This window comes from Nelusetta ayraudi, unplaced genomic scaffold (genome assembly GCF_046127955.1).
Source record: "Nelusetta ayraudi isolate G7.1 ecotype Tasmania unplaced genomic scaffold, CSIRO-AGI_Nayr_v1 ptg000053l, whole genome shotgun sequence".
Taxonomy (NCBI): domain Eukaryota; kingdom Metazoa; phylum Chordata; class Actinopteri; order Tetraodontiformes; family Monacanthidae; genus Nelusetta; species Nelusetta ayraudi.
In genome coordinates, this window is record NW_027466103.1 from 4,565,196 (window position 1) to 4,808,988 (window position 243,793).

At 46.9% G+C, this 243,793-nt stretch overlaps 3 protein-coding genes and 1 long non-coding RNA gene across 7 annotated transcripts; 1 reads left to right on the forward strand and 3 right to left on the reverse strand.

Moving 5' to 3' along the window:
- Positions 1–37,153: 37,153 nt before the first annotated feature.
- LOC142896502 (annexin A2-like) lies at positions 37,154–41,412 on the reverse strand. The gene is made up of 13 exons (XM_076038209.1): positions 41,267–41,412; positions 40,718–40,775; positions 40,532–40,625; positions 39,652–39,746; positions 39,438–39,551; positions 39,226–39,316; positions 38,977–39,056; positions 38,828–38,887; positions 38,099–38,192; positions 37,886–37,981; positions 37,653–37,711; positions 37,330–37,452; positions 37,154–37,219 (listed from the first exon to the last, which is right to left on the reverse strand). The coding sequence occupies exons 2-13, from the start codon at positions 40,763–40,765 to the stop codon at positions 37,160–37,162; spliced, it is 1,014 nt and encodes a 337-aa protein (XP_075894324.1). The 5' UTR covers positions 40,766–40,775; positions 41,267–41,412; the 3' UTR covers positions 37,154–37,159.
- Positions 41,413–41,595: 183 nt separating this feature from the next.
- Positions 41,596–49,433, reverse strand: ice2 (interactor of little elongator complex ELL subunit 2). 3 transcript variants are annotated; one of them, XM_076038207.1, is made up of 15 exons: positions 49,244–49,431; positions 48,217–48,318; positions 47,781–48,138; positions 47,575–47,694; positions 47,348–47,482; positions 47,085–47,201; positions 46,596–46,755; positions 45,959–46,137; positions 45,108–45,876; positions 44,841–45,007; positions 44,626–44,755; positions 43,526–43,610; positions 43,341–43,391; positions 42,586–42,829; positions 41,596–42,001 (listed from the first exon to the last, which is right to left on the reverse strand). In XM_076038207.1, exons 1-15 carry the CDS (start codon positions 49,255–49,257, stop codon positions 41,852–41,854), a joined length of 2,781 nt encoding a protein of 926 aa, XP_075894322.1. In that variant the 5' UTR covers positions 49,258–49,431; the 3' UTR covers positions 41,596–41,851. The 3 variants fall into 3 exon arrangements, 2 of the variants coding, with proteins under 2 accessions (XP_075894322.1, XP_075894323.1); XR_012928360.1 differs by lacking the exons at positions 41,596–42,001; positions 42,586–42,829; positions 43,341–43,391 and adding an exon at positions 43,737–44,503 and having other exon boundaries at positions 49,244–49,433; XM_076038208.1 differs by lacking the exons at positions 41,596–42,001; positions 42,586–42,829; positions 43,341–43,391; positions 43,526–43,610 and adding an exon at positions 43,668–44,503 and having other exon boundaries at positions 49,244–49,433.
- Positions 49,434–49,953: 520 nt separating this feature from the next.
- roraa (RAR-related orphan receptor A, paralog a) lies at positions 49,954–243,564 on the reverse strand. 2 transcript variants are annotated; one of them, XM_076037951.1, is made up of 11 exons: positions 243,114–243,564; positions 116,943–116,972; positions 66,728–66,813; positions 65,084–65,225; positions 62,350–62,745; positions 60,974–61,095; positions 60,727–60,859; positions 59,506–59,613; positions 58,289–58,399; positions 57,580–57,692; positions 49,954–56,892 (listed from the first exon to the last, which is right to left on the reverse strand). In XM_076037951.1, the coding sequence occupies exons 1-11, from the start codon at positions 243,265–243,267 to the stop codon at positions 56,728–56,730; spliced, it is 1,560 nt and encodes a 519-aa protein (XP_075894066.1). In that variant the 5' UTR covers positions 243,268–243,564; the 3' UTR covers positions 49,954–56,727. The 2 variants fall into 2 exon arrangements, with proteins under 2 accessions (XP_075894066.1, XP_075894067.1); XM_076037952.1 differs by lacking the exons at positions 116,943–116,972; positions 243,114–243,564 and adding an exon at positions 102,160–102,388.
- LOC142896354 (uncharacterized) lies at positions 116,347–121,330 on the forward strand. Its single transcript, XR_012928338.1, has 3 exons — positions 116,347–116,761; positions 116,885–116,944; positions 121,068–121,330. It is a non-coding gene; the product is annotated as an uncharacterized LOC142896354 (long non-coding RNA).
- Positions 243,565–243,793: the final 229 nt, after the last annotated feature.

Sequence of the window (243,793 nt, forward strand, 5' to 3'; positions counted from 1 at the left end):
CAACAGGTTCAAAATCCAGGTCTGTAAAAATACACACATTTTCTTCTTCTTCTTTTCTTCTTCTTCTTCTTCTTTTTTATTTTATTTTATTCATTTATTTATTTATTTATTTTTATCTCACAAAGCTTTATTTAAAGATAAATGATAAATAACGCTTCCCTCCTCCCCCTGAACTCCCCTATTGAGAGCATCCATTTCGGGGTATTAAGCAAATACATTAGAATTCCGTCACTTTATGCAATCGAGTAGATCAAATAAAGGCTCTCGGGCCACTTCATTCTCCCTCATTCACTTGAATTGAAAGTGCAAAGAATGGCAAACTTAGACTGGGCCACCAATGTAGATTTAGCCTTTTTTCAGCGAGACAAAAAGACTGATTTTTCACAAACACATTGCTGACTAGGGAACTAGGAAACGAGCTGCGAGACCCTTTTGGAATTTAAATCCACCCCTCCCCCACCGACTGTTTGGACAACAGTGTTAGTTTTTTTCTTCTTCTCTCGCTCCCCCTCCCCACGTTCATTCTGACTCTGTGTAACATTAATGCGTGTGACATTAATTCTGACTGGCTGATTAGATGCATTGAAAAACAGCAACGACGGATTACAACGCTTTTAAAAAAAAAATATTTTGAAGGTTTTGTTTTTTTTTATTTTGTTTTTTAAATTCAACCGACTTAAAGTAATTGGAAATTTAAACGATGAAATAATCTATATACTTCAGCTCATTAAAGTTGTTGGTTCCAGATAAATCTGTTGTCAAATAAAACAAACAAACAAATAACTTATTAAGCAAAATTTCGCGTGTATTATAATTTAATGTATTTTAATGAAAAAATATCTGACCCTCTCTTAAAACACGTTTGAATAATTTTATTGGCAAATAATCCAATTACACATGTTTATAAAGATGTATTTAATATATATAGATTGCAACTCATACTAAATTATTGTTATAGTTTTTAAATTATCAAGCAGATAAATTGTTGCATATTTGTAGTATTGTGGATTTTTTTTTTAACAACTCTGCTATGAAATCACCTTTTAATTTAAATTTTGAAACTCAAAGATTTCTGCACAACACTAAAAAAAATGAGAAATTTTCTAACGATCTCTCGCTAATAAAAGAGGAACGATCGTCTCCCACGGTCTTCATTTAATTTTATATTAACTTAAAACAAACATTTATCTTTTCTACTCAAATAATCAGATTAATTTACCCCACTTTAGGAAAGTGTTGCATCTACTGAGACAAAAATGATGTAACAGGTGGCAGGAAACAAAGACTAAAACACACTGAAGCCCCCCCTCCCCCCTCTTCCTCCCCCAAAGAGTAAGAAAAAACAAAATGATAATATAATTCTTTTTCACATAAACTGCCCTCAGCAATGTCTCTTTCAGCCAATCCTACTCATCCCATTAAGACTAAACTTTCTTCCCCTCGTCTCAGTCCACACTAATGACAGCATCTCCCTCTGTTTAGCCTGTTGTCCTTCTTCCCTCAATATGTCCCACTTAGACAAAGAAGAAGGTCATCTCAAGCAGCGGGATGAAATATGGACCGCGTGCAAAACCCCAGTGTTGTAGTTTAATTAAAATAATTCATTAAAGTGGAAGCCCTGGGTAATTAGCATGTATAATTTATGATTTGCCTAATGCACGCAGGCGCTGGCCTCCGCAATAAACTCAACTTAACCTCGAGTATGGAGAGCTGATTCGGACAGGCTGCCGTTATTTACTATGTGTTTACTGTTTGGATGTTTGTCAAGAGGAAGCAAGTTGTTTCCTAACGGCCTCGCCTTGATATCTGGCTCGCACCGCAAACAAACCACTTATTGGTTTTATGAGTTTATCTTGTGTGTTTACGGCCAGTCGTGGGAGACGCTGTCAGGTTGGAGATATTGGGAATGCAATGCACCCTTGTATTTTTTAGATGGGTGGGGGGGTTGTGGAGAGGTGTGTGTGTGTGTGTGTGGGGGGGGGGGGGGGGGGCCTTCTGGTCAATTGAAAAAGGTTTACGTCGGCTCTCCTGATCTGACAGAATGAGGACGCCGACTAACAGCACAGGGCTGCTTCTTCTTCTTCTCCTTCCTCTTCCTCTTCTTCTCCTTCTCCTTCTTTCCCACAGCACCCTGTCAGTGCTGGCTTTTAAAGGATGCAAAACAGGCAGGCATAGGTGAGAAAGCTTGGACTAATTGCGCTCGGCAAAAATTGTCAGTCCTCGACAAGCCCTGACATTTCCGAGACGTGGCCAGTGGCTATGTTCTATTATTCCTTGGAAGCACTTAGTTTTTTATTAAAACAACAAAGCAAAACAAATATTTTCCGATGCGTCCGTGTCTCCTCCTGGTAGGCGGGTGAAGATCTACTCATGATTTCTCTCTTTTTTTAAAGGCGTTAATCTACAGACGACCAGAATGCGTCCCTTATTTTTTGTTTGGCTCACTCCATCGTATTTCATCGTCTGTTTTATCGTGATGGGACTAATACGTCTCAACCATGTGCCCTAATGTGTGACTGCGAGGTTTAATACATGAGGTGGCTGTGTCAGCGGGTCAAAGGGCAGGTACAGCGGGCAGCTGGAGGCACAGACAGGCAGAAAGGAGGCGGGTGGGGTGTGTGTGTGTGTGTGTGTGTGTGGGGGGGACACACTGAAGGCTGCCTCAGCCAAACACCCATGTGTGCATGAAATTAGAGTGTCAACATCTGATTCATGCTGCTGGGTGGTGACTGTGAAACAAATTATGTCAGCGGGTGGCGGCGTCAAAATTCCACTGGGCGGAAGTTACAGCAGCGGCGCCGCCACGGACACCGTTTCACAGAGCGCGGCGAAGCTCGTTACGCAGCGAATTTAGGGCTCCTCACTTCCTTCACAGAGGCAAGAGGAGTGAAAGAGAAAAACTTTTTTTTTCTTCCCCTCTTGGATTTTTTTTTTTTTTGGTTGGGAGGGGGGGGGGTCTATTCTTGTGCTGCAGACAGTGAAATTGAGGCTCCCTTAATGGAAGTGCGTGTCATAAAGAAGATGTAATGGTCCTGGGAAATGGGGTGATGATTGTTATTCAAGATAAGGATGCATATTGTCACAGGCAGGGCATGTGAGGTGCAAATGAAACCGCTGTCAGCGGTGAAAGGACTTTATTTAAATCCATTCAAATGTGATCTGAAGTGGAAACGCTGTTAACCTTTTTGTTTTCTCGTTAAAAAGGGAAGAAAAAAAAACCCGGCCATTTCCCCCCCCCCCCCTGCATTCTCTCTTTTTATTTCCCCTGCTCTTAAACGGCCCAGTGCTGTAAGATTTGGCATGATGGGAAAATTGTTGCTCAGCTTTCCGATGTCCCACTTGATCTCTTTGTCTCTCCGCCTGCGGTTTGAGGGGATGGATGCAGATCGGCGGTCTGGACTGGACCTGGTGGTGACGAGTCGACCCGCTCTGGATTAGTGAAGGAAAGAGATGGTGTTTTTCTCGCAACCCCTACCGACGGAAAGCCTTCATCTGTGTTTCTGAGTGCATGTCGTGACAGTAGATCACTTACAATGTCACTCTTTAAATGGGCCTTGGGGTTGGAGACAATGCAAACCCCCCCCCCCCCTAGAGGTAAACCTGTGACTTTCTGCCACTTTAATAAGACGGAGCTGATTTATTTCATACCAGACACGAGTTCGGCTAAGAGACAGTGTACTTTTATTTATTTTTTTTGCAAAATGCTCTGCGCCGGTCTGCAGTGCTGGATGGATCTCTTGCTACGAGCCCGTCGGTGTAAGTGTCGGGCAGGCTGGGACACGGTGTGAAAAAAGCCATCCGTCAAACTTCAGGCTCCAGCTTTGTCAATCCTGTAACCTTGTGACTGCCGTGAACTTCTGCTTGCACACGATCTTCAACATAGGTTCAGCGAGGGGCTACACTCACCGAGGGTTCTGAGGGCTTGGTGGCTTCTTAGACCGCTAGATGTCTTTTTTGGGATTTGAAATCAGTGCAATTTGGCACGCCTGTGTGGGGAGGGTGTGTCCCAGGGCAGAGTGAGGGAGTAAGTGAGTGAGCTCTGTCCCAGCTTGTCCTATAATCTCTTCCTCAGTATTTGTTCGTCATTTTTGTGTTTTGTTTTTATGTGTTTTTCTCTCTGGGAAGAAAAATCAGCAAACGGCAGGAACGGCCGAAGTTTCCGCTGAGAAGCTGAAACAGCCGAGCGGCTCTAACGAAGGCACTTAAAGGATTTGTCACCGCGCTGTTTTTCGCCGCTCAAGTGCGTTAACTGACGGGTGTGAGAACTGTAACAGACTCTCTGTGGGTTTTTTAGCGGCCTGTCGTCCAACAACCACCCCCCCCCCTTCCCCCCCCCCCCCACCACCCTTTTAAAAATGTGGGACGAGAAGCCCATTCATCACCTTTTCCTGGGATCTTATCGTAGCCTCTCCAGCCATAAACTAACACTTACACAGGACTTCAAAGGTGCGGCAGATAGCAAAGGTGAGAGAAAAGAGGGTGGTGGTGGTGGGGTGGGTGACTGCTGCATCCAACTTGGGGTGGGTTCCCTCTTTGCCGGGGATGAGATGGAGCTGATTAGCGGGAGTGTGCAGCGTGCGGGGGCCCCTGTGGGGGCAGCAGCTGGAGGGTTGGGGGGGAGCTGAGGGAGGAGGAGGAGGAGAGAGGTGTGACTTCTGACAGCTCCCGTCTTCAACTCCCGTCTTCTCCCCTCTGGATACGGCAGGGTCAGGGCTCAGCGCTCAGCAGGTCCGGGCTCCGCCGCCTGGCTAGGAAGTCAGCGGTAATTGCCGCTCGGCCTGGTGGGACCCAGGCGGAGGCAACAACGAGTGGCCGAGAGCAACGCCGGCACGCTGTTGCCTTTCTTTGTCTGGACGTGTCGGAGGGAGGATGCTACCTCCTCTTACGCGCAGTAAACTTCTCGCAATTTTTTTCTTTCTCCCACCTCGCCCCCTCCGCTTCCCGCCTCCCTTCCCGCACAAGCTTCGTGTGCCAGTGCGCGGCGGCGGCGGCGGCGGCTGCGGCTGCGCACTCGGAGCCCCCCCTGCTTCCCGTCGCTGCGGAAGGCCCAGATGGCCGCCTTGTTATTGCATAACAAGGCCTCATTGTCCTGTTAATGTAACTTCATGTGTCTTTGATCTAATCTCATGTCGTCCCGGCCAGTGTGAAAATCCACATCAAGTGCATGATCCGGCGCTGCGCTCTTTGTGCTTGTGATAATCTGCTGCATTGAAATGCCACTTTTGTTCCTTTTGTTTCTTTGTTAGCGGGCGACAATGCAAGGTTAATTAGCAGCCGCCGGTCACCTCGGCGTTCCTGGATACTTCATCACAGCTCAAGTGTCCTCCTCACCGTGGCTCCTGGCGCTGACGAGGCCAAACACGGGGACTCCAGCCAGTCGAGGGCGAGCAGGGGCCGCCAAACGCGTTGGGCGACCTAATCCCTTTCAGACTAACACGTCCGGAGTATCAACAACAATTGATACTCCAATTAACTGGCCCCATCGTCACCGTCGTCGTGGTCGTCGCCGTGGTCTCCCTCTCACTCCCACTGCAAACACACTGAGGAGCAGTGCTGGGGAGTAACCACTTGCATGTCATGTAACGTTAACGTCAATGTGATTCAATTACAAAATAAAGATAATTGTAATCAGTTACAAGCAGTTTCCGGGGGAAGAAAAGTGTAATTGTATTACAGTTACTTGAGGAATTATTCACAATTATGAATACATTTACAATTCTAATTCTGACATCTGACCTTTTTTTTTGTTTTTTTTACAAATATCTTTGCAAAAATGTGATTAGTTTTGCTTATTCAAAAGATAGTAGGTTGTGCTGCAACAATTTTACATCTCTGATTGATTTCAAGGTAAAAAAAAAAAGAGTGACTGATGTTTGACTGATGTTTTGTTGCTGCTGCTGTTGTTTTGGATGCAGTTGGAAACTGAACACTGTCATGTCTAAACAGTTCAGAAAACATTTTTTCAGAAAACGTTTTCAGAAAAGTAGTCAATGTAATTAGTTACTTGAATAAATTGAAATAGCGATGCTACTATTTCATTTTCAATGGGGTAACTTGGAATTGTAACCAATTTGTAAAGTCATCTCCCCAACACTGCTGAGGAGGAATCAGCAGGAACAAGTGCAGCATCCAGACCTGTTTGCACAACAAGGTGGCGCAGATTACGTTTGTCAAACACTGCAGAGCGGCTTTAACCTGGATGTGATGAGTCTCGGGGCGAGGCCGGGGCTGGGGGAGGGCTGGGCGGGGGGGGGGGGGGGGGGGGCGGTGTCACGCCGTCATTTTCCCCCTCTTCTTCTCCTTCTTTTCCGCGGTTGCAGGAGCTCCCAGCCCCGGCGCGTTTATCCGCAATGTTGCTCTTCCGCCACTTCAGATCTCCACATTCCCTGGTGGTCTAATTTATGTTAAGTCACAAACCTCCCCTATGGCTGTTTTGAGACGTTGAGAATGGAGACTGTGTGCTCCAGGTTCATGCCAGCGACACAATCCCCTGTATAATTGTTCTCTATGGGAAAGCACATCTCAGTGAAACCATCTGCAAGTCCATGGGGCAGTTTTCCTAAGAATGAGTGGACTTCTTAGGCGGGGATGGAGAGGGCGGGCGGGTAGGTGGGGTCCCAGCGCAATCCAGTTTCTCTTGTGAAGCAAGTAATTCATTCAAATCTCAGGAAGTCAATAGCTGCCCGGATCAGAGGCACGTCGCACACAGCTGCTGATACTCGGAACGCACCGCTTGTCTTCTCAGGAAGTCGGCAAACAAAAAGGTTAACAGCGGGCACACACACACACAGACGCACACACACTCGTAAAAAAGGGCTGGGCTAGCACACAGCTGCCCTACCTGAGCTGTTTGAACTGTGATTTTTGTTTACTGGTGGGCAGACGTTTAACAGCACATTAGTCCAGACTGCAGCCGTGGTACGACTCAGCGGGGCTCTTGGGAAATGGGGTTCTTTATGAATGATGTAATGCGCCATCATTAAAGATGCTTTCAAGGTTCTGCGGCTCCTCTGGCTATAATTATATTCATGTCATGTTGATTATTTTTTTTTGAAGATTTTTCTTTTTAAAACAGTGTCATCTGGCACCCGATAGATCACCAAAGAAACGTATTTGTCTCCATCGTCGCTTCCCCTCAACAGCTCGTATAGCATCTTATGACGGAGGCCGGTTTCTCCAGACGTGCGTGCGAAGGAGCCCTACTTCTTGTGGCAGTTTGTGTGATGATGCGCAGTTCAGCAACAACAAAAAAAAAAAAATGGTGTTAGTCTTATGATCTACTTTGTGGGTCATTAAATTCATTAGCAAAAGCGCAGGATGATGAAATGTGATGAAAGAGCCAAGCCAGCACTTTTAAAGCCACAAACTGAACACGGCTTTGGCTGCTGCAGCCACAAATCTCCCCTGTAAAGCACAAAAAGAGAACTTTTATCAGATAAAGTCTGTTTTTTTCTGTTGGTTTATTTTTATGGTGTAAATGTAGCTGGGTTTTCTGGTCTTGATTTTTTTTTTTTTTCAATTTATTGTATGAACATTTTATCAACAGACTTACACCTTGTCTATTTTTACATTGGCTTTCATGTTCCCAGTACTGTCATCACAGACAATAGTTACATGAATCTGAATCAGGATACCCATTTTTTTTTAATTGGGTCCAAGAGTGATCAAATCTCTAGACGCCACCTTTAGCATTTCCGTGTTTAAATTCCATACTCTTCTTTTTTTTTTGTATTGATGAAGCCATAGCCACGCCTCCAACGCTACCAATAACAGCAACGTTGTGGGATTACAGGGTTGTGTTCAAAGTTCTGCCCCGTCGTCAGTTTACATCAACATCATCTTTCTAGCTCGCATGTTTGTCGTCACCGTCCGTGGATGTAATATAAGAACTGGATACCAAACTGGTAATATGGCGGTGCAGCGAGTTTTTTATTCAGTGGCCACTCGAGGTACTGCAGCCAAAAACTTTCTTCTTCTTCTTCTTCTTTAGAAAATCCCCAGGAAAGAGTTTATTCCCAGCGTTGCGATGTATAACATGAGTTGCAGAGGCAGCCCATGATGCTCCTGCATTATGGGCTGCATAATGCGGGAGCAACCCGCAACCCAAACATCTTTTCAGCATCTGCGCTGGTTGAGCAACTCCATTGAAATGAATGGGCCACCAGATTGGACCGAGCCTTGCAGTGTGGGGAGAGGAAGCTGTGAGGGTGTCCAGCTCCCGTCCTCCTCCCTTCCCCAGTGAGGACTGGATGGGGTAGGGTAAGGCAGGGCAGGGCAGTCCTAAAACACCCGGCTGGGCTGCTCCCCGCCGCTCATTGTGAAGGAAGCCACGGCTGAGCCTCCAGCCTGTCGCTGACAACAAGTGTAAATAAGGATCTCAATAACAAACAGAGGAATGTGAGCCAGCGTGAGGGCTCAGCCCCGGCCCGGCGCTGCTGGCCACCTTAATGGCTCCATCAAAAACAAAGGATGGAGCGCGGCAATGGCCGGCTAATTTCTTTTCTTTTTTTCCTTTTCATTTCCAGCCGGCCAATGAAAAGCAGGCCAGCTGTGCGGCGCGTCTCGCTTTTTGCGTGGCGCTGCTCTCAGCCCTGCGAGGCCGGCGAGGGTGAAGACGTGCGAACGATGACGATGTTTGCCCACACATAAGAAAAAGCAAAACAGAGGACGACGACGCGCGCTGCCGCTGCCGAGTGACTGGCTTGTTTACAACTCGGGTGTTAAGTAATCTCTGGCTAAGCGCCGTGTAAAGGTCAGCCGCGGCTTTGTCTCGCGTTTCACTCCTGTGAAAAAGGGAGACGAGCGTTTGACGCGTCGCCCCCGGCGCTTTTCAACACCTGTTTTGTTGCTTTACACTCATTATTGACTTTTCTCCCGGGACCGGGGTGAAACTTTTGTTTGCTTATGATTTTTTTTTTTTTTTTTACCTCCTCTGTCCTGCCGACTGGGAACAAATCGAGCGCCGCGCCCGACTTGAATTCCACTTGACCTTTGACAGAAACAGAAGTCCTGCTCTTTTACCGGCGGACTGCGTGCAGCGCAGACTCGGCCGAGGGTCCTCCAGCATATTGGCCAGTTATGAGGCCGTCTCTCTCTCCTCTCCCCCTCTCTCTCTCTCTCTCTCTCTCTCTCCTCCCTCTCTCTGTGTGAGTTGCGAGAGAAGGGGCAGAGAAAGGGCTTGCCCTCCTGGCCACAAATCAACTGGGAAGCTGGTGTCTTCAAAGGGTGGCCTTCCCCTCCCTGCCCCCTGCCCCCTGTGATTTACAGCCCCCACAGAGACGGAGTTAGGCACGGCCACTGTCTCTGCACCTGGGCCTTTATCAGGCGGCCAGGATGAGCTCTTTGCAGAAGACATTCAAATGTACAAGGAGCAGATTAGGCTGACTCAATCTTCTTTTGCTCCGGGAGAGGGAGGCGAAAGAAAAGGGGGACCGGCCGACTTCAAAAAGAGCCCTCTCCCTCGGCTTCTTGAATGAGTGAAAGGGCCGGCGGAATGAAAACAGCCTTGTGTATTCAGAGTGCTAATTCACAACTTATTCCTCTAATACACTCATGAAGCACTTTTAATTGTGTTCGTTCGCATTCCAAAGGCATGTTTGTAGCTTTTAATTGGGGGCCTCTTTGAAATCATTGAAATGTGTAACTTGTGGGAGCAACTTAAACACTCCTCATGTGTTTGGCGTAGAGGCTGCCTGGCTTTATTCCCAGACCTGGGTGGCACTCAAATATTGACTATAGGAATAAAAGTAGAAGCCAAGTGATCTTAATGTGCCTGTGTACCCCCCCTCGCCCCCCCTCCGTCAGTATAATTAAATTAGCTGCATGGCTGACATTAAAACCTTTGTGAATAATCTGAAAATGGACAATTTTCTCATTTCAGATTTTAATTGGATTTGGCTTTTTTTTTTTTTTTTTTTTTTTTACTTTGGTTGTCTTGTAATTTCAAGTATTCTTCAGCCAGTATTGTTTGACAACAGACGTCAGGTTTTCTCTGCCTTTTGTGCTCTTTGATTTTCGCAGATTTTGCAACACAGAAGCCACAGGTGTTACAATGATTTTATGTAAACTACAACAAAGTGCTTAACAGTGTATCAGTATTTGTGAAAAGAAAACAAGTTTGGATAAAAAAGATTTATTCATTAATTTTTTTCTATTTGTTTTTTTTTTTTTTTTTGATAGCTTGGTTGCTTTTTTAATTGTGAAATGTTTTCCAACAGGCCAACTGAAGAGTATGGGAATGTGTGTGTGTGTGTGTGTGTGTGTGTGTGTGTGTGTGTGTGTCCTGTGGCGGTGTCACAGACTACAGCATATTTCCTTGTCAATCTCCGCGCTTGTTTCACAGCGTTCAATACGCTCTGGCAGCCTCCACAGGTCTCGGCTACTTTCTTCAGATAAACTATGGACTTCTTTCTCCCTGACTGAATTCTTTCTTAAGCCATTCCGCCTTCCTCTCCTGAATCATCCTTTAATCCGGAGAAAAGGCCCCGAGAACTGGCTGTCATTTAATGCGGCCACTGCCAGGACTCTTAGCCTAAATAAAGTCAGTGTAGCATGAATCTAATTCTGTGGATGTATGGGCCCGGGGATGGTGAATGTTGCGTCTGGAGAGCCAGCCCTCCTTCAAAATCTCTGTGCGAATGCCTGGCGACTGCACAGTTACCCACAGTGAAAGGACCACCCACTTAGGCTTGAGAGGGGATTTAAAACGTCCCTGCCTGCTCATTCCTTTCCAGGCCCTTCTGATACTGTTTGCAGCTCATCCGATTGTGCCACTCTCAGCGGCACCATAGGTCCAGCAGGCTTCAGCTGTCAATCTTCCTTTTGAGGACCATATCCATGTGTGCGTTACAACATATTGAGGGAGACCTCGAGTATCAGTTCTTCCCATTGTGGCAAAATAGTTCAGTTCATCACAAACAGAGGCTGAGCAAATAATGAACTCCGATGTTTGAACTTGTTGCTTTTGCTTCTTCTTTTTTTTTTTTTTTTGTAAGTTGACCAAAGGGCAGGGATATCAGGGAGCCTTTCAGAGTCTTCACACGGTGAAGTTAAGTTGGGGAAGTCAGTCAGTCAGTTTGCAAATGGACAACTTTAAAAAATCTAAATTGTGGCTATTATTAGGCTGAAGAAATGGGATCACAGCCGAGTAATCCTTATTCTCAAAGTAAAGCTCTATTAGATGAAGTTTATCCACCCTCGCGATAGCATCGAAACCTTCCCGACTGGGTGGCGTTGGAAGGAAATGCAGTTTGGTTTCTTTATAATGGAGGAATTCATGCAGTGTGGAAATTAAAATGAGGTTGTTTTAGTCAAGATGATGCTGCAAACTGTTTTACAACACGTTTTACATTTCCTGTCACGTCATGTCCTGTCAGATTTCACTTCATTGTCTTTAATTCACATTTGTTCTTATTGATTTCAAAAGCTGCTTCCAAAATTTTAAAAAATTGTGGAAACTTTCCAAACCATTTTTTGCAGATCATTAGTAGGACGTATGCATGTACTAAGTTTTGAATCAATGAATGAGAAAATACACATAGCTTAAATCCGAGTCCAAACTTTGTGGCCGTACAGAAGTGCGGTTATTTAGCAGACAATCTTCTCAGCTACTCCTTCATTTTGAATCTCAATGCCTTCTTCATGATGTCCCCCGGGGACGTCCCTCTCTCCCCTTTTGCCAGTTTTCCCTTTGAGGTCTTGTATATTTGGATTTCCCGCTTCACTGCTCCACCCCAACATGTTCATCGCCAACTGCCCATCTCCATTTACAACCTGTTTTTATCAACTTTTTCCACAAAGCACAACAAAACAGAGGGTGGGGAGCCTCGCTGCTGGCGGGGGGGCGAACACAGCCACGAACATTGTCCATGAACTTCTCCTCATCTCCATCCCCCAGTGTTATAGACAAACAATCCCTTCCATACGCAGCGGCCGGGGTCATGGCGTTAACAGAAGGAGGAATGCTTTGGGGAGAAAATATTGTTCAGCAATGACACAGAAGTAATTTGGGTCTCGCTGAGTGATTTCATCGGGGTCTTTTGTTGCCTCAAAGTGTTTGACCCAGAGGTCCCTGTCAGCCCTGTTGTTAATGGGAGCTGGAGCAGAGTGACAGCCTCAGAAAGTAAAACATTTTACTACTAATAGCGGGCCTCCAGAGGCTTAGGCATAAATATTTAAGCTCTTCTCCCTTGTCCCAAATACTGGGGGGTCTCCATGGTGCATTTCTATAATGCCAGAAAAAGAGCAAATATATCCGATAGGTGCTTGTTTGGTTGTTAGACGGAATAAAAGGTGAAGTTTTCTTTTTCTTTTCTTAATGCAGGGACCTTCCAGTGGCAGGACGTTGCTTTAAGGCAGTGCACGTCTTTGCTCCGGGAGTCTGCAAAAAAAACAAAAAAAAACCCAAACCCTAAACATATGAACTCCCATGCTGAATGGGGATCCGAGAAGATTTCCCTAATGCAGTCCTGCGTGAAGAGAAGCTACTGGCTCGGGCCTATTTCTCAAAGTAAACTTCATTAAAAAGGCTGTGGCGGCTTGTGAAGGTGGTCTGACGTGCCTTGAATGATGGTCTCGGCAAACAAAGCTGCTACACAAGCCATCGAATTATCTCTGTCAAACTTTGGCGTAATCTGAGCTGATCCTCTTAAAAATATTTAAATGGAAACATTTGCACATCAATGGGCCTCCATGGCAACGCTGTGTGTATTCTTCTTCGGGGGGGCGCCTCTTTAACACTGAGCTTTAGAAAAGCACATCTCCTCCGTTGTGTTGACAAACAACAAAACAAACAATATTAAATGGAGGAGCCGAGTTTTTTTTTTTTTTTTTTTTTACCCCTCCTCCTCCACCACATCCTTGATGGATAGGGGGGGCCGTCTGAAAGGCCGCAGGAACCCCTGAGCTGAATGAACACTCAAGTTTGAGACGGCGGTAATTATATGATTGGTGCTCTGGGCTGCGTCGTTACACACGGGCTATAAACAGGCAGCGCCGAGCGATTTGAATGAGATGGCCAAGGTTGTGAGAGTGAATGAGAATGCAGGAACTCCTCGCTGAGCTGCCTCATCAGTGCTTTATAGCTGCATATTATTGCTCTCTATAGTGAGGCAGTGCAGGGAGCTCCTCCTCACCCCCTAGTGGCAGAGCCCTGCGTGAACCCCACCATCCTCGCCGGCTGAATTCATTATAACATCAACCCGGGCGTGTTTTTCCTTTTTTCCTTTTTTTTTTTCTTCTTCTTTTTCTTCTTTCCGTGGGTGCAACTGTTGCAAGAAAATGTGATTATGTTTGTGAAAATAATGGAGCTTGCCTGATACTTCCGCTGCACTCTGGGAAACAGGCCGCGCATTAATATAGCTCGTGGCTTCATCGGGTTTCGGATGGTAGATTAATTAATTTGTGGCTAATAGGCACAAACAGGAGAAAACAAACTTCTTTACTTTAAGCTCAGGCTGTGCATGCATCTAAGTAAGTAATGTAAATTATGCAGATGGTGTTGATTATTCTGACAAAGAGGCTTGTTTTTTTTGTAAGAGGTGCTTTAAAAGATTAGTCCTTCCTGGCATTTTATCAATTGCACACTTCCATAAATAAGTCACGCTGTCGATTTGAATTACGGGTCTGCGTTGCTCTAACAAATATTGTGCAGTGATTAATCGCGCGGGTTGTTTATACATGAACCGCCGCCGTCAATTCTCAAGTACAACAGCTTGTCAGCAATTAAACACGTCGCAAATGTGCTCGATTTCCACCAACATAATGTCGTGCAAATACCATTCTTAACCAAAACAATAAATTCCTCTCGCTTTGTGTGAGTTGCAGGAGTTTGCGCTACGCAGACTTCCACCGCTATTTTAATTGTGTTTTTCAGCAGCTTCCCCGCCTTAAAGGAAAGAAAGTGGATCTCTGATGCAACACGAGGAGGAGATCTGTGGTTTTTGGCTCAGCCTCGTAACTCTGCTGCAATCCAAACGGCGGCAAAGCGATAGCTCACAGGAACAGAGGCCCCCTGGTCTTCGGCTTAAAACACGCTTTAATCAGCAGAACATCAATTAACGCTTGGAAATAAAATGTCACCTTGCCGTTGCAGGGAAGAAGTCTTCTCCCCTCAAGCCTGGAGAACTTTGAAATTCTTTCTTATGGTAATTCTCTGATTGCACTGCACGCTGTTACCGCTCCCACTGACTTGGGGTGTTAATTATATTTGCAAAGTTTTAAAACTCATCAAAGCGTTTGGAGCCAAATAATTGAGGCAGAAAATGTCAGTGTTCAATACGTTCTCCTTCCCGCCTGCGGGGTTGCCGTTAATCTGCGTTTTGTATCAGGAACTGTTGACAAAGATTTCCTTTGGAGAAAACCCAGACAGGTTAATTGAAAAACACAGGCAGAGGATTTTTAATTGGACGAGAAGGCGGCTGAGTGTAAATGTGAAGGTTTGACTTTGCACTAGAGCAGATCTGGATGCACGGTGACATTTCTGCAGAGGCGGAATCAGTCGGTTGCCATCGTAGCATAAATTCAGCGCCTGATTGGTACTTACGGGGCCGACGCGCATCGATGATTTTCAGATTACGCGCGTTCTTTGATCGCGTGAAATCACAGACGCACATGGCAGCGCGAGGTCTGACCCCCGCGTCGTTCTTCCCTGCAGGAAAAAAAAAAAACAAAAAAAAAAACACACAAAAAAAACATTGGAACCTTTTGCAAAGAGCCGAGCGAATGCGCACTCCGGAGGAGCTGTTTGGCACATATCAGCCAAGCGGCGCCTATGTGATAATTCTCCAAAGTTAAACAGCCATAAAAGGCTTGAGAACTCTGACCTTCACGATCTAACTAAGCAAGGGAAGCCAATGACGTGGAACGGGCCAATCGCGGCGCTCGCCCGATGATGAACTGCGCCCCAGCTTTGCTAAAAAATAACTGTACGTCTTCGATGACATATATAGCGCCAGCATTTCAATACGATCCCAATTTATTTTGCACTAAAATGGTTTATTGTCAGCTATAAAGCACGCGGCGGCAAGCGGCGGAAGGACGAGGCAGCCTCGGGGTGCAGCGACTGTGTCTCAAAGGCATATTGTTCCCCGCGCGAGCACATCTCGGCGCCGCGCCTCGGCTCTATCAAAAAAAAAAAAAGCGAGAGGGTGGGTGTGGGGCGGGGAGGTAGGGGGGGCCTTAAAACTATCAAAACTTATAAACCTTATCATTAGTCTGCCTCTTGTCACTCATCCGCGCTACTTTGCTCACAGTTAGCTGTTTTGGTTTTGACGACTTTTCGCAAACTCGCGAGAAAACTTCTGTCGGCAGCACAACAAGAAATAATTTCGTCTCGCAAGAAATGTTTTTTTTTTTTTCTTTTCCCTTCACCCCCCCCCCACGCCCCCCCTGCAACCACTCCATCACAACATCCACCCCCACACCACAACCACAAGACACAAAACCCAATGAATTTACAGACACTTACGCTCCGGAGCAATATTTGTCACTTTTCGTGTCAAAAAAAAAAAAAAAAAAAAAAAGGGGGAGTTATCGCGGAGAATCCAAAAACTGAGGCGGGAAAACAAAAAGGTGGCTGGGTCGCCTGTCGCCGAGGCTCGTGCCGCCATTACGGGGTCATTTACAATCGCATCGCATATTCAGACGGCGAGCAAGACGGGCGAGCGATACATCTTTCACCGGGGCCCTGCCCTTCACACTTGTCATAGCAGCGCCATAAACAGCATCCATAACAAAGTGAACCCGCAGAGGGAAAACCTCCAGTACGCGGAGGAGCCCCGAGCTAGGGCACACGCCGCCGAGAAACAGATATGTTTTTCAAGACGGCGCGGAAAACAGAAAAAAAGAAAGAAAGAAATATGAAAAACATTGTTGGGGCGAGTGAGCTTGCGAGCGAGCGAGCGAGCAGGCGGCACGTGCTTAGCAGGAATCGCGTTCCGCAGCAAACGGCGCTCAAATGAATGAATAATGTAGTGTTTAGCGAGAGCCCTCTATTATTTGTATACTCGGTAAAAGGGGAAATCTTTATGCGTGTGTAATTAATCATAATTAAGAAGGTTTTGACAAGAGCTCGGGGACACGGCAGACAAAAGGCCTCTCTGGATATTCCCAGGGAGGGCCACCGCGGCATGATGGGAGAGGGACGGCGGGCGGCTAATGAGCTGCGCCCGCCCGCCGCCTTTGCGGGTCTTGTTGTTGTGATCTCTTTTTTTTTTTTTTGTTCCGGGGAGATCAGCGAGGGTTACAACCGCTGGCTGGAGAAGGGAGGACGCTCACCTCACCGCTTTCCCCTGACCTCCCCCTCACATCCATTACAGTGCACCTCACAAGGCTAAGTACCATTTAATTTAGCCGCCCTCCCGTATTTATCTTCCGCTCGTGATTTATGAGGTTGGTATATGTACTGTATGTACGCGCTGCAAATACAGGCCGCTGTGAACATCCTCAGAGATATGTATGTATACATATATACACACATATATATATATATATATGTATCAGTATGTTGTTGTTTTTTTAACTCCAGGTTGCGCTGAAACAGCTGGTTTATCATATGATTCATTGGTGTCATCATTTCTAAATGAAAATGATGTGTTTAATAGTAGGTTGTGAGGTTGTGAGGGGTGTTTGTGGTTTCCTCGCGTGGAATTATAAATATCTCTTTTAAATTTTGAGTTGAATTCCTGATCATGATTACACACAATATTATTATATTCAGGACAGATTTAGTGTTAATGATTTTGACCCTCGTTGTCGCAAGACTCGTGCCTCTGCTTGCCATTTTCTCAGGTTCTCGCCTTCAAATGTGGACCATGTGACAGAGAGCAAACGCTGTCATCCTATCAAAAAGCAGAAGAGCCCAAAACATTCTACAAAAGTAACAAAAATGTGTTTTCCTCTCTCGGTGGGACGGGGTAAAAGATTGACGATGCCGCCGCTGGGAATTCCCATCCCCTGACTTACTCACAGGCCGATTGAAAAATCCCTCCAGCCGCTGCGCTCTTGAACGCCTCATCTCCAACGTGGTCTCGATGTAATTGTGGACTTCAATCGGATTCAAAAGCGAGAGGTTGGGAATGTCCTAGATGTGTATCTCGACGCTGAGGAATGAGATCTCCGCACTTGAAAGTGAGAAGGAGTCGCGCGTTTAAACAGCCCCGACTGAACCAAGGTCAAAGGTCAGGGACCCTGAACATCGAGGAAACCTGCCGAACCTGTGCGTGATGTGTCGAGATGAGGAGGCGGCGTGATGAACGACCCCCGTCGCTCAGTCCGCCTCTCTAATCTTCCTGCTGGAGGTGAGGCGAGCTCGTCTGTGCCTGCGCCGCTCGCCTAATTGCATCGGGGAAAAAGTGGATGACAAAGTGAGCATACCATCTGCAGCAGCTGCTTACTGGAGGCTAACGCCCCGGGAGCGAGCATACTGTCCTGACACTGGCATTTCTCACTCCTCCAGCCGGCAGCTGGGGGGAAAAAACAAAACGGAACAAAAAAAAAAAAAAAAAACTCGGATTGAATAATTCAGCCGGCCATCGCCCGCCCGGGCGAGGGGAACGGCCCCGGGGGGGGTTTTCCGCGCTCGACCGTTCGCGTTCCGTTTTCCGTTCAGGACGGCGATAAAAATAAAGAGGCGGCGGTGGGAGGGGTTGTTCACGACTCTTCATCAGCCGTCAGCAGCAGGTAGGAGCCGAGCGGAAGGGTTTGTTGAGCGATCCCACTTGTGCCCGAATTGTGTTTGATTTCATAAATAATTGCAGTCATCAGGGACGCGCATTGTTTTAGGCTCTAACAGTGTTGTTTACCCACGCCACATGTCTGAGGGAGACACTGCTGCCGTGGATACACATCGCCCTCAAGGAATCTAACCAGGGGCCCCGACGCTTGGCAAGTATATTAAAGGCTTCTCCTGAGTGTGTGGCGCACGCGTGCGTGCGTGCGTGCGTGCGAACTTAAAAGGGTGATGAGAAAAACAACATGAATCCAGTAGTTGAGGCATTTAGGCGAAGCTGTGAGCAAACACATCCGCGGCTAATGAGGCCTGGCGCGCCCAGCGATGATTGGGATTCATCGTGCACCATCGGAGCGCTCGCTGCTCGAGACAACTTCTGCCTTGCTGCTTTTCTTTTTCTTTTTTACCTCGGTGTTAACAAATCAACCGACACATATGTGGGCCAGAAAAGAAGAGTTGAAAAAGCAAGGTGATTGATTGTTCCCTCGTCGAGCTTCCTTGTCAGCCCGCTCCCTCTGTCAGCGGAGGATACATGAAAAGACGGAACCCGTCGACGCCTCTGGCTCCAATCCCGCTTTGCGGCGCTCACAAACATAGAAATTCATCGGGAGGGGAAAAGAAATAACAAAAAAGTGGTAACTTTTTTACCCCCCCCACCCCCAAATCCTCGCGACCCCAAGAGTTTTCCAAACGGAGAACGTTCCGTCTTTTTCGGATGAGGTGCGGCCGCCGAGCGGAAGAGTCTCCGCGGTGGACTGTGTCTCTGTGTGTGTGTGTGTGTGTGTGTGTGTCTGTGTGTGTGTTCGCCTCTACTTGTGTAAAGGCGGTGGAGGTGTTGGGGCGGGTGGAGATGAAAGCGTGTGAGAGCTGGAGGTGGAGGTGTGGGCGCAGGTGCCTCCTCGCACCGCCGAGGGATCCGCCGCCGCCGCCTCCCTGTTGTGGGTGCGCGTGGTCCCACCAGTCACCTCTCGTGGAAAAAAAGGACATGGAAAAAAGGAAAGGAAAAAGTGGCAATTAGCACGCGGCGTCGCAAACGTACGCCTCCGTCGGACGAAACCAGACGGAAACAAATTGAAGAATCCAGATTAAAGTGCGCGTCGTCGCCGTAAATCAGGGCGGCCGCAGCCGCTCGTCGGGTGTTTGTGTGTAAATGTTTAATTAACCTGCTCGCCGCCGTCGGAAGAATCAATCTACTTAGCGAGCCGTTTAACAATGCCCCCCCCTCACCCCCCCCCCCCACTCCCCTCCCCCTTCCCCACCACCGCCTCCTCCACCGCACCAGCCAGCGCCACACGTTCGTCGGGGGGGGGACAGACGAGCGGTTGTTAACGTTCTCAAATTAACAAAGCCATTAACCCGAGCGATGGCGACAACACGCTACACGTGCGCCGCTGGTCGTTGGGAGACAATAAACGCCGGAGGGGCTAATTTTTCTTTATGGCTGCAGGCGAGGGCGGCGATGGCGGTGAGGTTGGTGAGGTTGGTGAGGTCGGTGAGGGCGGTGAGGACGGTGAGGACGGCTAGGGCTGCCTGCGACTCGTCCGTTTTTTAGTCTACCTTTTTATTTTCACACTTTCAATGGCGATTAAAAGATTCCCGAGGATGTTCTCTGTGAAATTGTTTGCTGACTTATTAGTCAGACTCTCGCTAATTCAAGAATTCATCCGGCTTCCTCGTCATCCTGTCTAAGACAAATCTTGATTTTAACACTTATTAAGTTCCTCGTGGTTTGTTTTCTCGTCACTGGTAAATAATAGCGAGCAGCCTGTGCTCCCCCTCGGCGCCCGCCCCCCCCCCCCGCCCCCCCCCCCCCCCCCGCCAACCCCTCCTCGGCGCCCCGCACCCGCCCCCACCCCCACGTACTCGCAGCCCCTCCCCTCTTTTGCAGAGATCACAGAACACAGAGGGGGCCGTGATGACCCCCGTCCCAGAGGAGCCCGCTGTTTTGCCTGCGAGGTAAAGAGGAGCTTTTTTTGATTTAATCGCCGCGCTCGGCGGTACACAATGTGCAGTAGGAGGAGATGGCAATTATAACGCTCTTGCGGGCCTGCTGTCCTGCCCGTGCGGTGATGTATCCCCCCGGGGCGTCGCAGGGAGACAGGGACAGGGGCAACGCTGCCATGAAAGGGAGCGGTAATCCCTGCCGCCGCCGCCGCCCCCACAAACACGGCCCACAGCCGGCTGTTCGCGCCGTATGTTAGCATGGAGGAAGACGGACTCGGCCGGTGAGTCTGAGTTAAAGGGAAGTTGTTTAAAATACATTGGGAGCGACTAAAATTGTCCCCGGCTGTAGACCTGCGACCAGTGTGATGTCCTGTGGAGAGAATGAAAAATAGGAAGAATTGAATTCAGTTTATACATACAGAAGATTAGTCGTGCTGACATACACTTCTGGGAGGCCATTGGTGTGAAAATGGGCAGGAAGCTAAAGCTATTGGGAGATGAGTTTTCCCACTGCCTCAATCCAAAGATTTGAAGCCTGGTTAGAACAGACCGAGCTGTATGGAACAACAGTGCAATATTCTTTGCATACTGTTGCTCTGAATGCTAACAGTTTGCTGTCCGCTAACTTAACAATATTTGTGCTGTGATGCATTGAAGGTCCAAGCAACAAACTGCACATTGTAGCAAAGACAAATCTACTTTTATCAATAACTGTGGTGACAGGAGCTGCGTTTGCATCAGCCCTAGAATTGCGAAAAAAACAACAACTAAATATCGCAATAAAAAAAAGCGGTCATGGAGACACTTACACTTTGAGAAACCTCTCAAATATCACTGAAAGGTTTTTACGCTTCGCATGAGGGGGTTCTTCAGATGCAATGATACAGAGCTATATCGCAAAAGTGTCATGGAAACTGGTATTTACACGTCACCGGACATGACGTATGGGGTCATGTGACCAGTTCACTTTAAGTGACAACCATTCTTGACAGCAAACACACAAAAGCAAACATAATTAGTATAGTAGAATTAAGGTTCATGCGAATCGCAATTGTACTTTGTTGAAATTTTGGAAATATCGCTTTTATTTTTGCGAAAAACCGTAATGAAAACGTAGCTACTGTTTGCTCACTGATTACACGGCTTGGATCACAACAGAGTGCTTGTCGGAGTGTACGGTGTGCAGGATCACCAAGGCGCGCACACTTATTTGGTGCTTCCATTTGAGCAGAATAAACAGTTTTGAACAAAGACTTTTTCTGTTCCTCTTTTTTTTTTTTTGAGGTTTCTTTTCTGAGAACTTCCCTCCCATTGCCAGACGAGCCCGGCACCGCACTGACCCACTTACAATCGATTTGATTACACAGCTTTATACACTGCGGTTTCACAACCTGCTGGGGTCCAGATTTAAAGTTGTTATTTTTGCTTGTGATGGTTGCTAAGAGGAGTAGATATGGTATTCAGATACAATATTGATATAAGTCCCGGTGCCGGCTCACTCACATGATGTGCTCGTCAGATTCCCTCACACCGAGAGGAGCTAGCTCAACAACTTTTCATATCGGATCAATCCTACAAGGAATATTGTTGTTTATTGGCAAACATCCTGACACATCATCATACACAATGAGGCGGCCATGAATAATTAATGGCCTCCCGTACAAAATATTCACTCCCCGCTCCAGTGGTGTTTACTCCCCTGCAGACATCCATACCGAAGGTAACCTCTGCTGTTTGGAGGAGCTTTTTCCCGCCTCACTCCTCTGCTGCCGCCGAAACGCCGAGAAGTTACAGCAACGACATGAAAGCAGCGGGAAAATGCATCGGTAAACAGCAGCAGCAGCGGCGCCGCCGTTGAAAGAGCCGCTCGGAAGCGGCGTGACTCTGTTTTTTTTTTGTTTTTTTTTTGTCAAGGCAGCCGTGAGAGACGTGCACCCCGTTCCAAATGAGCGTAATCAGAGTTTTTGGCATTTAAATAAAAAGAGCTCGGGGCCAAGAGGCAGACTTTAAACTCAGGGTCTGTGAATACGGTTAAATTTGCGATTTCACTGGAAGGATAATATTTTTTCACTCGGTTAACTTTGTCCCCCTTCCTCCCCCCCCCAACCCCCCCCCCCCCGTTGGGTGTGTTTGCTCAGGTTGGGCGCCGGCTCTTCGAACCCTGAACGTCGCCTCCATTGTCTTTTCTTTTCTTTCGGTGAATTCTGCACCGGGCAAATTATTGTTATTGTTAAAGCCGGCGCTGCTTTTTCCAACTCCTCGTATTAAAGCCGCTACCTCTTGGATTTGAATAGAAAAAAAAAACCAACAGACTTACAAGTGAATTTTGTATACCTTAGTGAATGTAACCCAGTTGGGTCCATGTAGACTGTGTACAGCTGAATTTTTAGCTGGTGACTGAGTGACTGATGGAGAGAGAGAGAGAGATAGAGAAAAAAAAAAAAAAACGGCGCCCGCCCTGGGGAGACGTCTTTGTGGGAGAAATGACACTCCCCTTGTAACTGTCTCGGAAGTCTGCGCTATCACACTGTCAAACTCAGAACTTGCTTCCCGCATGTCTTTTATCCAACCACCACCACCACCCCGCACCCCCCCGCCACCCGCCGCCGCCATCTCCATCATCTCCATCTCTGCATTCGAAATCATTCCCACAGCCTACAGCTACGAAGCGCAGACTTTTAGTGCACGTCCGCTCTAGACGGGAAGTGTGGGGGACGGGGCGCATCCTGGGCCACCCTCACCAGGGAAAGTGACAGCCCGGATAATTGGCACTAATCAAGTGACTGCCTGTATTGAGAGAGAGGCTCACACACACACACACACACACACACACACACAGTCAGACACGCACACAGCAGAGGAGCGGGGCTGACCCACGGAGGTAGCGCCCTGGGCTCTCGCGCTCTCCACAATGGATGCGCTCGTCAATCGGGCCCTCGTCTGACGTTTGCCGTCGCCTTGCAGCGCGCCGGGGCCCCCTCCTCGGTCAACACACACACACACACACACACACGCTGTAAAAAAAAGAAGAAAAAAACACCACAAAATAAAAAGGCAACGGAGAAATGTCAGAGATGAAATGAAAGGGAGGAGGAAAGGAGCGGCGTTGGCGAGGAGGAACAGAGACGTTTCCTGTTTCGCAGGGAGAGCGGGGCGTTATGTAGCGCGCGCTACATTATTCTTTTTTATAATTCCTCTCACAGCTATCGCTTTGAATTACAGAGGGGCGTCGTTTCATTTTTTTTTTTTTTTCGTCAAGAGCGAGAAGGAAGATGAATCAAAAATTCATCTGAAGAAGTTGTGCGCGGGGCGAGGCGAGGCGAGTGCACCTCTGGTGGAGCCAACATTTGCAAAAGTTCCATCTCCTTAAGCAATTATTAGCGGTGATAGTTTGACATGTACGAGAGTTGTCAACAACTGACTTTAAACAAAGTACAAAGCAGAAGTAAACAGTGCCCGCGGCAAAATTAACTTGGGGGACGAGCCACCTCATGAATTATAAATTGGCTCAATCTAAGACTGCAGCAGCAGAGCGGCGCTGGCGGGAGGCTCCGCTCGCTGCAGCGGGCTAACCTATTTTTTTTCCCCGACACGTCTGACGGCGCAAAGCCGCTGAAGAATCAGCAGTTCGGGGGGGGGGGGCAAAAAAAAAAAAAAAAAGAAGGAAAAAAAACGAGCCTGTTATTTAGTAAACGAGTTGTGTAATTTCTAAATTGTGCCAAACTAACCGTGGAACGCCCTCGGGGGGATTGGTGTCAGCTGTTATACGCGTTTTGCCGGCTAACTGCCATTCACTTGCAAATGAATTCCCGTCGCAGGGCACATTTTAATCCACCTAATTAGCAAAGTGGCCGCGCATTAAAGAAATAAAAGAGCCCACGTTTTATCTCCGTAATCTGCTCCTCCCCGACGCTTGCCGGGAATCTTCGGAATTATGTCAACTGTGGCAACGCGGATGAGGGTTTGTTGTTTTTTTTTTTTCTTTCGCCTGCTCGACTTCGACTGGATTTGCCCTCTTTTGTCGGATCTCGGCGGTAAACACGATTCGGGGTTGCGCGTCAGGAGGTGCAAAGTTTCAGGAGGAAAAGAAAAGGGAGGGGCTTGGTGACTGACTGTCTCCTCTTTACATACCTTCAGAGTATTTCCTTTGTCACAATTCTCAGGGCGGGAAATGTAGTTCATCTCCTGACCCGAGATGACAAAGAAGAGGGATTCGAGACGCTCCCACGTGCAGCCGCCGCCGAGCCACGAGGAGTCTGTTCTGGTCAACATTGATAAAAAAAAAAAAAAAAAAAAAAAAAAAGAGAGAGAGATGGCGCCCGCTTCCTAACCAGGGACTTGGCGGGCTGCCGCGGCGCCCTGTGGGTTGTGGGAAAAAAAGAAATAAATAAAGGTGGCGAGACGTCTGGATTGGCACCTCTCTGGGTACTCGGCTGTATCCGCGGGAGAACAGCAGCAGCCTGAACCGGCAGGAGTCCCTGCAGATCCAGCCTGCGCACCAAAGGCGTCTTTTTTTTTTTTTTTTTTTTTTTTTTTTTTTAAAGAAAAGAAAAGAAAAATGCAGAAGAAGCTCGACGGAATCTCGGCTCTCCGAGTTTGATGTCAAAGAAAGTTGCCATTTGCAAAATTTAGAATTTCTCCTTTTCGTCCTCGCTTTTCTCCGTTCGCAGTGTCTGGAGGGGCCTCGTCCTCCTCAAACACGCACAACATGCTGATGACGCCACATTTTTCCTTTTTTTTTTTTTGCGCAAAAGTGCGCACAGCGGTGGGCTGGGAATACTCGGGCTGACTTTTTTAGCGCCGCATTGAAGACGCCCGCCTTGCCTTTCCCCTTTGTTTCCACCCACCCCCCCACATTTTTTTTTTTTTTTTTTTTGCAAATTTGCGAGTCTTTTGCGCGGCGGCGCCTCGCCTTCAAAAGCCCAGCGAGTGCGATCCCCTTTTTCCGCGTCACCGGTGGAAATAAGTACACAGCCGCGTGCACTCGGAAAACAGCGCTGTGATCCGGCTCTACAAACACGGTGATTGGCAGGTGTTTGCGGCGCTGAGGTTCCAGATTCAAGCGCAGCTTCACACGTTAATTGTAGCTGCCGTTAAAGGATGTTAACCAATATATATTCAATGCTCCCCCCTTTTTAGACTCACTTCTGAGGAGCCACTTTTCAAGCACAGCGGCGTTTTCTCTTTTTTTTGTTTCATTTCATTTCGTTTTGTTTTTTTTTTTTCTTCACGAGACGCGCCGCCTTCACATTTTCAGGAGAACTTGAAATACCTTTTTGGAGTCGGAAGCGTCGCGGCGGAACAGCACTCCCCGCAGCTGTTTATTGGCAAGAAGATAAACTAAAATAACTTCAGTTTGTTTTGAATTGAAAGTCTTGGTAAATGAAAATAAACAGCGATGCAGCTATGTGCTCCCGAAAATTCTCCTCCTCCCCCAAGTGAGCGCGTGTTTACCTTTGCGCTCACGTTGCTGCCACGTCGGCACTGAACTCCACCTCGCTCGGCAGCGATTGTCGCGCGCAGGTCTGGAATTATTCATCGTCTTGGACAACGTGCCGCGCTTTGCGTCTATGCTAATCCCGAGAACACAGGGCTTTCTTTTCTTTTTTTCTTTCTTTTTTTCCGAGAACTTCGCAGATGAAAGTGGTCGCCCGGCCCATTCCGATAACAAAAAACACATAAAAAAAAAATGAAGGGGCGAGCGAGCTCGGGCTCTGCATGGCATTAGCAAGGTGGAGTTCGTCTGACTCATAATTGTCCAACATGCCTGGGAGACACGCGGCTGTGTGAGTTGAGTTGGCGGGATACTAGAAAAAAAAAAGAATTCCTGTCCTGCCCCGTTTTGCATAATAGTCAGCTTTGCATGGAGGTGGGAGGAGGAGGGGTGAAGGGCGTGGGGGGGAGTTTGGGGGGGCAGGTGCCAGTGATCCTTTGCAGTGTCTCCAAGTCATTTTGTTTATCATTCAAATTCAAGCCTTGTTCCATTATCCATGAGGGAGCAGCAGAGTAATGTGTTAATGTCCCGCACTCCTGGATCTTCCTTTGGTGTGAGCTGACAGCGCCCACTTCACCCATGTCACCGATGATGAGAGACAAAAGACGGATCGAGGGTGGAGGGGGGGGGGGACAGGTAATTACTTCACACCTACATTTCTTTTTTTTTTTTTTTTGGGGGGGGGGGGGGGGGGGGGGGATGGACGGACTCCTCCCCCCTTAGCTTTCATACGACGTCTGTGTATTCTAATTGCGGCGAGGAGGCCGAGGGGATGAATTTGAGGACGCAGGACTTTGATGAGGTGTCACCACGCAGACATGAAGGGACCTCGGTGCCGCTGCCACTAGTGTCGATGCTGCGAGAGATAGATAGATAGATAGATAGTAGAGAGAGAGAGAGGGAGAGAGAGAGAGAGAGACTCGTCACATAAGGGGTCCTTTGGCCTTCATGGAGATTCTATGTGATTGATTATTTAAGGGGGCGAAAAAAAAACGACGAAAGAAAAAAAAAAAAACCCTCAGCAGCCCCCAAATCAGTGTGAAGCCAGCAAATAAAGTCAAATAACAAGGGAGAGCGCAGGTCTGAGGGAGGGAAAAGATCTCACGATGTTTTTGAAGCGAGTCAGAGTAGCCAAGGGCGAGCAGAGCTTCACGCTTTCATATCCTCCCCCTTTTTAATATTTCTCCCCCGTTTTTTAATGATGCGCTTCCTATCCTTGAGTAAAGTTCTTCACAGCCAGTCTGGGTTTTTTTTTTTTTTTTTTTTTTTTGCCAGAGAGGATTTTTCTTCCTCTTTGAAATAAAATGTAAGTATATATTTAGTCTCCTAGTTTAGAGGCTCGCAGGCCTCGGCAGAAATTCAAATTTTGCGCTTTTATGAATATTGACGATTGTCTGGCTATTGCCAAAATGTTAACAATGCCTTAATAAACAGCGTGCGATCTTCCCCTCTGAAGCTTTTGCCGGAGGTATTTGCCGCTTCGGTTTGTAAATTAAGAGAAAAATAAGTGCGTTAATGAGAACGACTGTGGCGCACTTTCATCATCTCTATAGAAATGAGGCTTGGGAGGGGGGGGGGGGGCGTAGATTCCGATACCCTGACATCATTAACGTCGTGTCCCACATGCTGCTTATGAATGGGTGAGTGTGCCCGTGCACGAGGCTCCGCGCAGGTGTGTGGGCACTTTGCATAAAGAAAAAATCAAATATTGATGATGGCGACGGGGAAACTTTCAACGGAAAGGAAAACAACAACAATGAAATCCAAAGCGGCGAGCGGCTGTCATTACAACACCGACGAGTGTTTGAGGCCCAGATATCAAAGCGCTGCTTTTGATGCATGCGGGCTCTCAGAACTCTGCCCTCCTTTAAACTGGCCCAGAATGGAGGTGTGGTCCTCTCCGCACACTGGCGATGAGAATTCTGTCTCCTTTTTTCCGTGAGCCCCAGGATTTGGTTGGGCTCTACATTACACCTCCTGCAGTGTTTTAGACTCGGGATTTGTATGCGTTCACGTCACTGAAATATTTGAATGCATTCTTTGCACTGGAATATTCAAACGTGAAACACATGTTTACAGACGGCAGTCACTCTTTGAAACCATCATGTGACCATCTTGCTTGTAATATAGAATATTTCAATTGAATCAAAACCAGATCAAGTTGTTCCTCACGTCTGCCTTATTGCTGTCACACAGTGCTTCAGTATTTCATTGCACGATAATACAATACAACAGAATAATACAATAATGTTAAATAATTAAATGAACTGATTCATATTTTAATGTTTTAATATTATGTTTGTATCATATTTTAATTAATTTATGACACATTTAATTATTTATTTATTGTTGGCAGTTGAAGCGCTGCATAGCTCGCAGTAAAAACACGTCAATATGAGCCACTGTAAACTCTGTCAGATGGAGGGAGGAGGAGGTGCAGGAGGTTGGTGGTTCAAATCTCATCGAGTCAACTGTTTTCATTTTGACCCAGAAATAGACCTTCGAGGTTTCCTCCTCTTTCTCTCTCCTAATGTGTTTTTCATTTAACTTTTGTCCTCCATGCTCACCTACAAAAAAAAACAATACAAAACAAATATGCCAATTGAGCCAAGATCCTCACAGCAGGAGAACACAGATATCAGGGGGTGACACGTGGCACCTGCTGCTGTGGCAGCTGCCTCAAACTGACTGTGGTGCATGAGGTTGTTGGTTCCATTCCCCACTGACACCTTGTGGTGTTTTTCTTTAATCTCCACACTACAATCATGACACTATATAAAATTTGCTTTGATTGCAAACAATCTAAACATTAGATGACATTATTTATGTTGATTCAGGAAACCAATGACGTTTAGCCACGCCCACTTTTAATAGGTCACCTGTTAAATAATAGCTTTGAATGAAGGACGATGAAAAGGAGGAACTTCAGGAAAGTAAAATTGGAGCAGATTCAGTATTGCTCACCGTCAGTAGCAGGTGTGATGATGGCTGATGGGTTTCAGCTTGTTCCACCTGCTGCCTTCTCCCACGGCTGCTGCTGGTCCTGTGATCAAACACAAGTAGGTGGGTGGGACTAGCTGGTAGTAGGAGGCCACAGACCTAACAATGTTTCACTCATCATCAGTGGCTGCATGCATGGAGGCACCTGTGGCACAGACACCATCAGAGATCATCATATCATTGTGCCTTGTCTAACTCTAGAGCAGCAATGCACTGCTCGGCCACTGCACTGCGCGTCAGGTCCATCTCAATGATCTCGTTGATCAGCCCGAGTCTGGCAGCTTCCCACTCCCAAACCCTCAGGCCCCAGAGTCAATGTACCTGTCTCCCCTTTTCTCCCCCACGTCAAACACAGTGGGGGCACAGGAAGCCAGATGAGAGAGAGAGAGAGAGTGTGTGTGTGTGTGTGTGTGTGTGTGTGTGTGTGTTGGTTTTACGGATTATGAGCAGAGTTTATTGGTTTACATACCTGTGAATTATGAGGACATCCTTAATATAAGTCGGACAGTGTAGAAGCACTCAGGAGGCTGCAACTAAGCTACTCTCTTTTTCTCGAAATGTCCTAATAATTGCAAAACCTGACTTGTGTTAGTGTGTGTGTGTGTGTGTGTGTATGTGTGTGCAAAAGAGACTTATTGATTTATTGCAAACCTGATAGGGAGATTTTAAGGCGACGATTAACCGACACCTCTGTCGATTTTCTGGTTAATTTAATATTACAGAAAAAAGTCTAAAAATCTAAAGTTGTTTTTTTTTTAAAAAAACAGAAACTGATTATTTCAATTTCAGAGAGAGCGGTTTGAGCGTGTACTTGAACCTATTGTTCTGCAGCGAAATATTACAAACTTTGCATGTTGAAAGGGAAATATGTATAGAAGCGCCTCCCCTCCCCCCTCCATTGTCTTTAGGCGACGATAGCCATTGGAAAAAGAAAGTGCTTGTTCAGTCTCCCTCTGTCTCTGGGCATTGCTTTGATCAGTCCCACCTCAAGACTTATCCTGGAGGGAGCGCTGCGCTCCCGTTCTCCGTGGCTAATCACACTTCCTGTCTTTGTCTTTATGTGCTTTAGACAAGCGTCTGAAAAGATAGAAGGAGAAGGAGAAGAAGAAGAAGAAGAAGAAGAAGAAGCGCAGGAGCACATTTAGCCCGAGAACCTGCAGAATAAAGCCTCTGGTTGTGCTGCGGCTCCACTTCTCCAGCGTATTGCCTCATGAATATTTCCCCTGTTGTTGGTGAATTTCAACCCGTTGCTGCCTTTTTTTTAAAAAAAAAAAGGGAGAGAGAAAAAAAAGCGAGTTTCGGGGAAAAAAAAAAGTTCAATAAACTCCAGTGAGTGCGTCAGCCACCAGGCTGTGACTGGAGGTGTATTTTTAGTTTGACGGTGACGGGAGAGATAAAGGCCAAAGGTGAGATGCAGCTGTGCATTCTGGCAGTTTTGCATCCGGAGCGAAGCGGTTAACAAAATAATTTGACAAGCGCAGCATATTCTTTCCAAGCGCCGGCAGTATTACCCCCCCCCCCACCCCCTCTGCCCGTTTACCACCGGTGGCATTTTTCACCAAGAAACCCTGCTTTGTGTACAGCGGGCAAACAACCGAAAAGACCATTTCTGCCGGGAGCCAAAGCGCAGTGAAAAACATTCCTCTCTCCCTTTTTTTTTGGGAGCTGGAGGCTGTGAAAACCGTCCTGTGTTCTATATTTGAAGTGATTTCCATATCCAAGGCCACCTGAGGGAGGTCGGCCTTCTCCGGCCAACTTCCTCGCAGGGAGAGGGACAAACTCTTGACAGGGACACAAACTGCCATCCATCCCCGCCAACACCCTCGCCGCCGCTCGCTTTGCCCGCCGGCGCCGCCAAGAATCTCTCAAGTTAAGATAAAAAAAACGTGGGGATGAATTGCCATACAGAAAGCGAAAAACAAGAAAAAAAAAAAATCTATTGCTTTATTCCCCCCCCCACCATCCCCCCTCCACTCGCTCTCTTTTCTCCTCCTCGTGCTTCAAAGCCTGCAACTCTCCGCCGCGCCCCAGGGTTAATTAACATGAACCAAACAGGCAGTGATCAGAGAGAATGGCAAATCTCTAAAGGTTAAGTGTCACACGGGAAACGTGTTGTCAGAGGCAGAGGCAGAAAACGCCTGTTTTTCTTCCTTCTTTCCTTTCCCCCCCCCCCTGCCTTTTTCGCCTCGCACGCCCTCAAAAATCAAACGAGCGGGTAGCGTGACGCTCCTTCCCAAAACTTTGCATTGCTCCTGTCGGAGGAGGCAGCGCTTCACGAGCCGGCCGTCAATTCGGAGACGTCTGGATGAACAAAAAGGAAGGAAAGAAAATGAATGTGCACTCCACTCTTCGCTCCTTGATACACTCCTGTTTTGTTTTGTTTTTTTGTCGAGGGAGATACATCTCACCCCGGAGAAGCACACACAGCTCGTTTCCGTGTGTGTGCACACGCGTGTGCGTGTGTGTGCGTGTGTGCGTGTGTGTGTGTGTGTGTGTGTGTGTGTGGGGTGGAGGCAAACAATAAATATATAAATAAATAACAACTCCATCGCCGAGTTAATCACTGCTTTTAAAGACCTACTCGTTGAAATGGTCTGCCTCCTCCTGGTTCCTCCCAGGAGGAGGCGGGCAAAGGAAATGACTTGATGATCCGCAGATATCCCCGCACGGAATTTTCCTGCAGGTGGGACTCGTGCCATTTCTCCCCCCCGTAATTAACGCGGCCTCCTCTTCTCTCCCGGTGGCTTGTCGCTGACATTTGGTTCATGCTCGAGTGTCTGCCGGCCTGATTTCAATCTCTTGCATGAAGGTGAGGCTCTGCGCGCGTGCGTGCGAGTGTGTGTGTGTGTGTGTGTGTGTGTGTGTGTGTGTGTGTGTGTGTTTGTAGAGTGTCCAGTGGCCCGTCTTGACAGGGACAGCACCGGCCTTCAGAGGATGGGATTAAGCGTCGTGACAACATGGATTAGACGCCCACTCGGTCAATCCCAACCCTCCCACAACAGGTTTACAAGCAGAGAGCCTGGAACCTCTCGCTGTGTTTCCATTCTCCCCCTAGAATTGCGCAAAACCTAAATATTGCAATCAAAAACTGGTCGTGGAAACACCTATTATGCTTCGAATAACCTCTCAAATAACGCTAAATGCTAAAAGGTCTTGACGCTGTCATGAGGTGGTTTTTCCAGACGTGTATCGCACAAGTGTCATGGAAACACTTCTTCCGCATTTACACGTCAGCGGACGTGACGTACGGGGGTCACGTGACCAGTTCACTTCGAGTGGAAATGGCACCTCATGTTTGGACGCAGGAGGAGACGGAGCCATTTTTTTTTTGCCAGCAAACGACATCGAAATGCAGATTTATCGTAAAATGTTTCCTACCGCGTCTCACTTCACACCCTTCAATGGAAACACCTGCAAATTGCAATTGTACTCTGTCCAATTTGAGAAATATCGCTTTTATTTTTGCGAAAAACTTTAATGGAAACGCAGTGACTGAAACGCACACAATTTCTTCCCGTAACAGTTTTGGTTTTCTCCATCACATCAAGGAGCCAGTCCCTCATCTTCCCTCTGAATACGTGTTTTGACAATTTACAGATACATCACGCTGCCGTCTCACACACTTTTGTGTGTGTGTGTGTGTGCGTGTGCATTTGTGTGCGTGTGTGTCCAGGGTGACACACCGTGTTGATTTACGCCGGGCAGCCGAGATGAGAACACACCCCGGAACAGTCGCACGTGTCGCGGCGTCGGCCCTTATTTTACATTATTACATTATGTATGCAGACTGGAGTATGGATAATGGATGAATCCCAAGCAAAGCAGTTTAATTACCCGCCATCACTCTGCCTCACCTTGCTAGCGGAGCACACATCTTATTAACCGAGGTGTAAATAAACATCAATGTGCCACCTTGATGACGACTGCTGCTCGCCGCATTATCACCGTCTCGGCGAAAGCGCACGCGCGCGCGCACACACCCACACACACACGCACACACACACAAACGCATGCGTGCGCGGCCCCCCGGAGCCGATCTGGTGGCATGTGCAAACAACAAAAGGAGCCGAGGCCAGGCCATTACAAGCACTTCACAGAAAATTATCATCGGGAGCATCTGGCTGGAGGCCACGCAGTCCCACCCAATCAAAAGATTAAACCCTACGCACACACACACACACACACACACACACAGTCTGTGCAGTGGTGGGCAGTGCATTTCATGCTTCGGCCTTGAGCGACGTCGCACTTGGTCCCACCCGCATTAATACGCCTTATAATACCATCAAAACTGTCAAAACAAGCAGTTTTAATAAGTCCAGCAAAAGTTCAATATGTGAGCGGAAACAAGTTTGTCCAATAAACTGTGTTGTTGCCATTTCATTTAACACACTGACAAGACAATAACAAAACAAATTATTAATTGAAAAATAGAACTAAACAGATTATTTGCATTTGTTTTTGAAAGCATGCAACTGCACAACAACTCAACAATAACATACCACGTTACTGAGATGGTAAATTGCAGATGATTCAGCCATCGGATCGTCTGGAATAAGTTAAGTCTTTCAGGCTCTCACTAGTGCCGATCCAATCACAGTTCAGCCTAAGGCACAGACTAGCTAGCTGGCTTTGGCATCGCAGACTCAAGATCTGATTGTCTATCACAACTGACTGGGGTCCGTTCACCTACAGCAGACAGGAGCCTGCAACGTTGATTCTGCTGCACTGAGGCAGATTTCATAGAACCTGACAACACAAGCTAGCTGAAATATGATTGGATGAAAACTCTACTGTAATATACAACAATAAAAGCAGCGCAACTAAGTGGATAATATGGCACGAAGAAAACAAACTCTGGAGAATGAATGTATTATCATATTTACAGGGAAAAACGTTTTCTGAGTGTGTTTAGGCCAGCAGAGAAGGCCTTGCTGGCCCCGACAGTCCGCCACTGAGTCAATGTATACATGATGTAGAGTATACATGTACAGTCGAGGTCACACAAAAGCCTCAGTTTTCCATCGTCCACGTTGGTTACTTGGGGAAAGGGGAGCAATTCCCATTTTGCCGTAGAGACGGGATGGGAGAAGACGGGGGGTGGGGGGGGGGGGGGGGTTGATGAGTGCCGGCTGAAGCAGGGGGCAGAAGGCGGACACGGACAGACAGACAGACAGCGTGCAGGTTAGCCAGGCAGCCGGCGGGCAACCTCATCCACGGCGCGCAGGGCGACGGGGAGGAAGCTTCAAGCGAAGGGGGAAGTCAGCATCCAGCCGAGCCCTGAGCATCAAATACTGCTGATCAGATGAAGCAGGGAAAAGCCTGCCGACGTCTCCGGAGGCGCGATCCTCAACAAACCGCACTGTGACTTTCATATCCAGACGTGATTGACTTAATGCGCGCTCAGTGTCCGTGAGCACAAGGCCCGCGCGCACCTCCGTGTGTGCAAACCTGCTTGGAAGCGAGGAGCATCAAGTGCGAGGCGGAGAAGCAACTCCGGGGGGGGGCGTGGGGTGGGGTGGGGGGGTGACAGCGGCCAAACTCCTCAAAGTCTGGGATTGTGTTGCGTGTACATAAAGCTCTTTTATAAACTTGTCGGTGCCTTTCTGACTGCAGACGGACCGACTGCGGCTGTTGAGCCCGAGAGGAGACGGGCCTTACACATCCTCGCCTCCTTGTGTTGTTTCAATTACCAGTCGGCTGCACAAAGGCAGGAAGCCCGATGCCGTGACGAGCGCCTGCGCCTGTTGTCTCTGCCTGAGCTCTGCCTCATGAAAGGAAAGCGGGGGCCCCCGACGCTGCCAGAGGGGAAGGATCCGCGGCTCCGCGGTCTGAGCGGGGGAAACATCGGCAGAGCGTCGTTCTTCAGAAGGAGATGTCCTTCAGTGCGGTGCCAGCTCTCCCCCGGGGGCGGCAGCAGAAGACACAACCTCTTTATTTACCACATACGGGATCTCGCTCGGCGCCCTTAACGAGCCAGAAGATACGCTGCAGCAGAAGAAACAAAAAGGGGGAAAAAAAAAAAATTAAAAAAAAATGGGGGCCCACACTTGAACTGGGGGAAGCTGCGGTTTCAACGGATTAAATAATGATAATTAAGAAAATATTAATAAAAGTCGGGCCTCTCCCCGGCTGCGTGGCTGCTGCTGCTGCTGAGGGAGCGAGCGGCTCCTGCAGCGCAGCCTGTAGGAGTTCTCATTTGGAGCGTACGCCCCGCGACCTGCAGGGCTGCAGGCAAACACACACACACACACACACACACACACACACACACACACACACACACAGACACATGCACACAATTAAAAGAAGACCTTGGTGGCCCTCTGCTTTATAATTAAACACCCGTTGGTGGCGTGAGAGAGGGGGGGAATCCAGCACCAGGTTCAGATGTGTCACAGGGTGAGAGAGACAGGAGGGGGGGTTGGGGGTGGGGGGCGGGGGGGGGGGGAGTTGGAGGGGGCACGTGAAGAAGCTGTCGGTTTGTGTAAGTTATGTTCAGCGCGATGAATTAATAAAAAGCACAAACTAATACCTTCCCGGCGTGCAGTGGGCATGTCTGGCGGGCCGGCAGCAGCCAACACAGCTGTACTGTGAAACTTTAATGCCTCTGGGTGCCTGCAGCGCTGCCTGGTGCTTTGTCTCTGAGGTGGGTGGGTGGGTGGTGGTGGTGGTGGTGGGGTGTTTTCCACATGTTTCATCTAACTGGGGCAAGTGTGTTGGAGAGAGAAGCTGGGCTTGTCCGACCTTTAAGGCTTTAAGTGCTGTGATGCAGCTAACTTGGCAGCTGGGGACACGCAACACTTTATTATTGCCGTTCCAATTTATTTGAAGGTCTCATATTACACAAATTTTCACATCTTTACTTTCCATCTTGGACTCCAGTGGAGCACCTGGGCATTAATAAATATACTATTAAAAAAAAAAACCAAAAGAAAACAAAACAAGGAAAACTCTCCATATCTCTAGAAATCAGCAACTCTCATCTCATCTCTCATCTCTTGTCAGCAACCAGTGTGATCGTGGGAATTATGACACTTTATGACATCACCAAGGGCATTTTTACCCCTCAAAATGCATTTCTTGGCACACACTTTCTGAAAAGTGAAGCAACACAAGGAGTAAGACGGACTTTTCCCATCCCCCCGCATCCTTGGTGATCGACGGGTTTGGTATTATTGCAAAAAGGATACCGGCTGGGTGGATTTAGTCTCACGCAGGACCTTTCAGCACCTCAGCGATCAGAAATCACCAGAGGTTATCAGATGATTATTGGGCATTATTCTTCACCTTTTAGGCTCCGGAGTGCTTGTCATTTGGCCCTGGTTGTTATGCTAATGCGAGGTATTCCATCTCTTTCCCCGCATGCTCCGTGTTTGACATTCATGGGGTTAAAGTCCTCTGAATGATGAAGTGCCAGCGTTTGGGACAGTAAATTGCATCGTTTCAATTGAGAAGAGAGTTCCCCTTGGGTTTGCTGGGAGGTCCCAGTGGGCTGGCCTTGAACAGAACAGCATGTTGTACATCCATATAAAAAAAAAAAGAAGGGAAAAATATGGTCGTACTTTCCTCTTTATGATGCAGAGATTAATCTGTCTGCGAAGCTCGCACATAAATCTCACTTCCCGCTTTGCAAAATACTGTTTTACCTTACTTTATGCCATATTTCATCCTTTTATAGCCTATAAACATAAACCATCACAAAGGGCTAATGTTCTCATCAATATTATTACAAAATGATCATAAATCCAATGCCTTGTTAAAAATTGGAAGCCATTTCTCTCCTCGGCCACTCAACCAGTGAAAATATTAGAAGCATTATTTTATCTCTCATAGTAATAGATGATCTTCTCCCAGACTCCCTTGTTTTTATTAGATGATCAAGTTTGTGCACTTTCCCTCACATCCTTTTCCTCACTGCTGTGTTCAGCAGTACCCGTTTTGCCTTTTGGGGCCATTTTCTCCCCCCCCCCCCCTCCCCCCTATACTTCAGTGGAAATGCCTTGACAACACTGTGGTGGTTATTTCATCCTGAGAGACCACAAACTAAACAGCAGAAACACACTGTATAGACACTTGTTTAGTGCTATGCAAATCAACTTTGCCGGGGGTAAAATTAACATTTTTAATTAAAATATTAGCACCAAACAAACACAGAAAAACACACTAATGATTAAATCATCTTGATAGAACCTCAATGTGGAAAACGAGGAAAATTTCTCGCAATTTCGTGTGTGGAGAAAAAAAATGCTGTATTGATCCAGCAATGCTGTGTGTGTGTGTGTGTGTGTGTGTGTGTGTGTGTGTGTACACAGTATGTTTTGATTTGTGTTATTATTTGTGAACCTGTAAGGTTGCACAGCTGAGGTATCTATACAAATCAATCTTTTAGACTGCAAATCGGTCGTCAATAAGCACAGACTTGCTGTAATGTTTTCTCTTGTGAGAAAATGACATCATTTCATCTGTAGTTTTGTTTTTATTGTCACTTTTTCCTTTAATGTATTTTAGTCTTTACACAGAATGTGGAAAAAAAATATTAGTGGACAAAAATGTATCATTTTAAAGCTGATCGTATTCAACACATATTACATCTCTTTATTTCTTCAGCAATAAACAGATTTCAGGGGACTATGAAACGTTAAGGAACTGAGTTCCTAGCAGTGGTTTATAACGTTACCATACCGCCCCCTCGTGGTCATCCCTGCAATCATCAAACCAAATAAAAGCAGGCTGAAAGTAAAGTGAAAGGGGAATTTAAACAGAGCAACTTTATTGAGAAATCGGAGCAGCAAAGGGAAGCTGCAACACTGATGCCTCCCATGTCAACAAGAAACAACCAACAAACAAAAAACTTCTCTTTGGGAACGTCGCAGACATGTGTGCAGAAAAGCAATGTGGGCGCGGGGCATCTATTCTGGTGCAAGAACGACTTTCAAAGCCCACTTTTCTATTGCATCTTTCCCTCTTGATGCTGGAGATTGATTTTCTTTTTATTCCTCTGGTCCACACAGGCTGAGAAGGGCATTCTGGTAGTCTCCCTTCGTGTGTTCCTGCAGAAAGACAGCAGCAGGTGAGAGGAAAGGCATCACAGCAAAAGCCTTGATGCTCATCAGTAACAGGCCAGTGTGTGTGTGTCTGTGCGTCTGTGTGTGAGACATACCAAAATAGTCTTCTGCAGGGTCTGCCCAAAAAATGCTTTGTACTCAGAGCAGATCTTCTTCAGGTCCACCTCGCAGCGGGACACAATGATCCTGGTCACCAACCTCTCTTTGGCGCCTTTAGACTGGAGGAGTCGGGGAAAAGTCAGCAACTTTAGTTTGAAATGCTTGAAACTAAAGCGCAGTGGCTGATGCAACGGCGCTGTAAGAAGACTCTTGCCAACTTTTGATTCTGTTCCTGCAGCAAAAACGGCACTTTCACAAGCGCAGATTCTTTTGAAAGTCACTGGTTGGATGTGTGTAGGTGAGCAGGACTTGTATCTACCTTCATGGCTTCATTCAATCTCTTGGCAAAGTACAGCTGTTTGTTTTCAAAGCACTGAACTGGAAGACAGAAAAACAATGTGCAACAATAATGCCAGGTGCTTCTTGACAGATTATTCAAGAACGTTCTTTTGCTGTTTTGGAAGAAAATGAAACATGGCCAAACAGGGGACTATTTACTGCGCCATATAATCATTTTAGTTCATCATATGGTTGCCGATTAAGCATATTTACCAAGCACCAGGAAGGATTTCTGCAAATCCCCTTTAACCTCCTTGATGATGCTCTCCTGCATGTCATAGGGGCTGTAACTCTTGTACTTCTGAAACACTATAACATTAAAAGACAAGAGCTCAATGAATCAATGAATGTGAACATGTTCCACAATGAAGAGAAGAGATTTGAGAAAACAAACAAAACACACAGCCACTGTCACTATGTGTTTACCTCTTTGCAGGTGAGGCACGCTCCTCTGCGACATGATGGAGATCCAGGTAGGAACATCAGTTCCTTTGATTTTCACACCAGCTTCAAACAGGGCCTGGGGGAAACATCAGCAAATTACTGGAAAAGCCTTTATGGATACCCTGTGACATAAATGGAGCGTTGTCCTGTACAAGGACCACCAAATTAAAGGTCCAACATGTGATGTTTCAGTGATCTGCTGACACTAAATGGAAATGTAAAATTAAAAAAATACATCGAAAAGTGGTATAAGGTTTTTTCTTTAGTACTACTGTCAAAAGCAGGTATACATTTGAAGGCGCGCATATTGTGCCACCATGTACTGACAGTAACCAGTAGGCCAGCACATCTGCTCCCGGCTTGGTGACTTCAAAGTGATATCATTGCTGGTATCAGAAACTGATTTACGCTACATCAACATTATTGGCATTTTGTCATTCTTACAGTTTTTTCTCCACACAATTACAATAAACTTTGAAAATGAAACAGCTACATACTGAAAAGATTTTGTGATCAGGCATAAAATAAAGACCGGGATAAGTTAGCAAGGTAAAGACTTAAAGAAGTCTACTGTTCATCTGCAAAAATAGAATAAGTCTTCTCAAGATCAATGTAACAATTTTATAATAATATACTTGGGTTTGTTTAAATGGTATATATTTTTTGGCAATAACTTTCTTTTTTCACAGACAATTACAAATAAACTCTTACTCTGGCATCTTGATCGATCTTTTCGTAGTCGACCACACTGGAGGGTTCGTCTCTCTTTGTCTGAGTGGATGTGAGACATGACTCGGATCAGTTTCAGTTATGAAGTTATAGTTGTACAAATATTAAATATGACTGGTGACAATTCTCACCTGCACTAGAGCTAGCAGTAGCTTACAAAAGTTCCCAGAGGTGTCACCATCTACGTCAGATTCCAGATTCTTCTTGAACACTGACAAATGAAATTCCAACAGACAAAAAAACAAAACAATGAGTGTCTGAAGTTCCAATTTAGCAAATGCAACACATGGACAGAGGGCTGCTGATGGGTGGGAGGAGCCAAGGGAAGACAGCACACGACTTTGGGTGAGACATTGCATAAATGCACACGTCACACTCACTCTCCGTGTAGACCTTCTTGATTTCTGCCATCTCATCACTGCTGCGTGAGCACAGAATCTCAATCAGTGTTTCCTCGTCTGTTCCCAAGCCCTGAAAAACGCACATTTTATTTTTTAACTTACAGAGAAAAAAAAAAAAAAAAAAAAATGTGTCAGATCACCAGGAGAGGGCAGCATTGCCCTTCAGCCAAATCTTTCCCTCTTTCCCTAACCTTCATGGAGCCTTTGAGCGCCGAGGCGTCGTACTGGGTGGTGCTCTTCATCAGTCCGAGGATCACCGTCTCCAGAGAGCCAGACAGCGCTCCCTTCAGAGCTGAGATCATGTCCTGAAAACACAAGTGTCACCCCCACCCGCCTCACCGTCAGCACGGCCGTCTCATCGGGGCTGCGAGGAAACTGGGCTGATCTGCCCCCCCCTCCACCTACCTTCTTTGCCTTCCTTTCATAGGCAAAAGCAATCTCTCGCCTTTGAGCGTAGGTCCGCTTTGTCAGGACGCCAATGATGGTGTGTTCATCCACACCTGAGGACACAACAAGAAGGCTTAGTCAAAATGCATTTGAGGCTTCTTTCCATATCGCAGAGTCATCTTCATTTTAGTCTTTTTGCAACCAGCTTTGGCGGTCCCTGCTGGCCAATCAAAAGAATGCACATTCTTGGTACTTCAGCGTTGGCCTTTGTTTTCAAAACCTAAGTCTGTCTGTCTTTTCACACAGTCAATGCGTACAAAAAAAAAAAAAAAATCTAAATTTCACAGTTGATTGAAAAATGTCGATTTGGCTCCAATAAATCTCAGCTTTAATCCCTGTCATCCACGTCAACAACATGTGAAGCTGTTGAGCAAGTGAGAAAATAGTTCAGTTAGTACTTGGCTTTTGCTTACAGATGATACATGTGTTCAATAAACACAAGTGGTGAGGCTCAGAAATTCCACAAAGGCAGGTCTGCAGCCAGTTAACCAAGAATACGTGGAGCTCCTCAGAAAGAGGACACAGGCAGAAGGAGGGAGCAGCCTTGAATCCTTGTTGCTAGTGGGCTAATCGCTAATCGCGTCCTCTCTAATAAAGAAACATTTCTCCGTACGGAGCACACGACTCTTCGGAACAAGAGTTAACGGTCAGACTGTTGCCAGTCGCTCCCAGCCAGCGGCCAGAGCTCAGCTTTGCCAACACAGACGCTGGAGGCCTTCCCAGCACGGCCTAAACCCCCTGAGCCAAGACGCTGACTCACAAATACCAGCTTCTCATCTGCAGGGAGAAGTGCCACATCCAAGGATTTCAGTCCAAGTGTTGTGGCAACGCAGCTTGCCTTTGGTTTTGATGGCGGTCTCGATTCTAGCGGCGTCCTTGTCTGGGTTGAAGTCCAGGGCCGCCACCACCGTTGGGTATTTGGGGTCAAAGGACTGAGGATTGGCAGAGAATTGAAGGTGCTGAGCTGCTGATTTCTTAAAATAAAAAGGATGCGATGCGAGTGGGAGAAAATAATGGGAATTACCGCAGCGTTGAGGCACAGCTGCCCGAGGAACTCTGACACCAATGCCATTCTGGAGGTCCTGCAAGAAGGCGAGAAAGGTGTCAGCGCAGTACAATCTTCACATCCCACTGTAATCCTCTCACTGACTCGTCAAGTTTGTTATGCCTTGAGATATTAACGTTTAATCCCAGAGACAATCACTCACTGTTTGTTTTAAAGTCAAATGTCTGCACAGGTTTGTGCTTTTCTCCCCCTTTTAATCATGAACATGTGGACAGAAGGAGCCGAGTAAGCAGTGAGACTGCTGGCAAATCATTGTTTTAGCCTGATTAGACCGCCACACAGCAACAAACCCCAGAGAGACACACCCTGGAAAGTAGTACTGTGTGCGTCTGGAATGAATGAGCGTGTTCGCAGGAAGGGAAAACAGGATCTGAGTTTCTGGCCAGCAGGAATTCACACTTGGCCGACGCTCAGAGAGATAAGAAAAACGTTGTCAACATACTTCTGTGAAGCGGTTTAGAAAGCTGAAACATTCCAGCAGTAAAACTTTGAGGATCCTGAACTTACCTCTGTTGTGAGAGCCGAGATGATGCAGAGAGAGAGAGAGTGAGAGAGAAGTGTGTGCAGTCGCTGCTGAAGTGGGATGGGTGTGACGGCTTTAACTTTTGTGCTGCGGAGAAGAGAGGCTTCCCTTACTCACTTCCCACTCAGGACTCCACCCATTTTTTCAGCAGGAGCCACTAGGGGCTCAGGCCACAAGGCTCAAGCGACACACACACACACACACACACACACACACACACACACACACACACACACACACACACACACACACACACACACACACACACACACACACACACACAGAGAGATAACTACACACGGGACACATTGAGCAAAATGAGTGACATTTATTGTTGTTCTGTTGCTACAAAACAAAGTAAACAATATTAGAAATGTTCCTCTTTAAACAGAAGTACAGAAAGGTTCCTCTGTTGTCAAAGTGCTTCAGCGCTCACATTCTTAAGCTGATGATTCTGCAGTAGCATAATGAAATCATCGCCACTGCTTTCCGGGCCTATGCAGCACAGATGCAGGTCTGAGCTAACTAACGTGACCTGGTCGTGACTCCAGCAACCCGCTGTGCCATTTTTAAACTGACTTCTGAATGAGCTTTTCCACATATTTTTTCCTCTTAGCAGCGCGTTTGTTTGTTTTCCTCTTGGCGTTGCGTCCGGCGTTGGAGTTGTTCCTTTGTTGTTGTGTGCTTGCTTTGCCGTTGGCCTGTGATGAAATGGTCTTCTGGGATAGAAAAGGAGAGGAAAAAAAAAAAGGAGACGGTCCTGTAAATACCTCAAGTTAGCTAAAGTTTGCTTGGAAATAAAACGATAAAAAAGGATTTTGTTAATATTTATTTCCCCCCAACATCGTCAGCGGATGAGAGTTAAAAAAAAAAAATGTTTTATACATTTTATTTTCTCTTCAGCACCTTGAAAGACGAACACAGGTCTGCTGTGTGGAATTTCAAGGAGGCATTCAATGAATGTCTCAAAGTCCACACAAATCAAGTCTGTCCAGCTGCTGTTGGTGTTTCTCTCTATTGTTTCCACACTGAGTTTTGGACGCACATTACACGGCAGCGAGCTGGTTCAGCCTTTCTGATGAGGAAAAAAAAGCCACAGGCTTTGCCCTCACCACAAGCTAATGGGAGTGAGGATTTCATTTGGAGTGGCCAGAAAAGATTCCCAGCTTGTGTTAAAGTGTGACAAGAGTGTGAAATGATGCCCGGTTTACAATAATGTCTGGTCGTAACAATCAGAATTAGATCAGTTACAGTTTACTTTCTACAACTGCATGAATTTGTAACCAGCTGCTAACTGACAAACCTCGAGCGTGGCTTTTACTGGAAAGCTGCAGGGGATCCGGCCATGTTTCTGGTGGAAGGGCAGGACCACCGCAGGGTCAACGGGTATCCACGGCACCAGGCCGGGGGAGGGGGGCGCCGGGGCACAGCTGTGGACCTTCTGCAGGTCGTACGCTCCTCGGGTCACTTTGCCATTGGCTTCCTTCAGCAGGGTCGCGAACGGCTCCCCCACTTTGTGTGCAATGAGGTACCGTCCCGGCTCCAACCTAGGGGAAACCCAGAGGGAGTGCTCGAGGCAAAAACTGACACACCGGAACACGTTGCGGATCTTTCATTGCTCCCGACAGAGGCCTGGAATGTAGGTGAAGGTAGTCGGGAAACCTGCTGACGCAGCCATTGTGTGCTGTTGAGTCACTGATGGTGCAGCACCCAACAACACAAACATGAGGGGCGGCAAACGTCACAGTTTAAGCTTGAAGCTGTCAGATATGAATGTGTCAGTGTTTCCTCTTTTCATATAGATTGAAGGCAGATGTGTCAAGTTATGTTTAATTTTGTTTTACTACACAACATCACATATGTCATATTGGAATTGTCACATTTTTCTTTAAACATAACAAAAAAAAATGGGGCTGTATGTGAGAAAATATACAGTGGACTTGCTTGGAATTGAATGAGATTTATTCCAAAATAAATAGTCTGACGTGCTTGCACAATGAGTGGGAGGGGAGATCAGGTTCCACAGAAAATCACTCAGGTTCTACAAACAAAACTCACCCCGTCAGTTTCTTCAGGAGGTGGTGCAGTATGTTCAACGACTTGGAAGGTCTGCAGATGGAAACGAGACATCGTCAAGTCAAGGGCGGTCCACTTCAGCATTAAACCCTCCCAGTAAACCACAGGCGACGACAGGCGCAGATTATCAATCCACTGATTCAATCTCAGCAGCTGAAGACACTCACTTGAATCCACAGGTGAGCCTCTGTTCCCAGCCGTCAGGCAGCTTCCGCAGTAAAGCCACCTTGGATGTGAAAGCGTTGATGTGAGCTGCAGAGACGGACAGGCAGACAGACAGACAGACAGACAGACAGACAGACAGAGTGATCGGGAGCCAAGACACCAGGACGTCGCTGCTGCTTACAGAGTAATCACAAGGATTTACCAGCGCTTTACAAGCTCCAGTCAGCAGGGAGAAACGCTCCACGGCTGTGCTGAAAAACCTCCAACTCCAGTTTGTGACGCTGGCTCACATCAACCGTCCATTTCTTTAATCATAGGCTGCAATCAGGGGATGCCGCGTGACAAACCACATGAGGAGCGAGGATTTTATCAGATGCAGCCTAGTCATAATGTCCATTGCTTGAATAAACCCCCCATATTATTTATAACAGCGTGACTTTTAAACTGAAAGAACGGCAGAAACTGAAACATTAAGAGTCTTTACATTCATGTGTGGGACACAATGCTGCTTCCACTTTTAGGTAGTTATTTTTAGGCAGGATTTTAAAGAAGTAGTATTCAGTTGAGGACTAACATACTATAAATCATTTGTTTGCAGTGTTTCAACAGTGCAGGCATGGCAGAGAGGTTAACTTTGTCTTCTTTTACCTGATATCTATGTAACCCATCTGGAACATTTAAGATTGTAGGTGATTTACAGGATAATGACTAATTAACTTAAAAAAAGAAAAAAGAAATGATGTCATTTTTGAGTTGAACCACGAGTGGGAAGCGCAGTGGAATTTAACTGAGGTTGAGGGCAAAACTTAGCTCTGCACTGTAAACTGCATTCTCTGCAATTCTCCATGATCCAGTGTGACTGTTGTCATGGCAACACGGTAAATAAACTCAGTCCCACACAACCACAGCGGAGCAGTGAGTCATGAAAAGACTTCCATTGGCTGGTGAGGAGGGAGGAGCCATGGGGGCGAGACTAAAGCCTGTATGGGAAGGCGAGGGGACAAAAATACTTTTGCAGTTCTAGTCAACTGTTTTCAAACGTGAACCTCAAAAAAAAAAATCAGGATGATAAGTTAAAGTGACTTTTTTAAATTTTTTATACCCGTGTATGACACAGTGCTGGAGTGCAGCGCCGCCTCGGTCCAGAGCTGACAAGCTTCTCTGCTGCTGAGACACTCGGCGCCGTAATTCAGCTGGTACTCCAGCTTGGGCAACACGTGCACTGGCACATACTGTGTTGTGGAGGATACAAAGGAAGGAAATATGAGATGTGTGTAAAATGAAACAATGTAACTGGTGGTTGTGTGAAGGGTTTACCTGGTTTTGGCTTCCTACTTTCCTGGTGTGGGTGAGAGAGACGGAGCTGCGCACCATGAGCAGCAGGTCCTGCAGACTGTAGAGTTTGTAGAGCAGGTTGCCTTCCTCCGGTGCATCATAATCTTTCTCATCCTCCGCACCGGCCTGCAGGTCTTGTGACAAGATCTCTACACAGGAGAAAAACACACAAAACCTCTGTTTTTTGTTTTCTTTTTTTAAGGATAACTGCAACCCATGGATAAACAGAAAGAACAATGTGACACCAACTTTTGCCCTCTGCGGCTGTGGTGTTGGCCGCTGGAGCGGAGCCGCTGGAAACGCCCGAGGTCTCTTCGCCTTTGTTTCTCTCCAAATACGAGGACACGCACGGCTTGACGAGGGGCGTCGGGTGAGAGCGAGCGGCCGCCGGGGCACCGGGGCTGGCGGCGTTGGGCACGAGGGGGCACTTGGGCGTCTCGTGGGCGGAGCTGAACATGGCCGACTGCATGCGCAGGATCTCGCTCAGCTGGTCGCCGGCGGCCTCGGCTCTCCGGGAGCGCCGGCACGGCCGCGTGGCCGTCCGAGGCGACGACGACGACGACGACTCCGGCTGGACGGGCGCACACTCGGAGACGGGCGTGCGTGGAGACTCCGCGGTCGGAGCGCTGGGCCGGTTCACAGGTGCAGACACGGAGTCGTCGATGACCAACTTCTCGTCGTCAGAGTCTCCTCCACATTCTGGAACTTCATCACTCGCTGTGTCAGAATCCAGCCTCCTCTGCTTCGCACCCGGTTGGTCACTGGCAGCCGGCTGGGCTGCTGACGAGGGCTCCGGTTCTTCTTGCGAGCTTCTGCCGGTGTCGTCGAGGTGCTCGTCCGACCTCTTGCTGACACCTGACCAACGGCCTGTGACTTCTGCACTTTTCAACACAGAGTCTTTCTGCACTTTAGGGGTTTTTACAGAGGCGCTCTCTCCAAAAGTCTCCAGGTCCGTGAGGTCCACATCAAAGTCAAGTGCGTGGTCATCAAAGGACACTACATTCCTTTGGGAGCTCTCCTAACCAAGGCACATTGAAAACATTACTACAATTAGAGAAGATTATATATTTGGGTGTGGGGTGAGGGAGGCCTTTGCGTACCGATGACTTCTGCTCATTGGCAGGAAGTTCCGTCATGACATGGAACACACCCCTGGTCCCGCTCCTCTTGAAGGAGAGCTTTAAACTCTCCTGGTGGTAGATGTGGCTCCTCTCTCTGACTGTCACTTCAGTTTTTAAAAGTGGAGAATCGACATAGACGGTCTTCTTCTGGCCACTTCCTGTGTGTGATAATAAAATAAATAATAAGAAAGAAAGAAATATAGGATGTGTGAAACAGTGCCATCATGAGGCCACTCAGCATCAGTACACATAATGAGATCTGTCCGTATTATTAAAAATGTCTCCAAGAAAATAAAAAAGGCTGTATGCCATTGATATTCTTTACATGTATAATATAAATATAGCATATATGTAAAGCACAATGTATTCACAGTGTCCTAACTGTCCTTCCTTTGCTCCCTTTGACCAGAAACAAAGACAAATGTTATACATGCTATGTATGTTATATATGGGCGATGTGATTATTAAAACAGCTTCATTAAAAACTGTACATTCAGCATGAATATACAAGAAAATACACAAAAAGGTTGAAGGGTTTGTGCTTCTGCCATCCTGCAGTCGTCCCTGCAGGTAGGAGAGCTGCAGTGGCCAAACAAAAAGACAACAAAGACTTTACCGACGCCCGGGGACAACTTGACACAAACTGGCAGTTCCCATTGCTCCGCGAAGTCGGGACCGTTATTGTTGAGCAATCTGATGAGAGCGTCTCCAGTCAGACAGACGTGAGGCTCGTAGCGCACAGACAGCTTCTCTGCGTTGGCATCACTGCTGATTGTCTGGAGAAACAAGAACAACCAAACATTACGTCACATGCGTCGCTGTACTCCAACTGCATTTATTTATTTATTTATTTTTTTGTTGTTGCTACAATTAACAGGACTTTTACAGCACACAATACATCCACGTGTTCTGGCATCTTTAAGAAACACAATTAAAAGCGGCATTGCTGAGCAAGGCATGAACACCCTCTGGTGTCTTTTGCGAAAACTGCAAGAGCTGGAACAGAGTTACAATAGACCTGCGGTCATGAATCCCATTCTAGCAATAAAACATCTTTGTGACTTACTTTATTGGAGTAATTAAAAAAGTGAGACTACTTGCTTACAGCGTGCACGTCCTTGGCTTTCTTAGCTGGAGGAGTCAGTGATGAAACGCTCTGATAATCTGATGCAAGCAGAGCGTCAGCAGGCAGTATCTTGTGGTCTGTAATATCCACGTTGCCCTGGAGAAATAAAAGGGTACAAATATGGTAATAGGGAGGGTGAATTCACAGCAAAAAGCTGATTCTGCAGTTCAACACTTCAACTTTCACTTGAAGACTAGAATTTTGCCACTTATTAACAATGGGGTAAAAAAAAAGTACTTCACCATGATTAGCAGCTGTTTTTCAAAAATCAGCTTTATGCCAGGGTTGAACGTTCCCCCCGTCAAACTGGTCATCTCGTGAATCTGATAACACTGAGGGATCGTGCTAATGTGCTCCAAACAGTCTTTGAAGAACTCCTGAAAAACAACAACAGCACATATCTTAGTTTAAAGCAGACAAACGTACATCTCAGAGAGCTGGCGACAGATGTGTTCCAATAGTTAATAACCTCGGAATACTGCAACGCCGCCTCCGTTATGAAGTTGTAGTCATCGGCGCATTGGTTGGCCACGTCTTGCAGGTACTGCATGAAATGCATCACTTCCCTGTTCACCCGTGCCTGCAGGTTCTGCAGTGGCAGAGAGGAATACTTAGGGAAGGGACAGAACATACAAGTGAAATGAAGAAACGCCACAGAGGAAAGAATATCAGTACCTGTGGAGGAAGCCTTGGTTTTTTACTCTGTAAAATGTCAAGATAGGTCTTGTGTTCTTTGCTGGACAGGCAGGACAGGCAGGGGTACGGCAGTCTGGGTTCAGGGTAGGCAGCGTCCACTTCAGTCTCACCCTGCTGCTTTCTTGTGCATTTGTTGCCCTTCTTTGGTTCATCTTCTTCTTCTTCTTCTTCTTCTTCTTCTTCTCCACCGCCCACAGTAGTATCTGCACACGTATTATCACTATCACAGCTATTCCACTGGGAGTCTTCTCTGCTGTGACAACTGGTGTTGTTAGACTCCGAAGCTTTTGCAGCCCCGGCACCAGACTTGTTCTTTGTGTTGGCATTCTCTGCAGGACTTTAACAAGATAGAAGTTACATTAAGAAAAGAACAGGCAAAAAGTGTTACTTAACACAGACAGTCGTGCTAAAATACCTCTGAAGACGTTCCCAGAGCTCTCTGACAGTCGGTGCAAGGGAGTGTTTGTCATAGGCATCCTTGGTAAAGAAAGGAGCATCAGGAACAGGAAGATCCTCCCTGAACAAAACAAGTGTGTTTGAATAATGGACCGACCCGTGTCACATCCAACAACTGTCACCATACCCAATGTGCTTATAGAGGTCAACTGGGCAGTATCACAGCCCCTAGTCTAATGACAGTTACAGTAATAACATCTACATTTAGTATATGTAACACATTCTGTTCACGTTCAAGCAAAGCTCCTCAGGTTATCGGCACAGTACGTGTGGTACGAATGTTTTGCTCTTAACATTGTATTTGCACTTTTTATTCTTTGTTCATTCTGCAACTTTTCTAACGGATTCCACTTCACGAGACGCTGCGATTGCAAATTCATTTGAGGCATAATAACCGTTGCGTAGTGATACGCACCTGCTGTTTGTATTTTGTTGGCTATTCATGCAATTGCATTTTCATGAAAGTATCTTTGTGGAAAACCTTTAGGCTCAAGAAACACAATTCACTATGAATCTGATTCGTCAGTGTTCTGTGGAGATTTTCCGTTACAATAACATTTTGTTCACAAACAGCACGTGCTTAAGCAACACACTACTGTATATACAAATGGTGGCACGCATTAGACATAGGAAGTCACTCTTTCGAGCAAAAACACAACAACTCCTACTTCGTCAATGTGAACATGCTCTCTCTCAGCTGGCATTGATGCGTGTGTAATTCCCAGTATGTAAACAAACGTGTGACACGTGCTTATATGAAGCGACAGTGTGCTAATGTACTATTATTCAAAGAAAATCACTACACGTTGAGTTCCCGGTCATGATCAATAATTTACACACGAACTAGGTTCGTTAATGTTTGGCTACATCGGTACCTAAAGGGTTTTGACAGCAACAACACGCGTGGAGCGCACCCTCAATTCTAAGTAAATTTGCCTAACATTGTTTCACATTTCACCCAAAGTTTCATTGAGAGCGTGACTTACCATACCAGCTCCATTACTGTCACCAGCTCCAGGGGCTCCTCCGAGAGCTCCTGCGGTCTTCTAGTATTTACACTACGGTGGCTGAACCAACGAAAAGTTCCTTAGAAACATCAACGTTCAGTTAGCGATGTTAGCAAGGGGCGGGCTAACGACCGCCGTGCGTTTGACGGGTGACGTCTTCTTCTGGTGACGTTTGGAGCACGATGTAAACACTGCTGCCCTCCTCCGGCCATTCTCTACACTTGACAGAGAACTCATAAAAGCTATCGCACAACGCACGAATGCACAGCGGTTTCAACAGGAACTTGGGCCTGAATAGGTTTAGTAGTGCTTAGCCCACCACTGTTTGGGAACAATAATAGCATTTTAATTCTTGTGTTTTCACCGGGGCAGTGTACTGGTGCATCTTATTAGAGACACCTTCAGACTTCAGGACTTCCTTAATTCTTTAAGTCTTGGATTCAGCAAGGAGTGGATGGTGTCAGCAGCAATACGCAGGTCGGCTCTGACTTTTTAATGACACTCAGTCGGTCCTTGATCTCTGGATGAAACATCTTTGCACCACGTGTGGAATTTTTTTGGTGTAGTTTGCATGTTCTCCATGTACCTGTGTGGATTCTCTCCAGGTACTCTGACTTAATCATGATTTTGTGAAGGTGTTGGTGGTGAAGGAATCAGAGGAAGATAAGCAGTCAGAAAAGAAAAGACCATTACAAGCGGTAAATTTTATTATGGGATAACAGCACATAAAGCACATCTAAAATCGATGTGTCCAATGCACTTTTAATAAATGTAATATTAAAGGTACAGTTTCTAAGTACAATATAACAACATTCATATTAGAATGAAAAGTATTTAAAAGACAACATTAAATTTCTTATTTTCTTTACAGCGGTATTTACAAAATGAATCAAAATACTTATTTTCAAATTTAAGAATCAGACAAGAAGGAGCAAAACTACGCTTGTGAGTAGACTAACCTGCTAAAGAGAGTTCAAAAGAGCTGGATAAAAAGGTACATGATCATCTGTCCTCATTTTAACATCAGTAGCAAACGTGTGACCTTAAGAAATCTGTGACAACCACGCTCGTTTCGGGGTTTCCCCTATATGGTACGGTTTTGGATGGAAAAACAAACAAACAAACAAAAAACAGAATCCACCTGTGCTCCACCTGCCCTGCATCTTTAAATATCCCCAAATGACTGAGCATACACTGAACGCAGAACATGAAATAAATCCAAAAGTGCTGTCAATCTTACAAACAGTTTTAGTTGATTTACAGTTTTAATGGTAAATCTGCAACTTGATGACGTGACAGGGGAAAGAAAAATACACGATGCAGAAGAAATAGCCTGAACAAAGCCAACAACAATCTGCAGGTGAACCCTTTGTTTCGTTATCTGCAGGCATTTATTTGACCGTCCACAATCGACGCCGAACTAACCTCCTGTGTCTCTCAAACAAGGTGAAGGGTTACATGTACACTCTTAAAAGACCATCGAAAAAACACTGAAACCCTTTGACAAAGCCGCGTCAAAACCGGCGTGAGAACGCTTCACATCACGAAAAGAGGGGGGAAAAAATTCTGAGAAAACATTTGAAGCCATGTGAGAGTGAGACATCATTCTCATGTACAAAACACATCGTCACTTCGGTACACATCTGGAGGAAAACACAGAAAAGGACAATCAAAAGACAACTGAAAAAAAGAAAACAAAATCATCATGTATCTTGCTACACCGAGAGGCACTCAGTGTGATACGTTGTGTATTATTGCAAGCATATTCCCACTGATATTTGCTACAGAGTGGAGAGAAAAGGTCAACTTTGTCCTCAAATGGCATTTGTATCATGTACACTTGTAATACTTAACGTGGTGCAATAAGTTTGTGCCACTGATCTGAAGAAACCACTTAGGGATGGACTAGAATGAGGGATAGCCAAAGCATACCGAGGCTCTGTTTAAGAAACAAGCACCGCTTCCCTGCATTAGGTAGAAGAGCTATGCTGACACGATAGAGGTAAATATTAAGTATCTTAAAACCTGACAAACTATAGCCTCAGTGAGTGGTTTTTACAATCAGACAAAGGAAAAAAAAACAAAAACAGAACACAATACTGCTGCTTCACTTCGATTATCGTCATTCTCTTGCGCTGACCGGAAAAGCAACCTTAAATAGCTTGTTAATTTGAAGATACTAGCTTTGCTATAAGTCAGAAGGAAATAAGTGCCTTAACCCAAGGCTAGCACACTGATACAGGTGCAAGCCGGGCAGTTTTACCACTATCATTTTAATTATCAGTATCCTAATATCAATAATACCTTAATATGCAATGAAATCAATGGACTTATAGGGTGGCCGGACTTCGGAATCAATACTTTGTTCACAAAATGAACTTGCCTTGCACCACACATTAGGGCAACACAAAGTAAAAAAAAGGAAGGAAAGGAAAGAAAGAAAGAAAAAGTAAAAAAACAAAAAACAAAAAACAGCACACCCTAAGTCTATCAAACTAATCCTAAAGGAGGGAAGCAAACTAGAAACAGAGTTATCGTACAATATGGTGTAATCAATAAACAGATAAATATTTCCACTGGGTAGGCCTTAGTAGCAGTATTTTCCTCTTACCTATACAGACAGAAATTACAAAGCTACCTTTATACACGTGATCAATAATAACATTAAATACGGTGAACAACCGGCTGAGGGTGACGGAGAGAGAAAGGAAGAGAAAATAAGATATACATCATACAGGCCATGTTAAGTTCTTAGTTCTCCACCTGGGAACAGAACCGGTCAAATATACAGATGAAACATAAAAACATCCACCAAATCAACACATAATGGAACAAAAACAAAAAACAAAAAAAGGTGATAAATAAGAGGTGTATTTACATGCAGATGTTCAAGGACTATTATGCACAAAAAGAATCAAAAAAAATAATACACAGACATATATTATTGCTTGACATTCAATTATGGCTAAAAGTTGCTTCTCATCATTTTTTTTAAAACTATATTCTTAAAAGTATTTTTAATCATAAATCCTTATCAGCTGTGCTTTGGAAAATGAGTTCTGTTAAAATGTGACGACGGACTTGCAATTCTGGATAACACACCGACACTCCAGCACGACTTGGAAGCATGACATAATTCCAGTCTTCCCAATTTGAGGTCAAAAAGACTCCTTTCTGCTTTTCATTCCTGAATCAATTTAGAGTTCACTCAATCTCAGGGCTGTGACCCTGGCGTCCCAGCTGATAGTTGTCCCGCAGCAGGCTGCAGACCAATAAGGTGTTAGAGGGATTATGTCATGCTTTTAAAAAAAAATGACTAAACCTATTATGGATGGATCAAGCTCAGCATTTCCAAAACCTTTTTTAAACTTCAATAAAAAACAAATTAAAATCAAGACCTTCTTGTTCACATAACCCTGTTCCTCTCTAATTATTAAAGCCTTGTCTGGGGTTTTTCTTTTATTCGCACAAGGTGAGAACGCAAAAAAAACAACACACGCACGTACAAACACACTCACACACACTATTGCTTTTTTTTTTTTTTTTTTTTTTTTTTTTTACAAGAGGACGACAGAGCAGAGACAGAAGGACCAGCACATTTCAGTTTTTTTTTGTTTTGTCTTTTTTGTTTTCAACTGAATACTATACACTGATTGAATAGCACAGTTAGCGTTGGACCCCTGGCTTGGATCGGGATCAGTCAAAGTGATAATATACAGAAGGACATCACTTTACAGGCCTTTGTAAAGGCGCAGTTTAACTGTTGGACACAAAACTCTGTGTGTGTGTGTGTGTTGTGCTACCCTGCCAGCATTACCAGCACATGGGATGAAGTCCAGAGAGACGGGGCTTTGTTACTTTCTCCTCTACACCCTGACAGTTATTAAGTCCGAGTCAGCTGAACGGATGAAGTCAATTCAAAAGGATGGTGACTGCACTGTAGAGACCCGTAATTGCAACACAAGGCATATTGCTCGTATAATATTGTAGAACACATTACACTTTGCCACTCAGCCATTTCGACTTCAAAACGTTTTTTTTGCGCTTTTTTTAACGAGAGAAGAGCTCCGCCCATCACATTCGAGAAAATGCGGAAATACTTGATGCGAGCGGTGAGAATAGTGCAACAGCTACAGAATGCTGAATTAGATTACAGCAAACTAAATACTTTTTTTTTTTTTGCAAAGAAAGAGGAGGAAAGGAGCCAAATCTCGACCTCCTGACCGTTTTCTGAACCGTAAGCGTGGGCCGCCTTGGAGAGAGAGAGAGAGAGAGAGATTTAGAGGCCCTCCCTCGTGGAGTCACGAAAGAGCTAATAAAATGTTCGGCAAACTGTCCAGAGCAAAGCGAGCCGCTTCATCTGCCTAAGCTAGAACCTCCCTGAGCGTTCGCACCTCGTCCACTCCGCTGCTCTCGCCGGCCCTGTCAACCTGGATTGTCTAGCAGTGGTTCCACACTGGGCCTCTTTCTCTCGCTGGGACTCTGAGGTTTTAGTCGTCGTAGAGGGCTTGTGCATATCCAAATAGCATTGGATCATAACAGAGATTATTACTTAAGGTACAGCATTATCTACACCCCAAACACAACAGATTTAGTATTGCATAAGAATATTTGGTTTTTCTAACAGAGGGTTACTTTTTTTTCTTCTTCTTCTTTTTCTCCTAAGACCCTGATGACACCATTTGAAACCAAAACGGATTCCGTGTGACGGGAGCACGTGTGCACTGACAGAACTGTGGCTTGCAAAAGTGATGTGGATTTTTCAAATGTGATTTTTTTTTGTTGTTGTTTGTTTTGTTTTTCAGATGCTGACTGCAGGGGACGCCCTGGTGGTCTCTGAGTGACTTGGAGGCCCCTCCCCTCCTCTTAATGACATCAATAATAGAATTTTTCCGAACCACCCTGTGAGGAGTATTTTAATGGTAATCGCTTCTCATGGAACATCCCTGACAAAAAAAAGAAGAAAAAACAACAACTGGAGAATAAAAATGAAAATGTCCTCTCGAAACAAAAAGCGCAAAAGAAACTCGTCCCTGAGGGGTGACAGCATGAGGCGCCAACGCCTCGTAAAAATTGCACGGCGGAGGAATGATCATGTGCAAACACACAAAAGAAAAAGACAAACAACTGGAGTCTATGGGTGACAGATGTATAAACATGCTTTGTTGGGTTTCTAAAGGGATATCACTTTTTTGCCTTTTATTTATTTTTTACTCATTTTTTTTTCAAAAAGATATTTCTAGAAGCCGCTACTTAGGTTGCTGGAATGTCTTAGGAATCCATTCTACATTACAGACAAGTAGACTGGAGAGCGGAAGCAACGACTACTGTTTGGCACATCCAGGTTTTTTTTTTCTTCTTCTTCTTCTTCTTCTTATTGTTTTTTTTTTTTTGAAAACCACTTTACTACCACACTGACAAGAAAGACACACTCAACAAAAACAGGAACACAACAACAAAGCATTCTGAAAATAGCACTTGTCCTACCATGTTTTTTTTTTCTCCCCTAATCTTACAAATAACAGCTATTCTAATTATTGCGGGAATATAGTTAAGTGCTACCTGACATCTTTTTCCTCTCCTTCCATCTCTTTCGTGAGTTTATTAACCAAAACATGTTACAAAAATAGAAGCTTTTACTACCAGACAAGGCTTTGAATATTCGCTTTCCCTTCACCGTTTCTTCCTTCTGCGTCCTCCTTGCTTGCGGCGTTGCCGGCCGGGCAAGAGGCGGCGGTGAGATGGCAGGAAAAAGTGGCTTGTAAACAACCATAATGATAATAATAATAATAATAATAATGATAATAATAATAATAATAATTAAAAACAATGTTTTGACAGACACTATTTTAATCTGCTTTATGGTCACAGCTGGGACCTGCTGGCATACTTGCTGTGTCTTTAGCCTCCACTAGATGGAACAATTGTGTTGCGTGTTGCCAGTGGAGGCTCACAAAGCTCAGCTCTCCCTGTGACCGTGATTGACTTTAATGTTTTCTTGTGCCCTCCCTAATCAAACATCTTACGCTCCTCGCAACCCGGAAATTTAGAGACAAAGAAAAACGCTCAAACAATTATTCAATCGAGCCTCGTTAGCGAAGATCAAGAAAGCCACGAGCTCGGTTGCTAAACCGCCGCAAGGTTCCCGCGCTGAGAGCGCTAGCAGGGCTCCGTGTTGACGGGCGCCTGACAGGCTCTCATTGAGGCAACGCTGCTCCTTTTTAAACCTGCCTTCTCATCCGCGCCCACTTTTTGTTGAGCGAACCGGCAGCCACGCCAGCCTGCGATCCTAACAGACAGCCCTTCACACTCGCGCTCCGGCACCGTCTACAGCTCCGAGAACTAGCCTCCGTGAGCATGGTTCAACTTTGTATTTCTTGTGCACATGCAACACATCACTAGGTAAATATACAAGTCTTAAATTAACCAAAGGTGTAAATAAAAGTGCCTTATCAATTGAACAATTAAGAATGGTCTAACTACTAATATCATACATGTTATTTAAAATAGATTCTATAAACATTACTTTTTTCTGTATAGTAAGTACTTATGACCATATACCCTGTAGTACATTATAAAACAGGTGGAATGGACCCTTTTCGTTGTGTTGGTGCCCTGTGCTTCTCCAGGGCACCTGTCTTAGAGAAGGATTAATGGCAGATGGCCTTACATGATTTCACTATGCAACAATGGTGGATGGAGTCTCTGACAGCTAAAATCATTGCGATTTTCATTAGAATTACCAGAATTCTTCTTCTTCTTCTTCTTCCTCTTCTTCTTTTTTTCTCTTTTTTGAACGATTGTCCGGAGAGAGGTGCCCGACTGCATCGCATGCTGACGGACCCTCCCTCAAAGTCGCTGTGAGTTCCGGAAACTGCATCCAAAAGGTACAAGTGAACACAAAGAGAGTATTGGCTGAACTTGACCACGGTGAGTGCATTTTTAAGCCATTTCCTTGATTAGGTCATTTAATGTCTTGGTGATGGGAAACAAAACGCTGTTTTGGGTTGAACCTTGAGGCCCTGATGTAGCTTTGTGGATTTTAAATCTTTAAATCTCTTCTTAACCCGAACCTGATCTGCGGGTACAAATCTAAAGGATGGGGATGCGGTCAATAGTGGCGGCGTGGCTCATGGATGTTAGATGAATGTAGATCTCCATGTTAGAAATGCGTCACAGATGGTCAAGTTCAACCGTACAGAAAAGCTTTGTCTCTGTCTTCTCTTCTCGGCCCAATGGGGTGTCGGGTCCCACGCGTCTTTCTTCCGAAGAAATTCACTAAAGTAAACCTTGAGAATCAACTCCCTCAGCCCTCCCCCTCCGATGTAAAAGAAGTTGAACAACGTGCTGTCTGTCCTCTCCGTTTCTGTTGTTTTTTTTTTTTGTGCAGGGCACCAATAAAGTGTCTCAGATTCCGCCTCCACATTCCCCTACGGTGGGCACACTGGCACCTGGCGGGGCTGCTACCCGTCAACGGGCATGGACTGCTCAAAGTCTGATCCAAACAGCTCCTTGTATAAGGGGGGGAAGTGGGCGCGCACAATGTCTGGGTATATTGCTTTGAAAGCGGTGAGCTTCTCTGTATGCCTACTGCACAGCGCTCGCAGTGTCGATACTTTGCATATCAACTGTGGAGAGAGAGAGAGAGAGAGAGGGAGAGAGAGAGAGAGAGAGAGAGAGAGGAGACAGGCTGTTTAGATTCACAGGGAGGCAAGGACAAGGAGCAGCGGCGGTGGAAAACAGGCGGCGGCGGCAGCGGCAGCGTGTTCTCCCTTCGCACGGGGGGCAAACAGAATATTGACACAAGCGCCGAGGCACAGGGACAAGTTGACACTTCATATTACAGGCCTGGATTTGATAAATTGCGTACTCCTCCGCTGACAAAGCCAGGACGCGGCGTGCGCAACATTATGAGTGCCCGCCCTGAGAAGAAAGCTGCACCTTCGCCTCGTGCGGCGCAAACACTTAACGGCCTGCAGATAAACTGCAACCGGAGCAGGTTCCACGTGCGGCCACTTAATCTTATAAAACCATTCGTATCATATTTGATATGTGAGTTTCTGAGACTCAGACAGTAGGAGATATATAAATATTTTTTTTAACAAGTATTGTTTGTATTGAGAGAATGTCCTTTATATCGCAATAACATTCTGTGAAATTTCTTACTGCTGCAGTTAAAACATATTATCTAGAAAATGCCATTACGTCAAATATACCAAATTCCATACAACATATATAATAATCAAAAATACGTAAAAAATGTATGATTTTTTTTTTGATGGTTGAGGCTTTTTAAAAAGCAACAACAGACGCACCTTCGTGAGAATACCGTCCTCTCTGTGGTTCTTCTGCAGGACGTGCTGGAGGGCAAGCTGGATCTTCTGCTGGAGCTTCTCCACCTTCACCTTCTCCTGGAGCCAGGATCGATCTGGAGGGTGAATTGTCACGTTAGCTTTTTGTTTTTAAACCACTGCAGACACACACACCACATGTCCCCTCTGCATGATCACTCTCAAGGTACACCGCCGCTGCAAAAGCTTTCAAAGGCACTGATATTTTCCATCGCGACTGCATCCCCAGTACGAGCTGCAGTGCAAAAAGTCATATGCAGTCAAACAAACTTTTTTTTAAAATTTTCATCTCTTTAATTTAACGTACGGGTTTATATCATGCCTCAAATATTCTAGATGCTGTCTGCGAATACGTTTGTGGTTTATTTTTACCCAGACAATTCAAAACATCCCATTTTAAAGCTGCACTCATAAAACCATGGCGCTGTGTTTACATTTGCGCTTAAAGGTTATCGTGTCAGAATCTCTTAACGGGCCCCGTGCCTACAGCTGCCTCTGAGATAACCCGGCTCAGGTGAAAAGTAATGAAGCGCTGATATAAGATATTAATCTGAAGGAAGAGCAGGAGGGAGACAGCCTCCCTTGTTGTGGTGACGGTGTGCCTGCCACCACCTCCCTCCCTCTACCCCACACAACACCTCCCCCACCCCCCTGCACTGTGAGTGACACCTACCGGCAGACATCAACACAAAGGCGGAGAACAGGGCGATCTCATCCTCAGACAGGTGCATAGAACACAAGTTTTTCCCAAACTCGAAGACGGAGCTGATCAAGTCGTCACAGCCTGCCACAGCAAAGGACACAGAGAGAGGGCTTCGGATGAAGAAGACCAAAGAACAACATTCACTCTTGATCTTTATTGGGAGAGAGGCACACAGGGAGGGGGGAGGAAAGGGGAAGGAGCGGGGGGGTGGGTTGGGGAGAAAAAAAACTGAAGCGGCACGCTGACAGCGCATGGGAGTGTCTTAAGCAAAACAGGCGATGCTTTTACTGAGTTTTTGCCTCCCAGACGAGTCACTTTTGGCAGTTGGGTGGCGTTACGCAAGGCAAAAATGAGGTCACTATTGAGGCTTTTAGTTAAATCAATTATCCAGGATGGAAAGAGACAGGCGCACGCCGCCGCAGCTCGGGCGGCCCATCACTCCGCCTCCCTCACCGCGGACACTCCTGCACAGGACGGCGCGACTGAAGCTGGAAACAAGATACACATGCTCGCTCGCTCGCTCGCTAGCGCAGCGGCGACAGGGACCTAACAAGTAACGGCAAAGTGGCACCCGCAGAAACAGACTCCAGCATTTTTCACTGCCACTGTGGGACGCGTTTGCATTTTATTTTTGTCAAAAAGGCAGTTGAGAAAAAAAAATAAATAAATAAATAAAATAAAGAATATCCGTGGCGGAGACTCCAACTAATGTTGCGGCAGTCAATAACGACTGCTATTTGCTTTCGCCGGGGACGTTTCATGTCAGAATATCAATGGCAGTTTTGATAGCGCGCTCCCCGAAGACACTCTGTCTGGCTTTGTTTATTCCGCAGTTACAGGAGCCATATGCAGCAGAGCCTCACTAACGTCTCTGCTCTACCATAAATAACCCATGCAGAAGCAGCAATGCCAGGTGAGGCAGGGACGCGCGCGCTCAGAGTTCTGCTTCCAGGCCCTCGGCATTGTGTAGAACAGAATAGCAGACTCTAATTTTGGCTGTTACACAGAGGAGGGGGGCATGACACTGTAAGAAACACACACACACACACACACACACACACACACACACACACACACACACACACACACACACACAGCAGCAGCAGCGCACAAATGCAGATTCATTTAACACACACGCATGTGCGTGCACACACACACACACACACATGCATGCACGCTGCACTTACCTAATGACTTGAACACGTCAGGTCCGGCATACTTTCCGTCAAAATAGACTGTGTTGTTTTGCGAGTCAAAGGCACGGCACATTCTGACAAACACAACTTCCAAGGAGCCTGCGGAGACAGACAGGAGCAAGATGCTGAATCTGAGCTTTGTTTCTTGTCCCCCCCCCCACCGCCACCACCACCGCCACCACCAGCACCACCTCTCCCTCACAGTCGCACATCAGTCGGGGATGCAAAATACATGATGGTGCTTTGTGCTATTCTTCTACAATGCGAGCGACACTTTGAAATAAAGAGGGCTGCCATCAGAGGAGGGGGAGAGGTGTGGGGGGGGGGCACGACTGCAGATGATAATATCACAGGCGGAAGGCTAATGGCATGCTGAAAAAAAAATTGCTCTTCATTCAGCGGTGACAGTGCTTACTCACTGAGCCTTTATTTAGCCAGATAGGGATGTGAGATTTTTTTTTCTTCTTTTTTTCATTTCTATCCTGCAATTTGCACCACTCTGTGGGACTGGGATAAGAGGATCAAGAAGATGTAACAGAAGCCATCACTCCCTGCCAGGGAAACGCCACTGTTTTAAAATGTCAAGACTTGAGCATCTCAGTCTTTGTTGCTTAGCTCGTAACGGCTGCGCTAATGTAAGTAATACTCAAGAGTGAGAGATAGAAAGAGAGAGAGAGACCCAGGGGAGCCGTTTGTTTGCATGTGCATGTGCTCCGTTTGTTTCTTTGTCTTAATGCTTCAGCATTAAAGGCCCGGTGCGTACGATCTCGTTGCATCTGATGGTAAGAAAAAACCTGCAGATGTTGTGGAGCCGTCTGTGGTATAAAGATATGGAAATGGAACTTAATGCAATTGAATCCAACTGGACTTCTGTTCTGTTGTTTTCCATGTTCTGCCTGTGAGTCCCTTTCTGTCTGGAAGGCACTGAGCGTTACTTTGCAGGTGCCACTAACCCTTCATCTATCCCTGCTGCGTCTGTAATAATGTGAGCTGCGGAGATAAGAGGGGTGGTGCTGGGTGGGGTCTCCTCCTCTCTGTGACTCTGTCTGTCCGTGGGTGCGTGCGTGTGGAGGAGGTCTTTGTGCAGTCAGGTCAGCTCTGCCTGTGTGACAGTGCCAGAGGGAGGGAGGGGAGGGAGGGGGGGTGGGGTGGGGTGGGGGGTGGTGGTGTGCGAGTTTGACGGCGGCGGGCCGTGTTGACAGGCTGTCATACCTGCTTTCAGCAGCACTATCTGATCATTCTGACACAGCTCCATGAAGCCGTCGATGCGCTTGGCGAACTCCACCACATACTGAATGGCCTCCGTTATTTTGATGGCGCACAGCTGCCACATGACTTCCCGGGGCTGCGAGTGCGGCAGAGGACGGAAGAAAAAACGGATCGTGAGCATTAAGGGGGAGCGGGGGGGTTGCGTTCCACCGGCCAATAGAAGGCCGGCTGGCGGTAATGGGGGACTCACCTTGCTCTGGTAGCTCTCCACCTCCTCCTGCAGGAAGGCCTGCCAGGTCATCTGCTGCAGCTCCTCCCTCAGGTACTGACATGTCTCCATGTGTGACTTGGAGATGTTCTGAGCCAGGTGCTCTGCAACGCAACAAAAAGAAACCCTGCAGCGTTGAGCGACAAGCAGTGCTGGGAGGGTTAACCTACTGAAAATTTAACAGTAGTCTAACAATTTCAATTACTTTATCAGAGTAATGTAACTAAAGATATTTGATTACACTAGCAGGACTTTTCAAAATTTTGAATAAATGCTCTAAACTGGTTCGACCATAACCCCTAGAATTGCGCAATAAAAACCTGGCGATGGAAAAGCCTAAACTTCGAAAACCCTCTGAAATATCGCTAATAGGTGTGAAATCATTCTGAGATGTAAATACAGGACCTTTTTTGATATCTGTGCAAACAATTGTTACACTTCCAGCACTTGGACATGTTTTTGATCGACACTGTTGTTGATACGACTTTGAAACGGCTCAGACTACATTCCAGAGAGACAATTCAACCGGCAGGCGAGTAGGTTGATTAGGTAGGTTGTATTAGTAGGTTGATTAGAGTAGGTTGATTAGATCACTTGACGGGACCAAAACCAACACCACAAAGCAAATGAAAGTATGAAAACCCCGGCTTTTCTTTTGTAAAAATTTGTCAGATGTAATTTAAATTGTACTCTTGAAGAATTCCACAGGTAACTGAAATGTATTTATCCAGTAATGTAACTGATTACAGTTATCTTTATTATGTGATTAAATTACCTAACAACGTTACATATAAGTCGTTACTCCCCAGCACTGGCGACAAGGCTGCAGGACGGGGGGAGGGGTGGCGGGGTGCTTGGTGCTGACTTTTCCTTTTTTTTTTTTTGGAGCGGGAAAAGGCTTGTTGACATTTTCCTCAAGTGCCCAGGGGGAAGTCAGAACTTGAGGTTGAGCTCAAGCCAGTACGGCTGCGACACAAACGCAGGGCGGAATGAGAAGGCAACAAAGGTCACGTTTTCTCGCAGAGAAACGTCGAGTATAAGAATTTTAAACGGTTTTGAAAACACATCTGTTAAAAGGAGTTCCGAGGAGGGCACGGGGGAGCCTAAAAAAAATGATTTCCCCAGACGCCTGCCCTGCTGGATCCTGATTGGCCCTAATTAATGGAAACTAATTACAAAAAAGAGGCTCTTTTAATGAGCGCTGGAGATGAGTCTCCAACCTCCTGCTATTTTAAGCAACCTTTGTGTCGTTTTGCCCCACGGTTGAGTTGTCCCCCCCTCACCCAACTCCCCCGTCATCCTCCATTTTGCCGCCTCCCCCCGCCTGTCTCCCCTACTTCCCCCCACCTCCCCCGTACCTAGTTCAGCCATGGACACGGTGGGGGAGGTCTCTCCGTTGGTGAAGGAGCAGTAGGGGAAGAAGCCGGAGCCCGGAGCGAAGTCGCAGATGGGCTCCGGCTTGATGCCGTTGATGTCGAGGCCCGACTGGTCGGGGGACGGCTGGATGTCCAGGTAGAAGCTACTGACGGCCGAGTCGGGTTTGCTGCCGTCGGGGGTGTGGCCGTCCATGTAGCCGCTCAGGTCGTCGTGCAGCTCCGTCAGGCCGTTGGCCGAGAGGCCGTAGCTGGGCGTGAGCGGCTCGGCCTCGCCGGGCTGCTGTTGGTGGTCGCGCTGCTGCTGCTGCAGCCGGTGCTTCTGGACCTCGGCGTAGAGGCTGTCGCGCTGCTTCTTCGACATGCGGCCGAATTTCACCGCTGCGGTCGGGGGAGGGGTGGACAAGAACGCAAGTGAGACTCACGCAAAAAGCAAAGACACCAAGTGTGGCTCCACAAATTAGCAACTGAAGAGAACGGGAAAACTGAGCTGGGTCAGCACTGTTATCTAGCACAATAGATAGATAGATAGATAGATAGATAGATAGATAGATAGAGACTTTATTGATCCCTTTGGGATGACTCCCTCAGGGAAATTAACACTTACAATACTACTAGTAGGTAGTAGCATCTTCTGGACAATTGCGTTGTCAATTGTCCAGAAGATGCTTGCAGAATTCATGCTTTTAGCCCAAATATCAAATGTGACTGTAACTTAAAATAAACTTGCACATGTAAAATTTAAATTACATGCAGCCTTGCTGGTGCGCTGGTCTAAAGCATCCGGGCACCCCAAGCTAGTAGGGCGCACAAGAGGAGCAAATTCTGTTTGTACTCATCGGCCAGTAGTAAACAGCTTCAAGAGAGGAGAATTTGCTTTTCCAGTTTCCCAGCCACTCAAACATCACTGCCTTGTCGTGCTGCCTCCTGGTTTAAGGTTTCCAGACTAAACAGAGGGGCAGAGAATGAGACTTCTTGGCCCGGGTTGTGGGGACCTGGCAGTATGTCAGCCGGTCACAGTGTGCGTGCGCACGTGCGTGAATGTGTGTGCGAGTGTGTGTGTGGCGACGCAGAGGAGAAAGCGGGCAGATGGGGCTCTGGTGTGTTGACTGAAGGCAAGAGTCACCTTCGTCTGTCCGAGGCTCGCGTGTGTATGTGTGTCCATGCGTACGAGAAGGTGTGTGGCCACACTTAAAGCGAACACAACCAACACAACCGTACGCCTTGATTTGCATTCTTTGTGTTTTTAGTGGGCTAAATCTTCTGCGCTAACCCCGGGAGGAGCTCCGTGTACTTGTTCGGATTCACACTCGCCTGTGTCTGCGCGCGCTTTACAAAACAACGCTGACAAAAAGCATAATAGATCCACTCTATTCTGACATAATCTAATCTGCTCAGCCCAGCCTGGACCGTGCCGGCGCAGCGGGAGCCTTCCAGAACACTTCCCCCCCACCTGCGTGCTCCCATTACTGCGTCTCAGCTGCAAGCAGCGCCAACGACAACCTCTAACAACCTCCCATTTCATCAGACCTGCTCTCTATCACAGCTACAAATTAGCGTAGCAGGGGAAGCGCTCACCTGCGATACTGCCAGACAATGAACTGGCGTCTTAGCAATGTGTTCACACCACAATTTTAGTGAGTCTGTTGTGACTCTTTTGAGAGTAACGGCGCTCGTTACCCGGTTGTGTTTCCTTTGTGTCGCCGCCGCAAGTTCACATCAGTATGGGACATGAACACACAGGCAAATCAGAATGCACACAGGTGTTGGTGGTTTGTGCAAAGCTAGCCGCCAGCTTTTGCAGGAAATTTATGCTGTACTTCCATTTTTTCCCCTGTAATATACCTCAGGCTGATCGTTTTTAACGCATGCCTCTGAAAAATTACCAAGAGCCCTACTGAGGAATGAAGCCATTTCTTTCCTGCCGCCGAGAGGATGCTGACCAATATATTTTGCCAGATAACTGCGTCTGACTGTGAGAAGTGCACCTGAGAGAAAACTTTCAGATGCGGAGAGTCAAGAACAAACGGGGCAGATGAGACAAATTTCCAGCCCGTTCAGTCAAAGTGTCTCAACTACAAAGACGCAGGGATCTGAGTGATATTTAAAGCCAAATGTGCAATATTTAAAGGGAAGGAAGTGGAATAAAAATAAAACCTCTTGTGTTTCCAGTTCCTAGAGATGAGCATTTATTTCTCCCTGAAGTCTGCTTGCAAGGAGGCAGCTACACTGCGCTAGCGCACACGGGTGGGTCTCTTTAGGGATTTTTGTCATTCTCTCCTGACATCACAGCTGGTGAAAGAAAAATGTGAGATGTGGCGACACAACATCGTGAAACGGGGATTTGCTTTGACATTGCTTGCAATGTGCTTTCTCGCCTGTGGGTGGCAGCAGCTCTCACTAACTGGGCCTTTACGATGTACATTTTACGTCGAAGGTTGCGCTTCACAAAATAATTAAAAAAATCTTCAAGCAAATAACCCAGAGGGTTGTGTTTGTAATTTGAACTGCAGTTTCAATCCAATGATGGTTAATATTCTTTGCGTGGGTCGGTCGCTCATGTTCTACGCCGTCTCTTGCTCTTTTCATGCACTGACCATAATCCTCCATTATATTCCGTGTGACCGCCCCAAAGCAGGATGCTACTCTACAAACTTTGCCCCTCCCCCTGCCTACCATCACTTCCCCGCTTCCCCTGCTGCGTCCGCCGGGCACTTACCATCTCGTGACATGCCCACCGCCAAGCACTTCTGCAGCCGGCAGTGCTGGCAGCGGTTGCGGCTGGTGCGGTCGATCAGGCAGTTCTTCTGACGGGGGCAGGAGTAGGCTGCATTGCTCTGCTGACTCCTCCTGAAGAAGCCCTGCACGTCGGGGGTGGGGGAGAAGAAAAGCACGTTACCTGGGAGAGATCGGCCCACGGCTTCACGGCGACGCTGTCACCTTCCATTCCCTTTCGCTTATTGATGAATTTATTTTACTCTCAGTGGCCATATGTTTGGTTTTTTTTTTTGTTTTCAACTGCTGCCAGACATATTAGGTAACGACTGTTAACGGCGGCGGTGCCTTCTGCCATTTTCGGTACGAGCTGCGCTACCACAGTGCGTGCAGCAGGAGGGGCGTTGTGTTTGCTTTGCGCAGATAACGGCGGCCGCCTGCTATTTTCCTGCGGTCGGGTTATTAGTGTTGATTAATGCCGCCGTGCCACGCACCGTGCTGAAGTACCGCAAATTCACACCGAGTGGATTCCTCATCCTTCCACTTAATGAATTGATTCCCGCACATCATTAACATGCCCCACTCTACCGCTCCGTACACATATGTCTTAATTAGCCGCTCATTGGCTGTTTAATTACAAGAAAACAGCTGACAGCTGCCAAGTCGCTTTATAATGGAGGCCATTATGGAAACAGGCTGGAACTGCCAGTGACAAGCAGCACTCTTTAATAACGCTGTGATTTATGGTCCAAACTTTTGTACTTACACGTATCATTAAAGGCCTCGCCGCTCTGGACTAATTAGCGATCATTAAAGATCGATTTCAGCAGTTTATTCTTTAGTGTTTTTTGTTCCTCGCAGCTCTTGCTCGCGCAAGAGGAGAGCAAGCATCTCTCTCTCTCTCTCTCTCTCTCTCTCTCTCGCTCTCTCCCGCTCTCCTCTCCGCACACACAGACACACACACAGGAGCAAACAGCAAAGGTGCAAGCTGGCTGAGGAATGCTAATGATGTGCCTGGTGACAAGCACGGGGACAAGAATACACCCTAAGCACAAAATTCCCTTCACTGTGAATGGCTGGTGCATTTGAAACAGTACAAAAGGCGCCTTCAATGGAGGCAACACAGTTGCAAACAGCCAACAATCTGGTATAATTCAAAGCCCTCTCCTTTTGATCATTTTATTTCAAGAAGAGCAGGCTGCAGCGGAGGCAAAAGAAGAAGAAGACGAAGGAGGGGAAGAAGAAGGAGAAGGAAAAAAGGGAGAAGAATGAAACGCTGTGTCCCTGGGAGGGAAAGGCAGCGCGTGGCAGAAGAATAACTTTGTCCTACTAATTGTGGCGATCTGTGATGTCCTCTGCGGTGCTTGACCACTTTAATGATCGTGCTCTGTGTGTTCACACTTGACAGCCCCGCTGCGATCCGTCGCAGAAAAAAAACAAACAAACAAACAAAAAAACCCACAATACTTGTGCAGCATTTTCAAACTGTTTTTTCCCTTTTGACAGCAACTTTTCTTAACTTCTCCAATTTTCCACGTCTTCTCCTCCACGGCTCTTATGTCCCCCAGAACACACACACACACACACACACACACACACACACAGAGTGCTGCCATATGACAGACAGATTTGCTCTCCTGGCACTTACCTTACAGCCTTCACATGTTATCACGCCATAATGGATGCCTGATGATTTGTCTCCACAGATCTTGCAGGGAATAATTTCGATTTGAGCTGCAGAGAAGACAAGGGGAAGGGAGGGAAATGCATTTTTTATTAATATATACATATAAATATGCACAGAGATATCAACGGTTTTCCGTCACAAGTCACTGTACAACTCTCTGACGGTGGAGCCGCGCTGGTACATGAAAGAACACTGTGCTTCTAAAAACATCTCATCCGGTGGCTTTTGAATCCTGGCTTCCACAGAGCATTAGCTGAATATTTACAGAGTGTATACGCGCTTGTGTGCCCGTCTATATGCTTGTGTACGTGTGCTTGTGGGAAGAAGCAATTTTAGGCCTTGGCAAGCAGCTTAAATTACCATGGTGTCATTTTGCATCCTAAACATAACTTACATAAGGAAACGGCTCCGTCGTGAGTCACACTTATGTTTCATCTGCCTCGTTAATCTTCAACCGGTGTATCATATTATCAGGGACTTGAGGTTAAAATGATCAAACGTTTATACGCTATAATCAAGATCAACGCGTCTTCTTTTTGCATACAAAATTAACATTTTACAAGTTCAGTGTGTAAAATTTGGCCTGACTTATGATTTTTAAATTGGCAAAAGCTTAATATACTAGCCGTACATATATTAAAATATATTACAAGTGTCTAGTCACAGTAAAATAGAAGTCATTTGGTTTTCCTACCCATACAATGGGTCTTATTTGTATACTAGAATGTACACAGATCAAATGTCTTGCTCCCAGTTAGCTGCCATCTCCCACCGCCACATTTCTAAGGAAGCCACTGTAGTTCACTGGCAAGCTCAGGAGAGGGAAGGTGACTAAATCTGCAATCTAAAAGCTGACCACTAGATGGCATCAATTTACACGCTGCACCTTTAAATGAAAAAAGCAAAAGTAAATGCAATGGCACAGGGCTCGTTGCTGCCACATGAGGACACACGTTCACAGTTGGGAAAATTCAACTTCACAAAACCTCTTATGTTTCACAAAGTACTCGAGAGTAAATCCGGCGCAGCCACAGAGAAGCGTGTAACGCGGCCTCTCTGCAGAACCTGGCGGCGACACCCAGTGGGTTCGTCAGGCCCGAGATTCACCCCACCTCCCCCCCCCCCGCTGCCCGCCGGCCGCAGAGGACGAAAGTGCAGCGAGGACAGGCCTCATCCATCGCCGCAACCTCTCTTCAGGGGCGGAGCACGGGGCAGCGCGGCGGAGGGGACGCACACGCGGAACACACAGAGACATCAGAGACCCACGACTCCCAGCACGTCCCGCCGCTCGCAGCTTTATCACTGCAGCCGCCGATGCCGCACCGCCCCTCCCCCCCGCAACCCCCCGCCGCTTCTCAGGCCTCCAGAGATCTCTATCTCGCAGCCCTCCAACACATCTCCAGCATCTCGGCCCCACCGTCCCAACAGCCAACTCCAGGCGAACCGGGCTTATCTGATCTGAAGTCGAGGAAAGATCACCACGGGATGTTTTCTCACCACGTGACGGCTTTCTCCATCCAGCCGAGCCCGCCGACCAATCGGGCGAGGGACGGTGGGGGCGCGAGCGACGAGGCGACGCGAGCCGGCTCCAATTAGCGGAGGAATATCAGCGTCCTTTTCATGGCCTGCGTAATGAGATGCGATGAAAATATAATCGCTTAAAAGAAAACGACGACGTATCGGCGATGTCGAGGCGTTGCATCAGCCTCCCCCCTCCAGCCAGGCCTCACGTCTCTTCCCGAGACGCTTCCTCTATCCCTCGCACACCTTAACAACCCAACCTCTTTAAACTAGTGTGATCACATCAAAAGTGCGTTTGCTCGGGCTCAAGCCGGAGATCCCTGCCCATTTTAATCAGCTGCCTGAGAGCTTGTAATGTGTCATGTGGATAATGTCCTGGTCCCTGAGGCATGGCCCAGAGAGGCCCTTAACACAGAGCCTCTAATCCACTCACCCCGCAGCCACACTCTGTTCATTCAGGAGTCTCGCTCTGTTCACCTCGCGCGGCAGGAGTTAACAAAACTGGCCGTGTTTACGTGGAATTAGCCGACATTTTGGTTGGAGTGGACAAAGGGGGGGGGGGGGCTAGCTCTCTGACGATGAAACACCTCCTGCGATTTGCGATTTTCACAACACAGGGCACGGCACCTCGGCCTGCCCCCATCAGAATAAAACCTAGGCGGGAGACGGGCTTTGACAACCTCTCCGAGAGGATGGATTTATAATTAATCTGTTCCTCACTGCGCACCGTGGCTTGTTGTCTCGGTTTGGTCTGTCTAAGTGCGAGAACGCTCCATTGTTTGTTTTTGTGTTCTCCCTGCATGGGCATTTGCGGTGCAGTGTGTTTCGACTCCTTTTGCATTTTCAGCCTCATTACTTACATAATTTGCTCCGACATGCACTCACAACAACTGAAGCGTGCGGTAATTATGACTAGCTGCGGCTCCGGTGAACCCGGGGGCTGCAGTTGACGGCCCCGGCCATTGGGTGGCAGTGCAGGGCCGCGGCTACGCTCGTCTCGCCGAGTTAAAGCCGAGCCTTCCACCCACCTTGTGCAGCCCACAGGCTTTTGGCTCAGAGCTCCAGCCTGCGATAGCTCCGGGCTTAGGCTGCTGCTAGCTTCCCCACCCCCACAGCAAAGCTGCGAGATGCCTTCATCTCTCCTGAAGAAGCAGAGCCGGCTGGGCACTCGCTCAGGCCTGACAGGGGCTGTGCCACATCAGGTGAAAGCAGTGGGAGAAGAGACGCGGGGGTGCCAGGCTGGCCAAGGAACACACACGCGCACGCGCGAGCGCACACACACAGACACACACACAGACACAGACACACACAGACACACACACACACAGACACACAGACACACAGACACACACACACACACACACACACACACACACACACACACACACACACAAGCTTCCCTCGCAAAGCCTTATCTGCAGCAGGAAGGCCCTGAATGCACACGGCCACACCAGTTAACACCCTCTCACTCCACCGCTGCACAAGCCCCTGGATGCTCGGCGCACTCGACAATAAAAAGGGTTTGTCTCTCGACTGGCTGAGGCTCCGTGGGACTCGTGTAAAAGAAACAGAGCCCCGGTCTGAACATATATAGCTGTTTCCTCCTCCTTCCTCCAGGCAGGGATAAGCCGCTTTCTGAGAGAGAAGTGAAGAGCCGGGGGGTCAAGGGGAACAAACGCAGAACAATGGCACAATGGAAATCAAATGCGGCGTGAAGTCGGCGGTGGCGGCGTTGGCGTCGGCCGGGGTCAATATTTGTACATCCGCGCCACTGTCTCCTCTTGAGCGGGCGGTCGTGGCAGCTCCTGAGCTGCACTCGAGACGCCAGGGATGATTTAAAGTGAAATCAAACAAAAAAAAAAAAAAAAGCCCCCACTGGCCCCCCCCCACCCGCTTACAAGCTCACTCCCACTCTGGCAGTCAATATCTATTGACACGAGCCGCGGCGCTAACTGCCTCTTGGTGTGAAACAGGCAGCTGCTGGCGCGCTTAAAGCTTGACCAGAGCAGCGCCACTGATCCCATTCAGTGTGCCCGCCTGCCCGCCTGCCTGCCTGCCTGATCGCTCCTCTGCCAGCCAGCCAGCCAGCCAGCCAGCCAGCCAGCCAGCCAGCCCTGCCCGCTCTGTTTACAACATCAAAGCCAGGCACAGTTAGACGGGCAGCCATGCTAAAGCCCATCCCCGGCAGCCTGCTGCTCCTCGCAGCGCCGCTGACGAGATGGCCTCCGCGGCGCGCGGGGCCACTTCAAAGACACCTGCCGAGGCTGCCCAGATTATGTTCGAACTCACGCCGCCGCGCGCGTAACCATAAGGGCCGAGGACGGCGGCGGCTCCAGGACCCGTTTCCTGTATGAAACATGGGCGCCTGTCCTTCCACGACGGCGCGCGGTCGAGAGAGGAGGCGGGCGGGCGGTCGGGCCCGGCTGCTGCTGAAGCTGGCTCTTTGTCTGTCTGCGGCTGAGCAGTTCAAGGACACTGATTCACCACACGAGCCGGCCCTTTGAGGGGATGACGTGTCACTCAGAGCACATGTACAATAGGGCAGCGAGGCCGCCGCGTGTTCACCCCTTTGCCCTTCGCTGCCTTCGCCACACAAACCCCCTCCGGCAACCCCCCCCCCCCCCTCAGATCACACATAGGCGCTGAGACTATACAATACTATCAAAGGGCTGCGACACTGACGGTTCCACGTGAACACCATTGCCGAACGCATGCGGATATTTTTGGGTGCTTTTTAGGCATTGGATTGGACGGAAGAAACACATAGCGCCAAGCAGGGGAAAAATAGGTTTAACTGATTTGTTTATTCACTTTTGAAAGTTGGACAACAAACAGGAGCAGCCATGCTAGTTTCTACCGACAGAAAAACAGAAAGAAAGAAACAGTTTGGATAGACAGATAGATGGATAGATAGATGGACAGATAGATGGACAGATAGCTAGATAGATGGTGGATAGATAGATGGACAGACAGATGGATAGATAGATGGACAGATAGATGGACAGAAAGCTAGATAGATGGTGGATAGATAGATGTCCATCTATGCCTAACTGAAGTGAAAAAAACCCCAGCAAAAACAACAAAAACTAAAAAATGTGGGAGGAAAACGCAGAAAATCACTCATGAAAATCTCTTGCTTGGATGTTCCCACTGAACCCTTGGACTACTGACATAACACTGAGGGATTAAGATTATCCCTTACAGTACAGACCCATGGCCAGGCCGCCGTCATAACGCAGAGAGCTTAACCCATTACTCGATTGGACCACTAAGTCAACGCCCTCATGGCGCAGCGCCGCTCGCAATAGATGCGCACAAGAAATTCGGCCTGGCGTCCGCAAATTCTGCAGCGCTCAGTTTATGCAGATCTGTTATTTTGCTAACAAGCGCGCGAAGCAGTCGGAGGGCGATAAAACACTCGCTCCTCTGTGCCGATGTGTAAGAGGGTGCGATGTGTGTGATTGTGTGTGTGTGTGTGTGTGTGTGTGTGTGTGTGTGGGTCGTGCTGCGTTGACAGCTGTCAATGGCAGAGTGACGCAAGCCAGTGTCAGCGATTATGTAAGGAACTGGACAGAGCGCAGCATTATGAACACATTCCTCTGCATTAAACAGACAGCGGCAACACATTCGGCTCCTTTTCATATCTTGCAACAGAACCAAACAGAAGCCAACAAAAATCGCACGCCATGTCCGGCGCTGTCAACACAATTACGTGACATTGGGGAAAAAAGGAAAAAAACAAACCAGAAAAAAAAACAAAGAAATGGAAAAATCGATTTATTGGGCTGGTCCAACTAAAACCAGGCTTCAGAATACATGCAAACGTATTATTCTGACTGAAATGTTCACCGAACACAAGCATCTGCATTTCATAAAGATTTGAAAAATATTTTTCTGTCTTGTTTTGGCCTTTCATGCACATGGAAAAACACACTTCTCGGTCACTAAAGGCTGAACTGTTTGGAAAACTCCTTTAAGGGTGGAGAGCTTGAAGGTTTTACGTCTTCTTTGTTTGCAGGACTCCATTTAAAAAAAATAAAACTGTGTGATGTTTGTTTATGCGACCTTGTGCCTCCTAAGAAACACACAATAAATAAATCCAACCAAATAGTTCTAGGTTGAACCCTTCTAGCAGTACTTTGTTAACATTCTATCTAATTAAAAGTGATACCCACTCTCACACTACATTAAGGATGTGTCACATTTTACTAACTTAGACTCCTGTACGCACAAATGCACAACTTCCCCTTGTGCTGTGCATGCAGTTGCATGCGGCGGGTATTGTTCAAAGAAGCCAGTTCAAATATATAGGAAATCAATTAATTCATTGTTAGTCATTTATTTGTTTAAGTCATGCATCTGTGGACAAGGTCTTCACTGACCTTGTCAAAACCAGACAGACAATGCACGTTGAGTGACTAAATTCCTCTTAGGTTCAAAATAGGTTCTGCAGGTCGTTCTGCTCATGCTTCATGATTTTCTGTCCCTGGCAGTCAGGCGGCATAAATGCAGGAGAGAAGAAGAGGATGGAGGAAAGTCATCATGCAACCAGTTTGTCACCGGCGAACTTGCATGTCGATCGCTGGATACATGTTGTTAAAAGGTCATCTGGGGGGAGAGCTCCAGCGCGAACAAGCCGGGAGGTGGCAGATCGCCTCTCCTCTTGCACGCGCAGATACAAAAATAATAAAAAAAAGGCAGCGAAAGCCAAACTCAGGGAAATAAAGGCCATTTACACAGCCTCAGCTCGCTGCAGTGGAGATCAGCTGTCGGCTGATAAACAGAGTTTTCTCCAAACAGAGACCCTTGGCAGTCAGATCTCGCTGCAGCAAGATGACAGGCTAACAAGAGCTGGAATCAGAATCCTGACTCTTTTTTTTTTTTTTATCTGCCAAGGCTGCGCTGTCACAAAGACACAATACTTTCTTATTCCCATTTATGCAGCCGAGGAAAGGTTATTTGAATGTCAGTGGCAAAGGACAGTTGTGGCAGGAAACGCGGGGCTGAAACGCTACAAATGTGTTGTTTGTTTGGGGATCGGAGGCTGCTGGCTGCTGGCTGCTGGCAGCAGCTCCGACGTGACATTTTGCCGGCTTTTGCGACACACACACACACACACACACACACACACACACACACACACACAGGAAACGCACAGAGGCGGACGACAAATCACCTGCAGGTAAAAACAAACAAACAAACAAACAAACAAACAAAGCAAAAAGGTGATGCCTCATCATATTAACCAGCCTCAGTTCAAGCAGTGAATTTTTTACCCAACTCATTAAAAAATGACATCCCGACCGCGCGGATTTAAGCGAGAGGACGAGCAAAGTGACGTCTCAGCGGTGCGTCTCGCTAATTCTTCCCCCCTACGTCTGGTCCTGAGCTACCCGGGCTGTGATCCCTCCTCGCCAGAGAGCAGCTATATTTCAACACACATTTCCTCCTGCAAAACGAGCGATTCTCTCCCTCATTCTTCCCTCATTCTTCCCTCAGCAGCGTGGTGACTCTGCCGAGGCTCAGGTCTGGGCCATTGCCGCGGGCTGCTTTTTGGACCAACTCACGCGTACGCCTCCGTGTTTGTTTGTGTGTGTGTGTGTGTGTGTGTGTGTGTGTGTGTGTGAGGCCTATTAATATTTCAACATAGCCCAACTGCAGATTCCTGTACAACACAGCAGCACTTCTCTCTTCTTCATGCCCCCCCCCCCCCCTTGCCCCCCATCCTCCGTATTTACTTGACTGTTTTATTGAAGTGCATTTTGACACCCCTCCATGACTGTGTGTGTGTGTGTGTGTGTGTGTGTGTGTGTGTGTGTGTTGTGGGGGGGGGGGGGGGGGGGCGTATTCCCAAACCGCGCCGCCAGACGTTTCTCTCGGCGTCTCTTCCTCCACTGGTAATTTGGGCACTAATTTATGTGTTGTTATGGCAAAGATTGACGAGCTTCCTGACTGGGAAGCGCCGGCACTCTGGGGAGGAAACAACAAAAGCCTGGGTTTTACCGAGCAGACGAGCACCGTCAACGCCAGCGTGTGCGCCGCTGCTCCTCCTCCTCCTCCTCCTCCTCACCTGAGCTCCAGCCCCCCCCCCAACCCGCCCCGCTCCTCCTCCCTTGTCTGCGACTGGAGTGACAAGTGGAGTTGCGCCCGGGTGCCGGGGACCGGGGGGCACGCCCCTTCTGTCTCTGCGAGCGTGCTCGCATGGGTGCATGCGCACGGCCGGCAGGGATGGGGGGGGGGGGGCGCGGTGTGTGTGGAGCTCAGGCTGTTTACTCTGGTGGCAAAATACAATCTCGCAAAGACAGCGCTCACTTTTTTCACTTTTTCCTGTATCCTTTCCATCCCAGTTAGACACAATGGAGCCCTGAGAGCAGCCCGAGAAAATAATATGGATATAAATAAGAATAATAAAAAGAAAATCTGTTTTGCAAATATTTACATGCTCTGTCTAAGTGTTGAGATCATGTGGTTTGGGTCCCTTTGCAAATTCAAATTGTGAATAGAGGGAAAAAAAATAATCTCCATTATACTGACATGTGTTTTTGTGTGGAAGTTTTCACATCCCACTGCTGAGTCAGAGTTGGAGCTTGCGCGTTGTTTTCTTCACTCATGAATTGTGCAGCAAAGCGTTGGGACGCAGCAAAACTCAGACTCACTCAGGCTGAAATCACACAGGACCAGCTGACTGACTGACTGACTGACTGACTGACTGACTGGCTGGCTGGCTGGCTGGCTGGCTGACTGGCGCGGAAGCCGCCATATGAATTCCAAGATCCAGCAGCGGCGCCGCTCAACCTACATTCTGACCATGTGACCAGAAGCCGCCGGCTGAAGCTCCGGCCCCGCTGGTTAAGCACCTCGCAGCTCCCTCGACTCCCCCACCCCCCACCCCAAGAAAGGACGGCCTTGGAGGTTCTTTTGGAAAAAAAACAAAACACTGGAATATATAAATCATGAATCCTTCAAAAACATCCAGTGCAATTACACACAGAAACCTTTACATAACAACAAAGAGCCTTGTTCCAGTTCACCGGGGAATTTGTTACTGCCACACTGTCCAACTTCCTTCCTCCTATAATTGCTGTATTAGCATGCGTTTCTGTAAGACAACCACAATTCTTGGTGTGGGATTTTTTTTCTTCTTCCAAAACTCCAAATAGGTTATTTTCTACTGTTTCACACAAAGCAATCAAAACTTACATACGCACAACTTGCTTTTGGCCAGAGGGGCGACAGAGTGCACCAGCACTTTCTGCAGAATTGTTTTTGCGAGGAGTCGTGGCGTTGGGAGAGGAGAGGTCCAGTCTCATGCTGCTGCTCGGGGTCAGTAGGTCAGAGGAACGCAGCCAGAACACACATGGAGAGCAGCCTGGATAGTTGAGCTGACAGTAATTGTCCCTCTGTGGTCTCCTTAGGAAAGCATGTTTCCAGACAACGCAGACTGGCTGCACCGGCCAGATAGTAATCATGATCCCGATGTGCTCCGTCGAAGTGGGGAGGCTCAGCGTAAGCCTGCAAGTATACGGCGCGAGTCACTGTTTCCACTGGAGCTGACATCAGCTGGAACTGGCGCAAGTGTTTATAAATCAAGTCTATTCCAAAACATTGGATATCGGTTGGGTTTTTTTTTTCCCACCCTGGGGGAGAAAAACCCATCATAAAAGCAACATCTGTAGGAATATGGAAACACGGCGTTAACACTGACGCCAGTCAACAGTGATTAATTCAAGATTGTGAAGCTGCTTTATTCCAAATTTTTTTTTTTTTTTTTTATGTGAGTGAATGACATCTGGATTTTTTCCCCACATGCAGGACCCATAATTGTGTAAAACACTTGATGACTAAATTACTTGAAGGCCACGTATTGGTATTACTGTTTTTTTCCAACAGGAATTCCTGCCTCTATCCTGTCACTCTTAAGTTCCTCCTCAGAAATTGCAAAAACACATACATGCGTCTAGGAGTGGTCCCTTTGTTATGTCACAAAGGGACCACTTCCAGCTAATACCTGATACCTGAACTGCTACCTCTCTTCCACCCTGGCTTGACGGAAGGACCAACAGAACATTTGACGCAATCGAAACAAAACAAATAACTGAAACAAATAAAGATATAGACTCTGATTTAACAATCACCCAAATACGGCGACGCAATGCTGGCATTTCCGAATGTTGACAGCGAGCATCCATACGTTCAGATTTTAAGACATGACTTATTAATGCCGCGCGGCCCTCAGCAGCGTCAATCAATATTTAATGCGGCACGCTCGGCGAATTAAAAATAAATTATCTCAAATTTCCTTGTGTGAGCGCGGCGCACCAGCCTGCCGAGGCGGCCCGCGCACGTCTGTCTGCCCAGGACGCTGCGCGCTCCACTGTGGGCAAAAGACGGCGGCTCCTTCCAAGAGAGGCGCCATGAAAGAATGCCTTCGCGCCGTTTGAAGGCGACGCGCTGAAGATTTGTCAAAGCGAATCTCCGACTTCACAAGTCAGTCGGCTGAGCATTTGCATCTCCGTCTATCTTTAATAAAACCTGGAAAGTCACTGAGTTTCACGAGCCCTCCAAACAGCCTCTCCGCCGCTGCAGTTTTTTTTTTTACGGCCGGACTGATGAGCCCCCTTTCTTTTCTTTTCTTTTTTTTTTACCCCCTCACGGTGCCCCTGCCAGTCTGCTTGAAGGTCCTGGATTTTTCATCAGCGGAAAAAGAGCAGGCAAGGACAGGGAAGATGAATGACATCAATGGCCAGCCGATACTTCCAGGGACGTGTGATTGAGACAAATGAGCCTTGTTACATTAGTTGGGATACCGAATCCCGACGCCCCGAAGATCCAGCGGCAGATAGAGCCGAAACTGGAGGCACCCAACCTTTCCACAGATCACCGGAGTCAGGGTGCAGCAAGCAAAGTCTTCTCAAAGTGGCTGCAAAACATGCGGCTCTCTCTCACGCATACACACACACAAGGACACGCGCACACCTCGACTTACTGTTTAACCTTCAAAGATTTTCCTTTTTCCAGACCGGCACTTTCAGGTGCTCAGAGCAAATTAGGGGCCATTATCTAATCCATAACGTGCCCTTGGCGAGTGGTGTCTTATTAAATAACTGCAAACACGTTCCTTCATGCATTATTTATCCTCAACGCCACTGAATGTTCAATGTGATTAAACTAAAATGTTGCCATCGTGACCGTTTATGTTTGCCTGCTTGTGATCAAATCTGCGAGGCAGTTAAAAAAAAAAAAGAGAGAGAAAAAAAAAATCAATTAGTTGATTATGTTTTGCTCCCGGCAGTACCAGGGCCGGGGTACGTAGACTGAGGCGATGAATGTCTCTTGCCGGTGGCTTGAAATTAACATGCATATGCGCAGGTGGCGCCAGACAGTAGTTAGCATTTGCAGTTACCTCTATTTCTGTTTGCCTTTTATTTTGGTTTATTTAAAACAGTGTATATATATATATATATATATAAAGAAAGAAATGCAAATCCAAAGATGTTGTTCAAACCCAAGTTATTCTTAAATATTTTTACTTCTTTGTTGGCTGAAACAATCGTACTAATTAAAAACCCCCTAAGCTGAACCTCTCAGCTTTGATCGTTTTTTTTTAATACCAAAAATACAATTTGTAGCATTGTCCTAACGCAGAACCTCTCTCATAAAATATGATCAATCACATAATTGCAATGTAAAAAAATGTTAATGTCATGTTGTTATTTTAACGCCACTTTACGTGTGATTCTGTGTAATCAACACATTTGTTTATTACCAGTTTTTCAGAAATTTCTTTCATTTGCCATCAATTCTAACTGATTGGGAAACTGCTGAAGAATTACCTGAGAGAAGTCAAACATCATCTAGTGTGGAGGAGCAGCCGAGCGCCTCCACCCCCCCCCCCCCCCCATCCAGTTCCAGAGCGAGAGGCATTCCTCGACAACAGAGTTCTTTCTGCCACACGGAGTTCACAGACTGCTTACAAGCATGTGAGCCGCGATCCCCGTGCGCTCCCCGTGCGCTCCCCTGCTTTTACAGTCCCATAAACACCGGCCTGCTTCTGTTTAACATGGCAGGAGGACCACAAAGCAGCCATGCAAAGCAAAAGTGTGCTTCCACCTCCCAGCTGCAAGGGCCTGGAGCGCTCGCCGCTACCTCTCACTGAACCGGCCTCGCTAAACGGCAGTGAATGCACCGCCGTGCTCTAATCCTGGGCAAATAAACAAGTGCCAAGATTAATGATTGCGTAAACACATCCCGAAAAAAGCCCCGGAATAACAATGGGCGCTTGAGCCTGCTGCCACGCAGGAGGCTCTGAGAGTCAGCTGACAGGCAGCAGCTTCACCACAACCTGCGCTCAGGTCACTTCATTAGACGGCGGGACACAGTGCACAAGGTTTCCTCCTTTTCTTCTCCTTTTATTTTTTCCCCCCAACTAAAGCCGCTCCATAGCATCGTAGCATGACTAGCACGCCGCTCACGTCTCTCGCGGGGCCTCAAATGAAGACAGCATGCTTGGCAGAAGGTGAAGCTTTCAATGCGCTCGTTATTATTTTGCCAAGTCTTCCCCCTCGCTTTGATGTCGAGCAGCATCTTTGAGTTTGTGGGAAAAAAAAAGGGGAGCAAAAAAAAACCAAGGTGGCGGTGGAGACGCGGAGGAGGACGTCTGGACCGCGGAGCAATAAATCACGGCCACGTCGCGGCCATTAAAACGACATTAGCGTCGCGGACCGTCCTCTCGCGCCCCTCGGACGGACCCCTCGTGGCGACGGGGACGCACTTAGGGACGGGAACAGAAAAGATTGAGCGAGGGCAGAAAGTGGTAGAGAGAGACAGAGTGAGAGAGTGAGAGAAAGAGAGCGGTGCAGCCCACCGGTCCGGGGCAGGGGAGCGTGGGACGCTCAGATAAAGTGGGAGGCCCTCACCAGGAGGCTGCTCCTCAGCATGAAGGCAGAGGCTGCACCCCGTCTAATGAGGGGTGAAGTGGAGCCCCCTGTGGGACCCCCTCGGGCACATTCATTAGGAGATGAAAAAGCGATTCCCGTGGCAGAGCAAGTGCCTGCCTTGAATCGGACGTGTTTAATTTGAGGGGGGGAGGGGGAGAGGATGAAAACACGAGGCCACGCTGGCCGGCGCCTCCCGCTGTCGGTCAGGGGAAGTAAACAACACGCCGCTGGAGCTCTGCTAAACGGCTGCGTTCTTGATTGATTTGGGGGGGGGGAGGGGGGGGTTTGGGGTTATACAGCTGAGATTTATTTTGTTTTTTCAAAAAGAAGAGGTGGAGTGCAGCGATACTCCCAGCCACGGGTAAGAAGTCTGCTGTCGACAGCCTATTATGAAGAAAATTTATGGCTTATCACAAGTTTCATTCCCTTCAATGCATTGCATTTTGTTGCATCTTTACAGCTCCGGGCAAAAATAATAGATTCATTTAGCCAGTGGTGGTTTTGTGGAAGGGAACCAAGGATTATGGTAATGCAGCGCCGAACGCTGCGAGCAAAATACTGTAAAAAGAGAAATTGCTGCGGTGAGAGACACAGGAAGAATATCTGAGAGGTTAATTTATATGATTGCACAAATCTGCATTCACAAAAGGATGTGGGGGCGGTGGTGGTGGCGGCGGCGGCGGCGGCGGGGGGGGGCATCATCTCTTGCAAAGGTATGCTGTTTGCAAAGACAATAGGCGCTCGCTGTCCTTGCGCGGCGTAGAGAAGGGCATTACAGGGTATCAACACCACAGTCATTCAAAAACACGTCCGCTTATCACGGCTGCTTATCCTTGTTACCGACGAATCCTCACATTTATTAAGGCTGTCTCCTTGCCTTGTTAGATATGTATAACCAATCTCCTGTAATTAGCAACCGCTAACCTTTGGGCTGCTAATCCCCCCGTGAATCGTGGATTTGTACATCAAAGCCCACACTCATCCATATAGCCGCCGCTCGAAATTACACTTGAATTTAAAACCTGCAATTATTTGTATGGCGCCGCGCATGCAAACAGTCTCCTCTTTTATGTGTCTGCGAATCCCGTGGGTTTGCGGTAAAGGATTCTTAATCCACTCCGGTGGAAATTCAAATTTAGAGTTAACGCGAGCTGCCTAAAAAAAAGCCGAGCATCCCGGCACAAGCAGAGAGATTCTCTCTTTCTCTCCGTCGTTTGGTTATTTCCCGGCTTGGATTCATCAGACTGGGGTGGGGGGGGTGAGGAAGAGGGGGCTACGACACGAGGAAGCTTCGGCAGCCGGGCCTCCCGCTTTGCCGTCCCGCCCTGTTTACCAGCAGCAATTTGAACGCTAATGAAATAATCGATGATCTCGGCGCCCTTTGTTCACCGGCAGTTCAGACCTGCGTCCGGCGGGGCAAACGCTCAGCCCGTTAGATCAGCTGCAATTTGCCACCGTTCCAGCCGCATTCTGTGCAACGGAGGGAGGGCTTATAAAGGGAGGGGGGAGGGGGGAGGGGCAGTGTGTGGGGGGGGGGGGTTCAAGTGAGGCAGCTTCCCACACGGACGCAAGCGGCGCTACTGCGAGTCGGCTCGCCCGGAGCATTTATTTCCTCTAACGAGAGACACGAGTCTCACATGTGTCAGTGAAGCACAGCATGGGAACAATAGGGGAGGCTTTAATTCCATCACGCACTGCATTTATCCTTGTATCACATCAATACCTGTCAGTTAAGCCGGATGAGATAAATCACGGCAGGCTGCTGCCGAGTTCAGGGCCGGCGAGGAAATCGGCAGACTGACGAGAAGTCATCCGAAGACTCGCAGTTGTAAACGCGGGCGGGCGGGCGGGTAAGTGAATCCGGGAGATTTTCCTGCGAGACAACCTGGCGATCACTCTATACCTGCGCTCGCTCACTCGCTCACTCGCTCACCGGAGTGATTAAGCGAAGCCATGAATTAACAATGGTGTTTGTTGGGAGGACACGCTACACCTGCGGCGTCAGCCGAACCTCTCGCTGGAAATCTCCCGCCTGCCGGCTGCACTCCTTTAAATCGCCCCGAAAGGAAACCCGACCTTTGAAAGGCTGTCACGAAGAGCGCCAGCGCAAGCGGCCTGATATTGAATGACACGGAAACCCAGAGTGCGACGAGCACGAGTGGAATTCACGCGGCTCGGGGGCCGGCGTGTGAATCGTGCAGACGGATGCTTGAAGTTGAATGTGCAATAACATCGGATTTACCGTCGGGTTTCCAAGAAGGAAAAAAAAAACAAAAAGAACATTTAAAACACTTGGATTGGCTTTGAGAGGCGGCAAAAGCCCTGCGGGTGGAGGTGGGCAGGTGGGGGGGGGCAAATTGTGATTTATGTACTTTGGCCGGAGGAGCGCACGGAGAGTCAGACACGTGGCACGTTTGGTGCGAAAATTGCTTCATCTGTTTACAATTCCATTTGGAGTTTATGAGGAAGACAGGCAAACGCAGACTGATGCATCGCCCCGGTGTCACGGCGGTGGCAGGAGCAAGCGCACAAAGATTCATCTCTCACTTAGAAGCCAAATGATACGTCTAATTTGCTGCGAGCGCAGTTATTTTTAACCTCTCCGGCTGTCAGATAATGGAGCTTGACTGTCAGCGCGGCGGCGCGCGAGCCTGTTAAAAGGTTGCAAACTCTTTTCAATTTGCCATTCCCTTTGAGGGAATTACAAAATGCACATTCCCATTAGTTCACCTGATTGACGTCGCGTTTTCCTTTATCAAAACCAAAAACGTGGTGGGTGGGGGGGGAGGGGGGGGGTGTGGTGAGGGAGGGTGGGGGGGGAGGAGGAGGGAAGAGTGAATTAAGACGGAGGCTTCCGACGGCTTCCAATCTAAATTTGTTTTTTTTTTCCACATGCGCCGTCAATAACCGCCGCCGCGCCTTGAAAACATCTCAGGAAATCACACGGCTGTGTGGGCTGTTTTTATTTTCACGCGGGTATTAATTGGACAGCGCGCTCTCGTCTTTTTTACCACTTTTGCGACGATGGGAGTTCCTTTTGTGCGTCGCGCCGCGGTAGCACGGCGCACGAATCTGCTAATCTCACACTTGGTGAGGGGCGGTGGGGGGAGTGGAGGTGGGCGAGTCACAGGGTGAGATTAATATTGACAGCTTTTATTTCATTTCTGCACTTCTCTTTTGACACAAAAAAAAAAAAAGGGAAAAAAAAGACAAATGTGACTGCACTCCGCAAAGGGAGCGCAGCAGGAAGAGCGGCGGCATTGTCGGCCTAATGAAAAGGGACGCTTACATAAGGCTTTTGGAAACTGTTCTTAATCGTGGAGCTGGCTGTGTACTGCAGGCTGGTGTCAGTGGTTCGGCTGATGTGAGTTAGACGGACACTAATGGATTCCCCCCCCCCCCCCCCCCCCCGCCTATTTCCATCTGACACAGGTGTAAAATGTTACACCCTCATTGTTGGAAGACATTAGGCCGTCCTGATATGCAGGACGCTGGGCAAAACACGACAACGTAACAGAAAAAAAAAAACAAAAAACAAAAACAAAAGAGAGTACGTCCTTGACACAAAGTGAAAGCTTTGAAACAAACACACCAAACAGGGCAGAGAGTTCAGTGTTGGCAGCAGAGTGACTGAACTCACATGACTGGGGTTTTGCAGGCTTTACGTGCTCTGTGTGCCCCGCAGGGGTCCCTGTCAGTCTGGTGTTAAATAAGAAACTCCTGTGCCAATGAACAATCGTTTCACTCACGTCAGAGGACAGGAAAAACCATCGAGGCAGTGCCGGCGCATGACGTGCCTATTGTAAACAGTGGCCCGGTGAATGGGTGCCTACCCGCTGTCCCAATAACCAGCTGACCTCTAATGTTTGCTAACTCCAGCTTAGTGCTGTGTTATGTAAGAGAAGTGAGAGGCGACTGGCAGGGAGCGCGTGCGTGTCCAGGACCTGGCCGGCGGAAGCTGCCGTCCCCTCCGCTGGGCTATGTTGGCCACTGTGACACTTTAGCAAAAACAAACAAAAAAAAAAAACCCAAAACAACATACAAAACAAAACTTCAGTAGAAGAGTAAGTAGTAAGAGTTGAAGTATGTTTCCAGCAGGAGGTGGGCAAACTTTTTGACTGGTGGGCCACAATGGGTTCTAACATTTGGCCGGAGCAGGAGAAGCATGTGTTTTGGTGACCCACCACATCATGGGATATGTAGAAGGTGTGCTACTAAATATGTGTCTCTTGATTGATCAGTATTTAGCTCTTCATTGAAATGACTCTTAAAACACTTAAAAATGGATGAAATACAGCTATTTTATTACTTAATATAATTTCTTCTAGTTTGGCGGGCCGGATCTATAATCCTAACGCGCTGCATGTGGCCCCTTGGCCGCAGTTTGTCAACGCTTGTTTTAGCAGGTACAGACATGTAACACTGACACTGACCAGGTGAGGTTTGAGCTCTGAGGTAACTGGAGACGCAGACCGCAAAACTTCCATCCACTCGGAGAAAAAGCTCCCGACCTCGGCGCTAATGTGGCCTCGTTGACCCGTTGCCTGCTTGCAATGCATTGTGTCGCATGCTAAAGGAATAGCTCACGCAAAAGTGAGACTCACTAGTGACCCCCGATGTCTATGAATGCTCAGGTCACAAGATCAAAGTGACAATAGGCATAATGTTTAGGAGCAAAACATTCGCTGGAGCTTTCTGGCAAGGAGTCGCGAGATGTAGCATGTAGCATGTAGCATGTAGCATGTAGCATGTAGCAGCTCAATGAACTCGCCATGCACACGGACATAAAGACGCTCTTCCCTATAAGGCTACAGTCGATATTCTGGCTAAAAACCTGATGTTAGCGTTGCCTAATTGGACTCTGACAACTTTCAAGACACTTGCTTGACCCCCCCGACTGTTAACTTATTGATTTATTACAATTGGCTCATTAATCTGGGTGGCATTCTTTTTCTCTGTGCGACTCAGAAACAGTTGTAGGGGTGAGAAAATGTCACCAGAACCTCCACCAACACGTGGATGGTGAAAATTTTTAGTGTAATATCCCTCTAACTACAGATATGGGATTCTGCAGGGGTGTTTGGTAAATGAATGTTGACGCTCACCAGCAGAGTTCAGTTCTCCAACTGCATCAGTCGATTGTAGGAGTCGCTGCTTTGTGGTAACTTTTTTTCCCCTCAAGGTTGCAGCTCACTTAACTTGGAGTAAAATGACAGCTTCATTTCAAGAAGAAAAGTGTGTGTTATTCTGTTTTCTAAAATAATAGGGGGATCATCTTTTTTTCTTCAAAAGGTGCCTGCTTATCAGATTTGATTTTTTTTTTTCCACAGTGATGCGGCGCTTTGCTGTTCTGGCAGTAGTGTGGGGAAAAAAAGATGCTGAAAAAGTCCTTCCACGCTCTCAGTCAGCAGCCACGCTTCATCATGTTGCAGCCGAGCCACCGTCGCAGTGGCGGAGGGAACATTAGCAGGAGCTAACTGCGCTGCTAATGCTAATCCTCGGTGGAACTGGAGCCGCGTTTCACATTTGCACGTCACCGGACGTGATGTACGAGAATTACGGCTTCTGTGCTTCACACCATTCAACGGAAACGCCTGCAAATCGCAATTGTACTTTGTCGAAAATTTACAAATTTCGCTTTTATTTTGTGAAAAACTTCAATGGAAGCGCGGCACGTGATCCAACGCAGCAGCTGAGGTCGCGTGGAACCCTGAGCAGAGAGAGAGAGAGAGAGGCACTTTCCCCCCCCCTGCCTTCCTCCTCATTCTTCTCATTCATTCGCTCTGGCGTTACAAAGGAACACGGGGCCGGGTGAATTTTCTCTCCCTCTCTTTCTCTCCCTCTCTCTCTCTCAAAAAAAAAAAAAAAAGAGCCGTTGCAATTCTCCTCCACGCCTGTTAACCGACAGAGGAGGTCACAGCGGGGGGGACGTCGGCGAAAAAACAAAACAGCGCGAGCAAGGCCGTACCAGTTTTCTTTTTTTTTTTTCTCCACGCCGTGTGTTTGTCAACACCGCTTGCCTGCCCGCCTGCCTGCCGTAATTGGCATAATTGTCAGGTTCGCGCTCGGGAAAGGAGCCGCGTGTCCTCTTGGCGAGAGCGCCGGGGCCCCGTGTCATTAAAGGGACGCGTTTCTGGAGGCGCTCCCGGGGACACGGGACGCGCGAGCATGTCGGGAGCGACAGCCCGCCTGATAAAATGGCTGCCTCTTATCTCCGCCATGCATATGAAAGGCTTATGCCTTCTCCATGACAGATTCGGCGCCTCGTCACCGCGGGATTTGCCCGGATACGCCAGCGGAGAAGCTGCGAGAGGCAGAGAGAAAAAAAAACACAACAATGTATCGCACGCACAGCCTCGTCTTAACGCAAATTCAACTGATGTTTCTCCATCCGTGCGTGCGTGCGTGCGTGCGTGCGTGCGTGCGTGCGTGCGTCCCTCTGCACGTGCGCGCGTCTGCGGCGGCTCCGTGGGAAACGACAGAGCGAAGTTGCTACTTTTCCCCGCCGACACGTCTGTTTCCCCTCCTTCATTTTATTGGCAGTCGGCGAATCTGTTAGCGAGCTACAATTACCTCAATAATCTGTAGCGAGCACTTGATATGATAATGATATAGCGTCTATAATTACGGCGATGGGGTGGAGCGGGGGCGTGCTGGGGGGGGGGGGAGGGAAAAAAAAATGGCTGGTATCATCACCGCTGGGTAGCATCATTATCAATCTGACAGCAGTCATAAAGCGCTCTGTTTGTTTTCTCTGATTGCTCTTTCGGCTCCCGAAAATAAACAACTCGGCAGCCTTTGACTTCGCAGCGGCGTAATTTGCCGGAACAGCGGAGGCATTTATCTATAAATTTATTTTCAATTTGAGGTAAGCTGCCGTCGTGAAAGCTAAATCACTACCAGGGAGAAGATTATTCTAATTACTAACCAGCTGTCGCGCGATGCCGCGTGAGCACAGGATGTGTCAGAACACAGAGCAGCCAGTAATCAGTTTCACAGAATCATCGGAGAACGCGTTTACATCTCCGGCGAAATGTTCAACACCAAATTGTCTTCATTTGTATGCTAATGTGGCAAAATTAAAAGGCGCGTGTGCCGTAACGTGGCGTGACCGAATTTAGAGACACAGATTTTATGGTCAATTTGTGATGCAATGTTTGAAGCTGACAGTTTATTTACAGCACAGATTAAGGCTGTTGGTTTCTCTCTTTTCTGGTTTATTTATTTATCTATTTATTTATTTAAAGACATATTATTTCCACTATTTTGAATCCTGCCTTGACCGCTGGGCTGCAGGAGAGGAACTCACACGCTCACGTGGCCATTTTTAATGGGAAAAGGGGAGAGGCGGTTCAAATGCATTTTGTGTGATTCAGACACACGGTAAGCCAGCAAGGCAGAGCAGAGCAGAGGAATTTTTCTTACACTCCTTCTTCTGCTGGGCTGTATCTGCATTAGACCATAATGCTTGGGGGGGGGGGGGGGGGGGGGGCTTGGTCCCCAGTTTTTTTTTTTTTTTTTAACCATTGGCGCTGCTCGCTCTGCAATCCCCCTGACAGTCCTGTTTACGGCTGCTCTGCTATCAGAGGAGCTGTGCCGAGCCGGCGACGAGCCTTCATTAGAGATTAAAGTGACCGTCACAAAGTCCAAAAATCGCAACCACTTTCTGCCGGCCGGGCGAGACACCGAATTGGCTTAAGCCCATGCATCAACAACAACTCCACATCAGACAAAATCCCCCGCTTAACACACGAGTTCCTTTAAAATGTTCATATCGGTTCGACAAAGGATGTTTTGAGAATATATATATATACAGTGCATATGCATTTTTAAATTGGCTCCAGTCAGTCACAAAAAAGGGAGCTGCTTTTTCTTGAATCTGTCTCACTGAAACGGTAAAAAAAAATTGGAGCGCTGTGCGTGACGTTAGCCTTTTACAAAATTATATGAAGAATGTGCTTCCAGTTGAGGGGACGGCCCTGTGTGAGGTGACAATCGTGTGCAAACATATGTGTGTGAGCGGCATAGAAATGAGATTGAATTGACTGAAATTGAATCCCCCAAAAAATTGCCGTTGTTGCTGGAGATAACGCTAATGCATACGCTAATGCAATGGCTAGCTAATGCGCACAAAACTAGCATTGACCACCTTGCTGGGAGAAAAACTGCAGCAGTGAAACTAAATGACTGACCGATAATTGTCCCAACGCAGGTGATTGGCTGTTTGTCAAAGTGGGCGGTATATCTGCCATATTTGACTCAGATCTGCTGCTGTTAAAACAGATATTCAGATATATTGGAATATGACACATGCAAAGCCATTGAACCTACAATGACCCTGAAGTTGAGCTGAACTTTAGATGCTTCGACCTGACAGAAACCGTGTCACATATTCTATTGGCCTCTCTCCCAAACTTGAATTTGGAAAGAAAGTTGAACACTCACAGTTTGTCTAGTCTGTGGGGGAAACTGGGAGTTTAAACTTCCAAATTCCCCAAGTCACTCTGCACCCACCCTGTAGGTGGCAAAAAGGGATATAACACATAACAATACTGCCCAGAAATAATGGCAGACGGAGGTTAAACAAAGCAACAAAGGCTTTATGCATATTACGCGCTCGTTCCTCCCCCATCAAAATTCGTGCCGTTGCTCCAGAACAAAGCAGCTATTCTCAGAGGAACATGAAAGACAGACACCTGTCAGTCACGGCCGCTCTGACTCCGTACTTCCCCGTGTCAGAGGCTGCGGGGATGGAGAAATGTGCAATATTCTGATAATATTTCATGCAAACTAATGCAAGTCAGAGCACTTCCCTGCTGGCCAGGAGGAGGGGAAATGAGAACAGGTAATTATCGGATTGCCTCAAGGCAAGAAATGATAGAGATTGCAGAGAACGGGGATATTTAGCCCTGCTAATGAAGGCCCCATGTTTTGGGAGCGCCGGCGAGGGGGAGCTGAGGGAAGCTATGCGGAGACTCGGCAGGAGGCAGAGCCTGATAAGACCCGTCTTACATAATGGCCACATCCAGGCCTGGCTGGCTGGCTGGCTGGCTGGCTGGCTGGCTGGCTGCTCGGACTGAGCCTGCCTGCACTTCCATCCACTCAGCGTGGCTAGCTGAGGGAGCGTTAACACTGCCCGTCATTTCCCTGAAAATTACCATTAGTATGTTAATCCACATCAAGTGCTAGCATCCTAAAATTTGGAGTGGTGGGCGGGCGCTTTGTAACAGATGTGAAGATGCTTCAGAACAACTGAATCGCAGGCGAGGGAGAGAAAAAGAAAATCCAGTAGAGACTGGGTTCTAGTCAGACTCAGTCGAGCGAAACAAAGACCGGTCTTGTGATCTGAACACCCACCCCCCCCCGCTACCACCACCACCACAACCCCGCCCACTGTTGGGCCGGGGTTCCGTTTAACCCTGCTGAGGGGTTTGTGTTTGCCCACCTCTCACCGGCTGCTCTTGGACCGCCGCAAAATAAGAAAGAGAGATTGCTTATTTTGTATATGCAGCACTTCCCCCGGACGGATATGAAAGTTTAATCACGGCATTAGGATTCACAGGCATTCCCTTCCCAGACCTGCGTGCAGACATCAGAATTGCTAATTTGCTGGTTTGCCCAGAAAGGGTTGGCTGATGGGTGAGGAGGGATGGTGGCGGGTTGGGGGGGAGTGGGGAAGGTAGGAGGGAGTGGGAGTGGGTGGGGAGGAAGGAAACAGGAGTCTGATTTGTCCAGATAACCTTGAACCCCAGCGCCGGCCCAATCAGAGCCTCTTTATCACGTCGATCTGAGCAGCCGTCCGGAGGACACCGGCTCTTACCTGAGTGTCACCGCCCTAAATCACTCCCCTCCCTCCACTTCTCCCTCCCTTGCTACCAAACAGCAACAGCCCAACAGCCAGAAGTGAAGGCGTGGAGGAAATAACTGCTCTTGAGGGCATGTTTTTTTTCCTGTCTTTTTTCTGTCCTTTTTTTTTTTTTGCGCAGCACTGTGCCGATCAGATATCAACACAAAGCCCAAAACAGAGCCTTTGACAGAAATCACATTAATTGAGACCGGGGTTTCTAATCTGAATAATTAATTCCTATTGCTTGTGACGAGAGTCCACCGCGGGCGCAGACACGATAAAGAAGAAAGGTCCTGACAGGGTTATGAGTCAGCAGGGATGTGAAAATTCAAATTGGCCAGGCTAAGCAGTTTGGAGCTGACGGTGATGTGAGCCGACTCTGGTCAGCCCTACAGTACAGTACAAGGGCCCGTGGGTGAAGAGACGGCGGGGTTACTCATGGACACAGGTGCTTTATCAGCAGACCACATGTGAAGGACGAAGCACTAATAACTGTAAGCTTTGGCCGACTGCTGCGCCGTATATCTTACAGTCGCGCGCGTGAAAGAGCTGCGAGCGAAGACTCTCGGTCACCCGACTGAATATCTGATGGAAGAGCTAGCGGAGCGTTAGCCTGTCCACATGTCAAGCGGCGAACGAGCCCCTGGAAAACGGTTATTCAAAATGATAGACAAGTTGGAAGTTGATTGGACAAACCACAAGGCTTTCACATTTGAAGAGAACCAGTTTGATTTTTTATTTTCTTTTTTCTTATGACTGCCAGTTGGCTTCCTTTTAGTTGCAAGGCGTGCTATTAAATGTGTATCACTGCCCTGTGGGCTGCTCTTTAAACTCTCCGAGCAAGTCTGGAGCAAAGCGAGAGACATCACCTCCAACCTGAAAAAGCCTTTGGTGCCGCTCGTTGTTCTTCTAATGCGAGAGACTGACTGGGAAAAAGCGCTCAAGGTGAGAGCTCGACACCCGTCTTGGATGTGCGAGATTTCAGACCTGGAAAGTCAACACAGCAGGCTGCGTCGCAGGCTTTGGTAGAAAGCCCAGGAAATGTTCAGTAAAGTGAGGAAGGGCCTTCGGGTCCGTGGCGCTCACATGTCCAAGGTCGCGGGGTTCGCCGCTAAGCCCCGGGCCGCCGCCGCCGCCGCCGCCGCCTCTTTCTTCCCAAAGAAGGACACTGATTAGTTTGATCACGCGACAGAAAACGATCCTTTCGCACGGCTTCACCGGAGACGAATCTGCGAGATTTCCAGACTTGAAACCTCAGCAATCACAACTGCAACTGCAAGGTTGGTAGAAACGTCCGCCTGCGAGCGCTCCTGACTCCATCACGAGCGCTGGACTGCCGCTATTAACAAAATTAAAAGGGAGATCCATCATTGGCACGGCGGAGACGCCGCAGCGGGAGCGGCAGCCCTCGCCGTTTCCCGTCGCTGTCTCCGCGATGGCGTGCACGCTCCCCGTGCACGCCCGCCATCTTTCACTCAGCCGGGCGCTCGCCTCCTCGCCCACTGCGCCCACCAGGCCCGGGCCGCACTTGTCACAGCCAAACATCCATTTACTCCCCGCGGGAAGCGCTCGCATCCGTCATCGAGACGTGTTTAAACTGTACGGCGCAGGTGGCGAGCACAGACACAGGCACAGACACAGGCACAGACACAGGCACAGACACAGGCACAGAGAGCGCGCAATACGCCAGCGTCGTTAATGTCACTGCAGCAACACTCGAGGCTTTTTGAAAGGATGCGCTGAGGCCCACTTGAGTGCGAGTGGGAATGATCGGGCTGAGTTCTGCCATTCCAAAGGGAAATCGCCGGTCTTTTTTCCGCCTTCCTTTTTTCGCTCTCAGGTAAAAGCTGCATCAAAAGGAAAAAACAAAACGAAACATAAAAGATTAATTGGCTGCTGTATGGGCTGCACGACCTGATGACCGGAGAACTGTTCTCTCAAAGAATCCCACCTCTAGCATCTTAGCCCGGGGGCAGGTTTAGCGCTTACCTGCAGATGCTGCCTTTGTCTTTGAAGTGGAGCGATGGACGCGGCAGAACAGATGGAGATGTTGGATGCTTTCAGGAATTATTAATGGCACGCTATGATCCCAAATGACCTTCAGCAAATAGTCTCCCAGCACTGGTGCGCGCAGGCAGCCCCGGCGCATCCATATTGTATTTAGACAACACACCTGGGTCCGCGGAGAAACACTGAGCCATCATTACCCTGCGCTCGCTCTCACCCGACCGGCAAACTTCCTTTCCCCTACCGCCCGAAAAGAAACGAGATCCGGCATCCGATCGCGTTAAGCACAATCATATGCTCGGGGAGGAAAATTAAGATTCACACAGCAAACACACTAATTCTATAAAGCCCGGTTTGTTTCTCCCACAAAGGGGAAGCATGCGCCAGAATTAATCTGCAGAAAGCCTCGCCTGTAGTTTCAAAAATAAACCCTTCCTCGTCAGAGGCTTTGTGGCCGCGCCAGAGAAATTCTAAAGCTACATCAAATCTATGGTAGCAACCTGTATCGGGAATAGGCATGAGATATATGCTCCTTGTGGATAATGATTTAATTGCAAATGAAAAAACACAAACTAAAACAACAAACCAATCTGCAGAAAGCCTTAGAGTGAAGCCAGAGGTTTTACCTTTAATGGAACATAAAGGATGTGAAATCACTGTCTTCAGCGTCCCATATTATCTTTGTTTGTATATTCTGGACTCCTGTGGGGCATTGCAGACTTGCAGCCGATACACTGAGTAAGACATCAGAAAGTACTCCACAGATCCCCAGAAAAAACAAACAACATATTTAGCTCCCTGTTCTTAGCCTCAAGTATAAGAACATAGTTTTAGCATCAGTTTTAGCTTCCCGCTAAAACTGATGCTTGAACGGACCTTCCAGAAGTTTGACGGAAGGACTCGGATGTTGGAACCGACACCTGGCTGGCTGCAGCCTTTGTGACATCACGAAGGGCTGAGTTCCAGAACTGCATGTATTAAAAGCATTGGGATTTTAATGACGCATTTTATTAGGGAGAGTGTAAGGAGACATTGGTGGGTGGGACAGTGTTGCATGTGTAGAGCATGCTGCAAAAGGAGGTAAGGAGCATTGGAATTTTTGAAATGCCGACGCACAGAAATTGAAATTTTTCAGGCAAAATTTTCTTTAGAAATTTACTAAATCCATCGAAAAATAATGGGGATCAGTTGTTCCCTCGGGTTGAGCTCTTGTGTTTATAGTAAGAAAAAAAAAAGCAAAAATGCTTGTTCAAGGTTGTATCAACACACATTTCACGATGGATCCCTGATTACCCTTATTAAAAATCTTTTAATGGCCCTGCTGAAATGACAGCAAATAAGATGTTAATTCACGTGATGTTTGAATAAATTATCTGGCATCATTAAGTCATTAAGCAAATACTTTAGCCCGTTTTTTATTTTTACTGGAACCTTAGGATGAGGCTCCGATATGAAGGAGAAATAGGGGCTGTTAGCATAGGGAAATGCTGCCCTGCGATGTTTGTACAGTACATGTGATGTCTGCGGCGATAGTTACCAGAGGAAGAAGAAAAAATACTGCGGCGCTTCTCTCATAAGACACCGCGTGTCTTCAAAGAGCTACATCTAAGGGAGGAATTGATCAGACACTTTTTCTCACGCTTGGTAAGAGCAGAAAGGAATAAATTATTTGAACGTGTCTATCTCCTCATATATCGCGCTCTCTGATTAATTACCTCAGGGATTTGGTAATGAGAATGTGTAAATCATTACAATGTTAATCTACCATGTATACTGTGTTTACTTGGGTTTGCCGAGGCTCATGAAAAAACAACAACAACAACGAAGTTAAAAAAAAAAAAAAAACACTCTTATGTATAAATTATAATAATCCCCACATCAAGAGAAAGAGGGGCGGGGGGGAAATCCATGCGGAGATCAAAGCGGAATGGCCCGGTGTAATCATGTATCAAAAGATAAGAAAAACACAACTTCCTGACCCCCTCCAGTGGGCAAGGTGTGTCAAACGCACGCTAGTTCTCTGCTAAGCTTCTTCAGCTGGAGGAAAATCAATTTCATCTGTATGCTGTTTTTTTTTTCAGTTTGCACACAGTCACAGCTAATGTCAGGTATTTGTAAGTGTATGAACTGAGTGTCTAAAAATTCACTTACCAATCCAAAAAAAACCACCAAACTATACATTTACTGTGGAAAATAAGAGAATATAATTATTAGATTATTTTTTTCTCGCCAAGTTCACAAAATGAGACATTACCCCTCGTCAGCAAGTGCGATGCACAAGCTGCCACAGCTCCACACATTCTGCTGATGACACATTGCCATCCCTCATAGAGAGGGACGCCTGGTGTCTCACACCTGAGCAGCGTAAAGAAATTATTTATATGCAGAAGTGCCTCTCTGACAACACCCATCCGTTGCAGGACTGACGGCGCCGCAAGAAAAGCCGGGTTCCAGCAGCTTTCCTTTGGACTCATTCCTCAACAGTTAAATAAAAGAAAGATAAAAAAAAAAAACAAACAACAAACAAAAAACACAAACGCGGCGCTTCAAAAACCAACTGACAGCCACCGTGCCCAGTTTGTGTATCCGCCTGTGTATAATCATACAACAGTGCTGGTATTAACTTGCTGCAAAGTGAAAGAGCTCGCTGCAAATTGGCAATATTTTATTTGGGCATCGCGCGACGTTTAAGAGTTCGCGCGGTGAAGCTGCGGCGCGACGGCAACCTGACAGCGAGTCGTCATTAGCGGCGGTGCTGCGCGGCTTTGATAGTAATTGAGAATGTTGTGTTTGGGCACATCCCTCCTCCGTCGCCCCGAGTCGCACATTAAAAGCATTAAAACAGCCATCAGCGCGGTAGGAACATGGCTGTCTCCCTCTCCCCTCCAACTATTGACAAAAACAAAACTTGGAGACGACAGCTGCTGATTTTTACCTAAGCGACAGATCCCTCCCTGCGAGCAAATAAAGCGGCCGTGCCAGTCTCCTTGCTAGAAAACTGTTTGTTTCCTTGAGACAGAAAATCCACTCCAATGCCTCATAAACCCTTAAAAGTTTACATTGGAGGGAGGAAAAGAAGAAGAAGAAGAGAGAGAAAAAACCCCTCTTTTTGGGGAGAGCCATTTCTTTCAATTTATGTGATGGGTTTGTGGCGGGTGCTGGATTCTGGTGAGTTCTGTAACGCAGGAAGGAGGCAGCTTCTTTGGATGAGGAGGGGTGGGGGGGCATTGTTCTTCTTCGCACAAATTAGACGCCTATGAAAGGACGATATTAAGCACATCCTGAGACTGTGAACGAGAGCCTTTGCTGATGTGGCTCTCGGTGAGGCTGGGCTGGGCTTGACAAGGACCTGTGCTCAGCACCAGCAAAGCTCTCATCCAGAAAACAATAACCCCCAGGGGAACAAAGACAACAATATGCCCCCCTCCCAGAAAAAAAAAAAGAAAAAAAAAATCCTACTTGAAAACAACAAAACAACCGCAAAAAGCCTCCCTTCCCCCCCCCAAAAAAAAAAAAAGTCAGCGGTGGATGATTGCCAGCTGCACTCCAGATTACCAGACTCTCTGAGAGTCTTTCAGCAATCTTGCTGAAAGAGCTACAGCGTCGTCTCCAGCTCCTTAATCAGTTCATCCGGGTGGGGATGGATCCTGACATGCAAAAGGCTCAGCGCGATGGGGAATAAACTCATAATCAGCAATCAGATATTCCGCCTTGCCGGAGGGGGCGGGGAGCTCATCTCAGATAGGTCAAGGATCTCTCCACAGCCAGTTAACCCCCCTGCTCCAGCTGGGAAACACACGCACGCTCTCATTGTCTCGGACACACACTGTTTTGTTGGCTCTGCAGCCTGACTAACGTGTATTTCTGAAGAAAAAAAAAAGAAAGGAAAAGAAAAAAGTGCATGTTTTCTTTTCTTCCTCTCCCCTCTTTTGTATCCACTGCGTAAACGGCGTTTTAATTTGAAGAACTTCTCCGAGTCCTGCGTGGGGTTCGCTTCTATTTAAGCACCGTGTCCCTGAAAAAAATAAAAGCCACGCTCGCCTTTAAAACAAAGTTCATTGCCTTGCACATTCCTCCTTCCTTTCATCTCCGTAATTAGCATTGTAGCGGCGTTTTCTTTTTATTTCAAATAAATGCATGTGCATGAAAATGAAGCCGGAGCGGACTTGCTCTGGCAAGGCTGTTTTTCTTTGTTATTTATGATGTTAAAATTACTTTCGGGCAAAGCGGCGTCGGGGGCCGACGAGGGTCTGAAGCTGCTAACCTTGAGAGTTTGATTCGGCTGCGCCAGATGCAAACGCGCTTCCTTCTGCTGCCTGGCGGCGGCGGTGCCGCGCTGCTGGCGGCAAAAGTTTACAGCAAAACTTGAAAAACTGGCTTAATTTGTCACTCCTGAAGAGCACCCCCTAGTGCACGCCAAGATTCTCCCCCAAACTTTGTTTTGCTCATCAGCCAGACACCAGATCAGATGTGTGTAAATGACGCCAGCCTACAAGTAGAAGCCCTAATGGCCTCTGCAGGGACGTGTAATCAAACGCCTCACACTCTTCTCTCCCTATTGTAATCAAGCGGCGGCGCGCCGCATGTTGCGACGATCTTGTTAGAACGCAGCCCGTTTCCCCCAGTCTCATCAAAATTCTGTGCACCTCTCATTTTTCATCCTTTGTTCCTCGGCTGCCGTCCCCGGATGCCACAGTCGCTCTCCATGGAGAGGAGGGGAGCGTGACTTTGTGCGCCGTGACCTCTGAACCTTTGAATTCCCCGACTCTACGGCGGACTCGTCATACATTCCAGTCGGTGCCGACCTCTTCTGCACTCCCTGTGGTCGTTCAAAGCGCACCAACTCTCACATACCTGACTTGGACCGTCTTATTTTTTAGAGGGTCAGAGAACGTGACCGCACACTGTGGACATTAAAGAAGCGCTGAGTAAGCCGCACCAACGCGGAATTAAACGTTTTTCTGACTGAAATTGTGTAGTTGGGAGAAAGAGGAAGCATCAAGAGGCGAGAACAATTGCGGTCAATGAGTCAGACCCCCTCACAGGCACTTTTGTCTCGCTCTCAGACAATACAAGCGAGTCAACGCGCTCACTCTGCCGACTGCCTGCAAGAAAGGTGCAAAATCTGTCACCGAAAAACACGGAACTGGGCACTTTGTGAACAACGGCTTCTGTGTGTCAGGCCGTGAGCCGCATTTGCAAATTTCCTTAGAATACGGTCGACTGGAAATGCGTAGACGACTGAACAAAACACCAAAACACCCACAGTCTCAAGAGCAAGAAAACATTGTAGGAGGTGAGAAGAAAAGTAAAAAAGGAATCTGAATACACGAGGAGGAGAAGCTGATTTGACGAGGCGCCCGAGGCTCCCTTTATTCCACCCGACGGGTCACATCAACGGCTGAAAAGCCGTCCACTGCCGACACAGGAGCCGGACAGAAGGTGATAGAGAGCCACAAACAATGCTCCTCTTCTTGCCCGCTGTCGGCGCGCTCGCCTCGCAGGGAGATCTGATTACTGCTGAGAAGAGAGCAGCGCCGTGTTTGATGGAAAAGCAGGTCAAGTGGAGAGTGCTGTCGGAGCTCAGGAGTCAGCGGCCCGATGGAGGAGAAGCAGGAGGAGGTGGAGGAGAAGAAGCTGCCTGGGCTCCAGTAATGGGACTTTATTTACTCAGCCAGTAATGACAGAGAGGAGAGGAAGGGTGACACAAGCGGCACGACTCCGGGGAGAGATGAATTAGTCTCGTCTGCTGCCGCTCCTCACCTTCCACCGCTCCTCACTGCCCGTCCCTCTGTCCGTCCCTCTGTCCGTCTCTCTGTCCCTCCGCCCAACTCTCGCCCTCCACACAGGAGACCGAGCTGCCCCACTGCCAAACCACCGGACTCCTCGTGTGTTTTTTTTTTCTGTCCTCGGTGTTTGAGTCAGACAAAACGCAAAATCAATAACGCTCTTTTCCCCCCATTTCCTCTTTGATGCAACTTCAAAAAGCCAATGGACAGTCCTCCAGAGGCAGCGGAGGGGAGAGAAAAAGCCAGCGGTACGAGACAAGCCCGGAATGAAAGAACAGGCGTGCAGGGGGAGTGAAAAAAAAGAGAGAAAAACTTCCCCCTTCACTCTCTTTAAAATGCCGTTAACTTCTGAGCCTCAAGTGGCAAAGTCTACCAGGGTATAGCAGGGCGCACCACGCTGGAAAAGTGTGTTTTTTCCTCCTTATTAGTAATCTGACACGTGCGCGGCGCTCGAACCGCAGGAATCTGCCCCCGAGAGCTGCATAGCAGTATTTTAAATTACGACAATTCATTAAAATAAGAGTAAGGCAAAGGTTTTCCTACGAGCAGTCGGCTCCCTCTCATATTCTCATATTCTACAGCGGAATTTTTAAGCAAGAAAGCAAAAAAAAAGAAAAAAAGAAAAAATGAAAGCAAGAGAAAAAATGTTCCTCAACTCAATGGACTGTGGTATAATGATTATCTAAGGAGTGCTGACAGAGGAAGTATTCTATCAGCGGCTAAACGCTGCATGACAGAGAGACACTTCAAAGGATCCGCAAGTGACTCCTGAAGTACCGAGCGAGAGCAGGAGCAGGAAATCACCCTTAAGTTAGAGGAATTTGACTAAGCCAAGCGCCGTGTTTTACCTGACAGCGAGCTGCAGTGAGAGAAACCCTGCCTGGGCTGGGCTGGGTGGTGGTGGTGGTGGTGGTGGGAGGTGGAGTTGGGGGTATGGTTGGCTGCAGCCTCGATGGCTACCTCCGGCCAGCCGTCCACGTCTGTCGTGGCTGCACGCGGGGCCGCTGGCCAGCCGTTTGACCTCGCCGCTGATTGGACTCGTTTGTCAAGAACGCACGGGGTGTGACTGACGGAGATGACTGACGGAGATGACTGACGGCAGGGAGCGACTCCCCGGGACGGAGCCACAGACTGAGGTCCAAAGAGCTCAGAAATATACAAGAGCTAACTGTTCATTTATCTGTTTTTTATTGATATATTGTTTGTTTTTTTGTGGGTTTTTTTTTTTATCCCTCCTGCAAGACATACAGTTCACATTACCTATCAGTCAGCGCCGCATCATTAAAGTGAATAGGCAGTCCTGTGAAATGGTGGCGATTTGAGTCGTGAGGTGCATCAAACAATCAGAATTCTATCATTTTCTCGGTTTTTAACACACCTCCAGTCATTTAACTGTCAGCCTTTCATTTCCTCCTCTTATAATATCTTTCTAAATCATGTCGCAAAACACTGGCCCTCTCAGTTCATCCAGCCATCAAAAGATGGGCTCGAATTGTGAATTTGAGAAAAACAAGACAAGAAAAAAAAAACAAAAAAAAAAAACCCTGTTGTGACGTCACATCACGCAGTAATAAAAGTAATATGAAGTTCATAATTTCAGAGCCGTCACCGGTCACCTCTCCACAGTCCACCTCCGTCTCTGCCAACCTCCATGCAGCCAAATCAAAAATCCATGCTCTCAATGGGCAGTCAATATCTCATTAAACAGTAGCCGCGCACACGCACGCACGCACGCACGCACACACAGTGTCAGAGTCAGGCGACCAGGATGTTGGTCTGAGTGTGCGCGGTGCAGACTGGCAAACCTCACACACTTTAATAACCTGTGGGGACGCCTCTCCACTTCCTCAGCCAGCTGAGGCTGAGGCACATGCACCACATGCACCACATGCACAGCCTCCGTCTGTGTCACCGGCTGCTGTTTAGAGTCTTGCCTCTGCTCAGATCTTTCTCATGATTTGTTTTATATTTTTTATTTTTTTTGGGTGCAAAATAAATAGTCCAATTATCCCTCAGAGAAAGTTCATTCTGATCAGAGACACCCCCCCACCCCACACACACACACCTTCACACACACACCACTATCTCAGAAAGATACACCATTTGAATAATTTCTACACTAAATGTGATTTTTGCCGTCGGACGTGAGCAGTCGTCTTTAAATATTCTGCCTTTGTAATTGGGTCTTTCATTTTAAGTCCTTGCAGGTGGCTCGTGCTAAATTTACCTTCCCCTTAATCTGTGGCGATTTTTCCTTTGGCTCTCCGTGTCCTCGCTCCCTAACTGGATAATGGACAATCTTGTTAACCTCTGCTATAATGTGCGAGGCCCTGCAGTGCTGCGATGTGAACACTTCCATTGGCCACTGATGGAAAGAGACAAAGAGTTCCACATCCACGGCAAATATTTACAGCCTTGTTAACATAGCCTCACAGCGCCTTTCACAAGACATTTGGCTCCACCTTCTCTACGGCAACCGCATTTTTTACAGTCTAGTACCCACTCGTGTTAAATCACATATTCATGTACAGTCTGCGTGCACTGTAGTGGTGGCTCACTACGCCACGGAACGACCAAGTTCCCCCAAACACTGCCGCACACGCATGCATCCACAAATAATGCTGCTTTTTGTTGTCTCTTTTTAATGGCTTAATTCTATGTACTGTATGTGGGCCACTTTTTTTTCTCCAAGCTGTTTTTTTTTTTTTTTTTTTTTTACTCCGTTGATCCACACATCAAACAACTTTCTTTAATTATGTAATTGGAATTTTCATCTTAATTGTGCTGAGTAGGCTGGTTAATTTGCATGGGGTAATGAGAGGGATGTTTCCATTACAGGTAATTAGGTACTTGAGAGGCGGTGGTTTGGTGGAGAGGCAGGATGGAGAGGGAGAGGTGGGAAGAGGAGGCGTGAAGGGGAGAAACAAAGCCACAGAGCCGCACGGAGATGTTTGATATCGTGCGTTTGTGTTATTTTGTGGTGAACAAGGTAGGAGGAAAAAAAAAAAGAAATATTGGTCAGAATATACACAATGCAGCACCCGCAGCATGGAGCAAATTAACATGAAAAAGGGGGCCATATTGCTGAAAGCGGATTCACTTCAGAACATTTAATGAGGAAGCCACAGCCGGCAATTAAATTTGGTTTCTTCAAGTCTTCAAATCTGATCATCACACCAGTCAATCCTTTCAAACTAAAAGAAGCGACAAAAGGTGAGACGCAGCGGGTGGGAGGTGGGGGGTGGGGGGAATGGATGGAAAAATAACACAAGAAAATAAATTCATGTTGAATACGAGATCTCAAGAAGCCGGGAAAAAGGGCATCAGGGTCAAGGGCCATTCGCCATGTGTCTGACGGAGAACTTGAAACGGCGCTGCACTCCCACCTGATCTCACACTGCTGCACTACTGCGACCTAACAACTTCATAAAATGAATCTAGCACTGGGATCTGTTGCAAGCAAACAATAAAAAAGAAGAAGATAAGAGAGCACGTGGCCAGCGACCAGTCTCACACAAGAGGCAAGAAAATTTAACAGCAAATCATTGTGCATAGTGTGTGTGGATATGAACCTAAAGTTGTGTGTAAAAATCTAATCTGGAATTTTAAAATCCTGCCAAACTTTTAGTTTGAGTGTGAACAGCAGCGTATGGATATTATTACCGGTTCTGATTGAGAAACAATTATTTTTGCATGAATCCACTTTTGCATTTATTGTAAGTGTGAAGCACTCGTTTTGCACATGCAATTGTGTGAAATGCACCAAAAACCAACTACATAAAACGATCTTCTTTTCAAGATTTCTTCGCGCGTCACAGAACGACAGTTGCTCCCCACCGCTGCTGCCGTCGTGGTTTGTATGGCGAGTGAACGCGAGCGCATATGGTTGCATCTGCTCGTGCTTTCTGTTCCTGTGTGGGAGCACGAGGGTGCACTGAGATGTGCAAAAAAAACAAACAAAAAAACAAAACAAAAAGATGATGTGCACGTATGCGTGTGCAAGCATGCGTGAGGCGAGCAAAGCGCGTCCGAATGCGCTTTCACCGTCTGCCGATGAGTGTGCATAGCGCGCGAGCAAGCGTGTGCGTGCACGTACGCGTGCCCCTGCGACGGAGTGGATGGAGGAGGGTGTTGGTGGTGGTGGGGAGGGAGGGAGGGAGGGCTGGTCGGTCGCGAGAGCCGGGATTAAAGCATGCGAGATCAACATCGCGCGACTGACTGGGAGGACCCAGTCCTGCTCTCGCGGCCACACATGTTTAAAAAACAAAAAACAAAAAAAAACGTGTCCGCGCGCGCGCGCGCACACACACACACACACACACACACACACACACACACACACACACACACACAAAATAAAATAGGTCAGTGGAGCACAACACACTCACACGCACATACAACACACACACACGTGCGCCAGTATCAAGTCAAAGAATCACAGTCTGCCAGTCGCGCCAGCAGCCTCGTCTCGTCGCCTGTCTGCGACCCGCGTTCGACGCTGCCACGCACGACGTCGTCCTGCGGGACGAGGCGCGCGCGTGGTCCTCCGGACCGGAACGACGGGATTACGATCGAAAGGGGGAAAGGAGGAGTGGAGGGTGGAGGAGGGTGGGGGGGGGCAGCGGCGAGACTTCTATCTCCCTCCTCCTAAACTGACCCCTGCCCCACCTCCCTCACTAAATACTACCCCCCCCCCCCCACACACACACACACACACACGTCTGCCGCGAGGTGGAAGAGCAGCAGCAGCAGCAGCAGCAGGATGAGGAATATGAGGATGAGGAGGCGAAAAAATATATATATATCTATAAAGTTGTGCTCAGAAGGAGCCGTGGCAGAGAGGTGCGCCGTGCACCGGCTGTGGTTTCCACAGCAGAGGCGCCCGCAAGAAATAATCAAAGCAAAAAAATACCTTTGCAGATCATTAAAGAATTTTAGCTGAGTTTCTCTGAGGGGAGCAGCAGGAGGAGGAGGAGGTTCATGCATAAAAATAAATATCAGAGGCTTAATTCGCTTGCATGCACTTTAAAGCCCCATATCACTCCTCTATATTTCTCCCGGCCTGGCTTCCTTCCTCTCTCGCTCTCTTCCTCCCTCCCTCCCTCCCTCTCTCTCTCTCTCTCTCTCTCTCTCCCTCTCTCTCTCTCTCTCTCCCTCTCTCTCTCCCTCCCTGTCACACTCATGCCTTGCAAATGAAATGCAAAGAGTTGGCAGCCTATGAATAGCGGGGGCGCCGTACTTCCCTACTTGTTACTCGAGAGTGCGGGATACAGCATGCGTGTCGGCTCTTACCTTTCATAGCTGAAATCACAAAATACATCATTAAGCTTCGGGTCCATAAGAGAGCGACTATCACCAGCGCAAAACAAGCACCTCCACTGCTGTCTCAGCAGCAGCTGGCCAAGCACAGCTCTGCCTCTCAGCCTCCGAGCATGACCACACCACAATCCATGTGACTGTGACATCAGCGCTCATGTCTGACTGACTCTCCGCCCACTCGCCTTTGATTGGCACAGCGTGCAGCCAGTAGGGGCGCTGAGAGCCCAGGCAGGGAAGCTGGCCCTCTTCCCGCTGATTGCAGTCAGAGCCTCGTGCGCACCGGCAGTGCGAGACACAGCAGCAGCGCACTCCCGCTATCTACCGCCGCCGCCGCTTATCTCTCTCTCTCTCTCTCTCTCTCTCTCTCTCTCTCTCTCTCTCTCTCTCTCTCTCTCTCTCTGTTTTCTTACGAGTGCGAGGATAAAGTCAGGGGAAAGGTTCCAGGGGGCGTCGGCCTTTCGCACTCGGTACCCTTGATTTCTTGCTTTTTTTTTTTTCTTTTTCTTTTTTTTTCTTTTGGCATCTGGGCTCCGATGCCATTTCAATGTCAAGAATGGCATTGAAGGCAATGTGAAGAATAAGCCAAAAAAAAAAAAAAGATAATTCTGAAACTTAAAGAAAGCAGCAAAAGTGGGTGAAAGGGACGAGAAAAAGCAGAGAGTGGAGATGATGGATATGAAGGTGGTGTTGTTGGTGATGGTGGTGGTGGTGGTGGTGGGGGTCTGTGATTCTGGCGGCGCTGCTTGCCGCTCCTTCCCCCTCCTCCCTGTCTGTGGATATGAGTGATCAGTGTGAGGCCAGATGTCTGCGAGCAGCGGTGGGCCCCTGCACGGCGAGAAGATGAGTGGAGCCCCAGCGTCTTCCCCTGACCTCTCCGAGGACCAGCATGAACCCCCCCGCACCCCCGTCCCCGCTCACACTTCCGACACACCCGGGACGCACACTCTCACACGCTCACTTCTTTGACAGGTGGAGGAGTGCAGATAGTGACGGAAGGGTTTAGATGATCCCCTCCACCCCACAGCGACCGGCTGATGAGGTTTTTTTTTTTTCTTCCCAATCACCCCCCCCCCCTCTCTCTTTCGCTCCTCGTGCTTCTGCTCCCTCCCTCCTTCCCTTCCTCTCCCTCTCCCTCTCCCTCCCTCTTCCTCCCCCTCTCCTCGCTCATCCTCTCTCATATGATAATCTGTTCTGACTCCTAACCAGCTGCCTCTCTCTGATACAATATTCTGGTTTTAGTGCAATCCAGCCTTGGCCAATAACCACGTTGTATTTGGCATCTCCGCGAAGTGCGCTGGCGCACGTATCATCTACAAGACAAACATCATACGCTTTGCAGCCTCAGCCGCAGCCATAACTAAAAAAAAAGAAGAAGAAAAAAACAGAGATGAAAAGAAACGTTGCCTACACCGCCGATGTAGACATTTGAATATTTTATTATTCAAATTTCCTCCATGTGTTTCGACGTCAACAATGCAGCACGGACGCTGCCTCTAAACACCTCCAGCATTTAATGTAATCGTGCAGCACATTCCGGTTACTTATTCCATTATTTTCTTCCACTTTACACACAGAGTGTATCTCAATTCATTTGACGCGCTCTATTGTCTTCTGTTCATTAAATAAAGGTAGTGCCAAGCACACGGAAGGGAAATGAGGACTCAGCAGCTTGCAACATAAATCTTCCCATGACAATGTTTCATTAGGACCTCTATGATCCATTAGAGACACTAAACACATTAACTCATGTTGTGTCAACACTGGTCTTTTTTATTGCACGCCGTCTAATGAACAAAATATCATTCGGAGGCTGATAGCATCAAATGAAGCGTGCCTGGGAAGCAAAATATGCACAGACAGGCCCTGGCAAACTGCTCGCAGCTTGTTTAATGTTAACATCTCGCGCTTCACCGCAAACGTTGGTTAAATGAATCAGGTCCGAGGCCCACTCAGGAATACGTACGACTGTCATCCGGTGGCTCGAACACGCTGTGGCTTAACACCGCGCTAGGGTTTGGAGGTGGAGAGAGAGAAAAAAAAAAAAAAAAGGTAGTGAAAACAGAACAAAACGCGATAGCAGGGGTTGAGTCGGTTGGCTGGTTATCCCGGAACATCACAGAGGAGGATAACATCCATATTACCATCTCAGGGGAGCGTTGGAAGGAGCGCATGTTTTGTCTGGGCTGAATATGTGAGGATCTCAGAGAAATCCCCACAGGTTAGGAGAATAATGAAGCAACTAACTGGCTACTTGGGATGCACAACACTCGCACACGCACACACACACACACTATATTGGGCCAATAAATTGCTGTCCCAAAAGGAATTTTTATCATCTGCTGTAATTCTATCAGCCATAATTTCATTTCTTCTGGTCGGAAAACATGCTGCTCGCGCACCTTTCGCATTGTCATGAGCGAGGCCGCCGCTGTTTTTCCTCTGCCTTTATAGGCAGAGACCGCGGTGAGCAGGTGTGCTGCAGGCAAAGCTGCCTCGCTCGCTCTTAAACACTCTATCCTGCGACTGCTTTACATTGCCGCTGACAGAATGCCAATACCCAGGAAATACTTGCTCGTTAGGCTATCGATTATGCCACAAAGGCACTGACCGTCAATTGTCAGCTGGTATTTGTAGTAGAGAAGCTGACGTGGAGGCATTGGCGCTGGCGTTCCGCACAGAAAATATTCTTTAAACCATTTTAAACGGGATTGTGAGACGCATCACCCCCCCCCCCCCCGCCCCACCCCAAAAAAAAAAAAAAAAAAAAAATTTTGCCTGGACGATCCCAGCGCCGAATTGCTCTTGGATTAACTGAACGTATTTACAGCAAACAAGCCGTGTAGAATGGAATTCAATTGAGATGGAGCGGCGTGGGGCGTCCACCGGTGCCTCGGGAGGAGCGGACCAGAGCTGATAATGGCCTCATTAGCAGTCTGTCAGTCGCCGCTCCGCGCACGTACTCGCCACGCAGCTGATCCACGTTAACTCTTAAAGCTCCGGACCGACTCCCGAAAACCGCCGGTCAGCGTACTGTTGCGCCTAGCATACGCGCTCGCTGCAGCGGTGTGGCGTTTCAGAGAGTTGGGGAGAGTCGGTGGGGTTTTTGTTCAGGCCTCCGCAGCCCGAAGCAGCAGCAGCAGCAGCAGCAGAATTAACAAGCTTCAACCGGCGCTCCATGAAAACAATACGGTTCAATTTAATATAGATGCCAAGGTGTGGAGGGCATAATATTAGAGCCATAACAGCACCGGCCCACACCACACAATCATAAAACAATTTAGGGCCATTCTAGGCAATTTCCTGGGGGCTCCCACTTGTGGGAAGACTTCAATAAATCACACAGACAACAGAGGGAATATCTATTTCAGCGGAAATAGAGGACATTATTGGGTTGGCTCCAGACTTGGGAGGGTTGCATTTAAAGACGGTTTTAAATAAGTAAAAAAAAACAAACAAACGTGCGTGCCAGAGTGGTGGCACGTCACGCATCTCCATGAAACGCTGTTCATTCATTATGGTTGATGGATTTCTGGAGCAGAGCGGCGAGTTCCGAGGTGGCAGCGCCGAGTGGACCTCCTGCTTTGTGCAATTGTGTCGGTTACACTGAGATGACTCTGTCTTAGTCACTGCGCACACACACATACACACACTGCCCTTCATCCTTATATGCGCAGCAGCCCCGGGGCCAACTCAGCACTATTCGCCTCCTCGCTGCCTGTCACTCAATACCCACAGACACAAGAACAATATTTATAGAACGGCAGGGTCAAAAGGAAGCGATATGAAAGCCTATCATTCCTACACAGGTGAAGTGTACACCTGTCAACTGTCATGTAATCAGAATCAACAACACAGCACTTATGGTGGATGGATGACAAGGCTACAGCCTTTTGTTTTACAGCCACGGCTATTTATAGAGGTGCATTCAAATCTTTTTTATTTTTAACAAACACAAAAATAAAGACCGCTGGCTTTTCCAAACGGCTGGACAGAAAATGCTTCTGTCAGACAAAGGGAAAATCTGCAGGCACGTGGCTCGCGCGGACTGACCAAGCCTCTCGTCGTTTAGAGGCGACTAAACGCCTTGATTAAATGTCTGTCTTGTAGGTGTGAGCGGGGTGGGGACAGGAGGCTGTCAGTGATGGGAAAAACGCACAACACTTCAATGAAAAACAAACGCACTCGGATGCTTTTCAAGTCGCTCTCTTGTTCCGCGACGGCACAGATGCTCTCAGTTCTCTGAATTTCTAATTGATTGATGCACTCCAGAAAGAAACAGAAAAAAATAATAATATGTATATATATATATATATATATATATATATATATACATATTTAAAAAGGCGGGCATTTGATGTGACTGGAATAAATATTTATTTATTTATTTATTTATTTAGTTTGTCAGATGAAAAATAAAACGTAGTGGTAAGGAAATATCATTAGTGCCGCTGGAGTGCTATCATATATCTCACCAAGCAATTACTATTATTATTTCTTTTCCATCATAGATCAATAGAAATCAGATTTAACAATGAATTGCTCTGCATCTCTCTTTGTGCAAAGCTGCCTTTGGGAAGAGAAAAAGGAAAGGGATCGGAGGATGGAGAGGGAAGGAGCGAAAGAGAACGAAGAGGGGAGATTATCGCAGGCATTGTAGCCTGTGTGAGGGGCTTAGCCTGGCTAGGCAGGGAGGTGGAACCCTGTGAATTCTAATGAACTGGCAAGACACCCCCCCCACCCTCCAACACCACCACCAACACCACCACCAACACCACCACCTCCCCAAAACCAGCTCCATCTCCATGCCACGAGGACGACAGGAGGGAAAGGAGGAGGTGATTAGGGAAGACACAGCCTCTCCATGGCAAAGCAAACAGAGCAGGTCATTCTCCCTGTGATAATTATAGCCATAACCAGGCATGAGGGATTGGTAATGGACCTGCTTATTCTTCATGCCGAGCAAAGGCAACCACTGTGCCTGTCAAAGGGGGGAAAAGCATGATGATGTGTGTGTTTTTCCTTTGCTCCTGTTGTTCCGGTGACTCCGGTAAGAGTTGCAATGGGCGTTGAAAAGGGCAGCGGGGGGAACTTGGCCTTTGAGGGGGAAGTTAACGAATGAACTTCATTATTGAGGAGCATACCAGGGAGACCCCCCGGAGTGGGTGATGTATTACCCAGCGTCAAACTTCCACGCTCCCCCAACATCACCAATAAAGCCCGACATGAGCTCCGGGGGGAGCTGGGCGTGTAAACTAAAATAGTTAACCTCCTGGCTTAAGGCTAGAAGACAAGGAAACAAACTGGTGCGCAAGAAGTGCTCGAATGGCGTTGTTGACAACGGCAGGGGGAAAACCCGCTTTATGACCTTCAGATTACTCAAGTTTTTCCTTTTGCCGTTTTCAAGCGGAACACTTTGGCTGGAATTTGCACAGTTGAGAAGTGAAACACGAGGGAGAGTGATTTTCCTACTGCTCCGTGCAGCGGCTCTCTGAAGTGAACTGTTTTAGCTAAAACCAACACACATTTACTGCCCTCCCCGTGACTCCAGGTGGCACATATGGAGTGTCGACGCTGATCTAAATCAACACAATTTTTCTCTTTCCCCGCCCCTCGCTCATTAAAAAAAGAAAGCGGCTCTGTTCAAGCATGAAAGTAACTTTCCCCGAGTTCTGCTTTATAAATACAAGTGGCCCACTGGAGGGACTGTGTTTTCCTCAAGATTGAGGGAGCTCTTCGGGCGATCCGTGACGTGCACCACTTAGCCTTCCCCCTCTTCGCCTCTTCCGCCGGGCCTGGATAGAGTTTCTCTATGGTGGACAGGACGAAGGAGCTGTTTTACCGCGTGGGCTCTCAATACTTTTTACTCTTGACTTATGAGGATGCCATGGGTGCGGGGGAGTGATTCATCACTGGGCATGCTCCTCTTGCACCCTCACACATTAGTAATGTGGTCCGCTGAGGAGGAGTCCTGTCATCAGTCTGTACCTGGACCCTCCGAACAAGGTAGGTCAACAGGAGGCAGCAGCGGCTGGCCCACTTTTAGTCTTTCACAGCACCTTAAAGTTTCCTCCAGGTCTGCCAGAGCCGAGCCTGACGACCAAGCTGGCCAAAGGGAGACTCTGCATATCACTCTGCAAGTCAGGTTTGCTTGGATAGTTTAAGGCATCAAATCCTGATGCCAATCAAAGACACGAACTCTAGATCGGCTAAAAAAAAGTTACGTAAAAAAAAAACCTACGCAAAAACGTAGGTCTGGTTCCACTTCGAGTGAACCAAAAGCAGGAAGTGGACTTCAGTGCACGGCACTGTGGGTGGACATAACCTATTAACCTAAACAAAAGTGCATGGAGCAATTGCCGACGGGACAGCAAGGGTTCTCGCTCACCGTTTCTACAGTTTCTCCATGCAGCGCCCCCCCCAGAGTCGAGGAGGAACCAAAAGATTTGGTGCAGTGTGAAAACAAACTTGCACACGCTGAATGTCGCGACCCCAGTCAAACCAAGTGCCCAATCAAAGTGACGTCATTGGGTGTGCAAACAAGCCGACAGAACGCTTTGGTATTGAACAGAGACGTTTGCAAATGTTGAGTCACTCGGTCGAAGATCAGTCTTTTCCAAGAGGAGCAAGACAAATTCAACTTTTTGAAATTTGAAACCGGGCCACTAACAAATGTCTCACACATTGAGCAAGACACTCTCACCTTTATCTATCTGAGAGCGCCTGGGAGAATTTAATCACAGGACTCCCCAGTCTGCAGCAACATGAAGCTGCAACTAAATCATCAGCTGCTCCTTGGCGGGATATCGAGCTACTTTAAGTCAGTGTAAGCCTTTGACCTTAACATTACAGGTAATGCACATTTAAATACCTACCTCAGTATTCATGTTTGTCATTTTACTTGTGAAGATTAGGTGTAAAAAGGCTATTTGAAACCAAAACACAGGATTAAGGGATAATGCTGCTCTGTGTCTTCTGAGTCGACCTTGATTCTGTAATCCAGCACAATGCTGGAGAACGGCATATTTGCTTCTTGCGTACATTCAACACTCTCACTGTTCGTTCTGGTTTAGTGGCAGAACACATACTGGCACCCCGCTGGAAGGGAATGTAATCTGAATTAGGGGAGCGCCATTGTAATGTCAGTGTAATAGACCCGGGAGGAGCTTAACAAGATTTGCACAAAAAGAAAAATATTGACACTACCTGCTCATTGATTATGGGTAAGTATTAGCCCCTTACACTGAAGAGGAGGACCACATATTAATGGCGATAGAGAAAAGTTTGTCAAATGTTTAAAATTCAACACACCCGATTCAATGGCGGCAGTGAGAAATGGACCTGATCTTTAAATGTGAGCCGACCCGCAGCCTGCCACGCCACCGCTCTTAGCAGCTTTCCCACTTAATCAGACTGGAAGCCAATTTAGCGAAATGCTAACAACGCAAGAACAGCCGTTTGTGGCAGCAAACACATCACGGAGCTCGGTGTCACCTAACTCTGTGGTACGGAGCACCCCCCCCCCCCCCCCCCCCCCTCCCCATCCTGTTCTCTCAGCCCGCTTTATTTTGCCGAGTGCGTGCGTATCTCCTTCCCTGTTTTCTCCCCCTCGCCTCCTCCAGCCTGCTGCAGACACAGTAGAATGAAAACCTGCCTTTGATGTCTGAGATCCTATAATGCTGAGCAGTAGAAATCCGCATGCCTGTTATCTGGAGAATCTTAATGATGACGGCTAACTTCACAATGGGTTAACCGCATCTCTCTGTTCTTGTGCTGCACGCCCACAGGAACACAAATTAATAGGAGCGGCTGGGAAGCAGGGGGAGAAAAAAAACAGCATTTCTCTAATAAAGCGGATTCAACAAAATGTTCAAAATACGATCAGCACAAATGTCAATGTGTAATGTCACTGACAGCTCTGTAAGGGTTTGCGCTTTCTTCTCTGCAGATGAAACTCCCCCCCCCCCCAATCCAGTTTCTGGAGAGAATTGCAGTATGTGTTGGAGACATTAGAGTCTCTCCATGTCTCAATGTCTTCTTATTTTTCAATAAGTCGCCATAAACAACAACTAACGCTCCGCATACAAACAGTCTTGACACAACTTACTATTGATCTTGAAACAACGACGAGATATTTCATAAGAATTTTATTACAGCGGACATCCTACTCGTTACATGGTTTATTCAACAACATTCTGCTGAATAATTCAGGGAGTGAATTATATATGTTAATTTTGCCTGCTTTTATTCATGCATAATGTTACATCAGAATTTTCCCATCAGCAAAAATCTACAATGGAATATTTTGGACAATGGATTTAAAACAAAAAAAAAAAAAATCCTGAGCTTCAGTTTTGGATAATTTTGTTTCACAGTTCACCAAAAAGGGGCAAGCTCACTAAAAACTGAAGTTTCACACATTTACTGTTCACTGTTTAATTGGTGAAGACTATGCTGACATTCTGGCATTCAACTTTTTTTCTGGAGTATACACACACACACACACACACACACACACACACACACACACACACACACACACATGTATAAATATTATACACCCATGCTGATTGTGTGGTGTCACACAAGTGTCTGGAGGATGCAGACCAATGTTTAGTCAAGGCAGTAATGTTGATTCCATGTTTTCAGCCCAAATGACCCTATCCTCCTAGCCAGAGGGACGTTCATGCGAGCTGTCTTGAGTAGGGCAAATTCAAACATTGATGCAGCTCCTTACGAGGAGGCTACAGTGGACCTTTTTTTTTTTGGAATGAATGAATGAATGAATGAATGAATGAATGAATAAATGAATGAATAAATAAATAAATAAGAATCAATTTTCCTTTTTTGTTTGCTCAAAAAACCCCAGTGTTGTTTTGTGCCTCAGCAAAAGGTCCCCGCCACCGCGAGCAGCAACATTTTGAATTTGGGCTGGAAGTGGAGCGAAAGAACCGCCGGCCAGAGCGATGCGCTCCGAGCACGAAAGGACAGCGTATTGCTGCGACGGAGGAACTTGATGATGGCACAAGGACATTTAATTATGGCCCCCCCAACTCAAAACTCCCCCATCAGCATCAGTCAGGATGGTATCTGGAGGAGCTCCATGACCTCCGCCTCCGTCGCCCTCCATGAATCAAAGCTTTCATTACGCGCTGACACTTTTGTCCTGCGCCGAATGTGTGTACACCATGGGAAAGTGACAAGGAGTCGGAAACCTGATGAGTGATGGATAAACCCCCGCGCTCGCGCAGGAAAGGGGGCTGGCAGACAGAGCGCCGCGGCGGGCCGGCGGTGGCCTCCCAGCCATGCCAGCCGTCTCGCCTGGCAGATGCCGCCGTCGCAGCACGGCCCTCGAGCCCCCCGGTCCCCCTCACCTGAGGTGGCAGAAGAGAAATCACCCGCAGCAGATGGGGCCACTTACTTTGGCTGGCCCACCCAAGCATTGTGTCCTTGTCACATGTCACTTACTCTTGTTTTCTGGTTGAAGCGCTTCGAGACAGGGCTTTTCAGTTTTTGGTTAAGGCCGGGGGGGGGGGGAAGAAGTAGGAGAAGAAGAAGAAGAAGAAAAAGAAGAAGAAGAAGAAGAAGGAAAAAGAAAAGGGGTGACGGGGGTTTAGGAAAGAGCTGACATAGCCTCTCTTCGCCCCAGCTCAGATTTTTCTGAAAAGGGGCCGGCACCAAGAGAAGAACAAGATTAAGCGGCAACAAAAGCGGAGCACCCCCACAGAAAGCTGCCGTGCACCCCTACGGTTCCCCTCACCACTCGCCTCCTTACAAAACACTCCAGGCCCCCAGGAGGTGATAAAAAAGGGAGCGTCCCTGCCCACAGAAATGTATGCAAAGAGAGTGCGTGTACAAAAGCCATTTGCAATTTCACAAAATGGCAGACATAATGCTTTCACCCAAAAAAAAAAAGAAGAAAAAAAAAAGAGGCCCTGGCATATTGTGTTGGGTAGGAGGAAGTATGGCAGGAGAGGAAAAAATGGAGAAAAATCATGCTGGCCTGGTTTACGACAAATAGATAGCTCTATTGATTTCCCTTTTACACCGACTGTCCATCCCTCACTGTTGTGATTACACTGACCTATTTCAGAAAAAAAGGGAAAAAAAAGAAAAAAAAGAAATAGCCGCCCATTATGGATTAAACCAAAATGCCCCAAAAGAAAATACACTTTCTGTGGAACAAACAAACAAACAGAGTCAAGATGAAACACAACACAGTGCACGGGGAGAAAAAGACTGTGTCAATTTGAGTGTTCGGGGTTGGTCTGGGAGCGGAAGAGGAACCAACAACGAATTTTCGCACCACGCTGAGAATCAAATAACTTTCCACAGAAAGAGCAGCTGCGCTTAGCGGGGCCCTGCATTGTCAATTTCAAGCCCAGCCAAAAAATGCGGCGGCGTTCAAATGATTTCAATATTGCATAAACATGGTTTAAACACAACCTTGGCAATTTTACAAACTGGTAATCATGTTTGTTGAGGACAATAGAATATTTGGCATTAAATAATTACTGGAGATGTTGCCTGCACTTTGTCCCCCCCCCCCCTCCCCCCTATAATATAGCAGGCTAGCATTTGTATGCTTTGTGCTGATAAGTCCTTTGCGTCTGTGTGTTGCTCCCTGTGCATTTGTGTGCATTAGTGTGTGTGTGTGTGTGTGTGTGTGTGTGTGTGTGTGTGTGTGTGTGTGCCCGCCCCACTCCACTCCACTCCACTCCGCTGTCTGCGCCTCTCACTAAACTATCTCTCCCTCCGCGCAGCTCGGGGGACTCTGGCTGGCTGATCTTCATTATCAGCCATAGCTTAACAACGCACTGGATGCACTTCCCACATGAGTGCAACTAACAAATCCCCACAGAGCTGAATCAAGGCAACAATGTGATGAAATACCTTCAAACAGCCACCGAGCGTGGAACACTGAGCCACGCAGAGACAACTCGCACTGGCTGGCCCCCGGGGCCGTTCCACAGGAGCGCGCCTGTTGCCAAGCAAAATTAGACAGCAACTGGGACGTATTATTCTCCCAAATTGGCAATGTACAGGCCCATTAAGGCCCATAAATCTCATGTTTGATTAGCTGCAAAAAAAAACAACAACCCTGCCCTCGCAGGCAGGCAGGCAGGCAGGCAGGCAGGGCCGCTCGACACAGAATCAAAGCCGTATCTGCCGTGTCATTTCGGATGGTGAAGCAGATCCTTAAGGAAGGGTGTGTGTGTGTGTGTGTGTATGGGAGGGGGGCTGCCAGCATTATTGGGATTAATAATGCTGTCGGTGTCTTCTCCCAAACAAGCGCCAGGCTTCCTTCACGAGAGAAAGTTCAAATGCATGAAGGCGTGAAATCTATAATCTCAGCCTCTGTGGCACCGCGAGAGCGTCAATGACTAATTGCACTATCTGCACTCACTGTTTTTTTCTCTCTTCTCCGTGGCAGTGCAGAGGAATCTAAATCATCTGGCTGGCTTCAAAAAAAGCCGCCCGGCTGCGTGAGCGCAGATCTCCTGACGAACGGGCGCCGATGCCGCTCGCGAATAAATGAAGAGGCGGGAGCGAGGCCATGTTTCTCAATCAGCGTGAGGAGTCTCTCGCCACAATGGAGATAAATGCAGGGGTGAAAACACTGGCGCGCTCTTCATCTGGAAGACTGAGGCGAGGAAGCTTCGTCTGCACCCCTCACCCCCCCCCATCCCCCCTCACAACCCCCCCCCGTCCGCTCCTTCCTAGAGTTGCGTTTGTACTACTGCCTCCTTCTGGCCGTGCCGTTCGCTGGGTAATCCCAGACACACACTACACACTACACACAGTATCAAGGAAGGCTGGCAAGTACAAAAAAAAAAAAAAAAAATCAGTTTAATTAAAAAGAAAAAAAAATGTTGCTTTTGCATATTTCCAGTCTTTCTAGATTTGACAGCAGGCCCAAATTTCAAATGCAGAAAATCTAAAACCTCGTGTTGACACAAGCACTTTGTCTCCCTCTCCCTCATTGAGTTCAGTTATCGTTAAATCAGCTCCGATAAAGCAAGAGCATCCTTGCTGCACGACCCGTCTGCTGTGCGAACGTGGGCGCTCGTGAGGTCTCGCTGCCGCTCGGCCGCTGAGACGCAGCCCCAGACTGCTGATGCTAGATTAGCGCTGAGACGTCTAATCGTGGCCGTAAATCAGCTACTGCATCTGATCCTCCTGCTCCACACCGTCTCTCTCTCTCTCTCTCTCTCTCTCTCTCTCTCTCTCTCTCTCTCTCTCTCTCCCTCCCTCTCTCTCTCTCCCTCCCTCCCCGCGGGTCCAAAAGAAAGTCATCTGGCGGCCAGAGAAAGACTGAGGTGCCAGAGTGCATCAGGTGTCCGACAGCCAAGTGAAAGGAGGATAGAAAAAAATAAAGGGGGAGACAGTTCTCAGACAGTTTTACTTTAAAAACGGGCAGGTTCAGAGATTCACCAACTGCTGCCGAACATCTTTGTAATGGAGCAAAATGTGGAGGAAACAGACAGGAAAACCACAGCTGACTTTTTGCTTAGAACTACAGCCTTGTGTTCAAAGAAAGAGTCGGCGCGGGGCGTCCCCTCCCTTCGGGCAATGAACAAAGAGGAGAAGCAAAACAAGAGACGGTAAAGTTAGTAAATCTATGAATGTCGAGTCCCGGCATCGCGACAGAGACTTCCAGTAAATTTGTTTTTTATAATTTTTTCGTCTGCAAACCGCCACCTTTGCGTCGCTCGAGGCGTCGTCAGGTAGATGGAGAGGAGAGGTGGGGGGGTGGGGGGGGGAGGAAGAGAGGAGCAGGGAGGGAGAGAGGAGAGGAGAGGAGTCTGCCAGTGAACAGCTGCCCCTGTAATTTATATTGATGAGGGGACAGGCATGGCAGGGAGCTTCCAGCAGTTTGATCATTCAGGCAGAGTGGGGAGTTAGTCAGAGACACGGCCCATCCCTGTGGTCAGGGTTGGACTGGGAAGACCTTCCAAACACACACACGCACGCACATGCACGCACATGCACGCACGCACACACATACAGGCAAGACTGCCAAGCTGACGTTATAGGTGGCAGGTCTGCAGGAGTGAGCAGGCCAATGTTTTCACTCTGAAAACAGAAATAGATCCACTTCCCGTCTCCAAGCATGTAGGCCAGCGCCGGCTCCTCCTCATTACCAATCCACCAGCCTAATAATCACCACCACCACCACCACCCCCTCCTTCCTTCCAAATTCTCAGTGACCATTAACTGGCCCCTTGAACATCTTGTGCACGCAGCTTTGACATGGTTCTGCAGGCACTTCCTGTCTGCGAGGCACAGCAATCAACTACTTGTTAAGGGGCTTTACTTTGATTTCCTCACATGGACAAGATTTGAATATTTCTCACTCAAATGAGACAGTGTAGTCCAGTCTCTGCCCAGGGCTTTGAACCCAAGACTCTTAAATCATGCTCTTTGATTTGAGCCCCCTTCCGGTGTGGAGGTGCTTAGCGCTGTGCTAATTAAGATAGCAGGGGCGGCGGATGGTTGGGTCAAAGAATCTTCTTCCTTTCCTTTTTTTTTTTTTTTTTTTACCTTGAAGATATCCTGGGCTAAACATGAGCACGTGCACACACACACACACACGCACACACACCCATAGAAAACTACCATGGCCCCTGCAGACAAGCAAATAGCTTAACACACAATCATGCTGCTGTTTTGACGGGGCTGTTTGAGTAAGGTAGAGCTGTCTGGCATGGAAGATCATATCTTTTGCCCTCCTGTCTGATGTAAGAAAACGCCAGAGTGTTATACAGGGTGAGAGAGAGCTTTTCACAATCTGAAGCACTCCGACCGCTCGTACAGAAAAGCCCTCTGGCCGTCCCTCTCCACAAGTTTCATCAGAGTGATCAAAACGAAAGGATAGCCTTCAGGGCTCGCTTTTTTCCCCCTCTCTCTCTCTCTTTTTTTTTTTTTTGCCCCTTCAATTCGCGCAGTAGGGTACGAGCGCACGCTCGCACGCTCACGCCCGCGCATAGACACGCGTTAGAACAAACCCCGCCCGCCCGCCAGAGAAAAAAAAAAAAAAAAAAAAATCCTTTTAGCAAGTCTTTTCAATAGGACTTCACACGTGTCAAAATACAGAACAAATCTCTGGAAAAATCATTGATTCCTACAGGTTTGACTGTTCATTAATTCTTCATGGGCACACTCAAATTGAAAAGATGGTGGTTCTAAAAAAAAAAAGAAAGAGACAAAGTCTGCACGCTATTGTTGTATTGCACAAAAATGCATCGCGCCCGGCCGTGTAAGACGTGTCACATACTGCGCTTGCATCTCTCCTTTTTTTTATTGATAAAGTCAGCATTGTACAACACCGCCGGCAGCTCATTTCGCTCAGGAGGTCACAAACCGCTACACAACACCACATCCGCGTTGCTCGGCTGCAAAGGGCTGGTGGAAAACAAAGCGGCGCTTCAGCACACTGTCTGCTTCCACTGTGCATGATTATCAACAGTCATAGGACTGCGTAACATTTTAATTTCCTCTCCGGGGTTACGATCGTATTCTCTCCACATGAAGCAATATCAGGAAGTGAGAGTGAATGGCGCTGACACATTTGAAGGTATTGTTTCCCTACAATTCAGGCAAATAACCAGAAACTGGAGGATGTTATTGTCGAATCTGTCGTTGGGTATTGAAGTATTACTTTTCTTTTCATTTATCCCTGAACATCTTTCTCTGACAGTGACAAGATGCACGTCGAAGGAATATGCAACATGGCAATACAAGATCGTTGTACTCACAGGTATGTGTCTTCTTTGTTACCGAGATACCTGCAAAGACAAAAGACAACGCGTTTAGACATCAAGATAGAACAAAAAAATAAGCACCAACAATTAATCCAGAGAGTCATCACAGGCAGAGGCGCTTGTGCTCAAGCAGAATGCCGCTGTCCAAGGTCACTGACACAGTAAGCCCTGGGCGCTAGTGTGTGTAGGTGAGTGTGTGACCTGCAGCCACGGTGTACGGCCACATCAACGTCCACGGCAAGGTGGCCTCACTACATCCTCTGCAGGGAGGGAATATTTATTTATTTTTTGACTAAAACAAACAACATTTGGAATTCTAATGTGCCGTACGGCAACGCTGATTGGACCCGAGCACGCAGACAAACCCTGAGGGCCCCGAGCAGCAGGATGTGGGCAATACTGACCTCAGCATCAGTCACTGCAATCTGTATTTACCAGGGTGGAACTGGAGGGATGTGTCCCAAACACACATTAAGAATGTGATTAAAATAACAATCGTGAATTCTGTCTGCTGGGTCGTATTCTTAATATTTTCTGTTTAAATGTAGAATATAAACTTAAAAAATGTCTATGTTTGGAATAGATTGTAAACTACCGTGTTTTCAATGATCGAACACAAACACTGAGCCGTTGGTACGACAGCAGGCGGTTTTATTTTGATGTAATTGATATTAACTTTTACAGTTTATTATAATGACATTAGTTTTACATGTAACTGGATGTTGCCATTAGCAATGTTGGGCGCTGTGACTAAAAATTGGTTGCCCCCCGACCCCTCCCTCCCAGGCAAAGCGCAACATTTAATAACAGAATCCTCTGGGCTGGGCCCAAAGAATAGTCCACATTTCAGCCGCCTTAACGGTGCCCCAGCGTAAAGGTCACCTATATTCGTGAGCAGCGTTGCAGTGGGCGCTCCGGTGTGGAAGAGGATCATTTTTTTAGACTTGTGAAAAAGTCAGGTCTGAAAGAAAAGGACTTGAGCTACAAGCAGATCAGGACGTCCGAAACATTTCCTCTCCTATAGATTTACGTTGATCTTTGCCAATGCGAGCGCAAGGTTGTCAAAGGAGCGTGAGTCAGCCGTGGCTGAGGCCGAGGTGGAGCCGAGCCGCCGCTCCTTGTTTCGCCCCTTCGGGTGTCAACTCATCGAGTGAACTACTTTGATCCTCGCCGCGGCTGCAGCCACTCCCCCTGTCTGCAACATTGCTCCAGTGCCCCGGGAGCCTGACGCAGATGAGAGCACAGTCAGCCGCGGTCCCCAGCGGCCCGACTGGATGCTCACGCTTTGCAGGGCGATAGCGCGCTAATAGATCCCACTTGTCATGCGGAAGCAATGGCTAATTTTTCGACCGCTTGCATACGAAACTCGGGGGACGTTGTTTAATAACTCTCGGGGAAAAAAAAAGGCGTCTGGCCGCGGATAACAATGTTTCAGACACATTTTATTTTGGGGGTTGGGGGTGACGAGTCAAAGAGCAATGAGGGGGAAAACAAATAAGCCCTTCAGCCTCCTACAGACACACACGCGGAAACACAAAACTGATATTCGACTCCACTGAGCGGAAAGAGGGAAAACAGCCACCTGGGGGGCCGACAGTTTATTTCCACCGTGCAAAGCCACGTCCACGGACGCACCTGGCCAAACCATCACCCCTCACGCCGCGTGTTTCTATTTCCAAGCCGGAGAAACGCTGGATTCCTCTGACAACAGCTGTTTTTGCTCACCTCAGCATGCAACCAGTAGCAGCTAGCGAGGCAAACAAAGAGGCCGCCTCCCATTATGTGCACTTGATCGCACTTACACACTTGGGTCACTCGGCGTGCGCGTTTGCGTGCTGAGTAGCATCAACGCGTGCACGTGTGCCCGGCCGCCACCCGACAGTCAACAGCGCAGGTCGCACTTTCATCCGAACCCTCAGGTGAGACCGCGGGTTTGATCTCGCAACGCATCGTGTTGGTGAAGTTTATTCCCACCGAGTTATCGAGAGAAACCACGAGAAGCGAAGAGATTTTTTACACCAGAGGGGCGGTTCAAGAAAATGCCTCGCACGTGGCGGAGCGCACGGAAACCTCCTGCTGGGCTCGCTGCAGCGCGCCAGGAAGGATAATCACCTCAGATCATTTTCGCCAAGACGCCAACCATTCCTGAAATTTAAGGAGCGTCGGTCACACGCAAAAAATATAAAAAAGTATCTCAAGGTATTTATTTGCGCAGAGAATGTTAATTAAATGCAGTCCGCTGACGTGTTTGTGTTCTCCAGACGCAGCCAAAGCAGCCACAGATATGGAACTAATTAAAAAAGAAATGCTTTAAAAAAAATCTGCGCCACACGTTTTCTCTGAAAGAGTGTGCCGTGTGTTGCAGCCCAATATTAGCATGAGAGATGGCGCTGATAATGTTCGCAAACTGTCACTGGCGCCTTACAAATGCAAGACAGATGACTTTCTACTGGCACCATGCAAGTTGATGCTCCCTAAACCAAAGATGAATGTTGTAGACAATGAAAGGAATGCAATTTTAAAAATAAATCACAGAAGTCCAGCGTGACTTGATTATTATTCATTCTTGGCCAAATATTAGGAATACAATCCTAATAATAATAACAAGTGCACATGCCGGAGATAAATTTACTGTAAATGCACACTGGGGAATTCTCTGTGTAAATAACACAGTTTGTTTACTGGACTTTCCTTGCGGCTTTGAATAAAAATGAGAATATGTTTATTCATTTTGAAACTTGCAAAGGTCGTCATTTGTCTGTTTTACTTCAAAGAAACAAAACAAAACCTGTCATAGTACGGCACTGCTATTAACTGTCGATCCAAGAAACACATTAGTTGAGTTTTAATAAAATTGTATTGTAAAGAAAATGACAAAAAGAAATAAAATATGCAGTTTGAAAGTGTCTGGACTTGATGTCAGATGTTATGTTAGGTGAAAAAAAATGTTGGTTGACTTCATCGGAGTGGATGGAATCCTCTCTGCAGCTTAGACATTAAATCAGAGACACGGCGCTGAACCGAAAGAGCAAATGATCATATCATCAACTTCTCAATCATCACAGGAAAGGAAACGTCTTCTCATGCTTTTGCCTTTTACAGTAAGTGCCCTCTGTGCCTGCTGCCGTGCAGGTCTGAGGATGTCGGCTGGGGGTACATGGGTGAGCCCACATCCTCCTCTATGCGTCATTCAGAGCCCTTCGTGATCGGAGGTGGCAAGGGGACGGGGACGCGGCGCCGACGACTGAGTCATGCGGTGAGAAAGAAGGAGCTCGCTCGCGGCCACTGACTTTGGCAATGCCTGCCAGCTCACGTCTTCTTCACTGGGTGGCAGGTTCGGAGGTCGGCGCAGAGGTGAAGCTCTGCTTGGCTGACAAAAATGGCGCGGCTCCAAAACTTCCGACGTGAAGAAGGCGCGGCCACTTTGAAATGGGAAGACGGGTGGTGGTCACGGCGACGGCGCCCAATCCAGCAGGTTCTCAAGAGACCCTGCCTGCCTGAGAAAGAGAGTCACCGTGCAGACGGCTGGAGGTTAACCTCTACCGCATTCGTCTGCTGGGCGAGAGGGGGGAGTTGGGGTTGGGGGGGGGGCACATCCTGTAAACATGCCACTTAGACGAAGAGGAGGAGGGTGAGGAGGAGGAGCAGGAGGAGACGCGGGTCTCGGGGCTCTTTGGCAGCCGGCTGCGGACGAGCAGGCGAGCTGAAAAGTGACAGGCGCTGTAATGAAGTCTGAGGCACATGGCAGGCTGTACGTCATCATTCCAGGTTCCTTAAAGCCTGACAGCGAATGATGATCATGGATGGTTATTGTCACCCTGCCTCCCTGGGAGACGAAAGGCGCGCTCTGGGGTTGTTGCGCCGTGACATTCAAAGTTACAGTCTCCTTCATATAATGGAGCTGTCCTCTCAGCGCGCTAATGGGAGCGATCCATTTAACCTGTGCCAGAAACACACAGACGAGGAAGTTCCTAATGCGAGGCCTCTCCCTCGGGGACGTCACTCTACCATCCCACCCCCCTACCCTCGGCCCCTCCTCGCCCTCCCCCTTGGCTGCTCCCTATCCCGCTGCTTGATTCATTGACTGGTGCTCCTCACTTATCCTCATTCACTGCTCAGTCTGGGGAGACAGGGAGGCCCGCTTCCCCGCCGCTCGCTCCACACGCCGCCGCCGCTGCACGGCCGCCGCGCACAAGGACGCGGCGGAGCCCGGCTGCGGAAGGAGCCAATAAGGGCCCGGGATGGGACGGGACGGCCGTTGGAATCGCAGGTCAACCCCGACGAAGGCCTTGAAATGACTCTTGAAGAAGAAAGACGGCCGGCGGTGACACGGACGCTTGGCAGTCTCCACGACTGGGAGACGCTGACAACTTCAGGCCGCACCTGAGATCAGCGATGAAGCAGGTGAAAAAAAGCAGGTGCACTTCTTTGACTTCCAAATAAAAAAATAAAAAAAATCACTTCTTTATTCCAGGGAGAAAATATATAGAGGCAGTTAGGTTTTTTTTTCTCTCTCTCTGTCTGGCGATGGCAAGGCTCCAAAAGCAGTGTTTAGGAAAAACATGGAGCAGTGTGTAAGGCTGCTGCAGGTTACAGGGAGTGCAGCCAAGAAAATAAAAGCGGGTGTCATTTGAATTGTCTATTAAACCATTTGCACGCTTATGCAGAATTGATAAAAAAAAATAAAAAAATAACAGTGGGCCAGACATGGGAAGCAGGGCTGAGGTGCAAAGCGTATTCAGACGTCACAAAGTGAGATGCGTGAGCCGAATGGAGGAGCGCCGTGCCGTTCTAACTTTGGCAGTCTTTGTGAAGGCCAAGTTTCATACACAAAGTCATTTAAACAATCCTCCCTTTTGCAGTGACACACTTAGCCTTATTAGCTATTACGCTGCTATAAACTATATGTGCAAAAAAATTGAATGATTAAAAAAGCGCAATGATTCTAATCAGCTGCCCCCTAATATACTAAAACACTAATCCATGGAGAGGCCAACTCTCCGGGGAGGCTCAAGAGAAAAATGACTTCTCTGTCTCCAGGCACTGTTATTTCTGGTCATTTCTAATTGGCTTTAACTAAAAGCAACCGCGTCGAGACTCCACAGGTTATCGAATGCATCGCTACGGAATTGTCTGCAAATAGAAGATATACATCCAAATTAGTTTTAGAGGACACCGCAGTTTGTCTTTCAGAAGACGAGAGGAGAGAGGGCGGAGAAATAAGAGAAGAAGAAGAAGGAGAAGGAAAAAAAAGTGAAAAGCGCGCCCGTCTTACTGGGAGAGACGGGAAGTTGAGCCGGGCCGGCGGTGAGTTCTGAGGGTGACCCTGAGATCGGAACACTCCAAACCCCCCTCCTCACCCCCCGGCCAAGTCTGTACCTCGGCCCTGTTACAAATGTCGAACAGGCTTCACACACGCACTCCCCCCCCCCCCCCCCCCGCCCCCGCCCCCCCACCCTCCTCCACCAACCCATCGCTGTTCTGCATTGCTGCACCCCAGAGTCTCCAGGTGAGTCCTCGCCGCTGCTTGGTGGCTCGTGAATTATACATTGCGGCAGAGGAATTGGCGTGGCCCAGGAGGGCCGGCAAACAGCAGGCATGGCTGCAGGCAGATTGAAGACTCTGACGAAATTTTAATTGTACCGCAGGGAGCGCCGCGATAAGAGCTATTGTTATTGGTAAGGCGGCGCCGCTTAGGTTCACCTAGCCGAGAGCGTGAAATAACAAAATAAATAAATAAATAAATAAACAAAATAAATAAATAAAAAACTAGATCCCAACACGGCATCCGAGTCTACGCGACGGCACCGGCGGTTCAGAGTTGCTCTGAGAGTGACGGTTCGTGTCACTGCCGTACCAATATTTATCGTGGCTCCCTCCCTCCCTGCGTGCATACGTGCATGCGCTCAGTCTGTAGCATCATCATCAGAGGAACGGTGAGGGTTAAATGCGGTGAAGGGAGGAAAAACCCCAGAAACATCTGCAAACTCGAAACAAGAAACTGACAGAAACCACACGGCTCTCTCTCTCTCTCTCTCTCTCTCTCCTAGTCATTTGAGTCAACACTGCAGGTAAACTCTGATCCTGGCTCCAGCTCCAATAGAGTTTTTTTTATTATTTGAGTGCCAGCTGGTCCCGGGGGGGGCGCTAACGGATGCAGCAGGGCCCTGGACGCTGGTCAAAGTGAGGCCAGGGGCACAGGCAGGGCCTCTGTGCGCTCTCTCTGCCGGCTGTTCCCGACACAGCTGTAATCTCCCACTGATCCTGCCTCGACCGCACGTGGAAACCCAATAGGCCGTCAGCGCCGCACCATAAATTAAGAGAAAACCACATTCAGGCAGACCACCCCGGATTATTTTACTGTTATTGAGCAGCAAACCAGCAGCGGTTTGAAAGAGGCCACCACTGTGAGTGTTTACACAAATATATAAATGATTTAAGTGCAGCCATTTGAAGTGGGCATGTTCTCAGCAGCCGATTTGTTTAAGAGGGCACAGCACCATAAAATGTAATCAATTCCACTTTTAGCCGGAGAACGCGTGGAGAAGTACATCTAGATTTACTATTATTACAGCGCTGAGGTTAGAGGCTACTCGAGCTCTCCAGGAGACAACAGTAACACGCCCCCTGAGACAACTCCAGTGAATTTATGTTCACATTACAATATATTATCTCAGCCCAACGCAGGTTAAAATCTAAAGAGGGAATATGATTACCTACAGCTCCTGAGGCAAACACTTGAGTTTTTTTTTTTTTACTCCTCAATAATGGGTTATAAGAGTGTTACACTTGGCCAATAGAGATGTGCACCCTTGGGCTGGCCCATTCAGAGGAGCTTAAATATTCACGATATGAGGCGCACTGCAGTTAAATAAAGACGATCTTAGATAGGCAGCTCGCTGGAAATCGCGCCCTCTCTCATTCGCTTTGTTGTTCTCTCTTGTTGCATGCTTGTTTTCATGGTAGCAGGGGATGATTCACAGGCCCCGCACTTCAGGAAACCACAGCTGCAGGGCTGCAATTGCACCGAGGTACGTCATTAACGGATAAAATGTCGCTACGAATCAGCTTTTTCAGATTTTAATTCAAAGTTGCATTTCATTTCAAATCTGCTCTGTTATGGTGCTTAAAAAATGGGGCGGGGGGGGGGGGGGGGTGACTGTCGGAACAGTCGGCCAGTTGCTGGCGACAGTCTGTTCCAGGTACGTCCTGGTTGGTCAATACAGCGGACACACAAGCCTGCTATGTAACGACCTGAGGGAGGGACGGGCTGCTGGTCCGGAGCCCTGATGACAAACTAATGTCAGCTAATATCATCTCTATAAAAGGCTGACTCAGAAACAGATTGGAACCCTTTCATTACCATCACTCATTTAGTCTCTATTCACACGCACTAAAGTACGGTGCAGCCAGCACTTGTCTAATGAACAAGGGTCTGCTGGGAGGGATCACTCTGTGCGAGTGTGCTGGAAGTCAAGGTCCCACAACAGTGGACTCGTGGCTCTGCTGATAAGGACTTGGCTGTAATTGCTCAAAAGGGAGGCAGCCGCAGCCCCATTAGGTCCGGTCTTAGCACTTGCCAATAAGCCAAACTGCCCCTCTGAAGCCTCCCATGTAATGAAAACTTCCTCTGAGATGAATTACATGTCTGTCAATCCACTAATTAATATCATGGACTCTCGCCTCTTTCGCCTCTCCGCGCTGTAACAAACTCAGAGTCGGAGAGACGGGCGGGCTGGGAGATTTCCGAGCGCTGGAAGACATAAAGGAAGGAAGAGGCAGAGAGGCCGACCCAGCGAGCGGAGCTGCTGCTGCTGCTGCTGCTGCCGCTGCTGCTGCTGCTGCCGCCGCCGCCGCCGCTGCTGCGATTCACTGCAGTCATGGTCGGCACTCAGCTCGCCATCTATATTTCATGTATTTCATAATTAAAACCTGTGAGTTCTGCGAGCCCTCCGCGCTCCAGTGCAGATCAAAGGTAGTCCTATTAGCCGCGAGTTCATCAGCGGAGCCACTCTCTCATTTCCAGGCTACACGCGCCACGCTGTACGCACAAATGCGGCGTCATTTACGCACGTGCGTGTGTGACAATGTGGGCGGGGGAGGGACGGGAGTCGGGGTTGGTGTGTGTGTGTGTGTGTGGGGGGGGGGGTTACAGCCACGTAGCCGGACTATGATTAATAGAACACAGATCACACTCCTCTCCCTGCGTTTCAAAGCTGAAACAACAGAGGACTTTGCACACGAGGATGAGGAGCTTGATGAAAGACTCGAGCACGTTTCGCACGCCGCCTCTCGTGGCACAGGTGGAGTGCGCTTCGACGCACAGCTTCCTCCCTCCCTCCCTCCCTCCCACTCTCCCCGCTGCATTCTCTATGTAAATGTAATCGGAGGATAACACGGGATAAAGCCCGCGGAGCAGCGACATGATACCTCCCCTTCTGCGGGGAGAGAGGAGCGCGAGACTGCTTCACGTTGGCGCAATCAGCGGAAGGAGGCGCGCTGCCTTATTTATTTGTCCCATTGACTCGGAGGTAACTCGGCGGCCCCGGGGTTCGCTCTCTTTCTCTCTCTGTAGGGCTCCAACATTCCTTTGCAGCTGCTCTACCGGTTCAAGAAGCATGCGGTTGTGGCCTGTTCAACTACATGTTTTACTCTCTGAAAAATAAGGTGGAAAAAGAAAATGCACCGCCTAATCCGTCACTAGACGCTAAATGCTCAGGGGGTTGTAACCCTTAGAGCAGCGGCGTACAAGGTCATTTGACCTCAGTAGGTGTCGGAATGGTTCAATGGGAGGACAACCAAAACAAACCGGTGCAGGAGCCACATTCTCCTCTTTCACTTTGCCATCCCCTCAGCCAAGTCCAACCACAGTGGCCTCCAGTGTAGAAGGCAACGAACCTCTGCTGAACAAACAAGGGCATGGCAGTTATAACACGGCCATCACTGTTTTGTGGCCAATGTCTGGTGACAAAAAGAGTAAATAATGCTGCGAGCGAGGATCTGTGCCTTTTGGAGAACCCCCATCCCAGCAACCCCCCTGTAAATTACAACTGAGGGCATTTTTTCAAAATGTTTTCAGCATCAGCAAGTTTATTGATTGTTTATTGACACAATCAAGACTTCTAAATGACGTGAAACATTAAAATTATTGCATTAGTCTGATTAAAACCCAACTTTTAAAACACGTCAGAAATCAAGGTTGTGACTAAGAACCAAGGAAATGTGATTGGAGATTGAATAACTCCAGCTGTAACAGACCAGTCAGGCTAAGACCAACCAACCAACCAACCAACCAACCAACCAAACAAACAAACAAATAAACAGTCAAATCTTGGTCAGAAATGTGAACATTTGCTCTATATTATCTTGGGTAACAACTTATCTTGACTACTTATTTATTACTACTACTACTACTACTACTACTACTACTACGTATTTAAATGTACTGATTGTCTTAAAACCGACATATTAACCAGCGGAATACACACTGCTACCAGCAGCATGTGTTTTGCTCACTATTCCATTGCCTGAATGGACAACTAATTACTTTGTCTGTGCTGCTGACTAATCCCAGATCAAAGCAACCTGCCCATGATGGCTGCTGATGTTTGGCCACGCAAACGCTTGCCAAGAAAATTAAAATCTTAAACTTTGAACCCTATAATGGATACGGTTGTTAAGGCAATTGATTTTATTCCAACAGACATTAATTAAAATGCAGCTGTATCTTGTTGCTCCAAAGCCTGCTGCTGCCTATGAGGTTATTATTTTACCATTGCATAACAATGTTGCAGACGGAACTTGCGAGGAAGTCATATGAAAGAGGAAGTGCGATTAGTCATATTAGCATTCGAAGGAACGCCACTTGATTTATTTAAGCTACGCTTTGCAAGAAAAAAGACGCTTCACTCTGGTGCCTGGCAGCAAAACCACCGGACTTCCTCCAGGCTCCCAGGGCCAGTCACAGTTTGCAACAGTACTTACAGCTGAAAAAAGGTACCAGGAAGCGCTGCTGCTTTATCAAGTAGGAAGACGCCAATATATACAGTACGCTCCTCATGTTATATAATAAAAACAGGGGCGTTTGTCCACAAGTCCCAGTGAGATAAGACACCCTACAGTGCAGGTGGGTCGTAGAAGGGACAAACACAGCGGCAGACATGTCATATTTTTTGAAAAATTCTGTGAATTTGAGTGAATTTGAAAGCTTTATCACACAAGACAAATGTTTCCCTTTCAAACAAATGTTCCTTTATGTCACTTGGAATCCACACCATGTTTTTTTTTATTTTTTATGCAACAGTCAATGCTGTGATATAACTGACCAGACACATGGTATGGCCTACATGCGCGAGAAAGGCCAACATGACGGACATCCGCAGCATATGCATAGACATCCTGCTGACGCCCGGTGGAACCGCAAAGTCAACAGGGGTCTAAGGTTGAGTGGAGGGGGTTGCATCTATAGTGCAACCGCAGCCATACATTCTTAGCAATATGAGAACTTGCAGCCCTGGCCGGCAGTAATAATTAATAGCATAGTCTATAAGCATTCCATTAGGTGCAAGCAGCTGTCATAAACATCTTAATTAATTTACAAAGCAAGCAACTGGGGAATTATGGCGACGTAAAAATCTGCTTCCCTCTGCCGCTCCATAGCACTGGAACAGATCGGGCTTTTAAATTTTTAAACATGCCTTTCATGTTCTCCAGAGCACTAAAAAGCCTTTGAACAGTCAGCTTGTTAGGAGATGCACCTAGCAGCCCAATACCTACGGGTCGTCTTGCTATTCTTTTCATACGGTGACAAGAGGTTTTTGGTCTCGGCTCCGGTTTGACTCAAGGAATTTCTCCTCTCTTCCCGCTCGGATGTCAGCTTTCCCTCATCCGCCTGTCTCCTTTCTGTCTTCCACCGGTCACACGATCAGAGCACCTTCAGTCCATCTTTCTCAGATCACCTCTGTTTCAATTTCTTTTTTGTTTTGTTTTCTTTTCTTTTCACTCAGGGTACATAAAAGCTCTTTTAAGCCGTTCTCTCATGAGTCAAAGGTTCAAGATTTTTGACAAAAGCAGAAGCACTGACAAGCCTTTGAGCTCCGAAACAAAAACCTGCCTCGGTGCGCCTTATGTAAGAGGGACATCCTCCTGAGAATGCGGGGTGGTGCAAGGAAGCTGCGCTGGCACTGTGCTGTAATCTGGACAGCAGTTCAAAAGCAAAGGTCAGAGTGTTGGTTTAAAAGGGGGGTGCGGCGGGTGGGGGAGAAACACCTCCCTACTTTACCTGCTCTGACTCAGTGAGGGCAAGATTAGACTAGCCACTCGATTATAGCAGAAAGGCTTAAGGGCATTTCTACTTTGAGAGCTGGGATATCAGCAGCTTCTGACACTAAGCAGGGCTGACCCATCATTTTGGAGGCAGGGGGCTGAGGGGAAGGTGTCAGCCGTCTGCCCAGCAATACACTCTGGGCAAGCGCTTATTTTTATTTTTCCCACCCACTAGGAATGAGCAAAATAGCTGAAGAATCATGTTGCCACACTCCAAGGAAATGACAGTAATTATATATTAATAATAATCAAGAAAATCCCACAATAATTTCATTGTCGACTTAAAGAGGGGCATTTTAATACCCGACTGCAGTGATACAAGCTGAGCCAAATGTAATTATTAAAATACAAAAGAAAAAGGAACAACAACAACAAAAAAATTAAGATAGTGTTTTTTCCCCTATAATAAGTGCAAACATGAGCGCTTAACACAACAATTCGACTTTACCTTAAGTTACTTATTGCTCTCTTATTTTCTGCCTTTTGAACCTTCAGAAATGCTGGTTTGAATGTTTGTGTTGTTTACTGACAGCAACATTTCTGGATTAGAATTGATCTGATTTAGAATCGATCTGATTGGACATTCCTACATCACCGTCAACATAGATGCTAAAATGAAGTGATATTATACATGAATTGGGCATGAATGTGCATGCACAAAGTCAGTTTTTTTTTTTTTTAGCTTTGACCTAAACCAGGAAGACACGGTCAGAACATGTGTGCACAGCATCTGGACGAGAAAGAATTCAAGCGTTTTCATTCCAATCAGACTTTTATTCTGATTATTAGTATCTATGTAAACACTGTGCCTGCTCAACACACTAATTTGCAGCAGCCCATACTACACACAGTTGTACACAGCAGTCTGCTAAACAGCAGCGTGGCAGCCATCACCCGCTCATTATTAATATGTATGTATATAAAATTCACCATCTGTAATTATAAATCGATTTAACTATGCATAGCAGTACGCCATTTACCAAGCGGACATTGAATTTTAATGTGGCCATTACTCTCTGATGATTGTCAGGCATCACACTGACGCCACTCCCCCCCACCGCCCCCACACACACACACACACACTCTTTCCTCGCCTGTCCTCACTCTGTGTCTAACCTGTCTCTCCCTCCCCATCTCTCTCCATTCCAGCCCGTGCCATATTTGCTTAACCCAGCCAGTGTGACAGCACTCAATGCTAAAGCACTCCCAAGGCAGATGATCAAAGTCAGCAGTCAATTCACATTACAATGCATTGATTTGATGTTTCCTAACCTCCCAGGCCTCTCTCTAATGCTGCCAAGGACCTTCGGGTTATTTTACAGTGTACCTCTCTTTCCCCGGCTTTACCCCGCATGCTGCTCCCTGTGTGTGTGTGTGTGTGTGTGTGTGCGTGTGTGTGTGTGTGTGTCATGCACGCCGGTGCACGAGTCCAGCATCTGCAAACTAAAAATACAGTTGACAGACATGTTTCTCAGACCGTGTTTGCATTTGTATCCAGTCTGTATTCTGTCAAGTTAAAAAAAAAAAAAAAATAGGACGGCTTAAAATGAAAGGCCCAGCTGGAAAGCCCCCCCCACCCCACCTCCCTGCAGTTTTGCAGCGTAATTATCGGCCCTCACTCACCTGCTGTTTGGAATATTGTTTGAAAGTAAATCACTCCCTTGTTCTCATAGAGCTCACTTCGTTTGCTCCTCATCACTTATTCATTTGCAATTCTTTATTGAGTTGGCTTCTATGCTTTAGTGGCTGCCATTTCCCTCCGAGGGGATGTTCAGAGCACTTCCATGTTTTATTCAATTATGGGAAGCTAATATGGTGGAAAGGTGTGCACGGCGCTCACTCACAGCCATGCATTATTTCGCACGTATTTATTCTGCCTCTCCGCTGTCAGAGGGACTGGCTCACACAAACGTATGCACAGTCTTTCCCTCCCTGACCTTAAACCGCCGGGTAAATAAGGGCATCAGGCAGAGAGTTACAACATCCATGTGTAACAACTGCATCTATTGCATCTGTTTCGCTTTTTTTTTTTTTTTTGTAGGGACAGGGAGGGGGTGGGGAGGTTGTTTTGTTTTTCATATTCCACTTGTCAAAATGCATGAGCATCATAACCCTGGCACAGTGACACACTGACCTACAAGCACAGAGAAGAACTTTTTTTTTCTCCTCTCCACTGCCTCGATAAACACGCAGACAAGGTATTTTTAAAAAGAGGAGAAGGAGAGGAGGTGTGAAACAGGAGAGGAGGATCAGGAACTATCGATTTGTGTAAGGGGAAACGCAATCCTTAAACGCCGTGAGTCATCATGATTGTGTGTGTGTGTGTGTGTGTGTGCGCCGCTAAACCGGCTCTTTAATTATTCGTCAGAAGCCAGACTAAAATCAGCGTGGCGTGACGGGCGCTTATTGATTTCTGCCTGGCAGATGGGACAAACTCACTTATGGCAACTCACTCGCTGTGTGGGGACGACCACAACAAATTCAGAGAAAACAGAAAAAAGATTGGCGCACGCCTCTCGTTTTCTCTGATTTGAAAACATAGCAAGTGTTTAGTTTGACCAAAAAGCTTCTGAGGTCCACTGCAACCGTCTCTGTCTGCCTTTGACCCTCAGTTTTCCACGTTTGCACTGCGGACGCCACTTGGGCCGATGCTAACTGGTTGATCCCAGTGTTGTCGTTGGCATCAGAGGAGCGCGATGAGTCGATGCTTTAGTTTCAGTTGCTCCTCACTGTTCAGTGTTTGCCAGCTTGTTTCTGTTTTATCAACAAATAAAAATATCCGCACAAACATCGCTCCGCTTCACACCCTCCTCCTCTGCTCCGCTCTGTTGTCGTGCAGATTTGTTTTCCCTCCGCTGAAAGTCACATGACTCAGCAGCCAAGTGTCACGTGAGCTCAAGCAGAAGAAACTATGTTTTCAGCGATAACATTTAAAGGAAAGATTCCAAGACGTTGGAACCATTAAATATTTGCAATTTCTTTTTTTTGCTTAAAATTATAAATTGATGACATTAATTATTGATTTGACTTTTCAGCACTGTTGCATGGGCCGTGTTTCTCTGTTTCGACTGGGCTCCTGCAAAGATGAGAGACATGAAAGATAAAGGCCAAGATGTCTTGTCTGCCCGGCACAAATACACATGGTAAGTTCATGCCCAAAGGATCAGCTTTGAAGAACAAGAAGGGTATTTAGAGAACATGATCAAAAAGAACTACAAGAAATATCTTAAATCATGGTGCTGGCTCGCGGAGAAATAAGGAATAAAAAAACATGAAAAGGCTTTAATATAAAGTACATCTGTCTTGCTACTTGCCTTTAAAAAAAAGAAGACGAGAGAGAGAGAGAGAGAGAGAGAGAGAGGAGAGAGAGAGAGAGAGAGATGTGCGTTTTTAAAGTGCTTCTCTATTGTTATTTCATGAGAGTGGCTAAACACTGGGCCTGAGTCGCGTCTGGGCCAGGACGGTGAAATTCCCTTGCATGGCTACACAAGTACACAGACGGCGCATTTGAAGACTTGAGCTCCTGACTGGAGTACAGTCGGCGGGGTGAACCCACTAACCCTGGCGGTGCCTTCACCATGTCTAGCCAGGCTGCTCTGGAAACAAACCCCAGTTAAAAATGCATTTGGTGTAGCTGATGCGGCCTCGGAAATGCCACGACTGCCGGCCTCACCGCCGCCGCTCCCCCTGCACTTACATAATTTACACTTGCGAAGGTTGGGGGGTGATGGGTTCGGGGGGGGGGGGGGGGGGGGGGGGATGTTTAGGAGGGGCGGGGCTGGCAGGGAGCCGCAGGGAGCGACGTCCGATTGCGTCCGGCAGACAAACGTGGCGGCGGGTCGGAGGGGGCGGAGCTCAGCGCCGCAGCGGGCAGTGACGGCTACACGCTGAGACGCCGCCACGACACGCTGATAGACAGGGGAGGAGAACCCCCACCATCCCCCTCCCCCAACACGGCAATGTGGAATGTAGACGCAACAGGAAGTGGTGGGCAGAGAGAGTCTCTGCACATTAGAGGAGCACTGATCCGCGACCCTGGCATGGTTATTTATTAATCAGCTGAGCTTAGCTAACTGCCTGCTTAGATGAACAACACAAGTGTGGGCGCACTGCTGCATCAACCTCATGATGGCAAAAGCTGTTGACTTTATGATTATCATTATTATCATTAGTCACTGCAGTGATGCCACCAACAAATTCTAATGCCACATTTTCAAAATTGGACAGATTTCACTGCATATCCAATTCTTAAATTATTTGAATTTTTTTTTGTGTGTATGATTAAATTCCCCAAGATGTTTGGTTTGACCCTGTCAGGAGGAGCACACAGTCTGAAACTAGTTTTGTTTGGCCCCGGGGTCTGACATCTATCTCTAAATGTATCACTAATAATTGATTTGATGTCTAGTTTAACTGCAGGTATTTGATAGGCAGGGGTTGACCTGGATGTCTGGGATTTTTTTTTTAATGCGTCTTGAAATCACGTTAGGTTATAATTTAATTAACTCAGAACTGAAAGAATAAAAATCAGCAGGCATCAAGGTGCAAAGATATTTGGTAAAATATTGATTTTCCTGACAGCGAGGTGCTTAAATCCCGCTATCTTATCTCTATCAACTCAAGCCTGAATTTCTATTCCAAAAATTGAAGACATTTTCATCAAATATAAGCTTAGAAGATAAAATGGAGTATTTTCTCCAACTTTATCAGGAAGTGACATTAGCAGAAAGGTCGTAACAAACGCACAAGTGCTCATTTCCTTCAATATCGGTTGTGATTTACAACACACAGGGAGAAAAACACAAGCGGGCTTTTGTCTGGAAAGCTGCGGCCTCACAAACCTTCAGAAGGCGGGACACACGAGGACACGCGAGAAAAGACACAAGGCTTTCGCTCAGCTCGGGCTTTCCTGCGGTGCAGCAGGGAACAGGATCCCTCTGTGGAAGCGGCGTTGTTGTGGTATAATAACAAATGTTCATGTGACCTGGAGAGCAAAGTCTGGTGGTCACATGAAGCAGCATAAAGACCAGCGAGCACTGTTTCACTTCTTGCCTACGTTATTCTTCCTTTTGCCTATCAATCCTTTACCCTGGAACCTCTCTCCTGGACTGTGTCCAGAGAAGTGCATGTACAGTAAACATACCATCATCATCATCATCATCATCATCATCATCCTCATCATCCTCATCATCATCCAAGCAATTTCTTCTTGTGTGTTTCCTCATGTTGTCAGTGTCCCATTAGCCATGGCTCAGCGTATTAAAAACACAATCCGACACGGCAAACAATCTAAAGCCCGGCACTGTAAATCCATTTGCGCTTATCTGGATGCGACGCGGAGAAACGCCGGCGCCGCCATCCAAGGTAAACACTGACAGAGTGCGGCGGCAAACAAAGTGTGTTCGCCCATTTAGGCGTCACTCATCTCCGAGGGTGAAGCCAGTGATGAGCAACAGCATGGCGGTGTTGTCTGTAAATACACCGTAGCATACACACAATCACCTCTTTCATGTTGAACTTCTGGAGTTCAGTGGCACCACAACACCGCCGCGCTGACAATGTTTTTTTTTTTGTGTGTGTGTTTTTTTTTTTGCCAGTTTCAACAGCTCACAGTTGGGGTGTCAGCACATTGAAATGGCGTTGAGAAACACTGCCTTTTAACTGAGACGAAACATCTCTGGGAGGAATAAAAAAGAGAAAAGAAAAACAGAATGGGATGCAATTCTCCAGAGTGCATCCCCTCATGTCTCTTCCGCAGGTGTTTTTTTTTTTTGGCAGGCCCGGGTAATACACAGGGAAGCACTGGCACACAAGGCTCTCTCTCTCTCTCTCTCTCTCTCTCCCTACCTGAGCACAAAGGGAAACATTTCAGCCTGGAGTTTGGGCTTCAGAGACTAATAGGAGGCGTGCACATCACCGCTGGGAGAGAAGAGTGATGGGCTCTCCATTGGTTTTTACACCGCAGCGGCAAATCTTCTCGGGCTGAGGGGACGGAGCCAAATTCCAAGCTCGGCGTTGCTTCAGGAGCCATTTATGAAGTTCCTGCCGAAGGAGCCACGCGGGCCTCGGAGAATATTTTTGGGGGACGGGCGGTGAAAGTTAGAGGTAGAAAGTTGATGTGGTCATTACTAGAAGCTTCCTTTCATCATTTCTGAGACTATCTCGCACACTCGCTCATTCTCCCAGACTTTCTGCGGCGCCGAGCTGAGAGAGCCTAAGCCTCTTGGACAGTTCATTTAGGATAATGCAATGATGAGAAATGGGGAGGGGAGGGGGAGGGTGTGTGAGTGCGTGCGCGTGTGCGCGTGCTAAATCACCTCTGATAAGTGTATCTTCCCAAAATGTCTCCTCTGCCTCAAATCATTTCAAGTCAGATGCAAAACACACAAGCAGAGACCAAAATGATTATATTTATAACCTGCCGACACATTAGAAAAGAAAAAAAAAATCACTTCCTACTAGAGACATGTAATTATTTTATGAATACCAACGACACAAAAAGGACATTTCAAAGAAATTTCCACATAAAAAAAAGATGGAACCGAAATTATCTCGGGTCTTTTTTTCCCTTTCTTCCGACTTCAGAAAAGAGAAATTTATTTCTGCCTTCATCTTTAAATTGGATGCAATTTATTGCCTTTCCCAAGCTCATTTTTCACTGGCTTGCAGGATCCATGGGCCATGGCAGGCAATGCGTATCTGCCCGCCTCCCTTGGCCTCGGGTGCTAATATGTGGAAACTGGCCTGGGGATATGAAGCCCGACCAATGGAAGCGGAGGGACAGAGGAGAGAATCAATCCCTAATCGCTGAGGAGTCTGGAGCGGGAGGGCTGAAGAGGAAGTGAATATATATATATATGTACTGTATATATATATATATATACATATATACATATATATATATATATATATATATATATATATATATATATATATATATATATATATATATATATATATAAATATATGTACATATATATATATATATATATATATATATATATATATATATATATATATATACATACATATTTATATATATACATATATATATATATGTATATATATATGTATATACATATATATATATATATATATATATATGTATATACATATATATATATATATATATGTATATACATATATATATATATATATATATATATATATGTATATACATATATATATATATATATATATATATATATATATATATGTATATATATATATATATGTGTATATATATATACATACATACACAGACACACACACGCACACATAAATATACATATATATGTATAAATAAATATATATATGTATATATATATATATATATATATATATTTATATATTTATATGTATACATATATACGCGTGTGTGAGTAGAACAGAAAGAGAGCACGGTGTGTTTACCAGCAGACATTCGGGTTCTGTCAGCTGACTGCAAAAGCTCTCGGATGTCAGAGTGGGAGAGAAGGCAGTTATATAACCGGGCTGTTATAGCAAGAGGAAGAGAGGAAGAGAGGAAGAGAACGAGAGACAGACAGAGACAAAGCACCAGAGAGGGACCGGAAAAACACACGCATCACCATTTAAAGGGACAGGGACAAAGTTACCAAAGCGAAAACAAACATGCTACAAGGCGCAGACACCCGGCCAGGGGCGCACGAGCGGCCCAACATCTCTAGCGAGCATTTAAAAATGCATACAGCCGGCGCACAGATGTGGACGTAGGTCGGCGGTGGTTGCATCCGCTGTGTCTGTACAGTCTTATGGGAGAGCGAAGGTCATGTCTTCGCACCCCCGGAGCCACAGAGTTGCCTGATTCATCTTTGCTTTATTTGAGTTCTTCAAAGCTGCAGGACGAGAACCTCGGACAGTTTTAGCAGCATCGCATCGAAGGCTCAGCATTTTTTCAGTCATGGCATGACTGTCAGAACTGCCAAACTGACCAATAAAAAAGAATGCTAAATACTGATGCTAACAGTGTGCTACACACTCTCTCCCTCTAAAGGCCGGTAGGTAAAAGAGAAAATATCTACATTTTTAGGGAAAAATCTAAAAGAATTAGGAGGAAAACCAAATCATTTTCATAAGCTCTGGTGCCGGATGTGTGTGTGTTTTTTTTTAAGGCACGTAATGAAACATCAGCTTGCAGCACATACCTGAAAGTTCAGACTCACTTTTGTTATTTACCACAAGGTAGATTAGAAAAGTAGATCAATTGCAAGTTTTTTAAAGTTTGAAATTGGATCTTTAGCAATTGCTCTTTAAACGTGTTTATCCTAATGTACACATAATGATTGTTGTCTTACCAATTAGTGCAATGCCGCATCCTGACCAAGCCCCTGCCACTCTCACCTCAGTTTTACATGTAGCCCACTGTTAATAATATGCTTAATCGAATGGGCTCATTAGTGCATAATGCATCGAGCGAGCTCAATGTAAAAAAAACCAATTGTCCGTGACACTGCGCGGCCAGTGCCGACACACACGAGCGTTAAACACAGTTGGCTCAAGGTGCATCCCGTCCCGTGACCTTGCTGTTGCACTTCCGCAGAGCAATGAATAACTATCGCATTTCTTTGGCTGACAGCTGACACCGAGAGGCCCAGGTGATATACGAGACATGACAAGTGATTCTAATTAAATGTAGAGCTCGTGGATGTAAAGTGGCAGGAAGGGAACAAATCCTGTCCAGGCAGCGAGCGGCAAAGCGGCGTGCGCTCGCTCCAAACGAGATGAGCCGGCCTGTCAGGGCTGCCTCAGCTGTCCTGCAAACCTGGACTGGGCTCCCCGGGGGTGGGGGTGGGGGTGTGTGTGTGTGTGTGTCGGTGGTGGGGGGGGGGGGACTGACAGGTTTCAGCTGGAGGGGAGAAGGCACACCGCAAGCCTCCTGCCTTTCCACAACAACAAACACATGACACGCGGGGCGGCCGGGCCGTTCTGATGCAAAGCAAAAGCCATGAGTACCATGTGCATTTGTCACAGCGCCGCGCGCTAACGGGGGGATACGAAGCGCCGTCCGTCTGCAGCCTAAGTCTAGATGAAGGCTGTCACCCAGGTTTGGTGAGTACAGACGGGAAAAGCAGAACAACAATCAAAAAGAATCAACAGGAACAGGAAGCAAGACACCTCTGAGGATGCTGCATCCCACCAAAAAACTGTGTGTGTGTGTGTGTGTGTGTGTGTGTGTGTGTGTGTATGTATGTATATACATGTATATACATACATACACACACACACACACACACACATACACACATACACACACACACAAACATATGTATGAACACACTTTTTTTTTACCAGGACTGAATTCATCCAGCTTAGCTTGAGACCAAAGAACCAGACATGGAGAGTCCCCCCCCCCTCTTCTATTTTGCAGACAGCAGGTTTTTATTTATTTATTTTTTCCAGGACACCACAGAGGACCCGATGGTACTCAAGGCAAACACGAGTGTGTCAGTATGTGACACAGGACTGCACTTTGCAGAGGACACTAACAGGGTCTTCAGCCTCCCCCAATCAAGCCCCCCAGAGACAGCCTTCACCAATCAGTTAACCTCTGAACCCGTCTGCAACAACTTGGGGGATAGGGGGGGTGGGGGGGTAGCGGGGGAGAGTCACGGCCGGCCGGCCGGCCGCCTGAAAGACAATGTACATCATCGTGCTCCTTTACCGGCGGACGCGCTCGTGTCTGTCGGCATCCGTACGTTGTGAAAGACGAAGGAGCGGCGCTCCATCATCGGCCCATCTGGCAGCGGCCAGGAAGCGCTTCTCTGATAACACAGAGTAATGGATCAGTGAGCGTGTTCCCTCCAGCCAGACGGTGGCCTGACCGATGCGTCTGCCTTCACTACCTGTCGATTTTTCCAGTCATAGACGCACTAATGAAGCGCCCCCTGGAGGTGCAGTTAATAGCGGCTAAAATGTGTTTTGCTTTGTTTGTTTTTTAAATGTGGCGTCAAAAGATTGTAGACATAAGCTTAACCTTCACTTGATGTTACTACCAGGTGCTAAAATGGATTAGGAAAAAGAAAAAATGCTCCTAAGGTCCCATTCATAATGTGCCCAGAGTCACATTTGAAAACGAAAACACCGTTAGCAATTAGCCAGCAATAATTATAATTTCAAAAATAAACAAATAAATAATTTGACAAACAACAACCCTTAATTTCCCAAAGGAATAATTAATTCTATTATCCCTCATCATGTTGTGTCAATTTACCACCCTTTTTTTTTTTCTTGTCCACCGGTGAATAATATTCCCTGGCAAAATGACTTTTATCCCAGCAGACAGTTTGACATTTCATTGCAGGAAATGCTCAGGGACAATTAATGAAAGCAACTTAAGCAGCAACGTTGGCAGCGATCCATTTAGATGAAGCCTTTCCAGGGATGTTGTCGTGAGCAAGTCGCCTTACCGCGGCTGGCCTGCGGGGACGCTCCGTGGCAGACGGCCTTTATTAACGTTATTACTGACACCTGTGCTTTAGCAAACGCAAAAAGGTCAAACGTCTGCCGTGGAAAACATCTTCCGAGATTGTTTACACCGCCGCTGTCGGAGTAAATCTCCATATTGTATATATACCGAGGTGCGGCTACGGCTACATTTGCATGCCGCAAACCACGACTCGGTTGATTTTTACGTGACGATTTCTTGCTGGGGCCTCTGAGTCTGCAGCACGTATTGTGAGAACGCTTGCAGGAGTGAGATCTTTTGATGAGGCTTTTTTTTTTTTTTTTTTTTACCTGTTACGCAAATTGAGAGTGCGGTGATGTCACTGCCCGCGCCGCCCATCCACATCACAGTTTCAGTCAAATAACGCGTGCACGTACAAGGACGACAGAACGACTGTGGCACGGCTTGGCCTGTGCATGTTTGTGCTGATGGTATTACAGCTTTTCAATTCAAAGGTAAATATCTGCAGCATCACCACTGTGATCAGAATGACCTGCACGGCACTGTCGCTACTCTTGTCTAGGCGTTGCCTTTCTACGTCACAATCTGCTCCTACAGCCTGACACTGCCAACCGCTGGTCTGGCATGGTACAGCGTTCCAGGTTTGCCATGTAAAACAAAGACGCGAATGGCAGATGCTTCCGTTTTAAGTTCCCACTTTAAGTGGTGAAAGCCAACTCTCGTGCACAGTGTGTGTGGAGTGAGTGTGTGAGATCTGACTCATCACGCACTCTCACTCCACACGTGCACGCGCCTCTCCTCATGTGAGCTTTTGGCATGTCTTCCTCCCACATAAGTAGTAATTCAGAGGTGGCGAGAGTGCAGAATGTAGAGAAGAAACAATCAAAAGTGCGATATGAGGTTGTTATTGCGGTGGTTGTTGTCACTAATGCACCATAAACTAGAAAAAAATAAATAAAACAATAACAATAAGAGTTAGAAACTGGGAATTGACAAAGTAGCTATCCCATTTAAATCAAAACAACAATAATAATAAAAAAAAAAACAGAGAAAGAAACAAGAAAATACTTGATGGACGACTGTATTAAAATGCTGCAAAATTAAATTTAATCAAGAGAACAAGTTTTGGTGGAGAGGCCTCACTACTGAAACTGCTCTGACTGCAGTGTGACAGAGTGGGGATGGCCCGCAGCATCACACACTTTCACATCACATCTGTCACAAACTTGCTAGTTTTGTTACGAGTTCCTTGCGACAATTTAAGGCACGATATCGGATCTGAAAGGCCAGCAGAACAGCGACTGTAACAGGTGGCTAACAATCACTGCTTGTAGCTGATTATCCTGATAATAAGCTGACTTCATATCCTTCCTAGGGTGGCTTGCTATACAAAGCTAAGCTAAGCTAATTTCAAACTTGATGTTCTTCTAGTAAAAATTGCAGATACGAGAAATAAAATTGATTTTTTTAAAGAAAGAAACTTCAATACACAAATGTTTTGTTTTTTTGTTCAGTGGACGCAACATTGACAGTTGTCAATGTTGCGTCCACTGAATGCAGCTGCCTTAGGATACACGCTAAACTTGCTGTGCAACGGCAGTTTAACGTAGCATTAGGTAACTGATTTTTTTTTTTTAAAAAAGGTTCCTTAAAAAAATAAGGTTCATGATGAGATGCAGATGACTGAGGACAAACTGGACTTAAATGAAATGTTAATAGATTTAACTGATTAACCATGCGCCTTTCTGGTTATGTCAGTGGAAATTCTCTCTTTCCTTTGGGGCATCTGGCTTTTTTCCCCCCTCCCCCTCTTCGCTGCTGCTGCTGCTGCTCCACAGCCCTTTTATTTTCTTTGGCCTGCGGTAGCCAGGGCCTTTGGCTTGCCCCGCCCCCCTGTCAAGCTCACAATCCCTCTATTTTGGGTGTCTCACAAAGCCACTGATGTGATTAGAGAGGATGATGATTACAGTTACATAACAGAATCAAATTAATTTGTGGCCCGAACACAGCAGTGGCAGCAGGAAATCACTCAAGCCCTCAAATCTCCCTTTCTCTTGGTTGCTCCTGCGTACCCCCCCCCCCGCCCTCCACAGCCCCTCCCGTCTACACCCGGCGGAGGCCCCCCCTCCTTCCCCTCGCCTTTCTCTGCACCCGCTGCCCCCGCCCACCTAGAACACACAGACACACCCCTTTCTCCTCCCTGCCCCTCCCTCTAGTCAATTAAAGTCACATCGAGGGATTAAAAAGGAAGTAGGTCAGTGGAGCATTGCTGGGGGAAGGAGATGCAACAAACCACGTCAGAATTCACTGCGTCGACCTTGTGGGACAAGCGACCCGACCAGCCGCCGCACGTGATCCGAGCCCGACCTCCGCCGCCGCTGCTGCCACCGCCGCCACCGGAGGTGATCACAGACGCCCGGTTCAGACCAGACGTCGCCCTCACCTTGATTCCTCTGCGAGAAACCCCCCTACACCCCCCCCCCCCCCACACACACCCCCCTCACCTCCTTCCCGCAGGGCAGCCGGCAGAGTTTTAGGCCTTTGGTGGCGGACACCTGATCGGGGGGGAAGCTTTGTCTCCCATCCCTCCACCCCACCACCACCGAACAGATCCACTTCAAATGTGGGATTACAGCAGCGCTACAGGCGATGAGAGTCCCGCTGCTCCGCTGTGTGCAGACAACGCCAGCAGCGGCCACAGAGGGTTGAAACAGCACCCGGGCGACATCGCTTTTTTTAAAAAAAAAACAAAAAAAAAAACTCCCCTCGGTCAGGTAGACGAGCAGCGGATGACATGTTTAATTGACGGGAACTGATGACGCCCATTAATGATGGAAAAGGCGCAGCAAGGGAAGACAACTACAACATATCCAAACTCATTCAATTGCCTGGAATGTGGTTAAAAAGTTTAGATGTCATTAAATTCAGAGGTGGGAAGTAACAAAGTACAAATACTGCTGCACCTGACCTGAGTATTTCTATTATACTTCTTCCTTTGGAATAACACACGTGTTCCTTTTGTTTTAAAAAGATACTAATTCTGTTCAAAGCAATTCACTCATTATTATTCATCATAGTTGCTGTTGCTCCAAGTGGAGCTATTTGAACTCTGCTGTTGTGTAGCTAAATAGAATATTGGATCGTATTTTAGAAGACCTCAGCTCCAGGGTCACTGCTCAGTACGTTTTCAGTGCAGAGAAAAATAAAAATTAAGAAAATAACACGGTCCATTGTTATTAAAAGTGCAAACCTCCAATAACAGCTCACTGGTCATAGAAACGACTGATTACAGTTTGATTGTGCTGCAGTTGAAAAAGAAGAAAAATAGTATTGAGAGTAGCAAAGCTGTTAAAATGATACAGTCATGTTCACGCAAGACTTTTCAGTTGGGTCCAGACTATTCTCTCACATCTTTTTCATTTTTGCAAAAAAAATGAACAAATATATTGTTTCATTAATTGCAAAAAAAGGCATTTTAGCTGTTGTAGTTAAGCACATTTCAGAAGCTGTACTCTCCTACTTTTCCTTGAATAAAGAAGTTGAATCAGTACTTTTTCTTTTGTCAGTATCCGTACCTTTACTAAAGTATAGAATGTGATGTCTGCCACCTCTGATTAAATGACATTACACTCAGCTGAGGAGGGAGGGGACTTGCAAGAGCCCTTGGCCCAGGCCTACCTCCAGGATCGACCTCCACTTAGCTTTGGGATAATCAACTATTAGCGGTGACCGCCAGCCGCGGTGGAAACTCAGCAGGGAAAGGGCCCGGGCTGCGCTGCGCTGCGCCACGACAGAGTGGTGCTGCTGTCAGCGTGTTGTGATGCATTTGTCCAACGCAATCAGCCTCACGCTCACCACAAACTGCGCAGGACTGAATAGTCGCGGGGAACAAAGTGACGCGGCTGTCAGGCGGCAAGTGAAAGGAGGTTCAGCGAGCGTCGCACCCACCGGCTGGGACCGACTCGGGGAAATAATGTAAATTGGTTTATTTCAATGACAGCCACTGAGACGACAAACGCTGTTTTATTTCCCTCTTGGGTGACATTGTTTATTGAGATGTGGAGACGTAGTAATAGGTTTATTTTGCTTTCTTTACAGGAGACAAGTCAGAGCCAGAGTGGCAATTAGAACCGCAGGGAGAATCACAAGTTCACTGTCTGCGCCGTTGTAAGGGCAGTGTTGAACTGCTAAATGAGCGAGGACATCAAACAACAACGCAGGACTGCAACAGTTTTTTTTTTTTTTTTATATACCTGTCAGCACCCCAGCCTGCTTAAGAACAGGCTGTGAGAGGCTCATTAAGGCAAATCAAGTAGATTACATAATTAGTGCTTTTAATGCCCTAAAATTACAAACATCAAGAATTGAGGAGTGCAGTTGGTGCTGAAGCTCTCTTCCAATCCTTTGTCTCCAAGTCATGTTTGTATACAGATAAATGGGCAGCAGGCGGCATTAACAATAAGTTGCAGCTAATTTCTCACAACAACTTTCATGACCGGAATTTTCAATTCGGTTTAAAATAAAAAAGAAGCAAAACAAGTGTTCCAAAAGCCAAAAAAGCCCTGAAAATACTCAGTCCCGCTGGCTGGGTTAGCGGCGAGCGAGCGACCACCGCTCACTGCTGAAACAGATCACGCTTGGCTTTCCCCCCTCGTTTGTTTTGAATGAATACAAAGGCGTAGTATTGGCATGTGCCGTAAAACCTCTTTCATCCCCAACACGGCGTCGTCGCGCACAGCGTGAGGTCGGCGGTGAATGGACGCACGCGGACGCCGGCCGGCACGGAACCATCATCTCTCTGCCTTTGCCAGACGACGGAGTGACATATTTAATGGGCGGCGAGCTGGAAATGAGAGAAACACGGCGACTTGCTGTCGTAATGTTTACAATACGCTTCAAAGCCGAGGCTGTTAATGAGGGTATAGGAATATAAGTGGGTGTGTGATGATAAAGTCTGTCTGAGCAGCGAATCTCTGGCCGTTTCACACTTAGTCATGCCAAGAATTGAAAAAAAAAAAAAAAATGTTCTGCATCACAGGCCGTTTATTGCATTGGTTTATTTCTTCATTTTTCATCGGATGACCGCACGCTGAAGCACATATGGCTCATACCACATTTCTGGCTGACCCAATTTGGATGTATGCAATACCTCTGGCCACACAAATAAGTTGTGTATACGGCCCGCGCTGGCGCACACAGTGCTGATTTATGACGAAGGTGGACAAACAGTGCAGCAGCTCTGGCAAAGTCAGAGGGATTAGCCGCACATGTCTAATGCTCCCCGATGACCACTGAAGGGCCCAGATGGAGGAAATGAAATAATTCCTCTTGACATCAGATGCTCGAGCAGGAACCTTCCCGCCCCAAACTGACGCCAGTGCTGTATTTCTACTGATGCATTTCATGACATCTGCAGCTTATTTATTGGGTCGCGCACGAGCCAACACATGACACATCCATCACAGTAGAAAGTGACTTCAGGATCTTGAGGAATCCTTGTAAGTGGCTCCCATTGTTGAATATATTCATATATATATATACATATATACATATATACATATATCCTGTATTCCAGTTGAGCGATAAAAAAACTAAAACATGCAAAAACACAGTTTTTTGCTTTTCTTGGCCCTTCCACATATTTGGAACCAAAGGCAAAACAAAAACAGGGCTCTCTCAGAGGGCGGAGATAACACACACACACACACACACACACTTAACCCTTTGTGATGTCACAAATGACTGATTCACAATAGTTGTTTTTTTTTAAAACCACACATTTTCAGAGAAGGGAAGCAAGCAAAAGGAGTAAAGGACGGAATTTCCTCAATGTAGGTGGACTTCACTGACAGGCTGGAAATACAAAGTGAAATTTGCACAGTCTGACCTTTAAAATGATATATGTCTATTATTTCAAAGGTACCAGCCTTGATAATTAAAAGCACTTCTTAGGGGTAAAAAAAAAAAAAAAGCTTCAACGATCCTGAGGAGACTGAGGACGCTAACCACCTCCTTCTGTTGACTGGGCTGACTTTGTGAAACCTAAGCAAAGCATTGGACTTTCATTAAGACATGAAAAGCAGCAGCCGTGCAGCAGAACACCAGGCACGGCGTCACTGCTGGTGATGTTCTCATCTGCCCCAGCCACAATTAGACGCCGCATCTCCTCTGCCCGCGTCTGGTGGGATGAAATACCAACGCTGCCGGGGACATTGATTACTGATTAAAAAAAAAAAAAAAATGTGGTCAAGCCTGCCACATCGAGGCGACATCAAGGCGAAGCCCTCGCAGGGATGCTGGCTTGCGTCCATCCCGGCAGACTCCCGCTATAATGAGCATGTTATCTCATCCCGCTTTCAATTAGCGCGGGACACAGATCGAGACAGCTGCACGTTAAAGTGTCTACACCTCAGGATTCCTCGACGTTATCAGATGCGGAGACGACTGAGACAAACCCGATTGGTTCCGTGACAAAGTGCCGCGGGTCACGGTTTAGAAGTGACTCGAGAATCCATTTGTTGCGCCTATCACATGGCGGGAATCGAGAGATTTGACGATACGGGGAGTTCGATTAGATGGATGTCGTCGAGGATGAAGTGCAGATACTATTTTAGGGATCCGGAATTTTCTCTCTCTCTGCTCCGCGGCAAAGTCACAAAAGCCCATCCTACACGGAGAGGATGCATCCAGAGGCTTCAGTTGAAAGAAAGGCTCTTAATTCATATTCACAAACGGCATCATTATTCATTTCGTGTGACACACAAAGAAATGCTGCTTTTGATCAGCCTGATTAAAAGGACTTGAAAAGCACTTAGCTATGCACCAGTGCTGGAATAAAAATAAAAAAAAAAAAAAAAATAAAAAAAACTGAACAGTGCTATTTTTAAGAGTATCGCCAAACATCCTGCGTTAGCGCGCTGTGCGAGAGGTGAAAGTGGATTTTATGGACACAATGCTGCTTATCAAGATGCGCCTTTCTGACCCTTTGCAGAAATGGCTGTGACAGTGTGAAATTCCGCAGGCTTGTCACCGCGAGGATGAAAGTCTAAGAAAAGCGAGGGATGAAATCTGCATCCCCGAAAGAGCCTGCTGCTCTAATCTTTGCATTGTGAAGGCAAAAGACGAGTGAGTCAGATTTACGTCACTATTTGTTTGCTCTCTCTCTCTCTCTCTCTCTCTCTCTCTCTTCCACCCACAAATGCCTCTTCCTGCTTCTTTTTCAGACTTGCCTTCGGGAGGTGAACAGCTTTTCTCTTTCTTCGTCTTTTTTTGAACAGTTTAGTTCCTCATTTAAATGGAGTGGGCGGGATGTGGGAAGGGGTATTTTAATCACTTATATAAATATTTGCATTCACGCAGGCTGACCCTCGCAATCGTCTGTTACTTCATCTCGTTCACCCAGCGGCCCCCTCCTCTCATCCAGACACGCTTATTTACCTCTTGTGCTCAGCCATTCAGAAGGACTGCGAGCAGCCTAGAGACATTAGCATAGCCACACAGCTTCACCCACCAGACGGCTACGCTGCTTTGTTCTACGCTTTGTTCAGCGGGGGACAAATAAAGCCTACTATGTGCGGCTGGAAGCAGCGGAGGAGGGTGGAGAGGGGCGGGTTGGACCGCTGGGGAGACTGGCCTGTCTTCTGTTTTTTCACCCTCTAATGTTGGGGCAGCAAGAAATAAATTGATCACAGGGTTGGGCACCGTGCCGTACTTGAGATTCCCTCTTAAAGTGGTGTCAGGGCAGCAGTAATGGGAGAGGTGGTCCTCGCCCGGCTGCGGCCGTGTCTGTGATTCACCGGCAAGACTCGACGATAGCGATCTGGGATGGATCTCAGAAGAGACAGGGCTCCTGCATCTTTAATTGTTCAGAGGAACAGAGCCTCATCACAATTATAGAGCATTCAGGAAGCCTCCAAACTCATTTAGCTCTCCTCATCTGGGAGCAGGAATCCACTAAACACAAATTCCTCTTCTGCAGCCCGCGGCAAAAAGCCTTCTTCTTCTCCTTCTCCCTTTTTTTTTTTTTTTTTATAAAGATTAATAAGATAGGAGATTTAAGAATATCCAAAAGAGAGAGGAAAAGGCTCATTGTTGAAAATGAAACATCTCAATGTGTCAGCATGTACAGAGGGGAAGAGAGACGCAAAGGGGAGGAAAAAAACAAAAAAAAACCAACTTGACAACACTCGTATTGTTCACCTCATTACTCTAATTAAAGCTCACGTTTGCTCTAAAAATATACATCTTCTTGTCCACTCATTATGCCTTTTGCTGTGTTGATATTGTGCCCATCTGCAGTCGTCGCACAGGAGCAGAGAGTGAAACATGAGCTCTTGAGAAAAGAAAACACACACACACACACACACAAAGTCAACACTTGAAACGTTCATTAGGAACCTTCATCTCTGCACGTGCACGATCTGCCTCCACTCGCAGCGCCTCAGTCCAGAACTCGGCAAAATTTGAAACGTCGCGGGCGCGCGAATGCAAGCGTGCCGCCATACTCCCCCAGACAGCAGCAGGAAGTGCAATCGGGGAAATTGAAAAACAAACATGTCAGTTGTGGTTGCAGATGAACACAGAGGATGTTTGTGCCGGTGATAGATTGACAAAAAAAAAGAGAGAATAGCTGGCGGCTTGTGTACAAAAATTGTAAAAGACTCTTTAAAGTCATGCTCTTTCTCATCTTAATGGACATATGGCAGTATGCATTGTGGCCATTGTGATGGATGTCCCTCAGCAACGCTAGTAAGTGCACTCTGATCCCTTGAATGGCCCTCAGTGAGAGGCAGCGTCACAGAGTGGAGGCCAGAGAGGAAGAAAGGTGTCAGCAGGTGTCTCTCTCTCTCTCAAACGAACACACACACACACACATACACACACACACGCAGACAAGCACCACTCTATATTTTACCCCTCCAAGCAATCCACGACGATGCTTTCAAGGACCACGAGAGTGAATAAATATTTGAGGCTAAGTAAGCAAGCTTTTGCTTCAGCTTTGGCCGTCTGCATTTTTTATAACACCACATCTTTTTGTTTCTTTTCAGCGGAAAATAGAATTGACAAACATTTATGTGCCTCGATATTTAGTCATTTGTGACATTAAGCTCCAAAGGCTATGGTCCAGATGTGCACTGGCTGCGCAATATGGTCCCAAGGGGCCAAGCAGGGCAGAGTGTGAGTGGTCAGAGCAGGAAGAAGACTGGGAGAGCGGGAAGAGGAAACAACATTCATCCTTCATCCTCATCCTTTAACTCTACGGAAGTTAAAGGAGCCATTATGGATTATGGCTCATGTCCATACTCCATAATTTTTCCTAAATGAACCAGAATGTTTGTGATTTTTATTTCCCCAGGTGTTTTCTTTATATAGTGCTAGTAAATCAGGGTTTCTATCCACCTCTCAGTGGCTACATCCAGCTCTATAGAACCTTCTTCCCCTGCTGGGAGGGTATCTTGTTTTGGAGTGACATTTAGTGCTGCCCTGGTGGTGGTAAATGACTGGTTTGGGATCAGGGCATGTGATTCTGACACTTAAATCACTGTTTCTGTTTAAATAAATAAAATAAAAAAAGCAGTAAAACAGGAGCTCTGTGTCTATTTTATTTACCTGCAACTATTGACAGCGGGGTGCTCTGGTGCAGCGTCTCCTGTAGACACTTTTTCTTTTTTTCTCAAACAAGAAAAATGCCACCGACTTTAACCTGTAGGGGGCATCGTGACGCACTGTGAGGTTGCCAAGGAAAACAAGCGGAGCAGCCGCCACAACAGTGCGAGGCTCCCTGGGCAGAATCACATCAGGCCGATCTGGGCTCTCTTTAGTCATCACGGTCACATGAGAGGCAGGATAGAAGAAAAAAAAAAAAATTGTGGGTGGTGACATAATTTCCTCCATTTGGACACATCTGCTCCGCATCTGACAGCCTCCCAGACAGATTCAGCGAGGTTCTCTGCCCGCTGCTGCCGAGATTGTTAACAGGGCCCTTCAGCTTGCACCGCTAACTCAAACAAGATGCGCCAGGGGCCCCGGGGCCAAGTTTTTGCTCGCAACCTGGAGCCTCCAGACCCGGGACTGAGCTGCAGCAACTGGTCCTGGATCGGCCACGGGGGAGGGGAGGAGGATGCAGCAGGAAAGGGGGAGATGGGGGGGGGGCTTGTACGCTGTGAGCTGGGTGCTGCTGAGCAGATAACTCAGTTGCGTAACACTGCCCACTTCGACAGTACATTTAATAAAGGAGAAAGCCTTTCAATTTGCCTCACAATAACAAGACCGAGGAAGAGAGCGGGAGGAGAGGGAAAAAGGGGGAGAAAAAAAAGAGAAACAGCCACGGCCCTGCAGGAATCCCATTCGTATTTTGAAGATGAGCTCCTCTGACAAAAGTGCTGCTCGTAAGTATCACTGCGCAAACGTGGCTAATCCCGAGCCAAAGATATTGTAAACGGCTGCTTAAGACCCCTCATTCATCTGCCGCACGGCTGGCGCTCATCCATTTGATCGGCATCATTTAGCGGCGTAAACACGCTGCCGGTGACAGGTATCAGCGCTGCCTCTCTAATCATACACGTACCTCTGCACCGCCAAACGTCCCCGCCATCTATCTCCCGCCTCCTCAGAGGCAGCGGCGGCAGCCGGCCCCATCAGAATGGATAATACCCCGTGGACCAACTACGGCGCTCCGCAGAGACGGAGGAAGCGTCTCCGCCAAGACAGCCAAGGCCCATTTAGCAGCGGAGTGTTGACACTAATGGACAAATGGGCGACACCCTCATGTTTGAGAATAAGGACATTATGCAGACATCCGGCAATCCCCCTCGCCTCCCCCCCCACCCCCGCAGCAGAGGCGGCAGGGGAACAATTGGTTTCATGGGTGCTGTGGGGTGTCATTTGCTAAGGTCCCTGTGTCTCTGCCTCCAACTCTGCGAGCCGCAGCCGGTGGAGTTTTAAGGGGAAGGGGTATTATCTCAGACTCTTGCCAGCCCAGTGCACTCTTTGGGATAATGTTCTTATTGGGCGTGATCCTCAGACTGCAGAAGTCATGCTGTCTTTACTCAGAGGAGCAGGGGCGGAGGGGGCTGGAGGTGGGTGGCTGGCTTTGCCCAAACAGATTTACAAAAACAAAAAAAGAAAATAAGTTTTTGTTATACTCGGATGCACCCGAATGTTTGCAGTAAAATTGAGAATTACTGCTAACAGCGGCGAGGGTTCACGCTCCAATGTTGTGCCCCAGGAAGGGAGTCATGGAGGCATTCATTGCCAATGTAACAATATCAAAATATAATAAACATGTAATATCGAATAATAAAATCAAAATCTCTTATAATATAAGTTCAGCCCTTGCTGATGAAAATGTGACGCCTCAGAATCAGCAATGAAGTGACATCACAGCCTCGTTAGCACATCCACTTTGCTTTTGCGAACTGTCACCAGGTCTCCCCGATATTTTTAAGTTTTCATTAGCTGCAAATACAACGCTGTTGTTCTCCTCCAGTGAGAGAAAGCAGAGACGTATGCACTCTTTGCTGAACAAAGAAACCCTCTCAGGAGGTCACGGAGACCAAAGAAATAACACTCCATCCTTTCCTCACGCTAAGAGCTTCTGAAGACCTTTTTTTTTTGTCACTTGTAACTAAGCTGTGTCAATATTTGACTCAGACCCTGACAGGATGTTGGAGGGGGGGAAGCCACGGGGATAGACAGTTCCGTAAGTACGTTATAACACAGACGATGCAGTAAAGGAAAGAGCATCAAATAATGCTGCACCGGCACGTGGCAGACAGAGGCGTGGCCTCGGCAGACCCGAACCACCGTCGCAGGTTTTCTTGCGATTGTCTCGCAGCTCTAAGAATTAAACATAATGCTAAGCGTCTCCCCCTTCAGCCCCACATCAGAGAGTCTTTTGAAGAATAAATAAACAATCTGCGAGGCTCCAGGTGACAAACGCGGCGCTCTGGCAGCTCCTCGGCATCTGATAAGGTCTGTCCCCTTGCCGGTGGCTCGCGATCGGGGAGATCAATTTCAATCTGGAGATGTGATAAAGAGAGTTGACAATGCGCCCCTGCAGCTGTAAATACACAATGTCGTGTCTGAAAATAACTGATGAGAAATGATCTGAGCTTAAAAATGTGCATTGATTCCATCACCTCCAAGCAACCCTCCCCAGCAGCCCCCCTCCGATAGCCTCAGCCGTCACTGCCGTCAGCCGCCAGACTGCGAGATCACGACCGGCAGTGGCAGACCGGAGGAAGGCGTGACAGAGTCAGACTTTCCTGCTAAAACACTGCAATAATCTGGAAAAAGGAAAAAAGACATGGCATTACACCGCCGCGCGGGTTGCGAGTCGGCTAATCAAAGCCAGTGTGGTGTCAATTCGTAGGCAGCGAGACGTGTTCCCCCATCAGCCGGCGGGCGAGTCCAGACAGGCCCTGCTCGTGTTATCGCCGAGGCCGGCTGTGCGACTCTCCGCCGACGCCGCCGCAGCTCAGGGACCGTCCCCTTACCTCCGTAGCCCGAGCGCCGCTTCTCCCCCTGCGCTCTAATTGCCTCCATTACTGTATCTGCAGTCAGATAAAATGCTAATTTCACAGCACATTAATTTCTACCGGGCTGAACAATAAGCAACACAAAGCCCGGGCCGCCTCGTCTCTGCCTGGGCAAAGCACGGCGGCGGCGGGTTCCTTCCCCAGAACTGGCGCAGGAGTGAGAGCGCCATTATGCACGGGTCAATGAAATGAAGCGGGGGAAAAAAAGAAAAATCCATCGATTCCGCATCTGAAAAGAAAACACAGGAGGAGGGCCGAGGCGTGAGGGTGATTTATCAGTCTGGCAGTGAGGCTCTGAGAAAACTCTCCATCCTCATTGGCCGTAATGTGGGGGGTTCGCTTCACCTGCGATGATAGAGCTTTTAAAAGAAGATGAGGGGAGAAAATATGCACATGAACTTCCAGCGATGTCTCTTTGAGCAACTCTGCCTCGTTGTCGGCTCTGAGCTTTATGGGGTGATTTGGCACGTTTCATAGCCACGGTTCCCTCCCTCCGGAGTTCATCGATCATCCCCGTTCCTCTTGCTCAGAAGCACCCGTCTGCGTGCATCAACCTAATGTCCTCATATTATATGCATGGCTTGATTCCTCCCCCCAGCGTCCCCGACTGTCTCCGGATTAGCGAGTCCACACCCCACTTCACAAATCAAAACGTTTAACATAATAGCTCCCGTCCTCTAATGGATACACAACACACTTCATTTATTCAGCCGGGGCTTTTAATAAGTCATTATCAAATTCTGCTTTAATTCCTTTATTCGGGCCTTGCAGGATCGTGGGAGCGTCCCCGTACCGCAAAGAGTGCTGCCTTTTTATTTAATATGCATGTGTGTGTGTGTGTGTGTGTGTGTGTGTGTGTGTGTGTGTGTGTGTCAGAAGGGCCAGCGCCAGGAGCGGAGTGAATCCTGACCCCCAAGAACAGTCTCTCTTCCAGGGGAGAGGCAGATTTGTGCCCTGCAGTAAGGCTGGCCTCGTCTGTCACTGATAAGCCCTTTGCATGAAGAGCACTGCAGGGGCTGAGTACAGTGTGCACCAACATAAACAAGCCACAATGCATCACTGTGATTATGCAAAAAAGGGGCGGGGGGAGGAGAAGGGAGGCGTATGAATGAATTAATACTGAGTTACAGGTTGCGAGGGAGTTTGAAAACCAGGTGAGGTCAAAGCAGGTGCAGTTCAGCGGCTCACTGAGGGGCACGGGAGAAGGTGGCAGTCGCAGGCAAAGAGACGCATCAAACGCCGGCCTCTCCCGCATTACGCTGCTCCAAAATCAACGAGCCCACGTGTGGAATTGGAAGGGTTTTTTTTTGCTTTTTTTCCCCGACTCCGGCGCCGTCTTTTGTCCCTCATTGATAGTCTCATCTGACAGCTGTCGCCCAAACGGCCTCGCAAGACTGCAGACAGAGAGCAGCGAGCTAAAATAATCTTCTGAGAAGGCGCTTTATTTCCCACAGCAGAAGCCAAACTAAGGTGAAAAAGTCAAACAGCGCCGCTTCCCGTCTCGCTTAAATCATCCTAACTCGTTCTGCCGGGCGCGACGCTATCCGGCGAGCGAGCGGGGCCGACAAACAAGTGATTTTGGCGGCGGTGCATCAGATGTGTGACAGTCCAAAATGGGTCACCTTTAGTCTCGTTGTCGAGGCGTCTGCGTGTTGAAGGAAGAAGAAGAAGAAAAAAAAAAAAACTCCCTCAGAAAGGAAAAAAAAACAACAACAACAACAACAACAACAAAAAAACCAAACAGAGTGCGCTACCTGCTCAGCAAACTGCAGACAAACACAGTTAGCGAGTCAACACGGCGGAGCGTTTAGGAGCTAAAGAGCCCCACATTTCCCCCAGGAGTCGGTGGAGACCAGAGAGCGAGCTGAGGGAAGGAAAAAACTGCTGCTCCAGGAGTTCAATGTCACTTCCTGCGTCCACTATGTGGCACTCAAGACACGCTCGCTAAAGAATTCCTGCTGTAACTCGCCTTGGCAAAGTCGCAGCATTAAAAAATATAAATTGGATCAAAATATTATACATCTCTTATTTTTGCCAGTAGGTGGCACAGTGACTGAGTGAATGGTGTTTAAGCTACTTCCTGTTTGATAGGGATTTTTTCACACAATGGCAGGTTCATTTTTCTCAAAATGAACCTGAACAGCAAAAATAAAGTTGGCTTGTCGAAACAAGAGGTGGAGTTTGTTTAGTTTGATGTTATACTGATGTTCAAATTTCCTTTTTTTTTTACAACCTGAAACCCTGTGGAGCAGCAATGTGCATTTAACAGTATGAATGAAATTTAGCCCTCTGTTGTAGTTCAAATCAAATGACATTTTCCTGTTTGCACTGTATGCTAACAAGAAGCAAAAGTCCATCCAAAAAAACAAAATGAAATAAATGAATCTCTAGGATTCTTTAGATAACAGCAAAGGTCCCTCAGCATCACCGGTACAGCAGGAAGGGTCACCGGCGCAAAATAAACACAACTACTTCATTCCAAAGTGTTCACTCTCCGCACAGCCCGGGAGTGGAAGTGAGTTCGAGCGTATTTGGCCGGTGAGAACCTCGGGTTCGTCTGACCGCGTTGCATAACGCGCTGGCTGCTGTCGGCCTGCTGTTTTCCGAGGCCTGTTTTGGCAAGTCTGCGCCGTTCCTCGTGTTTCCATTCAAACGTTTGCAGTGGCGCGGAGGTGTTGACAGACCGAGCACGCCTGCACCGGCTGGCTGGGGACTGGGCGGGGTGAGAGAGTGAGAGAGTGAGTGAGAGAGCGAGTGAGGGAAAAAAGGGGGAGAGAATGGGCGGCTGGGGCCGTGAGCCGGAACAGGGGGCGGGACGGACAACAGTGGAGCTTTTGTTATTAACTCTGCATCTTGTTATGCAGCGGCAGCCCTGACGTGCAGCTTCTACTGAGATCTGCCGGGGTGACAACACACCTGACTTATTAAAACTACGCCAGTGGGGATAAACACAAATATTGGTTATATTTAAAAAAAAAAAAAAAAAAAAAAAAAGACATTTCCAAACAAAAAATGTGGTTGTGATTATGGGGAGGAGGCTGTGTTGTGTCACGAGTGCGGCCCAGAATGAGGTCCTGCTCGGGGTTTCTGGGACGTCAGCAGGACGCGGCGTGAGTTCAAGGGTGACAGCAGATAGAAACAGACAGAAATATCAGGGCCACTTTGGCCCCGTGGAATTTTCCGATCATACTGCTGCTCCCTGCAGGACGGGTACAGAAGAGCGCCCCCTGGAGTCTGGGTCTGCTCTGGGTTTCTTCCTGCAGGGGAGTTTTTCCTCCTTTGTTTGTGATTGTAGCGCTTAACAAATGAAAGTTGATTGATTGACTGATACCAAAGGTATCAAGGTACCAAAGGTGAAAGGTGAACCCTTCACAGCCTGACTGATTCCAGCATGCCGGTCCTTCAGTTGCTTCCCTTCCCTTTTCCTAATCAAGCCTCTCGGGGTCGAATGTTCACCGAGCGACGGCAGGTGAGACGCCAACGCATCTAGTCTAGTAACCACCCCCAAGCCCCGCCCCCTCCCCTCCACCCCACCCCACCCCACCCCCTCCCTCCTCTAATTAAACCCTTGAAGCTGGGCGTGGAGGCTCGGGGCGGATTACATAATGCACTCCAGTGTGCTGGAATTGGCCAGTCCCCGTGGACAGCGGGCGGCGAGGAAGACAGACAGAGAGAGAGAGAGAGAGAGAGAGAGAGAGAGAGAGGGAGAGAGCAGGAGGAGAGAGAGAGAGAGGGAGAGAGAGGGAGAGAGAGAGAGAGCAGGAGGAGAGAGAGAGAGAGAGAGAGAGCGAGAGAGAGAGAGAGAGCAGGAGGAGAGAGAGAGAGAGGGAGAGAGAGAGAGAGAGAGAGAGAGAGCAGGAGGAGAGAGAGAGAGAGAGAGAGAGAGAGAGGCATTTGAGATTAAGTCCCTTTCATCTTCCACCAGACTCATATTTCCTAAAGTTAAGTAGTAGATGAAGACTGTGCGATTGCCCCCCCCTCCCCCCTCACTCCATCACTCGCTCTCTCTCTCTGTCTCTCTCTCGCACTCACACACTCCCAGTCTCCTTCCCTTCTTCTCTCTCTCTTTCTTCTTTTTTCGCCTTTAGTGGGGGACTGGCGAAATGTGCATTCAGACGCCTGGTGGAGGACTCAGGCTCCCAATCCCCAGCGCTAAATACGGGAATTTCTAAGAATCACAGTTCAAAAAGGAGACACTCAGCTATCTGCTCTCACATTTCACAGGAGAAGCAGAGCTAATGGCCGGGCGAGGATGCTCATAGGCTGGCTGCCGCTTCCACGTCGAAGCTGGGAGGGGGCGGGGGCGGGGGCGGGGGGGGGGGGGGGGGGGAGTGCTCTCTGTGTTTTTCGGTGAAGTGCTCGGTGCTGTCGCCACACCAAAAGGATGCTTTGTAGCAGTGATCATTGCCGGGGATTAAAATAAACATGAGGAAATTAAAAAAAACAAAAAAAAAACAGGGAGAGAGAGAGAGAGAGAGAGAGAGAGAGAGAGAGAGAGAGAAAACAAGCGGGAACATCAGACGTTCTTAAGGCGCGGGGATGAGAAAAAGGCATGATGGGGGAAAATGTGTTGCGGTGAGTGGAAATGCAGGCATGTGCTTGTATTTAAGGAAGCGTTTTTTTTTTTTACTCAGCAGATGCACTTTACTGTTACACGGGCTTTCAAGCATTCGCCATGCTGAGCTTTTGTTTCTACCCACACAGGTCATGAAAGACAAGAAGCTTCTAACAACAACAACAAAAACAAAATCGCAACTGTTTCTTTTCTTTTTTTTTGTTTTTTTAAAAGGCGCAGTGTGTAAGTTTTTTTTTTTTTTTTTTCTTTTTCTTTCGTGGCATCTATTGGTAAGGAAGCTTATTGCAAAAATAAAGAAAGGAAGAAAAAATGACTCAGAATCAGTGTCTAATAAGCCCATGAGGGCCGGGCACCAATCTGGGTGGTGACACTCAAATAACCAGATGATTAGATTGTTTATATTATATGTAATTATATATATATGTATATATATTTTTTTCTATATATATATTATGTTAATATATATACATATATATATATATATATTGCTGTAATCATATACAATACTGTATATGGTAATTACTCAAACTTCTCTCATATTTCTATAGCCTGTGCTCCATGATATCAGCTGAGCTGCGGCTACTGAACGATACGTTCCTTCATCAACCAGCCAGCAAACAGCAGGTGACTTCAGTCCACTCTTCCTCCCTCCTCATCAACAATCCCCCAGCCACCACAACTCGCCACAACACGTGCAACTGAACTGACTTTTTGACAAACCGATGCCACGGTTTTGGCCTCTTTTACCGACGGCTGAACGTGGAGAAATGTTGACGCCCGAGCCCCCCCGACGTCGCTCCCTGCACGCTGTCTGCGTCATTAAAAACATCTCGGGCCCTCCTTCTTCTGTGGCGGAGGGGTTTCTACGCTCGCTGGGTGCAGGGGAACAACTCCTGCGTCTGCCTCCGCTACAGCGGCAGCCAGCAGACTCTGCTGCCAGCTGTCTGCCGTCCATTCTGCTCGCCGCCGCCGCCGCCGCCGCTGTCCGGCGCTCAGCACTCGGCCCCCCTGTTTTCAAAACAATGCCTGCACGTACGGCTGGCACTGCTGTTCCCCGGGGTCCCAGAGGCCTTTTAGAGAGAAAAAAAAAAAAGAAGCAATAAATCAATCTAGGCACTCAATACAAGCGGGAAATTGACCAATTAGGGTGGACCCGAGATGCTTATGTTGGGGCCGGACAATTTTTACAAATTGGCTATCTATTTATACCAACACAAGGCACTCGACGAGAGAAATTCGCAGGCCTGGGTTTGGTGCGTTAACGGCTTTTCTTCTTCCTTCGCCTTCCTCCGGCAAACAGACACAGCGTGTTGGCGCCGCCGGGCCCCCGCCGCTCGCTCGCACAGCCCTCAGTCAGTCAGCGGCGCTTTTGTGAGCCACGTTCAACTACGAAGTGGACCGTTTCTGTTAGCAGTGGGGTCCTCACAGCCGGAGCCCAGACTGCGAGTCACAGTCAGACTCAAGGAAACGCTCAAAAGCATTTGAAATCTGGGGATAACATTGAAACACAAAGGGTGAAAAAAAAAATAAGATTTTGAATAAATGATGAAATGAATGAATAATGAATGAATGATTGGTTTCATTCACATTATTCTTTATTTTATTCTGATTGAACAGTTTGAGTTCGGAAGGTAAAGAACATCACCGGCCACTTTATAAGGTCCACCTTGCCAGTATCTAATGGCCAGTCTGCCTGCCCTGACCTCTGACCCCTGACATCAGCAAGGCATTTTCCCTCTGCACAACTGCTGTTCACCAGACGTGCTCTCCTCCTGTGACCATTCCCTGCAGTCCCAGTGGCTCAGCAGCAGTTTGTGAAAGACTCAGAGCAGCCCAGTTTACCACCTCCAGAATCACTCAAATCCCCTTTATGCCTCATCACAGTGAATTGCTGCATTGTGATTTCTGTAAACAAGCAATTTTCTCGCACTTGACAGAAGACAGTAAAGCTTTCAGAGACAACTGTGCTGTTTTATCGAATTATATTTTTTGTGGTAATCTCTTTCCAAACAACTTCTTTCTCTAAAAATGCAAGTATTTTTCTTTTTTTTCAATTGATTTTTATTCAGAGCGAAACGTCTTTGTGGCTCGAGTGCAAACCTTCGAGTGCTCACGTGTGAACACTTATTTGCTTTGGCAAAGTGATGTGAAGAGTGCAACTTATTAGCTAACAGCTACTTAGGGACACTTACAGGTTATTAAAGAAGCACTTAAGGGTGACAAGCAATCATTTATTGAAGCTATGGAATCATCAGGCTGTGCTCTGAGACACAGTGAACTTAGAAGGTTAGAAGGTGAACCATTATCAATTTATTTCAATTTATCAATTTATTATAGTTTCACATAAATCTATTGTTAATTCTCCGTCTGTTAACAAGCTTCCAATGAGAACACTCACTGCCCTGACAATGATGATGCTGCTGCTGATGATTGACCTTGCAGATGTTTGGAAGGAGACACTTTGCACACAAAGGAGACACATACTCTTTTTGTCATCATAATACAGGACCTTTACATGCGTTCACTGTACACAGTGAGCTTGTGACGTCAGACTCCTGCTGCCTGCTGTCTGTCTCGCACCTCTAGTTTCCCTAAAACAGAAAAGCTGCATTAGGAGCCACAGGTGCGCTGGCATCTGTTACCAATCTGCCTGAAAATGCATCTTTTTTTTTTTTTTCTTTTTTTCCATTCACGGAAAAAAAAAGAAAAGAAAACAAATAAATAAATAAATTCAGACTAAAATTACCGCCTTTGTTGTATGATTATCAATCTCTCGGTAACAATCGCGTAACAGGCTGTCTGCACCTGTACGGCTGCTCGCCCATATGCTGCAGCTCTCCTGACAGGTAACACTAGGAGTTAGCATTCATCCCCCGCAACTGGCTGATGCAACGGCGGAGCTAAATCATGCACGAGATCCAGAGAGAGAGAGAGAGAGAGGGAGGAGAAAAAAAAAAGAGCCACAATGGTGGTTTTGTTGAGCCGCTGGCTAAAAGTGGTAAAGCCTAATTAGTGCAGCTCTGTAACAAAGTCCACTGACTACGTTCCGAGGAATGCCATGAGCGAAGGCAGCGGTCCCTTATGTTATGCTAAGTAGAACTCCTGAGCATCATTATCATTCACAGTCTACTTGCCTGCAGACTCATTTATGCTTACATGTCACTTTCCCTCCATACAGTCTAATCAGCTGGTTAGCACAGGCACACACACACACACACACACACACACACACACACACACACACACACACACACACACACGCACACGCTCACAGGCACACAGGCAGCGTAGCCCTTAAAGGTTACTGTCCTGTTCTAAGCACTTAATCTAGACGTGCGGGTGCAGCGGGGTTATCTATATTAAAATAAACAGGAAATGCAAACAAACAGGCCCGCTCTGCTGCTCCACTCTGCTCTTTGTCCCAAAAAGGACGATCGGCCCGCTGCTTTTCAGGCCGCAGGCAAGAAAGCCGCCTCCTCCGCCGCGGAGCCGGTCATGTTTTTTTGTTTTTTTTCCCCTTCTTTGCCAGCGACCAAAACTCACGGCCGGGTTCGAGGGTCGGAGCTTCCTGTCCAGCCGCCGAGCCGCAACTGACGAAACGTACAAAGTGTTTCGGCCGCATTTCAGCACACGCGGCGGAAGAGTTCAAACACTTCCATTTGATGCTATCAATTACCCTCTTTATTCCTCAATTCCAGCCCCTTAAATATTAATATGATTCCATAATGAGGCTGAGTGGTCGGAATCACTCACTGTCCCTCAAGGCAGTGGACGAGTGCACAGGCCTCGCTTGATGAATAAAACCATCCCATTAAGCTACACTTCACCACTCATACATGCCTCTGTGGAAAATGTGCTCTTCCGAGCGGCGACACAATAAGAGGCTCCGCTCCGGGTCTGCAGGTGCCTCCTCCAATGCTTCTTCGCCCGGTGTCTCCCAGCTGCGTGCTGCCAGCTTAGGTTTAATAAATGCTAATGGGCTCAGGTGCACGCGTATATATATTGCTTGCTGTTTTGTGGTCTTTGGTAAGCGCAATTTACTAGAATACACAAGTTTAAGTGAGAAATCACAGCGGTGTCCCGTAGCGCAGTGCTCTGTTCTGCTGGCGCACTTGATAATGATTTGCAATATTATTTAGTCACAAAGGTGCTGTAGTTTTTGTGCCCCACAACACCACAACAAACCAGCTCCGTGAGTGTCCTTGGTGCGGCTAGTGCTGAATCTCCAATGATGTAATGGATATCGCTGAAGTCAATGTGTAACATGGTAGCAAGATGACATCCCTCTTTATGTGTTGTCATTTATTTTACTTAATGTAAATTATCAGTGAGCCTACAATTTTAGCAGGCCAAGTTAGTATGAGCATTTGTGGTTTATTGATAAGCCGTCAACATGTCCGGAGCTGGAGGGGAAGGTTCTGAATGGTTCTGAATGGTTCTGAAGACAGGGGGTGCTTTTCATGCAGTAACCTTGGATTGTGTAACTGGCCAGTCAACGGGATGCTGAAGACCAACACAAGAGGGTGCGCGATTACACACCTACTCTGGGTCTCGTAACACCGATCAATAAATATGGCTTTGATTTTGCAAAAAAGTGTCATGGAAACGGAGCAACTTGCAGATAATAAAGATATGTTATTCAGACAAAAACACTTAAGCGCTGAAAATACTGTATATGGAAGTATTTAGCACAGAAGTAGACGGCCCGGGCCGCACCAACTCGACATAGCATTGCTTAACAATTAGATGACAAATGTTCTGCCCTCCTCGCTAAGCTGGTTTAGAAAACTGCTTTTCATTCTGACAAATCAACAGCGAGATAAACTGTGCGGGGTCAACAGTTTACAGGCAACGCAGGTCCTTTCACTTGCCGCCCCGAGAGGCCTGAAGAGAGACCGAGAGCCGAGTGCACAGCACTGCGGAATGAGAAATGAGAAGCTCCAGATCAGTGAAATTGTTACATTTCAAAAAGCAATTTTCTTAAATTGCTGAACAAGTTACTAAAATCAGACAGCCAATTAGGATCAGATTTTGGAGAGTGGAATTAAAGGAGTGGCTCCACTATCAGCGCTGTCTGGGGCGCGGGCAACCCGTTGCTCATCTTCGCAGCAAGGCTTTTATGTGTGAGACCCCATATCATGCAACTCACACAATCTAATTAGCTCCTCTCCAATGACGGAACACTCACTTTTGAAATGTAGCAAAAAAAAAAAGAAGGAAGTCACGAGATAAGTCGGGCTGCTGTTATTGTGGCATTTATCGTTAGATCCTCCCTTTTATGTGCGGTGTGAAAATGAGTAGCCCGTGCCACTGAATCATCACTATTTGGACAGTTAGCTAATACGCTGTGAAATGAGCAGTGCTCCGCCGTCGCACAGACAAACTCCCTGCCGGAGCCTTTTGACAGCACTGTTTATTATTTCTTCAAAACTGCGAGGAAATGATCCTCTGCCGGAGTGCTCTGACCTTTCACCCCCGCAACTTAACACCCCCGCCCTTTTTCAGTCAATTAAAACTGGCAGCAGCGTGGACACCCCCCCGCACCCCCCATCGTCTATACGCGCAACGCTTACATCAGACCGTTTCTTATCGGAAGACGCGCAACGCACATTGGCACGGCGCACGCCCAGGCATAGGGTGACGGGGGGGGACACACGCATGTGCGCATGTGAGCGCCGCGCACGGAACCGCCGACACGCGCGGGCAGAGAGGAGGCAGCCGCTGAACCGTGAAACATCTTCATCCATCTCTGTTCCCATGGCAACAAGTGAAATCATATTCCTCTTACAACTTTGTTCTCCACTCCAACAAAAAATAAATAAATAAAAAATTGTAATAAAAAATGTGGCCATCTGCTAAAAACATATAGTCACACGCAAGAAGTTTGTGTGACAAATGCGAGGGGGTTGGTGGATGTGAGGGGGGGGGGGGGGGGTGGATGGGAGGGGGAGGGGCAGGGGGGCTTTACTAGCAGCTGCAGGCATTATGGTCCGTGGCCAGCGTCTCCCTTCCAGGCAGAAAACAGCCACATCCTCCCCCACTGTGGCTGGCGCTGAGGGCGATGATGTCCCGGCTGCTCACACTTGCTGTGCGCTTATATTTCTTCTCATAGGAAAAAAAGGCTCCGAATTATAGCTGACCTATTCTCTCTCCTTTTCTCCTCTCTTACCGCGCGCGCACACACACACACACACACACACACACACACACACACACACACACACACACAGAAATTTGGATTGTAAAGCACATACATTTCAATATTTCAGCGTTACCGCCCCCCCGCCCCCCCCCGTGCAGCGTCCGTCCCCCACGTGAGACTAATTGAATAAAAGCCTTTGACTTGAACGCGTGCAGAATGCAGAATTTTGAATATTGCTTTCCGTGGCCATTATTTCATCAATGTGAATGAAAAGAAGTCATAAATAAACGCCTTGGACGTTCTCAGCCTGAACGGCGTCGACTGCGTTCATGTTATGTTAAAAAAAAGAAAGAAAGAAAGTTTTCGGGAGAATTTTTAGGACGTATTATGGATATGCTGCTTTTGCTACACGAACGGTTGCTTTCTTCACACGGCGGCCTCGTCACTCACTTGTTAATAAGCTTCAGGAAAACAGGGCTTTTCGCCTGAGCAGTCTTGATTGGTGCACATTTCACAGGAGCGTAATCACAGAAAATGACTAACGGCATCTCCATCTTTTACTAATAGAAAGCAGGACGATACTTTTATCCTCTGGACCATGAAATGATTTTTTGTTGCTAATAAAAACAAGGTTGTAATGTGCGTCGTAATGCAATTTTCCAATGCGCGGCTCACACAAACACACACCTGCAGAAATCTTACGAGCCCTCTTGTAGGAACAGTGACAGTGAAAGAGTGAAATTGCACTGCTGATAACGACAGTTCACTCATTGTGTAACCACTGGGGGAAATGAACTGCGAGTAGACATCATCAGCCAGGCAACATTTAACAAAATGTACCGGATTAGAAATGAAAATGGAAAATAAGAAAATTCATGAAGAAATGAGAGGAAATTGTTTAATTTGAAATCATGCTTGTTAAAAGAATCTGCTCTTCACAGCTCCGATCTTAAACCATAGAACAATAATAAACAGTAAGGTGATGAAATTTAAATATGTAATATCGTTTTGGAGATCAAGTTTGTTAGAATAAAAAATAAGCAGTCATATGTGAAGTGTTTGTCTTTTAAAGTGACAATTTTAAAATGTTTTCTATAAAATTAAGGATCAAGCGCTCGGCATAAGCACATAAATGCATTTATGTTATTAAAATAATGAAAAGGAATAAAAATTCACTTGATCTCATTTGAAGTAAATAAATATTGATTGTGGATCAGTATTTCAATTTAAAATTGGTAAATTTGAGAAAAAGGAATAAAAGGAAACTCAAGCAAATCCTAATGGAGTGCGTCCAGAGGCCAACGCACCCTGACTGGAGTCTCGCTCTCGCTCTCGCTCTCGCCGGACTCCCAGCCTGGGCCGGAGCCAGAGAGCTGAAGCCGCAGCGTTCCGGCGGCGTCGCTCGGGCAATACATCAAGGCAGGACAGTCGCGCTGCCGAGGAATACAGGGGACGGGTAAACAACACCGTCCAATTCATAACGGTCAGTATTATTAGCTGGGCCCGACGCTTAATATTTCATCTACAACCAGGCCAGTTTACAGGAGTCCACATTCTGGCAACAGGCCCATTTTTTTTTGGTTCACACCATGTCACAGGACACGAGCACATTATTTATCCTACAGCCCACTCTGCCCCCACTGCCCCCCCCCCCTGCAGTCACCTGGCAGAATTAATGTCGCACAAAAAAAAAAAAAAAGCCAGATTTCCACTTTGCTTTTTCATCTGGACCATCAGGCGCCGTCCCGACCGGGACCGTCGGGAAGCAGATGCAGCGGGCGGGCGAGCGGTGGCGTCCCGCCGACCCCTTGTCAGAGGACTGACACTCGGTCGCTCGCTCAGCCGACGCAACTCCCGTCGACCTGACGGCCACGTCTGCTTCGTACCTGTGCCGCCTTCACCTGAATTCCCCCCTGCGCCTGAGAGACACTTTATCAGCCCGTTTGTGACGGATCATGGTCCTTACAAAGGAACACACTCGACTGTAATGAGTGAAAATCCATTGTGCTCTACACATAAAAGGTGTAGTGCACCTTGCTACACGAACGAATATGTGCCACCTGTTGAGTCACGGCACCCTGTGACTCAGTCTGCCGCCACGTGGAACTGTGGAACTTCTCCACCATCAGGAGTCTGTGGTAGGAACACTGACACCTGCTGGGGGATGAGCAGCTCCGAGGGTTTGGGGGAGTGGGGGGGGCGTCAGTGTTGGAAGGAACATTCTCTGCCTCTGCGTTCACGCTAAACGTCCTTCACCTACTTTGTTTTAAATTGCAGTTCCCGAGTGGCAACACGGTCGAGTTGATGCAAAGCCACCGACGACGACGACGAGCACGACGGAGCGCAGTGGCGGCGGTGGCGGCGGTGGTGGTGGTAAGGGCTCTCGCTGAGAGCGGTGGGCGCAGGATTTGAGCTTAAACACAAACACTATATCTATCCCTCCCTTGTTGACTGCATCCCCGGGCTTAGAGACAACTTTAAGTAAATCTCAGCCCCTGACTCCGCCGCCGCTCCGAGGAGTGGAGGTGGCAGCGGGGGGAGGAATAAATCATTTGGCACTTGAGGCCCCGTGAGGAGACCAACTTTGCCTGTAAAATAATCACAAATACAAGTGAAAATGTTCCACTTTGAACAGCATGCTCCCTAATGCAAAAGTGGCAGGTGGCATATTCCAAGCGGCCCCTGATTGATCCCCAGCTGCTCGCGAAATTGTCCGTCGTAACAGAATTCAGGTCAGAGCGATAAGCGTTGTGGGCGCTCCTGCTGCGAGCGCCGTTCACATGTTCGCTTTCAGACGTGTGAGTGGCAAACGGCGGCGCCGAGACAACGGTGGACGGATGAAAAAGAAGTTTGGGCCGTCCGTCGAAAAAAAAATGTTTTAAAAAAAAAATGTCATTTTCCATATAAAATGTAATAAAACAAGTGTTATTTTGTATCACAGCAACCCCCAAACTATGTTACGCTCATGCAATATTAGAAGTGGAAGAATGCTGTGGTTTATTTAGTTTTTCAGTTTTTCCCTTTTTGTGTCCAAACAAGTTATGTTTTGTAGAGATAAAAAAAAGCGTCTCAGTGATGCCAAGTTTGTGCATTTTAGAAAGTAAAATTAAGAAAGAAGGCAGCTGCATTTTTATATTTATTTTGCCCTTATTATTTTATCTATTTTACTTATTTTTTTGCCAACCTGGCAGGCAATCAAAGTCTTTATCAAGAATGGGGGCTGGATGAGGATGGAGGAGGGGTGGAGGGGGGTGGAGTCCCAAGAAGAATTAAATAAAAAAAAGGAAAAGAAAAACTACACGCGAAGTCATACATTTCTAATGGGACTCTTTTAATCTTGCAAGGGAGACTTTCAATAGTGAATTAGTCCTTTTTTTGTATTCCTTTAATGCTTCCAAGAGAAATATATGCAAATCTCTGGCTAATGCTAACAGCAGTGACAAAGGAGCCAGCCCTTCGCCGCTGCTCTGTGCTACCCAGCCGACGGTGCCACAGTGGCCGGCATAATGCCTCCTGATTCCAACAAGGCCCGCTGGATCAAAACCAGTAATGAATACATGTGGATGTTCTCAGCAGGAAAGTTTTATATCGGCTGGGAGCCAGCACCTTGGCCAAACCATGGTTTTCTGGGGGAAAACTGAACCACCAGTGCCGATGGACAGAGCAGGCATATTCCCTGCCTCCTATTTATTTCTTTAGATTCACAAAAATATGTATATATTTGGCACCAAATAAAAAAAAAAATGTATGATTAAAAGAGGCAAGTGAATTAAAAAAAAAAAGGTTGCTTTAAAAACAAAATGGTATATTTGTATTTTATAGCGCAAAGGGGTGGGATTTAATGAGTCTATACATATGACCACATAAACTCTGATGCATTAGCACTCAGAAAGATTTCTTTTTGAAAAAGATATAAATTGTTATATCCTGTTCTATCTGTTCTGAGGTGCAGGTTTTGTTGCTGTGGGCTTTTTTTTTTTTTTTTTTACATGCTGATAATAGAGAAAGAAATCAATTCATTGGTAACTGGTGTGGAAATAAAAAGAGAAATAATACAATTCCACAGTTTGCATTCTATTCACATTACTTTGCTTGCTCTTACTTTGGAGCTGCTACTGATATTTACAATTATTATTGATAAATTGATAGATAGACCGACAGCCGCACAATGCTCGGCGACACACAATCGCAACTCTTAGATGTCGCATTTGAAACCCATCTATTTTCATTTTGAGGGCCTGCCTGGCAGACTGGGAACGTAGTTAACTAGTCGAGGCAGAGTTAATCCCTTTATCTTGATCCCTGCTGCAGGGGATCCCAAACACACTCTGATTAAAAAAGGAAACGTGGGCAATGAACAGTTTAAGAATCATGGGCCCCTAAACAGATAAAGGCGGAACATCTTGTTGCTATGGCAGTGCATATGGAATGACTGGCGACAGCTCTCCCTCTCCCGCTCTCTCCCGTCTAATATATTCACATTATTTATGAAATATTTCATAAGTAGCATGGCAAATGCTAAATATAAATCCCAGGGAGAAGCTCTGTGCCTTTCCAGCTGGAGTTGTGGAATGCCAGTGTCTGCGCTACAGAGCCTCCTCTTTGGAAAGGCTGGGTGTTTGTTCACAAGGCGCGCAGCTTTTGATGCCTCCATCCTCCGATTCTTCAGCGAGTTAAAAAAGAGAGAGCGAGATGGAGGAAGTGAGGAAGGAGAAAAAAAAAAACTCAATCCGTCTTCATTTAAAAAGAGAGAAACCACGAACAAAAAGAGGCAATTTGATTCGTCGGTGCGAGAAATCAGATTTCTGTCTGAGGTTTATCTGAGATACAAGAAAGCCACTGCATAGAGAAAATAAATAACAAATCAGGACAACAGTCATAGGACCAGCAGAGCAAAGCATGCACCTCTGAAACCCAGAGCTCTGCAGTAGTGGAACAAAGTTTTTGGACACCCTTGGGATTTTACACAGATTTTTGCAGATTTTTTTGGTTTGCATTTCAAAAGATTTGGCGGTTTCTATATATATTATGAACAGAAAAAATGAGAAAACATTTTTTGCAGCTGTTCCAGATGTGTGAGAATGTGTGTGTAAGAATCTTTATCTTACTGAAACATCCAGGTGTGACCTGGAGGGGACAGTGCAGGTGTGTGTGTGTGTGTGTGTGTGTGTGTGTGTGTGTGTTTGTGTTGTGGGAGCCTTCCGAGTGATTTTCAATGCAACATATTACAAATGCGTGAGGTGACCGAAAACATTCCCTACCACCGTTCGTGGCTGTGAATTAAAAATGGAAGTCCAGCAGATGATGGATCTTTGGCGGCGCCCCCTGCCGCGAGTCAGACAGATGCCAACAAAGCAGACCTCCTGAATGCAGGACGCTCCCTGACCTTCCAGCGCCGGCCCTCTGCTGCACGCGGCGACAGGGCAGGACAATTGGACGTTGGACATTTCTCTCGTCAATACACTCGCGGCATCCATTTTCACCTGGCTGACACCTTTTACTGGTCAGGGGAAGAATAAATCACGCTTAGTGTTCTCCCGTGGTACTCTGGCTAAAAAAAGGACATCAACATGAAGGAGGACTGCGGTGTTTTCCTGTCATCGCTGCCCCCGAGGTGCCGTGAAAAATTACCGTCGATAAAATATCATTTTTCAAAAGGGCCCTTATTGCTCTTTTAATCTATCCGCCACAATGGATGGCTTCTGGAGATGTGTTGCATTTCATCTGAACGCAAACAATCTTTCAAAGGGCTTAATAACAGTTACGCAAATGAGGGTCATTAATTACCTGCTAATGGAATAATAGATGTGCCATCTAGCGTGGCTACGACGGCAAAGGTGTGGGCTTTGTGTGTGTGTGTGTGTGTGTGTTGGGGGGGTAAATAAATATAAAATATGTATTATCTAGGACTGCACTTGTCTTTGAACTTCATTAGTGCGCCGACACACAAGCGCCATAATGCAAATACAGGCACAAAAATATGCTGATCATATTCTCTCTGATTCCGGTGATCTGTTTACATAATGATGGGGGGTGGGGGGGTGCGGGGGGGGGGGGGGGGGTTGCATGTGGGAATCAGTCCAGCTGCACAGAAAGGGCAAGGTAGACAAATATGTCGGGATGTTCCGAGGGTCCCTGTGGCGTAGATTATTAAGAAATATCTTGTGGCTATTTTCCATTCCTTCTTGTTTTTTCTGTGCGTTTAGTCGGATTCAAATCGAGAGCAGCGTCTCTCTCAGCCTGTCGGCCACCTTGCCGGTGAGCGTGGGCCGCGTCCAACAGCGCCGCACGACAACGGTGTCCGACTGAGGGAAGAGGCTCGCTCACGTTATCAAAGCAGACCTGACTGACGTGACGGGCTCGCCGTCAAAAATCACATTTGTCTTCTGGCAGATTTATGAACTAACACTGATTTTTCTTTTCTTTTTTTTTTGTCCACACCCCCCCGACTCCTAACCTTACTGATACAACTAACAAATAGAGATGGATTTACGGGCGGAAAAGAGAAGTTAATGGATGATAAATCGGAGTCGAGGGGAAACATCATAAATTGTGACAGGCCGCTGTTGTCTGGCGGATGATAAACAGCGGCGTTGGATGGAATCTGCCTCTCTGTGTATCTCTCAGACACCGGCTGCCACTTTATCTCCTCCATCCTTGCTAGATTACACCTCCGGGGTTCAGGTGGGAATCAATCATTGCTATTATTACCTGAAGTCGCGCGACGCATCTATCACCACTAAGGTTACCATAACCTCAATATTAACGGAGGAAAAGCCCCTCTAATAAACAGCAGAAAGGATGGGCTGGCTGCTGGGATTTCATCTTCCTTTCACTTTTAATAAGGCACTCAGAGGAATAAAGATTACAGGCCATATTTAGCATGCAGAACAAATCAGGCTCTTCCTCTTCTCCACTTCTCATTCTGGTTAGTCATTAAGACTGGGTAGGGTGGGTGGGGGCAGGGGCGCTCGTGGAGAAGCGTTTCCGAGTTCGGTAATCACGCCGCCGCCGCCGCCGCAGCAGCTTTTTCTGCAGCCGCCGTCAATAAGAGCCGGCTGAGGGCCAATAAGCACGAGCTCCCAGTGACCAGCAGACGGGCGGCGCGCTCCGGCAGGCGGGTACCAGCGGAGGGAGAGTGGTTAAAGTCCCCGGGACACGACCCTGTTAGTGTTCATCCTCTTTTATAAGCCAACATTACACAATGGTGCCTCTGTAAAACAAGATGCAGGAGCGGTGCGAGCGTCAGGGCAAAAAATAAAAAAATAAAAAAATGGCTAAGCTTCTTTGAGGATTAATAGAATTTAGTCAAGTAGGAGTCTGTGAGTGCATTAAAGCAGCACCGACATGGGGTCACGGCACCGCCAAGTGTTTTCACACACCACCCCTGACATGAATCATTCATCGCTGTTCAAATGAATATCATCAGCAGAATAAAATATCATTAACCGCCGCTAAAGTCATTCCATAATAATATACCTCCAATTAAACTATGATCAGAGCATCGAGCCTGATAATGGATTCATACCAATTAAGTTAGAAATATATTCAAAGGACTTTTCACTTTGAAACTGGTCTTGTTATTCCCCCCGACATCCACAACAGCATTCATTACACTGGCTCCAAAACCAGAAATGGAGAGAGCATGTAAATATTTAAAACCCTCACAAATATATAAATATTCATTCCAGAGTGATTTGATGCGCTAAATAAATAATCCCTTGTTAAATAAATGACACCCTAAATAAAACTTTAAAAACAGGATCTGGGGAAATGAAGATGAGATGAATCAGAGGGAAGGATTCTGGAAAGAGGGGAGCGCGGGGGGGAAATGTCAGCTATCACTCCGCCCTCTTTGAATTCCTAATGGCAGCCATGCAGATGAGCCAGGCTAATTAAAGCCCGGCAACCAATTAGACGAGCTTTAGCAGACTCTTTTGGAGAGGTAGCGGGGCTGAGCGGGTGGTGGAGGAGATAGGGAGAGGTGCACTTTGGGTAAACAGCTCTTCACTGTTAGTTCGCTTCAACTTTTCAGACACAGGTCAAAGGTCAATAACGTGTGTCTGACCTGTCTGACTTCCTGAACTTCAGAGTGAATCTGCTGCTTTGCTTTTTTGGCTTTCAGCGCCTTGAAGAATGGGTGCACTGACACACGCAGTTTTAATCAGGCCTTTGTGATGTCACAAAGGGTGCTCTCTGTGATACCTCTCTAAGATCTACAAGTGTGCATGAGGGCGTCACGGTTTTTTTCCCCTTTCAAATGTGGTGAAAGCACAGAAAATGATGAGTTTCAGCAGGAAGTAAAAAACAGGGATTTTTGCAGAAGGCCACAAGCAGAGGGCTAAGTACTCTCTCTTCTTGAGAGCTGGAGAGCTGGAGAGCATTTTGGGCAATTTACTGCACCAGGCTCCACTAGAGTTCATAGTATAAAACAAACAAACAAACAAACAAACAAATGAATAAATATATAAGGACTATGGGGCTTTTCATTTTCTCCCAGCTAGTCCTCTAAACTGTTGCACTTTAAACGGTTACAAGGCATTAAGCAAGACATGCAGGTAGAGAAAAGACAAAGACTTTTTGGTCCATCATGTGACTGCTGCAGCTGCAGCTGCAGCGCGGGGAAATGAACGGCGTTGACCGGACTTGGCGTTGAGCCCGGCCTTCCTCCCGACAACATTACCCAACTGTTATCCCTCCACCCCTTCTATCAAAAAAAAAAAATTCTGAAATCATTGCCATTCTATTGCTTTGCCCCAACATTGACCCCCTGTGATAGATGTCTGGTCCTGCAGGCCTGCGCTCTCCCCCTCGCACAGTGGAGGAGACATAATCTTGGGTGTCGCCTGGCCCGCTCCGCTTCCCGTTTGACTGCCTCGTCCAGGCTGCCGGCTCTCCAGAGGGGCCGGCCCTTTATGCTGCCGGAGTCGGTCCTATCGCACACTGGGCTGCTGGAACAGCGCTTTTGTGATGGCTGTGATTAGTCTTTTGTGTTCCCAGGTAGAATTAAGATGAAATTCTACAGGCAGTCATTGTGTTCCTATCTTCAGGACACTCAAAGAAATATGTTGGGTTTTGAAGGGGTGAAATGAAGCCCGCAGGGCCTTGGCAGACCTTGCTCTGTGGGGAAATACACAGAGGAAACACAATGGGAACAATCTTGTCCTTCCGTTTCCTTTTGTGCTCTGCTGAACCTTAGTCAGTGCTGCCCATTTATTGCAGCCTCTTTTTAGCAGAGCAGCATTGTCTCACTTCAGTCTGCCTTTTCCTCCTCCACCACTTCTGAGAGAGACCCAAAGGCTGATGAGATGACAGCCGCGACTTTGCCAGAGCCTGGGAGACCCTCAGGGTTTATTACCCGCATCCCTCCAAGTGTTGAGTATGCAAATAAAGTTTGGGATGGCGGCTTTCAGATGTGATAATTATGGATTTATTTGTAAGCTGTCACTTCTCTTAATGCTCAGGGACATCAAAATAAGTTCAAACGCGAGCATCAGAGAGGATCACATTTGCTGGCGTAGCACAGATTCAAACAACATGTGATTCTCGCGACACCAAAGGTCTGTCAATAAGCACTCATTTAGACAGCCGTGTGCTTTGGAGAGCCCTCGCCGCGTGCAGTCCCGCACTCAAAATGTCTGCGAGAAAATATTTACATTTTCCCGTTCGGTTAGATATCCAAACATCAAGGCGCTTTCATCCGCGGGTAACGCACAAACAAAGACAGAGAACAAATTTTTATTGCCACCTCATCCCCTGGAACCTGACTGGAGATGTGTACAACTGTTTCCATCAAGCCTCTTATTAAAGAAGCATCATCAGATTTGCATACTGCCAAACGAGCCGGTTGTCACCGTATTGCAACAGTCCTCGGTAAACAGCCCCCTTATCTTTCCATTACATCAGCGTGTTTTTTTAACGGGCCATAAATAAAGCAACATGCGGAGGGATCAAATCCCTAAAATGTGGCCCATTAACTATTAAAGTCCTGCCAAATGTCTAAAAGAGACAACAAAGTGCCTCGCGGAGAATTGCACATGTATTGCCATGTGTCAAAGGGAGGCCTAATGGGGAAGGAGTAGCGCTGCGCTCCAGCTGCTGTTTCAGCGGGAGTGGAACGTGCCTACCTGAGCCCTGCTGCCAGGGCTGCCAGACATCACAGACTCGCTGATGGAAGAAAATAGCTGGGCCCGGAGAGCGCTATCTGCTTTCCAGCTCAATTCTCAGACATTGCTCTGTCGGCCTCCGGGAGAGTTCTCTGTCATTGTATAAAGTGCACATTAAGGCCTGATAAAAAAAAAGAAAAGAAAAAAAAGGTGGAATCCGGCCATCCGTCTTGATTTGCCAGTGGTGGGAAGGAGGAAGTATGAGCACCGAATACCTGCCACTCAGTGGATGAACGCGGCCACTGTAGGCAGGCTGCTCCAGACATCTGGCATTCGCCTCTGCTGCAAACGCCGCACTGAATATTTCATCATTTAGATAAATGTCTGCCTTTATAATCAAATTGACCTGTTAAGGAAAAATCTCTCACCCACACAGAATATTCAATGCCTGGTTCAGGCCTTAAAAAGAGAAAGACGTAGGATCAGTTTGTGTATAAATAAAATAAAAATTCTATTCACTTACCTGGCGTCATTTTGTGAAAAAAAAAAAAAAATCAAAAAAATGAAAGGTTTATATTTAGTCTGATGTTTGTGTCTAATGTAATAATGTTGTAACGAAAGAGAAAATATTCTCTGCTGAGGTTTGGATTCAGCTCTTACCTTTTAGATCGGATGAAGATCAGCCAAAGTTCCCAAGGTGCATCGGGGGAGAAAAAAAGAGAAAGATAGAATTAATGTTTTCACTCTACCTTCTATAATAATACATTTTTTTTTTTACAAATCATTTTTTTCCGAACGGAAAAACAACATTTTTTCAAAATCACCGTGCAGCTCCTGCAGGAGAAGCGGCTGTGTTTTAAGACGCAGACCTGCAACGTCCCTCTGCTGGTAACCATCAGGATTTCACATGATAGACGACGCGCAACATGCAGAGTCTCATTGCCGCAAAAACCAAATGAAACGCCGCGATAAGAATCGGCGCAATGACAAACTGAGGTTAAATGCTGTACCCTGCTGGCAAATACATGCGTTATACTGATAAATAGAAAGAGTTCCCAGAGTGAGTCTCTCTGTCGGCCCGCTGTTCCTGCAGCTCCCTCCGACTCTCTCTTTTACACACACACACACACACACACACACACACACACACACACACAGACACACACACACACACACGCACGCACACACACACACTCACACAAACAGCCAAAGACAAACACAGATAGATGGAACTCTCGCACACACACACACACACACACACACACACTGAGACGGTGGCTCTCTCGGGGCTGTTTCACAGTGGTGCCGGGCTGCCTCGCAGCACATTCTATCACCAGCGCCAGATAGCATCTGATGACTGGCACGATGTAATTGAAGTGTAGATTACTATCTCTCATGTGCTCGCCAGATCACAATAATAAAAATGCAGGAAGGGGAGCGGTGGAGGGTGGAACGTGAGCGGCGGCAGGCGACTCCGCTGTGGCACACACTCGCTCGCTCCCTCGCTCTCTCCCTCGCTCGCTCCCTCGCTGCTTTTTCCCTCCCACCGCTTGCCGCAGCGCAAGACACCTCGCTTCACTTCTGGGGGTGGGGGTGGGGGTGGGGGGAAGAAACGCCACGCCACATTTTAGAAAATTGAAACTCTCCCCTCCCTCCCTCCCCAACCACTCGCTCACACCTTCGAGCCGACTCTCCCTCTACACAGCTCGACAGAGTGTATGACAGGCCAGGACGCGTCCACCTTATAGAATCGCCAGGGTGTTGAGAGATGGAGCCTCGTCGGAGGACACGGGCGTCGCTGAGAGCCGAGTGACAGCTGTGACAGCGGCGAGATGTCACAGCAAAAGTCGAGCGGCTCAAGGACGGCGAAAGAGGCGGGAAAAAGTCTGGGAAATACAACGGTCAAAATGTGCAAAATGTGCATACGCTCAGCAGCGACGGCAATAACGAGGTAAATAATAACGATAATAACCCGGAGCGAGACGGAGGAGGAATCTCCATTCTCTTCTGGGCTGAAAGACAGAGAGGGGGATCAATGGCAGGAAATGCGAGGGGAGCGATGGAGAAGTGCGGAGGGAGATAAGAGACCAGGGGATAAAAAGAGGGAGAGAGGCGAGCCGGGGCGAGAGCGAGAGCGAGAGCGAGGGCGAGGGCGCCAGCACAAAAAATGAGAAAATGATCAGGTTCACGAGGAGCGAGACCACCAAATTTGTCGTCGTGCCGGAGAACCCCCTCATTACTGCACCTCATGGGCACTTGGCGTGGCCTTTGAAGTGCTTTGAGGTACATCATCCCATGAAACGAGCATAGTTAATCCACTTGTTAATCAAGTGCGCTCATGAGCTTATGTCTGAAGTGGCTCTTTCTCCTCGGAAGACTCGGAGCGTTCAAAGGGAATCGCGGCGGTGGAGAACCGAGGGTGTGGTGGGAGGGGGGGGGGGCGGTTCAGGCGAAATCCGAGCGCAGCCGTGTCAAAACACGCACAATGCGGCAAGTTTGTTTCGCGGCGCCGCTCGGAAACAAGCGCCCGCCGTCTCTGGAACGGCTTACGTTTTATCGTTTCCCCTTAAAATAAAACCAAGTGGCCCTTTCGAATGAAACAAGCGCCCGTCCCTTCTGTCCACGTCGGCTCCGCCGGCATTTTTCTAATCCATGCAACCGTCCGGGACGTTGACGGAGGGAGAGAATTCCACTGAGCGAAGGCCAACGGTAGCCATGGACCCCGCCGTAAAAATAAAACAACAGAAGACTCAGTTGGGCTTTTTGGGTGCCACTGAATGAGCTCAGGTCACAGTGGTCCGGTCTGACTCAAAACAGGGATGGCGTGTTAACACCGTGTTTTGCTTTTTCTGGGTTTTTTCAGCCAAAATATCCACTGCGGCCGACAAGAGTGAGAATACGACACAGCTGCCTGTGTTGGCACGCTGCTGGAAGCTGCGGCCTCACAGAGAGAACAGCACAGCTGCTTGCAGAGTCATTTGTAACTGCTGCAGCGGCTAGCAAATCAGAAAATGTCTGAGGATTTCATCATTAGAGGAGCGTTGGTTGCTCCTGTGTGCACCAAGCGACATGGAGTCCATGTCACATATGCTGGTGCACCGCACCAACTGCACGTGACCAATGTGGACTCATCATGTTCTTCTTCTTCTGATGCTGCTTTTGCTTCTCTTTGTAAGTGTTGGAGCTCATAGGCGTCCACTGTATTGAATCCTTTGAGGGATGTCCCCACCCTTTTAATATCCACATCCAGGCCAGTGAGAGCAGAAAGTTTGGGAAATGTGTGAGAAAAGAAGTCATCAATGACCAACTGGAACTAAGGTCCTTGAGTAGAAGAGGAGGTGGAGGAGGAGGAGGAGGAGGAGGAGGAGGTCTGCTGCACCGTCCTTGAGGTCTCTCTCTCCAGGCGACTCTACCCTGACTCAAGCTTCACGCCTCGCATGACGGCAGGGTGGTGGGACGTCCCACCAGTGAGTCACTAGGGTAGCGTCTCACTCATTGGGTTCCACCCTATCAACACAACAAAAGAGCTCAAGCGGGTGGAACAACTCTCAGGACCGTCTCGCCATTTGTAAACTGGAGATTAGGTGAAAGGTGAGCCGCCTTCGAAGTGACCAAGCAAGACGATGAGTCACCACCATCTCAGCATGTCCAGACGCCGATGACCTGGATGTCCAACAACCTGCAGAAACTCACTGGATTCTATGAATTATTCATTGTAGCAGCATCGGCGAGACTAATCAATAACTTTTCCTCAAAAGCAAAAATCTCTCCTTATGATCGCGCATGACGCCCGTCTCTGGAAAATAAAAGCGAAGAAGGAAAATAATCTCCCATGCAAACTGCGGCGCTAAATATGAAATCGAGCACGGCGTGAGAGTGCCGTCTTCCTCCTGCCGTCTCAATCGGCCGATGATGAATGGGCCGCCTCTGCCGACGCTCGCCGGCAAACAGGAAGCGGACGCGGGGCGAGCGAGGCCCGTCTCGCCTCTTTCCGCGCCGCCTTCCTCTCTCCCCCTCCGTCTCTCCCTCCACCCCAGCCCGTGGGCAGCTCACCGCGAACCCGCTCCACCCCCCACCACCACCCCCAGCTCCTCCACCGCTGCGCCAACAAGTCTCCTTTTTACTTCAATTAATGAGCCATAAATAACCCGATGAAGGTGTCAACAAAGAGCGCCATTTATCACGGCTCTCGCCGACTCCACTTCATGTGACGGGGAGAAAGCGCTCGTTGCCGGGGCCCCCAAACAAAGACAATGCGCGAGGAGATTTATTCCTGGACGAGCGCTCCAACCCCCAAATTCATCTTGCGCGGCGGCTCTCACAGGTGCAGCCGCTTGACAAATATAGCGGGAACACCGGGCCGCCACCGCTGTTAGATTTCTAAAGTCAGAGCGGCCATAAATTTTTGGCGGAGAGAGGAGAGAGGAGAGCGGTGGGGAGGTGGGGACACTCGCTGAGGTCCCCAGAGGCCGCCAGGCAGCACATGTTAAAGACGCTTCTTTTCCGACTCGCTCTGCTTGCAAGCTGCGGATCACAAAAGGGCTACCTGGGTCTCCGAGAAGGAAGCTGGGGGGGTAAAAAAGAGAAAAGGAATACAGCGAATAAGAAAATCTGTTTAAAGTAGCGGGCCGGGCTGAGCAGCAGGTAGAATTGCTTTATCAGGGTGTCCCATAAATGTCACTTTGAGTCAACAATGAGGGTGAGAAAAAAAGAATATAAAAAAAAAAAGAATGCAGCGCACTGATTCAGACGCCCTCTTTCCAATCGCATGGCTCCTCCAATCCTGCTGCAAAGCAGAAGGTGCAAGCACTATAGCGAAGTGCTCCTGAGAAAGAGACGAAAAGCGCCTGAATAATATATGACAGCTCGGGTTCGGAATCCGACATTAAAAGTGATGACGAGAGTACAAACCGCAGCTCCGCTTCATCTCCGAGCAACAAATCGAAAAACCTAAGGCATAAAAAGTAAACAGTGAAGAGTTCATCTTCACAGCGCCACTACTTAGTGTGTAAAGCAAATAATAATAACAACAGCGAGCGGGTGGAGGGATCTTTGTGAGATTTTTTTTTTCTCCTTTTCTCCCCCTCCCAGCAGCTTAGCTGGCACTATGATCCTGCAAAACCAATTAATGCCTCCTGCGAGCCCACTGATTTTTTCGGTGAGGATTGTCTTTCTAAATAATAAAACAAGATGTCCCCCATCCGCCGTGCAGCCCACACACACACATACACACACACACATGCAGACGCAGCAACAAAGACTAGCAGATTGTCACTTGAATCTAGGGCTCCTCCAGCGCCACAGAAACACTCTTCAACTCACGGATTCTGCACAATGCGGCGAGCGCTGGAAGTCTTTGTCTGGCTGCGCAGTGACTCCCATGATCTAAACGCCTCCACACGGCAGACGCTTTGATGCTTGTCTGATACGCCGCCTTCTGCAAAATAAACTTGCAAGCGCAGCACGCGACGCCGGGTCTGCCCGGGTGAGCGAGCAGGCGGAGGTGACGAAAAAAAAATATCCATTATGGCAAAAAAGGGGCCGATATTAAGAGTCGTTATCGTCGGAAAACATAGCGCGCAGACTTTTTTTTTTTTTTTTTTTTTTTACCCTCAGCCAACCCTCACTGATATAAATGTCCAGTAACCATAATCAAGTCCGGGGCTTCAGACACGGCCAGAGAGCCGCGATAAATGACATTTCGCCCAAAAATCAGGCTGACATTTTCTCTTATCGAGCGGCAGGCAGTGGCGTGGCGGGAGCAGGCTTGTCAGTCAGAGGCAGACAGGCCTCACACCTTATCACAAGAGCACTCAGCCTGTCCGCGGCTAATGCCGAGGACCGGGGCGCAGTTTGGGGATGGGGCTCAGGGTCGGAGGGCCGACGCTGGAGCCAAATGTAAGAAGAAGGAGAGGAAGAAGGAGAAGAAGGAACAGAAGAAGAAGGAGAAGGAGAAGGAGAAGGAGAAGGAGAAACAGCAGCGTGGACACGGCTCTCATTACATCGCCGGGTGTTTGGCAAGTAGCGGGCCGGATCAGAGCCACTCCGCAGCGCAACTCCTCAGCTTCCATCCTCCCTCTCCTCCCCCGAAGCCCCCCGCACCCCCACAGCCCCACCACTGCCGTTCTTCCAGGCAAGCCTCCCTCCCTCAGCAGCAGACACAGAGCGGAAAATTAAATATTTAAGGTTGATAATGACGCTCTTCATTAACATGTGATTCCGAATAAAAAAGTGGAATACATAAATAAAGAAATAATAGGATGCCTATAAGCAGACATGTTGAATGGCGATAAAAGGGCGCAGGCGAGAGGGATTTCTTGGTTGGCGAGGAAAATGATTGAGGCAAAAGGGGGAAGAGATCAGAGAGAAATGGTGGTCTGGGGGAAAAAAATTAACATACAGTGTGCATTACTGATTGCCATGGCTTTTTCTGTTAACTCTATGTGGACTATTTTAGTGTTGTATTAATGTTTCAGCACAGCCTAGCTTATGGCAGCCATGTCATTAAACATATTGTTGAATTTGTAGCGTTTCCCGTGGTAGAGATGAGTCTGTGAACGCACCTGTTCAGTAACCTGGACCTCGGGGGCTCCATCCATCCATCCATCCATCCATCCATCCATCCAACCACCACACAAGCCTTTTCTAAATCGGTAGACGTTTGCCATCATTTCTTTGGGCTTTTCCTATTCCTGAAGCAGCTCCTAAACCGATTAACCTGTCCGTTAACCAATCAGCATCCAGAGCCAGAAGCAACGGCTCCGAGCTGCTGGGAAAAACAAAAGAAGAACAAGCGAGTACGGGCTGCAAACAATGGTTCCCGCTAAAGAGATTATGGCGGCGGCTCCTATAGCTGCAGTTTTATCACAATTGGACATCATTTTCACATTCGAAGAGGAGAAAGCAGCGTTGAAAGCTTTTCTCCGCGGTGGATGTTGTTCTTTTGCCTCACTGGCGACTGGCTTGGGAAAGAGCTACGTTAGAGCTGCGCCGCGCGGCGCCCAGCCATCCGGCGACGCTGACGTGAGCTGCTGCTGCGCCGTCGTCTCATTGGCCAGCTTGGCTTGCGAGAGTGACAGTTCGCCCTGACGGCCGCCAAGATTCGCCTCTCCTTTCCAAACAGTTATCTCATCCAGATGGATATGTTGGATTAATCCAAAGGGTTTGCATAACATTCAATCCAGTGTGCCAGGTTACACCTCCACCCCCCACACCCCTCACTTTGCCATACCAGCTAGTTTTAACTGCACTTTTCTAATTATTACACACTTGTCCTTCATTTTCTCCACTCCAGATGGTTGGACTTCCAACTCTGCCAGGGCAGCTGGCTTAGCTTTAAAACATTAACGGCTGTCGCCGAGACACCTCTCTCCAGACAGCGGCGCTACATGCGGCACAAAGAGGGGGAAAAAAAACTCTCCCCCCTTCGTCGACAGTCCGACCGCTCTGTGCTCGTAGGTAACGGACTCGACTGAGAACTTGCGTTATTTTTTTTTTTTCTGGTTTCCTCTGCCGTGACGTGAGGTCTGGCGAGAGATGGCTGTCTGAGGGCGCACCGTGGAAGCAGGCAGACAATGAAAAGTGGGGGAGAGAGCCGCTATCCCCGGCAGCACATGTTTGAGTCAGAGCGGTAGATCCTGCTAAGCCTCAGTGACTCAGAGCGCAGCTCGCAGTGCAAATTATCAGCCGTGTTCCTCCACTGTGTAGGAGCCTTTCAAAGTCAAAAGCATTACTTCAGGAACGCAGGGTTCAGATCCGCTCCAAATGAGAGAGTGCGCAAGCAAACAGCAGTGTTTAGAAGTAGTGCGCACATAAAAACAAAAAACAAAACAAAAACAACTCATAGTAGGATGCAGTGAGAAGAAGGAGAATTTCCTCAATGCCATTTGGATACCCCCCCACCCGTTAGCTGTACAGCGCTGGGATCTCGGCACGTAGTTAACTGTATGCACAGGGGTGATGGATGGGTTAACAGGATATAAATTATATAACAGCGGGGTAAACGCAGTACACTCATTAGTTTCCGATGCTTTTATTTTCCCCAGGAGTAGCTCCAGTAATTGATGTCTCGCTCTCCTGTCTGTTTGTTTTAGCCTGACAAAATCAGTGGGATAATTCACTCGGCTGCCACACTGGCACTAAATACAAAAGCAACAGTGCCTCCCTTACCCAAGCACCCCCGCCCCCCCACCTCAGAACAAAAAAACAAAAAGAACGAAACAATAATTCTGGATTATGCACATGGCAAAGAATGCAAGGGCTATCTGATAACAGGTCCTTCAGGGGCTGAGGATAATAATAAAAAAAAAAAAAATGAATAAACATAACGGTGAAAACTGGATATTTCCTGTTGAGGATCTTCCACCCAGCGGTTCACACAGAACGAGTGCTTGTAATGAAGCTGAATTCCAGCGGATTGAATTTCTGTAATGACCTCCTCCACTGCAGCTAAAGACGGCGGGATCACGTACACACAGGATTATAATCATTTGTTTACTTCTGCCCCCGTCCCCTGAGTTATCACTGTGTTTATGTTTCCTTACGTCCTCAATACCGATTCCGTGGCTGTTGTCATCTGGCGCAGCAAAAACACACGCAAATAAATAATACAGAATATTCTATATTCCATCGTGATGCGAACATCAGCAACAACACATAAAATATCATTCTAAGGAATCATCAATTAAACACGACTACAATTAAGTTTGTTTAACCATTAAACTTTAGCAATGGCCAAATTAGTGCTTGAATGGAGTTTTTACTCATTTGGTTCTCACTGTGCTGAATGGTACGGGGACACTTGTTTGTTTGGGAGTCTTGCGAAACCTCCGGCCCGGCGCTCCACTGTCACCTCTGCTTCACCATCGGTGCTCCATAATTTACTCTGTTCAGTGAAGTCATCATCTCAGACAGACCAGGCGTGACAAGACGAGGGGCGAGAGGACTTCTTCATATTGTTGGGAGCACACGGGCTGCCATCTCTCTTTACAGTCTTCATAAAAGTGGTCTCTATAACAGTCCATTACGGTGCAGAGGGGTCGCTGCGGACCCTGGCCCGCACGCAGGGGAAGCTGCTCGGGACATGACTCCTATTTATTTCTCTGACATTCCGTCTTGGTGGCCTCTAGCCAGTCGGCTGGCTCGCTGTCCACTCTCTTATGTCTCGAAATGGGACAGCACTTTTGGGGAGGAGCAGGAGAAGGGAAGTCAAAAAGAAAAAAAAGTAATTGGGACCATACCGAAGAGAGGGACGAGACATAAACAAGGCTCATCAGACACGATCGTGTCAAAGGGACTGAATTATTCCTGGGGAAAACTCAAACTGAAAAGTTGACATGTTCCATTAGGAGCCCGCAGAAACGCCGCCATCGCGTTCCACGTGCGGAGCACCTCTTTAATGAAGTAGGAGGGAAGAAAAAAAATGAAAACAGTGGTGACGGTTAGCATCTGACATTAATTTTTCAGGGAAGCTATCTGATGCGCGGCGCTATCTGTGATCAATATCTAATCTGGGGAAAATAAATTGGCCCTGTTTGTCTTTCATCTTTGAGGAAATGTATAAGCACTCTGACAACACTGTGAAAGCATTAATCAAATAATGAATGAATGATTCAGGAGGGGGAGGAAGAAAAACAGCATTCTGTAGCCTGCTCTGATATTCACAGTGACCTAGCGCTGTTGACATCCTTGCATCTTGTTACTTCAGCACAGAAGGCGTGCACGCAGGAGTGCGCGTGTGTGTGTGTGTGTGTGTGTGTGTGTGTGTGTGTGTTGGGGTGGCGGGATACTTCAGCAGAGATCATCTCCTCTTTTTGTCAGAAAGCAAAGCGATGAATTGGATATCTAAGAAAAGGCATCAGTCCCCAGTGTAAACTGTGAATAAAACAGCAGAACATGCTTGGGTGTCACACACTCGTGCCTCTGACCTTCCTCTATCTGACAGTAACCAAAAAAAAAAAAATCCCTTTTTCCCATTTATTCTCAGCCCTTGTCTTTGCAATTACCATGTTCCAATCTTGCCTTGTCCCCACAGTCACCCGCAATACCCAGAAGGATTGGCAGTCTTTCTTCTTGTGCAGCAATTACCTCCCCTATCTCTTTGAAACAAAAAGTTTGGTGTAGGATATTAGAAAATGTCAAATTCAGGTTATATTTCACTTAAGTCCAAAGGCGACATGCTCTCCGGTAACAGTGTTTCCACTGGCCCTGCATAATGCATGAACCTCAGGGTTCATTATTTGATTATTTTTTATTTTCCTCCAGAGCAGGCACAGGAATGCTGCCTGCTATCAGCAACATGTGGAGAAACAATCGGAAGGTCGCACCATTCCGACAAATCCTCAGTTACATTAGCAAATGGCAGGCAAAGTGCGTGTGTGAGACTTCTTTTTAGCAAGAAATCTTTTTCTTTTTTGCAGGTTGAGGGAAATAGTTCCACCTTCGCTGATATGCATGAACTGCGGCCTCTTATCACAATCCTGCAGGACGGACTAATCACATTGCAGTCTTTCACCTGCATGCCTGACATGCTTTGCTAGAGCTCATGATGAAGCTTCTCAGGCAGGCATGACACCACTCTGTCACCGATGGTGCCAGAGCTTCATACACTCCCACTGCTAGCTCTATTACACCGCCGCTGACACTATTGCAGGTAATAGCACTGATAATATTTCTTATTAAAAAAAAATTAAAATTAAAAAAAAAAAGGAGAAGAAGTTGCGGATGTCACAGCGTGTTTAGGAAATAAATACTCAGGCTGAACAGGCTGCAATCAAACTAAACAGAGGAAAAAGCGGAACTACAAACACGCTGCTTGAAACCATTTCAGTAATTCTGATGAAACATTTTCAAGCAGCAACGTGACGCTGTTGTCTAAAGAGAAACCAGTTATTGAATAAAACGATTTTTAAAAAAAGGTTTGAAATAAAAAAATGTGAAATAAAAAAGAAAAGATGAACATTAAGTTAAAGTCCCAGTGATCGTAACATCCAGAAGGATGCATTTGATCTAAACCCCCACAAGTCCAACCCTGAAGACTGAGCGCCAAGCAGGGAGGCAATGGGTACCATTTCTATAGTCTTTGGTCTGACCAGGTTGGGGATCAAACTGACAACCTCCCAGTGTCAGGGCAGACACTCTACCATTGGACCAGTGAGCTGGTGCATTGCACCAGGACCCCTTTCAGGGAACATCATGTCGTTTTCACATCATCCCGCGCAGGGCTTTGATTCAAATCAGCATCATCAATTATAATTATAACCAGGCAGGAAGTGTTCTCCACTTTCCTAACTAGAACTGTCTTCCATGGCAACATCGTCCAGTTATGATTCAGTTCACATCTTAAGCAACAATTTCTTCTTCCCCCTTCAGGAAAGAATTCACAGTGAAAACCTTCGATACCTCGTTTCTGTGTCCACTTTGGACGAAGACAAACACGTTACAGAAGAATGATTCCGTCTTTTGAGTGGGATCGCTGTGTATTTATTGAAGAGTTTAAATCTCTCATCTGCAGCCTGCAATGCTAAATAATGAGAAAAAGGCAGATGTGAGTCCTCAGCATCTTTGTCATCTTACAGTGATTATCAACCAGAGGATCAAAGTGTTGGCAGTGGCGTGGATAATTTGTTTTTCATTGAATGTGTGCAGGCTGGGTGGTTTTCACATTGTAAGCATTACACGCACACGTGCGCGCGCACACACACACACACACACACACACACACACACTCAGCATCTCCATACATTATGTATATATGCAGGTGTAGGGAAAGGGGAATTTTACATGAATTTCTAAACATGAGGACTTTGCTGAGGGCTTCTTCAGAGCTCCTGCTACATTTCTGACCTCATGGCAGAGTGAAAATGGTTTCAGCGAAACGTCCCTCTGGAGTTACAGCCGAAACTTCTGTTAACATTTTGGGCCGCAGTAAAAAAAAAAAAAAAAAAGAAAAAGGAAAAAAAAAAAGAAAAGGTGACTCGCATCATGAGAGTTCCACTGTGGTGAAGTATGTGCGGAAAACTGCAGTGATGTAACAGCTTTGCGGAGGTCCACGCCCTGTTCCTGTGACCTTCCATGAAGACATCTTTTCCTCCGCCGTGTTTCTAAACACTGACAAAGCAGGAACGCAGCATTTTCAGACTTGCGACAGAAGCTCTGACTCCCTCTTCTGTTTCCTTTCTTCCCCCCAGCCGCTCTCCCACAAGTGCGCGTGCAATGTCTGATTTTCAATTAACGAGCCCCCGTGATGAGGTCACTCCACAAAGAAAAATTAGATTCTGTCTCGGAGAAACGCTGTTGATGAAGTGTTATGAAAAGAAATAGAGCCGTTTGAGGGGGGGGGGGACTTTGGATCTGGCAACCGGTCAAAACATCTGCTTTTTACTTGTTAAGCACCTTCAAATTGTTCGGAGCCCGTGAGGCAGAGTCGGGAGCCGCAGTTGCTATAGAAACAAAACAGGATGGACAGCATTGTCGGGGTTGTCGGGGGCCGTGGTCGAAGGGCTTGCATTGTGTTCTCTGGTCAAAGATTCCAAGGGAGGTTGAACGGACAGAGAGAGAAAAAAGAGGTGATATCCTGTTTTGGCGAGAGGGGAGCTTGTTTAACCTTGTTTAACCTTGTTTAACCTTCAAACCCCGCACGGAAATTGTGGGAACAACACGGAACCAGCCGACCACCCGGCTCGGGACGGCGCTGACGGACCTGAAAACGCGCGAGTGTCGTGGCCCAGAAAAAGTCTACTTCCCAAGTCAAGGTGGACAGATGGTTGCGCTCCACTTGGAGCCTAACTTCAGTGTAACCATGCAAAAGAAACAATAAACAGCGTTTCCTCAAAGGGCCGCCGCTGCTGCTGAAAATAAAAGACGCTCGCTCATTTTCTCCAAGTTGCCACGGTGGAAGCATGCGGGCATGTTCCACCCCGACAGTTAAGACGCAAGCTAACCTCCAAAATAAAGCGCAGCTCCCAGCTCCGGCGTGCCGACCGGGCCAGAAGAGCCAGACAAAGACCAAGACTGAAGTATCAAAGCTCCTTTGTGGACCCATTTTTCATCTTCCTCCCCTACCTCCGCTGTTTTATCCACTCATCCCCCCCTCCACCCTTCCGCCTCCCCCCTTCTCCACCACCACTACTCCCACCCCCACCCCTCAACATGGAAGCAGGATTTACATATTGCAGGTAAACTGGGGAATAAAGAATGCAGATCCAATGAAACCTCGGGGGAGCTAATTAGTTGCAATTAAGTTTCTGCTTCACTTGTTGTGTGGGATTATTTGGTAAACACCTACAGAATGTTGGGGGGGCGAGTAAAAAATAAAACTTGGCCTTTTCCCTGAACTTGAGAGACGCTCTCCCCACGTAGAGGGAACTCAGTCCTTGTAAAAGAATGTTTGTTTTTAAAAAAAAAATCAAATTAATTAATTTGTGAGGATCCCGCGGTGAGCTATTGACATCAAAGTTGATCAAGACATGAGGAAGGAGCGCGGAAAGGCCTTTTTTTCCTCTGTGGAGACACCCAGGAGGTAAAGGAGGCGCATAATGTGACACGCTTAAAAAAAAACACACACAAAAAAAACAAAGAATAGCCAGCGTTGATATCAAAGCCAGCGAAGGAGTCGCGGCGCAGCCAAGGACTGCTTTCAGTTAATTGCACGCCGACTTCATTAACCTTGATGCTCGGTATTAAGAGCCACTTGCACGCTGCTTCATTACGTCTCCACGCCGTGTTGCGGGGGTGGGGGGGGGGGTGGTGGCTGGAAAACAAAGGCGGAAACATAGATTTTACACGCCCGTCTCCTCATCCGTCCAAATAGAACGCAACACTTTCACTTGAAGTGAACTGGTCATGTGACCCATATACGTCACGTCCACTGACGTATAAATGCCAAAAATGTGTTTTCATGACACTTTTGCGATGCACCTCTATATTCTATAAACCACCTCATGAGAAGTTTAGACATTTCCATTAGCAGTCTTTTATTGCCATATTTAGGTTTTTGTGCAATGCTAGGGGTAATGGAAACACAGCTAGTGAGCTCAAACTTTTCAAAAGTAGTGTACATACATCTCGTTGCTTAACTGAAGAGGAAAAAGAAAACAACAAAAAAAAAAGCAAAGCAGCGTGCCACAGCGTATTAAGCAACGCTAGCTAAGCTCAGGTGCCGGTTGCGCTTCCTGTCCCTGTTATCGCACATCGCCGTCGCACCCGCGCCCATCGAGGTATGAAACACCCCCAAAGCCCCTTCCCTCTCCCACACTACCCCACCTCACCCCACCCCCTGCCAACCTGCCCGCCAGCTGACTGACAGAGTTCGGGCCGGCCTGTCAAACGGTCCCACATGCACCCGAGATAAACAACAGCAGCAGCACTATTGAAACAGCACGGAGGGGCGGCGTCGGCGTGGGCACGCTGCTCAAAGTGCCGGGGAGATGGATCAGATATAATCCAGGAAATCCAGTCAGAGGAAAAGATTAATGTGTTCCAAACTGATACCAAAAAAACAAAAAAAAAAACAACACAAAGCAGCACAGCTTGAGGAGAGGATTGTAGCAACTGTGCTTCTTTACCATTAGCGAGGGGAGAGACAGGGGAGACAGTGTGTGGTGTTGAATAAAGAATAACCCCCCCACCACCTTCTCCTGACTAAACATGTGATAGCATGTGAGTGACTACACTGAGTTCCGCCTAATTTCACTGTTTTGCAGCAGCGCCCCCACAAACCGGCGCCCCCTGTTGCGCTGCCAAGAGAGGCTCCGTTTAAAATAATGAGAGGGTTGTGTTTTTTTTTTTCTTCTTTCTTTCCATGCAGGGTTATTGTCAGCGTGAAGGCGGATTGCTGCCGTGTTTATCCCACATTATAGACCAGCGAAGGTTTGCTGCCTGTTTTTTGTTTGTTTGTCTACTTTTTTATATATATATTGGTTTTTTTAGTGATGGAAATGTTAAGCAACTTACACTGAGCGGTGAAATCACATCGGGGCACTGACAATGTGTGCCGCCCGCGCAGCCATCGAGGGTTAAGTGAAACTATTGAGCACTTTTAGCAGCTGCCAATACAAACATTGCATAAAGTGAGTTAAAGAACTGGGAGCTGAGGTTAAAGGGGCGACCATGGGAGAACTGAGCAGCTCTACTGCCTTATTACAATGTCTGATCTCAATGTGTTCTGTCTTTGTGCTATGATGGTTGGTCTGTGCGTGCGAGTGAGTTGAACACACTTATGCAACTGAGCAATGAAGCAAGAACAATTGAGCTTTAATATCCTATTATTTAACATCGTTTTTTGGAAATATTCAGATTAGATTTTCACGTTTTATATTCAATTAAAAGTAGAGTTTTTAAAATCAAGTTTCTGTTACAAAAAAAAGAAGAATCCAGTGGCAGTTTGGTGCAAGCATAAGAAATACTTCATAGTTCACAGTCAGGTCAAGCATACTTTTTTATAGGAAAAATATAAAATATATGTATTTTTAATAAAAGCTGTGAGTCCCACAAATAAAATTTGGCCTACTCAGTCGCTCACGACTAAACCAGAGGGACCAAAACCTCAAAGACGGGCATGAGTTACCTTGAGCAATGACAGCTATCACTGAAGGTGTGTTTGGCAAAAAGAAAATGTGGTTTGAAAATAACTTCGGTGAAGAAACTCAGAATTTAATCACCAAAAATACCCACTCGTCTCGTGTGTGTGTGTGTGTGTGTGAGTGTGTGTGTGTGTGTGTGTGTGTGTGTGTGTGTGTGTGTGTGTGTGTGTGTGTGTGTGTGTGTGTGTTTTAATTCTGAGCTTAACAGGCAGCACATCACACATCGCACAGGGAGGTTTTTGAAGATGGCGCCGGAGAGCTACATCCCTAAGTTGACATTGGCATTCCGCACATCAGTAATTCCAGGAGTTTGATATTATGGCAGGGGGGGAAATGGCACCTGCTGGGCAAACACATATTGTAATGTGGCTTAGCGGCACTTGCCCAGCTGCTTGCACTACAAAGCACTCCATCAAAGTGAGATCTGAGAGGGAGAGAGAAGAAGATCATGACTCTTTTCACACCTCGTCAGGCTGACTCGCCTCTGCCAGCGCCCGCACCAGTCAGTCAGTTTCACTCAGGGGACACGGCTCCCAGCAGGAGCGCATAGGGAAAACTAACAAGTGCAGGGATAGGTGCAATCAAGAGAGAGAGAGAGAGGAGAGAGAGAGAGAGAGAGAGAGAGAGAGAGAGAGAGAGAGAGAGAGAGAGAGAGAGAGAGAGAGAGAGCTAAACCACTGCATATTTAAATGAATATTTAAAGGAATTTACTAACTATTGATGTACTAATTAATGAAGGGCATCAATAATGACACTGAACTTGTCTCCTGCACCAAAGCCTGGATTTGAAAGTCTGATGGGCTGCAGACTGCATGAAATGCTGTTATTGTACAAAGAGAAGTAAACTGATGACAAAAGTATTAAGGCGAATTGGATGTGTTTTGGGTGTCAGAGGCTAAAAAACAGGATAAAAACAGGAAACACTGTATCATGTGGTCAATGCTGCCCCAGCGATCACTTGTCATTGCCATAAGTTAGAAAACATGCTGAGTCACATCATTTCCATCACTTTGTTAATTCACAGTGTGCCTGTACGTTATTCCGGGTACAATATTTCAGAGAGTATCCACTGTGTGTGTGTGTGTGTGTGTGTGTGTGTGTGTGTCAGAGGAAAGAAGGGCACATGGAGAGTGTAATCTGATCCTATCCTGAGCGTAAATCTGTATTTTAGCACATTCATTTTTTAAAAGCACAGCAGGATTCAAAGTAAAGGAGGATCAAAATAAAGGCTTTAAATTGAGGAGCTAAAAAGTCCGCGTGAATTTAGGAATAAAGTGACTTCAGCATTTCTCAGATTATCGGTGCGGATTTGCAAAGGCCAGTTTTCTGACCGTTGAATTTTTGAAATGACCAAAAACCAATGACTTCATTGTTATCAACTGTTGTCTTGACAGATCCAAAATCATTAACACATGTAAATGTCTTCATAATCTTAATTTAGAATTTTCTATGACCAGGGACTCAAGTTACCAAAAAAATAAAAAAAAAATGTGGTGAGGTCACAAAAGTATTCAGAAAGTCAAAAAGTCAGAGTCAAAGTTGACCTGATAATGTTGAAAAAGACCTACAGTCAAAGACTTGCCATTGCAACTGACCATATCGATCACCTTTATAGTTACTGTGGCACTGACCTCGGCCCGCTCCAGGAAGAGGCGCACGCAATGTAAAACACACTCCACCACCGGCGGATTATAAGCAATACTTAGCGCTCCGACTGCGCGGGTGCCACACAAATGTCAGAGGGAAGCTTTGCCACATGCCAAAGGCACTTGTCTCCATTAACACTGCACCGGTGGGGGTGGGGGAGACTAACTTAGGCTGCCAGGCAGCAACAATAGCGAAGAAACTCTCCCAACTGTGAGAGGAGAGGGGACGCGAGATGAAGAGAAGTGAGAAAAATGAGTTTGGAGCAGTCGTTGTCCGACGCCGTCCCCCCCCACTTTTTTGGCGCAGATGCGCAGCTGAGCCGCTGCAGCTGGCCGACTGACAAATGGGAAAAAATAGTCCAATTTGAGCCGGTCGTTAGCAGTCGGCGCGCGGCATTCCAGATAAATGAGCGGCTGCCTCAGGTATGGCAGGAGATCTTCCCGAAGCGTCCCTGGGAGACCGGTCCGGAGCGCTGCGAGCCCTTAGCCGCTCCTTCGATCGGACAGGCCCGACACAGCGGCAGAGGTGACCTTGCGGCGCCGCTCCTGCCGGGCTCCTTATTTTTACTCTCCACCCCTCGCAGCCCAGCCGCCTCTTCTCCCTTGGCCTGCTTCTTTTCTTTTCTTTTTTTTTTTTTTTTTTTCCTAATCCCCACTTAAAGAGGCAGAGCGTCGGTTTTTATATGGTTAAGTTCCCCTTCCCACACTGTTTGTCTAAAGGCGGCAGCGGTGATGAAGGGAGTGAGTGAGAGAGAATGGGAAGCGTTTGACAGGGTTGGATCCAGGGTGAGCCCTTCAAAAAAAAAAAAAAGCTTGTTAAAAATGCCAAAAAATAGGTTGGGCCCGGTGGTTTGTGCTATTTTTAAGTAGAGCCGCTTCACCGGCCACTCAAACTCACTGATGCACAAGAAAGAGCATCACGTAGTATAGGAAGGAAATAAGGAAGAGGATTTTTTTTGTCAAGGGGAAACAATGCGTATTGATGAGGCACCTGCTTGCTACTTCACAAACGTGCGTAATCTTTACCAGTAAGTCACCGAAAAAAGCTGCTACTTACTACATGTAGATCTGATACAGAAAAAAAACAAACAAAAAAAATTGTTGTATCTTCAACACTGTCAATGTCGTCAGTGGGGACGCAAAGACCGCTAACTCGCGGTGAAATCGTGTTTTATTACCTAATGATGTTTATTCGCATTAAATCCCTTAATGAACACAGAACTGTCCTTTTTTAAATGTTGTTAATATTTTTTTGGGGGAAAAAAAACAACTTTTCAGAACTTTTCAAACACAGACACGTGCGTTTGGCTTCTGACTCCCCTCCTGTTGACAAGCGCACAAGATCGCCTCGCCGGCTGTGCGCGCGAGCGCGTGCACGTGCCTGTGAAGCTCCCTGCCAGCACCCAGCGCTGTGCCTAAGTATATACGTTTCAGTGGCAGCTGCCAGAGCGAGGCCACCGTCTCCCGCACTCCCACTGTGGCCCGTGGGAGCGTAATCTCCGCCGCTGTCTGGAGGATCCCCTCGACAGACACGGCCCTCGCTGCTTGCTTAGCGCTCTATTTTAAGTACACGGCTAGTGGGAAGAAGTCATCCAGCGGCAGTATTTAGACATTAGCAGATTAGAAATGAATCACAGGCCAATTCACAAAGCGGCTGAGTTGCCCTCCGTGAACTCACAAACACGTTGCGGCCGTCAGAGGAACGCAGCCTCTTCGCTTAGTGCTACACCATCCTCCAAATACTTTTACATCGCAGGGCGATATTTTTTGTGTGTGTGTCCTAATATTATAATTTGCCGCTCGCGTTCGCTCCATCTGCACGCTAACTCCTTCTTGGCTTTGCTTGAAACGAAAATCTCCTCTCCATCTCTGTGGACGGCATCGGCGCGAGCCCAGTGTTTGCCTCTCGACAGCCTCTCCACGCTTCACACCCCTTCCTGACAGCTACTCCATTGAATAAATCATGACTATTGATTAACATGCACACAACAGGGCTGCGCAGCCTCTCTCCGAGGTTTGTTTCTTGGGCGCCAAACTCATTCAACACGGGCTCTTCCATGTGAGTAATTGTGGCGCACTCCAAGCGTCTGCCGCCACACCTTCCACCCCCCCCACCCCCCCCACCCACTCCTTCATACAAAGCAGAAAATCCCACTGCTAGTTCTCCTGCAGAAAATGAGCAAATTGTGATGAGGCAAATTGAATCTGTGATTGCCTTCAGGTCGCAACCTATTAAAACAATCCCCCCCCCGTTACCATCAATTAGCTTTTCTCATGCAGGCAATCATTTTTTTTGTTGTTGTTGTCATTTTTTTACACTCACAGTGCGACACACCTTGTGATTGTGATTATCCATTAGCGTTGGTCGTCCCTCCGCTGGAAATTTGTCTCCTTAATGCCTGAATCGACGCTCCGAGATGAGAATTTCTGCCTCATCACTTCATGCCTCCCGACGCCGACGCGCGAGTCATCTTTGGGCAAACTTCATTTTAAGAAACACTAGAGAGGCAATCTTTTTTTTTTTTTTTTTTTCAATTAAAAATACATAACTATCAAGAATTCTTGAATCTTTAATTCTGTGATATTAAGCTCAGCCGAGACTTGCAGCCCGTCTGCAGAAGTGGCATTTTGTCTGCACCAGAAGCTGTGGATCCTGCAACGGCAAATCTTTTTTTTTTTTTTCATTTTTTTGCTTGGAGAAGTGAGAGGAAAGGAAGAGAGAAAAGGAGAGGAGAGGAGAGGAAAAGAGAGGAGAGGAGAGGAGAGGAGAGAAGGGAACAGTTCCTAACTGTCAGCACCTGCTAGAGGCTTCTAATAGACAAGGTGTGCTTTGGGACTTGTTCAATCACCTCGGCGCTGCAGTCGCTATGTAGATCCTGTCAGGGAGGTGGTCCCTGGTCAACCCAGGCGGACCCCCCCGCCCCCCGCCTCCGACCCCACCCCCCCCACACACCCTCGCCAGCAAATGAGACACGGCTCTCTCAGACAGGCGCACTCATTACACACGAGGACATACACACGTATGGCTGTCGCGTGTTCGCCAGGACCTCCTTCCCGCCCCTTCCTCCTCACATGGTGTGGTGGAGGGGAAGGAGGGGCTGAAGACCAGCAGAGGAGGGTGAAAGTATCTGGATCATGACCTTTCCTCAGGCGCGCTGAGACAAATTAAAGCTAGACGTGGAGACAAGAGGAGGCTGAGGAGAGCTTCCACGCAGCCGCGAGGGCCATCACAGCCCTGCCACCTTTTTCAAGTCGCCCCTCGCCCACCAGGCTCTGTTGCCTACCTGCTTAAATAACAATAATAAAAAAAATAAATCAAAATAACAAGCTGCCAAACATCTCGGTGCTTTTAGACCTGGAGCTCATGCGGTATTCCGGTGAAAAGAAGATGTTTTCTACAAAGAAAAGAGGTTAAAAGTTTAAGGCCACGCTGCCAAAATAAGAAAAAAGAAGGTAAAAAAAAAAAAGACTTTACTTGAAGGAAACATCCCCAGCGCTAACTCTCAATGACGCAGCAGAAGCTGTGAGGAGTGGAAGGCAGATTCCGAGCTCACAGCAGACTACCTCAGCTATGGAACTAATTGTTTCCATTTCAAAGCCGCTTAGCCGCCTGGGGGAAACTCTGACAGTCGGACACCACAGAAGCAAACGTCCAGAGAGCAGAGCCGTGTCTGGGACTCAAAGCTGATCACCCAACACATGCATCTGCTTTCTTAACTCTCAGGCCCTAAACAAAAAAAATATATATGAGGTCTACCGAAGTGAGGAGCGAGAGGAACCACACGCTGCCCAGGCCAAGTAAAGACTCCTCCCTCAGGTCTACACGGAAAGACAGCTTATTGAAAGTCGCCCCTTTTTTTGGGGAAATTTTAATTGCCGAGGAAAAGCGAAAAAAAGGAAGAGCTTAATAGGAACAAGTGCAGGGATTGGCTGGACGTGGCCACCGCTCACCATGGCTTTAGAGCCAGCAAGCAGCTGCACACGCACACACAGCACGCAAATTGTGGTGCTTGCAAATTATTGGTGAGGTAAAACTGACAGGTTAAATGAGCTCCGGGGATGAAACGCCGAGATGTTGTGGGAAATTTATGAAGGTCGTCGGATTGAACTTAACCTCAGTGCCTGTGGAGCTCTTTTTATTGTGTCTGCCTGTGAACGCACACTGAAATATTGAGAAGTACACCACAGCCATTAAAAAGACAAACTCACCTGAGATGCAGAAGGGAGAGTGGACCATCACCGGCACAGAACCGTAAAGAAAAGAGAAGACAAGAGGTTGTTAGAGGTTGTTATATAGCAGCACTTCCAGTCCAGCTGGAGCCTTTTGATTTAATCATTCCATGGAATGCCATGAGGATAGGACGTACGGATGGAATAATCTCGGCAGTAAAAATCTCACGCCATGGAAACAACCCTGTAACTGCAATATGCACAATATGCAAACAGTCTTTCAGTGCCGCTTCCACTTGTTTGGATTTCACTGGCTGCTACGTGGTGAAACGCCAACACAAGAGAAATACGACGCGTCTCCATACTGCTCATATAGCGTCCCCCCCCCCCATCGCCCCCCCACAACCGTCCAGAAGACTCTGCCGTCCAACTACACTCCAAATATCAGTGTGCGCACTGACGAGCGACGACGCCACACGGCCTCCTCTGTTTACATGCCGCCGCGAGTTGCCGCGTCGCCTATAGGCGACCTCAAAGAGAGGCGGGGAGCCGCTGCGGCGAGTAAGACGTGAGAAAATATCAGAGGGTTTCCAGCGAGGGGGGAGCAAAAACACAAGCAAGTCAAACGCCTTTCAAGTCGAATTGGACGGCTGAGTCCTCTGAAGGCATCGGGTGAGACACCATGCGCAAGTGTGGATGTGTTGTGTGTGCGTTTTATCGTTTGCCGTTTAGGCTGCTGTGGATTTCAACTACAGGTGGAACTGATTCCATCTGGAAAACTTAGACCATCGTTGCACTAACAAACTATTTGTTTTGCCTTTTTTGTACCTACTTATGAGCTCATATGAACACTGCAGACAGACTTGAAAATGCTTGCTTTATTATTCAGGTATTTGCAATTTAAAAGTAAAGTAAAGTCCCCATGCTCACCCATTCAAATTCAAACTTCACATTAGATTTGAACGCAATAGATGAAGTTGCCCCTGATGCCTGAGGGGGTCTGTCATTTTTCCCGAAGTTATTTCATCGTCTGTCATTTAAAGCAAAGCACTTGGTCGTATAGCGCAAGTCAACGTAGTGGTGTTCCGGTTTCAACAATCCTAGAGTTGAAAAAAAAAAAAAAAAAGAAAAAAAAAACAATCCTAGAGTCAAAGCTAAAAACGTGTTGGATTTAGTTAACTAGCGCTGAAGATGCACAGTGGTATGAGCCACATGTAACTGCCCAGCCACACACCCATAATGCTAATATATTAACTAAATTGTATTCTACTTAGTCTACCTGTCCACTGCCAACACCCTGGAAACACTGACTTTAAAAACCTACTTGTTTAATGAAATACAAGCTTCCCTATACTCTGTACTTCCAGTTTAACACCCGCTCATCCATCGGGACAATTACTGCAGCACACTCTGGATGAAGAGTCAAAGGGGGCGAGAAGCACAATTGTTTGACGTGCAGATGATGTGATGAGGCCAGTTGTTTTACTAAAGTGAGCTTTGCCGAGCTGTAATGGAGGGGATGCGTCTGCGCCCGCGCGTGAATACTGATGCCTTTGACTGATTGCCACGCCTGCGCCATCTAATTTGAAAGGTGGACAGTGATGAATGTCTTCCCTCCACTTACTGACCGTCTGATGTATTATGCATCCCCATCTGATCAGAGAGGCTGATGAGGCACGGGGGAGATGAGGGGTGTCCATGTCCGACGCACCCTGACATTGGTTATATAAATGACTGCACCTCCACGCCTTTCATTTCCCAGCTCACAGGTCATGGGAGGAGCTAATAGGGCCATCGTTAATAGGGAATGACTGACTTCAGCTGGGGCCGCCCGTGCATTCTGATGGGCTGCACGTTTGACAAAGTCTATCAACTCTCGCGGCCGAGCCGTGTCCCCCTCCCCCCACCTTCTTGTCAGGTCCCCCTGGAGTCTAATTGTCAGAGACGCAAACGTGGGCAGCAGCCGGAGGACATCGCCGTCGGCCGGCCCGAGCGCCACTCTGATCATCTCGCCTGTGTGCGTACATCTCGGCGAGGAGAAAAAAAAAAACCTGAACCGCCTTCTTGTTGCAGCCTCTCAGCGAAAAAACCCTGAGATTTCAGGCTGGCCGCTTTGATCCGGGAGGCGGACCGCGCTGCCCCACGAGTCGCTGAAGGAGTGAAACCTTTTCTATTAGCTTGGAGAGAAAAAGCCCGGGCGTCATCACGCGTTTTGTTCTCAGTGAAGCAATATTGGTAAGTGTGGCTCTGCTGTGGGAGCGTGCCGGACTCACTCTTTGCTTAAGTGTCCGCCAGGAGAGTGCTCTCCGACACTGCCGGGGCTCCTGCGTGCCCATCAACGACATGTTTTAATGTGCCGAGGCGATATTAACTGCAGTGGTGGTGGTGTGGTGGGGGGGGGGGGAGCCCCAGCAAAGCCTCAGCGGGCAGGACGTTGGCCCTAACGAGTTCATGACTGCTCCTAATTGAGTCATTTTTCGCTGTTTTTCCTTCTGTTGTCACATTAGGAGCTGCAACGTTCTCTGCGAGGTTCCTTTAAGAGGCGCGCAAAACCACAAAAAGTTACCGTTGGTACAGATAAGCCTACTCATAACGACACGCACACACACTGACACACCCAGAGAAGGATGTGTCACAGAGAACGCACCTCGTTGAAATAGGAAACAGGAAGCAGGAGCGCTCTGCCTGTGAAGGTCAGAAACACAGCAGAGTTTCGCAGAACACGGCGACATCGCAGACGGCAATGACTGTGGATCATATTGATGGAAGTGGGTCGTAAATGTATGGTTTTAAATCAATGGATGCAGCTCAAGCACAAGGTGCTGTGATTGTTGATGCTTTGTGAATCATCAGCGATGCAGCAGGAGATATTTTGGTTTTCAGTGGAGCAGGTTGTGACAACGGCTGCTTGTAAGACTTGTGGGGTGCGATTCCCTCGTTTGAGAGTTGCGTTGTTTAGTGACCTTCAGGGCCACCGTAGCGACTCCAGGTTGGAAAAAAAATCTAAACTACACCGGAACTAAACACACACGATGGAATGAAAAGTAAAATAGAAAGCACTACGAAACGCCATGCTGAGAGAGCTTTTCCATTTTCCCAAACCATCCAAATCCAGAATGCAACCATGACTCTCATTTGTATAAATACGTCCGCTGATTATGCAGGGGGGAAAAAATCCAGCAGTGTTTACCAGCCAAAGAGCAAGGAAGCCATATTTAATTCATTAGAAAAACATACTTTGCGGGAAGACTTTTAATGCAGGCCTTACATTACTCAGGCAGCTTTTAAAGAGTGTTCAGTATGCGGAGGAGGGGGGACTTATGGAAAAGTAGTGGATAATAGGTGAAAAAAGGGGCTTGGGTGAAAATCAGCCCGTCTCCAATGAGCCATTAATTAGCGCTGAAGGAGGTGAACGACGTGTTCAAGAGCGGAGGATTCTTCATTAGTCATCCCGGGGCTGTGCACTCGTCACACAGGCGCACAATTAGACCTCCCACCACTCCAGCAGGAGCGGCAGCCTCCCCTCGGCCGAGAGGGATCCGTAAGGTGTCACGGCCACAATCTGGGCGACGGCCTTGGGAGCCGACGTCCGTTTCCGCCCCACTTCCCCAGTCGGCCGCCACTTTGATTTAATATACATGCGTCCCATTATGGCGTATCTGGCCGTTATAATTAGACAACGGGAGCAGATATTCGCGAGGAGACACCGCATGCGAGCTAATTAGCATTGCATTAAGGCGCTGTATCAAAGTTGTAGCGCATGTGCTTTTGTTGGAGGCTCCTTTCATCTTTGGGGAGGGTGGAGGATTGTTCTAAAGATTGCTCGTGTCATTAATCGCTCTTCAAGATGCTAAATGAGTGAGAGCATTAGACCCCGTGATTGACACGCTCTAGTCCAACCGGATTTACCGCATTTGGTTTTTCGAGGTTTTTTTTTTTTTTTTCCTTCTTCTTTTTTTGTAATCCGTCAGGGGAACTGTTGGCTTTTTTGAGCGGAGCCGGGCCAGTTAAGCAGTTGTAGCCGAGCATGTATAAGATGGATCAGACATACATTATTTTCCACAAAGCCCCGGCGAACAAGGAGACGCGGCAGAGAGGAGCTATCCGTCGCGCGCGGCTCAACATCTGCGGGCAGCTTTGTTGACATTAATAGCTCCTATTTACAGCCAGAATGGGTTTGTCGACCGGCTACGCAATTTACAGCGGCCGCGGAAAAAGACTTCAATCAAACCGGCCTTTCTCCTCGGGCCGCTCTGAAATAGTCACTTAGCGGCGTTTTAACCCATAATAATTTACCCTTCACCTGTATCTGATACTCCCTTTAACCTCACCTCTTTTTTTTTTCTTTTACCAGCAAAAACAACTTTTAAAGAATGCGAGGGGAGTCAGGACTTCAGAGGGATGCCTTCTGGACAAGAGTGGCAAGAACGGCAGACAAGAGTAACGCCTATAGAGAGGAAGAGGGGAGGCGGCGGGCTTCTCTGCGCGCTGCATAGATTCTTCTTCCACGCGAATGCAAGACACACGCATGTGCTGTTGCGCTCATGCAAAAAACAACAACAAAAAAAACACTAGTTTTCCTTCAATCACGGCCCTGCAACTTTCTTCTGCGTGTGTGTGTGTGCGTGTGTGCAGGCACGCGCACACGCCTGCGCGTGCGCTTCCTGTCGTGACGCCCCGGTAAAGTGGTAGAGAAAGCAAAGAGTGAAAAGTAAGAAAACAACAGCGATATAGTCATTTAAAGGGAGTCTATTTTGAGTCGGGGACAGCTTCTCTCCCCGTTACTGAATTAATCAAATCCAAAGGACATCATCTTCAAACTCGACATCCCCCTAAAGGCGAGCGTCTCATTCCGTATGCAGCGGAGGAAGCTTCACAACATCCTAAAAATACAGCGCTCCTGGAAGAGAGGTGCTCTACCAGTCTGAGGGGAAGCATGAAAAACTGGCGGGCCCATGGGAGTAGACATTGTGATTAGATGCAAAAACTCTGCTTTCATAAACAGCATTAGCTCTTGTTAGACAACCCACCCCTCCCACACATGCAAGCCCCTCTCTGTTTTTGGTTTTGATTTTTTTTGTGCAAAAAGCAGGGAGGAAGACATTATGGGTTTATTTGCATTTTCCCTTTAACCACCCCCCCCCCTCCAGAAGGTAAACGCCAGCGGGCGAGAGCTCCTGCCGTCAGACAGGTGTTTGGACTGACAGCTCCGTCGCGCTCGTCGTCTTCCGGTCGCCATCCCCAGCAACAAGGAACTGGGAGGTTTATCCCCCCCACACCCCCCACCCCCCTCACTCTCTCCCCATTTTACCCACTGCCTCTTTGAACTAATCAATTTGCTCCAGGCTATTGCTCTCTTGTGATCACATGAGCCCAATAAAAAGGTCTAATGCAGCGCTCGGTCAGGTTTATTTTGCTGTTTCATCATCAGCTTGTAGTGTCTGCTGGTAAATTAAAAAAAAAAAAAAAACAACACGCGCACGCGCACGCACACACACACACACACACATACACACACACACACAGACATGCTTCACAGCTTCACCTAATTTGTAGTGATTGTGTTTATTGACTGTAAAATCACAGCAGGTCCCGTTTGGAATTGTAAAATGAGAAAACATATGTATTTCAATAAAGGGGAAAGTGTGTGTGTGTGTGTGTGTGTGTGTGTGTGTGTTTAAGAGAGAGAGAGAGGGAGAGAGAGAGAGAGAGAGAGAGAGAGAGAGAGAGAGAGAATTTGAGCTCAGAGTTACTGCAGGTGTGTTTGATGCCGCCAGACACCCCCCTCCCCACATATTTGCATATCAATGATCAATGTCAATTAGAAGTTGTGTTTTTTTTTTAAATTTTATTTGAACGAGCACAAGCAGCCGTTGCGGCGGAAGGCGCCAGAATGCAAATGGTTCGATTGCGAAAAAGGTAACGGAAGCCGACAAGTTTGCCTGCCATCACTCAGTGTCAGCGCCGGTTAACGGCAGATTTGTCTCTCTGTCAGCCTGTCACTCTCTGGGCGCCTCCATTACTCCACTGCCTAGTTCAAGACAATACACAATTCCAGAGGAAAAACTGATGCCATGTGAAAGTTACACGACGCAGGACATTCAAACACTGCTCCATCATTTTATTTTTTTTTTTCTTTTCCGATCTATACAGATATATTCCTGAGAGTAGCCGCCAGCGCTGCTGTTTTACGAGCCATCGGCATGGACGGCTTTTAAATGCACATAAATACCAGCGTTCAACAAATAAAAAGATAAATTTAACTCGTGAAAATTTATGCAATTCACAAGAGGGATATGAAAACAAACACTCCAAAATTGTTGTGTTTAATTTTATCATTATGTTATTATCATGATTATTATTTCTCCGTCCGCGGTGTCTTTTTTTAGAGCGCGAGTGAGGCAGCTGTCCTCACCACTTCCTGTTTATCTCTCAAACGGAAACTGGCCATCCGGTGTTTGTTGTCGGCGTGGCTGTGCGGCACTGCGCTCCTGTTTATCCTTCATCCTTTGCACTTTTTATTTGACATCTCAAGCTTTCGCTCGTTCACTGCCTGGTTCGGAAAAACATTAAGCCTCACACCGAGGGAGGAAACGGCTTTAAAAGCACAGAAAGTGAGAACGACATTCAGGAAGCAATTGATGCTGGATTAATTGAACAAGTTTGCTGCTCCAGTCGTGGGCAACGCTAAGAGACATCCAGGAGTACAGAAGGCTTAAAGTAGATGCATCAGGCTGGAGGTGAGTGTTTGTGTCATAATGTCGTAAAGCAGTTCAAAGTTCCTCACAGTTGGGATGTGGGAGACCAGGTCCTGCTCTCTGAGCGGCGTGCAAAGAGCCTCATTCTCCCCATGCATAACACATCATTTTACCATCACAACAACCCCGGTGCTGTATAATTACGGTAGAAATGTTGCACAGTTGCTCCTTAATGTCGGCCAGGGCTTCACTTCCTGGTCTCACTTTGCACGAGAACAACATGCAACGAGCTGATTAATGGCTTCCGAGGTCCTTGCACCTCTTTCTGCCATGACAGCTTCCCACCGCTGCTCGCACTCGCGGCCCGCCTCACGACGGCAACCCTTTCTTCCGCCCAACGCACTCTTCAAAACGCCTTGCGCCTGAATCTGCGTTCCGCCGTCACTTCTTAAAGGCGGCGGCGCTTCACAACAAAGGCCTCTTCCTAAATAGATGTGGCTACGCGTCGCGTCCTTGACAGTGACTGTAAAATTCTTTTGTCCGTCACCATTGTGAGGCTCCTGCAAATGGATGGAGCCATTTTGCGGGCACAGTTCCTGTAAAATGAAGTGTACATAAAGTAATAACATGCAGGAGGGTCTCCTCTCTGCACCATGAATGAGTCGCTGCTGCCGTGGGGAGTTAGTGACATGATTGTGATTGGACGAGACAAAGAGAATCCAGATCAAAGCAATCTCTAGTGTTTTGGCCCCCAGCGAAGTGTAGCGCAGGCCCACACACACATGCGTGCGCACACACACACACACACACACACACATACACACACACACAGTACTGTATACAGCAAAGTATACACATGATCAGTCTTGCACTTGCACCAAAACACATGCAGCCTCTCTACCTTTTCACTCACTCACACTCACACACGCAAGCTCACACTTTGTGTCACACATTTACGCTTTGCACTTCACAATTTGGGCCCATATTCACACATTGTTCACACCCGACACTCACACACTGCACGGCTCCAGACTGCTGGCTTTCCGTATGAGCTTCGAGACCTCAGAGACTTTCGTGAAGGGAAAAGCATGTAAAAATTCTTAGATTTACGCTATCTGGCAATATACGGGATATCAAAGTGATGATATATATTGGAAGCATATCTTAGGTCACTAGAGTGCATCAGAACGTCATCATGTGGCATTTCCAGAGTTTGCATGCCCTCCCCCTGTGTCTGCATGGGTTCTCGCTGGGCCTCTTCCTCCCACAGCATCCCACAAAATAAAAACATGCATATTAGGCTAACTGTCTGATGGTGTTGGTCCTGCAATACTTGTCCAGGGTGTAACCCTGCCTTCACCCTCAGACAGCTCTGATAGGCTCGAGTAACCAGCACGAACTTGTGGGCAGGATAAGCAGAGACAGGAAATTATGTAAAAACCAGGAGATAAAATCTATACACACACGTTCTCCTCTTCTCTACCACAGTTTACAGTTAAATGTATATATAATTATTATTTGTATGGCTTCCTGTTGTTAAATTTTCCCTCTGTGTTTAACAATAAGTGGCTAATTTTATAGCTAAGTTTACAATCTGCATGTTTTGTTTTGTTTTTTTGTTTTTTAAAAAAAAATTAAAAAATTGCTACATTTGTATTCAGGCACCGTGGCAATTAAGAAAAACGTAATAAAAAGCTCTGAGTAAATAAACAGCCACTACCTCAGTGGGGAGGATGTGGGGATTCCCAGCCAGCCAACAGCTGCACACATTCGCCACTCCTGCCGTTCACCTCCCACACTCTTCACTTCAAGGAACCGTAAAGAATCTCACCACAACAATTTCACAAATACATTTCGCACGGCGGGTAATGACCTCACTGTGGCGAACCGCCACTGCAGATAGACACGGTCTCGCCGTTTCAGACGCTGCTCCTTGCGTAACATCATCAGATGTAAAAGTGCCCCGGCGTGCGCACAAACAGCATTTGTCTCGCCGCGTCGCGTGCACTGTAAATAAACTCATGCAAATTCAGGCGTCTCCCTCCGCACGTAAACAGGAGCAGCTAGCAGCTCACTGGGGGAGGAGGGAGGTGGGGGGCGGGGGGTCTGACTGGGAGGAGTGCAGGTTCTGAACTGGTGCTGAGTGGGAGCTGTGGTGTGACCTTCCATGTGACCTTGCTGTTGACGTCAGAGCGGGCGACGCGGCGACAGGGACGGTCGGCCTCAGACTGACACACAGACGCAGGACACCGGCTTCCCACAATGCAACGAGAGCAAGGCGCACTTAGGCAGCCTCTTGTTTCATTCTTTCCAGCAGTATCACTTTAATTGACATTTTCTGTTCCCGCAGTCCTATAAATGGAAGCCACCGTTTAATTGCTTTCATATGGCTAATCCAAATTAAGCATGCCCACAAAATAAGATATTCCATTTCATTTGGGTAGCTGACGATTCCAGCCAATCTTTCCCTTTCCCCTCTCTGTGTGCCGACAATGTCGAGGAACTTCTGTATGAATAACTTCAAATCTTGGGAAAGACCCAATTTTCGCAAAACTGTTTGTTCAAGACAATCCTATATTTGCCATGGCATGGATGCTGAATACATCAGCGTTGGAGTGCTACATTGGCTTAGGGAAAGTACATTTGAGTTGGAAAAAGTTGCCTAATTGAACCAGATACTCCATTGTGCAACGTCTGCGCTCTTTCTCCAAAACCAACAGAGGGGAAATGAATGTGTGAAACGGAGAAAAGAATGATAGAATTATGTTCTCGCCTCAATTCATGCAGCTCTTTGTGCCCGCTGATTTATCTTAGCGGTGGTTTGATACATTCTTCTCCTTATAATCTGCAATGAAGAGGGAATTACTGCCATGTTCATTACAGTTCCACAACAAATCAGTTCCAAATTGACCTGATTTGACTCCCCTCCTAGATTGAGCTGATCAGCAAACAGAACTTGTGAATTTTCACTCCAAGTCCACCACTCCTGGTTATTATATCGCAGTAAGAAAGACAAAAAGAAATTGGATAGAATTTTGAATGAACAATCACTTTCTTTGCAACGGTTGGCCTTTATTGGTATGTAAGGCTGCATTAGTTTTTTTACATTTTTGATCATTTTACTATTTTTGTGCTGCTTTGAAATCTGTAACAGGGCGAGCGTTGGAGGCACTGAATACAAGACAGTCGACATTTCAGATATGTGGATTCCCTTTCGCAGCAATAATCCATTAGTATCGCCTCCACTCCCTGTTCTGTCTGACAGGCAAGAGGGGGACCTTCTCTCTCCTCCTCACAGAGGACCCGGGCCGACACACTGGGAGTTCTACCACTTCTCAAAAAAGGGACAGGGCCCTAAAGTCGGAAAGTACTCCCTCACTCCTTCCTTTGCTTCTTTTTTCTCCCAGCTCCATACCGGATTCCCGCAGGATTCCACTGATTCAAGTGCTACGGCGTTGATGGATGAGAAAACAGATATTTCCTTCTCCAGTGTACTGAGACTAAAGACTGCTTTGCCTTTTTAACCCTATCTACAGACAGAAAATCCGGCTTTGAGCGTGAGGCGTACTCCCCGATGAAAGAATCAAGGCATCGCCTCATGCAGTGCAAAACTGATCCAAGTCCGTCCAGTCAGCGCAGAAGTTATGTGATTGGTGAAATTCTGGTTTGAGAGCAAATTTCTCATTGAGAAGGGCAACAGGTGACACCGCGTGCATCACGCCGATCGCTGAGGTGTCATCTGGGATTATGCACAGGCAGGTCAATGGGAAGACTAACGAGTAGGTCCGGGTGACTCAGTTTGCAAGTTCAGGCCAGGACACACTTCCAACAGCTGGCTCTACAGGAGCTCTTGTGCAATTATCAACAGCAACAGCGGGGGAAGTGAAAAGAGGGCCAAACTTTAGCTCATCCAATAGGAGAGCATCAGAGCCAACTCCACTGTCTCTTTTTTCATAATGATGACGATGATGATGATGATGATGATGATGATGATGATGATGATGATAAACACAGGACCAGAAAACCTCCTCAGTTGTCTGCTGTGGAAACTCAGCGGGAGGTGAAACATCTTCGGGGGACAGCTGGAAATCCCTAAAATTACATACGTAACTACATATTCACTCCACAATCTTTAAATCCCCAAAACAGACACGCCTTGAAAAAAACAACAACAATTTCCCTGCATTGACTCTCTCCAAATTGAGACAGTCCGGCTCGAACCCTTCTGTGCTTCTTAAGCTCTTGTTTTGCAGAGCCGCGTAGTAAAAGTAACGGCAGCAGGGAGCCATCTGCTGTGGAGGAAGAGCTGGCCGCCTTAACAAGTAGGCAAACTGTCAGAGAGGATTAATGCTTCACCTTAAACCTGAGTTAATAATAAATGGGCTGTTTACTTGTTCAAGGGGGAGGCCATAGATAACTGCTCTCAAAACCCCACCTCTCACTGTCAAAAAGATAAATTCCGGTTAAGTGGGGACCTGCCTGCGTCGTGGCCTCCAGTTCTGCCATCATTATAAACAAAACACATTAATACAATTTACATATTTTTTTTATTTTATTTTTCACTTACTAAACAGAAAGGTCGGATGGGATTTAGTCAGCAATGTGCTGAACTGGACCTTCTGCAACTTAACACACTAAACTGAGGGAGTTTTTTTCTTTTTTCTTTACCGTAGTGAATACCAGAGTCACATTTGGGATTTGCTCATAAGACACAATTGCATTCATTGCATCTGACCACCCGCGTGGCACCCGGTGCTATCGCCCGCCCGCCCCACACGCACACACCCGCGAATGAAAGGTTCCAAGAGAACGCTGAAGGCAACTTCAAAACTGGCGACGTGCATCACCTTCTTAGCTGCTGATGCATGCAAGAAAATGTGGGAAAGAAACCCCTGAGAAGAAGTCAAAGAAATGTCTTCTTCTCTCCCCCACTCTCCTTCACTCCTAGAGGGCTGCATTAGCCCACGGTGGGGATTTAACTAATGAGCCTAGCTGCTCTCCACTGAGGGCATCCCAAGACAGCCTTTCTCCTACAATTGGTTCCAAAGGGTTTAAATGCGCTGGTCGCTGCAAAGCTTCACTCTGTCCAGGAGATTATATAGTAATAAAGTAGATGGAAGAGATGTAGCAGAGAGGTAACTTTTCACATTATTTTGCTGTTACGGTGAACCCTGAGCATGCAGAGCTGTGCCAATAATGATGTGGATATGATCTGACGTGAGTAATTGTATATCTATGCATTCAATTTCGAACCGTTGGAAAGATCCAACAGTTAGACGCATCACTGTTGCACCATAGTATCAGTGTCCAAGTGTCTTTAGGAACAATCCAAAGATGATTGTTGAACTGGAAACTTCAAACTTGCCCAAAGTCATTTTCGAAGAATGTGGACACTGCAGTTGAACTCCAGTAAAGCCAGGGCTTCATTTCCACTGAGCTGCATTCTGCCTCGACTGCAGTCAGCTCAGAAATTCCTTCAAGCATCAGCCTGAAAAAATTTAAATACACCTTAAACTTGAAATGTGCTACTGCTGTGTCCTCCCACTGCTCACTGCTGCACCAGCAGCACATTTAAGCTATTTAGAATTTAATTTAGAATTTTGGGACACCTGCAAGAAACGGAACTGTAGGAACTCGTTCGATTACACAGAATATCTCGGTTGGTAGAGTGTTTAACCAGCAATCCAACACTTGACTGTTGGTTGGGGAGTAAGATGTGTATGTAAGTGCAGGAATGGTGTGAAATATGATATATTTTGTCAGTTACTCAAGTGGTTAAGGACAGCGTCGCACTGCAAAGATTCTGAATACAATGGAAGATATTAGGTAAATGCTCCCCCCGCCCCCCTCTCCCAATGAGCAAAAACTAAATAATTGTCTACAGCTGTGGAAAAAAAATAAGGAAATGATGGAGCACCAGCAGGGGAACAACAACATTTCTGAACCTTTGATGAAAAATCTCCATAAGCTAATCTGATGTAGGAATATATGTAGATACAACAGACTTTGGCCCTATTGTTTAGTTGTTTTGTCATTGCGGTCAAGTCATGTTACCAGTGGTCACAAGATTCTTCCTATTCCTTATTCAAATAGCATTCTACGCTTTTAAAGTCGCCTAAAATTGAATTTCCTCTGCTGTCTAATGTAATGATGTAATATAAAATAGTATGCTACATATGTAGAAACACTGGGCCTATTATTTCACAGTCACCCATGTCAAAATATTTCTGCAACGGGGTTGGGCTGACTCGGACACACTGTTATGCAGAGGGTTTTGTCTTTGGATGTGGTGATCCCACGTCTGTGGAATTACAGAGCACGTTGCATAATTAAAGCGCCGCAAAAACAAACAAGGCCGCCGTCCTGTGGTGATGTCATGTCAAGACGGAACAATAAAGTTTTGTTTCAACTGGAACTTATTAGAGCGGGAAAACAAATGCCAAACAGCAGGCTTGCCCCCTAAACAGGAATTGACAGTCCCAAAAACCAACAATGCTGCTCTATCATTGCAATTTATCATTGCACTTAAAAATATCTGCTGCTGTTTTAAAAATAGCTCCTCCTACATTTTTTGTATGTTTTCAGTATGTTTTTAGTATGTTTCTCTCTCTTTTTAACTTATGTTTATATTTCTGCAGTGTGGGCAAGAGAGAAACGTCTTTTCAATTACTCTCTATGTCTTGTACATATGGCTGAAATTGACAAATAAAATTGACTTGACTTGACTTGACTTGACTTCCAGGTGCTTTGCTGCAAATGTTGTGTGTGATAATAATGATGGTTGGCAAAAAAAAAAAAAAACACATGACTAACGTTCAGATTATTACTTAAGATTAAACTGATGGTGACACACAGTGACAGTAAAGCCAAGCTCGTCATCAGATAATTGTCTGAAAGTTGTTCATACCACTTGCCTGCCGCAGCAGAGAAAAAGCCTTGCCCCTCGTGTCTAGAACTAAGAACTGAGCTTCCAATTTCCATAAAGGAATCCCGACAAGAGCAGTCAGACAATAACTCACAAACGTGGTTACGACGGCATGCGCCGTCACACCCCAAGGTTCTTATACTATATCCATATGGTTCTGTAATTGTACAAAAAAAACCAACAAAAAACGGGATGCCTGAGATCATATGAAAGATATTTTCAACCAAGCAAGCATCCACCCTGGCAAAGCTCCACACATTCGGAGGGATCTATTTCAATCTTATGTCCAATGTGCAAACAAAAACCCTGCTGTAATCCCAAGTGTGCATGTGTGCGTATGTGCATGTGTCTGTGAGCGTGTTTGTGTGCGAATGGGGATTGGATTCTCTTGATTGTTCCTGCAACTTGAACAGCTGACAAACAGCTTATCACCGAGGATTAAAACATGCATTTCATGTTTTTTCGCTCTCTCTCCCTCTTTGTCTCTCTTTGTCTCTCTTCCTCCACGTCGACACTTAGATTTTAGGAACTCCACCAAAGAGTGCAGGTGAGGCATGCGGCAAGTCTTTCAAAAAAAAAAAGAATCCCCCATGTGACGGCGGAGCATGTAGACAAGCCCAACGTGACAACTCGACAAGACGTACTTCTAATGAGTATTGGGTACGGAGACTGACACCCGCCCCCTGTGTACGCGACGCCAGCAAGCGTATTATCCTGAGGAATCAAACTCCTGTGATTGCAAGGACAGATGTAAATGACTTTACAGCGTATCCATCATCCCCGGACAGTCGTGGCGGCGCTCGGTTCTATCCAAGCGGAACTGTGATGTAGGTGTGTCCCCCCCCCCCCGCGCAAGATGTCTATTCAATAGCCGCCGCTTTGTTTTCATGGCAACCCGTGATAAATAAACACTGAACACTGACTCACTGGCTCTGCGCGAGCTCCAGTTACTCAACCTCGTGGCTGAGGTGAAAGCTCAGAGAAGCAAAAGCAGTGTTTAGGCTGTCTCCTCACTTAACTAGAGACCGGGGAGCGTAATCTCACTTGTTTTAACGTGGGATCATTTTCCGGGGAAAAGCTGGCAATTTGGGCATCTCCCTCACTTCTCTCAGCCACTCGTCCGCTCATTAGGCGTCTAAGGGACGCTCATTTGCAGCAGCGAAACCACGCCGTGAATATCACCCTCAACTGCTAATTCTCAGAGGTTTTCTGGGCGGTATAAATCATTAAGACAGATAGTCCTCAGAGATGCCTTGGTGGTCATATACCTCTTGTGCCAAACGCATTTCATTTGTTCTGCGCTCTGTCCACGGGAGGGAAAAAAAACACATAACAAGCGAGGTGATGTTAAATTTAACACCTTGTTGGGATCATTTGCATTATTTCCAGCTAATTTACACACCGTGACAGGCTCTCCAAATTGAGCGCTGGGAAAGGGGGGGGTGGAGGGGTGGGGGGGGGGTCCGGGCTCGGGGACAGAATATCAAATTAAATGATACCTAACGTGTCACTTGACTCTTATACAATGCAGATGATGACGGCAAGCAGAGTAAAGTCGGTCTAATTCAGATGTTTATAGGTGAGCCTTCCATCCGCGGCAGATGCAGCCGTGTGCTATATGGAGGATGCTCATTGTGAGGAAACCATTGTTCTAGCACTAATCCTGGCTCAGCTCCTCAGCCAACCAGCACTGGGGGCTTAAATGCAGCAGCTCTTTTAATTCTCCATTTTCTGCTGCCGTTGTTGTGCTCCCTTCGTAAATAATGACAACATGCTCGCGAAAGAGGACCGCAATTGAATATGAAGCACGTCTGCTGAAATGCATTGTGACTTGCAAATTAAGTTGTTTTTTTTCCGTCTTCTTCTTCTTCTTCTTCTTCTTCTTCTTCTTCTTCTTCTTCTTCTTCTTCTTCTTCTTCTTCTCCTCCCATGCTTTGGAGTGGCTCTCGTGGTGTGCCAGGAGATGTGCAGTGGCAGAGATACGACTCTGGTGTCGACGAGCACATCAAAGACGGGGGCCTATGAGAGGTCTGCTTTACCTTTGAACATAGAATAGGATTGGAGGCTGCGCCAGCTCTCTCCAGGCAAGGCTCAGGCTGATCAGAGGCTGCCCAGCGCAGCAAATGCAGCAGCAGTGGGCACAAACACTCGTACTATAGTCGGTTTCAAAGGAGCCCTCTACCCACCACTGATAGCCTACACACAGAGCGAGTGCAAGCGCCGGCACAGAGGGAAACCGAGACTGTAAGCCAAGGCACAACACCCTGCAGAGCCGAGGCAATGTCACAAGGAACAAAGTTACTGATCCAACAGTCTCTCACATAGATTCTCCTAAATACTGCATTTCCCTTTACGGCGAGCCAGCGTGAGGAGCACAGACTGGTTCACACTTGAAAACCGTCTCTCCGAGGGGAGGCTGAGAGAGTCCACAACATCACCCGGAAAAACAAACCACACTCCCACTTTTATGTTTGCAGCAGCCAGCGACGGCAGAGCAACAGTGAATTTGGCTCAGTCCGCTGACCTGTTCCCTGGTGATTGATTTAATTAACGCACATGAATGCGGCGCCGTGCTGCCTACAGGAGGCTACGGTCTAGATCAGGGCGGAAACAACATGACGTCAGTCAAACATATAGACTGAAATTTCCAGTGAATAAAACAGAATCCCTTTGTAATACTGGTCGTTTTTCAAAAACTAAGGAGATTTCAATTTGGAGTGAAGTATCCCTTTAATTGTTCCACAGTGGGGGATGTCAGAGAGTCGCAGCTGAAGACTGGGAGATGAGCACGGGATGAAAATTAGGGGGAGCTGGAAAAAAGGGGGGAGGGGACACTAATGCTTCTCCAGTGTCAGTGGACTGTAAAACGCAGATGGGACCCCAATCATGTGTTGCGTGCTCAGCAGAGAGACATTCACCGACGCGACTGCTGCCAACTTCACATCTGCTCTTTGGGTGCTTCCACACCAGCCCTGTTTGATCCAACTCTAGTTGGTTTGCTCGGAAAGGACACCGGTTGGTTTGGGGAGGTGTGGATGCAAAATCGAAATCGAGGCGGATCAAGGAAGCAAACTCTGCAACGCCGAAAAGCTCAGATCTTCGTCAAATTCAAGCGGACCAAAAGCAGGAAGTGGGCAGAGCATTGCCGGTAAACAAAACCTGAAGCAATGTGGGTGAAGCAAGTTGTCCAGCATTAACCGAGGCTTCTTGTTCATCGCTCGTCTTATTTTCATATTTTCTCCTGCATTTGTTCCCGGGTTCGTTTCACGAAGCGCAGTGTGAAGGCAAAATCGTGCTCAAGCTGAATGTTGAAACTCCAAGTGAACCAAGTGAACCAAGTCTACCAGGCTACGAGGTGTGAAAACAACCTTACTTACGACTATAAACAAAACCTACCCATGCTGCATCCAATGACATTGTCCAACTCGTCCCTTCTCTCAGAGTTTCATCTCTGTGCATTGATACCGCCTCAAATCATTACGGTCGCTTCTTAACCAACATGATGGCTTTAAAATAGTTATGCGCATTATCTTACAGGAAAAAAGATGTGCGTAGGCAGTGGCAAGTGTTTATTAGCACAAAGTTATCAGGTTAGGCAGGATAAAGCCATGAGCTGGCAGTTTGCATGCTTTGTAATCTCCCTCCTCATATCTTTGTAACAAATTTAGTGCGGACCCCGTAGCGAATAAAGAGGGACGGTACCCTGGCAGAAGCCCACCAATTAAATAGATAATTATGCAAATGTAGCCTTTACTTAGTCAGCGTGTGGGCAACAGCCACGGCAGCAGGCAGCACTTTCTACAGGGGGCAAGGGCTGCCACTTCACTCCGACAAGGAGTTCACAGTCGACCGACGCACTCACGATCCGCCTTCCCTTTCATGCTGGCACGCAGTCATCACCTTTAATCGTCAGGAGGCAAAACCTTACAAGCCCCGAGTCAATGAGCGTGAGGAGCAAACGAGGCTCCGCTGCTGACTCTGCAGGAGCAACCTCCAAACAAACGCTGTGACGGTGTTTGGTTTAGTTTTTATTCAACAACAGCTATTTTCCGTAAGTGGAGGGAAAATTACCAGTGCCCCGGTAATGTGTCACCAGTCGTGTCAATTCATCAGTAAAACAACAATTGTCCTGATTTAAAGTGGCAATAGCCTCAGCAGTTGATATACACACCTCATGTTGTATGAAAAAGATAGAGAAGATTTGCAGAAATGAACTTGAAAAGTGCGAGTCGGCCTGGAAAGTTCACTTGCAGCAGGAGAACAACACACATACAGTACAAGTGAGAAATTGCTTTCTGCTAAAAAAAAAATAAGTCACTCCACTGCTAGTTCTGTACACAGCAAACAAACACTTTTTGTTTGTTTGACGAGTTTTGTCTATACGTCCTTTAAACCGAGTTGAATTGCAAAGTGACAACAAAAAAAAAAAGCGGCGACACTCGAGCATGAAAGCAGCCTCATTAGTATTGGACGTATTGCCTTTTGGAGACGCCTGCCAGATTGAGCACTTCTAGAAGCATACTGAGGCATTCAAGATGCACACCACAACAAAATGCTAATGGTAGGCACAAAGCACCGCGCTGACAGGATTTCGATACGGGGATTGTTAACCGTCAGAGAGGGAGAGCGTGGAAGCCAGAGAGCTCTGATCCCACCTGCCTCTCTTTCTATACTTGAGGGAGGAGGTGTGTCTGTGGGAGTAGGGGGTTGGGAGGGGTGGGGGGCTGGATTTCCATGCTGTTGGTATGGGGGCGCTGACAAGTTCAATATCTGCATCTGCTTGACCACATCACAGCCTCCCTTTGGTTGAGGAGCCGCGTCCTCGCCGTGGGATGAAGACTGAGAGACCTGGACCGACTCTCCGGGCCTTCAGTCCTCACAGCACCTCGCTCAAACATTCACAAACGCAGGAGCCCAGACGCGGGCCGGGCAACGTGATCCGATCGTGGAGGAAGCAGCACGAACCGGACCCCCCGAGCTTCTCCTTAACCAGTGTGAGTGTGACTATCCCGCTCACACCTGCCATCAGCGGCACCTCGCCTTGTCTCCGCAGGTCCCCGTCTCCCACCCCGAGAGGGTCCGCTAGGAATGCCCAGGTGCTCCTTGAGCTGAAGGGACTTCCAACCCTGCCGGCGGAGGTTGAGGCTTTCCTGTGCTGCAGCATGTGCTTTTGTTCCTTTCTAAATAACAGAGGGCCGCTTGTCTCGGCGGAGAGAAAAAGACACAGTGAGCCTGACATGTTTAGATTGGAGAGCAGTCAGGACTGTCGACATACTTGCAGCCGAGTGACAAAGGGCTGCTATGGAGCCGATGCTGACAGAGGAAGCAGGGCTGGAAGCAGCTCTGGCACCGGGGTTTTTTTCTCGCTGGAAGTGCACATCGCAGACACATTCGGCCCGTGGTCAGTCATTATTTATTTCGCTGGCCTTAATACTTCCCAACACTCAGACCTTGCACAAATGATATTTCCTCATCCCCATCAGTCTCCATCAGAATGTCTCAGGTCTAATGTTTTGAACCTTTGCGTCTTTGCTGTCAAAAAGACTACGGACAAGTGCAATAAATTATATTGAAAAATACAGCAAGAGAACGCATGGAGTGGGTTTGAATCATGAAAAGACTCAGAACCCTTTATTCAAGCAAAATCAGCCAGTGTCTAAAAGTATGCAGGAATTGAATGAATGTTGCTAATTATTTTCAATATTGATAATGACTCACGTGTGTGCATTTATTTGATTTATATCATGACGGTACAGATGCAGATGTTGGTGCCTCATAGACATTAGTCCATAAATGAAATCAGACAAAATATATATATATATATATATAACATGCATTAAAATGTATTATAATTATTTGGCTTAATGTTGACACATGAAGAATCAAGGCTCTTTGGCCTTTGTTGAAAATACTATCAAAAAAATAAACCGAGGCAGCCATTTCAATCTCAGTCTTCCCGAGTTCTCCAGTTTTTGACTAGCATATTTTAAGCTCAGCCATATGCAGTATGAAAAATGCAATATCTGCAGCATGCACATACAGTTGGGTAGCATGAGTACTTTTTAAATAGGACCTTGGAGCGGCGTTGCCTGACGGAGCAAACGGCGCGCAGAAGTGTAAAAAAACATCAGAGTGCCTGCTACCTTGGCACCACCCCGCTGCATGACAATCACAGCAATACAGAAAAAGCCTTAATTTGAGCGCTGCATATCCACGGGCAATCGGCAGAGAGACGCCAATTACACAGGGTTTTAAAGTGTCTAATTGAGGCCCTTCAGTCTGAATATGTTATTGCCAGTCTCTGATTCAAGGATGAAGACAACACGCTCTGCTGCTGCAGCCCGCTGCTTACTCTTCAAGGGATGTGGGGTGTTAATAGAATGGATGCTCCAGCCTTTGGTTCAGCATCCTCCTACTGAAGCACAACGCCACAGGGTGATAATCCTTATTTTGTTGCACTGGCTTATTACAAATGCTTGCAGTAAACTTCCCATTTCACCACAGGCCACAGCTGCTTGATGTGAGAGCAGCCCTCTGGAGTGTCAAGTCGACGGCTTATCAAGGAACAGCCTATTATGCTGTTATTAAAACTTTTTAAGTCAATAAAATGTATGCTTGGAAGAGAGAGCGTCGCCTTTTGGATCAAAATGCAGAGCCTTCCAATTTTCTCTCGAATTATTAGCACTAGCACTTTTTATTGCCCTGACATCACATTTCACTTACAAACAACATTCTGACCGCACGCATGAAGGCAGAATTACTAGACAGATACTTGATCTTGATCTTACTTAATAGTGCACAGTTTTTCTACTCACTACCTACTGGACTCTGGCTATGGCAGCATGACATAACCCACACTACTGTTCTGAAGTATCTTGCAAACAAAGAACCCCACCCATTGGAAGCCTATAGTTGCCATGGATTCCATCATAGATAAACATCACAAAAAAAACATACTGCTGGTGTGAGGTCATCCAAATGCCCTGAAGAAGAGACGCAGTAACCCCAATTGGACTCCAAAAGGGCAACATTTCACCATATTTTAGTGAAAAATATCCACGTGCACTCGCAGACTTTGTGCAGCCAGCACGACACAACTGCATGTGCACAGGCAACTTCAGAAAGACAGCAGAGGCAGAAGAAAATCAGAGAATGACAGAATTTCAGCACAAAGAGTGCTTGCTGTTGAACAATCTTGCTATCGTACATGTACGTGTACTTTGATGTGCATAGGTATGGTAGCTTTCCACTTGAGATGAATTCTTTCCATCCATCCAACACTAGAATAATGGCGTGGATTAGAGTGTATCACCAGAACCTCAATTCACAAAATTGGTATTTAGGAAATGGGAAAGATGGGGCAAAATATCATCCGAGGGTGAACTATCCCTTTAAGAAAAGACTCAATTCTGCAATACATGTAAAAGATTTCTCAAACATAATGCAACATACTAAAAATAGGACGGCTGGCTGGTGAATGCAGTCTCCCTTCCTCTTTTACTGTACCACAAATGCAGGGCTTTGTCCATAAAGCCATGCATGGGTCACGCTGATTTCTATGACTCCAACTCTGAAAACAGCCACCAGACTCTCATTAGAAACCCCATGTTGAAGAACATGAATAATGCAGCGCACTTAGAACACTGGCCAGCGTCTGTGCATTCACAGTGTGTTTGATCTTGTCAAGTTTTCCTCACATTTCTGCATTTATTCTGCGGTGTTTAAGCAAGCAAGTTCCCCCCAATGCACACAAGGGTGTCGCAGGCAGTCACTGCCACTTGATGGGTATAAATACGGGAGCGTTTGAAGATTAACCCCAAAGACTAATGCAGCTGTAACACTTGCAACGGGTAGCTCGGCTAATGAGAATCCAGCCCTGGTCTTTGGCATCATAAACATTTTACCAAATGCATTCCAAAGCCCCCTGGAACGGCATCTTGAGAGTTCTTCCCCTCATGCACTGTACTTCATCTCATTACTAGAAGAAGTCAAAAACATCGGCAGGAACTTTGAAGCTCTCAGCCCCTCTGCGAACCAGAAAGCAGAGAGGTGAGAGTGGGCAAATCAGAAAAAAATGTGTGTAAATAAAAACACTAAAGAGTTTCTCCACTGGATCCGACCTTGGTGGTACAACTGGGGTACACTTCTTGTAGTACAGTATTTATGCATTGTTTACATGATATCACGTTTAATGAAACAGGGGGAAAAATACATTTCATTTTCCTAAAGATTAAATCATCCATACATTTATTTTTTTTAGTTTCCACTTCTCCTGCACTGGGGTTCTATAGAAGAATCAAGCAAGTACTGTAAATGACCTCTTAACCAAAATGTTTGCTGGTTCTAAAACTAAGTAAAGGGAATGGTCTGCATATTTAATACGCTGTGATGCTAGAAAAACAGAAATTCATATTTGGTGATCAGTAGGGTGTGCAAGACTGCAACATTTTTTTTTTACTGAGCCAAGACCTAGTAATTATAAAGTCAGTATGGTTGTTAACACTACCATTAAAGGTATTTCTTGGCCAATGCTATCAATGCTAATTAATGCTGCCCTTATAGTATTGATCTGGACACCAATACCAACGTTGGAGCCGATATTACCAACATCTGAATGGGATGAGCCCACCGGTACTCATCAGAGATGTTTTTTTTTGTAAACATGCAACAGCAAGCAAACAGCAAGATCTGTTGCAAAGATTGGTACGACAGTTCAATAGCGTAACAGTTGAGTCCAGACATTTCTGTACCACTTTAAACATTAACAGAGGATCAAATGCTATTTAAGTGATGTCATCCCTTGGGGGTCTTCTGAATATAAAGTGAAAAAGAACAGAAAGAAATGGGAACTAATGGCAGTTAATACCGAGTGACCATGTTACAAGCTGATCTGAAAGGACTTGAGTGAAAACGGGCATGTCAAGCTTAGCTTTAGTGAAGGTCAGAGTAGCCTATTTGCAGTGTGGGCAATCTTCCCCTTAAGTCATTTAGCTTTAATTTCCACATCTGATATCACAAAACGTGCTCCCTGTATGAGGGATAAGCTCAGCAATGGCCGCAGCTAAAAATAATAAGTCTTAGATGTTAAGAGACCAAGGTTTGTTCTCCCAAGTCATTAGCTGAGATAGCCGCTATGCTGACTTCTATTCCCTGAGAGGGGCGCACGAGGAGCGCTGCACTGCCGGCTCTCGCCTTCAAAGTCATTGCAAAGAGTTTGGTCCCCGCGAAATAAAACATGATTTTTCCAAGAAATCGCCGACGATGGCAGGATGGAAACGATCCCTGGCATGATCAAAGTCCCTTTTCTCATTTGAGGAGAGTCCTGAAATAATGCTGCTACCATTCACTTATTTAGTTACCGAGTCAGAACCTATCAAGTCAACTTAAAATAATGATTATCTGAGTTTGCTCCCCAGATGATGACAAGCTGCCTCGGCTGCAGAAAGATAAGAGCGTCTGCAGTGCGTGCTGGGGAGATAATATCAATGCCCCTGTGTTAGCAAAGATGAGAAAGTTCAGCGGAATTAGCGAGTGCTCTTCGAAGAACTCAATTACAGTAAACAAGAATGGTTCATTTACTGCCTGCAGATAATCAACAGGGATTAAGCTGATAAAAACTGATTTTAAGGTGCTGTGGCTGTGAATGCAGCGCGTGAGCCAAAAAACTGTTTGATAAGTCAGACGGCTCCGCCTCAGAGCGCCTCCTCGGTGCCCCGCTGGAGACACAGTCGCACACCCAGCCTCTGTGACAGGGGTGAAGGTAAAAAGTTAGCGGCTATAAAAATGGTAAACATGACAACGGCTTTTCATCATGCGTTGTACCATCTCCCAGATACTCGCTGTTAGCTCAGGACCCAGAGGAGCTTCTGTATCTCCATGATAAACTCATCTGGCATGATTTATTAACTAGTGAATCACACCCTGCTCTGGCTCAGTAACGGAAGCAGGCGCACGCACACACACACACACACGCGCACACACGCACACACACACACACGCTCTTCGACAACTTCTCAGCAACACTAAGCCTTTCCACAGGGACAGTCAAAGTCATTAGCACCTCTAAACTTTCTCCATGCTAATTTCTGCTTTGATATACTGGGTAGCTCATTTAAAGCGCAGTTCAGAAACAGTGCGCTCATGTTTGAAAACTTTCACAAGCAATACGGGTTCCTGACGCGCTCGTTTGACCGCCACTTTAATGACGCTTGTCGGAAGACTCGTCTTTCAAGTTTTCAAGTATTCAAAAAAAGAAAAAAGAAAAGAAAAAAGACAAGAAAAAAGATCATGACTTGTTTCACTGCGGAGCTGCTCGTCCCCCACTTCTGTCACTGTTGGCGGCCCTCTCTGGTCAGTGTGACCTTGTGGAGGTTAGTCTAAGGCAGCTGTCTTATCACATCGGCCCTCCGCTGGTCTCAAGCGGTTCGTCCAGTGCGCTGCTGGCACCAGACCGCACAAAGAATGCTGGCAACATTTCATTATTTGAGCCTCCATCTGCCACGACTCTGACCAAGGGGCCACTTCTTATTTTAGACCATATATATTCACATCCGTGTCCGCTCGTACGGACCCCCACCGGCCCATCATCCCCGTCCCATTTACCCCTCACATCCACTCTTCAAACACACACACACACACACACACACATGCACGCAGAGAGAGAGAGAGAGAGAGAGAGGGAGAAAAAACTTCATCTCCCAAGGCGGAGCCCGGCTAAACTCCAGGAAGTGGACTAGAAACATTCGTGTCCTTTCCCAAACTTTGTCAGGTGAAGGATAGTGGTTCTGCTCTAACGGACAGAGGAGCGGCTCACACAGCCTCACGCAACGCCGCAACTCTAAACTCAAACCCAGCGCAGCACAGTACATACATGCTCATTACTCTTTTTACAATCATTTTTGAAATTTAAAAGCTGAAAAAAACTACAAAATGTGTTTTTATCTGGACGTATATATGGTATAAGTCCACTTTAGGGGATCCTGTAAGCCCTCCAGCTTCATCCATGACATTGTACAAGTTGTGTGTTCATTCATTTGAAACACAACATACTCAAAGCTCTTGTGTTCATTTTTTAGTTTTTAATTCAACTATTTACTATTCACTCATCAATCCAACTATACTTTTATTTTTGCAAATACAAGTAAGTAGATTCATATTTTTTTCATTGTTGTCTGTCTTTAACTTCCAAATGTATGTTAAAAAAAATCTAACTGAACTATCCTTTTAAAGCAGTGAGACAGATTACTATCACACATACACACGCTCAGACAGATATAAAAACGTCCAAGGGGAATTGAGTAATAGTACACACACACACACATAAACACCCACACACACACACACAACACATGCAGCTCGCATGTCGCTGGCTCTCGTCGGAAATGTATCACATTTTTACGGCTGCTGCAACAGTTGCAACACAGCAGGCTGGGAAACCGCAACATCTGTAACGATGGATGGCCTTTACATTAGGGATATTAAAGTAACCTCGAAAGAATTACACCCTAAGTGACATCTGGGCATTGGCAATGGGAAATAATTGACTTCATATGCGGCGCTAGGGGGGAGAGATCTGTCACGCAGCTGGCAGTGGCCCTTAGATAGTGAAATTCTGCAGAGCTGAGGATCGGCTGCGGAGGGCGACGGACTGCGAGGACCCAATGTTCTGCAAAAGCACTTGATGCGTTTTGCATTATATCACAACTTTATACTTTTGCAGGTTTAATACTCATGTTTAAAAGGTGACAAAAATATCACATTTAACCTCCGTCTCTCATGCAGGCCACACACAGCCGGCAAACTGGAAATTAGCCTCGTGCAGCTGTCTTCAATAAAGGGACTGTTTGCATTCATATATGGTTACATCTACTTAAAAAAAAAATGTATGTTGCAAATGACAAAGTGTTTCAAGTGATCCACATTCAGCTCCCAATGACTCAAAATTAGTACACACTGGACTGCGAAATTGGGACCAGCTGCAAACAAGCACCAAACTCTTGAGTTATTGATTCAAATCTATATTACCTGGAATCTCTGTTAACCCCTCCCGCACCAAACCAAAATTGGTGGCAGATCTGAAGATTTTTTCAGACAACACACACAAGAATAGGATGGCAAGAGTTTGGAAAAATCAAAAAAGGAAAAAATAACCTCTGCTACAACTATCGCAGGTCATTAAAACAAGAAGGTAAAAAAAAAAAAAAAAATGCAGCGATGATCTGACACCTTCTAGGTGTGTGAACTTTTATGTGGTTGCTACTTTGTTGGCTAGGCTGGCACATACAAACTCAGAGCCAAGTCAAGTAGTGTGTGTTTGCCAAAGAAATGTCTGGCAGAGGGGGAAAAACATCTCTCCTGCTGGATAAATCTCCACTGTGAAGAACCAGAATAGACCCGAGGCCACTTCTGTACCTCAACTGTTGACTTTGACTTTTTGTGTTCCTTAGTCACTTCTTTTGCACAAAATTAACTCATTTTACACACAAAATAGTGACAATTAGTATATGCACACACACCCTTATATTACTATGTTTAATCTTTTTTTTGGCATTACTGATAAAAAAATGATATTTCCATCATTATCAATGTTTACAGAATTCTCTTACCAACAGAGGAATGCTTTCAATGTGTTGGAGGATGAGTGAGCATTAAAATGTACATCGTCAAAGCTTCAAATGGTCAAATAATATTGCTGGAATACAGTCTGAGGAAAGGCTTTCCTCTGCAGTTCATATTGAGGGGCTTCCCTGTTTGTCACCTCAGTATGGAAATTCAATCCGCCAGAAGAAAGAACTTTTTGAACTGGAGGCTTCCAAGGTTTTGTCTCTGCTGTCCCTTGGCATCGCCACACTGTAGTCTACCGTCTATTCTCCAGCAGCACGGGGAGAAAAAAAAAGACAGGACTTTGGTGAATCTGAATTGTTCTGTGTTTCAAGATTACCCCCCAGAGTGCGCCGCACAACCCCAGCGCTCTTAGGTGAGAATTTAAAGAAGCGCCGATTAATAAATCATAATCCCGAGCCCAGCACTCCTCAGTCACCTTTTTTGTTGTACCTAACGCCCCAATTCCCGCAAGGCAGGGCACAGAAGCGCATGTAAAGGATGTCTCCGGTGCTCAGGAGAGAGGAAACAAACAGGTGGTGTAAACCTCGGCGGGCCCGGCATCTCCGCACAAAGCCCGCCTGACTCTGTCCTATCAAAGCAGGTTGTGAGACCTGGCTGCCGTTCGCTGGTAAGTCCCTTTCCGCGCACACTTAACGGCCTCTGGGAGAAGCACTCCAGGTGCTCATTGACTTGCATGAAGGCTGACTTTAGTTCTCACGCTAGCGCATTCGAGAGACTGATGAGCCGCTATTGATCTCTTGCAGCGGATGCCTTTTCTCATGTACAAAGAAGATTATATAATAAGCAACAGCGCGGAGAGGATTTCGCCAATTATCTCCGGCAGTTATTATTCTAGTAAGCCTGAAAAATTTACAGCGGGAGAAACATTCGGCATCCCTTTTAGCGGCGAACCCTTGTTAGCGCCGCCGCAGGAGGAAGAATGTGATGTGAGCGAGTCAGATGCAAGGTGCCGGGAGTTGGGGGAAAGTCGATGAATATCGTCAATGTGTGCGGCAACATGTCCAGCACGAGCGCCGTGCCGTTTGCTTTCAAGGACACTTACAATCCCAAGGTACTTGTTGAAGAGGAGGAATATTATTAACCCCCGTGGCACACACGTCCATTTCTTCGTATTTCACAGGCAGGACCGTCAAACCGTTATATTACAACATTTCTCGGAATGGTGAAAGCTAATTTGACTGGGGGGAAATTGTTCCGTGTAAGGTCAAAATAATGCCACAACAATGGCGGAAATGGGGCATTTTAAAAATAACTTGACGGGGAGGAAAACTTCAGCAACGCAAGATGTTCTTTTCCCCTTTTTTTTCTAGGCCAGTGTGCAGCAGCTCGCTGCTATGAGGAACGTGCCTTAGGAAAATGAAGAAGGGAGGTGTCTCCTTTTTTGCTTCAAAGTTGAAGCGAGCTCAACTTTTCGATTGCCGCAGTCCACGCCAGGTCACGCCGCAGGCACTGGCCACATCTCTCAGCGTTGGACAAAACAACACAACACAACGACTTAATGTCAGCCCTTTACGAGAAAAACTGATTCAAACCTGAACAAAGTCTTACTAGAAAGATCGAGGTAGCAAAGTAGCGGATCCAATGTCAAATTACACTGAAAGTAGATTGCTAGAATTATTTTGTTTTCTTATGATTTGCTCATTATTGAATTCTGGAGGATTATGCAATACTGTGCAGTCTCAGTCCTTCTTAAGAATAGAGTTTGAAATATATAAACATACTATAATTTTTTTTTAAAAAAATGGTAAAAGTCAGGGCACTAAATGACACCATTAAATTACTGCTTTTCCAGTTGACGTTTTTTAAAATTGGCTACAGGTTATTTTGTTTTTGCTCCCTTATAAAACCAATCACTAAATGTCATCTCCTGATTCTGGCTGGTTGGACAATCCTGAGCTGGAACCAGTGTGGACATTGATGCCTGCCTACATGCTTAAGTGGAGCGCATATAAAACGACAATTGTGATTCTCTACGAATACAAATCTCTACAAAAGCGGAAGCATGTCTAAATGTACACCTCACAAGACAGCCAAAGGAGTCACTGTGTTGTTAAGTTGTGAGAGTGTAATTGACAAACATACAGATGTTCCAGGCGCTCTGCTCCCAGGAGCAAGGGAAAAAATGTAAAATGCAACCACAGAAAACAGCATGAAAGAAGAGGTCACTGAAACACAAACTGAAAAAATGAGGCGTACGCACACTGCACAATATGCACACAAATTAACATGACAATTAGCAGCAAATACCAAACATCTGATTTGTTGTGCTTTTGTGCACAACAAGAGTCAACAGTGGATTTCAGATTGTTCAACTCCCCAGATGGCTGCAGCTAAACCCCACATCAGGCGTGTGTACAGTATCTCAAATATGGCACGAGGCTGAAAGCAGAGAAAAGGTCAAAGTGGCCAAACCGGACAGATCCTCCGAGAACCAGAACAGTCTTTGGGAATGTTCATGCTAATTTGGCCTTTACACTTTATGAGATGCTTTGTACGAGTGGTAATTTTGGCCACGGGGCGGTAGCAAAGAAAAGGTCAAGGGGTCACCGCAGAGGAACCCTGAATGTGCTCCCCAGAGGACAGAGGCTGAGCAGCACAGCCGAAATCAGTCAAATAATCTGAACACAAATAAAAAATTGGAGTAGGTTCAGGGGTCACATGTTTACGCTTTTAAAATATGAAAGCAAGTTGCCAATATGAAAATATTGGGTCAAGTTAGAACAAAATCCTCCTTTGAAATCACTTAATTTGATGGAACAGAATTGACGTAATGCCTTCGAATAAAGACAAAATTCTCAATTGTCAATTAAATGACACATGACAACAAAACAAGCTCTGACGCAGAGGTAATGCAATGATAAAATTACGAATACAAATGCACCAACAGGAATTCGAGCATAATTATAATGAAATGCAATTTATTTTATTGCATGTTTTGGATAATCAAAATTCAAAAATCAAATTCTCTTCTCCCCGTGATGGCGCCGGCACACGCTGCTGGTAGCGACGCAGATTGTGGCCAGCTTCTAAACTCTAACGGCACAATTTACCGAGCGTTTAACTCCTGGCAGCCGCTCAGCTTGGACACGGAGCGGCAGGACTGTGGAGGAGTGCGAGGCGGAAACTCTCCACACTCCTCCACAGAGGACATGACAGCATGACAATATTCCGTCTGCCATCCTTAGCGACACAAGACACCGGAGCTCCCCTATAATTAACCCTGGCTGCGCTCCAGCCCAGGTAGCGCAGGAGGGGCGCCGCCGCCGTCGCCGCTGCCAGCTTGTCTGGCACGCGCACGCCATCCACTCCCCGAACCTGCGCGGGAGACAGTTTGACACTCTCTATATCACACGCATGGTGGATTCAGCAGAACTTCCGCCAACATTCCCATCTGCGGAACTCATTACTCGAACGCGGCTAAAGACTCAAAACAAGATCGTTCACACTGGATCTCGGTTTCGCCGGCTCGTCTAAGCCGTCCAAATGCAACAATCAGCGTCCATCGGCCCACGAAGCAGAGGCACCGCGCTGGGTTCTACTACGACGCGTTCACTGCTCACCTTACCCCAATGTATGCCGGCCTCAATTCAGCTGCGGCCTCTGTCTGGTATTATTCTTATCCCATACAGCCCAATTTTATAAAGGTCTGTTTAAAGAGGCACTGCCCACTGTCACTGTTCAAAAGGACAGAATGGGACGACACCATAGCTGCCTTTTCAAAGCCCAAACCACTTGGGAAAAACCTGAAGTCCTGTTGGCCCGGTACAGGGCTCCAACCAAACAGAGAGTTTTCAAGGGCGTCTAGGAGGTTTCAATTCAGCTCTCATCCTGGAATCGTCTGGGGCCGGTTGGAGCCAAAAAATGATGAGGCTCACACTTTTGCCCAGAATCCACAGCCCAGAAGACCCTGCAGGGCCTGCCATGCCTTTACAAGCATATACTGTACAGGCTCTGATCTTCTCCACCTGAGAAAACTAAGTAGTGATCATGGGCTGCCACTCAGAAACAGAGCCTTTGGCTATGCTGGACGATCAAAAAAAAAAAAAGTGCAATGTCGTTTAATATCAAAACCAAGAGGAGAAAGCACAATCCGTGTGTTACTGAGGTTGGGAGGAAAGTCAGGAAGACGGTCTCAAAACAATTTCCTGCCCTTTTTAAAATGATTTTTTTTCCCTTACATTCTTTGCTAAATTAGTCTTCTGTCTTTTCATTTACTGTCCCATCACAAGGAGCGGTGATTGTCTCTGTTCACAATCCCAGTGAGTTGATGCTAATCATGATTTTTTTTTTGTTGTTTTGAATAAAAGGTTTTTTAACATGAAAATTTATGTCCACTAAATATAGAGCACTGAAAAATTTGCGCTGCATTCAGCAGTGCTGTGCTTTATGGTGCATCAGCACTTCTCTAAAAAGGCCCGCAAGAGCTCTTCGACTGGAGGTATCATCTCAGTTGTTGTTGGATAAAGAGAATCCATAAGCCCCTCATTGTTTGCAGTTTGACCAGGTGCTTGGCACGTAAAAGCTCTACATCCATCTGCCAAGAAGTGCTGGCTCGCACACAAGACTGCAAACATCTCGCCTTTCTCTATGTTCTGAAAATATTGGGGAGGGTTTTTCCTTCACGATACTGTGGGACATGAGAAACACCAGCAGAACAGAGCGTGAAGACAAAGCTTTTAAAGAAAGACAAAGAAAGCTACCTACCCAAGCAGTGCTATTGTTATCAGAACATGATTTATTCTATACAAGGTTTATTTGGATATATGCATCTGTTCTGTGATGCTGTTATTTACATTATTTTTGAATGATTAATCAATTCATCTGCAACAAATGAATCAGAATCATCGTATTTGTCCCGTTGTTTGGGTTACTTGAGTGGCTACTTTCCCTGATGATTCGTCAATATGAGCCCTGAATGTTTCTTACCAAGACCAGCAGCCAATTAAAATGTAATTTGTCTGCAAAGCAACCTCTTTAAAATGCATTCACAAAAAATATTTTAATAATTAAACCTTGGAATCCAGTAATGATTGATATTGAATAATACAAAAAGTAAACAGTAAAAAGCCACAAGAACACGATTTTTCGGATAAAATCCAGATATGGGCATCCCTGTTGTCTGGAGGTGCACAGATAAACTGCAGAGTGTCATCTGCATAGCTGAACATTTACACTGTGTTTGCGGCCAACTTCTCCAAGCAATAGTCGAATAAAGCCTATTTTAATAACTTTCTATTACAACACACCTCTCAGTTTGGACAGACAAAAAAAATATGAATTTCACCACATCTAAAACACACGCTTTTCAACCTGATACGACAACATTACTCATAGTTCAAATTCTGACGGTGAAGTTAGTCAAGGAGGATGATGCTAATTGCCACCAGACACGCGATCGAGTCAACCAACAGTTAAACATAAGCAGGGTCTTGGCATGTGCAACCACGCTTCCTCACACTCAAAAAAGTTCACAACTTCTGATTGTTTTGATATACTTCTGTCACCTTGATATTTCACTTGTTTCGACAAGCTGCTCTTGCTGCATCGTGTCAGTGTCTGAAATCGTGCAAAATAGCCTCAGCAGTCACATCCACTCAGGATCTCTGGCTCAATCTACAACTGATCTGCCATTAAAAATAAAGAAAAAAGGTTTGTCATCTGTTAAACAATAAAAAGTCACTCAAAAGTTAGGCAGAGCATCAAAACTGTCAATTTTTCGGTGGTCATCAATATCAAGGCATATTTCACCAGGAAATAAAAATGTGGAAACAAGTAATTGCATTCATATTCCTTCACATGGGTTGAATTTTGTTTGTTTTTTTAACTGTATTTTTCTTAAAAAAGAAAAGAAAAAGAAAAGAAAAGAAAGCATAAAAAGAAAATAATTTTATGCTATCGCTAAGGGTCAAACAATCTACAAATGTATGGCACAGGTTGAAGCCACCCTCTGCTCTGCAAATCAGCTGGGCACAAAATACCCTTCTGTTCCCACTGTCACCTCCTGGTACCGTCACGCTCTGTGGATATATCTGGGAGGGACAGAAGAGCCAGAAACCACAGGCTGAGGCCGAAGGAGCCGCGATAAATTAGCCAAACCACTTAGGTGATTTCAACTAAAATTAGCAGTGCTGCCTGTGGGCTTCATCAATTCTGAACTTGCTCAAACTCTGACAGGCATGAGGGAACTTTTCCCCTCCGGCCAACGAAGCCCCCTTTGTCAGCTCCCTCACTTTTCTCCTTACACCGTATCCTCTGCCTCTCCTTTAAGAGAGACCCACTTAGGGCTCTCAACCGTTTAGACCACAGCTGAATATCCCCAAACTGCTCAAGTCGAGGGCGAGCGTAAAGTTGTACTCGGCGACGGCGACACATCGGCGAGAACGTTTGCTCTGTCGCCGATGGGGTTCTTCAAGAAGTGCGCTTGTTTTCTGAGGCGAAACACATGCTGTAAGTATTGCAAATATGTTGGTGTGATTCGTTTCGGGGTTCCCAATCAACATCCTGTTGCAATGTCATAGGTGCCGGTGGAGTTATTTTGTTGACGCACAACACAGTGGTCGCCAAGAGACCGCACAATCTAAATATGAAGAAAAACAGAAACACATTGAGCTGTATCTGTTCTGGAGTTGCACAGATGGAGAGAATTCCTCCCAATGAGTGCGTGATGGACGGGGCTTACACAAGAGCCGCAAGAACGCAACACAGAAACCACTCCTCTTCTGTTTAAATTCTCTTCTATGGTGATGAGGTTTCATTTCTTATGTGCTTCATGTGTTGAGAGCGATTCTTCTCATAGCAGCTCTCCACCTCTCCTGGCAGTTGTGTTCTTGCTCATCTCAGGCCCACGTGCGTTTTCATAAAATGTTAATTGTGATGCAAAAGCAAAGTTTGGAAGATTTTCTTTGTAAATGAAAAAAAAATAAATAAATAACCTGCTTTCCCGGGAAGTGATTTGATGCAAATCAACGAGGCATCATAAAGCATAGTTACGTCATAGAGCGGCGCTACTTGACTGCTGGAAGAAGCAGAAGTGAACAAAACCAGTTCAAGAATTGCGATCAAAAATGACTGTTTCATGTTTATTTTTTCCCCGTGAATGAGGAAGACCTTGGTCTCCTCATACATACACACCCATCTGTTGAAGCCCATGTTTTCCCACTCATTATGAAATCACTCTGCAGGATGTAACGCATTTTTTTTTTCTTCATGCACATTAAAAGCTTTTATGGGAACGCACAAATGAACATTTCTAGTGCATATTTTTGATGGAAACATATTATGTTGCTGTTTCATGTCAAATTGGATAACCCATGCCTACGTTTGTTGTGTACAACAATGACAATAAAGGTGATTTAAATTCTCTCCCTCTATGAAACTCCAGAAGGGTTATGTGGATTTGAATTTTTTTTTACCAGTGCCCAATACAACAAAGTGGTGAGTAGTGAGTACCATTGCTCGGTGAGCAATCCTTTTAAAGAAAAAAAAATGTATTCCAAAACTGGCCAAGCAAATGATGTTGCAATCATTTGGTCGTTTTTAGCATTTCATTTCAAATAAATAGTGAGACTGAAAACTGACAGCTGGCAACACTGAAGTTTAAAAAAAAAACATGAATAAAAGAAAACGTTGCAATGATTGATGTTGTGTGACTAAAGCCCAAACTTTCCAGTGGAGAGCAAATACACTCAGTCGAACAGAAACACGCACATTTGGTTCCTTTGCATTTGTATCAAATGTTTGTGAAATCAGCCACACACGCATTAAGGTGATTATTATTAGCTTAATTTGTTGCGCAGGGTGGTTTTATGCTGAAGGGCGAAGACTGTTTTTCACTGCTAATCAGACAGCAGCTCATCAGCAGCCAGGCAGACACACACATGCGCTCAAACAGACCACAGAGCCACGAGCAGATGTGTTTGCGCGTCGTGTTCAGCGCTCACGAACCATTACAGAATCACAACAGTTAAAATCACAGTGCCATAAATCACAGGGTCGTCCTCCCAGAAACATAAACATGCACAGAAACAGCCACAGATCATATTTGCTGCTCGAGTGACTGGCTGAGCTCTCGGAGCCCGAGCAGACGAAGACAAAGACATTTGAAATGCACGTCTCCAACCAGCCAAGCAGACTAAATTGACCTATTCCTTAATCGCTTTTAATAAAGACAATGTGAGCCCTGAGTGCCGCTGAGACCCAAAGCGCCGGCGGTGCACGCAGGCAGCGCCGCAAACTAACTGGCTGCCTCGCAAACAAAGGCGAGGAGCTGATTTTTAATTCTAAATTGTGAATTCCAAAATCATCTCTCGCAGAGATTACCTTTCCCCCAGCAGACTTTTTCTAATTTGTTCAATTAATGGGAATAGTTTTCCAATTAAAATGTCATATCCAAATGAATTTAATTTGGGGGGAAACTGTCTGAAGCGACTGGCTGGTAAGAAATATGCGACAATGGCGTTTGAGCGCAGCAGTTGCGCTGGCATCCTTTGGAATGTTTTCAGAGCCGAAACAGGATTTCCCAGATCTCTCTCTGAAATATGCGAGCAGATTTATTGTCATGTCCTCATTCATCCCGGCTGTTATTTGTCCAAGTGCAGCCTGCTGCATGTTTACGAAAGAAATGCAAAGTTCACCCTTTCCCTAATTCATTCTGGAATGTTTGATGACCACCAGTCAGACGATGACCCCCCAAAAAAATCCACTGAAGCAACCAGGTCAGATCAAATTAAATTGTTTGATCACCCCCCCCCCCCCACCCCCACCCCGTCAAATCACCGTCGGCTGTTTTTATTTCTTGGCATTACGCAACCGCCAACATCTGTTACTCCTTCACAGACATTATGTGCAGCCTAATGAAGCAGCAACACTGTAATGCTGTGTTCCAAAGCGGAATTTGCTTTGGCATATAAATAAATGACACGGGCCGGCGCAGCACACTTGAGCATTTAATTCAAACATCACAGGGATAAATGTTACGACATGCAAATTGTCGGACTTTTTGATCCCTTCCCGAACCCCGGTGTTACGTGACGTATCCGATCGGTCTCGACCGATTCATTCCGACTCGCGCTTCCTCTCCTAATGGGCCGGAGGAGTGGGAAGATGTATGCAGACGCGCCTCCTCGCGTCTTTGGGGAATGTCTGGCTGCGAACGTTTTCTCCAGGAATACGCCAATGTGCTTTATTTGGCATAACGGCTGCCGCAAACCTATTGTTTAGACTTGACAAGGTGCTCCGCGGAAGGCACGTCGGCTCTTATATTGAATTTGCCATTTCTGACCTTCAGCCTAGTTTCCAACGGAGGGCGGCGGCAGCGGGGGGGGGGGGGGGGGGGGGGGGGGAACAGCGAATGTGAAATTAGGTGGGTAGAGAGAAAGGAAAAGTTGCGGAGAAGAGACTTCCAAGGACGACTGTAACTTCCTGAAGGGGTCTGAAGAAGCTGGATGCGGCACCGCCGAGTCCCACTGGTGTACGGATACTGAAACTGGTCCAGGGCATCGGAAATGCGACTGGCAGCTTTAGAACCAGTCGAGATAGAAAACAGCGGTTAATCTCGTTATAAACCAGCCCACTCCTCGATTTCAAATATGTCTCTCCTCCTACGGTGGCGCCTCCATTATTCCCCCTTTTTCTGCTGTGTGTATTCCTCAACTGTGCACAAAGAAGAAGAAGAAGAAGAAGAAGAAGAAGAAGAAGAAGAAGAAGGGAGTGTGGAAAATATGCACGCTGTCAAGGGGCCCGATTTCAAAACCAGCTGCTTATTTTGTTATTACAGACCTCCGTGTTCTAGGTTTTGTTAGGAATACATCTCCTTCACACCGCCGCCGGTGCTCATGTGCAAATGTGTGAAAAAAAAAATTGCTACCTAAAACATGAACAACGGGGAGTTAATTGTCTCTGCTTCCTTTCACGACTGCATGCTAGATTTTGGCAAGGACTGGCATCTGCTAGTAAAGGGATTAGAGGTAAAAAAATTATATTTGCTGGCTTCAATGTAATGCAGCCTTGTTCACAACCGTATTTCTCTCTTTATGGTACCTCCGTATGTAAATACTGTAACACTTCTGCATCACAAAGGACAAAAACAGGAAATGGACAACTGCCTTTTTACCATTTGTTACGTCTGACCAAGCAGAGGGGGAAAAAAAGAAAAAAAAAAAAACCCCGGAATGTCACCGTGGCTACACTCTCTCCATATGCCTCCAGACAACATCAAATAGACTATTTTTACTTAAATGATTGCTAAATCGTCAACTTTTATTTGAAAGTGAAACAAATGACAGACGTTCCAGCCCCCTTGGCGCGACCACCACTCGGGCAGGACAGCAAAGCCAGGCGAGCCTGACGAATGCCCGGCCAAGGCGAGCTGGAGGGAGGTAAAAGACACCCCCCTCCCCTCAAACGGGCCCGTCGGCGTTCAAAGACGCGGCCATTAGTGAGTGCTCATCAAGCGAGAGCGAGGGGGCCTGGCCGTTCTCCCCCCGGCGGAGCCACAATGCCTCCCCTCCCTCCTGCAGGAGGAGGAGGGTGGGAGGGCTGGGCGGGGGGACTACAGAGATGAGCCCTGGACCCAGTGGTGTTTCCGAGCGGAGTCGAGCCGCTCGTCCCCTGCGCGCTCAATTCCCAGCCCAACTGTCACTGCTGGCACTCGCCTCGGCCCCTCCGAGCACATAATCTGCGCTCGTATGGCGGATAAACGCCGCGCGCTCTGCCTCTCCACTCATCTGACGCCACGCCATTGTTGTGTCTGCCACCTTTCTGTCCGCCGCCGCTCCTTTAGTGGTGCGGTGGCAGTGGCGGAGGAGAGCGTATGGCGTCTTGATCAGCAACAAATACAAACTTGAGGACCGGCGGCTTTCTTCCACATTCAGGCAAGTTGATGTTTTCTGGCAGAGGTGCCGACGCGGGAAATCGTATAGAAGTAGGCCTGGGCGATAAATCGATTACGATAATAATCGCGATTAAAAACTCCACGATAACGATGATAAATGCATGAACTGTTATTTCGATAACCCAACCAATCCCACAGGAGAGAAACAAGCGCGTGCTAAATGAACAGCCAATCCCAGCAGAGAAACAACGGCGTGCTTCCTTCCCTCCACCCGCCTCCTCTCGCTCACAACAACTCAGATGGGAGACACACACAGCCGTCCGCTAAATCTATATATATATAATGTTATAGGAACATGTAGAAATGAGTAGCGAGGAGCAATCAGAAGTCGAGGGAAGTGAAGAAACTGTCCAAAATGTGCCTGAGAACTGTACCCCTGACACCGAGGGTGAGGAGGAATCTGAAAACGTCCAGCAGGATGAAATAGTGGCGAAGAAAGGCAATACCAGTTCGGTGATTTGGAATTGGTTCGGCTACCTCAGGTCCGACAAAGTACAGGCTAACGCTAAGTGCAAATTATGTCGGAGAACAATCCCAAGCAAAACGGGAAACACCACAAACCTCTTTCAACATCTCAAGAAGTACCACGATAAAGAATGGCATGAAAGCCAGTTTACGTTTTCATGCTAGCCTCCCGCAGGCAATGCTAAAAACAACGCACTGCTGGGAGTGTGCCGCATGATACTCGCGCTAGTAGTAGTAGCCTAGCTAGCGACAGTGCTAAGCAAACAGTTGCTCGTCAAACAACAATACAGTCAGCCTTTAACACAGCTTCCCAGTACAAGGAAAAAAATCGACGCGGTACAGAAACACAACCAGAGCAGTGACGTGCAATATTGTACTGTCTGTCTGTACCTCTTTTTATTTTTGTTTTTATTTTATTTAATCAGTTCAGTACACTACCTTTAAAATGTTTGAGAGATGTTAAAAACAAGACACATAATCCTCAACATTTAAGTTATTTTATTTCAGTACATCTAAGATGTAAAAAATAATACAAATGTCTTGGTTCTGTCGGGTTGTTGTTGAATGAAAATACATTCTAACAATAAATATATAAAAATAATCCTTCTGGTTTCTTTGCGGTCCAAGGAGAATACTAATATTAAAACTAGTATTGATAAAAAAAAAAAAAAATTCATATCGTGATAATTATCGACATCGAGCAATATAAGAAAACATATCGTGATAAAAAAAATTGCCATATCGCCCAGGCCTATATAGAAGCACAGCTTTTTTACAAGTACATAATAATTTGAGGGGGCGTACAGCTGTGGGTGGCTCTACAATGGATGTATTATATGAATTTTAAACTGGATCTGCGATTTTTGTCTAGTGGCCACTTAAGGTACTGCAGCCAAAAAAAAACATACTGCTCAAAAAGCCCCCCCCCATAGACCACAATACAAAAAGAAACGCCTGTAAAATGGCTGCAACTTGCAACACGATTCAAAACAAATCTTTCATTTGTAGATTTTTAAATCGTGGACTTTCTTTCTGAAAAATATAAAACCATCAAAAGAGTCAAAAACCGTCACGCTGTGTCTCTGCTCGTTCTGATTGGCTCATGCGTCACATGAGTTACAGAATCATGGTTTATAGAGCCGCAGTTTGAGAAACCCAAAATCTTTTTCATCACAGTGTGAGCAACTCCATTGACATGAATGGACCCCCATATTGGATCCCATTGGATACGGCTCGACTAGCGGGAGGCGCTACAACAGAAAGAGCCGGGCAAGATTCCTTCAAAGCGGTCAGCGGGAATCGCTGCGATAATCTCTGCGGGCGCAGTGGGGTCTAAAGGTGGCGCTCCGCCACATCAGAGACCCCCACTTGCAGGCCGTCTCTCCCGATGACAGAGTGATAATGTCACAGGGTCCAGGTGAGCTGGAACAAAAAATAAAAAATCCCGCTTGATGCTCAGCCGCCTGCTTTTAATTGGCTGAAACAAAGTAATTTGAGGGCGGTATCGGGGGGCGTGAGGGGCTAAATGATGGGACAGAAGGTCACTGCTTCTCTTTCACTCCGCTGTGCGACACCCAGCCGCGCTCACAGCGTGCGCCGCGGTTAATACCGAGATCTATTATTCGCCATCTGCCTCGCGCACACTGGGAAACCACCGCTGTACACCTTGTAATTCAATAAGAGAAGAAGAAGAGGAAGAAAAAAACACATCCATACATGCATTCTGAAAATTTGCTTTTGCCGCTCCGTTTGCCTTGTGAATGCAGCGGGACACTTTGATTCGAGGGGATCTGAAGACGCTCAGATGCTTCTGATGGTTGGTAAATCACAACAAATGATGTAACCGCATCACAAGAGCTTTTAAAGAGCAAAGACCAGAGTCTTTTTTTTTTTTCTCCCCCTCCCGAGTGCCCCGAGTGTGCTGTGCAAGTCAGAGCAGAAGTAATGCCAGACGAAGACCCTTTTCAAACACGACTTGATGTTGCTGCAAACAGTGCTGTTGTACCGTCAGCTGGGCACTAATTTGGTTTAATCATTTTCTTTGGTCAATGTTTCGTTTTTCACTGTTTTTTGTTTTTTTTAAACATTTAAGGAAAACTACAAATACGCCTCAGCCTCAGATGAACGCTGTCACATTAATTTTTGTCAAGTTGATGAGCTCAAAACCAAACTTATAAAATTTTCAGTGGCACAGACACACGGACAAAGGCTGCCTCTATTTGAAATAGATGAATGGGGTGAAATCCACAAGTCGGTCAAAAGAAGAGTGGATGGCAACTCTCGTGACGGTAATAATAGTTTCATAGTTTCACTTCAGTTCATTTTTCATTCATGATAGTAAATGAAAGCCGTTGCATTTTTGGAATTATTCTTTTGAGCATGAGAAGAAAATTCTACAAAACTGTTCAGAACTTCATTCCATTGATGTCTGTATTGACTACACTGAGTTACAGAAAAGCTGGGGATCCAATGTACTCAACGTTTGCACTTATTATTTACTTCAACAATAGATGTTGGCGATATCCCTTAATTTGCAAAGCCGCTGTTGTACGCTGATGTGTTTATTCCACTTTCCCGCCTGTTGCAAACCTCCTCATCTTCAAAGTGGTGTTTTATCAGCACGTACGGCGTGTTCCCCGCCGACTGGACTCCCAGAGCTGAGCGTGTTGGTCGCACATTGGGCCGCAGAGAAAGACAGACGCATTTCTGACACATACTGTAAAAAAAAGAAGAAAAAAAAAAGCATGCGCACAGCCAGACTTTCATTAACACACCTGTGTATTCGTGCATTCAGGCGTGTGTGCGTCTCCGCTCGAGCATGCCAAAGCGGTGCGCGTGTGTTTGAGCGCAGCCAGACACCTGTGTTACACAAATGACCCCCCCGCTCCCCGGATGTGTCTATGTAGGTTGTATCCCCAGGTGTGGCTGGCGCGTGGATCATGTGGTGCACGGTACTCGGGGCTACGTGGGCTCAATCGTCCTGGGATGGTCTCGGAACGCGGCCCCTCCATTTGCATGGAGCGAGAAGAACGGTTCACCTCCCCCTCAGCACGGCCTCCTGGAGCATCTGAGGTACGGGGGGAAGTATGGGGGGGGGTCGTGCTCGACCAACCCCCCCTGCAGGCGGAATCAGGTGTTATCTGTCCCACTGCAAACACTACCATCAATCTCTCCCGTCCCCTTCCCTCTGCCCGGGCCTCCACCGGGCGGCCCGGTGATGCATCGGCGCCGATGACAAGCAGCCGAGATAAGCGCCGAACAGCCCGCCATAAATATTGCCAGCGATTGGCTGACGTGTGAAGGACGTGGTGATTACCTAACAATGTCTGCCGTGGCAGGACATCGGGACTGGAGGAGATACTTTTGGCTCCACTGCTGTCATTTTTCCGCCGGTTCCTTTGAGCTCATTGTTAAAAAATTAGAGCACCGTTGCCAAAGCAGAAACAGTAGATGAGAGGTGCGCTGAGAAGGCGGACTGACGCTGATGTCGATAATATCCATCCAAACATTGGTTTGGTTATCAGATCGATACAAGTGAGATTGCATTGATACTTGCTGCTACTCTGTCCAGGACAACCACGGCCAGGCAAACAGCGCTTCTTTCACATTCACTTTGCATTGTGTACTCGCAAATCAAAGAAAATGTAAAGAAGTTTACTTCAGCGTGTCTTCTATTAAAACACATTGATTCTTTGTGAGTTTGAAACATTATGGACCAGACACAGTGTGTCCCATTCTGTTCAGATTAAAACTCTTCCTCTACAATGCACAGATACACAGCACCCTTTAAAGAGAAGCAAATAATCAGTTGATCTTCGTTCGTAAGCTTCCGTTACCATAAACTGCAGTGAAAATGTTCCTGTAATTTAACTCGACACAATACTGTCTCACTTCCCCACCTCATTAAAAATTCAGCAGTTTTGCCTTCAATTGATTCTGTCAGACAAAATAGGGCCACTCAAACTCCGATGCGCGCCTTGTTGCAACCTTGTTGTGTAACAAACATTGATCCGGCTATTTTGCCGATTATATTCACCAGCGTGCTGAGGTCTGCCGGCGAGCTACACCTTACAACCTGCCGGCCTCCCGCCGAGTCAGCCCACAGCCTTGCACTCTGCTCCTGGCTGTTGCAAGATGATCAGGGGACTGCTTTACACTTCTGACAGGCCTGTTAAACGATGTCAGGCCACCAGTCTTTTACCGGACCCTCATTATGTCCTTGGCCCACGAGGCCGGCAGGGAGATGTAAAGTGACGCAAAAAAAATTAGGAAACCTGACCCCAAAAAAAAAAGACTTTGCAAGACAGAAACCTCTGTTGACTCCTGGTTTGTATGATAATCTCATGCACGTATGATGTCTCAGAGTTTGAAAGGCACTTTGTCCAATTAGAAGTATGCAGCGAATTTCCACCTGTCCCTGACAGAGATGAAGTGGCTCTTTCAGAAGACGCCGTGGAACCGAGCCAGCGAAGGGAGCCCAAACACTGCAAGTGGAGCAAGCAGAAATTAATGAGCATCACAGGCCACACTTGTTTAACACGGTGCGACACCGGATGAATATTCCCTCAGTTTGGAAAAAGCTTTGTTGCATATTTCAATTACTCAAACAAAAACAAAGAAAAACACGCCGTCTCAACAACTGGATTCAGAACGACAGAATAACTTTTTCCAACTTCTTTAAGGGGTGAGATTTTAAATGCGGAAACGAACCAATAACTTTGAAGCCAGCACAATCATTACGAGCATACTTTAAAAAAAAAAAAAATAGGAAAATGTAAACGATAAATACTGCTCATTGTCCTAACTTGAAAGCACTGGAATTTGTTCATTATAAGATCACAGGAAGTAACTACAGATACTATCAACATCAAGGCAAGGCCTTCATCTTCCTATTTCTGTACGTCTATTTCTGTCTGTCACATAAAAATAGGCTTTTAACAACCCAGCATGGCGTTAATTATTGCCTCTTAAGCACTGCATTAGTAACATAAAGCTGCAAATATTGATTGATCAGATGATATTTGTCAGTGAGTTAGAGCAGGATTCATGTATCACACATTCTGCAGAGTGACTTTGTCTTTCAATCACTGTCACGTAGCAGCGCGGCGGCGGTGGCGGCACCGTCGCTGCATTGATTGAGCCCCACCGCGCCACACTCCGTCTCCTAAAGCAATCAATCCACAGACACGCCACAGTCACATATTCATTAGCGACTTATTCATATTCAAAAGCCGCCTTTTCAAAGTAACAAAAGAGCAGAAGCGTGTTTGACGGGAGCGTTGCGATGATTCTACAACATGCTGCGTGAGGCGCCAACCATTGTGATCATCGCCTATTATTATTACTTTTTTTGAGTTGCGCTCATTGTTGTCATCTGTGTCTGATAAAAATCTTGTTTTAACAACTGGATTATCGAACAAAGATTTCAGTGTAAGCCAGTCTCGCAGCCTAACAATGTCTCAGACCGTGAAGCAAATACAGGATTCTTCAATGTCAAAAAAACACTCAGCTTTGTTTTTAATGAAATGAAAATAGGTTTCAAAAAAATTTTTAAAAAGTGTTTTGACCAAACCGCTCCAAAGAGAACAGACTCACACAAAGAGATTCAACATGATTAACGTTTATGGGTATTGTTTTACTGCTGCAGTGGCCCTCTGCAAATTGGCAAAAAAGAGAGACGGGCCAGAATGCTAATAATTAGCTGGATCCACGCTCAAAAAATTTCTGTCCAACCTTACCAGATTTTAATCAAAGGCTGAAAATAGTAGCTGATTGTAATCGGCACTCAGAAGTCACCAGGGGTGTTTGAAGAGCCCGTCAAGCCTGAGAGTGGAGCTAATTCGATTAAGTGGCGGCTATACCTGGAGGGGACGGATCTGTATCTCTCCCTTTTTTATTTATGAGATTAAGTCTCGCTTGTTATTCCAATATAAATAATCAAGCCAAGAGAAACGACGTTGATTTTTCAAGTCGCTCGCTCTCATCTCCCAAAGTTTCTCCCCCGTTTGTCTCTGCACAGGTGACAAATGAACTTTTGTGGAGTAATGCAGCGGCGGCGGCGGCGCTGATGTAACGAGAATCACGGGGACAGGCGGCGTGCGGTGGGAGAATTTGCCTTCCTCCGTATTATTACTTGGCTCTGTAATAGGAGCGCAGGAAAATCAAAGTGCAGGCTCCAGGGGGAGAAAAGTTCTGCTCCTGCAACGTTATTTATAATAGCTGTAAAATTATTTATATATTCTCAGGGTAGATCGGCGCAAATGAAAACCAAGAATTTGACGTGATAAAATAATGATGCAAAGACTTTGAGAGAGAGAGAGAGAGAGAGAGAGAGAGAGAGAGAGAGAGAGAGAGGGAGAGAGGGAGGGAGAGAAAAAAAAAACTTCCTCAGACGGAAGCGCCGCGTCGTTAGCGATTCCTGAGACCACCCCGTCTCGTCTGGATCGCTCTGATTATTACACGTTGACTGAGTTTTTAGAAGAAAAAAAAGTGTGGCTTACTTTAAAAAAAAAAAACCCTGCTAAGCAGCAGCTTCTGTGCTTCACCCCTCAGCAGAGGTCATAAAGCAGATCTGCCGTGAGGAAAGTTTGGCCTTCAAAAAAGCAAAAATAAATAGCGGTCAAGAGGCTCTTGAGGTGTGGCGTTGGAATAACACACCGTAAATCTTACAACGTAACCTCTTCCTGTCTGAAAGCATGCACAGAGAGTCGGGGCGGACCTGCGCATGCCAGAGCGTCACGATTTTTCTGTCAAGCCTTCAACACCTGGCAACACTCGGCAGCCTGCAGGAAAAGGGAAAAAAAAGAAAAAAGGAGCCTCTGCGGCCGACAGAAAGGAATATTCTGGGAGAGTTCGGACACTTTGAGATCACATGACTTGACACACGCGACCAGAAGCACAATAACTGTATGCGTCCAGAAGGATTTTACGTTCAAAGGCAGAGGAGTGATGGTTTTATTGATACAGCTGGTCAGAGCTCCTGACTGAGCGCCGCTGGGATTTTTTTCTTCTTTTTTCAGGTCCTCACCTACCTGCTCGGGAGCATTTGCAGCTCCTCCACAGAGATGCGAAAAGCTTTGGCCTGAGATGTGACATCAAAATTCCTCGGAGTGATCCTTCAGACCCCTCTCAGCACACCCTGGGCCTCCTCTGAAGGGGGCTTCATATGAAAGGCTCACTCAGAGCGGAGGAGAGGGAGCCAGGCGGCACCAGCAGTCACCAGGGTCACAGTGTACCGCATTAAATTTAGACGCCTTTGACGCCCTCCAATAATGCATCTGGAGCATTTCCGGTCAGAGCTTTTTAGACTTTTCAATCTGCAGACGCAAAACTTGTGTAAATAGGCCATAGATCTGAGCTATCATTCACCACAGGAGACTCCTCATCAAATCTGGTGTCTGTCACCAGTTGAAACTTCCTCGCCAGCCCCAGTTAAGCCACTGGTGGTTTCCACTCCAAAATAAGCCGCCCCGGAAGAATAAGAAACTTTTTTCTGATTCGGTTGAGGGTGAGATTGACATTTCTAAACTTTTCTAATTAATTTTTTTTTGGTGGGGGTCCTCAGATTGGGTTGGGCTTGCTGCACCTGACAAACTCTGGAAAGTTGTGCGAGTGCTATCTAGGTTTGCACCACAAAGTGCCGTCAGGGCTGCGTGACGCTCCAGACAGCACTCCGCCCACGTTAGTTAACAATTTGTATAACCGCTTGCACTTTGATTTAAGTTCCTGCACTGATTGAAAGCACATGGAATTAAATAACATGAACCTTTAAACTCAGAAAAGAGACTTTTTTTTCTTATCTTACTTGGTAGCGCAGACTGTAAATCATAGGTGTTTCATGACTGCAGTTATGTAAACATAAGCCAGACTTTAAATGTAATGCCTGAGCAATATCCTGTCACTGTAGACCTTTTCATAGACTGAGGGGACCAACAAAAAGAAAAGAGAGGCCCTACTCGGCCCCCTGTGCTGATTCATCCAAGTGGTTAACCACATGACCAATAAAGGTCAAAACACACAGATGCATTCTTTTAAGATTTCCCAACACTATTTTAATAGCTTCCATAAAAGTGATTTTACCACATTGCAGGATGTAGTGATGAAAGTGGATTGACTGTTGAAATAAATATCAAGACATCTGCATCACCTATGATCACAAAAATTCTTGAATAGACAGAATTCTGCTTGACAAACACTGAATTCTGTGAAGTCATGCTCATTAAGTTCACAGCAATGTGTCTTTTAATCTTTTAGATTTTAAATTTGTGAAGTTCTGAAGTCCCTGTGCTGCGTGGTTGAAAGTGTCTTGTGAATCCATGTTTGCCTCTAACAAAAACAAAAAAATCCCCTCAATTTCAAGCAAACTTTGGATTCATATTTTAAATTGTCTTCCAAGACAAAGAAACCGACACCTGATACAATAAAACCTGAAGCGGCTCTCAATTAGCAGTGGTGATGTTGACTCTCTGCAAATCTTTATTAGATAAAGCTGCAGCCAATTCAATTAGAATTTGACCTTTTGAGGCCCATAACAAGTGACAGTAAACTACCAGCAGATGTCACATTCTACATTCTTGTACTCCTGTTCTAATGATGGATCAAAACTGTGCCGTGACTTCTCAAACACATCATTGCTCACAATCCAACAGCTGGCAATGAAAGAATTGGTGATCTTACCAACTCAGCCACAAGTAAGAAGTGAAAGTGCAGGAGGATTGAAACCTGATGTTATGTTTCAGGCAAGCTGCCAAATAAGAAGAAACAACCTAACGGAGTCCCTCTGCCAACCCTGTCCAAGCTGAAGGCTCAAGCCTGTGTCTCTTATTATCGTGCTCTCCGAGATGAGGTGAGACCTGATCATTGAATTTAAGAGTGAGACAGTCCTTACAATTTTACTGTCCGCTCCAGCCAGTTGCCAACAACCAGCTTTCTGTAAGAAAAGAAAGTCTGGGAAACACCTCAGCCTTTGCACAAGAAAACTGTTAACATTTTGTTAGAGCCCTTTTATATCTCAGATGTAACCAGTGTCAGGCAATGAAAATAGGATTTAAAGCAGTGACAAAATCTTGCAACATTAAGGCAGAACATACAGTTTGTGTATGTGCTGTCTGTGGTGAGTATGATGCAATATGTAAAATGTTTGATTTGTTTAAATGGTTGATCTAGAATACAAATCACTATTATTATTATTATTATTATTATTATTATTATTATTATTATTATTATTATTATGAAGAAGAAGAAGAAGAAGAAGAAGAAGAAGAAGAAGAAGTTAATTCAGGACTGACAACATCACGGCTGTATTTGCAGCTTTCGAGGCTTCCAAGTGTCAACGGAGACGAGACACTAATATTCAGCTTCTTCCCCAAATATGTGAGCAGGAAAGAGGCGAATCTGGTAGCACTATGAAAATAAGACCCTGTTTTCCTTTCCCATAATGATATCCACAGCCCACCAAGGCCTGCTCTCTGACCCGCTCAAGTCTTACAGCAGAGTTTCTGCTGAAGTAAGCCCTTTCTACTTAAAAGGTATTAGTAGTCAGGGTTAAAACAGACGAGGCTCCGAGCGGCGGATAAGAAATGTGCATTTCTCAGAAAGACTTGTACAGCCGGTGTTAAGAGAGTGTGCTTGAGCAAGTGTCGGCCACCTTCAGCGGGGTCTGGCCTGGAATCAGTGGGAGCTTTGAATGCCTGTTGCCTTTTTTTTTTTTTTTCACATTTCCTCAAATTTGGCAAATGGCTGCAGCTGCACAATAAAGCAGCTGCAGTTCCGTCTTAATGGAGCACCTTTATTTTTTTTTACGTCAATCTGTAATTAGCTAAAGCAATTATGTCGTCACTGCCTTAAGAAAGCAAGCCATTCTTCCACTAATCTACTCTGCAAATGTACTGAACAGTTCTGATGTTATTACATTTACGTGTATTCTGCTCCAGGCTCTCAGGAAAACATCTACTGACCGTATTAGCTGACTGTGGCCTTGGCATAACAACATATCTTTAACACACACACACACGCACACAATAAAAAGAGTGAAGCTGTCACTCTAGGTATTCATGTCGAATGTTACCACAGTCACTCCATAACTCACTGCAGAGTGACAGCCCGAATCTAATTAGAGCAGACTTTTGAAAAAGTTTCCAAAAGTTTTCCTCTCGGCCTTTCGCGGCCACTTTTCCTTCCGCAAATAATTTCTATAACTTGAGAGGGAAGAGGGGGAAGTCAAAATACGGTGGGAGAGCAGGGAAACTCCTCTCGGGCCGCAGAGGCTGTCCCACCGAACATGTTTTTTTTTTTTTTTTTCACCCATTCAGCATTACATAACAGACTGAAGGCGTTCTTTTTCCTGTCTTTCTCTTTCCCAGACGCACTTTAATCCTGTGCATAAAGGGGTGTGGTGAATATGGGTCAGCAGGTTAGGAGTGTCTCAAAGTCAGACTTGTGGAAAGAAAAGAAATCAATCCAGGAAGCCTCACAACTACCTGCGTTCGCCCCAGTATTACATAAGTGCTCTCCGGCTGTGCCAACCCACAAACTCAGAGTTTCCCTTCGGTGCTCCGCACTAATCATAACAATAAAAAAAAAAAGGGGGAGCTGTTGCGTCGTGCTTTTATTTTTTAAGAATCAAAGAGGCGTGTGGAGATCCTGTGTGAAGTAAGGACAGATCTGCCGCTGCTGATTTCTGCTCTCGGTTGCGCGCCTCTGTTTATGGCTAAACCTGTTACATAACCAGCTTACATTCCACATTCACCATATCACACTCTAAATATACCCCTGCGCACAGGACGAGTGCGCACGCACGTAAGAGAAAGAAGGGGGAAGCGAGAGACAAAATAATAATAATAATGATAATAATACCCGTGCGACAAATTAATTGTCAGGTATGCGCGGCCCATGTAACTCCACGTCCCGGGGGGGAGGGGGGGGGGATACACGGGATAAATCAGTGTTGTTTCTGTGAACTTGCATGAGTCCGACCGGGCTGTGCGGGAGTCAGCCGAGAGGGGGTGTGGTTAAACACTGTGCTGTGCAACATGGACGGGACGTGCCGGATCAATCCTGGCTATTTTTCCCAAATAAAAAATGAACGCGAAACCTCTCCCGAGTGGTAGCGCGCACGGCTCGACAATACAGGCCCGCTTGTCGTTTTCTTTTCTTTTCCTGCGTTATTATAATTATTATCATTATTATTATTATTATTATTATTACTATTAATTTATATATTGTCTGCTCATGCTGGAGGTCGACGCGTGCAATAAAAGAAAGCGCTTCCACGCTCGCAAACAGTGTTTGGGAGAGCTGGCGCTGAACAAATTCCCGCTGCTCAGGCGTCCCCTTCTTTTCCCCCTCTTTTTTCCCCTCTTTCCCCCTTTGCGCAGGAATAGCCCCCAAAATGTGCGAGCTGGAGATAGAATAATCCGGCCGGACGGCCGCTGTGTGTTAAATCAGAAATAGAGGGGGGTGTTTGGGGGTAAGAAGACACGTCTCCTGCAAAGGGAAAAGGGTGGGGGGGGAGACTGGGAGCGATCGATAAACTAATCCACAGTCTCCAAAAGTTCACTTGTGACACTTTGACAATATCGCGTCGGAGCGGACAGGTTGGCCTGTGATTTTTGGGGCGGGAGGTGAAGCTCCTGTCGCTCGATATCAACTTGCCGGGGTGATTGATTTATCTCCAAGTCGGGCTAAATGTGACATGTGTGACCGTATCAACCCCCCCTTATGATTCGAGCTGTCAGCGGAGCCCTCAACCAGCAAGCGGCAATGCACGCCGACGACATTAATTACAAAGCGAACGGGCAAAAAAAAAAAAAAAAAAAAAAAAAAGCCGCCGATCCAAAAGAGTCTCCCGTCCTCCCCTGCTCGGATGGTTTCACACACAGTGTGGTGATTTATGGGCGAGCGATTTCATTCATTTTGAAGTTTACAGCGGAAAAATATGACGATAATAACAGCGATAAGCCGCGATCGTTTGTCACGTCGCGCACGGCACGATTTTTTATTATTATTATCATTATTATTATTATTTTGACCGACACATGGTCCTCTTACCTCTGTTGGTGCTGGAACAGGTCTGCCTCCGAACCGGGGCTGGATGGTCCGCTTTCCGGAGCGTCTCCAGGTTTACCGGGGTTTCCCTGACCGGGGTAGCCGGCTCCGAGGCGCTGTTGCCCGGGTCGCTCGCTGGATCTGGAGGGGACTCCATGTTGAATTGCAGGTTTATTCTTTCAACTCAAAACGCTTCTACTTCAAACTAAATTCTGTTGGACCCGTGAGCTCCCGACACCGCGTCTCGCTATCTAATTTAGACTAGAAGTAAGAAATGAGAAATGCGAGTGTGTCTGGAGGTGGGTGTGTAGGTCTGATTGTCCACTAGCAGCGCTAGTGAGAGCTCCAGTCATGCACAGTGGAGAAGGGAGAGGTTGTCAATAGCCGAAGAATAGATATAGGCCTGAAAGTAATCCGTGCTGATCGACCCTGCAAGTATCTGTGGCCCTTTTTTTGGGGGGGGGAATCAAATAATCTATTAAATCAAGCGACTCTTGGAACACATTAATGCAATAGCTTGGACCACGTTTCATAACGTAACGAACAGATAAACAAATAAATAAATAATGTATGTTAAGACATTGTAATGACAACCATTTGCGTCATCTTATGATGTAAAACTATATATATTTTTTTTTAAATAATTACCGTGATTTAAAAAAAAATACATGATCCGTATTATA

Excerpts from the sequence above, each read along its gene's own strand:
- roraa (XM_076037951.1), bottom strand. The coding sequence starts at position 243,267 with ATGGAGTCCCCTCCAGATCCAGCGAGCGACCCGGGCAACAGCGCCTCG. Across the intron at positions 116,973-243,113 it reads CTGTTCCAGCACCAACAGAG|GTATCTCGGTAACAAAGAAG; the intron begins GTAAGAGGACCA and ends TTGTCTTTGCAG. Across the intron at positions 59,614-60,726 it reads GATAGTGCTGCTGAAAGCAG|GCTCCTTGGAAGTTGTGTTT; the intron begins GTATGACAGCCT and ends CTGTCTCCGCAG.
- ice2 (XM_076038207.1), bottom strand. Across the intron at positions 47,483-47,574 it reads CGGCGTTGCAGTATTCCGAG|GAGTTCTTCAAAGACTGTTT; the intron begins GTTATTAACTAT and ends GTTGTTTTTCAG. Across the intron at positions 45,008-45,107 it reads CACAGCCGCAGAGGGCAAAA|AGATCTTGTCACAAGACCTG; the intron begins GTTGGTGTCACA and ends TCTCCTGTGTAG.
- LOC142896502 (XM_076038209.1), bottom strand. The coding sequence starts at position 40,765 with ATGGCATTGGTGTCAGAGTTCCTCGGGCAGCTGTGCCTCAACGCTGCG. Across the intron at positions 39,317-39,437 it reads CGCTCAAAGGCTCCATGAAG|GGCTTGGGAACAGACGAGGA; the intron begins GTTAGGGAAAGA and ends TGCGTTTTTCAG. Across the intron at positions 37,220-37,329 it reads CCCTGCAGAAGACTATTTTG|GAACACACGAAGGGAGACTA; the intron begins GTATGTCTCACA and ends GTCTTTCTGCAG.